This window comes from Aquarana catesbeiana, linkage group LG01 (genome assembly GCF_042186555.1).
Source record: "Aquarana catesbeiana isolate 2022-GZ linkage group LG01, ASM4218655v1, whole genome shotgun sequence".
NCBI lineage: Eukaryota > Metazoa > Chordata > Amphibia > Anura > Ranidae > Aquarana > Aquarana catesbeiana.
The window spans coordinates 574,106,700-574,395,057 of record NC_133324.1 but is presented as its reverse complement, the minus strand read 5'-3'; the positions used below and the strand labels follow the sequence as shown (position 1 = coordinate 574,395,057).

The 288,358-nt window shown below is 42.3% G+C and overlaps 2 protein-coding genes and 1 pseudogene across 2 annotated transcripts; 1 reads left to right on the top strand and 2 right to left on the bottom strand.

The window, feature by feature from the left end:
* Window positions 1-96,369: 96,369 nt before the first annotated feature.
* On the bottom strand, window positions 96,370-246,196 carry GTF2E2 (general transcription factor IIE subunit 2). The gene is made up of 8 exons (XM_073597671.1): window positions 245,995-246,196; window positions 230,896-231,053; window positions 188,455-188,546; window positions 159,681-159,788; window positions 123,110-123,292; window positions 111,976-112,069; window positions 97,998-98,113; window positions 96,370-96,965 (listed from the first exon to the last, which is right to left on the bottom strand). Exons 2-8 carry the CDS (start codon window positions 231,047-231,049, stop codon window positions 96,846-96,848), a joined length of 867 nt encoding a protein of 288 aa, XP_073453772.1. The 5' UTR covers window positions 231,050-231,053; window positions 245,995-246,196; the 3' UTR covers window positions 96,370-96,845.
* On the bottom strand, window positions 126,099-126,231 carry LOC141124426 (U2 spliceosomal RNA; annotated as a pseudogene).
* SMIM18 (small integral membrane protein 18) lies at window positions 191,466-208,376 on the top strand. The gene is made up of 2 exons (XM_073597555.1): window positions 191,466-191,777; window positions 207,814-208,376. The coding sequence occupies exon 2, from the start codon at window positions 207,840-207,842 to the stop codon at window positions 208,128-208,130; it is 291 nt and encodes a 96-aa protein (XP_073453656.1). The 5' UTR covers window positions 191,466-191,777; window positions 207,814-207,839; the 3' UTR covers window positions 208,131-208,376.
* Window positions 246,197-288,358: the final 42,162 nt, after the last annotated feature.

Genomic DNA, 288,358 nt, shown 5'->3' with positions numbered 1-288,358 from the left:
TGAATTCCAAATTCCGTGTTCCGAATTCCATGTTCTGAATTCCATGTTCCAAATTCCATGTTCCAAATTCTGTGTTCCAAATTCCAAATTCTGTGTTCCATGTTCTGAATTCCAAAATCTATTTGTGTTCAGAATTCCAAATTCTGTCTTCCAAACTCCATGTTCAGACTTATGTTCTGTGTTCCAAATTCCTTATTCCGAATTCCATGTTCCAAATTCTAAATTCCGTATTCCATGCTCCAAATTCTGTGTTCCAAATTCCTTATTCCGAATTCCTAATTTCAAATTCCGTGTTATGTGTTCCAAATTCTCAATTCCAAATTCCGTGTTCCATGCTCCAAATTCCAAATTCCATCTTCTGTGTTCCAAATTCCCGTGTTCCAAATTCTGTATTCTGTGTTCCAAATTCCGAATTCCAAATTTGTGTTCCAAATTCCAAATTCTCAATTCCGTATTCTGTGTTCCAAATTCCGTATTTCAAATTCCATATTCCGTATTCCAAATTCCGTATTCCATGTTCCAAATTCCGTAACCCGAATTCCAAGTTCCATGTTCCAAACTCCGGATTCCAAATTCTGGCTTCTGTGTTGCATGTTCCAAATTCCGTACTCCATGTTCCAAATTCCAAATTTGGAACACTAAATTCGGAACACTGAATTTGGAATTTGGAACACCGAATTCGGAACACAGAATTTGAAATTCTGAATGCAGAATTTGGAACACGGAATTTGGAATTTTGAACACAGAATTCAGAACACAGGATTCAGAACACGGAACAAAGAATTCTGAATTTGGAACACGAAATTTGGAACATGGAATTTGGAACACAGAACACAGAATTTAGAACACGGAACACAGAATTTGGAACACGAAATTAGGAAAACGGAATTTGGAATTCGGAACACAAAATTTGGAACACGGAATTTGGAACAAAGAAAATTTCAAATTCTGTGTTCCAAATTCAATGTTCCGAATTTCAAATTCCGTGTTCTGAATTCCAGGTACTAATTCCATATTCTGAATTCCAAATTCCACGTTCCAAATTCTGTGTTTCGAATTCCAAATTCTGTGTTCTGTGTTCCGCATTCCATATTCTGTTCCGTGTTCAGAATTCCAAATTCCGTTTCCTGGTTTCCGAATTCTATGTTCCAAACTCCTTGTTCCGAATTTGGTGTTTTGTGTTCCAAATTCCAAAATCTGTGTTCCATATTCTAAAATCTATTCCGTGTGTAGAATTCCAAATTCTGTGTTCCAAACTCCGTGTTCAGAATTTTCTGTTCTGTGTTCTGAATTACAAATTCTGTGTTCCAATTTCCAAATTCCGTGTTCCGAGTTTGAAATTTCGTGTTCCGAGTTTGAAATTTCGTGTTCCGAGTTTGAAATTTCGTGTTCCGAGTTCGAAATTTCGTGTTCCGAGTTCGAAATTTCGTGTTCCGAGTTCGAAATTTCGTGTTCCGAGTTCGAAATTCCGTGTTCCGAGTTTGAAATTCCGTGTTCCGAGTTTGAAATTCCGTGTTCCGAGTTTGAAATTCCGTGTTCCGAGTTCGAAATTCCGTGTTCCGTATTCCCAATTCCAAATTCCATGTTCCGAATTCCAAATAACTTGTTCTGAATTCTGTGTTCCGAATTCCAAATTCCCTTTTCCAAATTCCGTGTTCCGAATTCCATTTTCTGAATTCTAAATTCTATGCTCTGTATTCCAAATTCCGTGTTCCAAATTCCGTGTTCCGGATTCTGAATTCCATGTTCCAAATTCTGTGTTCCGAATTCTAAATTCCGTGATTTGAATTCCAAATTCCGTGTTCCGAATTCCAAATTCTGGATACCGTGTTCTAAATTTCGTATTCCGAATTCTAAATTCCATGTTCCTTATTCCGAATTCCATGTTCTGGATTCTGAATTCCGTGTTCCAAATTCTGTATTCCGAATTCTAAATTTCATTATCCAAATTCTAAATTTTGTGATCCAAATTCTAAATTCCGTGTTCCAAATTCCAAATTCCGTGTTCCAAATTCCAAATTCCGTGTTCCAAATTCCAAATTCCGTGTTCCAAATTCCAAATTCTGTGTTCCAAATTCCATGTTCTGAATTACAAATTCCGTGTTCCGAGTTCCAAATTCCATGTTCCAAATTCCATGTTCCGAGTTCCAAATTCCATGTTGTGAGTTCCAAATCCTGTGTTCCGAGTTACAAATTCCGTGTTCCGAGTTCCAACTTCCGTGTTTCGAATTCCAAATTCCATGTTCCGAATTCCATGTTCCAAATTCCATGTTCCGAATTCCATGTTCCGAATTCCAAATTCCATGTTTCGAATTCCAAATACCATGTTCCGAATTCCGTGTTCCAAATTCCATGTTCCAAATTCCATGTTCCAAATTCCGTGTTCCAAATTCCATGTTAGGTATTCCTAATTCCATGCTCCAAATTCCAAATTCCATTTTTCCTAATTCTGTGTTTCAAATTCCAAATTCCGTTTTCCAAATTACGTGTTCCAAAATCCAAATTACATGTTCCGAATTCTGTGTTCCAAATTCCGTGTTCCCAATTCTGTTACGAATTTCGAGTTCCATGTTCTAAATTCTGTGTTCTGAATTCTAAATTCCATGTTCTGTATTCCAAATTCCATGTTCGGAATTCCAAATTCCGTTTTCCAAATTACATGTTCCGAAATCCAAATTCTGTGTTCTGAATTCTATGTTCCAAATTCCAAATTCCGTGTTCCCAATTCTATGTTCCGAATTTCAAGTTCCATATTCTATTTGGGAGGCTGGCAATCATGGAAGCATATATACATTACAATCAGCTCAAAAACAAGTATAAGAAAGCAATTGAAATAATTGAAAAAATCCAGGAGGCAAGACACATGAGAGATTAAGTTGGTTAGGTTGGTTAAGAGCTCTAGGGTGTCGAAGAGATGATGTCTTTATAATGAGAAGAGGTGAGGAAAGAAGACCAAGGAGCCCAGGTTAGGGTATGGCGTTCAGCAGTTCCTCTTGCAATATGGGTGAGTTCTTCCATGAGATATACGTCAGATATCTTTTGCAGCCAGGATTTTATGGGAGGAATTGTAGGTTGCCTCCAAAAAGTAGGTATGAGGGCCTTAGCCGTATTGAGTAGGTGAGGGATAAGCGAGCGTTTATACCTTACAATGGGTTTTGAGGTGACGTGAAAGAGTAAGATCCAAGGGTCCAGGGGGAGAAGAACGTCGGTAATCTGGTGGATCAAAACCACTACTTCAGACCAAAATGGGCGTATGATGGGGCAGGACCACCAAATGTGTGCATGAGTGGCAATCTCTCCACAATTCCTCCAGCATAATGGGGAATTTTTGGGGAATATTTGTTGAAGCTTGACTGGTGTGTGGTGCCATCTGGTGAGGAACTTGAAATTGGACTCCACCATAGATGAGGCAATTGAAGAGATATGTGTAAGTTGAAGAATTTTATCTTTCTTCACATTTGGTCAGGTAGGTAGGGTATTGTGGGTTTTGAAGATCAATAAGGGCTCTGTAGAACTGTGAGATGCAATGAGTTGGAGGGTCCTCGTGGGCAAATATAGATTCAATTCCATTGAGGTCCTGGATATTTCGTAAAGGCTGAGGGAGGGCGAGAAAGAAGCGTTGTAGTTGGTTATGTCTCCATTGATCCATGAACGAGGATGGTTTGGGATTCAAAATTTCGGATAGTGGGTTAATGGTATTTGAGCGGAGTACATGGTGCAACAAAAGGGGAGTCTTTGGTGACCAATACTTAAAACCTGGATCCAAGAGGCCGGGCATGAAGTGTTTATGATTAAGGAGAGGCATCAGGGGAGAGTTGTAAGACCAGTTGTTTTTCTTGTGAAGTCCGTCCCACACATCCAATGATGATAAGGTAAGGGGCGAGGAATTGTGGGAAAGATTTCTAGAGGAGCGAGGTATCCAGGGAGCGGTGGATGAATCAGCCCCGCATAGGGAGTATTCCAACTGAACCCAAGTTTGGATGTAATAGCATATTTCCAGTCTGCAATACGTGATAATACTATGGCGTGATAATAAGCTTTAAAATTAGGGAAAGCCAGCCCTCCCGAGGGCTTGGAGCGAAAAAGGACTGCCTTGGAAACCCTAGGGTGGCTGTCTCTCCAAATAAAGTGGGCGATCATGGTCTGTAATAGGGTAAAGAAGCCTATGGGGACTTTTAAAGGAACCATTTGTAAAATAAAAAGAATACAAGGTAGGACATTCATCTTAATTATGTTAACTTTGCCTAACCAGGAATGAGAGAGGGAAGACCACTTTCTGAGATCAAATCTAATGCTATTCAAGAGTGGGATATAATTGTGTTTAACCATTTCAATACAGTGCACTTTCATCCCCTTCCTGCCCAAGCCATTTTTCAGCTTTCAGCGCTCACGCTTTGAATGACAATTGCGCGGTCATGCAACACTGTACCCAAATGAAATTTGTATTATTTTTTCCCCACAAATAGAGCTTTCTTTTAGTGGTATTTGATCACCTCTGCGGTTTTTTTTGCGCTATAAACAAAAGAGTGACAAGTTTGAAAAAAACACACTATTTTTTACTTTTTGCTATAATAAATATCCAATTTTTTTTTTAAACAAATTTTTTTCCTCAGTTTAGGCCGATATGTATTCTTCTACATATTTTTGGTAAAAAAAATCACAATAAGCATATATTGATTGGTTTGTGCAAAAGTTATAGCGTCTACAAAATAGGGGATAGATTTATAGCATTTTTATTATTTTTTTTTTACTAGTAATGGCGATTTTTATCATGACCACGATATTGTAGCGGACATTTCGGACACTTTTGACACATTTTTGGGACCATTCACATTTATACAGCGATCCGTGCTATGAAAATGCACTGATTACTGTATAAATGTGACTGACAGGGAAGGGGTTAACACTACGGGGTGATCGAGGGGTTAACTGTGTTTCTAGGGAGTGTTTCTAACTGAAGGGGGAGGGGACTCACAAGGGGAGGAGACCGATCGGTGTTGCTCTATACTGAGAACACACATCGGTCTCCTCTCCTCTCTGACAGGACGTGGATCTGTGTTTACACACACAGATCCACAGTCCTGCTGTGTTACCGGGCAATCGCGGGTTCCCGGCAGGGAAGGCGAGGGCATTATATAACGCCCTCCAAGAATGAGAGCCGCGCTGCCTGGCCGTCATATGACAGCCGGCGGGAGGCAAGCGGTTAAAGAGGGAGTGAAGGTTGGGAGTGAGATAGATACCTAGGTATTTCATGTGATTGGGTTCCCAGCGAAAGGGGAAGAAAGGTTTTAATTGAGCTGTGGTTGACTGGGGGACATTTATGTTTAATATCTCGGACTTTGATAAATTAATTTTAAAGTTGGATAAGGTTTGGTAGTCAGTGAATGCTGACATTAGATTTGGAAGTGAGATGCGTGGCTGTTGGATGAAAAATAAAATATCATTAGCATAAGCTGCGTATTTGTGTGTAGTGTTTCCTATTTGAGTGTCGTGAATACTTTTATTGTGTCGAATTGTGGCCAGAAAGGGTTCAAGGGAGATGGCAAAAATGAGGGGGGACAAGGGGCAGCCCTGTCTGGTACCATTATGTAGTGTGAAAGAATCGCTTAAGGAGCCATTTATGCATATCTGAGCGGAGGGATTAGAGTAGAGAGAAGAGATGCGGTGAAACATCCTGGGGCCAAAACCAAAATAATGAAGAGTAGTCTTAAGGTATTCCCAGTCCACCCTATCAAACGCTTTTTCAGCATCTGTGAATAGGAGAAGGGTGGGCTGGGAACACCTGCGAACATGATGTATCAGTGATAGGGATCTTAATGAATTGTTTCTGGCTTCTCTACTGGGTATAAAACCCGTTTGGTCGGCTGCTATCCAACAGGGGAGTAGGGGGAGCAGTCTGTTTGCCATAACTTTTGCATAGAGTTTAGTGTCAATATTTGAGAGATATGGGCCTATAGCTACCACACAGAGTGGGGTCCTTACCGTGCTTAGGGATGACAGTGATATGAGTGGAAAGCGATTCCGGGCATACCAGAGTCTTGTGAGATGGAGTTAGCATATGCTGTGAGGTGGTAGGAGGATATGGCTGAAGGTTTTGTAATATAAGATGGTGAAGCCATGGTGAAGCCATCGGGTCCAGGGGCTTTACCTGAGGGGGAGGATTTTAGTGCAATTTGAAACTCTTCAGTGGTAAAGTCAGCTTCTATTTCTTTAAGTGCCGAACGTGATAATTTTGGGAGATTAGCAGCTTTCAGGTAGGAGAGTATACGCTTGCGTTTATCTGATTGTGATAGGGTTGTTAAGCCACCTTCTACATTATATAGTTCAGCATAAAAGTCTCTAAATGCTTTTGTGATTTGCAGTGTAGAATGTACCAGTTCACCCGACAGGAGCTTGAATTTAGGTATGAAAGATAGGGGTTTTTTTTTAGCTCTGAGGGATCTGGCCAACTGTTTACCTGGTTTGTTTCCCTATTCATAGAATTTTTGTGAAATTCAATCAAATTTCTTTTTAGTGTCCAGGTCTAGTAGGACTTTAAGTTCTGCTCTTTTGAGAGTGAGAGCTTCAAGGTGTGCTGCTTGTAATAAAAGTTTGTGTTGCTTATGGAGAACCGCAATCTGGTCCAGGACCTGCTTGAGCTGTTGGCCATGCTCTCTCTTTTTCCTCGCACCAAGTTTGATAAAACAACCCCTCATAGAAGCTTTGTGAGCTTCCCAGAGAACAGAGGGTGAGGTTTCTGAGGATGCATTCTGTTTAATGTATTGGGTCAGGGAGGTGGATAACATTGAGACCTCTGTTGAGTTGGAGAGGGAGTCATTAAGTTTCCAATTGGCAGAGTGGGCAAGGTCAATCAAACTGAAACAGGAGCATGATCTGAGATGGATGCTAAACCTATACTAGCGGAACGTAAGAGGGGGAGATGGAAGTGGTCTAGAAAAATGTTGTCTATTCTGGAGTAGGAATGGTGTGTTTTAGAAAAGTGGGAGTAATCTTTATCTTTGGGGTGAAGTGAGCACCAAACGTCTATGAGTTTTAAGTCTAATGCCCCGTACAGGATTTTTTCTGACGGATGTTGGCTCAAACTTGTCTTGCATACACACGGTCACAAAGAGTGGTCGGAAAATCCGATCGTTCTGAACGCGGTGACGTAAAACAGGTATGTCGGGACTCTAAACGGGGCAGTAGCCAATAGCTTTCATCTCTTTATTTATTCTGAGCATGCGTGGCACTTTGTGCGTCGGATTTGTCTACACACGATCGGAAATTCCGACAACGGATTTTGTTGTCGGAAAATTTTATAGCCTGCTCTCAAACTTTGTGTGTCGGAAAATCCGATGGAAAATGTGTGATGGAGCCTACACACGGACGGAATTTCCGACAACAAGGTCCTATCACACATTTTCCGTCGGAAAATCCGACCATGTGTACGGGGCATAATAGTTTTTTCTTGACCTGCGCGATTTGTTTGAACAGGATATTAGAACAGCCCTGTGAGGTGTCAATAGAGGGGTCCAGGGGCATATTTATATCCCCTGCAAGCATAAGCAAACCTTCAGCAAAATGAGATAATTTTGTGAGGAGTTGGGTAAAGAAAGAGGGTTGAATATGGTTGGGGCAATATACGTTCACTAAGGTACATTGGGTGTTTCCTAAATAACTTTTGAGGAAGAGGTAGCCACCATGATCGTCCACTAACATTGCAGTGAGGCGGAAAGAGGCACTATTACTGAACCAAATAGCTACTCCTTTGGCCTTGTTGGTATCTGACAAACTATAGTAATATTGTGGAAAATGTTGCGAGTAAAGCCTAACGGGTGTTGAGTGGGTCAAGTGCGTTTCCTGGAGGAAAGCAATTGAACAGTGTGTTTTTCAAGTCGTGCAAGACTTGATGCCTCTTTGCCGGCACGTTAAGGCCTCTTACATTATAGGAGACAGCCGTTAGAGTAGCCATTGGATCAGCTGAAAGTGAGTCTTCAGTTTGCATACCCATGTGTGCCAGCAGGGAGAGGGAGGGGATGAAGGGTAAAGAAGAAGAGGAAAGGCCAATGAAAAGAAAAAGAAGGAAAGGAAGAAGGAAAATATGTACAGAGGAGACAATTACATTCTGTAATACTGTAGGGAGCAGTGGCGTAGCATGGGTTGTCAGCACCCGGGGCAAGGCAAGTAATTTGCGCCCCCCCCCCCCAACCTGCGGACTTTTAGCTATCCCTGAGTCCCTTCAAGTACAATAGTACTGACCTACCTGATTCCTATACTGATCACTACACTGAGAACTACACTGTCCACTACAAGACATTGTCCACTACACTGTCCACTATACTACACTATACTGACCACCATACTACACTGTCCACTATACTACACTATACTGACCACCATACTACACTGACCGCTATACTACACTGACCGCTATACTACACTGACCGCTATACTACACTGTCCGCTATACTACACTGACCTCCATACTACACTGACCTCCATACTACACTGACCTCCATACTACACTGACCTCCATACTACACTGACCTCCATACTACACTGACCTCCATACTACACTGACCACCATACTACACTGACCACTATACTACACTGACCACTATACTACACTGACCACTATACTACACTGACCACTATACTGACCACCATACTACACTATACTGACCACCATACTACACTGTCCACTATACTACACTGACCACCATACTACACTGACCACCATACTACACTGACCACCATACTACACTGACCACCATACTACACTACACTGACCACCATACTACACTGACCACCATACTACACTGACCACCATACTACACTGACCACTATACTACACTACACTGACCACCATACTACACTACACTTTCCACCATACTACACTGACCACCATACTACGCTGACCACCATACTACGCTGACCACCATACTACGCTGTCCACTATACTACGCTGTCCACTATACTACGCTGTCCACTATACTACGCTGTCCACTATACTACGCTGACCACTATACTACGCTGTCCACTATACTACACTGACCACTATACTACACTACACTGACCACCATACTACACTGACCACCATACTACACTGACCACTATACTACACTGACCACCATACTACACTGACCACCGTACTACACTGACCACTATACTACACTACACTGACCACCATACTACACTGACCACTATACTACACTGACCACCATACTACACTGACCACCATACTACACTGTCCACTATACTACACTGTCCACTATACTACACTGACCACCATACTACACTGTCCACTATACTACACTATACTGACCACCATACTACACTGTCCACTATACTACACTGACCACCATACTACACTGTCCACTATACTACACTGTCCACTATACTACACTACACTGACCACCATACTACACTACACTGACCACCATACTACACTGACCACCATACTACACTGACCACCATACTACACTGACCACTATACTACACTACACTGACCACCATACTACACTGACCACTATACTACGCTGTCCACCATACTACGCTGTCCACCATACTACGCTGTCCACCATACTACGCTGTCCACCATACTACGCTGTCCACCATACTACGCTGTCCACTATACTACACTGACCACCATACTACACTACACTGACCACCATACTACACTGACCACCATACTACACTGACCACCATACTACGCTGTCCACCATACTACGCTGACCACCATACTACGCTGTCCACCATACTACACTGTCCACCATACTACGCTGTCCACCATACTACGCTGTCCACCATACTACGCTGTCCACCATACTACGCTGTCCACCATACTACGCTGTCCACTATACTACGCTGTCCACTATACTACACTACACTGACCACCATACTACACTACACTGACCACCATACTACACTGGCCACCATACTACACTGACCACCATACTACACTGACCACTATACTACACTACACTGACCACCATACTACACTACACTGACCACCATACTACACTGACCACTATACTACACTGTCCACCATACTACACTGACCACCATACTACACTACACTGACCACCATACTACACTACACTGACCACCATACTACACTGACCACCATACTACGCTGTCCACCATACTACGCTGTCCACCATACTACGCTGTCCACCATACTACGCTGTCCACCATACTACGCTGTCCAGCATACTACGCTGTCCACCATACTACGCTGTCCACCATACTACGCTGTCCACCATACTACGCTGTCCACTATACTACGCTGTCCACTATACTACGCTGTCCACTATACTACGCTGTCCACTATACTACGCTGACCACTATACTACACTACACTGACCACCATACTACACTGACCACCATACTACACTGACCACTATACTACACTGACCACCATACTACACTGACCACCGTACTACACTGACCACTATACTACACTACACTGACCACCATACTACACTGACCACCATACTACACTGACCACCATACTACACTGACCACCATACTACACTGACCACCATACTACACTGACCACCATACTACACTGTCCACTATACTACACTGTCCACTATACTACACTGACCACCATACTACACTGTCCACTATACTACACTATACTGACCACCATACTACACTGTCCACTATACTACACTGACCACCATACTACACTGTCCACTATACTACACTGTCCACCATACTACACTACACTGACCACCATACTACACTGACCACCATACTACACTGACCACCATACTACACTGACCACCATACTACACTACACTGACCACCATACTACACTGACCACCATACTACACTGACCACTATACTACGCTGTCCACCATACTACGCTGTCCACCATACTACGCTGTCCACCATACTACGCTGTCCACTATACTACACTGACCACCATACTACACTACACTGACCACCATACTACACTGACCACCATACTACGCTGACCACCATACTACGCTGTCCACCATACTACGCTGACCACCATACTACGCTGTCCACCATACTACGCTGTCCACCATACTACGCTGTCCACCATACTACGCTGTCCACCATACTACGCTGTCCACCATACTACGCTGTCCACCATACTACGCTGTCCACCATACTACGCTGTCCACTATACTATGCTGTCCACTATACTACACTACACTGACCACCATACTACACTACACTGACCACCATACTACACTGGCCACCATACTACACTGACCACCATACTACACTGACCACTATACTACACTACACTGACCACCATACTACACTACACTGACCACCATACTACACTGACCACTATACTACACTGTCCACCATACTACACTGACCACCATACTACACTGTCCACCATACTACGCTGTCCACCATACTACGCTGTCCACCATACTATGCTGTCCACTATACTACGCTGTCCACCATACTACGCTGTCCACCATACTACGCTGTCCACCATACTATGCTGTCCACTATACTACGCTGTCCACTATACTACACTGACCACCATACTACACTACACTGACCACCATACTACACTACACTGACCACCATACTACACTGACCACCATACTACACTGACCACCATACTACACTGACCACCATACTACGCTGACCACCATACTACGCTGTCCACCATACTACGCTGTCCACCATACTACGCTGTCCACTATACTACGCTGTCCACCATACTACGCTGTCCACCATACTACGCTGTCCACCATACTACGCTGTCCACTATACTATGCTGTCCACTATACTACACTACACTGACCACCATACTACACTACACTGACCACCATACTACACTGGCCACCATACTACACTGACCACCATACTACACTGACCACTATACTACACTACACTGACCACCATACTACACTACACTGACCACCATACTACACTACACTGACCACTATACTACACTGTCCACCATACTACACTGACCACCATACTACACTGTCCACCATACTACACTGTCCACCATACTACGCTGTCCACCATACTACGCTGTCCACCATACTATGCTGTCCACTATACTACGCTGTCCACCATACTACGCTGTCCACCATACTACGCTGTCCACCATACTATGCTGTCCACTATACTACGCTGTCCACTATACTACGCTGTCCACTATACTACGCTGACCACTATACTACGCTGTCCACTATACTACGCTGACCACTATACTACGCTGACCACTATACTACGCTGACCACTATACTACGCTGACCACTATACTACACTGACCACCATACTACACTTACCACCATACTACACTGTCCACCATACTAAACTACACTATACTGACCTCTATGCTAACCACTATACTATACTACACTAACCACTATACTGACCACTATACTACACTATACTGTCCACTACACTGCCCCCCATAGTGACCACTACACTGACCTCCATACTATACTACACTATATTGTCCTGCCTACAGTCTCTCTCTCTCGCCCCCCTCCCTCTCCCTCCCCCTCCCCCCCAGTAACAAGACTCTCACTCACCTTCTTCTCCTGGCTGCATCGATCTGGAGGAGGAGAACACAGCGGCGGCTCACTTTCTTCTCTCCCCTGCGCTCTGCTTGCTGCCATGTTCAGTATCCAGCGCCCTGTGATTGGGCGTATGGGGGGTCATGTGCGGAGGCGGGACTTCAGGAGCGATCGAGGACAGGCCAGCCCTACGCCTCACATGACCCCCATACACCCAATCACAGGGCACCGGACACTTAACATGGCGGCCGGAGCCCGGGGACACAGAATTAGAAATTAGGAGGAGGCAGCCAGTGACACATACTGGCGCCCCCCTAAATATCGCGCCCGGGGCCACGGCACCCCCTGCACCCCCCACGCTACGCCACTGGTAGGGAGTAAGAGGATGTTTGCGCAGAAATCTGCAGTGGTCCCGGTGGGGAAGGGGAGAGTGAACAGCTATTATGGACTCTATTATGAGACCAATAACAAAAGCACGGGGGCTGCCCGCTCTCGCCAACCCCAAGAAGAAAGGGGCAGGGGACATACGCCCTAATAAGGGCATGATAAGAGAGCAGTAAGCTCCACCAGGATATGGCCTCTGAGAAGTATCATTAACAAAACAAAACTTAAACTCTAGCAATGCAAAAAAACAAAAAACAAATTGACCTTACAAAACAGATCAGAAAACAGCGTCATGTGACCAAACATTGGGAAGAAAAACAGGGAGTCAGAACAGCGTTGAAACTGGTCACATTGCTGTGTTGTTAGACCGATCTCAGGGAACTCCAAAATAGGCATTCATCACCCAGATAAGTGTCGGGGTGAAACTTGGGTTAGAGCTACAGTCTGTGCAAAACAGGGTGAATAAAACGGAAAAAAAGGAAAAAATGAGGTATGGGTATATGTGAATCTCACCCAAATTTCTGAGAGGAGCCCGGGATAGAAGCACGCTTCTGCTTGGAAGGAGTTTTCCGCCATTGGGAAGCCTGGGGGGCTGAAAAAGTAGGTATGGGGTTTTGCCACCTTAGGAGCTCCATTGGTTGTAGGTTCAAGTCGTGAAGGAAGATGTGGAGTTCTTTGAGGGAACCGGAGCGTATATGAGCGGCCAATTTTGGTAGCTATCAGACTCGCGGGAAAGCCCCATCTGTATGTGATCCCTTCTCCCCTCAGATGCTATAGAAGAGGTTTTAGCGCTCAGCGGCGGTCAAGGGTTTCCTTAGAAATGTCCGGGTAAATATTGAGTACCGCCCCATCAAAGTCAATGTTAGGAGTGCTCCGCAGCTTGGTCATGATCGCATTTTTATCTTCAAAGTAATGAAGCAAATAACATCTCTGGGTTGGTCAGAAGTGATATTGCATGGCCTCAAGGCGCGATGGACCCGGTCAAATCTCAGAGCGGCAGTTACAGGGTTGCCCAAAATAGTATTGAGAATACCGTGGATCGAGGGTTCTAAGTCATTATCCCTTGTAGCCTCTGGCAGGCCACGAATGCGTAGATTGTTTCTATGGTTACGGTTCTCGAGGTCTTCGAGTTTATATAATGAGGCCCTGTGAGCAATTGCAAGCTGAGTGACCATATCCTACAGTTCTTTAATGGCCACTGCATGTGAGTCTTGGCACTGTTCTGTCTCCTCTAATCTGACTAGGAGATGTGATATGTCGGCCCTCACTGCAGAGATGTCTTTTTTGATAGATTTCTCCATACTGCGGAACATAAATGCCATCTCCTTTTTTAGTTCACTCACCAATGATGATATCTTGGAACCTGCAGGGGATCCAGGGTCATCCATCAGCTCTGAACAGCAGGAAGAGGCAGGGGAGCTTTCACGGACAGAGGCGGCGGATGGTGAGATAATCGACCTCGCGGCTCCGGCCTGTCTGCTCTGAGTACTGGGACTGGCTCTTTCCGCAGCGAGGAATCGTTTAATAGAGCCGGCAGCAGCCTGGTGTGAAGCGATGACTTCCTGGAGTGCTTACCGAGTGTTGAGCATGAGCCGGTTGTTTTAGAGGGCATTGCTAGAGGTTTTTAGGCCGATGGCTGGACGGAGCTCTTCTCACACACGTCTGTTCTGCGGCATGCGTAGGCCACGCCCCCATCCGGATTCCAAATTCTGTGTTCTAAATTCCAAATTCCGTGTTCCGAATTCCAAATTTCGTGTTCCGAATTCAGTGTTTCAAATTCCGTGTTCCATGTTCCAAATTTCAAACTCTGTGTTCCAAATTCCAAGTTTCAAATGCCATGTTTTCCACATTTCAAATTCCATGTTTCAAATTCCAAATTCTGTGTTCCATGTTCAGAAATTTGTGTTCCGAATTCCAAATTCCGTATTCCAAATTCCATATTCCAAATAACGTATTCCAAATTCCAAATTCCGTATTCCAAATTGCATATTCCAATTTCCGTATTCCAAATTCTGTGCTCCAAATTTTGTATTCCGTGTTCCGAATTCTGTGTTCCAAATTCCGTGTTCAGAATTCCAAATTCCGTGTTCAGAATTCCAAATTCTGTGTTCCGTATTCCAAATTCCGTATTCCAAATTCCGTTTTCAGTGTTCCAAATTCTGTACTCAGTGTTCCAAGTTCCGTGTTACAAATTCCAAATTTAGAACACTAAATTCAGAACATGGAATTTGGAATTCGGAACACCGAATACAGAACAAAAAATTTGAAATTCTGAATGCGGAATTCAGAAAACGGATTTGGAAATTCTGAACACGGAATTTGGAACACGGAATTTGGAACACAGAATTCGGAACACGGAATTCGGAACACGGAATTCGGAACACGGAATTCGGAACACGGAATTCAGAACACGGAATTCAGAACACGGAATTCAGAACACAGAACACAGAATTCTGAATTTGGAACATGGAATTTGGAATATGGAATTAGGAAAAAGGAATTTGGAAGACGGAATTCGGAACACGGAATCGGAACACAAGACGGAATTTTGAAATGTCAAATTCTGTGTTCCAAATTCCATGTTCCAAATTCCGTGTTCCGAATACCATGTTCCAAATTCCAAATTCCGTGTCCCAAATTCTGTGTATCGAATTCCGTGTCCCGAATTCCAAATTCTTTGTTCCGTATTCTGCATTCTAAAATCTATTTTGTGTTCAGAATTCCAAATTCTGTGTTCCAAACTCCATGTTCAGACTTTTATGTTCTGTGTTCCGAATTCCAAATTCTGTATTCCATGTTCCGAAGTCCAAATTCTGTGTTCCATGTTCCAAATTCTAAATTCCGTATTCCGTGTTAATAAATTCCGTGTTCCTAATTTCAAATTCTGTTACGTGTTCCAAATTCTCAATTCCAAATTTCGTGTTCTGTGCTCCAAATTCCAAACTCCATGTTCTGTGTTCCAAATTCTGTGCTCCAAATTCCGTATTCCAAATTCCGTGTTCCAAATTCCCAATTTCATGTTCTGTGTTCCAAACATCGTATTCCAAATTCCGTATTCCGTGTTCCAAATTCCGTAACCCGAAACGGAATTTGGAATACGGAATTTGGAACATGGAATTTGGAACACGGAATTTGGAATATGGAATTAGGAATTCGGAACACGGAATTCGGAACACGGAATTCGGAACACATTTTGAAATGTCAAATTCTATGTTCCAAATTCCATGTTCAAAATTCCATGTTCCAAATTCCTTATTCCGAATTCTGTGTTCCGCGTTCCAAATTCTAAATTCCGTGTTCCAAATTCCAAATTCCAAATTTCGTATTCCAAATTCCGTGTTCCTAATTTCAAATTCTGTTACGTGTTCCAAATTCTCAATTCCAAATTCTGTGTTCCAAATTCTCAATTCCATGTTCTGTGTTCCAAACTCCGTATTCCAAATTCCGTATTGCGTAACCCGAATTCCAAGTTCCACTGAATACAGAATACCGAATTTTGGAAACACAAAATTTGAAATTCTGAATGTGGAATTCAGCAATTCTGAACGCAGAATTTGGAACACGGAATTTGAAATCTGGAACACGGAGTTTGGAAAACGGAATTTGGAATTCGGAACACGGAATTTGGAACACAGAACGGAATTTGGAAATTTTAAATTGTGTTCCAAATTCCATGTTCCGAATTCCTAATTCCGTGTTCTGAATTCCATGTTCTGAATTCCAAATTCCGTGTTCAAAATTCTGTGTTCTGAATTCCAAATTCTGTGTTCCGTGTTCTGAATTCCATATTCTGTTCCGTGTTCAGAATTACAAATTCCGTTTTCTGGTTTCCGAATTCTATGTTCCAAACTCCTTGTTCTGAATTTGGTGTTTTGTGTTCCGAATTCCAAATTCTGTGTTCCAAACTCCATGTTCAGAATTTTCTGTCCTGTGTTCCAAATTCCAAATTCTGTGTTCCATGTTCTGAAGTCCAAATTCTGCGTTCCATGTTCCGAATTCTGTGTTCCATTTTCCATGTTCCAAATTCCAAATTCTGTGTTCCAATTTCCAAATTCCGTGTTCAAAATTCCATGTTCCAAATTCCAAATTCCATGTTCCAAATTCTGTGTTCCAAATTCCATGTTCCGTATTCCGAATTCCAAATTCCCTTTTCCGAATTCCGTGTTCGGAAATCCAAATTCTGCGTTCCGAATTCTGTGTTCCAAATTCTGTGTTCCGAATTCCGAGCTCTTGTGTTCTAAACTCCATGTTCTGAATTCTAAATTCCATGCTCTATTCCAAATTCCGTCTTCCAAATTCAGTGTTCCGGATTCTGATTTCCATGTTCCAAATTCTTTGTTCCGAATTCTAAATTCCGTGATCTGAATTCCAATTTCCATGTTCAGAAGTCTAAATTTCGTGATACAAATTCTAAATTCAGTGATCCGAATTCCAAATACCAAATAAGAAATTCAGTTTTCCGAACAAATTCCATTTTCCGAATAACAAATTCTGCGTTCCGAATAACAAATTCTGCTTTCCAAATTTAAAATTCTGTGTTCCAAATTCAGTGTTTCGAATTCCATGTTCCAAATTTAAAATTCTGTGTTCCAAATTCAGTGTTTCGAATTCCATGTTCCAAATGTAAAATTCTGTGTTCCAAATTCTGTGTTCTGAATTCCAAATTCCGTGTTCCAAATTCAGTGTTCCAAATTCCAAAATCCATGTTCCGAGTTCCAAATTCCGTGTTCTGAGTTCCAAATTCCGTGTTCCATATTCCATGTTAAGAATTCCAAATTCCTTGTTCTGAATTCCGTGTTCCGAAATCTAAATTCCGTGTTCCGAAATCTAAATTCCGTGTTCCAAATTCCAAATTCTGTGTTCCGTGTTCCAAATTCCGTGTTCTAAATTCCATGTTCCAAATTTAAAATTCCTTGTTCTGAATTCCGTGTTCCGAATGACAAATTCCGTTTTCCAAATTATGTGTTCCGAAATCCAAATTCCGTGTTCTGAATTCTGTGTTCCAAATTCCGTGTTCCAAATTCCGTGTTCTCAATTCTGTGTTCCAAATTTCAAGTTCCATGTTCTAAATTCTGTCTTCTGAATTCTAAATTCCATGTTCTGTATTCCAAATTCTGTGTTCCGAATTCTGCGTTCTGAATTCTAAATTCTGTGATCCGAATTCCAAATTCCGAGCTTTGAATTCCAAATTCCGTGTTCTGAGAAATTCCATGTTCCTTATGCCGAAATTCCATGTTCTGAATTCCGGATTCTGTGTTCCAAATTCTGTGTTCCGAATTCTAAATTCTGTGATCCGGATCCCAAATTCCGTGTTCCATGTTCCAAATTTCAAATTCTGTGTTCCAAATTCCATGTTCCGAATTCCAAATTCTGCGTTTCAAATGCCATGTTTTCCAAATTTCAAATTCCATGTTTCAAATTCCAAATTCTGTGTTTCATGTTCAGAATTTTGTGTTCCAAATTCCAAATTCCATATTCCAAGTTCCAAATTCCGTATTCCAAATTCCGTGTTCCAAATTCCGTGTTCCAAATTCCCAATTCTCAATTCCAAATCCAAAATTCTGTATCCTATGTTCTGTATTCCAAATTCCGCATTCCAAATTCTGTATTCTAAATTTCATATTCTGTACTCCAAATTCCGTAACCCGAATTCCAGATTCCGTGTTCCATCTTCCAAATTCCGTACTCCGTGTTCCAAATTCCAAATTTGGAACAATAAATTTGGAACATGGAATATGGAATTCGGAACACCAAATGCAGAACACAGAATTTGAAATTCTGAATGCGGAATTCAGAAACCGTAATTGTGGAATTCTGAACACAGAATTTGGAACACGTTATTCGGAACACAGAATTCAGAACACGGAATTCAGAACAAGGAATTCAGAACACGGAATTCAGAACACGGAATTCAGAACAAGGAACATGGAATTTAAAATTCTGAATGCGGAATTTGGAACACAGAACGGAATTTTGAAATGTCAAATTCTGTGTTCCAAATTCCATGTTCAAAATTCCGTGTTCCGAATTCCTTATTCCGAATTCTGTGTTCCGCGTTCCAAATTCCAAATTCCGTATTCCGTGTTCCAAATTCCGTGTTCCTAATTTCAAATTCTGTGTTACGTGTTCCAAATTCTCAATTCCAAATTCCGTGTTCTGTGCTCCAAATTCCAAACTCTGTGTTCTGTGTTCCAAATTCTGTGTTCCATGTTCCAAATTCCGTATTCCAAATTCCGTGTTCCAAATTCACAATTCTCAATTCCATGTTCTGCGTTCCAAATTCCGTATTCCGTAACCCGAATTCCAAGTTCCATGTTCCAAACTTCGGAGCATGGAACACTGAATTTGGAATTCAGAACACCGAATTCGGGAAACACAAAATTTGAAATTCTGAATGCGGAATTCAGAAATTCTGAACACAGAACGGAATTTGGAAATGTTAAATTCTGTGTTCCAAATTCCATGTTCCGAATTCCTAATTCCGTCTTCTGAATTCCATGTTCTGAATTCCAAATTCTGTGTTCAAAATTCTGTGTTCTGAATTCCAAATTCTGTGTTCCGTGTTCTGAATTCCATATTCTGTTCCGTGTTCAGAATTACAAATTCCGTTTTCTGGTTTCTGAATTCTATGTTCCAAACTCCTTGTTCTGAATTTGGTGTTTTGTGTTCCGAATTCCAAATTCTGTGTTCCGTGTTCCGTATTCCAAAATCTATTCCGTGTTCAGAATTCCAAATTCTGTGTTCCAAACTCCGTGTTCAGAATTTTGTGTCCTGTGTTCCAAATTCCAAATTCTGTGTTCCATGTTCCAAAGTCCAAATTCTGCGTTCCATGTTCTGAATTCTGTGTTCCATTTTCCATGTTCCAAATTCAAAATTCTGTGTTCCAATTTCCAAATTCCGTGTTCCGAGTTCAAAATTCCGTGTTCCGAGTTCAAAATTCCATGTTCCAAATTCCATGTTCCGTATTCCGAATTCCAAATTCCCTTTTCCGAATTCTGTGTTCGGAAATCCAAATTCTGTGTTCCGAATTCTGTGTTCCAAATTCCGTGTTCCCAATTCTGTGTTCCGAATTCCTAGCTCTTGTGTTCTAAACTCCATGTTCTGAATTCCAAATTCCATGCTCTGTATTCCAAATTCCATCTTCCGGATTCTGCATTCCATGTTCCAAATTCTGTGTTCCGAAGTCTAAATTTCGTGATACAAATTCTAATTTCCGCGATCCGAATTCCAAATTCCAAATAAGAAATTCAGTTTTCCGAACAAATTCCATTTTCCGAATAACAAATTCTGTGTTCCAAATTCAGTGTTTCGAATTCCATGTTCCAAATTTAAAATTCTGTGTTCCAAATTCCGTGTTCCGAGTTCCAAATTCTGTGTTCCGAGTTGCATATTCCATGTTCCAAATTCAAAATTCCTTGTTCTGAATTCCGTGTTCCGAAATCTAAATTCCGTGTTCCAAATTCCAAATTCCGTTTTCCAAGTTCCAAATTCTGTGTTCCGAGTTCCAAATTCCAAATTCTGTGTTCCATGTTCCAAATTCCGTGTTCTAAATTCCATGTTCCGTATTCCAAATTCAAAATTCCTTGTTCTGAATTCTGTGTTCCGAATGACAAATTCCGTTTTCCAAATTTTGTGTTCCGAAATCCAAATTACATGTTCTGAATTCTGTGTTCCAAATTCCGTGTTCCCAATTCTGTGTTCCAAATTTCGAGTTCCATGTTCTAAATTCTGTCTTCTGAATTTTAAATTCCATGTTCTGTATTCCAAATTCTGTGTTCTGAATTCTGCGTTCTGAATTCTAAATTCTGTGATCCGAATTCCAAATTCCGTGTTCCGAATTCCAAATTCCGAGCTTTAAATTCCAAATTCCGTGTTCTGAGAAATTCCATGTTCCTTATGCTGAAATTCCATGTTCCGAATTCCGGATTCTGTGTTCCAAATTCTGTGTTCCGAATTCTAAATTCTGTGATCCGGATCCCAAATTCCATGTTCCATGTTCCAAATTTCAAATTCTGTGTTCCAAATTCCATGTTTTCCAAATTTCAAATTCCATGTTTCAATTTCCAAATTCTGTGTTCCATGTTCAGAATTTTGTGTTCCGAATTATAAATTCCATATTCCAAGTTCCAAATTCCGTATTCCAAATTCCGTGTTCCAAATTCTGTATTCCGTGTTCCAACTTCCGAATTCTAAATTCTGTGTTCCAAATTCCCAATTCTCAATTCCAAATCCAAAATTCTGTATCCTGTGTTCTGTATTCCAAATTCCGCATTCCAAATTCTGTATTCTAAATTCCGTATTCCGTACTCCAAATTCCGTAACCCGAATTCCAAGTTTCATGTTCCGAATTCCAGATTCTGTGTTCCATCTTCCAAATTCCGTACTCCGTGTTCTAAATTCCAAATTTGGAACAATAAATTTGGAACATGGAACATGGAATTTGGAATTCGGAACACCAAATGCAGAACACAGAATCTGAAATTCTGAATGCGGAATTCAGAAACCGTAATTGTGGAATTCTGAACACAGAATTTGGAACACGTTATTCGGAACACGGAATTCAGAACACGGAATTCGGAACACGGAATTCGGAACACGGAATTCGGAACACGGAATTCGGAACACGGAATTAGGAAAATGGAATTCGGAACATGGAATTCGGAACACAGAACGGTATTTGGAATAGTCAAATTCTGTGTTCCAAATGTCATGTTCTGAATTCCAAATTCCGTGTTCCAAATTCTGTGTTCCGAATTACGTGTTCTGAAATCCAAATTCCATGTTCCGAATTTCATGTTCCATATTCCAAATTCCTTGTTCTGAATTCCGTGTTCCGAATTTCAAATTCCATTTTCCAAATTACGTGTTCCAAATTCAGTATTTCGAATTCCGTGTTCCATGTTCCAAATTTCAAATTCTGTGTTCCAAATTCCATGTTCCAAGTTTCAAATGCCATGTTTTCCACATTTCAAATTCCATGTTTCAAATTCCAAATTCTGTGTTCCATGTTCAGAAATTTGTGTTCCGTATTCCAAATTCCATATTCCAAATAACGTATTCCAAATTCCAAATTCCGTATTCCAAATTCTGTGCTCCAAATTTTGTATTCCGTGTGCCGAATTCTGTGTTCCAAATTCCGTGTTCAGAATTCCAAATTCTGTGTTCCGTATTCCAAATTCCGTATTCCAAATTCCGTTTTCAGTGTTCCAAATTCTGTACTCAGTGTTCCAAGTTCCGTGTTACAAATTCCAAATTTAGAACACTAAATTCAGAACATGGAATTTGGAATTTGGAACACCGAATACAGAACACAAAATTTGAAATTCTGAATGCGGAATTCAGAAAACGGATTTGGAAATTCTGAACACGGAATTTGGAACACGGAATTTGGAACACGAAATTCGGAACACGAAATTCGGAACACGGAATTCGGAACACGGAATTCGGAATTCGGAACACGGAATTCGGAACACGGAATTCGGAACACAGAATTCAGAACACAGAATTCAGAACACGGAATTCAGAACACAGAACACAGAATTCTGAATTTGGAACATGGAATTTGGAATATGGAATTAGGAAAAAGGAATTTGGAAGACGGAATTCGGAACACGGAATCGGAACACAAGACGGAATTTTGAAATGTCAAATTCTGTGTTCCAAATTCCATGTTCCAAATTCCGTGTTCCGAATACCATGTTCCAAATTCCAAATTCCGTGTCCCAAATTCTGTGTATCGAATTCCGTGTCCCGAATTCCAAATTCTTTGTTCCGTATTCTGCATTCTAAAATCTATTTTGTGTTCAGAATTCCAAATTCTGTGTTCCAAACTCCATGTTCAGACTTTTATGTTCTGTGTTCCGAATTTCAAATTCTGTATTCCATGTTCCGAAGTCCAAATTCTGTGTTCCATGTTCCAAATTCTAAATTCCGTATTCCGTGTTAATAAATTCCGTGTTCCTAATTTCAAATTCTGTGTTACGTGTTCCAAATTCTCAATTCCAAATTTCGTGTTCTGTGCTCCAAATTCCAAACTCCATGTTCTGTGTTCCAAATTCTGTGCTCCAAATTCCGTATTCCAAATTCCGTGTTCCAAATTCCCAATTTCATGTTCTGTGTTCCAAACTCCGTATTCCAAATTCCGTATTCCGTGTTCCAAATTCCGTAACCCGAAACGGAATTTGGAATACGGAATTTGGAACATGGAATTTGGAACACGGAATTTGGAATATGGAATTAGGAATTCGGAACACGGAATTCGGAACACAGAATTCGGAACACATTTTGAAATGTCAAATTCTATGTTTCAAATTCCATGTTCAAAATTCCATGTTCCAAATTCCTTATTCCGAATTCTGTGTTCCGCGTTCCAAATTCTAAATTCCGTGTTCCAAATTCCAAATTCCAAATTCCGTATTCCAAATTCCGTGTTCCTAATTTCAAATTCTGTTACGTGTTCCAAATTCTCAATTCCAAATTCCGTGTTCCAAATTCCCAATTCTCAATTCCATGTTCTGTGTTCCAAATTCCGTATTCCAAATTCCGTATTGCGTAACCCGAATTCCAAGTTCCACTGAATACAGAATACTGAATTTTGGAAACACAAAATTTGAAATTCTGAATGTGGAATTCAGCAATTCTGAACGCAGAATTTGGAACACGGAATTTGAAATCTGGAACACGGAGTTTGGAAAACGGAACTTGGAATTCGGAACACGGAATTTGGAACACAGAACGGAATTTGGAAATTTTAAATTGTGTTCCAAATTCCATGTTCCGAATTCCTAGTTCCGTGTTCTGAATTCCATGTTCTGAATTCCAAATTCCGTGTTCAAAATTCTGTGTTCTGAATTCCAAATTCTGTGTTCCGTGTTCTGAATTCCATATTCTGTTCCGTGTTCAGAATTACAAATTCCGTTTTCTGGTTTCCGAATTCTATGTTCCAAACTCCTTGTTCTGAATTTGGTGTTTTGTGTTCCGAATTCCAAAATCTATTCCGTGTTCAGAATTCCAAATTCTGTGTTTCAAACTCCGTGTTCAGAATTTTCTGTCCTGTGTTCCAAATTCCAAATTCTGTGTTCCATGTTCTGAAGTCCAAATTCTGCGTTCCATGTTCCGAATTCTGTGTTCCATTTTCCATGTTCCAAATTCCAAATTCTGTGTTCCAATTTCCAAATTCCGTGTTCAAAATTCCATGTTCCAAATTCCAAATTCCATGTTCCAAATTCTGTGTTCCAAATTCCATGTTCCGTATTCCGAATTCCAAATTCCCTTTTCCGAATTCCGTGTTCGGAAATCCAAATTCTGCGTTCCGAATTCTGTGTTCCAAATTCTGTGTTCCGAATTCCGAGCTCTTGTGTTCTAAACTCCATGTTCTGAATTCTAAATTCCATGCTCTATTCCAAATTCCGTCTTCCAAATTCAGTGTTCCGGATTCTGATTTCCATGTTCCAAATTCTTTGTTCCGAATTCTAAATTCCGTGATCTGAATTCCAATTTCCATGTTCAGAAGTCTAAATTTCGTGATACAAATTCTAAATTCAGTGATCCGAATTCCAAATAAGAAATTCAGTTTTCCGAACAAATTCCATTTTCCGAATAACAAATTCTGCGTTCCGAATAACAAATTCTGCGTTCCAAATAAAAAATTCTGTGTTCCAAATTCAGTGTTTCGAATTCCATGTTCCAAATTTAAAATTCTGTGTTCCAAATTCAGTGTTTCGAATTCCATGTTCCAAATGTAAAATTCTGTGTTCCAAATTCTGTGTTCTGAATTCCAAATTCCGTGTTCCAAATTCAGTGTTCCAAATTCCAAAATCCATGTTCCGAGTTCCAAATTCCGTGTTCTGAGTTCCAAATTCCGTGTTCCATATTCCATGTTAAGAATTCCAAATTCCTTGTTCTGAATTCCGTGTTCCGAAATCTAAATTCCGTGTTCCGAAATCTAAATTCCGTGTTCCGAAATCTAAATTCCGTGTTCCAAATTCTGTGTTCCGTGTTCCAAATTCCGTGTTCTAAATTCCATGTTCCAAATTCAAAATTCCTTGTTCTGAATTCCGTGTTCCGAATGACAAATTCCGTTTTCCAAATTATGTGTTCCGAAATCCAAATTACGTGTTCTGAATTCTGTGTTCCAAACTCCGTGTTCCAAATTCCGTGTTCCAAATTCTGTGTTCTCAATTCTGTGTTCTCAATTCTGTGTTCCAAATTTCAAGTTCCATGTTCTAAATTCTGTCTTCTGAATTCTAAATTCCATGTTCTGTATTCCAAATTCTGTGTTCTGAATTCTGCGTTCTGAATTCTAAATTCCGAGCTTTGAATTCCAAATTCCGAGCTTTGAATTCCAAATTCCGTGTTCTGAGAAATTCCATGTTCCTTATGCCGAAATTCCATGTTCTGAATTCCGGATTCTGTGTTCCAAATTCTGTGTTCCGAATTCTAAATTCTGTGATCCGGACCCCAAATTCCGTGTTCCATGTTCCAAATTTCAAATTCTGTGTTCCAAATTCCATGTTCCGAATTCCAAATTCTGCGTTTCAAATGCCATGTTTTCCAAATTTCAAATTCCATGTTTCAAATTCCAAATTCTGTGTTTCATGTTCAGAATTTTGTGTTCCAAATTCCAAATTCCATATTCCAAGTTCCAAATTCCGTATTCCAAATTCCGTGTTCCAAATTCCGTGTTCCAAATTCCCAATTCTCAATTCCAAATCCAAAATTCTGTATCCTATGTTCTGTATTCCAAATTCCGCATTCCAAATTCTGTATTCTAAATTTCATATTCTGTACTCCAAATTCCGTAACCCGAATTCCAAGTTCCATGTTCCGAATTCCAGATTCCGTGTTCCATCTTCCAAATTCCGTACTCCGTGTTCCAAATTCCAAATTTGGAACAATAAATTTGGAACATGGAATATGGAATTCGGAACACCAAATGCAGAACACAGAATTTGAAATTCTGAATGCGGAATTCAGAAACCGTAATTGTGGAATTCTGAACACAGAATTTGGAACACGTTATTCGGAACACGGAATTCAGAACACGGAATTCAGAACACGTAATTCAGAACAAGGAACATGGAATTTAAAATTCTGAATGCGGAATTTGGAACACAAAATTTGGGATTCGGAACAAGGAATTTGGAACACGGAATTTGGAACATCGAATACAGAACACAGAATTTGAAATGCGGAATTCAGAAAACGGAATTCAGAACACAGAACACAGAATACGGAATTTGGAACACGGAATTAGGAAAATGGAATTTGGAACACAGAATTTGGAACACGGAATTCGGAACACGGAATTCGGAACACAGAACGGAATTTTGAAATGTCAAATTCTGTGTTCCAAATTCCATGTTCAAAATTCCGTGTTCCGAATTCCTTATTCCGAATTCTGTGTTCCGCGTTCCAAATTCCAAATTCCGTATTCCGTGTTCCAAATTCCGTGTTCCTAATTTCAAATTCTGTGTTACGTGTTCCAAATTCTCAATTCCAAATTCTGTGTTCCATGTTCCAAATTCCGTATTCCAAATTCCGTGTTCCAAATTCACAATTCTCAATTCCATGTTCTGCGTTCCAAATTCCATATTCCGTAACCCGAATTCCAAGTTCCATGTTCCAAACTTCGGAGCATGGAACACTGAATTTGGAATTCAGAACACCGAATTCGGGAAACACAAAATTTGAAATTCCGGATGCGGAATTCAGAAATTCTGAACGCAGAATTTGGAACACGGAATTTGAAATCTGGAACACAGAGTTTGGAACACGGAATTTGGAATTCGGAACCCGCAATTCAGAACACAGAATTCAGAACATGGAACACAGAATTCTAAATTTGGAACATGGAATTTGAAACACGGAACACGGAATTTGGAACACGGGATTAGGAAAACGGAATTTGGAATTCGGAACACGGAATTTGGAACACAGAACGGAATTTGGAAATGTTAAATTCTGTGTTCCAAATTCCATGTTCCGAATTCCTAATTCCGTCTTCTGAATTCCATGTTCTGAATTCCAAATTCTGTGTTCAAAATTCTGTGTTCTGAATTTCAAATTCTGTGTTCCGTGTTCTGAATTCCATATTCTGTTCCGTGTTCAGAATTACAAATTCCGTTTTCTGGTTTCTGAATTCTATGTTCCAAACTCCTTGTTCTGAATTTGGTGTTTTGTGTTCCGAATTCCAAATTCTGTGTTCCGTGTTCCGTATTCCAAAATCTATTCCGTGTTCAGAATTCCAAATTCTGTGTTCCAAACTCCGTGTTCAGAATTTTGTGTCCTGTGTTCCAAATTCCAAATTCTGTGTTCCATGTTCCAAAGTCCAAATTCTGCGTTCCATGTTCTGAATTCTGTGTTCCATTTTCCATGTTCCAAATTCAAAATTCTGTGTTCCGAGTTCAAAATTCCATGTTCCAAATTCCATGTTCCGTATTCCGAATTCCAAATTCCCTTTTCCGAATTCTGTGTTCGGAAATCCAAATTCTGTGTTCCGAATTCTGTGTTCCAAATTCCGTGTTCCCAATTCTGTGTTCCGAATTCCGAGCTCTTGTGTTCTAAACTCCATGTTCTGAATTCCAAATTCCATGCTCTGTATTCCAAATTCCATCTTCCAGATTCTGCATTCCATGTTCCAAATTCTGTGTTCCGAAGTCTAAATTTCGTGATACAAATTCTAAATTCCGCGATCCGAATTCCAAATTCCAAATAAGAAATTCAGTTTTCCGAACAAATTCCATTTTCCGAATAACAAATTCTGCGTTCCGAATAAAAAATTCTGTGTTCCAAATTCAGTGTTTCGAATTCCATGTTCCAAGTTTAAAATTCTGTGTTCCAAATTCCGTGTTCCGAGTTCCAAATTCTGTGTTCCGAGTTGCATATTCCATGTTCCAAATTCAAAATTCCTTGTTCTGAATTCCGTGTTCCGAAATCTAAATTCCGTGTTCCAAATTCCGTTTTCCAAGTTCCAAATTCTGTGTTCCGAGTTCCAAATTCCAAATTCTGTGTTCCGTGTTCCAAATTCCGTGTTCTAAATTCCATGTTCCGTATTCCAAATTCAAAATTCCTTGTTCTGAATTCTGTGTTCCAAATTTCGAGTTCCATGTTCTAAATTCTGTCTTCTGAATTTTAAATTCCATGTTCTGTATTCCAAATTCTGTGTTCTGAATTCTGCGTTCTGAATTCTAAATTCTGTGATCCGAATTCCAAATTCCGTGTTCCGAATTCCAAATTCCGAGCTTTAAATTCCAAATTCCGAGCTTTAAATTCCAAATTCCGTGTTCTGAGAAATTCCATGTTCCTTATGCTGAAATTCCATGTTCCGAATTCCGGATTCTGTGTTCCAAATTCTGTGTTCCGAATTCTAAATTCTGTGATCCGGATCCCAAATTCCATGTTCCATGTTCCAAATTTCAAATTCTGTGTTCCAAATTCCAAATTCTGCGTTTCAAATGCCATGTTTTCCAAATTTCAAATTCCATGTTCCGAATTCCAAATTCTGTGTTCCATGTTCCGAATTTTGTGTTCCGAATTCCAAATTCCGTATTCCAAATTCTGTGTACCAAATTTTGTATTCTGTGTTCCAAATTCCCAATTCCAAATTCTGTGTTCCAAATTACAAATTCCGTATTCTGTGTTCAGTATTCCAGATTCCGTATTCCAAATTCCATATTCAGTGTTCCAAATTCCGTAACCTGAATTCCAAGTTCTGTGTTCCACGTTCCAAGTTAAGTGTTCCAAATTCCAAATTTGTAACACTAAATTCGGAACATGGAATTTGGAATTCGGAACACCAAATACAGAACACAGAATTTGAATTTGAAATTCTGAATGTGGAATTCAGAACGCGGAACACTGAATTCAGAACACAGAATTCGGAACACAGAACGGTATTTGGAAATGTCAAATTCTGTGTTCCAAATTCAATATTCCTAATTCCGTGTTCTGAATTCCATGTTCCAAATTCCAAATTCCGTGTTCCAAATTCTGTGTTCCGAATTCCATGTTCCGAATTCCGTGTTCCGAAATCCAAATTCCGTGTTCCGAATTTCATGTTCCGTGGTCCAAAATCCTTGTTCTGAATTCAGTGTTCCGAATTCCAAATTCCATGTTCCAAATTCAGTGTTTGGAATTCCATGTTCCATGTTCCAAATTTCAAAAGCTGTGTTTCATGTTCCCAATTTCGTGTTCCGAATTCAAAATTCCGTATTCCAAATTCTGTGTTCCAAATTTTTCTATTCTGTGTTCCAAATTCCATATTCCAAATTCTGTGTTCCAAATGTATTCCGTATTCCAAATTCCGTATTCAGTGTTCCAAATTCCGTAACCCGAATTCCAAGTTTTGTGTTCCAAGTTCCGGATTCCGTGTTCCAAATTCCAAATTTGGAACACTAAATTCGGAACATGGAATTTGGAATTCGGAACACCAAATACAGAACACAGAATTTGAAATTCTGAGGAATTCAGAAAAAGGAAATTGGAATTCTGAACCCGGAATTTGGAACACTGAATTTGGAACATGAAATTCAGAACACGGAATTTGGAACACTGAATTCAGAACACAGAATTCAAAACACAAAGCACAGAATTCTGAATTTGGAACATGAATTTGGAACACAGAATTTGGAATATGGAATTAGGAAAACTCCAAATTCTGTGTTCCATGTTCCGAAGTCCAAATTCCGTGTTCCAAATTCCTTATTCCGAATTCTGTGTTCCGTATTACATGTTCCAAATTGCGTATTCAGAATTCCTCATTTCAAATTCCGTGTTACGTATTCCAAATTCTCAATTCCAAATTCCGTGTTCCGTGCTCCAAATTCCAAACTCCATGTTCTGTGTTCCAAATTCCATGTTCCAAATTCCGTATTCCGTGTTCCGTGCTCCAAATTCCAAACTCCATGTTCTGTGTTCCAAATTCCATGTTCCAAATTCCGTATTCCGTGTTCCAAATTCCAAATTCCGTGTTCCAAATTCCCAATTCTCAATTCTGTGTTCCAGATTCTGTATTCCAAATTCCATACTCCGTGTTCCAAGTTCCGTGTTCCAAATTTGGAACACTAAATTCGGAACATGGAACACTGAATTTGGAATTCGGAACACTGAATTCGGAACACCAAATTCAGAACACAGAATTCAGAACACAGAATTTAAAATTCTGAATGCGGAATTCAGAAATTCTGAACGTGGAATTTGGAATTCGGAACACGGAATTCAGAACATGGAACACAGAATTCTGAATTTTGAACACAGAATTTGGAACATGGAGGAAATTTTAAATTCTGTGTTCCAAATTCCATGTTCCGAATTCCAAATTCTGTGTTCTGAATTCCGTGTTCTGAATTCCATGTTCTGAATTCCATGTTCTGAATTCCAAATTTTGAGTTCCGAATTTTGTGTTCTGAATTTTGTGTTCTGAATTTTGTGTTCCGAATTCCAAATTCTGTGTTCCGTGTTCTGAATTTCATATTCTGTTCCGTGTTCAGAATTCCAAATTCCATTTTCTGGTTTCCGAATTCTATGTTCCAAACTCCTTGTTCCAAATTTGGTGTTTTGTGTTCCGAATTCCAAATTCTGTGTTCCGTATTCCAAAATCTATTCCGTGTTCAGAATTTCAAATTCTGTGTTCCAAACTCCGTGTTCAGAACTTTCTGTCCTGTGTTCCGAATTCCAAATTCTGTGTTCCATGTTCCGTGTTCCGAATTCCAAATTCTGTGTTCCAAATTCCAAGTTCCAATTTCCAAATTCCATGTTCCGAGTTCGAAATTTCGTGTTCCGAGTTCGAAATTTCGTGTTCCAAGTTCGAAATTTCATGTTGCGAATTGTGTGTTCCAAATTCCATGTTCCCTATTCCTAATTTCAAATTCCATGTTCCGAATTCCAAATTCCCTTTTCCAAATTCTGTGTTCCGAAATCCAAATTCCACGTTCCAAATTCTGTGTTCCAAATTCCGTGTTCTCAATTCCGTGTTCTCAATTCCGTGTTCTGAATTCCGAGTTCTGTGTTCTAAATTTCATGTTCTGAATTCTAAATTCCATGCTTGGTATTCCAAATTCTGTCTTCCAAATTCCGTGTTCCGGATTCTGAATTCCGTGTTCCGGATTCTGAATTCCGTGTTCCGGATTCTGAATTCCGTGTTCCGGATTCTGAATTCCGTGTTCCAAATTCTGTGTTCTGAATTCTAAATTCTGTGATCTGAATTCCAAATTTCATGTTCCGAATTCCAAATTCTGAGTTCCATGTTCTAAATTCCATGTTCCGAATTCTAAATTCCATGTTCCTTATTCCAAATTCCATGTTCCAGATTCTGAATTCCGTGTTCCAAATTCTGTGTTCCAAATTCTAAATTTCGTGATCCAAATTCTAAATTCCGTGATCCGAATTCCAAATTCCGTGTTCTGAATAAGAAATTCCGTTTTCCGAACAAATTCCATTTTCCAAATAACAAATTCCACGTTCCGAATAAAAAATTCTGTGTTCCAAATTCAGTGTTTTTCAAATTCCATGTTCCGTGTTCCAAATTTAAAATTCTGTGTTCCAAATTCTGTGTTCCGAATTCCAAATTCTGTGTTCCAAATTCCATGTTCCAAATTCCAAATTTTGTATTCCAAATTCCTTGTTCCAATTTCCAAATTCCGTGTTCCGAGTTCCAAATTCCGTGTTCCAAGATCCAAATTCCATGTTCCGGATTCCAAATTCCTGTTTCTTAATTCCGTGTTCCGAAATCCAAATTCCGTGTTCCAAATTCCAAGTTCCAAATTCTGTGTTCCAAATTCCAAATTCTGTGTTCTGAGTTCCAAATTCCATGTTCTGAATTCCAAATTCCATGTTCCGAATTCCGTGTTCCAAATTCCATGTTCCATATTCCAAATTCCATGTTCCAAATTCCTTGTTCTGAATTCCATGTTCCGAATTACAAATTCCGTTTTCCAAATTACGTGTTCCTAATTCTGTGTTCCAAATTTCACGTTCCATGTTCTAAATTCTGTCTTCTGAATTCTAAATTCCATGTTCTGTATTCCAAATTCCCTGTTCCGAATTCTGCATTCTGAATTCCGTTATCCGAATTCCAAATTCCATGTTTCGAATTCCAAATTCCGAGTTTTGAATTCCAAATTCCATGTTCTAAATTCCGTGTTCCGAGAAATTCCATGTTCCTTATCCCGAAATTCCGTGTTCCAAATTCCATGTTCCGGATTCTGTGTTCCCAATTCTGTGTTCCCAATTCTAAATTCTGTGATCCGGATTCCAAATTCCATGTTCCGAATAACAAATTCCATGTTCCGAATTCCAAATTCCGTGTTTCAAATTAAGTGTTTTGAATTCTGTGTTCCATGCTCCAAATTTCAAATTCTGTGTTTCAAATGCCATGTTTTCCAAATTTAAAATTCCATGTTCCGAATTCCAAATTCTTTGTTCCATGTTCAGAATTTTGTGCTTTCCGAATTCCAAATTCCATATTCCAAATTACGTGTTCCAAATTCTGTATTCTGTGTTCCAAATTCCGAATTCCAAATTCTGTGTTCCAACTTCCCAATTCTCAATTGCAAAATTCCGTATTACGTGTTCTGTATTCCAAATTCCGCATTCCAAATTCCGTAACCCGTATTCCAAGTTCCGTGTTCCAAATTCCAGATTCCATGTTCCATCTTCCAAATTCCGTACTCCGTGTTCCAAATTCCAAATCTGGAACACTAAATATGGAACATGGAACATGGAATTTGGAACAATGAATACAGAACACAGAATTTGAAATTCTGAATGCGGAATTCAGAAAACGGAATTGTGGAATTCTGAACACAGAATTTAGAACACGTTATTCGGAACACGGAATTTGGAACACAGAATTCAGAACACAGAATTCAGAACACAGAACACAGAATTTGGAACATGGAATTTGGAACACAGAATTAGGTAAACGGAATTTGGAATTCGGAACACGGAATTCGGAACATGTAATTTGGAACACAAAACGGTATTTGGAAATGTCAAATTCTGTGTACCAAATGCCATGTTCCGAATTCCAAATTCCGTACTCCGAATTCCATGTTCCAAATTTCAAATTCTGTGTTCCGAATTCCAAATTCTGTGTTCCGTGTTCCAAATTCCATATTCTGTTCCGTGTTCCAAATTCCATATTCTGTTCCGTGTTCAGAATTCCAAATTCTGAATTCCGTGTTCTGGTTTCCAATTTCCATGTTCTAAACTCCTTGTTCCGAAGTCCAAATTCAGTGCTCCGTGTTCTGAATTCCAGAATCTATTTCGTGTTCAGAATTCCAAATTCTGTGTTCCAAACTCCGTGTTCAGAATTTTCTGTTCTGTGTTCTGAATTCCAAATTCTGTGTTCCATGCTCCAAATTCCAAATTCCTTATTCCGAATTCCGTGTTCCGTGTTCCAAATTCCGTATTCCGAATTTCTAATTTCTAATTCCGTGTTACGTGTTCCAAATTCTAAATTCCAAATTCCGTGTTCCATGCTCCAAATTCCATGTTCTGCGTTCCAAATTCCAAATTCTGTGTTCCAAATTCCGTAATGCGTGTTCCAAATTCCGTGTTCCAAATTCCCAATTCCAAATTCCGTATTCTGTGTTCCACATTCCAAATTCCGTATTCCAAATTCTGTATTCCAAATTCCGTATTCCAAATTCCGTAACCCGAATTCCAAGTTCCATGTTCCAAACTCCGTATTCCAAATTCTGGATTCCATGATCCGAATTCCAAATTCCGAGTTTTGAATTCCAAATTCCATGTTCTAAATTCCGTGTTCCGAGAAATTCCATGTTCCTTATGCCGAAATTCCGGATTCCAAATTCCATGTTCCGAATAAAAAATTCCATGTTCCGAATTCCAAATTCCGTGTTCCAAATTCAGTGTTTTGAATTCTGTGTTCCATGCTCCAAATTTCAAATTCTGTGTTTCAAATGCCATGTTTTCCAAATTTAAAATTCCATGTTCCGAATTCCAAATTCTTTGTTCCATGTTCAGAATTTTGTGTTCAGAATTTTGTGTTCAGAATTTTGTGTTCCGAATTCCAAATTCCATAATCCAAATTCCGTGTTCCAAATTCTGTATTCCGTGTTCCAAATTCCGAATTCCAAATTCAGTGTTCAAACTTCCCAATTCTCAATTCCAAAATTCTGTATTCCGTGTTCTGTATTCCAAATTCCACATTCCAAATTTCATAACCCGTATTCCAAGTTCCGTGTTCCAAATTCCATCTTCCAAATTCCGTACTCCGTGTTCCAAATTCCAAATTTGGAACACTAAATTTGGAACATGGAACATGGAATTTGGAATTTGGAACAATGAATACAGAACACAGAATTTGAAATTCTGAATGCGGAATTCAGAAAATGGAATTGTGCAATTCTGAACACAGAATTTGGAACACATTATTCGGAACACGGAATTCAGAACACGGAATTTGGAACACTGAATTCAGAACACTGAACACTGAATTCAGAACACAGAATTCAGAACACGGAACACAGAATTTGGAACATGGAATTTGGAACACGGAACACGAAATTTGGAGCACAGAATTAGGTAAACGGAATTTGGAATTCGGAACACGGAACGCGTAATTTGGAACACAGAACGGTATTTGGAAATGTCAAATTCTGTGTTCCAAATGCCATGTTCCGAATTCCAAATTCCGTACTCTGAATTCCATGTTCTGAATTCCATGTTCCAAATTTCAAATTCTGTGTTCCGAATTCCAAATTCTGTGTTCCGTGTTCCAAATTCCATATTCTGTTCCATGTTCAGAATTCCAAATTCTGAATTCTGTGTTCTGGTTTCCAATTCCCATGTTCTAAACTCCTTGTTCCGAATTCCAAATTCAGTGTTCCGTGTTCTGAATTCCAAAATCTATTTCGTGTTCAGAATTCCAAATTCTGTGTTCCAAACTCCGTGTTCAGAATTTTCTGTTCTGTGTTCTGAATTCCAAATTCTGTGTTCCATGTTCTGAAGTCCAAATTCCGTGGCCCGTGTTCCAAATTCCAAATTCATTATTCCGAATTCCGTGTTCCAAATTCCATATTCCGAATTTCTAATTTCTAATTCCGTGTTACGTGTTCCAAATTCGAAATTCCAAATACCGTGTTCCATGCTCCAAATTCCATGTTCTGCTTTCCAAATTCTGTGTTCCAAATTCCGTAATGCGTGTTCCAAATTCCGTGTTCCAAATTCCCAATTTTCAATTCCAAATTCCGTATTCTGTGTTCCGTATTCAGTGTTCCGCATTCCAAATTCCGTATTCCAAATTCTGTATTCCAAATTCCGTATTCCAAATTCCATAACCCGAATTCCAAGTTCCATGTTCCAAACTCCGTATTCCAAATTCCGGATTCCGTGTTCCATGTTCCAAATTCCATTTTCCAAGTTCCACTAAGTTCGGAACATGGAACACGGAATTTGGAATTCGGACCACCGAATTCAGAACACACAATTTGAAATTCTGAATGCGGAATTCAGAAATTCTAAACGCGGAATTTAGAACACGGTTTTTGTAGTTCGGAACGTGGAATTTGGAACATGAAATTTGGAACACAGAACACGGAATTCAGAACACTTAATTCAGAACATGGAATTCAGAACACAGAATTTGGAAAACAGAATTTGGAATTTGGAACACAAAATTTGGAACACAGAACAGAATTTGGAAATTTCAAATTCTGTGTTCCAAATTCCATGTTCCAAATTCCGTGTTCTGAATTCCAAATTCCGTGTTCTGAATTCCAAATTCCGTGTTCTGAATTCCAAATTCCGTGTTCTGAATTCCAAATTCCGTGTTCCAAATTCTCTGTGCCGAATTCCGTGTTTCCGAATTCCAAATTCTATGTTGTGTTCCGAATTCCATATTCTGTTCCGTGTTCAGAATTTCAAATTCCGTTTTCTGGTTTCCGAATTCTATGTTCCAAACTCCTTGTTCCGAATTTGGTGTTTTGTGTTCCGAATTCCAAATTCTGTGTTCCGTATTCCAAAAACTATTCTGTGTTCCATTTTCCGTGTTCCGAATTCCAAATTCTGTGTTCCAAATTCCAAATTCCGTATTCCAAATTCCGTGTTCCAATTTCCAAATTCCGTGTTCCAATTTCCAAATTCCGTGTTCCCAGTTTGAAATTCCGTGTTCCCAGTTTGAAATTCCGTGTTCCGAATTTCAAATTCTGTGTTTCGAATTCTGAGTTCCAAATTCCATGTTCCGTATTCCGAATTCCAAATTCCATGTTCGGAATTTCATGTTCCAAATTCCGAATTCCCTTTTCAAAATTCTGTGTTCCGAAATCCAAATTCACTGTTCTAAATTCCGTGTTCCCAATTCTGCGCTCTGAATTCCATGTTCTGTGTACTAAATTCTATGTTCCGTATTCCAAATTCCATAACCCAAATTCCAAGTTCCATTCTCCAAGTTCCGGATTCCGTGTTCCATTCTGTACTCTGTGTTCCAAATTTGGAACACTAAATTCGGAACATGGAACATTGAATTTGGAATTCAGAACACCGAATACAGAACACAGAATTTGAAATTCTGAATGCGGAATTCAGAAAATGGAATTGTGGAATTCTGAACACAGAATTTGGAACACGTTGTTCGGAACATGGAATTCAGAACACGGAATTTAGAACACGGAATTCAGAACACGGAATTCAGAACACGGAATTCAGAACACGGAATTTAGAACACGGAATTCAGAACACGGAATTTGAAACATGGAATTTGGAAGACGGAATTTGGAACACAGAGTTAGTAAAACGGAATTTGGAATTCGGAACACGGAATTCGGAACACAGAATTTTGAACACAGAACGATATTTGGAAATGTCAAATTCTGTGTTCCGAATTCCAAATTCCATATTCCGAATTCTGTGTTCCGAATTCCGTGTTTTGAATTCTGTGTTCCAATTTCCATATTCTGTTCCATGTTCAAAATTCCAAATTCTGAATTTCGTGTTCTGGTTTCCAAATACCATGTTCCAAACTCCTTGTTACAAATTTGGTGTTTTGTGTTCTGAATTCCAAAATCTATTTCATGTTCAGAATTCCAAATTTTGTATTCAAAACTCCGTGTTCAGAATTTTCATTTCTGTGTTCCGAAGTCCAAATTCCATGTCCCAAATTCCTTATTCTGAATTCCGTGTTCCAAATTCCGTATTCTGAATTCCTAATTTCAAATTCCGTGTTACATGTTCCAAATTCTCAATTCCGAATTCACTGTTCCATGCTCCAAATTCCATGTTCTGCGTTCCAAATTCCGTGATTCAAATTCCCAATTCTCAATTCTGTATTCCGTGTTCCGTATTCCGTGTTCTAAATTCCGTATTCCAAATTCCGTATTCCAAATTCCGTATTCCAAATTCCGTATTCCGTGTTCCAAATTCCGTAACCCGAATTCCAAGTTCCATGTTCCAAACTCCGTATTCCAAATTCTGGACTCCGTGTACCATGTTCCAAATTCCGTACGTGTTCTAAATTCTGTGTTCCAATGTCCAAATTCCGTGTTCCGAGTTTGAAATTTCATGTTCCAAATTCCATGTTCCGTATTCTGTTGTTCCAAATTCCATGTCCCGTATTCTGTTGTTCCAAATTCCATGTCCCATATTCCTAATTCCAAATTCCGTGTTCTGAATTCCAAATTCCCTTTTCCAAATTCTGTGTTCCGAAATCCAAATTCCGTGTTCCAAATTCTGTGTTCCAAATTCCGTGTTCCAAATTCCGAGTTCTGTGTTCTAAATTCCATGTTCTGAATTCTATTCCATGCTCTGTATTCCAAATTCCATCTTCCAAATTTCGTCTTCCAGATTCTGAATTCCGTGTTCCAAATTCTGTGTTCCGAATTCTAAATTCCGTGATCTGAATTCCAAATTCAGTGTTCCAAATTCTGAGTTCCATGTTCTAAATTCCGTGTTCTGAATTCTAAATTCCATATTCCTTATTCTGAATTCCGGATTCTGAATTCTGTGTTCCAAATTCTAAATTCCATGATCCAAATTCCAAATTCCGTGTTCCGAATAAGAAATTCCGTTTTCCTAACAAATTCCGCGTTCCGAATAAAAAATTCTGTGTTCCAAATTCAGTGTTTCGAATTCCATGTTCCATGTTCTAAATTTAAAATTCTGGGTTCCAAATTCCGTGTTCCAAATTCCAAATTCTGTATTCCAAATTCCTTGTTCCGAGTTCCAAATTCCTTGTTCCGAGTTCCAAATTCCGTGTTCCGAGTTCCATATTCCGAATTCCAAATTCCTTGTTCTGAATTCTGTGTTCCGAAATCCAAATTCCGTGTTCCAAATTCCAAATTCTGTGTTCCGAATTCCAAATTCCTTGTTCTGAATTCCGTGTTCCGAAATCCAAATTCCGTGTTCCAAATTCCAAATTCCGTGTTCCAAATTCCAAATTCTGTGTTCTAAATTCCAAGTTCCGTATTCCAAATTCCATGTTCCAAATTCCTTGTTCTGAATTCCGTGTTCCGAATTACAAATTCTATTTTCCAAATTACGTATTCCAAATTCCGTGTTCCCAATTCTGTGTTCCAAATTTCGAGTTCCATGTTCTAAATTCTGTCTTCTGAATTCTAAATTCCATGATCTGAATTCCAAATTCCGTGTTCTGAATTCCAAATTTCGAGTTTTGAATTCCAAATTCCCTGTCCTAAATTCCTTGTTCCGAGAAATTCCATGTTCCTTATGCCGAAATTCCGTGTTCCAAATTCCATGTTCCAGATTCCGGATTCCGTGTTCCAAATACTGTATTCTGAATTCTAAATTCTGTGATCCGGATTCCAAATTCAGTGTTCCAAAAAAACAAATTCCATGTTCTGAATTCAAAATTCCGTGTTCCAAATTTAGTGTTTCAAATTCTGTGTTCCATGTTCCAAATTTAAAATTCTGTTTTTCAAATTCCATGTTCCGAATTCCAAATTCTCTGTTTCAAATTCCATGTTTTCCAAATTTCAAATTCCATGTTCCGAATTCCAAATTCTGTGTTCCATGTTCAGAATTTTGTGTTCTGAACTCCAAATTCCGTATTCCAAATTCCATGTCCATGTTCCAAATTCTGTATTCCGTGTTCCAAATTCCGAATTCCAAATTCTGTGTTCCAAATTCCCAATTCTCAATTCCAAAATCCAAAATTCCGTATTCAATGTTCTGGATTCCAAATTCCATATTCCGTATTCCAAATTCCGTATTCCAAATTCCATAACCCGAATTCCAAATTCTGTAACCCGAATTCCAGATTCGGTATTCCATCTTCCAAATTCCATACTCCGTACTCTGTGTTCCAAATTCCAAATTTGGAACACTAAATTCGGAACATGGAACATGGAATTTGGAATTCGGAACACCGAATACAGAACACAGAATTTGAAACTTTTAATGCGGAATTCAGAAAACGGAATTGTGAAACACAGAGTTTGGAACACGGAGTTTGGAACACGGAATTCAGAACACAGAATTCAGAACACGGAGTTTGGAACACGGAGTTTGGAACACGGAGTTTGGAACATGGAATTTGGAACACGGAATTAGGAATTCAGAACATGGAATTCGAAACACGGAATTTGGAACACAGAACGGTATTTGGAAATGTCCAATTCTGTGTTCCAAATGTCATGTTCCGTGTTCCAAATTCTGTGTTCCAAATTCCAAATTCTGTGTTTTGTGTTCCAAATTCCATATTCTGTTCCGTGTTCAGAAGTCCAAATTCTGAATTCCGTGTTCTGGTTTCCAAATTCCATGTTCCAAACTCCTTGTTCCGAATTTGGTGTTTTGTGTTCCGAATTCCAAATTCAGTGTTCCGTATTCTGAATTCCAAATTCTGAGTTCCAAACTCCATGTTCAAAATTTTCTGTTCTGTGTTCCGAATTCCAGATTCTGTGTTCCATGTACTGAAGTCCAAATTCCGTGTCCCGTGTTCCAAATTCCTTATTCCGAATTCCGTGTTCCAAATTCCGTATTCCGAATTCCTAATTTCAAATTCCGTGTTCCGTGCTCCAAATTCCTAATTCCATGTTCTGCGTTCCAAATTTCAAATTCTGTGTTCCAAATTCCCAATTCTCGATTCCAAATTTCATATTTTGTGTTCCGCATTCCAAATTCTGTATTCCAAATTCCAAATTCCATGTTCCAAATTCCGTAACCTGAATTCCAAGTTCCATGTTCCAAACTCCTTATTCCAAATACCAGATTCCGTGTTCCAAGTTCCATGTTCCAAATTTCAAATTTGGAACACTAAATTCAGAACATGGAATACGAAATTTGGAATTCGGACCACCAAATTAGGAACACCGAATTCAGAACACAGAATTTGAAATTCTGAATGCAGAATTCAGAAATTCTAAAAACGCGGACTTTGGAACACGGAATTTGGAGTTCGGAATTTGGAATTTGGAACATGAAATTTGGAACACAGAATGGAATTTGGAAATTTCAAATTCTGTGTTCCAAATTCCATGTTCTGAATTCCAAATTCCGTGTTCCAAATTCCGAATTACAAATTCTGTGTTCCAAATTCCCAATTCCAAATTCTGTGTTCCGTGTCCCAAATTCCGTATTCTGTATTCCAAATTCCGTATTCCAAATACCAAATTCCATGTTCCAATTTCCCAAATTCTATGTTCCAAATTCTATGTTCCAAATTACAAATTCCGTGTTCTGAGTTCCAAATTCCATGTTCCGAATTCTGTGTTCCAAATTCCATGTTCCATATTCCTAATTCCAAATTCCATGTTCCGAATTCCAAATTCCTTGTCCTGAATTCCGTGTTCCGTATTCAAAATTCCGTTTTCAAAATTCCAAATTCGGTATTCCAAATTCCGTATTCCGAATTCCTAATTTCAAATTCCGTGTTCCGTGCTCCAAATTCCTAATTCCATGTTCTGCGTTCCAAATGCCAAATTCTGTGTTCCAAATTCCCAATTCCAAATTCCGTATTCTGTGTTCCATATTCCGTATTCCAAATTCCGTATTTCAAATTCTGTATTCCGTATTCCAAATTCCGTGTTCCAAATTCCATAACCTGAATTCCAAGTTCCATGTTCCAAACTCCGTATTCCAAATTCCAGATTCCGTGTTCCAAATTCCATGTTCCAAATTTCAAATTTGGAACACTAAATTCAGAACATGGAATACAAAATTTGGAATTCGGACCACCGAATTAGGAACACCGAATTCAGAACACAGAATTTGAAATTCTGAATGCAGAATTCAGAAATTCTGAACGCGGACTTTGGAAAATGGAATTTGGAGTTCAGAACGTGGAATTTGGAACATGAAATTTGGAACACGGAATTCAGAACACGGAATTCAGAACACGGAACACAGAATTCTGAATTCGGAACACAGAATTTGGAACACAGAACACAGAATTTGGAAAACGGAATTTGAAATTTGGAACACGAAATTTGGAACACAGAATGGAATTTGGAAATTTTAAATTCTGTGTTCCAAATTCCATGTTCCGAATTCCAAATTTCATGTTCTGAATTCCGTGCTCTGAATTCCAAATTCTGTGTTCCATGTTCCGAATTCCATATTCTGTTCCGTGTTCAGAATTCCAAATTCTGTGTTCCATGTTCAGAAGTCCAAATCCTGTGTTCCGTGTTTCGAATTCCAAATTCTGTGTTCCATGTTCTGAATTCCGTGTTCTATTTTCCGTGTTCCGAATTCCAAATTCTGTGTTCGAAATTCCGTGTTCTGAGTTCGAAATTCCGTGTTCCGAGTTCGAAATTCCGTTTTCCGAGTTCAAAATTCCGAATTATGAGTTCCGAATTCCATGTTCCGTATTCCAAATTCCATGTTCCGAATTCCAAATTCCTTGTTCTGAATTTCATGTTCCGAATTCCAAATTCCCTTTTCCGAATTCCGTGTTCCAAAATCCAAATTCCGTGTTCCCAATTCTGTGTTCCGAATTCCAAGTTCTGTGTTCTAAATTCCATGTTCCGAATTCCAAGTTCTGTGTTCTAAATTCCATGTTCCAAATTCTAAATTCCATGTTCTGTATTCCAAATTCCGTCTTCCGTATTCCAAATTCCGTAACCCAAATTCCAAGTTCAGTTTTCCGAATTCCGGATTCTGTGTTCCATCTTCCAAATTCTGTACTCTGTGTTCCAAATTCCAAATTTGGAACAATAAATTCGGAACATGGAATTTGGAATTCGAAACACAGAATACAGAGCACAGAATTTGCGGAATTCAGAAAACGGAATTGTGGAATTCTGAACACAGAATTTGGAACACAGAATTCAGAACACGGAATTCAGAACACGGAATTCAGAACATGGAATTCAGAACACGGAATTTAGAACATGGAATTTGGAACACAGAATTAGGAAAACAGAATTTGGAATTCGGAACACAGAATACAGAGCACAGAATTTGCGGAATTCAGAAAACGGAATTGTGGAATTCTGAACACAGAATTTGGAACACGGAATTCAGAACACGGAATTCAGAACACGGAATTTAGAACATGGAATTTGGAACACAGAATTAGGAAAACAGAATTTGGAATTCGGAACACGGAATTTGGAACACAAAACGGTATTTGGAAATGTCAAATTCTGTGTTCCAAATGCCATGTTCCGAGATTCCAAATTCCGTATTCCAAATTCCGTGTTCTGAATTCAATGTTCCAAATTCCAAATTCCATGTTCCAAATTCCGTGTTCCAAATTCCATATTCTGTTCCGTGTTCAGAATTCCAAATTCTGAATTCCGTGTTCTGGTTTCCAAATACCATGTTCCAAACTCCTTGTTCCGAATTTGGTGTTTTGTGTTCTAAATTCTAAATTCAGTGTTCCGTGTTCTGAATTCCAAAATCTATTTCGTGTTCAGAAGTCCAAATTCTGTGTTCCAAGCTCCGTGTTCAGAATTTTCATTTCTGTGTTCCGAATTCCAAATTCTGTGTTTCATGTTCCGAAGTCCAAATTCCGTGGCCCGTGTTCCAAATTCCAAATTCCTTATTCCAAATTCCGTATTCCGAATTCCTAACTTCCGATTCCGTTACATGTTCCAAATTTTCAATTCCAAATTCTGTGTTCCGTGCTCCAAATTCCGTGTTCTGCGTTCCAAATCCCAAATTCTGTGTTTCAAAATGCGTATTTCGAGTTCCAAATTCCGAGTTCCAAATTCCGTGTTCCAAATTCTCAATTCCAAATTCTGTATTCTGTGTTCCGTATTCCAAATTCCATATTCCAAATTCCGTATTCAAAATTCCGTATTCAAAATTCCAAATTCCGTATTCAAAATTCCATACTCCGTGTTCCAAGTTCCGTGTTCCAAGTTCCGTGTTCCAAATTCGGAACACTAAATTCGGAACATGGAACACGGAATTTGGACTACCGAATTCGGAACACTGAATTCAGAACACAGACTTTGAAATTCTGAATGCGGAATTCAGAAATTCTGAACGCAGAATTTGAAACACGGAATTTGAAGTTCGGAACACCGAATTTGGAAAATGAAATTTGGAGCACAGAACACGGAATTCAGAACACGGAACACAGAATTCTGAAAACACAGAATTTGGAACACAGAATTTGGAAAATGGAATTTGGAATTCAGAACACGAAATTTGGAACACAGAACGGAATTTGGAAATTTCAAATTCTGTGTTCCAAATTCCATGTTCTGAATTCCAAATTCTGTGTTCTGAATTCCGTGTTCTGAATTCCAAATTCCATGTTCCAAATTCTGTGTTCCAAATTCCATGTTCTGAATTCCATATTCTGTTCCGTGTTCAGAATTTGAAATTCCGTTTTTTGATTTCCGAATTCTATGTTCCAAACTCCTTGTTCTGAATTTGGTGTTTTGTATTCCGAATTCCAAATTCTGTGTTCCGTGTTCCGTATTCCAAAATCTATTCCGTGTTCAGAATTCTGTGTTCCAAACTCCGTGTTCAGAATTTTCTGTTCTGTGTTCCAAATTCCAAATTCTGTGTTCCATGTTCCGAAGTCCAAATTCTGTGTTCCGTGTTCCGAAATCCAAATTCCGTGTTCCGAAATCCAAATTCCGTGTTCCGAATTCTGTGTTCCAAATTCCGTGTTCCAAATTCCGTGTTCCAAATTCCGTGTTCCAAATTCCGTGTTCCAAATTCCATGTTTCCAATTCTATGTTCTGAATTCCGAGTTCTGTGTTCTAAATTCCAGGTTCCAAATTCTAAATTCCATGTTCTGTATTCAAAATTCCTTCTTCCGAATTCCGTGTTCCGGATTGTTAATCTCCGTGTTCCGGATTCTGAATTCCATGTTCCAAATTCTAAATTCCGTGATCCGAATTTCAAATTCTGTTTTCTCTTCTTTCAAATTCCAAATTCTGTGTTCCGAAATCCAAATTCCTTGTTCCGAAATCCAAATTCCTTGTTCCGAATTCTGTGTTCCAAATTCCGTGTTCCAAATTCCATGTTTCCAATTCTATGTTCTGAATTCCGAGTTCTGTGTTCTAAATTCTATGTTCCAAATTCTAAATTCCATGTTCTGTATTCAAAATTCCTTCTTCCGAATTCAGTGTTCCGGATTGTGAATTCCGTGTTCCGGATTCTGAATTCCGTGTTCCGGATTCTGAATTCCGTGTTCCGGATTCTGAATTCCATGTTCCAAATTCTGTGTTCCAAATTCTAAATTCCGTGATCCGAATACCAAATTCCGTTTTCTCTTTCAAATTCCAAATTCTGTGTTCCAAATTCTGTATTCTGTGTTCCAAATTCCAAAGTCTGTGTTCCAAATTCCTAATATTCAATTCCAAATTCCGAATTCCAAATTCTGTGTTCCAAATTCACAATTCCAAATTCTGTGTCCTGTGTTCCAAATTCCGTATTCCAATTTCCCAAATTCTATGTTCCAAATTCTATGTTCCAAATTCCAAATTCCGTGTTCCGAGTTCCAAATTCCATGTTCCGAATTCCAAATTCCTTGTCCTGAATTCCGTGTTCTGTATTCAAAATTTCATTTTCAAAATTCCAAATTCCGTATTCCAAATTCCGAATTCCATATTCCAAATTTCAAATTTCGTGTTCCGTGCTCCAAATTCCTAATTCCATGTTCTGCGTTCCAAATTCCGTATTCTGTGTTCCGTATTCTGTATTCTAAATTCTGCATTTCAAATTCCAGATTCCATGTTCCAAGTTCCATGTTCCAAATTTCAAATTTGGAACACTAAATTCAGAACATGGAATACGAAATTTGGAATTCGGACCACCAAATTAGGAACACCGAATTCAGAACACAGAATTTGAAATTCTGAATGCGGACTTTGGAAAATGGAATTTGGAGTTCAGAACGTGGAATTTGGGACATGAAATTTGGAACACAGAATACGGAATTCAGAACACGGAACACAGAATTCTGAATTTGGAACACAGAATTTGGAACACAGAACACAGAATTAGGAAAACAGAATTTGGAATTCGGAACACGGAATTTGGAACACAAAACGGTATTTGGAAATGTCAAATTCTGTGTTCCAAATTCCATGTTCCGAGATTCCAAATTCCGTATTCCAAATTCCAAATTCCATGTTCCAAATTCCGTGTTCCAAATTCCATATTCTGTTCCGTGTTCAGAATTCCAAATTCTGAATTCCGTGTTCTGGTTTCCAAATACCATGTTCCAAACTCCTTGTTCCGAATTTGGTGTTTTGTGTTCTAAATTCTAAATTCAGTGTTCCGTGTTCTGAATTCCAAAATCTATTTCGTGTTCAGAAGTCCAAATTCTGTGTTCCAAGCTCCGTGTTCAGAATTTTCATTTCTGTGTTCCGAATTCCAAATTCTGTGTTCCATGTTCCGAAGTCCAAATTCCGTGGCCCGTGTTCCAAATTCCAAATTCCTTATTCCAAATTCCATATTCCGAATTCCTAACTTCCGATTCCGTTACATGTTCCAAATTTTCAATTCCAAATTCTGTGTTCCGTGCTCCAAATTCCGTGTTCTGCGTTCCAAATCCCAAATTCTGTGTTTCAAAATGCGTATTTCGAGTTCCAAATTCCGAGTTCCAAATTCCGTGTTCCAAATTCTCAATTCCAAATTCTGTATTCTGTGTTCCGTATTCCAAATTCCATATTCCAAATTCCGTATTCAAAATTCCGTATTCAAAATTCCAAATTCCGTATTCAAAATTCCATACTCCGTGTTCCAAGTTCCGTGTTCCAAGTTCCGTGTTCCAAATTCGGAACACTAAATTCGGAACATGGAACACGGAATTTGGACCACCGAATTCGGAACACTGAATTCAGAACACAGACTTTGAAATTCTGAATGCGGAATTCAGAAATTCTGAACGGAGAATTTAGAACACGGAATTTGAAGTTCGGAACACCGAATTTGGAAAATGAAATTTGGAGCACAGAACACGGAATTCAGAACACGGAACACAGAATTCTGAATTCGGAAAACACAGAATTTGGAACACAGAATTTGGAAAATGGAATTTGGAATTCAGAACACGAAATTTGGAACACAGAACGGAATTTGGAAATTTCAAATTCTGTGTTCCAAATTCCATGTTCTGAATTCCAAATTCTGTGTTCTGAATTCCGTGTTCTGAATTCCAAATTCCAAATTCTGTGTTCCAAATTCCATGTTCCGAATTCCATATTCTGTTCCGTGTTCAGAATTTGAAATTCCGTTTTTTGATTTCCGAATTCTATGTTCCAAACTCCTTGTTCTGAATTTGGTGTTTTGTGTTCCGAATTCCAAATTCTGTGTTCCGTGTTCCGTATTCCAAAATCTATTCCGTGTTCAGAATTCTGTGTTCCAAACTCCGTGTTCAGAATTTTCTGTTCTGTGTTCCAAATTCCAAATTCTGTGTTCCATGTTCCGAAGTCCAAATTCTGTGTTCCGTGTTCCGAAATCCAAATTCCTTGTTCCGAAATCCAAATTCCTTGTTCCGAAATCCAAATTCCTTGTTCCGAAATCCAAATTCCTTGTTCCGAAATCCAAATTCCGTGTTCCGAATTCTGTGTTCCAAATTCCGTGTTCCAAATTCCATGTTTCCAATTCTATGTTCTGAATTCCGAGTTCTGTGTTCTAAATTCCAGGTTCCAAATTCTAAATTCCATGTTCTGTATTCAAAATTCCTTCTTCCGAATTCCGTGTTCCGGATTGTTAATCTCCGTGTTCCGGATTCTGAATTCCATGTTCCAAATTCTAAATTCCGTGATCCGAATTTCAAATTCCGTTTTCTCTTCTTTCAAATTCCAAATTCTGTGTTCCGAAATCCAAATTCCTTGTTCCGAAATCCAAATTCCTTGTTCCGAATTCTGTGTTCCAAATTCCGTGTTCCAAATTCCATGTTTCCAATTCTATGTTTCCAATTCTATGTTCTGAATTCCGAGTTCTGTGTTCTAAATTCTATGTTCCAAATTCTAAATTCCATGTTCTGTATTCAAAATTCCTTCTTCCGAATTCCGTGTTCCGGATTGTGAATTCCGTGTTCCGGATTGTGAATTCCGTGTTCCGGATTCTGAATTCCGTGTTCCGGATTCTGAATTCCGTGTTCCGGATTCTGAATTCCATGTTCCAAATTCTGTGTTCCAAATTCTAAATTCCGTGATCCGAATACCAAATTCCGTTTTCTCTTCTTTCAAATTCCAAATTCTGTGTTCCAAATTCTGTATTCCGTGTTCCAAATTCTGTATTCTGTGTTCCAAATTCCAAAGTCTGTGTTCCAAATTCCTAATATTCAATCCCAAATTCCGTATTCCAAATTCCGTATTCCGTGTTCCAAATTCTAAATTCCGTGTTCCAAATTCCAAATTCCGAATTACAAATTCTGTGTTCCAAATTCACAATTCCAAATTCCGTATTCCGAATTCCATATTCCAAATTTCAAATTTCGTGTTCCATGCTCCAAATTCCTAATTCCATGTTCTGCGTTCCAAATTCCGTATTCTGTGTTCCGTATTCCGTATTCTAAATTCTGCATTTCAAATTCTGTATTCCGTATTCCAAATTCCGTATTCCAAATTCCAGATTCCATGTTCCAAGTTCCATGTTCCAAATTTCAAATTTGGAACACTAAATTCAGAACATGGAATACGAAATTTGGAATTCGGACCACCAAATTAGGAACACCGAATTCAGAACACAGAATTTGAAATTCTGAATGCGGACTTTGGAAAATGGAATTTGGAGTTCAGAACGTGGAATTTGGGACATGAAATTTGGAACACAGAATACGGAATTCAGAACACGGAACACAGAATTCTGAATTTGGAACACAGAATTTGGAACACAGAACACAGAATTTGGAAAACGGAATTTGGAATTTGGAACACGAAATTTGGAACACAGAGTGGAATTTGGAAATTTCAAATTCTGTCTTCCAAAATCCATGTTCCAAATTCCAAATTTCATGTTCTGAATTCCGTGCTCTGAATTCCAAATTCCGTGTTCCAAATTCCGTGTTCCGAATTCCAAATTCTTTGTTCCGCGTTCCAAATTCCATATTCTGTTCCGTGTTCAGAATTCCAAATTCCGTTTTCTGGTTTCCGAATTCTATGTTCCAAACTCCTTGTTCCGAATTTGGTGTTTAGTGTTCCGTATTCCAAAATCTATTCCGTGTTCAGAATTCCAAATTCTGTGTTCCAAACTCCGTGTTCAGAATTTTCTGTTCTGTGTTCCAAATTCCAAATTCTGTGTTCCATATTCAGAAGTCCAAATTCTGTGTTCCGTGTTTCGAATTCCAAATTCTGTGTTCTGAATTCCAAATTCTGTGTTCTATTTTCCGTGTTCCGAATTCCAAATTCTGTGTTCGAAATTCCGTGTTCCGAAATTCCGTTTTCCGAGTTCGAAATTCCGAATTATGAGTTCCGAATTTTGAGCTCCAAATTCCATGTTCCGTATTCCTAATTCCATGTTCCGAATTCCAAATTCCTTGTTCTGAATTTCATGTTCCGAATTCCAAATTCCCTTTTCCGAATTCCGTGTTCCGAAATCCAAATTCCGTGTTCCCAATTCTGTGTTCCGAATTCCAAGTTCCGTGTTCTAAATTCTATGTTCCAAATTCTAAACTCCATGTTCTGTATTCCAAATTCCGTCTTCCGTATTCCAAATTCCGTAACCCGAGTTCCAAGTTCCGTTTTCCAAACTCTGGATTCTGTGTTCCATCTTCCAAATTCTGTACTCTGTGTTCCAAATTCCAAATTTGGAACAATAAATTCGGAATATGGAATTTAGAATTCGGAACACTGAATACAGAACACAGAATTTGCGGAATTCAGAAAACGGAATTGTGGAATTCTGAACACAAAATTTGGAACACGTTATTCGGAACATGGAATTCACAACACAGAATTTGGAACACGGAATTCGGAACACGAAATTCAGAACACGGAACACAGAATTTGGAACATAGAATTTGGAACACAGAATTAGGAAAACAGAATTTGGAATTCGGAACACGGAATTCGGAACACGGAATTCAGAATACAGAATTTGGAATCTCGGAACACGAAATTTGGAACACAGAACGGTATTTGGAAATGTCAAATTCTGTGTTCCAAATGCCATGTTCCGAGATTCCAAATTCTGTATTCCGAATTCCGTGTTCTGAATTCAATGTTCCAAATTCCAAATTCCGTGTTCCAAACTCCATATTCTGTTCCCTGTTCAGAATTCCAAATTCTGAATTCCGTGTTCTGGTTTCCAAATTCCATGTTCCAAACTCCTTGTTCCGAATTTGGTGTTTTGTGTTCCAGATTCTGAATTCCGTGATCCGAATTCCAATTTCCGTGTTCCAAATAACAAATTTCGTTTTCCAGTAAACCAAATTCCGTGTTCCAAATAACAAATTCCATGTTCCAAATTCAGTGTTTCGAATTCCATGTTCCGAATTCCAAATTTCGTGTTCCGAATTCCGTGTTCCAAATTCCAAATTCCATGTTCCAAATTCCGTGTTCCGAGTTCCAAATTCCGTGTTCCGAGTTCCAAATTCCGTGTTCCAAATTCCAAATTCCGTGTTCCAAATTCCAAATTCCAAATTCCGTGTTCCAAATTCCATGTTCCAAATTCCAAATTCCATGTTCCGAATTCTAAATTCCACGTTCCGAAATTCCATCATGGAAAAGGGTGCCCCCCTTAGAATGGGACTTCAATAGACCACCAACTCGAGATAAAAAATGTATTTTAATGGTATACTTTAAAAAAAGACATAAAAATGTCTATAACATACATAAATACAAAGAATACATTCCATACAAAATCAGAACAAAAAAGTGTATACAAATATAAATACTAAATGTACTCTCCTGGGGGTGGTGTACCCCAATACCTGACGCGTTTCCGGTATTCTGATACCTTTATCAGGGGTTTGAGAGTAGTAAGTATTTTTAAGTATATGGGTTCCAGTAGAGTGACTTTGTATTCAAGTAGCACATGTGGCCCCCCAAGGTCAAAGGACGTATTGCATAGGCGCCAGACCCAAAAGGTAGAAAGATTGTATATATATTGTATAACCAATATCCAGGTATGTTGGAGAAGCCAAAAGGGGGTAAATGTTCGTTGGAGCCTATGAAATACAGGCTACATAACGAGTGGATAAATGTCCAAAAATGAGCACAATCAGTCGGAAGGCACCCCACGTCGGACCCTGACATTACAAGGGCATTACCCAGGAGACAACCATGGGGGGACTGCTTTTAGACATTTATCCACTCATCATGTAGCCTGTATTTCATAGGCTCCAACAAACACTAAGGGTCGGTTCACACTGGGACGACTTGGGATCCGACTTGTACGCCCTCAAGTCGCCCCAAGTCGCCCCAGAAAGAGATTCACATTTAAGTGAATGGGAGCGTCTTAATAGACACTACTGAAGTCGCTCCGACTTCAGAGCGTACTCCCTGTACTACTTTGATCCGACTTTGATCCGACTTCAGCCTATTGACTATCATTGAAGTCGGATCAAAGTCGGATCGCCGTCTCGCATGATCCGACTTCGGCATGCGACTTGTGCTCAGATGATCTTGAAGGGGAACTCCGCGCCAAATTTTAAATAAAAATCCGGCATGGGTTCCCCCTCCAAGAGCATACCAGGCCCTTGGGTCTGGTATGGACCTTGAGGGGAACCCCCTACGCCGAAAAAGCGGCGTGGGGGGTCCCCCAATCCATACCAGACCCTTATCCGAGCACGCAGCCCGGCCGGACAGGAATGGGGGTGGGGGACGAGCCAGCGCCCCCCCCCATCCTGAACCGTACCAGGCCGCATGCCCTCAACATGGGGGGGTTGGTGCCTTGGGGAAGGGGGGCGCGCTGCGGCCCCCCCCACCCCAAAGCACCTTGTCCCCATGTTGATGAGGACAAGGGCCTCTTCCCGACAACCCTGGCCGTTGGTTGTCGGGGTCTGTGGGCTTATCGGAATCCGGGAGCCCCCTTTAATAAGAGGGCCCCCAGATCCCGGCCCCCCACCCTATGTGAATGAGTATGGGGTACATCGAACCCCTACCCATTCACCTAGGGAAAGTGTCAATTTAAAAAAAAACACTACACAGATTTTTAAAGTAATTTATTAGACAGCTCCGGGGGTCTTCTTCCGACTTCGGGGTCTCTCCGGTTCTTCTCCGCGCTCTCCGGGTCTTCTGCCGGGCTCCTCCGCTATTTTCTGCTCTTTTGCTATAGCGGAGGAGCCCGGTCTGCTGCCTTCTTCTCTTCAGGGGTCTCTCCGGTTCTTCTCCGCGCTCTCCGGATCTTCTGCCGGGCTCCTCCGCTATTTTCTGCTCTTTTGCCGCTCTTTTGCTATAGCGAAGGAGCCCGGTCTTCAATCTTCTGCCTTCTGCCCTCTTCTCCTGATGTTGACACGACGCTCTCTGGGGCTGGAATGCACTCTGAGCGCTCCGCTCTGACTTATATAGGTGGTGACCACGCCCCCTTATGCCGTCACAGTCCCTGGGCATGCTGGCATGCCTTAGGCTCGATTCACACAGGGGCAACACGACTTCAACGCGACTTTGCAACGCGACTTCAACGCGACTTGTGGATCCGACTTTGCCCTGCGACATGTGTCCGACTTTCAATGAACGGGGATCCGACTTGGATCCCCGCCACTGTGTTTGGTATGAATCTTTAGGGGGAACTCTGCGCCAAATTTTAAATAAAAAACCGGCATGGGTTCCCCCTCCAGGAGCATACCAGGCCCTTGGGTCTGGTATGGACCTTGAGGGGAACCCCCTACGCCGAAAAAACGGCGTGGGGGGTCCCCCCCAATCCATACCAGACCCTTATCCGAGCACGCAGCCCGGCCAGACAGGAATGGGAGTGGGGACGAGCGAGCGCCCCCCCCCTCCTGAACCGTACCAGGCCGCATGCCCTCAACATGGGGGGTTGGTGCCTTGGGGGAGGGGGCGCGTTGCAGGCCCCCCCCCCAAAGCACCTTGTCCCAATGTTGATGAGGACAAGGGCCTCTTCCCGACAACCCTGGCCGTTGGTTGTCGGGGTCTGCGGGCGGAGGGCTTATCAGAATCCGGGAGCCCCCTTTAATAAGGGGGCCCCCAGATCCCGGCCCCCCACCCTATGTGAATGAGTATGGGGTACATCGTACCCCTACCCATTCACCTAGGGAAAAAGTGTCAATTCAAAAAAAAAACACTACATAGATTTTTAAAGTATTTTATTAGACAGCTCCGGGGGTCTTCTTCCGACTTCGGGGGTCTCTCCGGTTCTTCTCCACGCTCTCCGGATCTTCCTCCGGGCTCCTCCGCTCTCTTCTGCCGCTCTTTTGCTAAAGCGGAGGAGCCCGGTCTTCCGTCTTCTGCCCTCTCCTCTTCTTCTGATGTTGACACAACGCTTTCTCCGGCTAGAATGCTCTCTGTGCGCTCCGCTCTGACTTATATAGGCGGTGACCCCGCCCCCTTATGCCGTCACAGTCCCTGGGCATGCTGGGACTATGACTGCATAAGGGGGCGTGGTCATTGGGTGATGACCACGCCCCCTAAAACGTCACAGTCCCAGCATGCCCAGGGACTGTGACGGCATAAGGGGGCGTGGTCACCACCTATATAAGTCAGAGCGGAGCGCTCAGAGTGCATTCCAGCCCCAGAGAGCGTCGTGTCAACATCAGGAGAAGAGGGCAGAAGGCAGAAGATTGAAGACCGGGCTCCTTCGCTATAGCAAAAGAGCGGCAAAAGAGCAGAAAATAGCGGAGGAGCCCGGCAGAAGATCCGGAGAGCGCGGAGAAGAACCGGAGAGACCCCCGAAGAGAAGAAGGCAGCAGACCGGGCTCCTCCGCTATAGCAAAAGAGCGGCAAAAGAGCAGAAAATAGCGGAGGAGCCCGGCAGAAGACCCGGAGAGCGCGGAGAAGAACCGGAGAGACCCCGAAGTCGGAAGAAGACCCCCGGAGCTGTCTAATAAATTACTTTAAAAATCTGTGTAGTGTTTTTTTTTAAATTGACACTTTCCCTAGGTGAATGGGTAGGGGTTCGATGTACCCCATACTCATTCACATAGGGTGGGGGGCCGGGATCTGGGGGCCCTCTTATTAAAGGGGGCTCCCGGATTCCGATAAGCCCACAGACCCCGACAACCAACGGCCAGGGTTGTCGGGAAGAGGCCCTTGTCCTCATCAACATGGGGACAAGGTGCTTTGGGGTGGGGGGGCCGCAGCGCGCCCCCCTTCCCCAAGGCACCAACCCCCCCATGTTGAGGGCATGCGGCCTGGTACGGTTCAGGACCCAAGGGCCTGGTATGCTCTTGGAGGGGGAACCCATGCCGGATTTTTATTTAAAATTTGGCGCGGAGTTCCCCTTCAAGATCATCTGAGCACAAGTCGCATGCCGAAGTCGGATTATGCGAGACGGCGATCCGACTTTGATCCGACTTCAATGATAGTCAATAGGCTGAAGTCGGATCAAAGTCAGATCAAAGTAGTACAGGGAGTACGCTCTGAAGTCGGAGCGACTTCAGTAGTGTCTATTAAGACGCTCCCATTCACTTAAATGTGAATCTCTTTCTGGGGCGACTTGGGGCGACTTGAGGGCGTACAAGTCGGATCCCAAGTCGTCCCAGTGTGAACCGACCCTTACCCCCTTTTGGCTTCTCCAACATACCTGGATATTGGTTATACAATATATATACAATCTTTCTACCTTTTGGGTCTGGCGCCTATGCAATACGTCCTTTGACCTTGGGGGCCACATGTGCTACTTGAATACAAAGTCACTCTACTGGAACCCATATACTTAAAAATACTTACTACTCTCAAACCCCTGATAAAGGTATCAGAATACCGGAAACGCGTCGGGTATTGGGGTACACCACCCCCAGGAGAGTACATTTAGTATTTATATTTGTATACACGTGATCCGAATTCCAAATTCCGTGTTCTAAATTCCATGTTCCGAATTCTAAATTCCACGTTCTGTATTCCAAATTCCGTCTTCCGAATTCCATGTTTCGATTTCCATATTCCGGATTCTGAATTCCGTGTTCCAAATTCCGTGTTCTGAATTCCAAATTCTGGGCTCAGGTGTTCTAAATTCCGTGTTCCAAATTCTAAATTCCATGTTCCTTATTCCAATTTCCGTTTTCCGAATACCGTGTTCCAGATTCTGAATTCCGTTATCCGAATTCCAATTTCCGTGTTCCAAATAACAAATTTCATTTTCCAGTAAACCAAATTCCGTGTTCCGAATAACAAATTCCATGTTCCAAATTCAGTGTTTCAAATTCCATATTCCGAATTCCAAATTTCGTGTTCTGAATTCCGTGTTCCAAATTCCGTGTTCCAAATTCTGTATTCCGAATTCCTAATTTTACATTCCGTGTTACATGTTCCAAATTCTCAATTTCCAAAATCCATGTTCCGAGTTCCAAAATCCATGTTCCGAGTTCCATATTCCATGTTCCAAATTCCAAATTCCTTGTTCTGAATTCCGTGTTCCGAAATCTAAATTCTGTGTTCCAAATTCCAAATTCTGTTTTCCAAATTCCAAATTCTGTGTTTCAAAATCCGTATTTCGAGTTCCAAATTCTCAATTCCAAATTCTGTATTCTGTGTTCCGTATTCCGTGTTTCAAATTCCATATTCCAAATTCCGTATTCAAAATTCCGTTTTCAAAATTCCAAATTCCGTATTCCAAATTCCGTACTCCGTGTTCCAAGTTCCGTGTTCCAAATTCGGAACACTTAATTCAGAATATGGAACACGGAATTTGGACCACCGAATTCGAAACACCGAATTCAGAACAAAGACTTTGAAATTCTGAATGCGGAATTCAGAAATTCTGAACGCAGAATTTGGAACACGGAATTTGGAGTTCGGAACGCGGAATTTGGAAAATGAAATTTGGAGCACAGAACACGGAATTCAGAACACAGAATTCTGAATTCAGAACACAGAACACAGGATTTGGAATTCAGAACACGAAATTTGGAACACAGAACGGAATTTGGAAATTTCAAATTCTGTGTTCCAAATTCCATGTTCTGAATTCCAAATTCCGTGTTCTGAATTCCAAATTCCATGTTCCAAATTCTGTGTTCCGAATTCCGTGTTCCGAATTCCATATTCTGTTCCGTGTTCAGAATTCGAAATTCTGTTTTTTGGTTTCCGAATTCTATGTTCCAAACTCCTTATTCTGAATTTGGTGGTTTGTGTTCCGAATTCCGAGTTCCAAATTCCGTGTTCCAAATTCTCAATTCCAAATTCTGTATTCTGTGTTCCGTATTCCAAATTCCATATTCCAAATTCCGTATTTCAAATTCCGTATTCAAAATTCCGTTTTCAAAATTCCAAATTCCGTATTCCAAATTCCATACTCCGTGTTCCAAGTTCCGTGTTCCAAATTCGGAACACTAAATTCGGAACATGGAACACGGAATTTGAACCACCAAATTCGGAACACCGAATTCAGAACACAGACTTTGAAATTCTGAATGCGGAATTCAGAAATTCTGAACGCAGAATTTAGAACATGGAATTTGGAGTTCGGAACAGATTCCAAATTCCAGATTCCTGGATTCCGTGTTCCATGTTCCAAATTCCATATTCCGTGTTCCAAGTTCCGTGTTCCAATTTCCAAATTTTATGTTCCGAGTTAGAAATTCTGTGTTCCGTGTTCCAAATTCCGTATTACGCGTTCCAAATTCCGTGTTCCAAATTCCGAGTTCCAAATTCTGTGTTCAGAATGCCAAATTCTGTGTTCCATGTTCCGAAGTCCAAATTCTGTGTTCCATATTCCAAATTCCGTGTTCCAATTTCCAAATTCCGTGTTTGAAATTCCGTATTCCGAGTTCCAAATTCCATGTTTCGAATTCCAAATTCCATGTTCTGAATTCTGTGTTTCAAATTCCATGTTCCAAATTCCTTTTCCGAATTCCGTGTTCTGAAATCCAAATTCCGTGTTCCGAATTCTGTGTTCCAAATTCCTTGTTCCCAATTCTGTTCTGAATTCTGAGTTCTGTGTTCTAAATTCCATGTTCTGAATTCTAAATTCCATGTTCTGTATTCCAAATTCTGTCTTCCGAATTCTGTGTTCCGATTTCTGTGTTCTGGATTCTGAATTCTGTGTTCCAAAATCTATGTTCTGAATTCTAAATTCCGTCTTCCGAATTCTGTGCTCCGAGTTCCGTTTTTTCAAATTCCGTGTTCTGTGTTCCAAATTCCGTATTCCGTGTTCCAAATTCCGTATTCCGTGTTCCAAATTCCGTGTTCCAAATTCCGAATTCCAAATTCTGTGTTCAGAATTCCAAATTCTGTGTTCCATGTTCCGAAGTCCAAATTCTGTGTTCCATATTCCAAATTCCGTGTTCCAATTTCCAAATTCCGTGTTTGAAGTTCCATATTCCGAGTTCCAAATTCCATGTTTCGAATTCCAAATTCCATGTTCTGAATTCTGTGTTTCAAATTCCATGGTCCGTATTCCTAATTCCATGTTCGGAATTCCAAATTCCTTGTTCTGAATTCCGTGTTCTGAATTCCAAATTCCCTTTTCCAAATTCCGTGTTCCGAAACCCAAATTCCATGTTCCGAATTCTGTGTTCTAAATTCCGTGTTCACAATTCTGTGTTCCAAATTCCAAGTTCTGTGTTCTAAATTCCATGTTCCGAATTCTAAATTCCATGTTCTGTATTCCAAATTCCATCTTCCGAATTCCATGTTTCGATTTCCATATTCCGGATTCTGAATTCCGTGTTCCAAATTCCGTGTTCCGAATTCCAAATTCTGAGCTCCGTGTTCTAAATTCCATGTTCCAAATTCTAAATTCCATGTTCCTTATTCCAATTTCCGTGTTCCGATTTCCGTGTTGCAGATTCTGAATTCTGTGATCCGAATTCCAATTTCCGTGTTTCAAATAACAAATTCCGTTTTCCAGTAAAACAAATTCCGTGTTCCAAATAACAAATTCCATGTTCCAAATTCAGTGTTTCGAATTCCATGTTCCGAATTCCAAATTTCGTGTTCCAAATTCCGTGTTCCAAATTCCGTGTTCCAAATTCCGTGTTCCGAGTTCCAAATTCTGTGTTCCGAGTTCCAAATTCCGTGTTCCGAGTTCCAAATTCCGTGTTCCGAGTTCCAAATTCCGTGTTCCGAGTTCCAAATTCCGTGTTCCAAATTCCATGTTCCAAATTCCAAATTCCACGTTCCGAATTCTAAATTCCACGTTCCGAATTCTAAATTCCACGTTCCGAATTCTAAATTCCACGTTCCGAATTCTAAATTCCACGTTCTGAATTCCAAATTCCATCATGGAAAAGCGTGCCCCCCTTAGAATGGGACTTCAATAGACCACCAACTCGAGATAAAAAATGTATTTTAATGGTATACTTTAAAAAAAGACATAAAAATGTCTATAACATACATAAATACAAAGAATACATTCCATACAAAATCAGAACAAAAAAGTGTATACAAATATAAATACTAAATGTACTCTCCTGGGGGTGGTGTACCCCAATACCCGACGCGTTTCCAGTATTCTGATACCTTTATCAGGGGTTTGAGAGTAGTAAGTATTTTTAAGTATATGGGTTCCAGTAGAGTGACTTTGTATTCAAGTAGCACATGTGGCCCCCAAGGTCAAAGGACGTATTGCATAGGCGCCAGACCCAAAAGGTAGAAAGATTGTATATATATTGTATAACCAATATCCAGGTATGTTGGAGAAGCCAAAAGGGGGTAAGTGTTCGTTGGAGCCTATGAAATACAGGCTACATAACGAGTGGATAAATGTCTAAAAATGAGCACAATCAGTGGGAAGGCACCCCACGTCGGACCCTGACATTACAAGGGCATTACCCAGGAGACAACAATGGGGGGACTGCTTTTAGACATTTATCCACTCATCATGTAGCCTGTTTTTTATAGGCTCCAATGAACACTTACCCCCTTTTGGCTTCTCCAACATACCTGGATATTGGTTATACAATATATATACAATCTTTCTACCTTTTGGGTCTGGCGCTTTTGCAATACGTCATTTGACCTTGGGGGCCACATGTGCTACTTGAATACAAGGTCACTCTACTGGAACCCATATACTTAAAAATACTTACTACTCTCAAACCCCTGATAAAGGTATCAGAATACCGGAAACGAGTCGGGTATTGGGGTACACCACCCCCAGGAGAGTACATTTAGTATTTATATTTGTATACACGTGATCCGAATTCCAAATTCCGTGTTTTGAATTTCAGATTCTGAGTTTCGAATTCCAAATTCCTTGTTCTAAATTCCGTTTTCTGAAAAATTCCATGTTCCTTATGCCGAAATTCCATGTTCTGAATTTCACGTTCCGGATTCCAAATTTCGTGTTCCAAATTCCGTGATCCGGATTCCAAATTCCGTGATCTGAATAACAAATTCTGTGATCCGAATAACAAATTCCGTGAACCGAATAACAAATTCCGTGATCCGAATAACAAATTCCGTGATCCGAATTCCAAATTCCATGTTCCGAATTCCAAATTCCGTGTTCCGAATTCCAAATTCCGTGTTCCAAATTCAGTGTTTCGAATCGCGTGTTCCATGTTCCGAATTCCAAATTCTGTGTTTCAAATGCCATGTTTTCCAAATTTCAAATTCCATGTTCTGAATTCCAAATTCCGTGTTCCGAGTTCCAAATTCCATGCTGCGAGTTTCAAATTTCATGTTCCGAGTTCCAAATTCCGTGTACCGAGTTCCAAATTCCGTGTACCGAGTTCCAAATTCCGTGTACCGAGTTCCAAATTCCGTGTTCCATATTCCAAATTCCGTGTTCCATATTCCAAATTCCGTGTTCCAAATCCCGTGTTCCGAATTCCAAATTCCATTTTTTGAATTCCAAATTCCATGTTCCAAATTTCACGTTGCAAATTCCATGTTCTTAATTGCTTGTTCTGCATTCCAAATTCCATGCTCCACATTCCAAGTTCCGTGTTCTAAATTCCATGTTCTGAATTCCAAGTTCCAAATTTCTAATTCTGAGTTCATAGCTCAAAAACATTGCTCAGTGATAAAGGTAAGAGGGGGAAAAAACATGAGGGGAATTAGGTGAATAATGTAGATCAGGGGTGTCCAACCTGCAGCCCAAGACAGCTATAAATGCGGTCCAACAAAAAAAAAATAAAACTAACTTAAAAATGTAAATTTTTAGGTCTCATGCATACTTGGACGTTTTTGGATTTTTTTACAGATGCTGCTTTTGGCTTCAGCCTTTTTTTTCTACAGTCAATAAACTCTCCAGCATGTTATCCTATGTGTCCATGCACAGATAGGCTATTATCAACAGTTTCTGTCTGGGATCGTTTTTTGGCTGGAAGTAAAACCAAAAACTAGTGGGTTCCGAGAGGCGTTTTTCAGCTGTAAAAACTCTCTAACGTGAAAAAAGACTAAAACCGCTAACGCTGAAAAACGAAAAAAAACCACTGAAAAACACTATTACAAAAAACATTGAAAAACTGACTGCAAAGCTACTGGCATTTTTATAATGTTAATATAACATCCAGTGTGCATGATGCCTTGGGGGGGATTTTTTTAAAAACACATTTACACTAATGCCCTGTACACATGATAGGATTTTCTGACAACAAAACCGTGGATTTTTCTCCAAAGGATGTTGGCTCAAACTTGTCTTGCATACACACGGTCACACAAATGTTGTCGGAACGTCAAGAACGCGGTGACGTACAACACGTACGACGAGCTGATAAAAATGAAGTTCAATAGCCAGTGCGGCTCTTCTGCTTGATTCTGAGTATGCATGGACTTTTGTGCGTTGGAATTGTGTACACACACTCGGAATTTCCAACAAGTTTTGTTGTCGGAAAATTTGAGAACCTGCTCTCAAACATTTGTGGCAGAATATAGTATATAAAAAAATGTAGCGCTTAGACACCAACTGTGAAGATCTACAGAGGGTGTTCATAAATGGTATCACTATCTGTTTAATGAATACCATATTTATTGGCGTATAACACGCACCCCAATTTAGGAGGGGATTTTAAGGGAAAAAAAACTTTTAGGAGGGAAGTTGAAGGGAAAAAAAACTTACATTTAAATGCCCATCATTGCAGCCTTCTCAGTGCAGCCTTGCCCCAGTGCAGCCTTGTCAGTGCAGCCATGTCAGTGCAGCCTTCCCCAATGTCCATTGCAGCCTTATCCCAGTGCAACCTTGCCCCAGTGCAGCCTTGCAGCTCGCTGAGCTTCAAAATCGCCGACCGCGATTTGAAAATGGCGCCGCCGGCGCTGAAATACACAGAGCCGGTCCTCGGCTCTTCTCGGCGGCTCTCGTTCACTTTCGGCTCCACTCGTAGTCCCGCCCGGGATGGGCGTGACTGTGAGCGGAGCTATCCGAACCTAGGCGAGTACACTCGCCTAGGTTCGGGCGGCACTCAAGTGAAGCCGAAAGTGGCCAAGAAGAGCTGAGGACCGGCACTGTGTATTTCGGCGCCGGCAGCGCCATTTTCAAATAGCGGTCGGCGATTTTTTTGATCTTTCAGCTCAGGATCGCAGGGGATCGGCGTATAACATGCACCAGCGATTTTCCCCTGATTTTAAGGGGAAAAAAGTGCGTGTTATACGCCGATAAATACGGTAACTCCTGAGTCTCTCATCATAAAATGGATAAGTGAAGTCCATCAAATGAACCATATATAGTTGGAAAGTGTCCCACTGGTTGAAGGTGGGTAGTTGTAAAAAACGGTTGATGTTCGAACATAGGCAAATGTTTACATCCCCAAGGCGAACACATCCATCAGCTGTGTAAATCTTGATAAAAGTAGTGTGTAGAAAACTCTTACCAGATATACTGGACTCCCGTGTCAGCGACAGGGAATCACTTAGGCAGGGTACCCCACAGGGGGTTGGAAAGGATGTCCCGACTTTCAGAACCCTCAGGTCAGACTCTGCGTGGATCTCTAGGGGTCACCGGGTAGGTCCTCGCGATGAATGGCCAAGCCACAAATCAAAGGAAACGGAACATCTCCATTGGAACCGAAGTGGGAGCTGAATTCTCATTCATACAGCATGTGGAGAAAGGAAAAAATGCCTCCACATAGTGTAAATGAAAAAAGTTGCTCTTTTATTGCTAAAAAGCCTGATTACAATTAAAAATGTGATCACAAATATAAAAACAGAAATCGGCAACAAGGAGGATGCTAAAAGCGCCCTACGCGTTTGGACCAATGCCCCAGTGGAAGACCTATTGGTTGAAACGCGTCGGTCGCTTTTAGCATCCTCCTTGTTGCCCATCTTTGTTTTTATATTTGTGATCACATTTTTAATTGTAATCAGGCTTTTTAGCAATAAAAGAGCAACTTTTTTCATCTACACTATGTGGAGGCATTTTTTCCTTTCTCCACATGCCGTATGAATGAGAATTCAGCTCCCACTTCGGTTCCAGTACAGATGTTCCGTTTCTTTTGATTTGTGCCTTGGCCATTCATCACGAGGACCTACCTGGTGACCCCTAGAGATCCACGCAGTGTCTGACCTGAGGGTTCTGAAAGTCGGGACATCCTTTCCAACGCCCTGTGGGGTACCCTGCCTAAGTGATTCCCTGTCGCTGACACGGGAGTCCAGTATATCTGGTAAGAGTTTTCTACACACTACTTTTATCAAGATTTACACAGCTGATGGATGTGTTCGCCTTGGGGATGTAAACATTTGCCTATGTTCGAACATCAACCGCTCTTTACACCTACCCACCTTCAACCAGTGGGACACTTTCCAACTATATATGGTTCATTTGATGGACTTCACTTATCCATTTTATGATGAGAGACTCATGAGTTATTCATTATACAGATGGTGATACCATTTATGAACACCCTCTGTAGATCTTCACAGTTGGTGTCTAAGCGCTACATTTTTTTATATACTGTATTTTTGTTGTTGTTACACTGTATGTAGCCGCTATATTTTTTTCTGTATTTTTTTCGATAGCGCAGTGTTTAACTTACGATACTTACATTTGTGGTGGAAATTCAGACAAAAAATGTTCTATGGAGCATACACTTTGACAACAAGCTCACATCCAACATCGTGTGTACAGCGCATTAGGCTTTATGTACATTCCTGCTGGTAAATGGATGCTTAGGAGCAGTTGGGCATTTTTTTCAGCTGCCCCTGAACTCTCCACTATGTTATCTTATTACATGTACACAGGGTCGTTTATAGTTGTTTCTAGGCAGTTGAGTTTAGAAGCATTTTTTGGAAAGCAAGTTCCGCGTTCTAAATTTTGTGTTGCAAATTCCATGTTCTGAATTCCGTGTTCCAAATTCCATGTTCAGGATGGATGTTCTGAGGAAAAATGCGTTCAGGGCGGATGTTCAGAGGCATTTGAAATGCCAAATGCCTGTAACAGCTTGTAAACAAGGTAATTCGTGTTTAGCCGCATTTTGTTTACAAGTGTTTGTAATGGAGATACATTTTTTACTACTAAAAAAAAAAAAACGTAGTTTACTATCTTTTGAGTTAAATCGTTCAGGGGAGGTTTTATAATGTCCTGTGTACATTAAGCCTTAGTGAGCACAAGGCCCAAGAAAAATTTAAGTGTGTCTCTACCTGGACTTTTTCTAAGTTTTATCTTCCCAAAGAAAAATCTCCCACTCTTGACAACCATGCCTTATTCATCAGTTTTCAACAGCACCTTTATTTGTGAGCAACTATTTTCAAGGATGAAGCCCACAAAGGGCAAGATTAGAAACAAGATATCTGATGAGCACCTTGAGAATTTCTACTACATCCATACGGCTACAATTACCTCATACCACATCCATTGAACCATATATTCAAGCATTCGATTATCAAAAAATAGAGTCAAATATTGCACTAGTTTTAGTTTACCCTCTTTTACTTTATAAAAAAAAATTACAAAAAATGAAGTTTTATTACTCAGGTTCATTTTCTGTAGCAGTGATCATTAATTTGACTTTTTCTGTTCATCGGCTATCTTCATTGTTAGTGTATTTTATGTGTGGCCCAAGACAATTTCTCTTCTTCCAATGTGTCCCAGGAAGGTCAAATGTTTGGACACCCCTGGTATAGATCATCTAATGTGTAGTATTTTCTAAATACAAGCAGTGTAAGCACCTAAATTTGACCTGGTGTCTTGCAGTGCCTGTACAACTGAGTTCGGGCAGGGTGAAAAAGCAGTACAAGGAGCAAGCTTGAGAGAAAGCACAGGGACAGAGATATGAGTTCATCACTGGGGATTATTTACTAAAACTGGAGAATGCAAAATCTGGTGCAGCTCTGCAGCTTCTAGTTTTTTTTTTTGCCAAAGCTTAATTGAGCAAGCTGGAGTTAGAAGCTGAGGTTACCATTCACTAGGGTTGCCACCTTTTCTTCGAGCCAAACCCGAACACTTTAGCGATCATTGTGATGGTGGTGGGCAATCTTGCGCTAACAGACCCTCACTGGGAGGTATACTAGCAGACTGACACTGACATCGCTAGTGACACTAATACAGTGATACTACTGTACACTGTCACTGTACTGACAATGACTAGGAAGGGTTTAACATTTAGGGGCAATCAAGAGGTTAACTGTGTAATTTGAGCTTTTTGTGCTGTGATTTGTGCTTATATAAAGAATGCAGGGGTCAGGGCACAGTATATACAGACTGCAGGGTTCAGGGCACAGTACATACAGAGTGTAGTGTTCAGGGCACAGTATATACAGAGTGCAGGGTCCAGCGCACAGTATATACAGAGTGCAGGGTCCAGCGCACAGTATATACAGAGTGCAGCGTCCAGGGCACAGTACATACAGAGTGCAGGGTTCAGGGCACAGTACATACAGAGTGCAGGGTTCAGGGCACACTATATACAGAGTGCAGGGTTCAGGGCACAGTATATACAGAGTACAGGGTTCAAGGCACAGTATATACAGAGTGCAGGGTTCAGGGCACAGTATATGCAGAGTGCAGGGTTAAGGGCACAATATATACAGGATGCAGGGTTCAGGGAACAGTATATACAGAGTAACTAGGGATAACCCAAACATACCTGAGCTTGATTCACAGGAGATTTGCTGAACTGTGCTAAAGTTCTGAATGTCAATGCAAACTAGGGTTGCCACCTCATCCCCTTAAACCCAAACACATATTAATTACACAGGTTCTGTGCCTGATTTATTGCAAATGAGGCACCAAGTAAGTTTAATTACTGCCTTAATCAGTCTCAGAACCTGTGTAATATGTGTTCGGGTTTAAAGGGATGAGGTGGCAACCCTAATGCAAACCCCATTAAAGTGAGTCTGAAATTTTTTAATCAGTTCTGCCCATTTTCAAGGCTAATAGGCAAGGGATTGTCAAACAACATAGGAGAGGGAGGGGACTGAACACTGTCCTGAGGGATCTGTACTAATGCAAAAGAATTAACAATATACAGTTTAAATTTCTGGTCAACAATTCCCTGTCCGCTTACTTATCTTTTTTTTAAATTACGTTGGGATTCCTCAAAATACATTCTAGCCCTTAAACATTTGGGGGTCCCAAAAAAAAAAAACGCGACTGGGAAATGTAAAATACTGGCAAATATCAGTACATCATAAAGGATAAATGACAGATAACAAAAAATATGCTGCCCCCTTCTTAAATTCATCCCAGAACTGCTATCCTTGCTAAGGGTTAAAGTGGGTACCCCATGCGAAAAAAAAAAAACTGTGGGATCCCCCTAAGTTCTATATTAGAAGAAAAAAGTCCCACAGTGTAAATCAGGGGTAGGCAACCTTAAAGAGGTGGAGATCTACCTGAACAACATGGGAGAAATCAAAGAAAACCAGGCACAGTGTCACCTCCTCACACTTGATATAAACCTCTAATTGCTGCACTACCGTGTCGCAATCATGTGCAGTGCACTGCAATCATGGGTTTAAATCAGATGAGGCAGAGGCAGCAGCCAAAAGGTGTACACATGCTGCAGCAGGAATTAAAACCCCTGTTGCTTTGGTGGGTACTACCGCCTGCCAATCGTGATCCATTGAATTAAATGGGGCCACTCTGTAAGCGCCCTGCAACTGCATGCTTCTGTGGGGTCCAAGGGGTTAAAGCATGTGGTGAGAAAACAACACAACGCTGCCTTCTTTAACTCCTTATTTGCTGTACTGCACAAAGTTGCACGGCATTTGCAGAGTGGTCTCATTCACTTGAATGGGTCATGTTTGGCAGGTGCTACACCCACCAGCCATGATAGGGCGTATAACTCCTGCTGCAGCTGCGACATGTGTACACCCCTGGCCACTACAACTAAAGGGAGTGTGGTTGGGGCGGGGGTGGTAAAAACACCACCCCCAAACTGAACATAAAAATTAATCCTTACTGTTCTGAGCTCCCTATGACGCTCTGGGTTAGCTGCGCTTTGCCATAGACTTCTATTATATCATGCAGGTGTGGTGCACTTTCTGAAAGCACACCAAAACACCTGCATGCAGGATGGGACAGGAGCCAGTGCTACAGAGGAGGCATCAGCTTTTGCGGCTCTTGCTCTCTACTATAGCTTCAACTTTACAAGTAGTCCCTCGGCCTTGCACTCTGTTTGATGCTCTGGAATGGTGGTTCAGTAAGCCCAGACCGCGATCTACCAGTCACCTGTCCACGATCTACAAGTTGCTGACCCCCAGTGTAAATCCATCAACAATCATGTCATTCAGTGATCCAGATCTTCGTCAATCACAATAAACAATGCTACATACTGTACAAATGCAGAAACAATCCACCCCCAATGCTACTTCTTACCAAATTACAGATTCTCATTTTACAGCTAACTTGTAAAAAAAAAAGGCAAGGATTGTGGTGGCTTTGGCCACCATTAACACCCTATTGGTTACAGTCAGCTATCAACCAGGAATTCCCAGCTTACAGCTGAGTGGGCAGGACAGGGTTGCATCACTAGATGCTAGAAAGCTGGTGGCCACTGGCTTCCTAACAATTCGCCTAGGTGTGAAGCAGTCACATTTACAAGTGTTGGTAATATTGCTGCTAGCTGTATCACTTCCCACTTTAGCTGGAGGTTCTGCTTGGTGGGCAGGCAAGCATCCTATTTCTAGAGCTTTTAGGTGTCTGACTGTAATTCAGCTTTAAAATACATCACTCCCATACCTGCAACATAGTGCCCCATTGGATGTTCTAAACAAAACCGAGTCCGCATCTGCACAGTGCATGTAGAAAAGTTAAATCCCACCAGTCAGCAGTGAATCAAAGGACAGTGGGGTTGATTTACTAAAACTGGAGCACACAGAATCTGGTGCAGCTGTTCATGGTAACCAATCAGCTTATAACTTCAGTTTGTTCAGTTAAGCTTTGACAATGAGTCCACATTCACATCGGGCTGATTTGGCATGTCATGACATGTCAAATCGCATGCCAAATAGGCGACTATTGCCAGCAATAGCACCATCCAAATTAGTGCAATTGGCAACTTTGCGGCGCCGCACCGATTCCCAAAAGTAGTTCCTGTACTACTTTTGGCGACTTCAGGGAAAATTTGAATAGACATCTGCCCATTAACCCGCACAGATTTCCGTCAAAAGGAAGTCAGACTGCATTACCGGTTTGAAATTGTGCAAGTTTAGCTGAACTTGCATGATTTCTAACCCGCAGTCAGTGTGAACCTGGGCTAAAACCTAGAAGCTGATTGGTTTCTATGCACAGCTGCACCAGGTTCTGTGTGCACCGGTTTAAGTAAATCCCCACAATGCCTAGGTGTTTCAGTCCATCATGGGTTGTTGATAAGGGGTAGGTAGGCTTGCCAACCTCCTGACATGTTTATAGAAGGCAGATTTACTACATATTACTCACTGTACATAATGGTTAAATATAAAAACACTAACATAAAAAAAATATATTTTGGGAGGCATAATATCAAACAATATATCTATTGCATCACAAAAAACATTCATACAATAAAGCGTTCTAATAAAATAAAGTAAAACATAAAAGGGTTTTTATTAAGCCCATTGGGGTTAATGATTTCAGTTTGTATATTCATTCAATTTTTTTTCTTTTTTCTATATTCATTTCCAGATATTTATAAGTAGAAAGTGGAACACAAGAAAAAATATTTTTGTTTTCGAGTGGTGAAGGGTAAGAACCCATGTCTGGTTTCCATTGATGTCTATGGCCACGTAGTATAAAGTGGGAAGGTTTTAAATTAGAGTAAAAGGGTGTTATATTTTGACCATGCTGCATTGTTTAAAAAAACGTATTACATTTACTTACATTCATGATGTATGTGAATACATTTTATATATATATAACAATGGAAATTTTTTTACAGAATCTGACTAAAGAAATATCAAGAAAGCACGATGTTATTAGGAAAAAAATGTGATGGCATTCAGATTACTTGAAATAAGGAACAAGTGAGTTTTTAATTCCATGTAGAGCTTGCCACTCAATTAGGTATGCAGCATCTGCCCACTTCTCTAGTTTTGGGTCATGTGGCCTGAAAAAACTGGTGACAGTACCAACAGTTCAGAACTGGTGTAAGCCATATGACCTAAAATGCTGGATTTATATCATGTGTCCCCGAACAAGTATGCCATGATGTCAGTTTAGTATAAATAGATAAACTTATGTTGGTTTTCAATATCCCTATGTACTATCCCTGACTAACTTTAAGTTTAGTTCCACAATTTTAATGACTGTATGAATACCTTAATAACAGTTGGAAGGCAATGATTTTGGAACAACTGGAGAGAGAAAAACAAAAAGAGAAGTAATATAATATTAGGTGGAATATAAAATACTTACTGAAAATTCTCTTATGATTATTATGGGAACACAATACCAATCTGCCCAGTGCATTGCTTCATTCAAAGATGGCTTATCTCCAATAAGCTTTACTGAGTGAAACATGTCAGAAGGTAGATATTTCTAATTAAAGCTTGGTACACACTAGTTTTTTTTCGTGCAACCCCGCGGGCTGCATGAAAAAAAATTTTTAGCTCTGGTCAGAGACACTGTACTAACCATGCGAGGTTAGTCCAGCGATCGCCCCCGCTGAGCTGTTGTGCTCTGACAGGGGGACTGCCTACCAGTCCACAACACTCCAGTCAGCACTCTCTGCCGTTGGCTGAGCGCGCCTATCAGGAGTCAGTCGGCTGCTGGTTTTCCAGCATGCAAATCCGACTTAAACCAGCCAAAATGGCCGGCTTCTGTTGGACAGACCGACATACACAAGGGCAAAATGATAGACAGTATTTTTTTGTCCTGCCATTCTGCCAATGTGTATGGGGTTTAACTGCCCTTACCCCCAGCTATATCCTCTTTAGACTCCCCCATCTAAATACATGCACATCCATCTCCAGTCAATCGTCAACAATAGGGATGAGCCAAACACCCCCCCGGTTCGGTTCGCACAAGAACATGCGAACACCGTTAAAGTCTATGGGATACGAACGTGAAAACGTGTTCGTTTTAAAGGCGTATATAAAAGTTATTGCCATAAAAAGTGTTTGGGGACCCAGGTACTGCCCCAGGGGACATGTATCTGCAAAAAAAGTTTTTAAAATGGCCATTTTTTCAGGAGCAGTGATTTTAATAATGCTTAAAGTGAAACAATAAAAATGATCAGGCACACACTTTATCCGTTACAAACCCTCCAGCAGCACTGAATGTGCGTTCAGAAAGCACGCTGGATGCAGGACAGGTCAGTAGGTCAATTGCATATTGAGCAAGTTCTGGCCAGTGGTCCATCCTCAAGACCCAGTAACCCAGTGGATGCTCTGTTGGAAAGGTCTCCAAGTCTGCTCTTGCCCCTTGATATTGCTGCACCATATAATGCAGACACTGGCAATGGTTGCTTGAACCTATCAGACCTTGGCGCTGAGGACTGAAAAATTGTTTAGAGGCATTGGTCAGCCGGCCACCTTCTCCACCGCTCTTCCTCTGACCGAATGAAGCCTCAGAAACACGTTGTCCAGCACCAAAAAATGGTAACCACCCAGGGTCTAGAAATGCGTTACACAAACTTTTCTTCAGGGCCTCCTGAAGATGTTTCATCCTCTGCTCCCTCTGTGAAGGTAGAATGAATTCTGCAACTTTACCCTTATAATGTGGATCAAGAACGGTTGCCAGCCAGTAATGATCCCTCTCCTTGATTCCACGAATCCTAGGGTCCTTTCACAGGCTTTGCAGAATCAGGGAGGCCATGCAGCATAAATTTGCAGAGACATTCGATTCTGAATCCTCTGGGTCACTAAGGAACACATTATCAGGAACTACCTCCTCCCAGCCATGTACAACTCCTTGGGTTTTTGGGGACTGAAAACCATCCCTTGAAGATTGCTGCGTGTTATCCTCTACATCCATGCTGACACAATCCTCCTCCTCTTCTTTTTGTGTGTTTGGCGGCCCTGCAGGAATGCTATCTGCATAAAGGGGGCCTTGAGAGGAAATGAAGTCCTCCTCTTCCTCCCGCTGTTCTGCCTCAAGTGCCCTGTCCATGATTCCATGAAGCGTGTGCTCCAGCAGGAAGACTAGAGGGACAGTGTCACTGATGCATGCATTGTCGCTGCTTACCATCCTTGTGGCCTTCTCAAATGGTGACAGGACAGTGCATGCATCCTTGATCAGTAGTCACTGGCGTGGCAAAAAGAAGCCAAGCTTCCCTGACCCTGTCCTGGTGCCATACTCACACAGGTACTCATTGATGGATATCTGCTGTGTGTGTGCAGCTGCTGCAGCATTGTCAATGTTGAGTTCCACCTAGTGGGCATGTCACAAAAGAGGTGGGCAGGTTAAATTCCCTTTGAATGTCAGCCAGCTGAGCACTGGCATTGTATGACCGCCGGAAATTAGCACAGACTTTTATGGCCTAACTCAGGAGATCTTGTAAGCCTGGGTATCTGGTCAAGAAACGCTGCACCACGAAATTAAGGATGTGTGCCAAGCATGGAACATGGGTCAAGTGTCCCAGTTGGAGGGTGGAGGGAAGGTTGGTGTCATTGTTGCATATAACCATTCCTGGCTCAAGCTGCCGTGGCGTCAACCACCTCTCAGCCTGCCCCAGTGTGGCTCCAGTCCCCTAGGCAGACCAACTGAAGCACTGCATGGCATCTTTTAGTCTGACTGTTTGCGTAGCTCCTTGAGCACTTACGGAACACTGCTGGTTCAGAGTACAATTCGGCAGAAGAGGCCATAGAGGATGAAGAAGAGGAGAGGAGCATTTAGATGTTGTGGCAGAATCACCAGCTTTTTGGAGGCGTGGTGGGGGAACAAGCTCCAACACTGAACCCTGTCCTGCATCCTTCCCAGCTGCCAGCAGAGTTAACCAGTGCACCTTGAAGGAAAAGTAAAACGTCCCTGCCCATGCCTGATGGACCATGAGTCAGCAGTAATATGAACCTTGCTGCTGACCGCCCTTTCCAACAAGGCCAAAACATTGCCTTCCACATGAATATAGTGAGCTGAAGTGGCCTTACGTGAAAAAAATGTCATTTTGGAACCTGCCACTGTGGTACAACACATTCCACAAATTCACGAAAGGGAGCAGAGTCTACCAGCTGAAAAGACAGCAGTTGCAGTGCTAGCAATTTGGCCAAGCTAGCATTTAGACGCTGAGCATGTGGATGGCTGGGACCAAATTTTTTTTGCGATTCAGCAACTGGGGTAATGAAATTTGCCTGCTGAAATCAACTGGTGGTGTACTGCTAGCAGATTGGCTGCAAAAACTTGTGGCACCTATTGCTATACCTTCATTCCTCCCAGTGCAGGTTTTTTAGAGGACTGGAGGGTTTGAGATCCCATGAGAAGCAAGAAGAAATCTGCCTTTTTCTATGATGTTGGTCTTTCAGGTGCTGTTGCCAATGGACTGCATGGCAGGTCGTCATATGTCTTGTCAAGCATGTGGTGCCCAAGCGGGTGCTGTTCTGGCCATGCTTGATCTGCTTCAGACATACATTGCAAACAGCAACGGCGCGATCTACTGCACACGTGTCAAAAAAAGCCCACACCAAGGAACTTTTGCAAGTCAGCGGGGAGTCATCTTCTCTTAGGCACCCAAGTACAGTCAGTGACCTCATCATCCCCTCCCTCCTCGTCACTGGAGCAAACTTGGCAGTATGCTGTAGCTGGGGGAACATGGCTGCCAGTTTCTTGTTCTTCCGTGGCACCCCCTCTCTAGGCTCACGTTACTCCCTTCCTCAACCTGGGAACCAACATCGGAGCTTTCAAATTGCTGCGCATCCTCCAGCATGTAACCCACACTATGATTGAATAATTCTGGTGATTCCTCCGTGCATGATGGTGGGGCTACAGAAGGAGTAACGGTGGACAAGGAGCCGGTGGAATAGGCCGCTTTGGCAGCTGCGTTGGAAGGCAAACTACTATGAGCCTGGGTGACAGAGGATGAGGATGGCTTCATTATTCACTCCACCAACTCTTCTGCATGTTGTGGCTCAATAACACAGCCAGCAGCAGAAAAAAAAGACAAGCATGACCCGCCTGCAGAGGATGCACCATGTCCACAACCACCACTGTCCACTATAGCCACAGAGGCTGCTTGCCCTCTTTTAGTGGCCTGTGAGTGTCTGCCTCTCCATGGTGGCCTTATGGACATGATGGGGATTTTTTTTTCTAACACCGCACTACACTGTATTAGAAACTGTACACCGACTGCGCTGTATTAGAAACTGTACACCAGCTGCACTGTATTATATACTGTGTACACCGCCTGAAGTGTATTAGAAACTACACACTGTATTCTATACTGTGTACACTGCTTGCACTGTATTATATACTGTGTGCACTGCCTGAAGTGTGTTAGAAACTACACACTGTATATATACTGTGTAAACCGGCTGCACTGTATTATATACGGTGTACACCGCCTGAAGTGTATTAGAAACTGTAAACCGCCAAATGTTGGTAAGGATCGCTGCTGTTTTTTTATCCAATTTTTTTTATTTTGGGTAGAGTAAGAAATGGTTAGACATCCTGACAGGTTTTATTTCTGTCTGAATCCGCAAAATGGTGATTTACCCTCTCTATTTGTCCTGGAGACTATTGTCATTGAAAGTGATGGGAAATCTAAAATTTTGCACTGTCACCTGAATAGGATTAGAGGGGAAAAATAAAGAGACAAAGCTCTCTCAAACAGTTGTGGGATTTTTGTGTGGAGATGGTATGTCGGTTATCAAGGTGAGCACCAAAGACAACAATTAATTAGAAAAATACATTTATTGAAGAATATATTTCTGTATATGTAGAATATGTTTGAGAGAACTTTGTCTCCTTCTTTCTTTATTTTTTAACAATTACCAGGGATTGTGAGAAATTTGTCTGTTTCTGTAAACTGTCCAACCAATACATTCATGCATAGGATTAGAGGGGAAATCTACCAAATTCATGTCTCACACTAAGACCCCTATCATACTGGGGCGCGCTTTACAGGCGCTACAGCACTAAAAATAGCGCCTGCAAAGCACCCTGAAACAGCCGCTCAGTCTCTCCAATATGAAAGCCTGAGGGCTTTCACACTGGATCGGTGCGCTGGCAGGATGCTAAAAAAAAGTCCTGCTAGCAGCATCTTTGGAGCGGTGAAGGAGCAGTGTATACATTGCTCCTCCACTGCTCCTGCCCATCGAAAACAATGGGGCAGCGCGGCTATACCGCCGGCATTGCGCTGCTGCAGCAGAGCTTTGCGGGTGGTTTTAACCCTTTCGGCCGCTAACGGGGGTTAAAACCGCCCTGCTAGCAGCCCGAATAGCGCCGCTAAAACGACGGTAAAGCGGTGCTAAAAATAGCACGGTTTTACCGCTGACGCCGCCCCCGCCCCAGTGTGAAAGGGGCCAAAGAGAAGCACATTGACAGCAGCAGCTGGTGGGCTAAAGCTGTTAACCACTTCAGCCCCGGAAGGTTTTACCCCCTTCCTGACCAGAGCACTTTTTACAATTTGGCACTGCATCGATTTAAGTGGTAATTGTGCAGACATGCAATGCTGTACCCAAACAAAATTTGCATCCTTTTTTTCGCACAAATAGGGATTTCTTTTGGTGCTATTTGATCACCTCTACGGTTTTTATTTTTTTGCGCTATACACAAAAAAAGAGCGACAATTTTGAAAAAGAAAACAATATTTTTTACTTTTTGCTATAATAAATATTTAAAAAACAAATTTCTTCATCAGTTTAGGCCAATACATATTCTTCTACATATTTTTGGTAAGAAAAAATCTCAATAAACATATATTGATTGGTTTGCGCAAAACTTATAGCGTCTACAAACTATGGGAAAGATTTATGGCATTTTTTATTATTTTTTTTACTAGTAATGGCGGTGATCTGCGATTTTTAGCGGTATTGTGCCGGACAGATCGGACACTTGACACATTTTTGGGACCATTGACATTTATACAGCGATCAGTGCTATAAAAACTGATTACTGTGTAAAGGGGTTAACACTAGGGGGCGATCAAGGAGTTGGGGATAGGACTGAGTAGGAGAGGAGACATATCATTGTTCCTACCTAGTAGGAACAAACAAAATGTATCCTCTCCTCCGACAGCACAGGGATTTGTGTGTCCTGCACACGATCGCGCATGGCCGGCAGCGCGCATCAGGTCTTTCGCCATGCAGCAGGCGTGCCCTCTGGTGGCTCTTAAAGGAACCCTGTACCTGTAGGGGGTTTCGCACAGGGGAGCCATTCTGCCCCCTTATATAGAAGTGAGCCGGTCGGGAACCAGTAAAAAGAATTTTGACTTGCCTCTAAATTCCATATCTTGGAGTACAGTACAAACAGGGCCGCTGATAGTGGGGAACCACCGGTCCTCCTGTACCAGGCCCGCGTTCCCTCAGTTCAACAAGGGGCCCGGCCGCTGAGGAGCGTCTCTCTCTCTCCTACTCTGCCTTTCTGCTACATTAGCAGCCAATCACAGACCCCTGTCAATCTCTCCCTGCATAGCTCAGTACTTTGATGTCAGCTCTCCTTCCCTGCATTATCTTCTATTAACCTTGGTAAGCTTGTTACCACCACCCCCCCCCCCCTTTCCCCCCTCCAGATACTTGTCCTGCTCACATTCTCCCTTTTTAAGCCTCGTACACACGGTACGATTGTTGGCCAACCAAGCGTCTGATTTTTGTCAAAAGGGTGTGTGCCAGGATATTGTCTAGCTTACTAACGTTACACTATTGAGAGCCTCCCCTTACATCAGGGTCCCCAGAGAGAGAGGGGGTGGATGAAAGGGGGGTGGGGGAGGGTGAGAGAGGGGGGTGGATGAGAAGGGGTGAAAGAGAGAGAGGAGGTGGAAAAGAGAGACCCCCTAGCCCTGCCTGCAGTCCCTACTGTCCCAGCCCATTTGTGTGGGTAGGTATGTGTGATTCGTATAATCTTGGAAAGTTAGGACAAACTCAAAAACAAAAATTATAATTTAAGCAATGACCGATTCGTCATACAAACTGGATACCTCCTCCAATACCAGCAGCCAGCTGTATAATCTTAGAAAGTTGGGACAAAGGGATGTCACCGAGGGGGTAAATAAGAGGAGGGTCAACCACAGTATAATTAAGCAAAAATATATAAGGCTTTATTAATGAAACACAGAATATCAAAAATAAGTTCAAGAGAGTGGCACACTGACCACTTCTGGTGAACCACGTTCCTACAATGTACCAGTTTAATAGATAAAAAGTCACTGCAGAAAATTGAGCTTAGTGTCTTTTAATGACAATATTGTCAAAGAACCCCCCCCGCAAACTCCATTCTTGGGATCCTGTCTCCAGGGGGGGATTGAAAAGTGGTGCTATTATTTGGGATAGTCCTACATGAGAACCACAGTCTCCTCTTATATTACTCCAGTAAACTGTTGATATCTAGTGTCCGGTTTCTATATATGTATCAACAATTCGGAATTTCGGCCTGCAAAAGACCGATAAGAGTTTTTCATTGGAAAATGCGACCATGCGTATGCTCCATCGGTCTTTTGCTGGCAGAATTCCAGCCAGCAAAAGATTGAGAGCATGCTCTCAATTTTTCGGTCGGGAAAAGTTCCTATTCGAAAATGCGATCGCCTGTGGCAATTCTGATGCGCAAAATCTTTATGCATGCTCGGAACCAATTCGACGCATGCTCGGAAGCATTGAACTTCATTTTCTTGGCTCGTCATAGTGTTAGTGTAGTGTGTACGTCACCGCATTCTTGACGGTCGTAATTTCAGCAAACTTTTGCGTGATCGTGTGTATGCAAGGCAAACTTGAGAGGAATCCCATCGGAAAAGCCTTTATATCTTTTTCTGACGAGAAAACCGATCATGTGTATGCGGCATAAGAGTGAAGTGTGGACAGTCATTATATTATTTCATTACAGTTTCTTACTTTCGCGATTCTACCATTCAAAACAAACAGTCAAATAGCAGCTAATTATTGCTGTATATGGTGGAAAAATAAATGCAAAGTCTCTCATTTAACAAGCAGTATTCACCTACACAGCTGTGTCCATTAGTGTAGTGAACTGAAAGAACTCATGTGAGTAGCATGAGAAGTAAGGCAATCAACACAGTATTCAATATGTCCGTGAATTATCGCTATAATATTTCATTTTTGGAAACAATATACGGATAGTGTTCACCCAGAACGGGCACTTACCCCTCCTTTTGCCATATAATACTGACCGCGATAGTATCTCACTGGAGATATCCTCTAACCGTGAAGTCTTTTGTAACAGCACGCAAACGGATGGACCTAAGCAAATGGCACCACAGTCACCCGGTAGAGGATATCTCCAGTGAAATACTATCGCGGCCAGTATTATATGGCAAAAGGAGGGGTAAGCATCCGTTCTGGGTGAACACTATCGTATATATATATATTTCTTCCAAAAATAAAATATTATAGCGATAATTCACGGACATATTGAATACTGTGTTGATTGCCTTACTTCTCATGCTACCCACATGGGTTCTTTCAGGCATCAACTGCTTGTTGATTGAGAGACTTTGCATTTATTTTTACACCATATACAGCAATAATTAGCTGCTATTTGACTGTTTTGCATGGTAGAATCGCGGAAGTAAGAAACTGGAATGAAATAATAACATGACTGTCCACACTTCACTATTACAATATGAGCAATTGTTGATACATATATAGAAACTGTCCTAATGGACACTAGATATCAAGAGTTTACTGGTAGCAATATAAGAGGAGACTGTGGTTCTCATGTAGGACTATCCCAAATAATAGCACCACCTTTCAATCCCCCCCTGGAGACAGGATCCCAGGAATGGAGTTTGCGGGGGGTTCTTTGGCGTAGCGTCTTTTAATGACAATATTGTCAATTTTCTACAGTGACTTTTTATCTATTAAACTGGTACATTGTAGGAACGTGGTTCACCAGAAGTGGTCAGTGTGCCACTCGTTGAACTTATTTTTGATATTCTGTGTTTCATTAACAAAGCCTTATATATGTTTGCTTAATTATACCGTGGTTGACCCTCCTCTTATTTACCCCCTCGGTGACATCCCTTTGTCCCAACTTTCCAAGATTATACAGCTGACTGCTGGTATTGGAGGAGGTATCCAGTCTGTATGATGAATCAGTCATTGCTTAAATTATAATTTTTGTTTTTGAGTGGTGAGGTTTCATTGATTTTTTAGTGTCAAGGTAGGCGTGATCCACCTACCTCCCGCCCATCCTCGGTCAGCCTGTTTTCTTCCATTCCATGACAGTCACAGCAAGCTAGGAGAGGAGCTTGGAGAAGGAGTGCAGACTCTGGGAGGTGCCAGGGATGCTGCTCAGGTTGGCGGTGAGGCCTCGTCCTCTCTCTCTCACTCCCTCCTGGGCTCTTCCCAGCTGCCCAGGCCTCCCCCTCACTGTTTGATGCCGCTGCCCTGCACCCCACCGTCCCTGGACCAGCGGCTGGACGCTCCAGTCCAGGACCATGATATGGGGGCTGGGCTCAAATTTTTAGGCCCCAAGTGGAATCCTCCTCCACTTTGAATGTTGGGCAGGGAGGGAGTTGTGGCCGTGATGTCACTGGTTGCTAGACGCTAGGCGGCTCTAGCAACCAGTGGCCAAGAATAGAGTCAGGTGGAGTCAGAGCCAGTGCTACCATGGCTCAGTCTGCCCTTGTCCCCTGCATTCCGGACCAGGACATATCCACTAATTGCGGGACAGCACCCCCCTGGTAAGAGCTACTGGTGCCCAGGTTAGTCTCCATGCAGTGACTTAGATCTGTCATTATAGGATTTTTAATTGAGTCTGAGGGCTAGTGCAATTGCATCCATAACTCAAGGTCGGTCCCGTTCCCTTACCTATAATAACCTTCAGGTTCGGTTCACACTGGTGCAATCACAGATATCGCATGTAATTTGCACCCCATTGCTGTGAAGATCACATGCGAAGTCTGTGCGATGTAAATTCAGCCATACGAACTGTATGGCTAAAATTGCATTCGCACCAAAATGGTGCAGGGCCCTTTTTTTGGTCTACACTGGAATCAGATCGCATGGGTGTGAACCGATCTGGGGGTGTCATTAACTTTCTTTCTATTGACACCCGCAGTGGTTCGCAGATGTCAGTCTGAACCGTCTGCAATTCAGGCCCTATGCGGAAACCCACACAAGATTTGCAGGATTTCCCGCATCAGGTGTGAATCCACCCTTAATAATTTCACTATATTTCAAATTTTTTTTTTCGTAATTTTTAAAACTTTTTTTCTATCTATATTTATTCATTAATCTGCGTGTGTGTGTGTGATCAGCTATGATCATTCTCCCTGTCCAGGATCCAATAAATCACCTATTCATACTGTACAGGCCACATGGCCCATGTGAATGAGCCCCAAGATCTCCTTTACACACAGAGATTTAATTATTACCTCAGTAGTTTTACATTTTACATAAGATATGTGGAAAACACTGCGCCTATTTCCTCCTTGCTTATTGATTGAGCAAAAAATTAAATTCCTAAATAGGAATATCCTATAGGCAACATAAGGGTTAAGCTGCTACCATAAAGCTCAAACAGGGTTCAAAAAAGCAAGAGACATATAAGCAGTGCTACAAAAACGAATGATATAATAAAATGCCAGAACAGGGTAATAATCAAAAATCAAAATAGTGCATATAAGTACATAATATGTTGCAAGTAAGCATCAATGAGATTGTTCAAGGTAGGTTTAGATCCTGCTTGCGAGTTGATAAACTGTCATCAACACCACTACACATGAAGAGGCAGGGGAGTACTCACATCCCCCCCTGAATAAAACTCTTACCAAATCTCATAAGGTAATAAGCAGATAAAACGCACTGTTTTAGATATCCTTATATCCGATCTCCCAGGACCGACTGCATCAGAGGGTGTAGGTCACACAATGATAAACTCGTTTCAAATCCTCCTCTGCTGCCACTTCCAGCGATGTTTTACATTTTAGATTTAGCAGACATTTTGTAAGTTATGTTGTGTTTGTGTCAGCTAATAATGCTTTTAATGTATTTTTAGCAAAATATTGCTTCAATATTTGTTGCGGAGGGATGGGGACCTTGTCAGGCAGGCTGTATGGGGCACCGCAATTTCTATCAGCAGCCCTGAGTACAAGACACAGGTTTGCTATTCATAGAACCTAGGTTATAGGCTTGTATCTTCAGGCAAGTGGACACTGAGAAATGGCAAATGGAGAAACCCCTCTGCCCCTCAAGACTTGAGCTTCGAAAGCCATGACGTTAACCACTTCAGCCCCGGAAGGATTTACCCCCTTCCTGACCAGAGCACTTTTTACAATTTGGCACTGCGTCGCTTTAACTGCTAATTGCGTGGTCATGCAATGCTGTACCCAAACGAAATTTGCATCCTTTTCTTCCCACAAATAGAGCTTTCTTTTGATGGTATTTGATCACCTCTGCCGTTTTTATTGTTTGCGCTATAAACGGAAAAAGACCGAAAATTTTGAAAAAAAATGATACTTTCTACTTTTTGTTATAAAAAAATCCAATAAACTCAATTTTAGTCATACATTTAGACCAAAATGTATTCGGCCACATGTCTTTGGTAAAAAAAATGTCAATAAGCGTATATTTATTGGTTTGCGCAAAAGTTATAGTGTCTACAAACTAGGGTACATTTTCTGGAATTTACACAGCTTTTAGTTTGACTGCCTATGTCATTTCTGGAGGTGCTAAAATGGCAGGGCAGTACAACCCCCCCCCCCCCCAAATGACCCCATTTTGGAAAGTAGACACCCCAAGGAAATTGCTGAGAGGCATGTTGAGCCCATTGAATATTAATTTTTTTGTCCCAAGTGATTGAATGACAAAAAAAAAAAAAATTTACAAAAAGTTGTTACTAAATGATATATTGCTCACACAGGCCATTGGCATGTGTGGAATTGCACCCCAAAATACATTTAGCTGCTTCTCCTGAGTATGGGGATACCACATGTGTGGGACTTTTTGGGAGCCTAGCCGCGTACGGGGCCCCGAAAACCAAGCACTGCCTTCAGGATTTCTAAGGGCGTAAATTTTTGATTTCACTCCTCACTACCTATCACAGTTTTGAAGGCCATAAAATGCCAAGATGGCACAAACCCCCCCCAAATGACCCCATTTTGGAAAGTAGACATCCCAAGCTATTTGCTGAGAGGCATGTTGAGTCCATGGAATATTTTATATTTTGCCACAAGTTGCAGGAAAATGACAATTTTTTTTTTGTACCAAGTTGTCACTAAATGATATATTGCTCAAACATGCAATGGGCATATGTGGAATTACACCCCAAAATACATTCTGCTGCTTCTCCTGAGTACGGGGATACCACATGTGGGACTTTTTGGGAGCCTAGCTGCATACGGGGCCCCGAAAACCAATTACCGCCTTCAGGATTTCTAAGGGCGTAAATTTTTGATTTACTCCTCACTACCTATCACAGTTTCGAAGGCCATAAATTGCCAAGATAGCACAAACCCCCCCCCACATGACCCCATTTTGGAAAGTAGACACCCCAAGCTATTTGCTGAGAGGCATGGTGAGTATTTTGCAGCTCTCATTTGTTTTTGAAAATGAAGAAAGACAAGAAAGAAATTTTTTTTTTCTTTTTTCAAAACTTTGTGACAAAAAGGGAGGTCTACAAAATACTCACTATACCTCTCAGCAAATAGCTTGGGGTGTCTACTTTCCAAAATAGGGTCATTTGGGGGGGTTTTGTGCCACCTGGGCATTCCATGGCCTCCGAAACTGTGAGGCAGTGAAGAGTGAAATCAAAAATTTACGCCCTTAGAAAGCCTGAAGGCGGTGCTTGGTTTTCGGGGTCCCGTACGCGGCTAGGCTTCCAAGAAGTCTCACACATGTGGTATCCCCGTACTCAGGAGAAGCAACAGAATGTATTTTGGAGTGTAATTTCACATATTCCCATGGCATGTTTGAGCAATATATCATTTAGTGACAACTTTGTGCAACAAAAAAAAAAGTGTTTTTTTCCCGCAACTTGTGTCACAATATAAAATAATCCATGGACTCTACATGCCTCTCAGCAAATAGCTTGGGGTGTCTACTTTCCAAAATGGAGTCATTTGGGGGGGGTTTGAACTGTCCTGGCATTTTATGCACAACATTTAGAAGCTTATGTCACACATCACCCACTCTTCTAACCACTTGAAGACAAAGCCCTTTCTGACACTTTTTGTTTACATGAAAAAATATTTTTTTTGCAAGAAAAATACTTTGAACCCCCAAACACAGTATTTGCGCAGCGATTTTTCAAATGCATTTTTTGGGGAAAAAACACACTTTTTAAAATTTTAATGCACTAAAACACACTATATTGCCCAAATGTTTGATGGAATAAAAAAGACGATCTTAGGCTGAGTACATGGATACCAAACATGACATGCTTTAAAATTGCGCACAAACATGCAGTGGCGACAAACTAAGTACATTTTTAAAAGCCTTTACAGGTTACCACTTTAGATTTACAGAGGAGGTCTACTGCTAAAATTACTGCCCTCGATCTGACCATGTGATACCTCACATGCATGGTGCAATTGCTGTTTACATTTGACGCCAGACCGACACTTGCGTTCGCCTTTGCGCGAGAGCAGGGGGGGGACAGGGGTGCTTTTTTTTTTCTTTATTTTTTTTTGATTTATTATCTTATTTTTAAACTGTTCCTTTCATTTTTTTAAAATCATTTTTATTGTTATCTCAGGGAATGTAAATATCCCCTATGATAGCAATAGGTAGTGACAGGTACTCTTTTTGAAAAAACTGGGGTCCATTAGACCCTAGATCTCTCCTCTGCCCTCAAAGCATCTGACCACACCAAGATCGGTGTGATAAAATGCTTTCCCAATTTCCCAATGGTGCTGTTTACATCCGGCGAAATCTAAGTCATGAAATGTTCGAAGCTTCCGGTTTCTTAGGCCATAGAGTTGCTTGGAGCCACTCTGGTCTCTGATCAGCTCTATGGTCAACTGGCTGAATCACCGGCTGCATTCTCAGGTTCCCTGTTGGGACGGGAGAGCCAGAGAAAAACATGGAAGACGGTGGGGGGTGATTCCCTCCCACTGCTTGTAAAAGCAGTCTAGAGGCTAATTAGCCGCTAGGATTGCTTTTACATGAAAGCCGACCGCTGGCTGAAAAGAATGATACCAAGATGATACCTAAACCTGCAGGCAACATTCTGGTATAACCACTCAAAGTCCAGCAACATACCAGTACGTTGCTGGTCCTTGTTGGGCATATACTTTTTTTTCATGCAGCCTGTGGGCTGAACGATTAAAAAGAGATTGATCGGTGGGTATGCCCACCATTAGAATACCTCCCTTCATCCACCCACTTCTAATGATGGGCATACATGCACCGTATATATATGCCAAAGCATGGGGGCATCCTCCCGCAAAAGTTAGGAGCAAATCGCTCCTCCGCCCTCTGCTGCCCCCACGCTTCGGCATATATGCTGAAGTATGTAACTGTGGTGGTGAAATCACCTCCGACAGCGCTGGAGTCACGGCTTTATGTATCGTGGGAGCAAACGCTGTTGCTGTCAAGATAAATAAATCCGCGCTGCAACTGAATGGCGTACCTGCTAAGCAAATGATGGTTAACAATAAAACAAAGTAACATTACCGTATAACAGTAAGACTTACCATACCTGCAAAGCAAATACAAAAAAAACATAGTAAAAAATAAAACCTTTAATGCAACCTGTGCCTAAAATATATATATGCCGAAGCATGGGGGCATCCTCCCGCAAAAGTTAGGAGCAAATCGCTCCTCCACCCACTGCTGCCCCCATGCTTCGGCATATATGCTGAAGTATGTAACTGTGGTGGTGAAATCACCTCTGACAGCGCTGGAGTCACGGCTTTATGTATCGTGGGAGCAAACGCTGTTGCTGTCAAGATAAATAAATCCGCTCTGCAGCTGAATGGTGTACCTGAAAAAAAAAAAATGGTTACCAACAAAACACAGTAAACAGTAAAGTATAAAAAAATTGCATATCTGAAAAGCAAACATGGTAAAACATAATAACAATAAAACATTGCAGAATAGAATACAGTAAAAAAGAGCAGAACAATAGATAGAGAATAGAGAGAGAGAGAGAACAATAAAACTACAACTATTTTAGTTTTTTTTTATTTTATATTTTTTTTTACACTTTTTTTTAGTAACTTTAACTTTTGTAACTGGTACCAGGTTTGGGTCTCTCAAAATGCGATGGCATCTTGGGAGACCCTGTGAAAGTGAGTCCTAGTCTGTGCAATGCTGTACCCTATGCTAAAACTCAACTAGTATATGGTAGCGTTCAAAACATTCACCATTGCATAGACCAGGATTGTCAGGACAGGAGGGACAATAATACCGGGTGTCACGCCTATATCCGCGCTTGCTGCAGACATGACATCTTCTTTGGGGGGCTCGTTGGGTAGGGGTACTCGGGAGGACATAAGGAAAATGCCTCTCATGCAGCCGGCTTACTGCATTTGGTTGGGGAAGGTGAGGTGGAGCACCGTCTGGATACAGAAGGGCTCTGACGATCTCTTCCTGGAATTTAAGGAAGGATCCAGTCCGTCCTGAAGCTCTGTATAGCACATGAGCATTCAGCAAAGCCAATTGAAATAAATAAACAAACACTTTTTTGTACCAGCGTCTGGCCTTACGGGCAACTAGGTACGGCGCCAACAACTGGTCGTTGAGGTCCACCCCTCCCATATTTTGGTTATATTCGTGGACACAGAGGGGTTTCTCCACAACACCAGTCACCATAGTAATTTGGACCGTCATGTCTGCATGAAGGGAGGTAAGAATGAAAACATTCTTATTATCCCTCCACTTCATAGCGAGCCAGTTATTACACTGCAAGCAGGCTCTCTCCCCCAGCCTAAGACGGAAATCTACAAGCCGCTGGGGAAAGCCCCGGCGATTAGGTCGCACGGTGCCACATGCTCCAATCTGTTGATCAAAAAGGTGACTAAAAAGTGGCACGCTCGTGTAATAATTGTCCACGTACAAGTGGTACCCCTTTCCGAATAAGGGCGACACCAAGTCCCACACAATCTTGCCAGCACTTCCTATGTAGTCAGGGCAGTTTGTCGGCTCTACGTGACTATCTTTGCCCTTGTAAACCATAAAACTACATGTATAGCCTGTGGCCCTGTCACAGAGCTTATACATCTTGACCCCGTATCTGGCACGCTTGCTGGGAAGGTACTGTTTGAATGACAAGCGTCCAGAAAATGTAATCAGGGACTCATCAATGCAGACAACTTGATGGGGATTAAACAAGTCTGCAAAACGTTGGTTGAAGCGATTTACGAGGGGCCGAATTTTGTAGAGCCAATCGTATTCAGGGTCTCCACGAGGACGACAGAGTTCATTGTTGTTGAAGTGCATGAACCGCAAAATCTGCTCGTATCGTGCCCTGGTCATGGAGGCAGAGAACAAGGGCATATGGTGAATTGGGTCAGTGGACCAATATGACCGCAACTCACTCTTTTTGGTTATGCCCATGTTGAGGGAAAGGCCCAGAAAGCTCTTAAATTCGGAGACCGTAATTGGTCTCCAATCTCTGGCAACGGATGACTGGGGAATAGTGGCGATGTGTTGACCAGCGTTTAAATTGCTTTGGTCCAGAATAGATCTATAGAGATCTTCGGTGAAAAACAGCGAATAAAAATCCAGTGGGATGAAATCAACTGTTTCCACCTGAATTCCGGGTTGGCCAGTGAATGGGGGTAGTACGGGTGTTGCAGAAGTGGTGGGTTCCCAATTCGGATTGGCGAATGCAGCAGGAAGGGCACTATAGGCACGACGGGCCTGTGTTCGTCTTCTTGGTGGCAGCAGGACACTACTAGTGCTTGCCACCTCACCAGCTTGAACTGCACTTATGGGACTCGCCACATCACCAAGTGTTACTGCAGTGCTGGATGTACGACCAGGGTGTACTAGGCCGCTGGTGCTTGCCAGTTCACCAGAAGGAATGGCGGCGCTAGTACTGCTCTGCTCCATAGGAGGGACCTGCGGTTCTTGCACATCAAGGACAGAAGTTTGGGGTCTGGTATGCCTGACCTTGGCAGGGACCACAACTCCGTCGTTGGAGCTATCTGTCATGGAGCCGCTGTCCTCTACAGGATCGTATTCTGTGCCTGAATATGACAGATGAGTGACTTCCTCTTCACTATCTGTCATGCTCAGAAACGTGTAGGCCTCTTCACTAGTGTACCTTCGATTTGCCATTTTGGGCTCTAAATTTAGGGGTACACTAGTGAGACTCACAGGCAAAAAGCTCCTGACTGTTAGCGGCTGATTCAAAACGCTACCAAAAAACAGTTAGCGATCGCAGGGATCAGGCCTGACTCTGCGAACGCTGCAGTTATGTGTGCTTAGTGTTTTGTGTCAGTGATCGATCGATACTGCACTTGGGTGGGCTGGGCCGAGGGGCAAAACGCAGGTGCTAGCAGGTATCTGGGCTGATTATGCTAACACTGTGTTTATGAGAGCCCTAAACTGGGGACGCTAGTATAGATCTGATCGGATCAGATATTGATCCATTCAGATACTATAGCACTAAGGGAGGTGTATGCTGCGTGCATGGGTGTTAGCAGTACTGGCGCTAACCTGACGCTGCCTGGGGCAACGCAGACCTTATCTGACCCTGAAAACGTAACTTATATCACCGCCGGGCAATTAGGGGGTTAAAACTTTATAAGGTAATAAACGGCGGGTGCCCTAAAACTATAATAAACTATAAAAAACAAACTAACCAACGTCACCCGTAACACTTATACGGTGATCACTGGTGAAAGGGTTAACTAGGGGGCAATCAGGGGGTTATAAAACCTTTAGTAGGTAGTATATGGGGGTCCCTGTCGCTATAAAACGCTGACGGCGAACCTATATACTTACCTCCCTAACTAGTGTCACCTGTGTCACTAATACAGCGATCAGAAAAACAACCGCTTAGTCACACTGGCGACGGGGGGTGATCAAGGGGTTAACCTTTATTAGGGGGGTTCCCTAGACCTAAAGGGGGCTATTTCTCTGCTATAGGTACAGATCTACATGTATTGTATAATCTTGGATGAGAACCTTCTTCCCTCAGCCAGAACACTGATAATGGGTCGTGGATGAGTCTTCCAGCATGACAATGACCCAAAACATACCGCCAAGGCAAAAGAGGAGTGGCTCAAGAAGAAGCACATTAAGGTCATGGAGTGGCCTAGCCAGTCTCCAGACCTTAATCCTATAGAAAATTTATGGAGGGAGCAGAATTTTCGAGTTGTCAAGCGACAGCCAAGAAACCTTAAGTACTTAGAGAAGAGCTGTATTAAAAAAAAATAAATAAAATACGACAGAAGAGTGGACCAAAATCCCTCCTGAGATGTGTGCAAACCTGATCACCAACTACAAGAAACATCTTACCTCTGTTTCTCTACAAAGTCATGTTTTGATTGGGGATCAAATACCTATTTTACTCATTGAATTGCAACTCAACTTGTATCGTGTTTTTTTTCTGGATTTTTGGTTGATATTCTGTCTCTATCATTTAATATACACCTTTGACAAAAATTATAGACCCCTCATTTTTTTTGTATGTGGGCAAACTTATAAAATCTGCAGGGGATCAAATAATTATTTTCCCCACTGTACAAGCAGCACCTGAAGTTTCCTGGTGAGAAAACAAAGTTATATTTAAAAAAAATAAGTTTAGTAAAATGAGAAATATTTTGATTTATTACCCCCAGAATACTTACAGGGTGAAAGTTTACCTGTATGAATCTCTCATATTGGGCATCCAGTTTTTCAGAGAACACACAGATGTTAAGCATTACCATTTGCTGCCCTTTACAGAATAGCTTTTTTCCAAATTTACATGCACTGACAATGTTCAACAATACAGTTGTTCCTGAGGCCAGGGTTAGGCACTGGTTGTGTCCTAGTAGCTTACAGTGCCTTGAAAAAGTATTCATACACCTTGAAATTTTCCACATTTTGTCATCTTACAACCAAAATCATAAATGTATTTTATTTGGATTTTAGGTGATAGACCAACACAAAGTGGCACATAATTGTGAACGGAAAATGATAAATGGTTTTCTAATTTTGGCGTGCATTTGCATTTAGCCCCCTTTACTCTGATACCCTTAACTTTGCCTTTATGACAAAGTGGCAAGAAGAAAGCTATTATTGAAAGAAAGAAGAAGAAAAGTCCTGTTTGCAGTTTGCTAGAAGCCATGTGGGGGACACAGCAAACATGTGGAAGAAGGTGCTCTGGTCAGATGAGACCAAAATTTAACTTTTTGGCCTAAAAGCAAAAAAAAAAAAACGCTGTGTGTGGCAGAAAACTAACACTGCACATCACCCTGAACACACCATGAAACATGGTGGTGGCAACATAATGTTGTGGGGATGCTTTTCTTCAGTAGGGACAGGGAAGCTGGTCAGAGTTGATGGGAAGATGGATGGAGCCAAATACAGGGCGATCTTAGAAGAAAACCTTTTATGCCCCGTACACACGGTCGGAATTTCCGACAAAAAAATTCCGATGGGAGCTTTTCATCGTATATTCTGACCGTGTGTATGCCCCATCGGACTTTTTACTTAAAAAATTCAGATGGACTTAGAGCACATGTTCTGTATTTTTCCGACGGAACAAATTCCTATCGGGAAATCCGCTTGTCTGTATGCTGTTCCGACATACCAAAAATGACGCATGCTCTGAAGCAAGTACGAGACATCATACGTGTTGTCCCGTCGTACGTCATCGCGTTCTTGACGGTCGGAATTTGGTGTGACCGTGTGTAAGCAAGACAGATTGAGCGGAATTCTGTCGGAAAAACCTTCAGAATTTATTCCGACGGCAAAACCGGTCATGTGTACAGGGCAGTAGAGTCTGCAAAAGACTTGAGACTGGGGCAGAGGTTCACCTTCCAGCAGGAGCACGACTCTAAACATACAGCCAGAGCTACAATGGAATGGTTTAGATCAAAGCAGATTTAGGTGTTAGAATGGCCCAAAGTCCACACCTAAATACAATTGAGAATCTGGGGCAAGACTTGAAAATTGCTTTTCGTAGGCAGCTATCCAATCTGACAAAGATTGAGCTATTTTGCAAAGAAGAATGGGCAAAAATTTCACTCTCTAGATGTGCAAAGGTGGTAGAGACATCCCCAAAAAGACTTGCAGCTGTAATTGCAGCGAAAGGTCGTTCTACAAAGTATTGACTCAGGGGGCTGAATACAAATGCACGCCACACTTTTCAGATATTTGTAAAAAAAAATTGAAAACCATTTATAATTTTCCTTCCACTTCACAATTATGTGACAAAATGTGGAAAATGTCAAGGGGTATGAATACTTTTTCAAGGCACTGTATTTACCAGGCGACTGGAGAACAATGAAAATGATGCAAGTATCCCCAACCAATATCAAACAAGAGATGGACTTCAATGTTAGGCTCCTACAATTGAAAACAGGATTTTGTTTAAAGTTTGACTTGGCTTTAAAACATCACCCCATGGCTTGGCCTGGCAGATCTTCATACAGATAATCAGAAACAGTTGCTTTAGACTATATCTGGAATAAGAAACCCACACAGATAATTCCCTTATCATGACATAAAATATGGAGATCTAAGTGAGATAGGGATTACAATACCTACTTCCACCACTAAAAGAGATACATTGCTGGAATTTTTCTTCACATGGGGACTTACAGGAGCAGATGCATGCACGCTTACAGAGCAAGTTGCCCATCTGGAAAACATGGACTGGTCTTTGATTTCAAGAATGTCCCAAAGGAGGCCATGGTGTCACGGTAATACATTTTATACGTCACACATTATAATTGTAGAAAGGACTAGGCCATTATGCTATGAAATCAACCTAACCAGACAGGAACTGACTGCAAACCAATGAGGGCAATTAGCAAAGATCAGGTTCATGCTGGAAAAAACTCAAAATAAAAACAAAAAAAACCTTGCTGATGGGGGTGTTCTTATACAAGTAATCATCTGCAGATGATTTTCTGCCTGTACACGGTTTCCCATTAATATATGAACAAATAAAGTGGCATTTATCCAAAAAAAAAAAAAATCCTAGTTGTTACCTTGAACAAACTAGTATCATGCTTTCAAGTATTTATTTAAAAACATTTTAACATAAAACATATAAATTAGCTTGGTTCAGTAAAAAACATTGCTCTGCTTTTGTCAACTTTCTTAGGGCCCTGACTTTAAGCCCCCGTTAACACCGATGCAACTGTAAAAAATGGATTTTTAAAACAGCTTACCTGTAAAATCCTTTTCTTGGAGTACATCACGGGACACAGAGCACCATAATGACGACTATGTGGGTTATAAGCTTACCTTTAGGTGATTTGACACTGGCAATCAATAGTAAGACGGTTCCTCCCATATAACCCCTCCTATATCGGAAGCACCTCAGTTTTGTAGCAAGCAATGACGATCCCAGAAAGAGGGGAGGGACCTCTGTGTCCCATGATGTACTCCAAGAAAAGGATTTTACAGGTAAGCCGTTTTAAAAATCCATTTTTATTTATTGTACATCTTGGGACACAGAGCACCATAATAATGACTATGTGGGATGTCCTAAAGCAATGCACCTGAGGGGGGGGGGGGGGGGACACACACATTATCCCTAAGCCCAACGGGCCTGAGACTATAAAGCTGCCTGCAACACACTCTGGCCAAAAACAGTCTCCTTTTGAGATCTCACATCCACCTGGTAAAACCTGGTGAACGTATGAGCTGAAGACCAAGCGTCCGCTTTGCAAATCTGAGCCATAGAAACCTGTTGGCGTACTGCCCATGATGCACTAATCCCTCTAGTGGAGTGTGCTTTTAAATCCCGTGGTGGAACCCTGCGCTTTAAACCAAACGCCTGGATAATAGTCTGACGAATCCACATGGATATAACACGAGCAAGGGGAATAATTGGAGGGGAGGTTGGGACTTTATATGAAGCATGTACCAGCAAGCAGGTAGTAAGATGAACATAGAGGAATTTATTGACATAATACCGGAGCATACACGTTACAATCGCAAAATGCATACAAGATAAAACAGGTAAATACATAATGACGTATAATATAACATTCATTATAATATTGTTCATACACTTAATGGAAAGATGAACAGGGTAAAAGTTTAGATAATGGTAACTCAAGATACCACCTAAAATAAATTCCCTAGTACATCATGATCAAGATAAGGTAAAATAAAGTTAAGAACCAGTAATATCTGCTGGACCTAAGGCCTCACTGGACCTGTGGGGGGGGTTGAAAAAGGTATGGTTGATAGAGACTGAGTAGACAGTTGAACACGGCAATTAGTGGCTCAACGCGTTTCGTGGCTTCCATGCCACTCGTCAGGAGCGAGCCCGTGTAATATCTGGAAATATATTGGGATAATTATATAATGCAATAGGACAAGGGACAATAGTAATGGGGGAGCGTGGTAAACGAGCCCCCAAGCTGCTGTATGGAAATACTCACTGAGAGACTGTATAGTGACGGTGTAGCGGTGGGACCCCGTAAGTCATCCTGGTAGCTCCCAACGGGAGCCGAGGTGGGGAGCCCCGCGGAGACGGCAGCGAACGCCAACCAGGGCAAGCACAGGAACCGAGGGATGTCTAAAGAAAGGTGAATAAGGGTGAGGGTATGTAGGGAGGATATAGAAAGAGGGAAGGAAGGGAGCCCCCAGATATAGGTAGAGTGATGGAGAGAGTGAGAGATGTGGGAAGGGAAAAACAAACCGTGAAGGGGTGAAGTGAGGTGAAGGAAACAGAAACTACATGTGGTAACCTAGAGTGGAGGAGGTAGTGAGTGTACCTGAAGGTAGTGAGACCCTAGGAAAAGGAATACCAGGGGTGGGTGATCGCTTGTATGTAGAACCTCGAGTGCCCATGCTGCCCCGGAGAGCGCCCAGATAACGCCGCCGCGAGTGCCGCCCACCAACGTCACGCCGTGTAGCAAGGGGAGGAGCACCGCGCGTGACGGCGCTGCAAGGGGGAAGCCGCACGCACAGCGTATTACGTGACATCCACCCCCCCTCTGGGGGGGTGGACGCTGAGCCAATGCGCGTCGACGTCACGTAATACGCTGTGCGTGCGGCTTCCCCCTTGCAGCGCCGTCACGCGCGGCGGTTACTCCACCTCGTGGGCCAATGGGGAGGTTCTTCCCCATTCGGGTTCGTGTCCGACTTGCGGTGCTCCCCCCCTTGCTACACGGCGTGACGTTGGTGGGCGGCACTCGCGGCGTCGTTATCTGGGCGCTCTCCGGGGCAGCATGGGCACTCGAGGTTCTACATACAAGCGATTACCCACCCCTGGTATTCCTTTTCCCAGGGTCTCACTACCTTCAGGTACACTCACTACCTCCTCCACTCTAGGTTACCACATGTAGTTTCTGTTTCCTTCACCTCACTTCACCCCTTCACGGTTTGTTTTTCCCTTCCCACATCTCTCACTCTCTCCATCACTCTACCTATATCTGGGGGCTCCCTTCCTTCCCTCTTTCTATATCCTCCCTACATCCCTACATACCCTCACCCTTATTCACCTTTCTTTAGACATCCCTCGGTTCCTGTGCTTGCCCTGGTTGGCGTTCGCTGCCGTCTCCGCGGGGCTCCCCACCTCGGCTCCCGTTGGGAGCTACCTGGATGACTTACGGGGTCCCACCGCTACACGGTCACTATACAGTCTCTCAGTGAGTATTTCCATACAGCAGCTTGGGGGCTCGTTTACCACGCTCCCCCATTACTATTGTCCCTTGTCCTATTGCATTATATAATTATCCCAATATATTTCCAGATATTACATGGGCTCGCTCCTGACGAGTGGCATGGAAGCCACGAAACGCGTTGAGCCACTAATTGCCGTGTTCAACTGTCTACTCAGTCTCTATCAACCATACCTTTTTCAACCCCCCCCCACAGGTCCAGTGAGGCCTTAGGTCCAGCAGATATTACTGGTTCTTAACTTTATTTTACCTTATCTTGATCATGATGTACTAGGGAATTTATTTTAGGTGGTATCTTGAGTTACCATTATCTAAACTTTTACCCTGTTCATCTTTCCATTAAGTGTATGAACAATATTATCATGAATGTTATATTATACGTCATTATGTATTTACCTGTTTTATCTTGTATGCATTTTGCGATTGTAACGTGTATGCTCCGGTATTATGTCAATAAATTCCTCTATGTTCATCTTACTACCTGCTTGCTGGTACATGCTTCATATAAAGTCCCAACCTCCCCTCCAATTATTCCCCTTGCTCGTGTTATAGATTGGGATGGAAACACTTGACCTTACCAGGTCTTGGTTTCATTTAAAGTCCCTAGGGATGGAAATGGGTGACCTTACCAGGCCATGATTTCCTCAAAGTCCCTAAAACAAAAACCCCCTTCTCTTGTATCCACATGGATATAGTTGAACTTGTTGCCGGCTGTCCTTTTTTTTAGGACCCCTAGGCAAGACAAAAAAAACAGTCAGTCAGTCTTCCGAAAAGGAGCTGACATTTTCAAGTAAACTTTTATCGCCCTCACCACATCCAGTGAGTGGAGCGACCTTTCCTCCCTAGTCTTAGGGTTTGGAAAAAAGGAAGGTAAAATGATATCCTGATTCAAATGAAATTTGGAAACCACCTTAGGTAGAAAATCCGGACAAGGGCGCATGACCACTATGTCCTGATGAAGAATCATAAAAGGTTCTTTGCAAGAAAGGGCGGCCAATTCTGACACCCTTCTAGCCGATGTTATAGCCACTAAGAAAACTAATTTTCTGGTCAATAGGACAAAAGGGATATGCCTAATAGGTTCAAAGGGTTGACTCTGTAAGAGTGACAGTACCAAATTTAGGTCCCAGGGACATAAAGATGGTTTAAGCGGCGGCCTCAGGTGTGTTGCTCCCTTGACAAAGGCTCGCACCAAAGAACGGGATGCAATTGGTCTTTGGAAAAAAAATAAGGCCGAAATCTGTCCTTTAATTGTCCCTAAAGCAAGCTGCAAGTCTACGTCTGCTTGAAGAAAGGCAAGAACTCTTCCAATCGTATACCTACGAGGGTTCCATTTCCTTTCCTCACACCAAGAAATGTATGACTTCCAGACTCTATAATAGATAAACGCTAGAAAGTCAGTTTCTAGAGCTATCAAAGTAGACCAGACTGAACCCATAATACTACGGTCTTTCAATAGTCTGGTCTCAATAGCCAGGCCATCAAATTCAGCAACCGTAAAGAAGGATGGAATATGGGTCCTTGAGACAACAGGTCTGGACGGCATGGAAGGACCAATGGGTCCCCTACTGCCAACTTCACAATCTCCGAGTACTATGATCTCCTGGGCCACTCTGGGGTTACTAGGATCACTGGCTTTTGTTCCTCCTGTATTCTGCGTAGTAATTGCTGCAGAATTTGGATCGGAGGGAAGGCATATATCAGAGAATACTGATCCCAAGGAACTACTAATGCGTCTATCCCGACAGAAAGCGGATCCTTGGTCCTAGATACAAACCTGTCCAGCTTGGCATTGAATCTGGATGCCAGCAGATCCACATCTGGGGTTCCCCAGTGTTGGCAGATCTGTAGAAAAACCTCGGGATGCAGGGACCATTCCCCTGGTAACAATTTCTGGAGACTTAGAAAATCTGCCTGCCAATTGTCCACCCCCGGGATAAATACTGCCGACAGAAACGGCACGTTTTTCTGCCCAGGTAAATATATGATCTACTTCTCTTTGGGCTGCCAGACTCCTGGTACCTCCCTCGTGGTTGATATATGCCACTACTGTGGAGTTGTCGGACTGGACTCTGACAGGAAGACCCCGCAATCTGGATGTCCAGAATTGCAGAGTCAGACAAGCTGCCCGAATCTCCAATAGATTGATGGGCAGGGTCCTTTCTGTCTGGGACCATATTCCCTGAACAGACGCCACCTCTAGGACTGCCCCCCAGCCGAGAAGACTGGCGTCTGTAGTTACGACTTTCCAGGCTACTGGTGAGAGATTTCCCTTTTTTCAAATTGTTGTCTTAACCACCAAGAGAGGTTCCATAGTACTTGAGGAGATAGAATCATAGGTCGATCCAGGGTTCGAGTCAATTTGTCCCAGGCTTTTAGAATACTGTTCTGGAACACTCTGGAGTGGAACTGTGCATACGGCACTGCGTTGAAGGACGACACCATCTTGCCCAGTAACCTCATGCACAGCCGAATAGAAGGTGTTAGTTCTTTTTTCACCTTCTGGACAAGTTCCACTGTGGAGGTGACCTTTAGGGGGGCAAACACACCTTTTCTTGGGCGGTGTCCAAGACCAGACCCAGATGCACCAAGGCTTGAGTCGGATAAAGAGCTAACTTGTCCACATTCAGAATTCAACCTAGGCGTTGTAAAACCCGTACTGTTCTTGACACGTTCTGAATCAGTATGGGACAAGAGCAATCCCTTAGGAGAAGATCGTCCAGGTATCCTACGACGGAGACCTTCTGAGACCTTAGGGAAGCCAACACCGGGGCCAGAATTTTTGTGAAAACTCTGGGGGCCGTGGCCAGACCGAATGGTAGTGCCACGAATTGGAAATGACTGCTCTCTACAGCGAAGCGTAGGAACCTTTGATGTGGACCGAAGATGGGCACATGAAGGTACGTGTCTTTGATATCTATGGATGCTAAATAGTCTCCCCTTCTCAGGGATTTTATTATTGAACGAACCGACTCCATGCGGAAGGATCGGACGTCTACAAAGAGGTTGAGAGCCTTGAGGTCCAAAATGGGCCTTCCCCACTTGGCTTTGGCACGGTGAATAGGTTTGAGTAAAACCCCTTGAACCTTTCCTTGTGTGGAACCTTTACAATTACCCCCTGCATCAGCAGATGCTTTAAAGCTAGGAATAGGCACCTTTTCTCTGGATCCAATGGAACCCTTGAGTACAGAAAACGATATGGGGGGGAATTCCCGAAACACTATTCTGTAACCGTATTTTACAGTGGAAATGACCCATCTGTCTCAAACTAATTCTTCCCAGGCATCCCCAAACAGCCGAAGCCAGCCCCCCCCCCCCACCCATAAGAGCGGGGGCGCCCCTTCACAAGGTAGACTTGGAGTTGGGCTTGGGTGTCTTTTGGGTCCTGGATTTCGTCTGACCCTGGGGTCTTTTAAACCCAGACGGCTGAGGCCGTCGATACCGCTTAGGAGAAGAAGCACAAGGTCCTGGAACATTGGGAATTTTATAAGAGGGTTGCTTCCCTTTCTTTTTAATAGGGAGTAGGGCACTCTTTCCTCCAGAGATCTTTTGGATATATTTATCCAGATCACCGCCAAACAAGCGCTCTGTTGGATTGAGACCTTCAATGCGTCTATTGCAAAACATAAGGCATGAGGAATCTCCGATAACTCCTCGGCAGGTTCTTTACCAGCCTTTTAAAGCGATAATTTAGGGATTGGCAAATCCCAATAGCTGCAACCATGACCATCACCTTCAAGACACTGGCGAAAAAACCAAGGTGCTTCTGGTATAGGAGGGGTTATATGGGAGGAACCATCTTACTATTGGTTGCCAGTGTCCAATCACCTAAAGGTAAGCGTATAACCCACAGTCATTATTATGGTGCTCTGTGTCCCGTGATGTACGATAAAGAAATAGCATTACTTTAGTACAATTTCAAAGCCGCATATCAGTGCGGTTTGCACTGCTGGTTTCATTGTGGCTTGCAACTTCATTTAACAGAAGTCTACGCAAGTCGCAATGAAAATAGGTAATGAAAATAGGTAAAACTAGTGAAGGAACTTTTTTCATAATCGCTGTGACATAAGTCGTGGCGATATGAACGGTTCCATTGCCGACAATGGGGTGCGACTTGTCATTCAATTTGGAACTGTTAAATCGCATGACAAGTTGCACCAGTGAGAACGGGGGCTAAGTGATGTGTACACAATATAGTGTAGGCCACAAGCTGATCTCTTGGTCATTTTTAGGAGCACAGATAAGCAAGCTGGAATAACTTGAAGTTTCCAACTCCAGGCTTCCCCTCCACCACTCTACCCCAGCGAGTATTTTTGCCTAATTTAATTTTTTTTTTGCTACATGGCATTTCCAGAAGTCTTTGGTGTGCTCTTTAGGTGATGCTCTGCACTCACAGTATGTCCCGAGTCTTCTAAATTGAGGGAAGCAGAGTAAAATTTGATCCAGATTATTAAGGACATCTTTTGGTTTACAGGGTACTGCAGGGGACAGTGTTAAAGAAGAGATCAGTAATGCAGATAGTCTTTTTTTCCTCCTTGGGGCATAAAAACAAAACAAAACAAACAAAAAAAAAACACCCAGAGTTGTGTTAAAGCTTAGCATTTTTTTATGGGTATGCATCACTAAAAACACATCTGTAATGGTTAATGTTACCTGTAATTGTGTGCATTCCATGTCCTGCATGCTCCATGCAAGTCCTTCCTTATTGCTGCCAGACACCACCCCTTTCTGCCCCTCTCCCATTGACAGAACTTGTACTAATATTGTCCAATGCAAATTTGCAGGGACGATCCTGTCATTCATTTGTTTTTCCTCCATTCACAGAACACGTATGGCTGCATACATTTGCAATATGAAATTACCACGATTCTCTAGAACTGAAATTACCTTTATTTTAATAAACAAGAGGCAAACAGACATTGCAAATTCGCATATAAAATAGAGGTTGTAACAGCACACTGAGCAAGGAAAAAAAAAAAAAAAATATGGAGGAAAAAAAAAATCCCTCAAACTGCTGCTATATACAATAAAGATAGAACTCAGATGCTGAACTTTGACACTGTTGGGATCTGTGTGCAAGTATAAAGACCTGTGTTATAAGCCATACTGTGGCGGAGTCAGCCCTAAGCTGAATTTGAGAAAATATTTTAATCATGTGATTGTAATTCAAGGTTTAATAACTTGGCCACATCCTAAAAGACAGGAATCCGTCTGCCTTTGACCTCTGGGAAAGGTAACACTTGAATGTATAAATTAACTGATCAGGAGAATCTTCCAGGCTCAAAGGCAATAAGCACTAAGTAGTCTGTGGTGAGGTTCCTCTGTAAACATCCTCATGTCTGATGACGGCACCATTACGGTTTGCCAGGAGTAACATCTGTGTAATCTTTCAGTACTCCTGCCAAGTGGTCATTGTGAGTCTTAAACCTGCGTTTCTTCTGTGAGTTTGACTTCTTCCTCTTTTGTACTGGGATCTGAAAGATTTATATAAAGAGATTAATAAATGGGGTACACAAGCTTTCATTTATATCAAACCTACTTATAGCATACATACTTCTAGGGAACTGTTTACACACCAATAGCTTTAACAAAATAGACCATTAATTAAATCTCACTGTGCTGGATAATCACCACACTTTCCACAGAACAATGTCCACATTAACCACCACTCACACACTTTTTTCTTTGGAAAAAGAAGTCACCAATATTCCCCACTCTTCCACAGAACCATGCCCCCATTAATCAGAACTCTATCCACAGAACCATGCCCCATTAACCGTTACTCTTTCCACAGATCCAGGCCCTCATTAAATCACCACAAATGGATGAATTGAGCCAGCAACACTGTAGTCTGTATAACAATTTATTGGCGACTGGTTATAAAAGGAGTGACAATAAAACAAAATTCTGACGCGTTTCAGCGCGAGCCTTAGACGTAGCCTACCAGTCACCAATACATTGTTATACGGACTACAGCGTTGGCGGCTCATTACATCCATTTATCTTGTTCTGGTGTGTATGAACACACTGAGCCCAGGCATCTGTGTGTGGTTCTTGCAATCAGATTGGGTGTTCCTTATTGTGTGTGCTGCTCCTCTCAGACTTCCCATAAATTGTTACTCTTTTCACAAAGCCATGCCCCAGGTAATCACCCTTACCAGAGAACCATGCTACCATTAATCACCACTCTTTTGCCAGAATAATGAGCCAATTATCAGAAAGCTCCTTGCCTTCTGTCACACTCTGCCCCACTTCCTGGTGGCTACATTTAATAGTTAGGGTCCACAGCCTCATATGCCCCTTAACTCTAGTTCAACACCAGTGACTAAATCCACTAAATCAAAGCTGTATATTGGTCAGCACCATACTATGCCTATGTTCAATGAAGATTGTGTAGGTAGAAGATAAAGTGCATTGTGATTGAATAGCATACATTTTGTAACTCAAATTTAAATGTTACTTTTTGGAAGAGGAAAAGAAGTATAGAACTCTGCTGAAATACATACAACTTTCTTTGGTCCAGTTTCCTGCATAGAGGTAATGCCCTGTCTCTTCAGATAGTCCTCAATCTTTTCATCATCCATGGAGTCAACTGGTACACTCCTCCATAGCTTCTGAAATTCTGAAACATAAATCATGTCATGCCTGGTGCATAAGCTAATAAATTCCATTACAGAGGATATACAAGTACAATATTTATGACTGATGTAGTGATAAGTTAAACCATGCAAACCACACCCATAACTTAGCAAAGATAGATAAGCTGCTATCATTGGATTATAGTTGTACATGAGTTGGTGTGCTTCATGAGCATGATCACCCAGACTTTGACAGCATCTTTTAGGGCTCATTTACACTTGTTTCTTCTTTATACACATCACTACTCTAGCAATAAACATTCTCTGTGTATACTTCTTTTCTGGCTGCGGTATACAGAAGGTAAAATAATGGAGAAAAAAAAAAAAAAACACTCAGTCTTGCAACTAACAAACTGTTACCTTCATTAATGAATACAGGTCTATAAATGAAACAAAGATCATCATTTAAGTCGTTGAATAAGTGAAAGGTCTCAGACAGTATAACTTGAAGAAATGCAGCCACAGATGCTATAATTCTAATTAGAGGTCGACCGATATGGGTTTTTCTCTGGCCGATGCCGATATTTAGAAATCGCGGTGGCCGATGGCCGATATGTGATGCCGATTTTTTTGGGCCGATAGATTAGGCCGATTTTTTTTTTTTTTTTCCCCCTTCATCTCATAAAATCTAACAGTTAGACCCCTTTCACACTGGGGCGTTTTTTTAGGCGCTTTTGGGCTAAAAATAGCGCCTGTAAAGTGCCTGTAAAACGGCTTCCCTACAGTCTCAGTGTGATATCCCGAGTGCTTTCACACTGAGGCGATGCGCTGGCAGGATGTCTTTGGAGCGGTGTATACCGCTCCTCCACCACTCCTGCCCATTGAAATGAATGCGCACCGCTGCTGAAGCGGCTGCAAAGCGTTTCGGCAGCAGCACTTCAGGGGCGCACTTAACCCCTTCCATGGCTGCTAGCTGGGTTATAAGCGCCCCGCTAGCAGCTGAATAGCGCCGCTAAAATGACGGTAAAGCGCCGCTAAAACTAACAGCGTTTTACCGTCAACGCCTGCCCGCTCCAGTGTGAAAGCAACCTTAAGTAATAAGTGATACAGAAAATTTTTTACATTTAAACATTTATTGAACAAAACAAACCTCCAATCAGTTCACTTGTATGTATAATTTAGATAAAAAAAAAAAATATATCTTAAATATTAAATACACAAAAACAGGTAACCAAAACTTTTGGACGAAAAAAAATGGGCTAACTTTACTGCTTATTTTTTTTTTTTTAATTAGTGTATTTTATTTTAAAAAATTGCGTTTGAAAGACCGCTGCGCAAATACCGTGTGACATAAAATATTGCAACAACCGCTATTTTATTCCCTAGGGTCTCTGCTAAAAAAATATATATATAATGTTTGGGGGTTCCAAGTGATTTTCTAGCAGAAAATACAGAATTTTTACTTGTAAGCAACAAATGTCAAAAAAGATTTAGTCTTTAAATGGTTAAACTGAGAACTTCTACACACGGAGTTCAGTCTATTGATAAAAGAACCCGAAGAGATACAAATGTATCTTCTTATCAAATTTGGCAGGCTGCCCAGAGGAGGAGAGAAGAAACCTTCAGACAACTTGCAATTGACTTCTATTACAGAAGTCATTTGCAAGTCCCGCTGAAGTTATAATCGGCTTTTTTTATCAGCACAATCGGCGATGCCGATTAAGTAAAAAAAGCCAAATATCGGCCGGCCGATATATCGGTCGACCTCTAATTCTAATGTCCTTTTTCTCCCTGTTAAATAGAATTTCCAAGAAAAATACAATCCTTCTATCCCATGACCTCTCACCAGTGCTGTATTTATGCCTAAGCCGACAAGGCCCAGGCCTAGGGCGGCACTTTGCGGGGGGCGGCGAAAAAGCCGCCCCCCCCCGCCTTCTCCCGCACAGATGCAGGCTCCGGCGGTCTGTGGTGTGATGGCGTGCTTGGCGGGGGGGGGGACACGACTCGCGCCCCCATCAGTGGCCGCGGTGACTTGCTGCATGTAATTTGGACGGGCGGAGGCGGAGCTTAAAGCTCCGCCCTCTATCCTCCTCCGTTTGGCTTTCCTCGCGCCCCCATGTGTGGCCGCGGTGACTTGCTGCATGTAGTTTGGACGGGCGGAGGCGGAGCCTAAATCTCCGCCCTCTACCCTCCTCCGGGGGGGGGGGACACGACTCGCGCCCCCATGAGTGGCCGCGGTGACTTGCTGCATGTAATTTGGACGGGCGGAGGCGGAGCTTAAAGCTCCGCCCTCTATCCTCCTCCGTTTGGCTTTCCTCGCGCCCCCATGTGTGGCCGCGGTGACTTGCTGCATGTAGTTTGGACGGGCGGAGGCGGAGCCTAAATCTCCGCCCTCTACCCTCCTCCGTTCGGCTTTCCTTCCTTTCCTTACCCTTGCTAGCGGTCGAAAAAGGGTTAAAACGACCTGCAAAGCAGCGCTGCAGCAGTGTTTTGCAGGCAGATTTAACCCTTTTAAAACCGCTCCACTATCGGCCGAATATCGCTGCTAAAACGACGGTAAAGCGGCGCTAAAAATAGCGCCGCTTTACCGCCGGGGCGCTTTCAGTGTGAAAAGGCTCTAAAGATGTTAAAGCACTGATTGCCACTGATTAGGCGGCACTCTTCAGCTGTACTTAGCTGTAGGTAGCACTGATTTGCTACAGTGATGGGCATTGATGAGGCCGCACTGATGGCCCCTGATAACCTGCACTGATGAGGCTGCATTGATGGGCACTGGTGAAGCTGCGATGATGGGCACTGGTGAGGCTGTGCTGATGGGTACTGGCGAGACTGCCCTGATGGGCACCGGTGAGGCTGCATTGATGGGCACCGGTGAGGCTGCGCTGATGGGCACCGGTGAGGCTGTGCTGATGGGCACCGGTGAGGCTGTGCTGATGGGCACCGGTGAGGCTGTGCTGATGGGCACCGGTGAGGCTGCATTGATGGGCACTGATGAGGAGGCATTGACGGGCACTGATGAGGAGGCATTGACGGGCACTGATGAAGTTGCGATGATGGGCACTGGTGAGGCTGTGCTGATGGGTAATGGCGAGACTGCCCTGATGGGCACTAGTGAGGCTGCATCGATGGGCACCGGTGAGGCTGCATCGATGGGCACCGGTGAGGCTGCATCGATGGGCACCGGTGAGGCTGCATCGATGGGCACCGGTGAGGCTGCATCGATGGGCACCGGTGAGGCTGCATCGATGGGCACCCGTGAGGCTGCATCGATGGGCACCCGTGAGGCTGCATCGATGGGCACCCATGAGGCTGCATCGATGGGCACCCATGAGGCTGCATCGATGGGCACCCATGAGGCTGCATCGATGGGCACCCATGAGGCTGCATTGAAGGGCAGTGAAGAGGCTACACTTGGTACCCACTTTTAATGTAGAGAGAGGAAGAGGTGGAGCTCTAAGATGAAAAGATGGAGCTTAAAAGGGAAGGGGTGTGGTTTACAGATTACAGGGCGGGACTTAAACTCAAAGGGGTGTGGCCTTGACAAGAAGGGGTGGGTCATATTTAAATTAGGGGTGCATGGGTTTAGTCAGGCCTAGGGCAGCACAAAACCTAAATACACCACTGCCTCTCACTATAGTGACACTTTCTAAAAATCACTTACCAACAGTGGCAGGATCCTCTGTGGCATCACAATACTAAATGTCACCAAAAGATAGAGCAGAAGATAGGCTCTGTAAATGCCTACATTGCATTCAAATGTGTCAAAGGGATCCCTCTATTAGGCCCCTTTCACATGTGCGGACCGTTCAGATCCGCCTGTCAGTTTTTTCAGGCGGATCTGAACGGGCGCTCCATGCACCTCTATAGAGCGGCAGATGTCAGCGGTGACATGTCTGCTGACATCCGCTCCGCAAAATCCAGACGGATGCAAACCCTATTTTCCATCCGTCTGGCGGATCAGATGAAAACAGACAGGCGTTCCGTAATCATCCGATCCCCCCATAGGGGAGAGCGGAGCTCTGACAGGTCCGTCCCTGCACAGAGTGCAGAGGCGGACTTGTCATCTGCCAGCTCAGCGAGGATCAACGGAGCGATCCCCGCTGAGCAAGCGGAGGAGTAAGAACAGATCCATAGGTCTGAAAGGGGCCTTAATATATGAAGTGATCAGAAAAGAACATGTTTTTTGTGTGTTCCTCAACCACTTACGGACTGCCCCATAGCATATTTACTGCTACAGGATGACCCTCCCGTGCTGAATGACGTGTATATACATATATGTGATTCTGCACTTCCGCCTACAGGGGGCATGCACTTCTGCCTTCTGCTGCGATTTTTAAGTCTTTTATTAATAATTTTGTTAAAAATGTGTTAATAAGGCTTTTATTGTCAACTACATTAATTTTATGCAGAGTCAATATTTGCAGTGTTGAACCTTCTTATTCAAGACCTCTGCAATTCGCCCTGGCATGCCATCAATCAACTTCTGGGCCACATCCTGACTGATGGCAGCCCATCCTTGCATAATCAATGCTTGGAGTTTGTCTGAATTTGTGGGGTTTTCTGTGTTCACCTGCCTCTTGAGGATTGACCACAAGTTCTTAATGGGTTTAAGGTCTGGGGAGTTTCTTGGACCCAAAATTTTGATGTTTTGTTCCCCAAGCCACTTCGTTATCACTTTTACCTTATGGCAAGGTGCTCCATCATGCTGAAAAAGGCATTGTTCGTTGCCAAACTGTTTTTGGATGGTTGGGAGAAGTTGCTCTAAGAGAATGTTTTTGTACCATTCTTTATCTATGGCTGTGTTATGTAAAATTCTGAGTGAGCCTCCTCCCTGAAGCAACTCCCACACATGAATGGTCTCAGAATGCTTTACTATTCGCATGACACAGGACTGATGGTAGTATTCACCTTTTCGTCTCCGGACAAGGTTTTTTCCAGATGCCCCAAACAATTGGAAAGGGGATTCATCAGAGAAAAGTCCAATCCCTGTACCTTTTGCAGAATATCAGTCTGTCCCTGTTGTTTTTCCTGGAGAGAAGTAGCTTCTTTGTTGCCCTTCTTGCCACCAGGCCATCCTCCAAAAGTCTTCACCTCCCTGTGCATGCAGATGTACTCACACCTGCCTGCTGCCATTCCTGAGGAAGCTCTGCACTGGTGGTGCCCCGATCACACAGCTGCATTAACTGTAGGAGGCAGCCCTGGCGCTTGCTGGACTTTCTTGGGCGCCCCAGAAGCCTTCTTCACAAATGCAGTGGAAATGCTTTTTTTTTTATGGGATTAAGTTCATTTTCAAGGCAAAGAGAGACTTTGCAATTACTTGCAATTCATCTGATCACTCTTCATAACATTCTGGAGTATATGCAAATTGCCATCATAAAAACAGCAGACTTTGTAAAAATTAATATTTGTGTCCATCTCAAAACCTTTGGCCACGGCTGTATTCAGCAAGAAAAGCCACCTTTCCTCTTTATGCAGGAGGATTTTATCTTTGTCCCCCCTCCTTTCTGACAAATTCAACTGGTACAGAGCTGCACATTTTAACCCTTTCAGAGAAGAGTTATGGCACTGTTCAAAATGTACGGCATGGCATCTCCCATTGGTTACTCATATACGCACTGCGTACCAGTGTGTCCCCTATAGTTGGAGCCGTCTGGGCTATCATTCAGGGTTTTGTACCCAAGAATTTTTTTAATCTACTGTCCAGTATCAAAATATGCCAGTGACTATTCATAAGGGACTGTACTGGTACCAGTGTATGCCATATGTGATAATAAGCCAAATCCTCTCTGAGCTTTGTGTGTCTTCTCTCTCTCTTTGGCGGATTTCCCTCCTATCTTGTTGTAGGACTTGAATGCAACTTTTTTCCAGGACCGATTTTGGGTACGCCCTGACTCTGAATCTTTTCTTCAATTCTCTACTTTCTACACATAGTACTCTACATTTGAGCAGTTTCTCCTAGTAGGAATGGCCTGTAGCAATATTAGTACAGACAGTATATGTGAGTAATAAAAGCCAGTGAGTCCATGTAGTGACCTTGGTTAGATTTGATGACAGCCTGATATTGGACAGAATACACACTATAGTGAGTCAAGCAGGTGCTATTGTGTACTTGTGTATTTATGAATGGTGTGTAGTCCTTGTTGACAATGCTAATGTTATCTATAGCCCAAGAATGATGGGAAAGTGAATGGTTCCTGCCACAGCTTTCATTTGGTATTCCTGCTATTCTGGGACTTGGTTGAGAGATGAGAGGAACAGCTGGAAATTGAATGCTTCTGTAACCACAATGGTGGCAAATCTTACCAAAGGAGCCAAATATAGTACAGACACAGCAGAGGATTTAAAAAAATTCCATCAAGTACATAGAACATGTGCACGTTAGGGATACACAATGAGAACGCTATATGAAAAAAGTGAAAAACACAACAGGACAACTGCTTACAGTCTGACTAAAAATTACAGCTTTAATTCAGCTACATTTAAAACATTCCTTGAACTTTAGATACTGTATTTCAACAATGGGCCTAAGGACCAAGTATCTGAAGCAAAGAATGATCCAAAAACTGGCAGTAATCAGGTTCACCAAAACTGAAATGAAGAGAAGAATCTGATTTAGGTCTGTAATAAGTGTGAACCATGTGAGATATATTTAATTTTGAAGCTTGTTGCACAAGAACCCCCCCAATTATCTTCCATTATGGAAAATAAAATTGATCACCTGGGAGAAATCCATGCAGCTCATGCTGTGGTGGGTATTGAACTTGGCATCCAGTACAGTAAGGCAACACAGCAAAATTCTTTAGGACTGCAAAGTGCCTCAGCTGATGACTGAATCACATTTACTGAGCCAAACTTGCAATCTGAAAGGGTATACCAGGAGTATCTGGCACACATTTCTCGCCTCCATATTAATTACCAAGAATGTGTATATGTACAGTCCCTGACAAAAGTCTTGTCGCTTCTCTATTTTGTAGAACCTCCTGCTATTAACCTGACTTTTAATTAATCAATTGGTGTTAGAAATAGCTCATATGAAAAGCTAAAGCCCTCCCAAATGATGTTTAATGCACTGAAATAAATTAGTTTCACTGAAAAAAGATTTATCATTTAATCAAGACAGACAGGTCAAATTTTGGCAAGACAAAAGTTTTGTCGCCTATACAGAAATTTAACAACTTTACTGAAAATCCAAAAATATGTCAGCAAATTAAGTAGTGGTGCTGCGAGTTCCAAATTTAATATCTTGTATGACTTCCATGAGCTTGAAGGACAGCATCCATGCGGTTTGGCTAGGATTCATACAATTTATTGATGAAGTCATCAGGAATAGCAAAGAAAACAGTCTTGCATGCCTCCCAGAGTTCATTAATATTCTTTGGTTTCGTCTTCCATGCGTCATCTTTCATCCTACACCACATATGCTCAATGATGTTCATGTCTGGTGACTGGGCTGGCCAATCCTGGAGCATCTTGATCTTCTTTGCCTTAAGGAACTTTGATGTGGAGATGGAAGTATGCGATGGAGCACCATCCTGCTGCAAAATTTGGCCTTTTTTATGGTTGGGAATATAAGAGGTAGCTAAGCTTTCTTGGTATTTTAGACTATTGGGGTGCCTTTCACCCTGCAGATCCCTCGCACACCCCCATACTGGATGTAACCCCAGACCATGATTTTGCCTCCACCAAACTTCACTGTTTTCTGGGTAAATCTCGGCTCCCAGCAGGTTCCAGTAGGTCTCCTGCAATATTTGCGGCGACTGTGGTGTAATTCAACAGAAGATTCATCTGAAAAATCCACCTTCTGCCACTTTTCCAGAGTCCATCCTTTTAGCAGGCTGTGGCCCTTGGCAAATGCCACACGGTTTTTCAATCCTCTTTTTTTTAGTGCTGGCTTATGGGCACTGATTCGACCATGGAGGCCATTTCGAGACAGAATCCGACAAACTTCTGGTTGACACAGGGACTTCAGGTGACCAGGTCTCGTGGAGTGGAAAATGGGCTGGCCTTGGATTTTCGAGCCAACAAACGGTCCTCTCGAGCAGTTGTCTTGCGGGGTTGGCCTGACCTGGCCTTGTCCATAACGTCTCCAGTCTCTTCAAATCTTTTTTTTATCCTCTGAACTTGACGCTGAGACACACTGAAGTGTCTGCCTAATCAGCAGTGGATCTGGTCTTCAGCCTCTTGATAATCAACACTTTAGTCTCCGGGTGAATCTTAGGCATGTTTGCAGAGGTCTAGTTGCAGCTGAGAAGGTCTAGTGTACTGGTGTTCTTTTTATACACACCTGAGACCTAATTGATCCATTATTAGTCACAGGTGAAGCTCATATAACAAGGCGACAACACTTATGTCTTGGCAAAAATTGACTCAATGGGCTTTACCAAGCTGTGAATATTAGAATACTTTTTGTCAGTTTCGTTTTGCACTGAAACATTACAAAAGCTGTTGGGATTAAAATGACCCATTTCTTGTAACAAAATCTTGATTAGAAATATATTTTAGGGGCACTTCAGGTCAATTTGTACACAAACGACAAGACTTTTGTCAGGGACTGTATTAAGATCAGTATAGAAAAAATTAAGGGAAAAGGGAGTCTAGTAGCCAGATCATGTAGATACATCAGACTGATCTCAAGTATCTGTCAGATTTATAGTCAAACTTGATATATATAAACAGGTTTGATATCGACATATCATATTCTTATACAGCCCTGCAGAACCAATTTATGATAATAATTATAGAATTATAACCATGTTATCAAGAGATCACCGCTGTTTACAACAGACTGAAAATCCTGCTACAGTGGTGAGATGAGAAAGAAAAAAAAAAACAAAAAAACGCAAAATGTATCTGCTGCCACCGAGTGGAAATAAGAATTAAGACAGCATACTAGATAATTGGACCCAGAGTCACATTCACATAATCTAGGTCATTTGAATTATTATGGACATGTACAGTATATTGTGCCAACAATTTATACAGCTCTTTAAAGTGGAGGGCCACCCTGAAAAAAAAATTGCACCAAAAATCTTAAAAAAAAAAAAAAAAAAAACACATTTGAAAAAAAACATTTGAAAAAAACATTTTTTTTTAATCTTACCTGAAGCCTTGTTGCTAGGCAGTCTTCCTAATCTGCCTCTTCCTATTCCGCGGCGTGTCCTGTTCCTTGGTGAGCGGCCCCGTTGCCTTCTGGGAACTGCGTGTGCACAGAAGGAAACTGGCAGTGAAGCCACAAGGCTCCACTGCCTGTTTCCCTTAGTTAGGATGGCGGTGCCGGGACCCGAGAGCCGAGGGACAGGTCGGCCTCGGGCGGCCGACATCGCGGGCACCCAGGACAGGTAAGTGTACTTATTTAAAGTCAGCAGCTACATTAATTACTGTACAGTCACATCAGTCCCTGCCCTCAAGGTGTCTATTTTACATACACACATACCAGGGCCAACCTAGAGAGAAGCCATTTAACCTACCAGCATGTCATTAAAGTAGAAGAAAACAGGGTACCCAGAGGAAACCCATGCAAGTGCAGGGAGAACATGCAAACTCCATGCAGACAGCATCCTGGCCAAGAATCGGGCCAAGGATGCCAGTCCAGCAAGGCAGAAGAGCAAACATTTAATTCACTAAAAATGACAGAAGAAGAATGTTCACATATGTTAAGCTATTCACGGATGCGTTTTTTTACCGCATCATATTCGCATAGCATGTAAATGTGATCGGCTTTCAATGGAGCCGGTTCACACATATGTGGGGCGGTCATGGTGCGGTTTTGAAAAGGGTTCTGTGCGGGTTTTGGGTCCAGTTCAGGTGTAAATTCAGGTAAAAAATTTGCACCTGAATCACACCTGAACTGGTGAAAAGAAAAGCACCAGACTCCGGACTACAAACCACAGATGCATATGTGTGAACCCAGCCTAATACTACCAGCATGCATGGTCTGTAGCAAAGCAGCAACAAGGGTATGATCTTAGGGGGTGGAACCTGTGTCCCTCAATGGACACTGAGAAAAGAATGTGAGTACAAAAAAACTTATTTTCTCTCTCGTCCATTGAGGAACATAGAAAGTCTTAAACCTTTTGGACAAAAGTAGCCCAAGTAAGACGTGAGAAAAAGCAAATAGACACAAGGCCTAATATAACAAAAACTGGGTACTTCTTGCAGCTTAACCACTTCCCGATATAAACGCACATATAGGGGGCCTCTTGGAGGTGAGTTTTAACTGAGAGGCCTCATCTATTCGGCCTTATGTAAACAGTTTTCTGTGCTGAGAGCACGCACCCTGCATCTCAGCACAATTACCGCCGGAGACTGGAAAGCTCCCGATGTATACTTGACAGGCAATCGCAGCATTCGAATGAATCGAAAGCCCACCTCCCAGCATTTAGAGGCTCTTAAAGGCTGGGAGGCAGCATCGGAAAGGGATTAAAGAACTGCCTGAATGACCTTACGCCTGAAGCTGGCAAAAGAAGGGGCAGATATTCCCTCAAGGTAGAAGTTAGACAACGTGTGAACAGAAGATCTGATGGCAGCCTTGCAACGTTGGGAAAGGCTTGATGCTGAAAAGTCTAGGAGTCACTCACAGCTCTAGAAGAGTGAGCTTTAACAGGAAAAGGAAGTACCCAATCATTCAAGGGTATTTACAATTTTGCATTTAAATTTGGAAAAACCCCACACCCAAATAAATATTAATATATATATATATATATATATATATATATATATATATATATAATTTCTAAATGTTTAAGATGTTTCTCAGGAGGAGGTGTTATGGCTGATGGCAAGGTTTTTTGAACAATGTCAGAGTGAGCCTGTTCTAAGTCTATCCTCGTTAACAAACAATGCAAGAAGCCCAGCGTCTACACATTTAACCATTTGTTAGGACGGACTGTTTAAATCCAGTTACAATTGATCATGAACATCTGCCTGTACAGTACAGACATGGTTAATTAAGGCCCCCATATAAACAAAGACAAACTACTAGGCATTTTCCATGTTGAATGGTCCAGTATAGAGCATCTAAAAGGGTAAGCTGCAATTTTTTTATTATTTTTTACGTTATGCTATGTGAATGGGGTCATGTAACAAATATAAAGTAGGTCCCAATTTGACAGCAAGTGAAAATACACTTTAAGATTATAACCCTAAACAATGATTTGTTGAGCCACTGAGAAATGAGTACCACATAGCTGGGGTCGCATTGTGTGTCCTATCCAGAATTACAAGAAGGTAATCAGCAGTTCTGAAAGACTCAGTGGCTAAGAGACCGACCCATATAGTCTGAACCACATTCAGACAACCAAAGGAAATTTCTTTTTGAGAAACCTGAGCAGACAAAGGGACAGGAGAACAATGTACTGGTTAAGGCGAAGGGAAAAGACTATCTTAGGCAAGAAGGAAGTCCTGGGCTGCAACACCACCTTGTCCGTATGCAAGCCAAGGGCACCAGTTGAGACAGTCACCGTGCAGAGATAATAGCTACAAGAGAGGAATGTTCAAATGGAGGCTTCTAAATTGCCAGATTCAGATTCCATGAAGTAACAGGTGAACAGACTGAGAAACCACATAGGAAAAATCCCTGCACAAAGATCCTAAATAGAGAGTGTGAAGCCAACAGCCTCTGAAATACAATAGAAAGTAAAAGAGACTTTTGATGGTGCTAGGACCCAAATGCTGGTCAAGACCCAACCACAAGAAAGAGAGAATCCTTCCCCATTGGAAAGCTCCAGAATTGGAAGCCTCAAGACTCACACAGAGTGAAGTATGCCTTCCACATACAACGATAGAACTACAGGAAATGGACTTCATACAACTGAACATCACAGTAATCCCAAACTATGAGATATCCCTGTCCCTTAGAACCTAGGCTTCAACCGCCATGACATTAAAACCAGCAACCAAGAAGTAGGATGGTAAATCGGCCCTTGGGACAGTAGATCCGGACAGCTTGCAGTTTCACATGCAGTCTGCTAGACATCTTGCCAGGTCTGGGTACCACATCTACCTGTGAATCCAGAGCAATGAGGAACCACACTACGTGATCCTGTGAAGTAGACAAGGCAGAAATTATAGGAGAGGAAAGGTATACGGTAGAGCTGCACGAATAATGGTTAAAAAATCGTGATCTCGATTCAACCCCCCTCACGATCTTTATGCAGAATTTCCAGATTAATTCATGTAACTAGTGTAGAGAGTTCTCTGCTTTTAACTTTTCCTTCTTAGATCAAAGGAATAAACTTCTGTGTGTAGATGAGGGAAGTTTAACCACTTAAAGATTAAACCTTTTTCTGACACTTGTTTCTTACAAAGTTAAAATCAGTATTTTTTTGCTAGAAAATTACTTGGAACCCCCAAACAAGCATTATATATTTTTTTTTTAGCAGAGACCCTAGGGAATAAAATGGCGATTGTTGCAATATTTTATGTCACACTGTATTTGCGCAGCGGTCTTTCAAATGCAATTTTTGGGGAAAAAATACACTTCAATAAATTAAAAAAAAAAAAAAAACAAAACAAGTAAAGTTAGCCCAATTTTTTTGTATATTGTGAAAGATGTTACGCCGCAAGAATCGTGATCTTTATTCTATGCAAAAAAATTGTGATTCTCATTTTAGCCAGAATCGTGCAGCTCTAGTGTACTGATCCCTCCAAGCCAGCAGAGCATCCATTGCTTCCGCCAGTAGATCCTTGCATCTGGATACAAACCCGTGGGCAGAGGGATAACCTAAAGGTTTAAGATTTAATGTGTCCCTCAATGAAAGAGAAAGAAATCCACATTTTCAGTAATCTTCAATTAGCATTTCAAGTTGATGTTGACCCAAGCACTTCAATGCTTTATTGATCCAAAACAAGTATATGCAAGTCAAGAAAAACACCTTTAACCACTTCAATACAGGGCATTTTCACCCCCTTCCTGCCCAGACCAATTTTCAGCTTTCAGCGCTGTTACAATTTGAACGACAATTGCGCAGTCATGCAACACTGTACCCATATGAAATTTGGATAATTTTTTCCCCACAAATAGAGCTTTCTTTTGGTGGTATTTGATCACCTCTGCGGTTCTTATTTTTTGCGCTATAAACAAAAAAAGAGCGACAATTTTGAAAAAAAAAAAAGCACAATATTTTTTACTTTTTGCTATAATAAATATCCCATTGAAAAAAAAAAAAAAATTCCGCAGTTTAGGCCGAAATGTATTCTTCTACATATTTTCAGTAAAAAAAAAAAAAAAAAATCGAAATAAGCGTATATTGATTGGTTTGCGCAAAAGATATAGCGTCTACAAAATAGGGGATAAATTTATGGCATTTTTATTGTTATTTTTTTTACTAGTAATGGCGGCGATCTGTGATTTTTATCGTGACTGCGATATTGTGGCGGACACTTTTGACACTATTTTGGGACTATTCACATTTATACAGCGATCAGAGCTATAAAAATGCACTGATTACTGTGTGAATGTGACTGGCAGGGAAGGGGTTAACACAAGGGGGCGAGGAAGGGGTTAAATGTGTATCCTAGGGAGTGATTCTAACTGTAGGGGGAGGGGACTCACAAGGGGAGGAGACCGACCGGTGTTCCTCTATACTGGGAACACACCATCGGTCTCCTCTCCGCTGACAGGATGTGTTTACACACACAGATCCACGGTCCTGCTGTGTTCACAGGCAATCGCGGGTGCCCGGCGGACATCGCGGCCGCCGGGCACGCGCATCGGGTGCCTAGTGACGCAGCGGGCACGCACCGCCTAGAGGCTCAGGAGGTAAAAGATGTCATATGACAGCGGCCCGGAGTGACAAAGGGTTCCTGCCGCCGTCATATCACTATGCGCAGTAGGGAAGTGGTTAACCATTTGTTCTAAGTAACATTTATTTTGCCATTTGCAATTAAATGCTGAAGCTTGTGTTACCTTCATCTACAGTAAATTGGCAGCTTTTGTCGTTGTAAAAAAGGATTTTCTTCTTGTCCGGTCTCGTAACAAATGTAATCTGGTCCCCCAGTGCCTTGTGTGAAATAAAGTACATATAAATCATAAATTAAATGTATAAAGAGCAACGTCAGTATTCTTGCAGTTATCCCTAGCAATCAAATTAAACCTTTCAACACTTCAGAATAAGTTAAGAAAATGGAAAATGGATGCTTGCTGCTATGGATTACTGTATTAGGCAAAGCTTATTTTACTATAAACAAAAACAGCAATATACACATTCTCTGTTATTTGGTGAGCTATACCACAGATGATCATGCTTGGTATGGACTAAATACTAACAACAAACAGCTCAACAGAAAAAAAAAAAAAAACAAATGTCTAGAGTAATGAACACAAAATTATAATTTAGGACACTAAAGGAAAAACAGAATCAATGGATAGGTTCACCTTTGGGAACATGTTACATGTCCCATCTGTTTTAGGGTGGAACATGTAAAAAGTTCCCACTACTGCACCTTCTTGCTGATCTTCTCCCCGCACCCGCTGTCACAATTTGAAAAGAATACGGCCATGTCATTCATTCAGAGACCTGTGAATGTACGAACTACAAGTATCGACAGCCTTTGCGACCGACAGCTTGTAGTTCTCAATAAACTACCAAGGCACAAGATAACGCTCTAGGCAGTTCATTGAGTCTTCCTGCCATTGTGTAACGCCTGCCCGTACGAGCAGACAAATACACTGACAGTCTGCAGGAGCAGGAGATTGCACCTGTGATCTGCTCATCATGGATGAAATGTTTTACAGTAGGGGTCTTAAACTGGTGGAGTTCCAGCTGTTGCGAAACTACAAGTCCCATCATGCCTCTGCCTGTGGGAGTCATGCTTTTAGCTGTCAGCCTTGCAATACCTCATGGGACTTGTAGTTTCACAACAGCTGGAAGGCCGTCAGTTTGAGACCCCTGCTTTACAGGCTCCTAAAACCTGCAAAAAAGTGCATTTAATATTTTTTCTTTTGAAAAGTGAACTTATCCTTTAAAGTTAAATTCCAGGCAAACCGCTAAATACAGTTTAAACTCATATTTGGAAGGTGTTCTACCTGCAAATAATTTAATTTTTCTACCCATCCAGTCCCAACAGTTTTACAGCCCTGTCCAGCAGCAAAGTTAGGTTGGTGACCTTACTTTAGCGTACTCCAGTTCATCAACAGAGTTGCATCACCTCCTTGATCACATTATGTGACAGGGCGGTGAAAGACAGCAGCAAAATCATTAGCTCATCCCCTGCTGATTCTGCTTTCTCCCTATCAGCATCTTCACTATTGCTATATGTGCATTCAAGGACACCTGTGCCTATCAGCATGTTCACTATTGCTATATGTGCATTCAAGGACACCAATGCTGTCCCTCCTTGCACCCCTGGAGTTACATATAATAGATGTTTTAAAAAACAATGTCTTTCACAATTTATACATTTGATAGCTGTTAGTATTGTCCCGAAGCACAGCATGTTTTATGGTCTATGTAAAGAGGGCAAACAAAAAGTAAACAATCAAAATAATAACAAACACTTAGAAAGTATGCCTTCAGAACATATTCAGTTTATTTTGGAACTGCAAAATCCTCAAATGTGTTCAGAGAAGGAAGTGAAAATCTACTTTGCACCCCAGCATTTCCCATAAAAAAAAAATGTAAAGATCTGGTAACTTCTGAGGAAACGAAAGTGTTTGGCTCTTTGTGTTCATTAAACAACTCCTCTATATGTTTAGCAGTGTAAACGGGTATGATCATCTTGCAGTATAATATTTGAGGAAGTGCCTGCACTCCAGGGTGTACCTAGTGCTTTTAGAAAGCCTAACAATTTCTCGACTGTAACATGATCATGCAGAACAGGCATCACTAAATGGCAGACCGCCATCTGGATCAAGTCACTGTCCCATCCGGACCCGCGGTCATGCCATTTAGGAGCCACTTTCTTCCCCCACAGCAGAGCAGAGGGCAGGAGGTAGGGCAGATCAAGAGCGAGAAGCACAATAAACTGGTCCAAATCCCAAATCCTCCCAATAGACCCGGGTGCCCCCACCACTGATCAGGCTGCACTCCCCCTGACCAGAGCCAGTAGCATCAAGTATTTGGGCATACACATCTCCAGCTCCCTGCTTGATTATATTACTCTTAACATCGAGCCTCTGTACGCGGTCCTGAAAACCAAAACGCAAGTTTGGTCCAGTCTCCCTAGGGGTTATCGGCCGAATAAACCTGGTCAAAATGATCCTCCTTCCCAAACTTTTATATGTCTTCTGGCACGCCCCACTGTACCTCCCCACATGTATATTTAAGTCCATGGAATCTATCCTCAACACCTTCGTTTGGGGCTCTTCGCGCCATAAACTGTCGTGGTGTGCCCTGAAATGCCCGACCGAATTGGGTGGCGCCGCACTTCCTGACCTTTCCCTCTATTATTTAGCATCCCAGCTTTCCCACTTTTTCCACTTCAATAACACCGACAGGGAACGCTATTCCACCCTGGTCTGCTCGCAGGCCCTTGGCCCACTGACCCATCTGTTCCAGATTTTATTTTGTGCCCCCCGCGGCTCACCCCAAATCGGGGACAAAAAACACATGTTATTTCATCACTGCAGAGTCTGGCAGCTTGCCATGCTCCTCAGAGAGGCACCCTCCCCTCATTCCCACACACCCCTCTGGGACAACCCGCACATGCCTGAGCTTGCCTCAATCCCTGACCATGAAGTGTGGATTAATAAAGGTATTCTATATCTCTCACAAGTTGTGGCCAATGGAATGGTCAAGACCTTTCAAACCCTCAAAGACAACTTTGCACTACCCAACCACATGTTTTTCCGTTACCTTTAACTCCGCCATGCGCTCAACACGCAGTTTGGGGGCTCCTTCCCAGCCCTTGAAGTCCCATTGCTGGTGGACATTGTGCTGGGCAGAGACCCAAACAAATTAATTTCTTACATTTACATGTATCTTCTAACACCTGCAGCCACCGCCACTGCAAACCAATTGAAAACCAGATGGGAGTCCGACTTGGGTGCAGTGTCGGGGGAGGACTGGGAGGAGGCCCTCACAAACTGTAAAACTGTATCTCCAAAACTCTCTGACCGCCTCACTCACCTCTACATTCTCCACAGATCATATTTAACATCTTGCCGCATACAAAAATACAGACCTGAACCGGACCCTAAATGCCCTAGCTGTAGTCACCCTGACGCCTCCTTCTACCACTTGCTTTGGACTTGCCGTCTATACAGGGATTCTGGACTCAAGTGGTCCAGTTCCAACATGACCGAATGGGCTCCCCGCTATCCCTATGCCCCCGCCAATGTGTGTTGGGACTCCTCTCACTCTCTGAAGGTGAGAAGTACGTCAATACCTTTCTACAGGAAACACTGTTCCTTGCCAGATTACAGATAGCTAAGAAATGGATGAGGGGATCCCCCCCCCCCACTCTACAACAATGGATTAGAGCAGTTGATAGCACCCTCCCATATAAAAAACTACTTTACATATATAGGGGTTGCCCCAATAAATACCACAAGGTTTGGGATCGATGGTTGGAGGACTCTTCCACTTGTGATGCTGAGGACGAGACATAAATCTTCGTAATAATCTCACTGCCTCTAGTCAAGTTCCTCAGCACTCTCCCCCATTATTCGCATAATTCTACATTGCCATGCAGAACGTATCAAGCAAGCTCCCCTATTAAAACATATTATACTATACTTTTATGTACATCAATTGGATTGATTCGTAACTGTAGTGCCTGTTGCACTGTCTACACGTCTGTTCAAATATTTTTATATGCTCAATAAACTTTTTTTTTTTTTAATCAAAAAACAACAAGAGCGAGAAGCACAGTAGCACTGCATGGAGGGCGGGAGCAAGTAACTTTGTGTATTAACTAGCAGATGAATAGTTGCTAGGACACATAGCAGTCCTAGCAACCAATCACCAGCTTCTTAATATGCAAAGTTAACTTTGGCAGCCCCCGCCTGATGTGAACATACAGAGAGGTCTACTTTGGTAAGTGGGGGTGGGGGGGTGGGGGTGATGTAAGGGGGCAGAGCATGCAAGAGTGTGCGCGTGTGTGTAAAGGGGGCTGATGTAAATGGGCAGAGATCTCGTGTGTGTGTGTGTGTGTGTGTGTGTGTGTGTGTGTGTGTGTGTGTGTGTGTGTGTGTGTGTGGGTGATGTAAAGGGCCAGTGAGTACTGCTGTGCTCCCCACAGAAGGTGATGTAAAAGGACAGAGAGCACAGATGGGGGGGGTGTAGGAGGGCAGTGGTGTTGTTAAGGGGGTAATGTGAAGGGGGCAAAGGAAGACATTACTGCGGGGGGTGATGCAAGAGGGACAGAGGACATTTCTATGGGGGAGGAGGTGATATGAGAGGGGCAAAGGACACTGCTTGGATGGTACTGTGTGGGGGGCGATGTGAAAAGGGGTTCAAAACACTACTGTGAAGAGGCAGAGAATACTGATGTAAGAATGGTATTGTGGTATAAGAGGAGAGGGGGGCTGTGATGTGTGGACAAGTAAAAAATGTGGATAGAAATTGCGCAGGTGAAATACAAAATAATCAAAACAGCAGCTGGCAATTACACAACAGAACATTTGTGCATAAAAAATAGAAAACCCAGAATTGCCACACTAAAATAGGTGGTAAAACCAAAATACAAATGATATATACAGTGACAAGTCCATGAGAACACCTAAAATATTAAATGTTCAAATCTGTGAAGAAATTCAACATAAAATTCTTAATCAGGGGTGTCAGTTATGACAAAACTAGTAGGGTGGGAGTCTATGCCAATTCTCACCACGCTAGTTCCTGTGAGATTGCAGATAGTTTTTTTACCTTGGAAACTTTTTTATCTGTCTGTTTGGACTTATGCTACCTCAATAAGCCATCATGGTTTTATGCTATGTTGGCGTTCTCCTTTCTTTTATCATACTTGGGAGCGAGAAACAGAACAGCCACCTGTGTTGATACTTCCATCATCCTTATTTGTATCCAAAGGATGGATGGTGTGTATTACAATCCACGCTTTGCTAGGCTCCTGTAACGTGGAGTCTAGTCATCTGGTAAGGGCACAGCCTTTTTTCACGGTGGAAGGTGCACTTTTGGTGTTCAATCGTTTATCATCATAGACACGAATATTTAAGAACTTTATGCTGAATTTCTTTGCGGATTTGAACATTAATGTTTTAGATGTTCTCATGGACTTATCACTATATATAGAATTTGTATTTTGGTTTTATCACCTCCTATTTTAGAGCGGCAATTCTGGGTTTTCTATTTTTGATGTGTGGACAAACATGTGATTCAGACCTCTGCTGGAAGATCGGACCTTAGTCAATTTTTTTTATCCCTGGAGTTAATCCTATTTTTAATGCATGCCAATGTTGTGTTTGCTTTGTTATCAGCAGCTTGGCATTGCATGCCATTGCTGAGCCTAACATCTACTGGGCCCCCCAAGGTCCTTTTCCATCCTAGATTCCCCCGGAGGTTTACCCCCTAGTGAGTAGATTGTCTTCACATTTTTTTACCACCCAAATAAATTATTTTACATTTTTCTACATTAAACCTCTTTTGCCATGTAGTTGCCCACCCCATTAATTTGTTCAGATCTTCTTGCAAGGTTTCCACATCCTGCGGAGACGTTACTACCCTGCTTAGCTTAGTGTCGTCCGCAAATACAGAGATTGAACTGTTTACCCCATCCTCCAGGTTGTTTATGAACAAGTTAAACAGGATTGGTCCCAGCACAGAACCCTGGGGGACCCCACTTCCCACCCCTGACCATTCCGAGTATTCCCCATTTATCACCACCCTCTGAACTCTCCCTTGTAGCCAGTTTTCAATCCATGTACTCACCCTATGGTCCATGCCAACAGACCTTACTTTGTACAGTAAAGGTTTATGGGGAACTGTGTCAAATGCTTTTGCAAAATCCAGATACACCACGTCTATGAGCCTTCCTTTATCTAGATGGCAGCTCACCTCCTCATAGGTTAATAGATTGGTTTGGCAAGAACAATTTCTCATGAAACCATGCTGATTACTGCTAATACAGTTTTCATTACTAAAATCTTGTATATAGTCCCTTATCCCCTCAAAGAGCTTGCATACTATTGATGTTAGGCTAACTGGTCTGTAATTCCCAGGGATGTATTTTGTCCCTTTTTTAAATATTGGTGCTACATTGCCTTTTCTCCAATCAGCTGGTACCATTCCAGTCAGTAGACTGTCAGTAAAAATTAGGAACAATGGTCTGGCAATTACATGACTGCATACCATCTGGTCCCAGTGATTTATTAATGTTAAGTTTCCCAAGTCTATTTCTAATTCTGTCCTCTGTTAGCCATGAGGGTGCTTCCTGCGATGTGTCATGAGGACAAACACTGCAGGTTTGGTTACTGAAGCCCCCGGATTCCCTCGTGGAGACTGAGGAAAAGAATAAATTTAATACCTTTGCCATCTCCCCATCCTTTGTAACCAGGTGTCCATCCTCATTCTTTATGGAGCCAATATGGTCTGTCCTCCTTTTTTACTGTTTATATACTTAAAGAATTTCTTGGGATTTTTTTTTTTTTGCTCTCCTGCGCTGTGTGTCTCTTTCGTGTTCTATCTTAGCCACCCTAATTGCACCCTTACATATCTTGTTGCATTCTTTGTAAAGTCTGAATGCTGATGATGATCCCTCAGCTTTGTATTTTTTGAAGGTCTTCTACTTTGCTTTTACATGCATTTTTACTTTAGAGCTAAGCCATCCAGCACTTTTGTTCACTCTTTTAAATTTATTTCCCAATGGGATGCACTGGCTAATGCCCTTATTTAATATGCTTAAGCAAACCCATCTCTCCTCCGTGTTCTTTGTTTCTAAAATTTTATCCCAATTTATATCTTCTAGCAATGTTCGTAGTTTAGGGAAGTTGGCTCTTTTGAAATTCAGTGTCTTTGTGTTCCCCTTGTGTTTCCTATTTGTGTGATTTACTTTGAAGCCAATTGACCTGTGATTGCAGTTTCCTGAATTCTCCCGTATTTCCACATTCGTGATCGGGTCTGTATTGTTGGTAATCGGTAGATCTAGTAACGCCTTGTTTCTAGTTGGTGCGTCTACCATCTGACCCATGAAATTATCCTGCAAGACATTTAGGAACTGGCGAGCCTTAGACGAATGCGTGGTTCCCTCCCCCCAGTCTATGTCTGGATAATTAAAATCCCCCATTATGAGAACACTTCCCATCCTTGCTACCAATCCAAATTGTGATAGGATGTCAGTCTTACCCTCCTCCCTCAGGTTAGGGGGCCTATAGCATACTCCCAGTATTATTTTCCCCTTAGCTTCATCCCTTTGGAGCTCCACCCATTAGGGATTCCACCTCCTCCCTAGCTCCCTTATTGATGTCATCTCTCACATTCACTTGTACATTATTCTTGATATATAGGCATACCCCTCCCCCCTTTTCACCCACTCTATCCCTGTGATAAAGGGAATACCCTTGAATGGTTGCCAGCCAATCATGAGAGCTGTTGAACCAGGTCTCTGAAATTCACACAAAATCAAAATCCTCCTCATACAACAGTATCTCTAGTTCACCCATCTTGTCCGCCAGGCTCCTGGCATTGGTGAACATGCCACGTCGTTTAGACCGGTCGCAATCGGTCCTCTTATTGGGTGTTCCGAGATTGCAAATAGGACTTATTACTATACTTACCTCGGGGTTATGTGCTTTAGTCAATCTTCCACTAATGCCCCCAATACTACCCTCTGGAATATGTTCATAATGACTGACTATCTCTACATTTGGACCCCCCCCCCGTCGCATAGTTTAAAAACCCCTCTAACTTTTCGGCCATCTTCACTCCCAGCAGATATGCACCCTCCTCAGGTGCAGTCCATCCCTTCTATAGAACTACGACCGACTGAAAAGTCGGCCCAGTTCTCCAGGAACCCAAACCCCTCCTTACTACACCAGCACCTCAGCCACTTGTTTACTTCCCTAATCTCCCTCTGCCTTTCTGGTGTGGCTCGAGGTACCTGTAGTATTCCTGAAAATACTACCTTGGAGGTCCTTTTCTTCAATTTAGCTCCGAAGTCCCTAAAATTGTTCTTTAGGACACTCCATCTGCCTCCGACTGTCATTGGTGCCAACGTTTACCATGGCAGCCAGGTCTTCCCCAGCCCCTCCCAGTAATCTGTCCACCAGATCCGTGATGTGACGAACCCCATCGCCCATTAGATAGCATACAGTTTGGCGCTTCAGGTCTTTGTCAGATTGCCCTCTCTGTGTTTCTAAGAATTGAGTCCCCTACCATCAGAATCTGTCTATCCTTTCCCTTCCCTTCCCTCCCACTCTCACTGGAGGGGTTTTTCCCCTGGCAGCTAGGAGAGTCCCTCAGCTCCAGCAGTGCTGGTCCCTGAACGGTTTCATCAATGTTACTCAATAGAGCGTACTTATTGGGATGCTCCACAGCCCAGGATCTGCCTCCCTGGCACTTCCCCCTCTATCCTTCCTGTCACCCATCTACTCGTTTCTAGTGCCTGCACCTCTGTCTCCACCCACCTCTGTGCTGACCCCTGCCGGCACATGCCGGGTACGTTACCGGCTCTCCTTTAGTATGGAGGGTCTTCTCAGTGCCAATAGTTGCTTCCCTAGATTCAGAACCTGGGCTTCCAGGGAAACAATGTTCTTACAATTTGCACAGCAGTATTCGCCCTCGATCAGATGATCAAGGAACGCATACATGTCGCAAGATGTACACTGAGTCACATCTTCACACCCGCCGGCATCATACCTACTAATTTAATGAGGATTAAACCCTGTCCAAATTACCTAACAACTAGCTTCCTGACACTAGTACTGGACAATATAATACACAGGTACTCGCAGCCCACGTGTACTCACACTACACAGGTACTCACAATATTTAACAAAAACAGTTACTCCACAATACACAGCGTCCCCGCTAAACATAGTCAGTTAGTTTTTTTTTTGTTTTTTTTTTAATAACGGGTTATGACTGCTCTGCTCAATCTCCCATGAAATCTGAAACTTGCAGGGCTTGTCCGTGTCTACGGTCACCCCTACAGTTTCAATAATAATATTACTAACAGGACATTTCAGATGCTACTTACAGGTTTGATTACTCCTGTTATAATCTCCTGTTTTCAAATCTGATTTTTAACTCACCACTTAGTCCAGTTCCACTTGGTCTAAGTTCCAGCAAGCAAAAAGGTGGCAAGCTCAAAGATGAGCAGGCTCAAAATGAGTTCTACAGAAAGTTATATAGGCCTCAAGCACCTGTGACCAATTAACCACTCCCCTTAATTAGTAGGCAGAAGGAAGGAAAGAAAAAAAAAGGCTGTTTAAAAAGTGACAGAAAAGGTGTTAAAAAAGCTGCAAAGAAAAACCCCAAAGAAAACATAAAAATGCAATACAGCAATCACCAGCAGTCAAAAGCAAAATTTGTTCACACTCTCCACTCAAGGTTCCCACTGTTCAGCTTCCAAACAGCAAGTCTGGCCTTGCCATGTGCTAGAATTTTTGACAAGGTTAGCATTAAAACCTCAGATTTTGCAGTTTCTTTGGCACTACACCTGCAGTTCTAGAACTGACTAGTTGAATTCTTTAAAACTCCATTAGCAGTTTCATATGGCTATATAAAATCACATATCAAAGTGACAACTGCTTAAAATGTTGACACATAATAGTAACTTGCAATGAACCTAAGAGCCCATTCACACAGGGGCAACTTTGGATCCGACTTCAAGTCGCCCCAAGTCGCCCTACACGAAAAAATCAATGTAAGTGAATGGATCTGTCTTAATGCACACTACTGCAGTCGCTCCGACTTCAGAAAAGGTTCCTGTACTACTTCAATCCGACTTGAAGGCAACTTGTACCCATTGATTTCAATGGAAGTTGCCTCCAAGTCTGATCACTGTTCATACTGAGGCAACTTTACAGGAAGCAGAAAAGAAACAGAAAGTAATTTCCTCCACTAAACAGCCAGCCCCCTCCTTCTCACACACAGCTGATAAGCTCTGATTGGCCACTTGTAAAGTTCCCTGTCCTGGAGGCGACTTCAAGTTGTGTTGTAAGTTGCCCCAAGTCGTGCTGTGATTCATACTCAAGTCGTGTCCAAGTTGCCTCCCAAAGTCGTGCTGGAAGTCGTGTTGCCCCTGTGTGAATGGGCTCTAAATATTCACTTTTCTACTGTTAATGCTTTTCCTTTCAATAAACTTTTTTTATGGACAATGCAATGTGCCATGAACTTGCTAGAAAATTTGACTACTGCAGATAAAGTCAAATACCTAGCACAGTCCCTGCCCTTCTGGCATGTCATAGTTCTTTCCTCTTCTGGGAGCATCCAACTATCTGTGATAGCCAAGCAATTTCACCCCTCCCCAAAGCTCTCTTTATAACTTTTTATTTAACAGCCAGGGAAACAGTGAAGGGGAAAACTATAGAGTGTCACTTGAGCGAGCTTGGAGTCTGCCGATATCACATCCAAGATGGCGGTGCCCAGCAGCAGCTTCAGGGCTTTTGGGTGTCCACAAAAGGGAGGCTTACACGTAAATAACGTACATAAAAACACAGTGAATACACATGTAAATCTTATAGGAAGATTGTTGGTGAAATCAATGGTCTGACAACAGGGTGTTATGCAGCATTTCTGTACTCTTGTCCATTTCCTGTATATCTTGCAGATATCAACTGCTGGCCAATTTGTTTTAAGCACACAAAAGACGCAGAAGGTGGATCCGTGGGAGCAAGGCCAAGTTTGTAATATGAACCCTCAATTCAAATCTTTCAGAAATTCATAGACTTACTCCCATCCCTCTTTTCTTTTCAAGCGACTCTCAGGACAGACTTTAATGGACCACTTCCTTCCCCATTAGCAACTCTTGTACTGATTAAGAAGCAGATGAAAAGGAGCCTATAACTTCTTATAAATACCTAAAGCATGATGTTGGCACATGTCACCCAGAGTTCTTCAAAATGCACAGACGGTAAACAAATTGTTACATTTTTGTTTGACATGTCCCTTTCAAGTAAAGGAGAAAACAAATAAAGCAAATACCTTAATTGCCTTTTGTGAGTTGGGAAGTCCTTCTTCTATATCGTCTAGTAAGATTCCCCCCAATCCCCTCTGATCATGCTTGTCCAACAGTCTCAGAAGAGCCCTCTTGTCTTTTAAATTATACTTGGGCTTGAAACCATATTTTCCATCAATAACTTCAATCTTAGGGTTATTCGCAAGAGCCTGAAATGAGTAAAACAAGATCTTAAATAAAAGAATATTTTAATCAATAATAACATGATCCCAAAATGCATTAAATTTGCTATTGGTATTTGCCATATAAAAATAAATTGATTTCTATTAAAACGTAGGTTTTACACATTTATATGTGAAGTGAATTAGGGCTGAAACAACTAAACGACATAACGGATTAGGAAAATAGTTGTCAACTGAGGTCCAACGCGCTTTCGTGATAAAAAGAGATATGTTAACTACTTCCCACCCGGCCACTGTACATAAACGGCCGGGTGGGCGCTCTCTGCTTCCGAGTGGACGTCCAGGAACGTCCCTCAGAAGGAGCGGGATTATGCGCGCCCGATGCGTTCGTGTCACCCAGACACGGCGCATCTCCGATCGGCAGGAGGGCTCTGTGATTGGCCCTCCTGATCACATAACAGCCGTGTCCAATCACAGCCGTCATGTGATGTAAATACAGAGCCAGTTGCTGACAACTTCTGACACAGAAGTTGTCAGTGAGGAGAGCAGATCGCTGCAGCCGGCTGGTGATCAGTGAGTATGAGCTGTTTTTTTACAGCTTTTTACTCACTGATCACCAGTCTAGTTAGGGGCGGCACAATGGTGTAGTGGGTAGCACTCTCGCCTAGCAGTAAGAAGGGTCGCTGGTTCGAATCCCGACCATGACACTACCTGCCTGGAGTTTGCATGTTCTCCCTGTGTCTGCGTGGGTTTCCTCCGGGTACTCCGGTTTCCTCCCACACTCCAAAGACATGCTGGTAGGTTAATTGGATCCTGTCTAAATTGGCCCTAGTATGTATGAATGTGAGTTAGGGACCTTAGATTGTAAGCTCCTTGAGGGTGTAGGGACTGATGTGAATGTATAATGTATATGTAAAGCTCTACGTAAATTGACGGCGCTATATAAGTACCTGAGATAAATAAATAAAAATAAGATAGTGTCCCCACAGTGTAAACACACAAAGTAAACACACATGTCCCCAAAACATATGTCCCCACATAGTAAAAACACCTGTCCCCCACATATGTAACAGTAAAATCACATGTCCCAATGATTATCTGCACTCACATGTCCATGATCACATGCGCACATCTGTACATGATCATTTGCGTACATCTGTCCGTGATCACACGAACCAATTATTATACACTGAACAGGATTTTTTTTACCAAAAACATGTAGCAGAATACATTTTGGCTTAAATTTATGACAAAATTCGATTTTATTGGATTTCTTTTAAAATAGAAAGAAGAAAATATTGTTTTTTTTTTTCCAAATTCCCGCTCTTTTTCCGCTTATATCACAAAAAATAAAAAATGGAGTCGTGAATAAATACCACCAAAAGAAAGCTCTATTTGTGTGAACAAAATGATAAAAATTTCATTTGGGTACAGCATTGCATGAACGCGCAATTGTCACTGAAAATGCAAGAGCGCTGAAAGCTGAAAATTGGTCTGGGAAGGAAAGTGCCCAGTATTGATGTGGTTAAAAGAGCTAATGGAACAAGAAACTAACTAGACAAGTATTTCATAGAATAGCAAAGGAAAGGTACCAATGGGGAAATAAAAATCAGGGAAATACCTAGTGAAAATGCTCAGAAAGGGGGGGCGTGTCCAGGATGGCGACCTGAGCGGCCACACAGTACGGAGCTCTGCTGGCTAACTTGCCTTTTATCCGTTTCCCGGTGAGAAATACACTGCTGCCCGGGACTGTGACTGGCCCTGATGAGATGGCGCTCGGGAAAAGGAACCCCTTTTTTTTTTTTTTTTTTTTTTTTTTAAGATTGAAAGCCTATGGCGGGCATAACACACCCAAAAAACTTCACCCGGTGCCAACAAAAATGTGCACACACATAAAGAGTGGTCACAAAAAAGTGCAACGGGTACACAGACGTGCCAATTCCCTGATCCCCCGGGGCGTTAGGCTCCAGACGGGGACAAAGGTACTTTACAATGGTCTAACTGGCCGAAACCAGACAGACCACGTTCTCTGGAGGGTCTGCCAAAACAGAACCCACCCAAGTACTAGGTGGGGCTCCCCCGAAGGGAGACCCCATGAGATAGGGCGAACTAAGCCAGAAGGCCATGTCCACCCCTTCCCAAGACTTTCAGGGCTGGCCTGAGGACCCGTCCTTACTCACACAGTGAGACAAACGTGTACAAGACGTGACAAAACATAGGATTCAATCAAAATAAAACAAATAAAAGAAAGTGGGGAAGGGATAGTGGAGAGGAGAGTGAAAAAGGTGGCCCTTGTGTAAAACAATGACCAGGCCCTCCGGCCAGGAATAAAAAATTCCTCTGGTCCCAGCCAAAAGGCCCGGCCCAAGAGGCAGGTGCTAAAAAAGCGTGTTTTATGGTGCAGTGACCGTGGTGCCTCAAATCAAAGTGACTGCCACTCACAGTGATTTTATGGTACCCCTGGACTGCCACTCCAGGGGCACATAATCCATAGGCTTTCAAGACCAACCCTGGCCACCAGCCCAGACCACAGCAGCCCCCACCCCAGGCAGGAAGGCATGGAGTTCTGGAAACTTGGTGAGAGCCCTTTACCATCAGGCCTCACCGTCGTTCCGTCCCTCCTACCTAATTACATTCGGGAAATACTGGCCGCTCCCCCGGTGGGAGAAAGGGGAGCCAGCGTTCTCTCCCGAATAACTGTCTGGAGCTAGTGCTGCCCCAATCCAGGCCAGAAGGCCAGGGTCCCGACCCTCCGGATCAGACCCCGTGATTCTCCATCCCCATCAGAAGGCTTCCCTTTCGGCTACAAACCGCTCCAGGTCACCTTTACTCCAGCAGGTTTTGCATAGCAACCGCCATCCCATCTCCATCTCGCCATGGATCAGGGACGGAAGCAAGCGCCACCTCCTGGAAACTGATAAGAACAGATACTACACTTGATCTTAGCCAAAAGGCCGAAAAGAAGGAACCCCTGGCAGAGGTAAACAGCTCCGCTTCCCGCTGATCGAGGAGACCCAGCCTCTACCTCCTTCGGCCTGTGTGCTGCCTCATGGCGGCAGGTGCAGCAATATGGCGTCCCAGACGGACATGGCAGACGAAACCCCGCAGCCGCCAGGCTATGTGGCGGATATAATGACGACGATTGCCGCGTGTCAGGCTGCCCTCACGACTAAAATAGAAGCGGTGCAGCTGGAGATGGGTCTTGTGAGACAGGACATCGACAAGCTCCGCTCTCGGGTCTCAGAAACAGAGCAGCGCGTGGGGGCAGCTGAGGATAGGGTGGGGAAGCATTCCTCTACCCTCCGCACCATCCAGAATAAAATGAAGGCGTTGGAATATAAAATGGACGATGCCGAAAATCGCAATAGGAGGAATCACGTGCGCATTGTGGGCACGGCGGAAGGTGTGGAGGGCCCCAATCCCACGGTGTTTGTGGAGGATCTTCTGTGCAACTTGCTACCTAATGCTCACTTCTCTCCTTATTACGCAGTTGAGAGGGCGCATCGTGTTCCACCCAGGCCGGGCCCTGTGGGATTCCCCCCCCCCCGCACTTTCATCCTTCGCCTTCTTAACTTTCGCGACAGGGATAAGGTGCTGAGGGCAGCAAGAGCACAAGGCGATTTACAGTTCCAGAATAACAAGTTGCTCATCTTCCTGGACTACTCTATAGAGACCCAGAAATTGAGGAAATCATTTGATCCGGTGGTTCATTTGATCCGGTGGTTCATTTGAAGGCGGCGTTATGGGCTCGTAACATAAGGTACAACATCCTATTTCCAGCACGTCTTCGGGTCCAAGATGGTGAGACGGTCCGTTTTTTACATCTCCGCGGGAAGCTTCCTCCTGGATTGACACCCTGCCCCCCCATCGCTGACCGTGGAAGACAGGGGGATCCTGGTGGGGGGACGGAAGCCCTCTCTCTTCTTCTCTCATTGTGGTCAATGACCTGCCTGTTAATTTCTTGGCTGTATGCTCCCTGTGATGAGATCTAATGCCTGGTTGTTGCTGCCTGTTAATTTCTTGGCTGTATGCTCCCTGTGATGAGATCTAATGCCTGGTTGTTGCTGGGGGGCCTACTCGCCTTTTGAAGTTTGGAGCCCATGCGTTGCTCAGGTACTGTAACATTTCAAGGTTTGTGCCCCTGCTTGCAGGAGTTTTAGTACAGTATTCAACTGTAGTTGCTCCCTGAGGATATACAGTCACTGATGGTTGGGGGCCCAGTGGCGTGCTGTTGCCCTCGGCTCCTATCAGATCATATATTTCTGTACTGCTGTGGAGAACAATTTTTTTTCATATGCATTGTTACATGCTGCTTTATTGATATCCAGCATCTCCAGTGCATTGTTGGAGATTGGCCTGCACATAGAACCATCTTTGTCACATCCCTCTGTTCTATGAATCTGACTTAAGGGACATGTCTGTTTGGGGATGTATGCACTCCATGACCGGGATGGGGATGCAGGGTGGGGGGAGGATTGTTCTCGTGTTGGGGGGGGGAGAAGTTGGGGAGTTTTGACCAGTTTTGTTTTACTTTTCTTTACTTAGTATGTTTGGTGCTTTATGCTGATCACAATGTCATGCTGTGCAATCTGTCACTGGGCCAGGTACCAATGCCCGCTTCTCCTTATCTATGCCACCATCTTCAAAGCAGCCCAGGCCCGATGGTATATCTGTCTTATGCTATGTGTTACTTGGGTTCACATTTTATACCTAACTGAATATGTCACACATTAATATTATTTCCTGCAATGTGAGGGGTCTTAATTTCGGCAGTGAAGCTCTCATTGGCGTTTAAATATCTCCAGAAATATAACCCACATGTTTGCATACTACAGGAGACGCACCACCAGGGCTCAAGGGTTAAGGGACTCCGCCGGCCTTGGGTTGGGTTGCATTACCATGCCACATACTCCACGTATGCCAGAGGAGTCAGTATTCTTATACGGAGGTCCCTGCCCCTTCAGGTTCTGGAGGTGCGCATGGATCCGGCTGGGAGGTATATTGTAATTAATTCATGTCTTTATGGAAGGAATATGGTATTAGTGGGTCTGTATCTGCCACCTCCTGCATAGGTCTCTACTCTAAACAAAGTAATGCAAGTAGCCCTGAAGTATGATACCCCGGCAATTTTTATGTTGGAGGATTTTAACATGGTTCCCTGTGCGGGGATGGATAGGCTGCAGGGGGTTACTAAGGGGGAGTCCGCCCTGACACAATAGGCCTCCACGTATGCCCTTACTGATGTATGTCTGCATCCGGACGCTAGGGAGGATACGTGCCATTCGAGCTCTTATAAGACATTGTCACGACTGGATCTGGCCTATACTTCACAGACGGCCCTTCCTTGGGTCGTGGAGGTACGTGTGCTCCCTCGCGGGGTGTCGGATCATGCCCCACTTAGTTTGTCCATCTCTATCTCTGCATCTTCTAACAATAAACTCTGGCGACTCTCGGGGTTATGGGCATCAGATGATCGGTTGCAGGAGCCGATGACAGTCACTGGTCACATATTGGAATTTGAATAGTGATACTACTTCCCCCCTGTTGAAGTGGGACTCGTTCAAGGCCTGGGTTAGGGGAGCTTACATCTCCCGAATTGCAAAGTTGCAACGGGAATCCTCCAAATTACTAGACCAACTGGAGGAGGGGGCGGCGGTGAGGGAGGCAGAGTTTGTGCTGTCCCCAACCTCAGACAAGTACAAATCCTGACAGCAAGCTCTTAGGCAGCTCTCCCTCCAGCGGGTTGAAAATACCAAAAAGGTCATGTTTTATACCCAGCAGAGATTTTTTGAATATGGGGACAAAAATGGCCGCCTGCTGGCCTGCTTGGCTAAGACACAAAACCCCACGACTTAAATTGTTAGTGTAAGGGACGTTGACGGTTCACCTCATGTGACACCGGAAAGTATAAACGACCGCTTTATGATATTCTTTAAAGAAATGTACCAGTCTAGGGTTACATACTCCCTGACCGACCTAATGAACTTCCTGGACTCCGTTACACTCCCAGCCTTAGCTACAACGGACAGGGAACGTTTGGAGGGGGACATCTCTCTGGAAGAAGTTCAGGCCGCTATAGGGTAACTGCAGGCAGGGGAAACACCTGGCTCAGACGGCCTCCCTACAGAATTCTATTCCAACTTCGCTGAATTGCTGCCACTAAGCTCACAACTCTATTCTCAGACCTGGCCTCTCTGAACAGACTTCCTGAATCCTTGGAGGAGGCTGTTCTTCTAATTCCCAAACCCGGTAAAGATGCCCAAGACTGTGCATCATAGAGGCCAATTTCGCTTTTAAATGTGGACGCAAACATTTTGGCAAAAGTACTGGCTAACCGCCTCTCTACTGTTATAGAGGACCTAGTTAACATTGACCAAACAGGCTTCATGCTGGGTAAGGGAACAGACATCAACCTAAGAAGCCTTTTCCTGAACTTGTCTATTCCCCATGATGATCCGGGCGCTCTCGAGCCATTGGCGATTTTAATTAGGGAATCCTCAGAGGTCCTCAGCCTATGGGTGGGACGCCTAGAGGAGAAAATGTCCCTGTACATGGACGATGCCTTGCGGGCCGTCCCTCCTAGCAGCTTTGCGGATCTTTGACGAATTTGGTCTGTTCTCGGGCATCAAAATCAATTGGTCCAAATCGATTCTCTTCCCAATTGATGACTCCTGCTCCGCTTCATTAGGTAGAGGAGTTCAGATACCTGGGTATACAGGTGACCAAGAAATCGACAGTCTTTTTTGATCAAAATCTTCGGGGTGGATTTATTTTAGGTATCACCAAATGAGTCACGCAGTTAGGGCTCAGTTCCCCCAGCCTCCAAATATTATAGAAAACCCTATTGAGAGGCTATTGGCCTCGGGGACGGTGGAGAAGCCCCTGTCTACTCTCTATGATGCGCTCCTTTGCACAAAATCAGGCAAAATGGACAAATTATGGGAGTACTGGTAGGTAGATGTCCCATCCTTGGATAGGGAATCTTTGGAGCAAAGTTTGGAACATGGTCCCAAGCTTGTCGTCTCATCCAGGGATAAACTAATATAAGTCAAGTTTCTCCATAGGGTGTATTATACCCCAAAGAGACGTCAGAGGATGTTTCACATAGGAACATATATGCATACGTTTTGGGATTGTCCTGTCATAGTGCCATTTTGGCACGCTATTTTTGATGAAACTAATCTCAGGCTGCAAATCAATCCGACTCCTGCTCCAGCACTGGCTTTACTGGGGATTCCTGATGACGAATAGCGTACGCACCACTCGAAATTGCTCATAGCATACCTTTTATATTACGCCAAAAGGGTGATTTTACTCAGCTGGGTTTCCTCATCTCTGCCGACTGTCTCTGGTTGGGAGAGGTTGGTGGATGAGGCACTTCCATTATATAAGATGACATATTCGAACAGGGGGTGTGCGTGGAAATACGACAAGGTATGTGACCCCTGGACGCTGATATGAAATCTACCGCGGGGTTGTGGTGGGGATGAGAGGTTCCCTTCTAATTTTGGGAGCAGCCATCTGTTCTTTTCTCCCCCTCCCTGCCACAGGTGTACGCTTGTTGTGGAAGTGTCCAGGTATCTCAGACTGTATTTTATGAAGGTCAGAGGGCCCCCTTGCGCCCTATAGGATCGCCTAGATTAAGTAAATGACCTACTAAGCTAGTTGCTCAGAACACAGGTAGTTGAAATGTATACAAGTCCTTTACAGAAGTTGTATCTGTTTATTTAACCGGTGTTCCATGTGTATTGTATGGTAATGACATTATCTGAAGTGTATTACATCGTATGAACTTCCTTATTTGAATAAAGCAACTTGTAAAAATAAATAAATAAAAAAAAAAAAAATAAAAAAGAAGAAAATGCTCAGAAAGAAAAAAAAAAAATCTATAAACTTCATAGAGAAAAATAAAGGATAGCAGAAGCATTTCAAAAATACTATAGCGCATTTTATGCTATAAATCAAAAGGGACCTGAGGAAATGAAAATAAATAGAAGAGAGAGGATAAGGGAATATTTAAAAGAAGCTAAACTATCTAAAATCTCAGAAGAAAAACGAAAGGTGCTAGAGAATCTGATAACAGAAGAGGAGATTAATATGGCATTAAAGAAACAGCAATGGGGAAAAGCCCAGGTCCCGATGGGTTTACAACCCATTATTATAAACATCAAAAATATGTGCATATATGAAATGACTAGGAATATATTTTGAGATGCGAAGAGAAGCATTATTAGCCGCCATTACCGTTATACCAAAATAAGGGAAAGATGCAACTCTATGCTCCAGTTACAGACCAGTAGCATTATTAAACACAGATACTAACCTATTTGCTAAAATATTAGCAATGAGTATGAAAGACCACATGAGGGATTTGAAACACCTAGACCAGGTAGGATTTGTATCGGGAAGGGAGGGGAGAGATAATGGAGTAATCGCTCCGCTCCCCCCTTTTTTTGCCAAATATAATCAGTGGAAGCAAGTCCCCAACTCTTCTCCTGTCAATAGATGCCGAAAAAACATTTGACAGGATAGACTGGGGATTTATGAGTACATTAGAGGCAGTAGGTATTGGCCAAAGGATGATGAGTTGGATTAGAACATAGTATAATCACCCAAATGCAATGGTGAAAATAAATGGAACGCTATCCACACCATTTTAAATGCATAATAGAACAAGACAAGCTTGTCCCCTCTCTCCACTATTATTTGTCCTATTCTTGGAGCCCCTATTAATGATTCGAAATGTTCTGTTTACATCTCCAACCCAAGGATGACATTACCAAATTTAATGAAACTACTGAAAAACTATGGAGAACTGTCAAATCTAAAAATTAACTTGGTAAAATCAGAGATTTTGAATATAAATGTGGGTAAACAAGAACAACATTAGTTAAAACGAGAATTACCATTTATATGGAAAACAGCAGAATTGAACTACTTTAGAATAAAACTGACACCAACATTGGGGAAAATGTATCAAACAAACTATATTCCTCTCCTCAAAGAAATTAAGACAGAAATAAAAGGTTTAGCAACAAGACCGCTCTCTTGGATGGGTCAAGTGAATACTGTATTTATTGGCATATAACACTCACTTTTTTACCATGAAAATCGGGTGCAAATAGCGCGTGCGTGTTATACGCCAATACTTCAATTTTAGCTGCCTCGGAGGGGACAGGGAGGGGGTGGGACGAGCGCCGTCAGGTTACATACAGTGAGAATCTTCTGTTTACTTGGTGGCCTCTGTAATAAGAAGTCCCGTCTCCTGGGCTGCCATTGGACTACTGTTCTGTCTATCATAGGAGATTCTCACTGTATGTAATCTGTCGGTGCTCGTCCCACCCCCCTCCCTGTATCCTCTAGGTTGCAGATGGGCATCGATCAGTCTGCACTGATGGCATTGGCGAGGCTGCTGCATTGAAGGCAATGGCGAGGCTGCTGCATTGATGGCAATGGCGAGGCTGCTGCATTGATGGCAATGGCGAGGCTGCTGCATTGATGGCAATGGCGAGGCTGCTGCATTGATGGCAATGGCGAGGCTGCTGCATTGATGGCAATGGCGAGGCTGCTGCATTGATGGCAATGGCGAGGCTGCTGCATTGATGGCAATGGCGAGGCTGCTGCATTGATGGCAATGGCGAGGCTGCTGCATTGATGGCAATGGCGAGGCTGCTGCATTGATGGCAATGGCGAGGCTGCTGCATTGATGGCAATGGCGAGGCTGCAGATGGGCATTGATCAGGCTGCATCGATGGCAATGGTGAGGCTGCAGATGGGCACTGACCCTTATTTTGCTTCAAAGTTCCTTATTTAAAATTTAAGTTTTTCTTCCTGAAACTTCCTTCTTAAAATGAATGTGCGTGTTATACGCCGATAAATACGGGTATGTTAAAGATGACAATATTACCAAAAATTATGTATAAATTCCAAATGCTTCCAATTTCTATTCCGCAAACACATTTTAAGATACTAAAAACAATCATTTCAAAAGTTTATATAGCAGAATAAAAACCAGAGAATAAAGTTCTCAGTAATAAGTAAAAATAAACTAAGGAGGCTTAGCAGCATCAGCTGTTAAGGCATACTATAATTTGGTTTTAATTTCACGGGTATTAGATTGGACAACAGACACAAAGGAAAAAAGATGGGTTCAAATAGAGAAAGCAATGAGTGGAACACTGTTGAGTAAAAGTGTGTGGATTCCTGCACAATACAGGGACTTGGGCACTGAAACATATGGGACTTAAATACAATAAAAAAGCAAAGTGGAAGTTTAATTCACAATTAATCCCACTAAGGGACACAAGTTATTTTTCACCGGGGAAACAGAATTCATATGGGGACTGGATAAAGGATAGGAATGCACAGTTGAAGGACGTAATGGAAAATACTCCCTCTACAAGATTGAAAACACAAGAAAGAATTGATGGTGGTCGATCAATGGCGGTATTTTCAGATAAAGCACTTTGTTATCACAATAAATACGGTCCGGAAAAAATGTACTACCACTAGAACAGATATGTACTTCTAAAAATACTACACATGGTATTTCACAAATATATAAAATATTGGAGATGATAAATGGAACTGAAAGACTGCCATACATCGAAAAATGGTCATAGGAGTTGGGGTCACGGGTGAATGAGTGTCAAATAAGGAAAATAATAAAAATGGTACATAGCTCTGCAGTAGATATAAATACTATAGAAATGAACTACAAATGCCTGGCCAAACCACATTGTATTTATACATTATAAGATGACTCTTTAATGCCTATGCAAGCAGGTTTGTGCATGCTCTTGCAACATGTAGCAGAAAACTAAATTTACAGAATAAACTTGAAAATGAGTTTTGGACCTAAAATAAGGGTACATAAACTTTATAGCTACGGCAAGATGGAGTCACTGTTGTTCAGTCATATTACTACAGTACATAACCCCAGAAAAGCACATAAGTATCAAACAGGAAAATCAACAAAATGCTGGTGAGGCTGTCAGGTCCTCGGAATCATACAGTGGGATGGCCCAAAAGTAAAAAACATACTGGAAAGAAGTCTTATCATTGATTAAGGGGATCACGAATATAGAAGTTCCTGAAGATCCATGGTATTGTCTATTCCATAGTATAGAGATCCCAATAAACCAGTATAAAAATAAGCTCATACCACATTTAATGAATGCAGCTAAAGTTGAACTCCACAACACTGGCAGGAACAAGAATGCCCCTCAATTATAGAATGGATCAGGAAAATTGAAGTCAGATATGAAATGGAGCATTTGAGAATTAGTTTCTGTGAGGAGGGTGTAAAAGTGGGGGAAATTTGGAGAAGCTGGATTGAACTTAAAAGAACAAAGAAATATGTGGAAAAAATGGGAAATGATAATATGAGGGATATAGAATAGAGGAAAGACCACGGGAATAAGACAAGAAAATATGGTTTTGTATGAAAATTGAACAAAAAAAATAAATAATTGTCAAACGATTAGTTGGTCAGCCGATTAGTTGACCTGCATACAGAATGCATTATTTGTTTACATATCAGAAAACACAATGCAGCACACATACAGCTCAGTACACCGTCCATTCATGTCAGTATACACAGTGAAGCACACATACAGCTCAGTACACCATCCATACATGGCAGTAAGTGCCTGAGAACTTATAAACGTGAATGTGTGAGGAGCAAAGCCTTGTGCGAAATCTAGTCCAGGGCAGGAGGAGGACGTGAGCGATTCTAAAGAAAGAAGATTTTTACCTTGCTAGAAGGGCACTCTATACTATAACAGCTTGCTATAGGGAAACTCTAAAGGCAGGAGGAGCCAGAAGTGTAGTTGGGGGACCCCAGAAGAGGAGAATCAGGGCTGCTCTGTGAAAAACCATTACATAGAGCAGGGAAGTATGACAAGTTTGTTTAAAAAAAAAAAAATAAAAAATCCAACACTTACAAATCACTTTAGGGGCTCTGTGCATCTGAACCCAAACCCAGAGAATCTGGAGACTGAACATAATATAAGGCATTACACTTACATTGAAAGTAAAATTTTACCAATGTTGTGCATTATATTTAACATGATTATATCCATGAAAAACATCTCGGCCTTTAATATTTACATTCCCCCCTCCATATAGTTTCATGTCTGATTTCCAGGTAAAATACAGTGTTATCCTACCTCTGGGTATATATTTCTTAATAAATATATATAGGTGAGGTTGAAAAAAAAAAAAAAAAGACACAAGTCCAACCTATGTGTGTGATTACATGTCAGAATTACCTTGTATATCCCTGTATGTTGCAGTCATTCAGGTGCTTATCTAATAGTTACTTGAAACTATTGATGCTCCCCGCTGAGACCACCGCCTGTGGAAGGGAATTCCACATCCTTGTCGCTCTAATGCCCCGTACACACGGTCGGATTTTCCGACGGAAAATGTGTGATAGGACCCTGTTGCGGAAATTCCGACCGTGTGTGGGCTCCATCACACATTTTCCATCAGATTTACCGACACACAAAGTTTGAGTGCAGGACATAAAATTTTCCGACAACAAAATCAATTGTCGGAAATTCCGATCGTGTGTACACAAATCCGACGGACAAAGTGCCACGCATGCTCAGAATAAATAAAGAGATGAAAGCTATTGGCCACTGCCCCGTTTATAGTCCCGCGTACGTGTTTTACGTCACCGTGTTTAGAACGATCGGATTTTCCGACAACTTTGTGTGACCGTGTGTATGCAAGACAAGTTTGAGCCAACATCTGTCGGAAAAAATCCTAGGATTTTGTTGTCGGAATGTCCGAACAAAGTCCGACTGTGTGTACGGGGCAGTACAGTAAAGAACCCTCTACGTAGTTTAAGGTTAAACCTCTTTTCTTCTAATTTTAATGAGTGGCCACGAGTCTTGTTAAACTCCCTTCTGCGAAAAAGTTTTATCCCTATTGTGGGGTCACCAGTACGGTATTTGTATATTGAAATCATATCCCCTCTCAAGCGTCTCTTCTCCAGAGAAAAGAAATTCAGTGCTCGCAACCTTTCCTCATAACTAATATCCTCCAGACCCTTTTTTAGCTTTGTTGCCCTTCTTTGTACTCGCTCCATTTCCAGCACATCCTTCCTGAGGACTGGTGCCCAGAACTGGACAGCATACTCAAACTGGACCAGAGTCTTGTAGAGTGGGAGAATTATCGTATTTATCTCTGGAGTTGATCCCCTTTTTAATGCCAATATTCTGTTTGCTTTGTTAGCAGCAGCTTGGCATTGCATGCCATTGCTGAGCCTATCATCTACCAAGTCCTTTTCCATCCTAGATTCCCCCAGAGGTTCTCCCCCCAGTGTATAGATTGCATTCATATTTTTGCCACCCAAATGCAATATTTTACATTTTTCTACATAATTACTTTCACGGTGTAAATTAACCCCTAATAGTAGTGATTATCTGCTGTTTTTGTACGAACGGGCTAATTTTTTATTTTTTAACCCCATCATGACAGGTGGTCAAAAAAAAAAAGAAAAAAAGATTAAAAAAAAAGCATGCAGCTGCTACTAAAATGTCTTATGCTGGCCATACAGGTATCGACTTTTGGATGATTATATTCATACGAAAACGCTTTGTACATTCGATAAATGGATGAATGTTGTTCCAAAACTTCACTTGCTTTTAACATTCAATTTTAAAATGAATGTAATTTCTGAACAAAAACCACATACACTGTCCACATCGAGAAAAGTTTTCCATTTTGCTCCTTTAAATTTTCCCGTCACTGTGGCTGAAAATTAATGTCGATTTGACCCTACCAACGATTAGAAGATCGAATGAATGCTCCTAAAACTAAAATTTTCAAAGGAAAAATGTGTTTGTGTATGGCCAGCATAAGTGACAGCAGGCGCAGGTAGCGTGCATCAAGCTACCTGCCTATGACAAGGGAGTCTGTCTTGCATTACATATTACAGTCCTGTATGAAAATCTAAAAAATAGGGTTTTCTTTAACCGCTTCCGCTCCGGACCATTTGGCTGGCCAAAGACCAGAGCACTTTTTGCGATTCGGCACTGCGTCGCTTTAACTGACAATTGCGGGGTCATGCGACGTGGCTCCCAAACAAAATTCATGTCCTTTTTTTCCCACAAATAGAGCTTTCTTTTGGTGGTATTTGATCACCTCTGCGGTTTTTATTTTTTGCGCTTTAAACAAAAAAAGCGACAAGTTTGAAAAAAAAAAACGCATTGTTTTTTACTTTTTGATATAATAAATATCCCCAAAAAATTTCTAAAAAAACATTTTTTTCCCCTCAGTTTAGGCCGATACATAGTCTTCTACTTATTTTTGCTGAAAAAAAAAAAAAAAATCTCAATAAGCGTATATTGATTGGTTTGCGCAAAAGTTATAGCGTCTACAAAATAGGAGATAGTTTTATGGCATTTTTATTAATTTTTTTTTTTACTAGTAATGGCGGTGATCAGCGATTTTTATTGTGACTGCGACATTGCAATTTTGACACATTTTTGGGATCACTGGCATTAATACAGCGATCAGTGCGATTAAAAATGCATTGATTACTGTAAAAATGTCACTGGCAGTGAAGGGGTTAATGTGTGTCCTAGTTTGTGTTTTAACTGAGGGGGGTGGGGACTGTGCAGTGAAGCTGTATGAATACTCTGTATGAACATGAATGCGGCTGGTCGGCTTGTGGTTAAAGCGGTTGTAAACCCCGCTTTGTAATTTCTACCTACAGGTAAGCCTATAAGGCTTACCTGTAGATAAAATGAATATCTCCTACTAAACGTGCACTGTTTAGGAGATATTCACCCTGAATGCGCTCTGGAGGTCCGGCATAACTTGACGTTTCTTCAGGACTTTGTGCCGGAAATGAGTGATGTAATCGTGGCTCTGGCCAATCACAGCACTGGAGCTTGAAAACCCGGAAGAAAGACCGGGAAAGAAAGGGAGAACATGTCAGCCCTCTCAGCGGTGACTTAACAGCACTGGAGGGCTTAGTTTCAAGGGGAGTATTTCATAATGTGCTAGTATGCAATGCATACTAGCACATTATACCATTGCATTGCAGGTTTTTGTTTTGAACATCAGAGGTTTACAACAGCTTTCAATAAAAATCTTGACCTCCGAGTCAGATGATATGTACCAGATTCAACCTTTAATAGTATATATATCTCTTCTGCCTGTTATTCTCAGAGTGGATTACTTTCTTTAAAAGAGAAGTATGTTTTTTTTTTGTAGATTCGTACTTACCTAGGTGAATGCAGCATCAGACCAATGCTGCATCTGTCCCCCGGCGTCTCTGCACTGAGAACTGAGCCATCGAACACCGCAGATGGCTGGGTTCTCTCACCTCCCTGAGCAGAGAGCTGCTGCCTGTCAATCAGCAGCTCTCCTGCTCTGCTTCTCCACGCTCACTGGAGCGCTGAGCTGTGGAGGGGCAGGGAGTGGCAGTCTCAGGCTCTCAGTGGCTCACTGAGAGGCTGAGACTGCCATCAGTCCAGGCAGCTGGCGGATCCAGACTTCCTAAGTCGGGATGACGCAGTGCCTGGGCTGATTCCAGTGACGTCAGTGGAGAGCGGACTTCAGACTCCTCTGCGCTGAAAACGGGTCACAGGAGTGCAAAACAAATTGCACTCCTGTGACCCTTAGGAGCCCAGCCAAACAAGCTCAGGCCAGACTTCTCCCTTAATTATTTTGTGCTCTAACCATATAGCTGGTTATTTATGTTTACCACTGCATATAGATATTCAAGAATAAATGAATAAATTGCCTTTTTTTTTAATAAAAACTTTACAGATTAACTTATACACCACACTTTTGAGCTTTTTATCCGTTTTTTCAAAACAATAAAGGGATTCAGTGGATGTATCAGATTCCAGGTTTTACGCAACTGCCACGGCAAGTACGGATGTCCCTCTCACATGACTGCATTCTTATGTCGGGTACACACTATAAGAAAATCAGGCAAACGATCGTCCGATTTTTCTTGTTCTTTCACAGCAAATCGGAACAGATTTCCCTATGGGAAATTTCATATGAAAAGTCAGAATCGGTTGTTTGAAAATTGTGTACACACAATACAAAAATTGTACGAAAGTTCATCGGACTAAAATGTTCATCAGATTTTCTTATAGTGTGTACGAGCCTTCTTCAGTTTACATCATACAATTAAGTATGCAGTTGATAGAGTGACAAAACCAAAAAGATGGGTTCGAAGCTGAGTGGGAACCTAGTCAGGAAGTACTACTTCCACAAAATTACTTTCAGTAGTACAGATGTTTTTAACAGAGGTTTCACATTTTTGGATGAAAGCATTAAAGATTACAATAAAGAGGTAATCTTCACACTGCAAATACTAGTGCTGAAATCCTTTAAAGTGGTTGTATACTCTGCTTTGTGATTTTTACCTACGGGTAAGCTTATGATAAGGCTTACCTGTAGGTAGGGGTGCAACGGATCAAAAAACTCACGGTTCGGATTGTTCCTCGGATCAGGAGTCACGGTTCGGATCATTTTCGGATCAACAAAAAAAAAAATCTCCCCCACTGTAATATCCACAATCTCCGTATTGGCAGAATATTGGCAGAGTATTGGCAGAGTATTGGCAGAGTATGGAAGAGTATTGTCAGGGCTTTGCAGAGTATTGGCACTGCTGCCAACCGATCTCTCCCCTCCACTGTACAGATCAGTACACAGAGGGGAGAGTGATCACTCCGTCATTTGACGGAACGATCACGTGCTAAACGGCCACCGGGTGTACCAAGATGGTCACCGCTCCAGAGCTAGGCCAAAGCCGCGACCTTTCCTATGGTCGAGGCCACAGAGCGCTCCGCGGGTGTCCTGTACGGATCAACCTCCGCGGATCGGATCACGGATCGATGACGATCCGTTGCACCCCTACCTGTAGGTAAAATGAATATCTCCGAAAAAGTACATCAGTTAGGATATTCACCCTGCATGCAGCTGCTAAAGTCAGGGGGGCATGCACTCTGAAGGTCTGGAACTAGCTTCTTGCCGGTATTGAGGGCTCTCGTGCTCATGCACAGGAGCGACGTCATCGCGGCTCCAGCCACTCACAGCGCTGAAGCTGTGAAGAAACGCCGGGGGAACATGTCAGCCCCCTCAGCGGTGGCCGGGCGCCGCTGCTGGGGCCTCGTTCTAGGGTAAGCATTTCATATGCGATGCATACTAGCACATTATGCCATTATCTTGCAGGTTTTTTTTTTTTTTTTGGGGGGGGGGGGGTTATTTCCCAAAGGTTTACTACCACTTTAATAGTAAGCCAAGAGGAGCATTAATGCAAAAGCTTTAATGTTCTTCACTAAGGGTTTTTGGAAACCTATCATGTACTCCTGGCATTGCAATATTGTGCAACATTATCATGACTGGATGTTAAAAAGCAAACTCAAATACCCACCCAGCTTTACAACTCACAACTCCCTGTAGAGCCAGCAAAACCCCATTAATTGCCTGCTGCGTCTGTTTACATCTGCCTACCCCCAAGGTCTGTCTACCCCCAATAAAGTATCATATATAAAAGTACAAATTCTTTTTATGTAAAAATTCACAGATCTGCCAAAAAAATTATACCAGGGGCCTATTAACTATATTTACAAATACCAAGTTAAAAGAAAAGATACGAAGGGGGCAAGAGATTCAAAGTATAGTATGATGTGAATTCTTGTCTAGCAACCCCACTTTAGTACAGTGCAGCCACATCCTTCAAAATGTTACTTTAGTTTAGAGATACTTCATGTGGTCTACAATATAACACATAAGTACCCAACGAAAGAACTGTGCGCAGTTAATGTTAAAACAAGACTCAAAACACAAAGCTTTCAAGAAACCTGCACTGAAAATGCTAGGTGTCTGGTTGTCTCTGGCTCTTTTATACTTCCAGAGTTATTGACCTGCTACATGTATGCAGCAAGTAAAACCAAGGTGAAGTTAGAACACATCTGCATATTTTTTCTTTAAAGTTTAAACTTAGCTGGCCAGACCATTTTTGCAATTTTTCTCATGAGTTTGTAAAAGACAAACCAAGGATGTCATATTTTATTTTAAAATATACCTGTACTTAGGTAATAGGCAATACTGTGAAAGAAAATAGTTGGGAAGGTGGACAGTTTGCTAAAACTGTAAAACTGGTGCACACAGAATCTGGTTTAGCTGTGCACAGTAACCAATCAGCTTTTAACTTCAGCTTGTTCAATTAAAGCGGAGTTCCACCCAAATTTTGAACAATATCTGTATGTATTCTCTTCCTTGCCTAGATGCTGACATGCCGTTTAAAAAAATTGAAATCGCCGTAATTACCTTTTATTTTTCCGTGTCAAAAGAAGTTTATTGAGTATACAATGTTATAAAGATACATAAAGTAAGTTTACAAGGATCTATAAAGTAAGCTCATTGTTTTACAGTAGGGTTTATATAGGTAAATATCATGAAATTTCAAATATTAAACATTGGGTTCACGTAAACCTAAATTAAAGATATATATCATTTCCTTAGTTACTTTTGTAGGTATTTAAATGATTTATACCTACTATACATATTGTTTACAAGTAGAGTGTATATAGGTCAAATAAATTCTGATAATGAGCTTTAATCGTAAAGTGGAGAAAAGGAAAGAGAAAGAAGAAAAAGGGTTGAAAGGTAGAGGCATGGTCCACAAGGTTGTCCCGCTCGTCAGTTTATTATTCTTCTTAGTTCTCTTTGAAGCCTTAGAATGGGTGTCTCTGTAAGTCAATTAATCTGTTACCATGGCAACAGGACAGAGTCATTGAAGTTTGACAGGAACTGTTGTTTTATCCAAGGATGCCAAAGTTTTTCAAATTTTGGAATTTGATTTTGATCGATGGCTACCATCTTAGCATGGGACATTGTATTATTCATTCTGTGAATTGTTTCTGCTAGTACCAATGTAGGAGATTTCCATGCCTTGGCCACTGTTTGTTTTGCAGCCTTTATTAGTTGGATCATAAGTTTGAATTGAGAGAGTGTTAACCATTCCGGTTTTAGATTAAATAAAGTTAAATATGGATCTGGTTGTATTATTTTTTTAAATATTTTAGATGCAATCACGAAGACTTCCTTCCAGAAGGTTTGGATTACTGGGCACGTCCACCATATGTGTAAATATGTGCCTATTTCTGGGCATCCTCGAAAACAAAGAGCTGAGGTATTGGGTGAATATTTTGCCACTCTAGCGGGTACAAGGTACCAGCGAGTTAGGACTTTATAATTTGTCTCCAGTGCTAAGATGTTGGGTGAAGATGACTTAGATGTGAGCCATATGTTAGACCAGTCCGTGTCTTCTAAAGTTCGTCCCAGGTCCTCCTCCCACCTCTGAACATAAGAGGGTCTATTAAGATTTGGTACTCCATATAATTGATTATAAAGTGATGAAATTGTACCTTTAGCAAATGGATCTTTTGTACAGATTGATTCAAAAATGGATAATTGGGATAATGGTGTATCCCCCTTTAGGAATGGTGTATAGAAATTTTTGATTTGGAGATAACTAAATATCTCAGAGTTTGGTAGATCATATTTTTCTCTAAGTGATGGGAATGAAAGGAATGATTTAGATGCTATGAAGTCATTTAGTGTCTGAATGCCTGATGTTGTCCAAGCTTTAAAAGAATTTGGGTAGATCCATGCCGGATAAAAGGCCGGATTTCTGATAAAAGAAAGGAGAGGATTGTGTGGAGATTGTAACTGATATTTGGTTTTTAGTTTATCCCAGAGAGATAAGAAGTGTTTAGTTATGGGATTATGAATTTTAAAGCGGTCTTTAGGATCAAGCCATAATAAATTTGATATTAATAGAGGGTCATTTTCTGAAGCCTCTATAAATACCCATAATGGGATTTCCTGTTTTGCATGGTATTTGGACAGACTGGCCAAATGTGCTGCTCTGTAGTAGTTAGTAAAATTAGGGTATCCCAGGCCTCCTTTATTTTTGGAAAGATGTAGTGTGTGTGTATAGGTATACGTGGTTTAGAAGAGCCCCATATAAACGAAGTTGCTCTTTTTTGTACTATTCTCAAAAAATAGGAAGGAATTGGAATAGGGAGGACTCTGAATAGATAAAGCAATTTGGGTAGAATAGTCATTTTGATTGCATTAATCTTCCCCATCCAGGATAAAGGAAGTTGCGACCATTGTTTTATTAGATTTGTGATCTGTCTTAATACAGGAGGATAATTGGTTGAGAATAAGTCAGAATGAGAGGCTGTTAAATGAATTCCAAGATATGGGATTGATTTTTCTGCCCATGTGAATGGGAGTGCAGCCCTAGCCGGGATCAATTCCATGTTTGTGAGTAAAATATTAAGCACTAGGCATTTCTTAGGATTAATCATAAGGCCGGATAGGGCTGCAAATCCATCAAGAGCTGGTATTAAGTTAGGACCAGAGACCTGTGGTGATGATAGAAAAAGTAATATATCGTCTGCAAATATACATAATTTGTGTGTAATACCCTCCTACTTCAATGCCAGTTATAGTTTGGTTTGTTCTGATATATTGGGCCATGGGTTCGAGTATAAGGGCAAATAATAAGGGAGATAATGGGCAACCCTGTCGGGTACCTCTTTCGATATTAAAGGCTTCAGATTTGTATCCAGCATATTTTATATAGGCTTTGGGTTTATTATATAATGCTTTGATCCATGTTAAAAAGTGGGGTCCAAAACCCCATTTTTGTAATGAATATTGCATATATTGCCAGGATACTGTGTCAAATGCCCTCTTAATATCGAGAGATAGAAAACATAAAGGGATTTTCCGTTTTTTAGCAATATGTGCCAATAACACTGCCCTGCGTATATTATCGCCTGCCTGTCTATTTGGCATGAAGCCTACTTGATCTCTATGTATTAATTTTCCTATAATGCTATTGAGGCGTTTTGCTATTATTTTTGCTAATAATTTAATATCGAGGTTTAACAGAGAGATAGGCCGATAATTCACACAGGAAGTATCATCAGAAAGGGGTTTTGGGATCATACAAACAATTGCCATTAGTGTTTCTTGCCGAAAAGAATGTCCATCTAGAAGTTTGTTAAAAGTTTCAGTGAGAATGGGAGAGAGTATTTCTGAGAATGTTTTATAGTATAAAGCCGAGTAGCCGTCTGGGCCTGGTCTTTTAAGTTTTAGGTCTTTTATGGCGTTAGCAACTTCATCTATAGTTATAGGCTCATCCAAACTGCTTTTTTGATTCTGAGATAACTCAGGTAAGGTTATTTTTGAGAAGAAGGATTCAGCCTCTGTAGGATTAAATTCATTGTTTGTCTTGTATAAAGTTGCGAGATGTGAGTGAAATTTATGGACTATTTTAACTGGATTACAAGTGTAAACATTTTTTGATAATTTCAAACGTATTGGTTTGAAAGATTTGTTAGTTGAATTTAATGCCCGAGCCAAATATGTACCTGGTTTGTTTGTATTCATGTAGAAATTGTGTTTGGAGCGTTTGAGGGATTTATCAACTGACTCAGTGAGAAATAGATCGTATTCCAATCTAGATTTTTCCAGATGAGATTTTGTACTCTGAGATGGATTATCTTGAAATGATATGTAGGCTGCATTAAAATTGAGTTCTAGTTTTTTTGCTAGATTTTTGCGTTCCCGTTTAAATAGTGCCATTTGTCTTTGTATTGTACCACGCAAGACAGGCTTATGAGCTTCCCACAGTGTTATTGGGGAGATGTCTGTTGTATTATTAATTGATATGTATTCCTTTAAAGCTTGTTCAATGGCCATCTGATGTAGTGGGTGTTTGAGCATTATGTCCGGTAAGTACCATGTTGGGTCATGCGCTTTTGGTATGGCTGAGGCTATAGTAGTGTATACTGCATTATGGTCAGACCACGGAATCGGAATTATATCTGATGCAATAATTTCTGGTATCATTCCTATTGTTAGAAAAATATCATCTATTCTGGTGAAGGTTTGATGAGGGTGCGAGAAATAAGTGAATTTCTTTTTCATTGGGTTACTTTCTCTCCATGAATCTACCAGATTGTATTTGGAAAGAAGTTGAGAAAAAGGTAATCTAGAGGTTATTTTGGATGGTGTAAAAGGTGATTTATCTAGAAATGGGAGGAGGACCTGGTTCGAATCCCCACACATTATCACTGTTCCTATTTTGTGTGTATTAATCACTTGTAATATATGTGAGAGGAATGGTGTAGGTTGTTTGTTAGGAGCATAGTAGGAAATCACCGTGATTGCTGTATCCATTATATAACCCATGAGTATCAGGTATCTACCTTCTGGGTCTTTAATTTCTGATAAGGTGAATGGTGTGGATCGGTGAAATGCAATTAGAGTTCCCCTTTGCTTGGTACAGGCAGAAGCCGTGTAAATTTGTTGATAAAAAGGAGAAATATATTTTGGAGTAGAATCTTTGGTGAAGTGTGTTTCTTGGAGGCATACTATGTGAGCCTTCTTGTTATGGAAAGTACGGAAGGCTTTGGTCCTTTTTTGAGGGACATTTATTCCCTGAACATTCAGGGAAAGTATATTCAGTGGTGCCATGGCAATAGATCAAATAGTTTTGACTTACTTTTTGTTATGCAGAGCTGACTGCGCAGATCAACCTGTGTGGACTGAAGAGATGAATAGAAAGAAAAGAAACCAGTGAATTCTGGAGTAAAGAGTAAACAAAAAACATATGAGATTAGATGATACATTGTATAAATTATTTTTTGCAAATTATCACAATTTACCCGTGAAAGAGAATAAATATCTCTCTCAGGGGAATAAGTGCCTTCGTCACACTCCCACATAATATGGTTGGGAGAATGAGGAGGGCTAATGGGGGTACACGGATCTTCCGCTTACAGGTGAGGAGTGCTATGTCAAAAGACATCAAAATGATGTTTCATTAGTTGGAGTGCAGAATATAGTTTTTGTTGAAATTATTTATTCCAGGGTGGTTGTATATGGTTAGTCTTGCCCTAGGCTAAATAATTCAGTTAGAAAGGTACTGTTAATAACTTTGGTATTGATGAAGATAGTTTGAATTATTTTGGGATTTTAACCCTTTTAGAGTAAACAATTACATATTTTATTCATATGTAACTGTTTAGATATGTTAACTCATAAAATTGAGGTTGTATTTTTATTTTTTTTAAAAAAAAAAAAGCTTCCATTACTTCTGGATTATTGAACATATTTGTCCTAAAAAGTAATACATCTATTGTTATTACCTGATAATATATAACTGAACAAGAATTTCCTTATTTCACTTATATATTCTAAGGCTATATGAATCAGAAGTAATAAGAAATATAACTGGAATGTAACATGATCCCACACAGTGTGTGACTATCAGAATGCAGTTACATTCAGTTATAAATATAGGTTTTTTATAGAGAACCATCTCTTAGTATAATAAATGAAGAGATATCAGGAATTAGGATGTCAGTCCATTGAATCTTCTTGGTCCATGGATGATGTGGCATAACGGCCTCTTTTGTGAGAATGACGATTCCCATTTTGTTCTGAAATTTTCTGGGTGCTGCCTGAAGGTGAAGATGATGCCATTCTTCTGCATGTGGGAGTGTTGCTGCTTGTGGGTTCTGTCAGATTTAATTTTAAAAGGGTTTGTTGTAGTTCATCTGCTGATCTGCTTCTGTAAATTGTACCTTGGTAGTTAAATCTGACTGAAAAGGGGAAGCCCCATTGATACATAATGTTGTGGCGTTGCAGTTCCATTAGTTGGGGTTTCATGGATCGTCTTTTAGTAATAGTAAGTTGGGATAGGTCAGCAAAAATTTGATAATTGTGTCCTTGAAAATTAAGTTCCTTTTTTTCTCTTGCAGCAATTAGTATTTGTTCTTTCGTTCTGTAATAATGAAATTTTGTGATTATATCACGTGGGGGTCCATCTTTCTTTTTGGCTGTGAGGGCTCTGTGTACTCTGTCCAGTTCTAAACGTTCAATAGGGATATCTGGCTTTAGTTCTTGTAATAGAGCAGTAATAGTAGATTGCAGGTCTGTCACAGTTTCAGGTATTCCCCTTATGCGCAAGTTTGAACGTCTGGCTCTATTTTCGTAATCTTCGAGCTTAGTTTGAAGTATTAAATTCTCTTTTTTTAATTGTTCCAATTCTGTTATATTTTCTTGGGTTGTAATTTCAATTTCATCCATTTTTATTTCTAAGGCTGCGGTGCGGTTTCCCAGCTCTCTTATTTCTTTGGTTAGGCTTTTTGTTATTTGGTCTGAGGTTTGTTTTAAAGCCTTATGAAGCATCTTTTCAAATTGTAATAATATTACTGGGGATACTGAGGAGGCTTGTGGAGAAGTTTGTGAGAGGATTTGTTCTGTATCTGACTCAAATGGAGAGTCTTGCTGTGACATTTTCTGTCTGTGAGAGCGCCCTGATGCTGTATATTGTGAGGTGACTGGAGCTGCTTCAGCTGCAGTGAGTGCCTGTGAGCTCTTTGTGAGGTGATTTTTATTTCTGCCACGGTTTCCTCCCAGTACCATATTTCCTGCCCAAACTTTCACAGTTTGTTCCCTGGGGCAAAAAGATTCAAATGGATACCTTTTGAGCCTGCAGGCTCCGCTTTGTCCTTCTCTTCTCTCCTCAGCGGTGTGGCGCTCTAACAATGCATGTCTGCTCCGCTTCCTGTCCCCCTACCTTTTATTTTTCTATTCTTCTTTGCACTTCCTGGTTCTCCTCCCGTGGGAGTAGGCGTGTTTCTAGACTCTCCCAGACTCCTGGGAGCTAGTCTCAGGCTTCCCAGGATGCCACTGAGCATGTGCGGGAACGAGCGGTGAATGCTGGGAGCACAGCATTCACCACATCCAGGAAATAAATGCTTGTGGGCTTCAAATGCCCACAATGAAGATGGAAACCGCCTGCAGTGAATAATATAAGTTATTCTTTCCGACGAAATCTGACACAGGCGGACATATTACACACAATATGTGAGTATGTAATGCTGAGAAGAAGTTTGTGAATGAACTAAAAAAAAACAAAAAACGATAGATAGGTGGACCCCCGCTTTAAGCTTTGACAATAAAACCTGAAAGCTGATTGGTTACTATGCAAAGCTGCACCAGATTCTGTGTGCACCAGTTTTAGTAAATCTCCCCCACGCTGTACCTAAAACAACGACAGTAACATTTTAAAGAGTCAACTAAATTGCATATGGCAAAAAAAAAAAAAATGATTTTTGACTTACCAGTAAAATCAGTTTCCTGGATTACAGTACAGGACATTGAATTCTTGAAATCATTATAAACAGCTATCAGGTGACTAGACACTGGCAAAAAAGCTGCAGTGCCATCCCACTACCAGCTAGCTAGTTTTGTAGCAAGCAATATGGAGATCATAAGAACATGGGGGAGGGAAGCAGATTTTACTGGTCAAAAGTGGGGAATTTTTATTTGCCTGGTAATTCTATCATTAAGTGTTCTTGCATAGCAAGACCACTTACTGTTATCTCACATATATATTCTTCTTCTTATTATTATTAGTGGGAATGCTTTAGCAGTCCCACTATTGTTATTCGTTTTTTTATTTATTTTTCTTCTTATTCCGTACGTTTTTTGGTTCTGCGTAACTTCTGCATACTTTCAGCTATTAAAACCATTCAACTATTAAAATGTTCGTCTCTTTTAGCTGAGGTGTGCTCTTTTTCAACTTTTTTTCTACCATTTATTCTTTTTAAAATAGTAAGCTTTTTAACACTTTTTTTTTAACATTGAAGTCAATGGGAGCATGCTTGAAATCCTTAAATTCTTCTTCCGCTCCCAAAAGTTTCAGCTCCTTCATACTTTCACCTAGAGACACCAAACAAACTTTAAAATGTTCACAAAATATTCAGCTATCTGGCTATATCTTTTCAGTTTGATATCTTTTACAGTTTTTGAGAAAAAGCTTTTTGTTTAGAGGTCATTTCAAGAAATTTTAGCCATTAATCAGAGTGTACTCTGTTTTGTTGCCATGGTTACCAAAGCTTCTGTTATACAGGGGGGGAGGTGGCTGGAGCATCTCAGCTTTGATTACAGAGCCCGGGGGAGGGGACAGACACACCATGTACTGATTTATAATAGAGGAATATGATGGGGCAGTTTTGATAGGGCAATTCTGATGGGGCAGTTTTGATGGGGCAATATGATGGGGCAGTTTTGATGGTGGCAATTCTGATGGGGCAGTTTTGATGGTGGCAATATGATGGGGTAGTTTTGATAGGGGCAATATGATGGGGTAGTTTTGATAGGGCAATTCTGATGGGGCAGTTTCATGGTGGCAATATGATGGGGCAGTTTTGATGGTGGCAATATGATGGGGCAGTTTTGATGGTGGCAATATGATGGGGCAGTTTTGATGGGACAATTCTGATGGGGCAGTTTTGATGGTGGCAATATGATGGGGCAGTTTTGATAGGGCAATTCTGATGGGGCAATTCTGATGGGGCAATTCTGATGGGGCAGTTTTGATGGTGGCAATATGATGGGGCAGTTTTGATGGGACAATTCTGATGGGGCAGTTTTGATGGTGGCAATATGATGGGGCAGTTTTGATAGGGCAATTCTGATGGGGCAATTCTGATGGGGCAATTCTGATGGGGCAGTTTTGATGGGGCAGTTTTGATGGGGCAGTTTTGATGGTGGCAATATGATGGGGCAGTTTTGATGGTGGCAATATGATGGGGCAATTCTGATGGGGCAGTTTTGATGGGGCAATTCTGATGGGGCAGTTTTGATGGTGGCAATATGATGGGGCAGTTTTAATGGGGACAATTTTGATGGGGCAATTCTGATGTGGCAGTTTTGATGGCAGTATGATGGGGCAGTTTTGATGGCGGCCGTTTTAGCAATTCAGCTATTCAGCATTCCCATGCATTTTCCCCAGGAAATGCATTTTCTAGTTATTATTATAGCCAAATTTACCACCCTAACTTCTCCCACAGTTTTTACACTACATAGACAAGTAATATACCAAAACGTGCGGATTGTTCCCGAATGGTGTGCTATTATTTTGTGGAACGTTTCGCCGAATGGTTCACGAAATATCGTCGTTTTTGCGGCAAAATTGGTCCCATAGGAATGAATGGGGAAGCTAGAGTGGGAGGTGACAAAAGCTGAAAAATCAGAACATGATTTCTAAACTGCCGACACTCCCTCATTTTCAAGCCCACCTACACAAATCTTATATCAAAACGTTCAGCTATCCCTGCTGCCACTAAACATGTCCACGGCTAAGCCATAGTCCTGATAGTTTTCACAATATGACCATTTGTTTGCAACTCACGCCGTCCATTGACATTCATTGAAACTACACTCTAGCCCCTTCAAATTTGAAGGGCAATTTCTAAACTGCGACCGTGCCTTCAATTTTAATATTTCAGAGACATACTATACATCAAAATCTAGGTCTGGGTCTTGTGATTCTCACAATATAAAGATCTTCGCTGTAGGATGTATAGTTTTTAAAATACGGCCATTTGTTTAGAGGTCATTTCAGGAAATTTTAGCCATTAATCAGAGTGTACTGTGTTTGTTTTGTTGCCATGGTTACCAAAGCTTCTGTTATACACAGGGGGGAGGTGGCTGGAGCATCTCAGCTCTGATTACAGAGCCCGGGGGGAGGGGACAGACACACCATGTACCGATTTATAATAGAGGAATATGATGGGGCAGTTTTGATTGGGTAATTCTGATGGGGCAGTTTTGATGAAGTAGTATTTGGGAAGCATAAACAGGGCATGAACGTTGCTAGGAAACAGTGGTTGTAAACACAAGATGCTGAGACACCCCAAATGCATGTGACTTCATCTGCTAGACTTGATAATGCTTGTAGACTCCTCCCACTGTTTTTACACTACAGAGACAAGTAATATACCGAAACGAGCGTATTGTTCCCGATTGGTGTGTTATTACTTTGTGGAATGTTTCGCCGAATGGTCCACGAAATGTCGTTTTTGTGGCAAAATTGGTCCCATAGGAATGAATGGCGAAATGTTCAAAACTAGAGTGGGAGGTGACAAAAGCTGACAACCCCATGATCAGCCAAAACATTATGACCACCCCATGATCAGCCAAAACATTATGACCGCCCCATGTAAAAAAAAATATATATTTTTGAAAAAAAAAAAATAATTTTTGAAAAAAATAAAAATAAAATCATTTGTGAAAAAAAAAAAATATTTTTGAAAAAAATAAAAATAAAATCATTTGTGAAAAAAAAAAAATATTTTTGAAAAAAAAATTATTTTTGAAAAAAAAAAATCATTTTTGAAAAAAAAAAATCATAATTTTTGAAAAAAATGTTCAGCTCTTTCAGCTAATGATGAGACTTCAACTTTACTACTATTTATACTTTTTAAAATATTAAGCTTTTTAACACTTTTCACAGTTACTCCAGCCACTCCAACCACACAACAGTTACTCAAGCCACTCCACCCAGTTACTCAGCCCACTCCAGTTGTAGAGGCAAGAACACTTTTCACAATTTCCCCAGAAATTGTAGCTTTTCTAGTTTGGTATATCGTTCAGGACAGCAGAGAATCGAGTAGGGAATTGACAGTGTCAAAAAGATGCATTGTGTTGTCGAAATGTGTATATATATATATATATATATATATAAAAAAGAGGAAAAGTATACTGTAATTGCTGAAAGGAGAAGTCCAGCCTAAGCTTGTCTTTGTTTTGTTTTCCTCTGGGTCACACGAGTGCAATCCGCTTTGCACTCCTGTGACCCGTTTTCAGCAGAGAGCAGTCACAGTCCAGGCACCGCGTCATCTCGACAATGGAAGTCTGGATCCGCCAGGTGCCTGGACCAATACCTGTCTCAGCCTCTCAGCAAGCCGCTGAGAGACTGAGACGGCTGCTCCCCACCGCTCCACAGCTCAGCGCTCCAGTGAGCATGGAGGAGCAGAGCGGAGAGCTGCTGACTGACAGCAGCTCTCTGCTCGGGGAGCTGTGAGAACCGAGCAATCGGTGATGTTTGATCACTCGGTTCTCAGTGCAGAGGCGCTGGGGGATCGATGCTGCATCCACCTAGGTAAGTATAATGGAGGTAAAAACCCCAAAACCCATACGTCTCTTTTAAGAGAGAAGACAACATGCCTTAGCTCCTGTATAGCATGTCCATGTATATGACAAAGTCCTGTTTATCTTCCATTTAGCCACAAACAAATTTGTGCCCGAAAACAAATCACTCCAAATTGTATCTCACTGTGGGTATTACTGACTTTCAGAGTAGGTGACTTTCAGAGTAGACTTTCAGGTGATCTGCTCCATCATTGCACATCTATCTCACTGGATCCTTAAAATGCAACTATATCAACTTAGTATAATAAAAAAAAACTGAAACAGGAAGTAGTCCCTGTGTACTAGAGAAACATTTACCTACAAAAGTAGTGCAGATGGACCAGAAGGTCTGTAGTAATCCTTGTGCTCTCATGATACTAATGTCAAATGTCCTCGGTGATAAGTAAATCAAATATTTAAAAAAAAAAAACCCACTCCCAAAAGAAAAAGGGGAAAAAAAACACACACACACACACAAACAAAACCCAACACATTGCCCTTAAAAAGGCTTTGTCAGGGATGTAAAAGGAGTGACATGGTGCAAAAATGTGTGCCCTATCTACGCTGTATACTGTGCAACTCAGCTAACAGTCACAAGAGGTACATGTTTATATAACAATCCCCTCTTTTTTTCTGTCCATAAAAACGGAAAACCTTTCCCCTTAACACAGAGATTTGTCAACAAGAAAAACTAGGGTTGCACTGATACTAGTATCGGTGCCGATACTGAGTATTCGCACAAGTATCGGTATTCGTGCAAATGCACTGATACTTTCAGGCTTGCTTCTTTGAGCTGTCAGTGGGGATGAGCAAATGTTCCTCTGTTTAACCCCTTATTAACCCTCAATTTACTCTAATCAGCCTTAATTAACTCCCTATTCTACTCCATTTAACTTATTTTCCTGCTTTTTTTCTTTTTTGTTATTTTATAAACAATTAAAACTTTTTTTTTTGTTTGCTTTGTTAGTGAATATTTTCACACATATATATTAACATATATTTACACATTTCACATTTAAAAAAAGCGCAAAATCAAAAAACAAAATCAATTAATTTCATTTGTAAATGACTTTTCAATGCTTTGTACCATTGCTGACAGTGTAAACAAAACAGTTGCGGTAGGTATCAGTACTCGTAAAAAAAAAATGGTATCGGTGCATCCCTAAGGAAAAGCATTTACAACTTGGTATTCATACAGTACTGTGAAAAAGTTTTAGGCAGGTGTGAAGAAATGCTGTAAAGTAAGAATGCGTTCAAAAATATATATTTTAAATTGTTTATTTGTATCAATTTATAAAATGCAAAGTGAGCGAACAAAAGAAAAATCTAAACCAATCAATATTTGGTGCGACTACCTTTTGGTTTCAAACCAGTATCAATTCTTACACTTGCACAAAGTCAGGGATTTTGTAGGATTAGAGTCAGGTGTATGAATAACTAATTATACCAAGCAGGTGCTAATGAGTATCAATTTCATATGTAGATGGAAACGCAGTCATTAACTGAAACTGAAACAGATGCAGTGTAGGCGGCTTAAAGCGTAACTCCACTTTTGTTGAGAAAAAAAAAAAAAAAAAAAAAAAAAAACATTCCCCTCTGGGTGATCTATGTACATTGCAAGGATTTTAACAAATTTTGCTGTAGACTCCTATCTTTTGTTATTCTGAAGAAATCCCTGTTTGATCCTCTGTGCAGAGTGAGTCTAAGGCTGGGTTCACACGGGTCCGACAAACGCTCCGACATTGGGAGCTCATGTCGCATGACGTGTGAAATCCAATGTTCCCCTATGGGAGCCGTCCTAACTGGTCCGGCACAAGTCCCTGTACTACTTTGGTCCGACTTTGATCCTACTTCAGCCCACTGACTATCATTGAAGTCGGATCAAAGTCTCGCAGGATCCGACTTTGGCATGTGACTTGTGCTCAGATGATCTTGAGGGGAAACTCTGCACCAAATTTTAAATAAAAAAACAGCATGGGTTCCCCTCCAAGAGCATACCAGGCCCTTGGGTCTGGTATGGACCTTAAGGGAACCCCCTACGCCGAAAAAACAGTGTGGGGGTCCCCCCCAAATCCATACCAGACCCTTATCCGAGCACGCAGCCGGGCAGGTCAAGAAAGGGGGTGGGGACGAGCTAGCGCCCCCCCCTCCTGAACTGTACCAAGCCGCATGCCCTCAACATGGGGGGTGGGTGCTTTGGGGCAGGGGGGCGCCCTGCGGGCCCCCCCACCCCAAAGCACCTTGTCCCCATGTTGATGAGGACAAGGGCCTCTTCCCGACAACCCTGGCCGTTGGTTGTCGGGGTCTGCGGGCGGAGGGCTTATTGGAATCCGGGAGCCCCCTTTAATAAGAGGGGCCCCAGATCCCGGCCCCCCACCCTATGTGAATGAGTATGGGGTACATGGTACCCCTACCCATTCACCTAGGGAAAAAGTGTCAATAAAAAAAAAAAAAAAAAAAAAAAAAAAACACACTACACAGGTTTTTAAAGTAATTTATTAGACAGCTCCGGGGGTCTTCTCCCGACTTCGGGGGTCTCTCCGGTTCTTCTCCACGTCTTCTGCCGGGCTCCTCCGATATCTTCTGCTTTTTTGCCGCTCTTTTGCTATAGCGGTGGCCCGGACTTCTGCCTTCTCCCTCTCTGTCTTCTTCCCTCTTCTTCTGACGTTGACACGACGCTCTCTCCAGCTGGAATGCTCTCTGATCGCTCCGCAATGGACTTATATAGGCGGTGACCCCGCCCCCTTATGAGGTCACTATCCCGAGGCATGCTGAGACTGACGTTTTAGGGGGCGTGGTCACCGAGTGATGTTGACCACACCCCCTTATGACGGCACAGTCCCAGCATGCCCCGGGACAGTGACCTCATAAGGGGCGGGGTCACCGCCTATATAAGTCCATTACGGAGCGCGCGTCGTGTCAACATTGGAAGAAGAAGGAAGAAGACAAGAAGGCAGAAGTCCGGGCCACCGCTATAGCAAAAGAGCGGCAAAAGAGCAGAAGATAGCAGAGGAGCCCGGCAGAAGACGCGGAGAAGAACCGGAGAGACCCCCGGAGTTGTCTAATAAATTACTTTAAAAACCTGTGTTTTGTGTTTTTTTTTTTTTTTTTTTTTTATTGACACTTTTTCCCTAGGTGGATGGGTAGGGGTACCATGTATCCCATACTCATTCACATAGGGTGGGGGCCCTCTTATTAAAGGGGGCTCCCGGATTCCGATAAGCCCCCCACAGACCCCGACAACCAACGGCCAGGGTTGTCGGGAAGAGGCCCTTGTCCTCATCAACATGGGGACAAGGTGCTTTGGGGTGGGGGTGGGGGGCCGCAGGGCGCCCCCCTGCCCCAAAGCACCCACCTCCCCATGTTGAGGGCATGCGGCCTAGTATGGTTCAGGAGGGGGGGGGCTCGCTCGTCCCCACCCCCTTTCCTGACCGGCCGGGCTGCGTGCTCGGATTAGGGTCTGGTATGGATTTGGGGGGGGACCCCCACGCCGTTTTTTCGGCGTAGGGGGTTCTCCTTAAGGTCCATACCAGACGCAAGGGTCTGGTATGCTCTTGGAGGGGGAACCCATGCCGGTTTTTTTATTTAAAATTTGGCGTGGAGTTCCCCCTCAAGATTCATACCAAACACAGTGCCGGGCATTGGCGGGGATCCAAGTCGGATCCCCGTTCACTGAAAGTCGGACGCATGCCGGCTTCATGTCGCAGGGCAAAGTCGGATACAAAGTAGGACGGCTGCCGTGTCGCACCAGTGTGAACCCAGCCTAATGGAAGTAGTTTCACAATTATCAACCAGCTGGTACAGAATCAGGGCTCTAACCACTTCAGCACCCGGAAGGATTTGCTCCCTTCCTGACCAGGCCATTTTTTGGCGATATGGCACTGCGTCATTTTAACTGACAATTGCGAGGTCGTGCAGCGACAAAACAAAAAGCATGTCCTTTTTTCCCCACAAATAGAGCTTTCTTTTGGTGGTATTTATCACTTCTGCGTTTTTTCTTTTTTGTACTTTAAACAAGAAAAGAGCGACAATTTAGAAAAAAAATATATATATATTTTGTTTTTGATAGAATAAATATCCCCAATTTTTTTTTGAAACTCATTTTTTCCTCAGTTTAGGCCATCATGTATTCTACATATTTTTGGTAAAAAAAAAAAAAAATTTAATAAGCATATATTGATTGGTTTGCGCAAAAGTAAAAGCGTCTACAAAATAGAGGATAGATGTGGTTTTTATTATTATTATTTTTTTTTACTAATAATGGCGGCGATCTGCAATTTTTTATCAGGACTGCGACATTGCGGCGGACAGATTGGACACTTTTGACACTATTTTGCGACCATTGACATTTTATACAGCGATCAGAGCTAAAAATAGCCATTGATTACTGTATAAATGTCACTGGCAGGTAATGGGTTAATACTGGGGGGCGATCAAGGGGTTAACTGATCCCTCACTGTGTTCTAACTGTAGGGGGGATGGGACTTACTAGGGGAGGAGAGAGATCAGTGTTCATACTTAGTATGAACACACGATCTGTCTCCTCTCCCCTGAGAGAACTGGGATTTGTGTGTTTACACACACAAATCCCGGTTCTCGCTCTGTCACGAGCGATCGCGGGTACCCAGCGGTCATCGCAGGGCACATGCATCAGCTCCTGGGAAAAGCGGCGGGCGCACGCCTGCTCTGATGTCTTAAAGGAACGACGTACAGCTACGGCGATCTGCGCAGCCGTGCCAACCTGCCGCAGTATAACTGCGGAGGCTGGTCGGCTAGTGGCTAATGAGGAAAACTGCTGGGTCTGCATCCCTATAGATGTTATTTCCTATTGAGAGTACCTTACCAAAATTGACATTTTTGTTGCAGGGGATGCCTGAAATATGACATGTATCTTCATGTAGACTTCTGGGAAAATCAGTGAGACAATCACACAAGCAGGAAAGGACATATCTGGGGGGCATTCCGTACACAGAATGTGTACAGAACACCTCCAGGTAGCCATATTGCATTTCACAGAAAATTACAGCGCTGCAGATTGAAAAGGGAAAGGTAATTTTTAATAACATTCAATTACAATTTGACTTGTGTCACAATTGTATATGCTATATTTTTTTTTTTTTGCAATTTTTTTCCCATGAAAGTGGAGTTACCCTTTAACCACTTCAGCCCCGAAGGATTTTACCCCCTTCCTGACCAGAGCACTTTCTGCAATTCGGCACTGCGTCGCTTTAACTGGGTACAACGTCGCACGACTGAGCAATTGTCAAACAAAACTGACGTCCTTTTTCCCCACAAATAGAGCTTTCTTTTGGAGGTATTTGATCGCCTCTGCGTTTATTTTTTGCGCTATAAACAAAAAAAAGTGACAATTTTGCAAAAAAAAAAAAAAAAAAAAAAAAAAAAAAAAAAAAACACCACACAATATTTTTTACTTTTTGCTATAATAAATATCCCCCAAAAATATAATAAAACAATTTTTTTCCTCAGTTTAGGCCGATATGTATTCTTCTACATATTTTTGTTAAAAAAAAAAATAAAAAAAAATTGCAAAAAAGCATATAGAGAGTCTACAAAATAGGGGATAGTTTTATGGCATTTTTTTTTTTTCTTTTATTAGTAATGGCGGCGATCTGCGATTTTTATCAGGACTGCGACATTATGGCGGACACATCGGACATTTTTTACACTATTTTGGGACCATTATCATTTATACAGCGATCGATGCTATAAAAATGCATTGATTACTGTGTAAATGACACTGGCAGTGAAGGGGTTAACCACTAGGGGGCAGTGAAGGGGTTAAGTGTGTCCTAGGGAGTGATTCTAACTGCTAGGGGGCTGGACTTCAACACACAGGGCAGTGATCACAGCTCTCTATGAGAGAGAGCTGTGATCACTGTCCTGTCACTAGGCAGAACGGGGAAATGCTTTGTTTACAAAAGCATCTCCCCGTTCTTCCTCTCCGTGACACGATCGCGGGCACCTGCAGGGTGAGTCCACAGGACCCACGGTGACGGAGACCGTGGAAGGCGCGCGCCCGCGACACCGCTTCTTAAAGGGGACATACCTGTATGCCCTTTTCCTTCCAGCACCATTCTGCCGACGTACATCAGCGTGCACTGGTCGGCAAGCGGTTAAACCTGTGTGAGGAACAGCCAAACTCTACTACTAAGGGGAGGTTGTGGAAGACAGTTTCATGTCACAAGTCATACACCAGCACAGCAGCAAGACACAAGGTAGTTATACTGCATCAGCAAGGTCTCTCCCAGGCAAATATTTCAAAGCAGACCAGGGTTTCTGCTGTTTAAGCTCCTTTGAAGAAGCACAAAGTAACGGCAATGTTGGGGATCGTAGAGACTGTGGTCAGCCAAGGAAACTTAATGAAGCAGATGAACACATTATGCTTAGTTTCCTTTGACATCAGAAGATGTCCAGCAATGCCATCAGCACAGGACTGGCGGAAACCAGTGGGGACCAGATACACCCACCTACTGTCCAGAGAGGTCTAGCCAAAAGTGGTCATCATGGAAGAGTTATGGCCAAAAAGCAATACCTCAAACGTGAAAACAAGGCTAAGCAACTCAACTATGCACAAAAATATATAAACCGAGTGCAGAAAAATGGCAGAAGGTGCTCTGGACTGATGAGGTGAAATATTTGGCTGTAGCAGGAGGCAATGTGTTTGCCGAAGGGCTGGAGAGCGGTACACGAATGAGTGTCTGCAGGCAACAGAGAAGCATAGTGGAGGCTCCTTGCAAGTTTGGGGCTGCATTTCAGCACACAGAAATTTGGAGATTTGGTCAGGATCAATGGAGTCCCCAATGCAGAGAAATACAGACAGATACTTATCCATCATGCTATACCACCAGGGAGGCGTGCGACTGGCCCCAAATTTAATCTGCAGCAGAAAAGCACCCCAAACATAGTTCCCAATGATATTAGTTGTTGTATCTTCAGCGTAAAGAAGAGCAAGGAGTCAACATCATTGTCTGTGTAGAATTACATGACAAAAGGATTTTAGGCAGCCTACATCCACAGAAGGATCTTCAATTAGCTCTCCAAGATCTTTAGAACAACCTACCTGCCAAGTTCCTTCAAAAACGATATGAAAGTGTACCTAGAATAATTTAGGATGTTTTGAAGACAAAGGGTGGTCACACCAAATATTAATTTGGATTTCTCTTCTGTTCATTTACTTTGCATTTTGTTAATTGATGAAAATAGACTATTAACATTTCTATTTCTGATAGCATTCTTAATTTATAGCATTTTTTCACAGCTGCCTAAAACTTTTGCACAGTAATGCATATCTATAGCAAACAGGCATGCAATCAAACAAACTGCCATTAGTCTAAATCCTCACCTCAGACATTAGCCATTGCCTTTGTTTCATTCCAATGTCAAGGTGTTGCGTTTCATCCAGGATTTCTTCTAATGAAAGTGGGTACGTGTCGCCTCTCTGGTGTCGGGTCTGCAAAGGTAAACTGACATGTTAAATTTGCACATACTGACTTCCACAGCCTTACCCGTTTACATGAAGAAATAGTAAGATATGGATAATTTAACCGCATGCCGACCAGCCGCCGCAGTTGTACTGCGGCAACATGGCTCGGCTGCGCTAATCGCCGTCACGGTACGTTGGTACCATAGACGGCCACTAGGGGGCGCATTCGCGTTCCCTGCTCACCCACGGAGCCAATGCGAGTGCCCGCTTGGGGCACACCGAGAACAGGGATCTGTGCGTGTAAACACACAGTTTCCGGTTCTCTGACGGGAGAACAGACAGATAGTCTGGTCATACAGAATATGAACAGACGATCTGTCATCTCCCCTGCACAGTCCCCTCGCCCCTTCAGTTAGAACACGTACTAGGATACGCTTAACCCCTTCACTACCCCCTAGTGGTTAACCCCTTCACAGACAGTGACATTTTTACAGTAATCAATGCAATTTTATAGCATTGATCGCTGTAAAAATGCCAATGGTCCCAAAAATGTGTCAAAATTGTCCGTGTCCGCCATAATGTCGCAGTCTCCATAAAAATCGCAGATTGCCGCCATTACAAGGAAAAAAAATAATTAATAATAACAAAAAGCCATAAAACTATCCCCTATTTTGTAGACACTATAACTTTTGCGCAAACCGATCAATATACGCTTATTGCAATTTTTTTTACTAAAATATGTAGAAGAATACGTATCGGCCTAAACTGAGGGAAAGAAAAAATTTATTTTTTTGGACGGATATTTATTATAGCAAAAAGTAAAAAATATTGCGTGTTTTTCAAAATGGTCTCATTTTTTGTTTATAGCGCAAAAAATATAAAACGCAGAGGCGATGAAATACCACCAAAAGAAAGCTCTATTTGTGGGAAAAAAAGGATGTCAATTTTGTTTGGGTGCATTTGTCATTTAAAGCGACGCAGTGCCGAATCGCAAAAAGTGCTCTGATCTTTGGCCAGCCAAATGGTCCGGGGCTTAAGTGGTTAAAGCAATTAGGAACAAACCATTTGAGAGCGATAAACAGTATTCTATTTCTTTGTCAAAGAGCATTTATTAAAGTCCAGTCAAATACATACACAAACACCCCCCCCCCCTCCCCCATTCTAAGGCCTATATTAACTTACCTATTCTGAAGGTGCTCCGGTCCAGTCACGTGATTGGCTATAAGTGCCAGCTTCAGTGTCGAGGAGGGACAGCCAACAATGGATGCTCCGTAGTAAAGCTATGGGTGAAGTCACCACATAGGCACTGCAGTTGTTGCTGATCTCCGTTCTTCACTGAAGCTGGCCACTGGAGAGATTATGATACCAGATCAGAGCGCCTTCAGAATAGGCAAGTATAGACTTTTTTCCAGTACAGGGTATTTAGTATAGGGCTTAGAAGGGGTGGGAGCAGGTTTAAGCTTAGATAGTATTTGACTTGACTTCCACTTTCACACTGGAGTCGTTATTCAGTCACTTTAGAGCCCCTGCCCATTGAAATTTCGGCAGCAGTGCTTTGCGCGCGCTTTTAACCCTTTATTCGGCCACCAGCGGGGGTTAAAAGTGCCCGCAAAAACTATGGTAAAGTGCCGCTAAAACTGGCGGCGCTTTACCGCCGACCCCCCCCCCCCCCCCTTGGCAGTGTGAAAAGGCTCTAAGGGCCCCATTGTTATATCAGTAGAATCAACTTCAAGTTACAATATTAGGAGACTCAGTGAATTTCTAATAGTGTACAGGACTAAATTAGACTGGCATTGATGTTTCACATGATTTGATTTCGTTGGATAATTGTTAAAGAAGTAGAACAGCAGAACACTGTGTGTCTTCCATGCTGTGTGTATCTACCATTACACACTGAATTGGGAACAGAGGAGTCGCTAATAATCAGTAAATGTGCATTATATGGTTATACTATTGTTTTACATACAGTATACAGCACATAAGCACCAGATGTCAATGTACAGAAGATAAGCCGTCACGTTCTTGAAGTACAGTTACTATCAATATATTACACATGTGTTAAAAGCTGCTTCAATGGTGTGTTGTAAAAGCTGGGATTAATGAGTTATGGAATTGCTGCATTACAGTCTCTGCCAAACTAGGAATTTCATTAACTATAAAGTCTGTGATTTTACATGTTAGGCCCCATGCACACTGCTGCTCCTAAACTGACATTTTTTGGGGCTTTTGGCAATTTTTGCCTAAGCCCCTGAACACACCTCAATAAAAGCCTTTGTGTCCATGCACAAGTTAGGTTAGGAGCAGCAGTGTTTAGAGGCAGTCAAAGCTCCTACTCTGGAACGCAGAAGAATCGTGTTCAGGAGAGGAACTTTCGGCTATAAAAACACCAAACGCCTATAAGCGCTAGGCGTGTTTATCACTCCAGACTTTATTCATTTCAAATGGCCAGAATAAATTAAAAATCCTGGTCAATGAAATAAACACCAATGGCTGTTAAATTCTCCTAAATGGGAGATAAAACACAGCTTCGGTGAATTTTTAACGCAGATTTTTTTCATGTTAGGAGAAACAGCGTTGCAATAAGCCAATGTGCAATCAGCCTTACAAGCACTACAAAATGACTGCAATTTATGTGTTCTCAAAAGTGCGAGCTCTAGAGATTACACAAACACACCTGCCACATTAAAACACTAAGTAAATTAATGATTATGTATAGATTGTACACAATCTTCTGAGGTGGTAGCAAATAAAAAAAGGGCAATTCTTCAAAGTAAGAGATGTAGTGAGATGATGCATCCTGAGGAATGAAAGGAGGTCTGTGTTCTGCACTAGTAGTAAAATATGAGCGCCACAACCGCCAAAAGGTTTTTGAAGGTACATGTTTCCGAGCTGTGACCCTAATCTTTACTTTACCACTATGCTAGTTGCGGATCTGGACCCGCATGCTACCAGTGTAGCCCTGGGAAAGCTGATGTGGTCATATACTCAGGGTCTCATCAGTGACCACCAAGACAACCACAGAATATGCACCTAATAAATCTCATTCTCCTATTACAGAATTTACCTTTCAAACACTGCCACTAAAGCTGTAGCTACAGATTCTACAAATGGTAGTAAGCCATAGTAGGCAATCTCAATTCACTTTATTTATGTCAGTGCAGAATATAAAATTATTGGTTGATATAGGTACTAAAATGACCCTTAACCACATTGCAACTTGCACAGTCCAGTGCACCTTATCAATTACATGTTGATCCTTTCGAAAAGTAAGTGATGCTTGGGGAAAGAGCACTGAGCATCACTGACCGTGTAGGTATAATTGAAGAGTTATTTGCTGAAAACCAGGAACTGTGAAGCCTGCCTTATGATGCTGCATTTAGATAGACAGGATAGAAAAAAAAAAAAAAAAAAAAGACAAATAAGTTAGCACTAGTAAAAGCAATTAGCAAGAAGCTTTGTTCTGGTGCTCTCTCCATGGATCAACAGCAGTTAAATGAGCGTGCCCGCAGACAAGGAAAAAAAAAGAAAAAAAAAAAAAACACAACAAGGCGGGGGGATAAATGCAGGAGAAGGCACCCAATATCATTTGGGGGGTCAGACACAGAAGTGATCCACAATGTCATGAATCTGTCACAAAGAACTTTCGAAAGGGTTAAACTTTTGTCCTAACAGACATTTTCAGTTTATTCGATACTATTCTTGATGTGAATAAATGTGTTCGTTATTTAACCCCTGGGAAGCATTATTTTGGTGAATCTAGTAAGACTGTTGGTAATGAAATCATTGAAGGAAATGTCATACCTGAGAAAAGTAAATTTAGTTTTAAGGAGCCCTGTGCAATATGTGACCTTGACGAGTTACACTCTGAATCTGGTCCTGATCCGGCTAATGATTACAGTCATCATACAGCTATTCCTTTTAAATTGAAATCTGATAATTTCTACCCCGTGAGTTCCTGGGGTAAGGACATGGATCAGTTTCAGAGGTTAATTGAGAAAGATCTCACACAATTGGCCACAAAGGTTTTGTATCCTAGCTTTACGTTTGCTGACAATTTAACTAAGTCAGAGCGGAGATCCCTTCAGGATCTGGGCTCTGACTCTAGTATTGTCATTCAAACTGAAGATAAGGGTGGATTGGTGGTAATGCTTGACTCTCATTCATACAAAGATGAGGCTTTACACCAATAGTCAGACAAAGATACCCATGTTAAACTCAGTGGAGATCCCACCAATTCCTTCAGTAAAAATTTGAAAATCCTAATGTGTAGAGCAGTTATAGCAGGTATTTTCTCTCAAGAGGAAAGTGATGTGTTTATCCCACTAGCTCCTATTATGATGGTTTTTCATCACTTGCCCAAAGTACATAAAAGGCTAAATCCAAGTCATCAGTTAGTCAGTGATCACCAACTTCAGCCAATGGTGATTGAATTACCTGGGATAACAAACAATTGTTGGCCGACCTGCAGGATTTGAGTGGTAGCAGGATTATATATGGATCACACGTGAGACCAGTTTATATTCCTCGATTCCACATGCTTTAGGTCTTCAGGCTGTAACTTTTTTTTTTTTTGTAACTTTATGTTCGATGGGGATTGCTACTTCCAGAGGTGCAGGGTCTCTATGGAAGCCAAGTTCTGTCCTTCCCTTGTCAACCTATACATGGGTTGGTGGGAGGGGTCCCATATCTTTGGCATCAGCAATCCCTATTGATCGTTTGCAAAGGCATACCTTCACTACATAGGTGATCTCCTGTTTGTTCCTCAGAGATTGGAAGTCTGGATGACTGGCTTGATTATCTGAACGATCTGCTTTGTGTATGTATAACATTATATATATATATATACATATATACACATATACATACACATACACACATACACATTTTATAATATATATACACACATGCATATACATACATACATACACACACACACACACATATAAATAACACGCCTGAGCCCATCTCTTCACCACACACAGGTTCAAAGAATGTCAGGCAAAATGGTCAGCCCTCACGCATGTTTACTTCATCAAATTTGGCCCCCTCTGAAAAAAAAAAGTTTGGATAGCCTTGGTCTAAGGGCATTAAGGTAGTCTCCTGCAGGTTGCCCCTGCTGTTCACACATTAAGAGGGGAGACTGTGCATTCTACTAGAAACGACAGAAATTATGACATTACTTCCTTCATTAATTTTAACACTAGGTATTTTATATGCAATTATGTGCAACCTTTGCAAATTTCAGTATGATGGCCGAGAGGTGGTGATAAGTTCAGACTTCTGTGTAAAAAGAAGGTTTTCTGGATCTCCCGTCTGGGTAAACCTAAACCTGTAGGGTCACATTTAAATGAATGAATAAAGTGCATCCTAGGTTTTTGCTACTGGTGACCCCGATAGCCACTTTTTCAAACTTTTGTTATTGTGACCCCGACAGACATTTTTTCAACTTCTTGCTACTGGTGACCCTCAGATGTTTTTTCTAACTTTTTCTAAAAATTGGGTTCGATTTTTATTCCTAATTTTGTATTCAGTTAGTTCAGCCCTTCCCTGAGCTTGCCGCTCAGCTGTCGGCTAATTGCCAGCTCCTATCTCTCCACAGTTACTCAGCTGTTGATGATATCCTGCTGGTCAGGCCTGCCCACTTAAGCTGTCCAGCCCAGAGGATCTCTGCCTTCGCCTTGGTCAACATCACAGAGAGGCCTGAGTTCCTGTTTAAAAACTTGTTTGGCTGACATCCCTTCTGGCTCCAGATCCTGCTTGCTGTTTCACTACACTGATCCCTGACCTTCTGGCTTGGCTGACTATCCGTTCCGGTTACCAAACTATTGGCTATGTTTTGTCTACGTTTTTTCCATTTACTATTATTATTATTCAACAAGTGTGATTTAACTGTACTTCTGTCTCGGTCTGATTTCATGGTTTCTAACAGTAGGTAAAGGGAATGAATCCAGAAGATACAGTCTCCAGTACAACCTGTGTTGCAGGCCGTCCCTGCTGCTGCTCCAATCTCTGTGCAGGCACCCACCTCGAGTATTACCTCTATAAAGAGGTATGTCTGGTTCCGCTCCGCTTCCTCAGTGATTTGGGGGCGATTCAGTCCAATGCAGAGGGTTTCTCAACCAGGTCGAGATATACTTTGAGATGCTGCCCCAGGCGTTTCCCACGGACAGAAGCAAAAGTAGGTTTTGTGATATCTTTGCTTTCTGAGAGAGCCTTGGCCTGGGCAAACCCTCTATGGGAGACGCAAAAACCTGTTTTCTTGAGTTACCCTGAGTTTGTGGTTTCCTTTAAAAGGGTATTTGATGTTTCCGCACGCTCCGCTTCTGCTGCCAAGTTCCTCATGTGCATCAAACGGAGTATGAGAACTGTTGCCGATTACGCCATTGAATTCCGTACTCTGGCAGCAGAGGTTGCTTGGAACAATGAGGCCCTCGTGGCTGCTTTTGCTCATGGTCTCTCCGATACCATCAAGGATGAGATAGCAGCCCAAGATATACCCACTGAGCTGGAGAAGTTGATCACGTTTGCCATCCTTATTGACTCCAGACTCAGAGAAAAATTCTCTTAAGGAGCGCTTGAGGAAGCCTCCTGTATGTTTGTCTCCAAGCTTTGTAGTCCCACCCATGCCTTCCTCACTTCCCATGGCTCCTGGTACCGAGTCGGTCAGTGAAGGTGAACCCATGCACTTGGGTTTCACGCGTCTCTCTGCGGATGAGAGAATCTTTAGGGGGAGAGAGAGATTGTGCCGTTATTGTGGCCAGGCAGGTCACTCTTTGAAGTCTTGTCCTACCCATCCAGGGAACGCCCAAACCTTGAGGTCCTGTCATGGACAGACCTTAGGTGGTGTTGTTTCATCCCCAGTTATTCAGAAGGATAAGCCCCTGGTTACGGTCACCTTTTCTTGGGCTGAGTTGACATACAGGCCCTAATCGACTCTGGGGCTGCAGGCCTGTTTATTGATGCTGCCTTTGTATAGAAGCACTAGATTCCGCTGCAGCTGAGTGACACTCCTCTTGCCGTTGAGGCTCTTGATGGGAGACCTCTACAGCATGTGACTCACGAGACTGGTCCGTTGTCCATGGCCGTAGGGGCTTCTTCACCATGAGATAATCCAATTCCAAGTTATTTCCTCACCTAAGTTTCTGTTATTGGATATCCTTGGTTACCGGGGCACAACCCCTCTTGATTGGCTCCAAGCTGAGGTTCTCTCCTGGTCGCCACAATGCAGTAAGATATCCTCCCTGGTGGAGGAGTACCGCGATTTTAGTGATGTCTTTGACAAAGGTCAAGCCGGTAGCTTGCCTCCACACCAGCCAAATGATTGCGCAATTGACCTTTAACCTGGTGCCATACCCCCTCCTCGTGGCCGGGTTTACCCTTTGTCGGTCTCAGAGGATAAGGCCTTGGAGGAGTATGTTGCAGACGCACACTCTCGAGGTTTCATCTGCAAATCCTCGTCTCCTGCTGGTGCTGATTTCTTCTTTGTGAATTAGAGTGGTGAACTGAGACCTATTGATTATAGGGGTCTCAAATCGTTTCACGATTAAGAATGTCTATCAGATTCCATTGATTACGGAGTTATTTGACCGCCTCAAGGGAGCAACGGTTTTCAAGGAGCTTGATTTGTGAGGGGCATACAATCTCGTGAGGATTAAGGAGGGCGACGAGTGGAAAACTGCTTTTAATACCAGAACAGGCCATTATGAGTACCACGTAATGCCTTTTGGCCTTTTTAACGCTCTGGCAGTTTTCCAGGAATTTATTAACGATATCCTCCGAGGTTTGTTGCAGTTATGTGTGGTGGTTTATCTCGATGATATCCTCATATTTTTCCCAAGTCCCTGGAGAGCCACCACACAGATGTCTGTCGTGTGCTTCAGAAACTAAGAGAACAATCTCTATTGTAAACTGGAGATGTGCGAGTTCCATCATGAACAGGTTAAATTCCTGGGATATGTCATTTCCACTGCTGGTATTTAGATGGACCCAGAGAAACTTTCAGCAGTCCTACAGTGGCCCCGACCCGTGGGTTTACGTCCTCTGCAGCGTTTCCCGGACTTTGCCAACTATTATCGGAAGTTGATTCGTAACTTCTCGTCTCTGGTCAAGCCCCTGACTGATATGACCATAAAGGACGGTAACCCACAGAGTTGGTCTCCAGAGTCCGTTAAGGCATTTGAGAATCTCAAGGTTGCCTTAGTTTCTACTCCTGTGTTGGCACATCCTGATCCTATGTTACCTTTTATCCTTGAGGTTGATGTTTCTGAGACTGGTGTTGGCGCCCTTCTGTCTCAACATCCTAGCTCATAGCGCTATGCATCCTTGTGGCTACTTTTCCAAGAAATTGTCACCTGCGAAGTGCAATTACGAGATTGGTGACAGAGAGCTGTTGGCGATCATTTTAGCCCTTAAAGAATGGAGACATCTCCTCGAAGGTACCACTGTGCCGGTTCTTACTGACCATAAGAATCTTACTGACCATAAGAATCTCACATTCTTGTCTGAGGCTAAACGCCTCTCTCCCAGAAGTGGGTGATGGGCTCTTTTCTTGTCAAGTTTCAATTACATTGTCTCATTCTTACCCGGTACTAAGAATGTAAGGGCTGACGCTTTGTCACGACAATTTTCCTCCACTTCCAAGATGGAGTCAGTTCTGGTTCCTGTGATTCTTGCTGATTGTATTCTGGCTACGGTTCGCACCAGTCTCACTTCTCCTTTGGGTGACAAAATTCTTGCTGCTCAGGTCCTTGCTTCTCCTGAGAAACCTTGTGACCGCTGCTTTGTCCGAGAGAGTCTCTGTACTGCCGTGCTCCAGACTTACCATTCTCCCAAGGCTGCTGGTCACCCTGGGAAGAATAAACTCTTTTGGGCCACTTCCCAACAATTCTGGTGGCCTAGTCTACGTGCTGATGTAACCGCCTTCGTAGCAGCCTGTTCCGTGTCTGCTCAGAGTAAGACTCCATGACACCTTCCAGTGGGCCTCCTACAACCCATACCCAATGGACAGAGGCCCTGGACCCACCTGTCTTTGAATTTCATTGTGGAGTTACCCATTTCCCAAGGCAAAACAGTTATCCTTATGGTGGTTGACCGGTTCGCAAAAATGTGTCATTGTATTCCACTTAAGAAGTTGCCCACTTCTAAGGAACTGGCTTCAATTTTTGCTCGGGAGATCTTCCGCTTACATGGGTTACCCAAGGTGATTGTCTTGGACAGGGGTAGACAGTTTGATTCCCGGTTCTGGCGAGCCTTTTTGTGCACAGTTGAGAATTCAGCTTGCTTTCTCCTCTGCATATCACCCGCAGTCTAATGGGGCCGCAGAACGAGCCAACCAGTCCTTGGAGTAATTCCTACGTTGCTATATTTCTGACCATAATAACAACTGGTCAGACCTATTAACGTGGGTTGAGTTTGCTCACAACAGTGCGTTGAATTCTGCTTACCGATTGTCCCCATTTATGGTGAATTATGGTTTCCAACCTTCCATGTTGCCTGACTCATTTGTTATGCAGAACATTCCTGCGTTAGATGAGCATCTCCGTGGTCTTCGTTCCACTTGAGCATAAGTCCAGGAGGCTTTGCGACATACTAATGATAGTTACAGACTCCATGCTGACCGCAGACACCTGCCTGAGCCTTCCTACCAGTTTGGGGACAGGGTCTGGCTGTCATCTCGCAACCTCCGACTTAGTGTACCCTCACTGAAGTTTGCACCTCGGTTTATTGGGCCTTTCCATATTCTTCGCAGGATTACCTAGTGGCTTACGCATTAGACCTTCCTGCTAATATGTGTATTTCTAATGTATTTCATGTCTCCTTATTAAAACCTTTTGTCTGCAACTGCTTTACCACCCCTGTGCCACGTCCTCATCCTGTACAGGTTGAAAACCATGAGGAGTATGAAGTACAGTCCATTGTTGATTCCCGTAGGTTCCGTGGGCACATACAGTACCTGGTGCATTGGAAAGGGTACGGTCTGGAGGAACGCTCTTGGGTCTCATCCTCGGACGTACATGCCCCTGTCCTCCTCCGCAATTTCCATAAATGTTTTCCCCTCAAGCCTGGTGGTCCTCCAAGGGAGAGGGGTCATTGAGGAGGGGGTACTGTCGGGCTGGGCTCAGACCTTCCTTCTCTGAGCTGGCCGCTCAGCTGTCGGCTAATTGCTAGCTCCTATCTCTCTACAGTTACTAAGCTGTTGATATCCTGCTCGTCGGTCCTGCAGACTTAAGCCGTCCAGCCCAGAGGATCTCTGCCTTTGCCTTGGTCAACATCACAGAGACCATTTCCTGCATTCCTGTTTAAAGACTTACTTGGCTGACTTCCCTTCTGGCTCCAGATCCTGCTTGCTGTTTCACTACACTGATCCATGACCTTCTGGCTTGGCTATGTTTTGACTACGTTTGTTCCATTTACTTTTATTATTAAACAAGTGTGATTTAACTGTACTTCTGTCTCGGTCCGATTTCATGGTTTCTGACAGTTCTTTATTAGATTCTTTTGACGTTTTATACCCGTTTATATATGTTAGAGTTTCTGCATTTGCATTCCTAAACAGGGGCGGTCATCTGCCAATTATTGATAGCCGCAAACCAATTGTTTCACACAGATTGTTTCAATCACAAGTAATTATTGCATATATGTATACAGTATATATACACATCTCTGTAGTGAACATTTGTATGTGAGCTATGACTAAGCGCTAAGGAAGTGTGAAATGCATTAGATGGTGATGTCGTTCCCCTCTATTTGTGTTTTTGGACATGTTTTTATGGACTTGCTGAAATAAAGGTGATTTTACTGGATGAGCGACCAACCAGAATTCTTTTTTGCTCATGGGAATCCATGATGGACGGGGCCAGCACCTGGTCTGTGTGTTAGTGGAGGTGGAGATGGGAGACTGACCTAGAGCGGTGTTCACACACATCTAAAAAGAAGTAGTAATGAGCTAAAGAGGATATACAGTGCCTTGAAAAAGTATTCATACCCCTTGAAATTTTCCACATTTTGTCATGTTACAACCAAAAACGTAAAATGTATTTTATTGGGATTTTATGCGATAGACCAACACAAAGTGGCACATTGTGAAGTAGAAGGAATATGATAAATGGTTATCACATTTTTTTACAAATATCTGAAAAAAGTGTGGCGTGCATTTGTATTCTGCCCTCCTTGGGGCAATGCTTTGTAGAATCACCTTTTGCTGCAATTATAGCTGCAAGTCTTTTTAAGTATGTCTCTACCAGCTTTGCACATCCAAAAGGAGTGAATTTTTTTGCCCATTCTTCCTTGCAAAATAGTTCAAGCTCTGTCATATTGGATGGAGAGCGTCTATGAAAAGCAATTTTCAAGTCTTGCCACAGATTTTCAATTGGATTTAGGTCTGGACTTTGACTGGGCCATTCTAAACACGTGAATAGGCTTTGATCTAAACCATTCCATTTTAGCTCTGGCTGTATGTTTACGGTCCTGCTGGAAAGTGAACCTCCGCAGACTAACAGGTTTTCCTCTAAGATTGCCCTGCATTTAGGCTTCATCCATCTCCCCATCAACTCTGACCAGTTTCCCTGTCCCTGCTGATGAAAAGTATCTCCACAAAATGATGCTGCCACCATGTTTCACAGTGGGGATGGTGTGTTCAGGGTGGTGTGCAATGTTAATTTTCCACCACACATAGCATTTTGCTTTTAGGCCAAAATGTCCATTTTGGTCTCATCTGACCAGAACACCTTCTTCCACGTTTGCTGTGTCCCCCACATGGCTTCTCGCAAACGGGACTTCTTATAGCTTTTTCAACAATGGCTTTCTTCTTGCCACTCTTTCATAAAGGCCAGATTTGTGGAGTGCACAACTAATAGTTGTCCTGTAGACAGATTCTCCCACCTGAGATGTGGATCTCTGCAGCCCCTCCAGAGTTACCATGGGCCTCTTGGCTGCTTCTCCAATTAATGCTCTCCTTGCCCGGCCTGTCAGTTTAGGTGGACGGCCATGTCTTGTTAGGTTTGCAGTTGTACCATACTCTTTCCATTTTCGGATGATGGATTGAACAGTGCTCCGTGAGATGTTCAAAGCTTGGAATATTTTTTTTATAACCTAACCCTGCTTTAAACTTGTCCACAACTTTATCCCTGACCTGTCTGGTGTGTTCCTTGGTCTTCATGATGCTGTTTGTACACTAAGGTTCTCCAACAAACCTCTGGGGGCTTCACAGAACAGCTGTATTTATACTGAGACTAAATTACACACAGGTGGACTATATTTACTAATTAGGTGATGTCTTAAGGCAATTGGCTGCACTAGATTTAAGTTAGGGGTATCAGAGTAAAGGGGGCTGAATACAAATGCATGCCACACTTTTCAGATATTTGTAAAACAATTTGAAAACCATTTGTCATTTTCCTTCCACTTCACTACTTCATTTGTGCGCATAAGTTTACATGCCCTCTCAGAATTTATAATTTCTTGGCCATTTTTCGGAGACTATGAATGATAACACAAACATTTCTGTCACTCATGGTTAGTGTTTGGCTGAAGCTTTTTATGATCAATCAACTGTGTTTACTCTTTTCTAAATCATAATCACAACAGAAACTACCCAAATGACCCTGATCAAAAGTTTACATACCCTGGTGATTTTGGTCTGATAACATGCACACAAGTTGACACAAAGGGTTTTGAATGGCTATTAAAAAGGTAACCATCCTCACCTGTGATCTGTTTGCTTGTAATTAGTGTGTGCGTGTATAAAAGGTAAATGAGTTTCTGGACTCTTTACAAACCCTTCCATCTTTCATCCAGTGCTGCACTGACGTTTCTGGATTCGGAGTCATGGGGAAAGCAAAGGAATTGTCAAAGGATCTGCGGGAAAAGGTAGTTGAACTGTATAAAACAGGAAAGGGATATAAAAAGATATCCGAGGAATTGAGAATGTCAATCAGCAGTGTTCAAACTCTAATCAAGGAGGTGGAAAATTAGGGGTTCTGTTGAAACCAAACCACGGTCAGGTAGACCAACTAAAATTTTAGCCACAACGACCAGGAGATTGTTCGAGATGCAAAAAAAAAAAACCCCACAAATAACTTCAGGTGAAATACAGGACTCTCTGAAAATATGCGGTGTGGCTGTTTCAAGATGCACAATAAGGAGGCACTTGAAGAAAAATGGGCTGCATGGTCGAGTCGCCAGAAGAAAGCCATTACTACGCACATGCCACAAAATATCCCGCTTACAATACGCCAATCAGCACAGAGACAAGCCTCAAACCTTCTGCCACAAAGTCATTTGGAGTGATGAGACCAAAATGTTAGCTTATTGGACACAACCATAAATGCTTCATTTGGAGAGGAGTCAACAAGGCCTATGATGAAAGGTACATCATTCCTACTGTGAAACACAAAGGTGGATCACTGATGTTTTGGGGATGTGTGAGCTACAAAAGGCACAGGAAATTTGGTCAAAATTGATGGCAAGATGAATGCAGTATGTTATCAAAAAATACTGGAGGAACATTTGCATTCATCGGCCAGGAAGCTGCGCATGGGACGTTCTTAGACATTCCAACATGACAATGATCCAAAACAAGGCCAAGTAGACCGGTCATTGGCTACAGCAAATTTAAATGAGGGTTCTGGAGTGGCTATCTCAGTCTTCTGACCTCAATATCATTGAGCCACTCTGGGGAGGTCTCAAACGTGCAGTTCATGCAAAACAGCCCAGGAATTTACAGGAACTGAAGGCTTTTTGCCAAGAGGAATGGGCAGCTTTACCATCTGAGAAGATAAAGAGCCTCATCCACAAATACCACAAAAGACTTCAAGCTGTCATTGATGTTAAAGGGGGCAATACACGGTATTAAGAACTGGGGTATGTAAACTTTTGATATGGGTCATTTGGGTAGTTTCTGTTGTGATTAGGATTTAAAAAGAGTAAACACAGCTGACTGATAATAAATGGCTTTAGCCAAGCACTAACCATGAGTAAAAGAAAAGTTTTTGTGTTATCATTCATATTCTCTGAAAAATGGCAAAGAAATCATACATTCTGCCAGGGTATGTAAACTTATGAGCACAAAACTGCATGTGCCACTTTGTATTGGTCCACAACATAAAATCCCTATTAAATACATTTACGGTTGTAAAAAAACAAAAACGTGAAAAATGTCAAGGGGTGTGAATACTTTCTCAAGACAATGTATAGCTACTGACAAAACAAAAAAAAAAATAAGTCTGTTAATTTTACACAAACCACACAGACTCAAGCTAGCTCTTATTTCTAAATTGGGTTATAAAAAGGAGAACATTAGATTGGCCACCTTGACATAGACACTTCTTTGTTCGATTGTGTATCAGTCCCAAAGGTTGCTCTGGTTTTCCAGTTATAGCCAACAGAATTAGGAGACCCAATATAAAAAACGGTTTTAAGACTGTCACTGACTGGTCTACTCTATCAATATAATGTGACGATTCAGTCTACCATTATAAATTAAGCAGGAATGTCTCCTGGGTTCTCTCCTTTAACAAAATGGGTGAAAGAAGTTTGTAATATAATAAGTGATATGAGGCAGCATGGTGTCAGCATTTGGCAGGCTTTCAGGGATTACTTCCACATGTTCAGATTACTTGGTTCATCGAGTAACTAAAATGAGGTAATCACATTATTCGGCAATGCATAAATGGCCCTTGAGACTTTAGAAATGGTGCCCATTATATCTGCATAAAGAACTGTATTTTTTCATTCCCCGTGACTGTTCAACTGCTGTGCAACAGGAGATCAAGCAAGCATGTATTTTGACAGCAAGTGACCATGTGCTGAATAAAAAGGCTTATTGCACTGAACAGTGAGGCGCATATTTTTGCATAGACTTTAAGGGGCAAGATACAACTACAAAGTTCAAGTAGAACTCAGGCCAAACCACAAAACTTATGTAGGCGGATATCATCATTAATATTGCACAACTGTTATCTCCAGCTTGAGACCATTCAAAGTTCATTTACAGGTGGGATTTGACCTGCAGTTGACTCCCTAAAAACTGTGTTAACCTGCTTCAAGCTTCCTATTGACATTTATAGGGATAGAAGCAGTTCTGACATTGACAAAACCCCCCTCGACACAGGCCCTTAAAACAGGGAATGTCGGACATTGTTCCGCTGCCTGGACTGAACTGGGAGCATACCGTCTGTTACTACTACCATCAAAGCCTGGTTTGCTGATCTGCATCATGCAGATGTCCCATCACTGAGGTTATACAGTATATTTCAGATCAGGAGCCAATTAGTATTACCTTCATATATTTATCTGCGGGCAAGCACTGTCTAATCTCAGTTACTTTTAATACGCTGCTATACCTAAACAGTGAATTACTTTTGCTGCTTGCTTTGCCATCCAATCCTGATTGGGGTCGATTTACACTCACTGGCCACATTATTAGGTACACCTTGCTATTACTGGGTTGCACCCCCTTTTGCCTTCATTCTTCGTGGCATAGATTTAACTAGTTGTTGGAAACATTCTTTAGAGATTTTGGTCTATATCGACATGATAGCATCACGCAGTTGCTGCAGATTTGTCGGCTGCACATCCACCCGTTCCACCACATCCCAAAGGTGCTCCATTGGACTGAGTTCAGGTGACTGTGGAGGCCATTGGAGTACAGTGAACTCATTGTCATGTTCAAGAAACCAGTGGTGAGATGATCTGAGTTTTGTGACATGGTGCTTTATCCTGCTGGAAGTAGCCATCAGAAGATGATTACACTGTAGTCATAAAGGGATGGACATGGTCAGCAACAATACTCAGGTAGGCCATGGCATTTACACAATGCTCAATCGGTATTAAGGGGCCCAAAGTGTGCTGCGAAAATATCCCCCAAACCACTACACCACCAGTCTGAACCGTTGATACAAGGCAGGATGGATCCATGCTTTCATGTTTACGCCAAATTCTTACCCTACCATCTGAATGTTGCAGCTGAAACCGAGACTCATCAGACCAGACAACACTTTTCCTATCTTCTATTGTTAAATTCTGGTAAACCTGTGCGAATTGTAGCCTCAGTTTCCTGTTCTGACAGAAGTGACACCCGGTGTGGTTTTCTGCTGCTGTAGCCCATCTGCTTCAAGGTTCGATGTGTTGTGCATTCAGAGAAGGTATTCTGTATACCTTGGTTGTCTGCCCTTTGTCCTCTGACATCAACAAGGCATTTTCATCCACACAACGGCAGCTCACTGGATATTTTTTCTTTTTCAGACCATTGTCTGTAAACCCTAGAGATGGTTGTGCATGAAAATCCCAGTAGTTCCGCAATTTTTTAAATACTCAGATCAACCCATCTGGCACCAACATGCCACATTCAAAATCACTTAAGTTTCCTTTCGACCCCATTCGGATGCTCGGTTTAAATTTCAGCAAGTTGTCTTCACCACGTCTAGATACCTAAATGCATGGAGTTGCTCCAATGTGATTGGCTGATTAGCAATTTGTGTTACCAAGCGATCGAATAGGTGTACCTAATAAAGTGGCCGGTGCTTTGCGTTTGTGTGCTTTAGCTGCTACTGCATGGCTTCTTTAGCTGCCATTACCTGCTTTTGTTTAAATATCAATTTCATTGGTGGTTCCCTTTCCTTTAGAAAACCTACCATTATGGACTGAGCCCACTGATGCATTTTTTGGCTTTAACCTTGATATATTTATTGCAGGTGACCTCTGTCTGTACACAATTTGGGGAATCATCTCTAAGGTGGGGTGTATTTCTTTTATTTGGACAATGTTACTCATTGTAGTGTTTGTAGTGTGGGTTTTGTGTACGGTGTTTAATGGTGCTTGCTAGGGCTGAAACAACTAATCGATTAATCGACAACTAATCGATTACGAAATTAATCGATTACTATTTTCATAATCGATTAATCGACCAGTGACATAATGGGGTTAAGAAAAACTAAAATGAGCCCTTTATAGTACAAAAAGAGCAGATAATCACTACTGTAAATATTACTTTCACAGTTCTACAGTAAAAAAATGAACCCCTTACAGTAGTGATTATCTGCTTTTTTTTGCACTATAAAGGGCTCATTTTAGTTTTTTTTAACCCCATTATGTTACTAAACGTCTTAGGCCTAGTTGCACTACAGTTCATTTACATGATTTTCTATGGGACGCATTCACATCTATGCTTTTTTTAGCCGCTGCGTATTTGGAAAGCAGTTTGTATAGCAGTGTTAATCTGCTGTCCCCTCAAAATAACTAAAACACACAGCCATTAATGTCTAAACTGCAGGCAACAAAAGTGAGTACACCCCTAAGTAAAAATTTCCAAATTGGGCCCAATTAGCCATTTTCCCTGGTGTCATGTGACTTGTTAGTATTACAAGGTCTCAGGTGTGAATGGGGAGCAGGTGTGTTAAATTTGGTGTTATCGCTCTCACCCTATCTTACTGGTCACTGGAAGTTCAACATGGCACCTCATGGCAAAGAACTCTCTGAGGATCTGAAAAAAAAAGAATTGTTACTCTACATAAAAATGGCATAGGCTGCAAAAAGATTGCCAAGACCCTGAAACTGAGCTGCAGCACAGTGGCCAAGACCATACAGCAGTTTAACAGGACAGGTTCCACTCAGAACAGGCCTCGCCATGGTCGACCAAAGAAGCTGAGTGCACGTGCTCAGCGTCATATCCAGAGGTTGTCTTTGGGAAATAGACGTATGAGTGCTGCCAGCATTGCTGCAGAGGTTGAAAGGGTGGGGGGTCAGCCTGTCAGTGCTCAGACCATAAGCCGAAACACTGCATCAAATTGGTCTGCATGGTTGGCCTCCCAGAAAGAAGCCTCTTCTAAAGATGATGCGCAAGAAAGCCCGTAAACAGTTTGCTCAAGACAAGCAGACTAAAGACAGGGATTACTGGAACCATGTCCTGTAGTATGATGAGACCAAAATAAACTGATTTGGTTCAGATGGTGTCAAGTGCGTGTGGCGGCAACCAGGTGAGGAGTAAAAAGACAAGTGCGTCTTGCCTACGGTCAAGCATGGTGGTGGGAGTGTCATGGTTTGGGGCTGCATGAGTGCTGTCGGCACTGGGTAGCTACAGTTCATTGAGGGACCCATAAATGCCAACTTGTACTATGACATACTGAGGCAGAGCATGATCCTCCTTCCTTCGGAGACTGGGCCATAGGGCAGTATTCCAACATAACGACCCCAAACACGATCACTGTCTTGCTAAAGAAGCTGAGGGTAAAAGGTGATGAACTAGCCAAGCATGTCTCCAGACCTAAACTCTATTAAGCATCTGTGGGGCATCCTCAAATGGAAGGTGGAGGAGCGCAAGGTCTCTAACATCCACCAGCTCCGTGATGTTGTCATGGAGGAGTAGAAGAGGACTCCATTGCCAACCTGTGAAGCTCTGGTGAACTCCATGCCCAAGAGGGTTAAGGCAGTGCTGGAAAATAATGGTGGCCACACAAAACATTGACACTTTGGGCATTTTCAGTTAGGGGTGTACTCACTTTTGTTGCCAGCAGTTTAGACATTAATGGCTGTGTGTTGAGTTATTTTGAGGGGACAGCAAATTTACACTGTTATACAAGCTGTACACTCACTACTTTACATTGTAGTAAAGTGTCATTTCTTCAGTGTTGTCACATGAAAAGGTATAATAAAATACTTACAAAAATGTGAGGGGTGTACTCACTTTTCTGAGATACTGTATTTATTTATTACACCAACCTTTACCATAGGTTAAGCACCGGTGTGTAAATAAGTATGGCTCCCACCCCCCCCCTTTTATTTTTTATTTTTTCTTCAATATATCCTTAAACAGACAACGTCCTGTGTCTCTGGATGGGTCAGCCTTTAATACCTAAATACCTCTCTTACCTGCACACCTTGGAACTCCCTGCTGCTTTGTAGCCAACACTGATATGACATGCTCCTACATATCCTGAAGCGGCTGGGGGCTACAAAAGGAGCAAGGAGCTGTGAGGAAGCATAGGTAATGCAAATACAAGTCTCCATTCACACTTGTATGACACCAAAGTTGTGCAGCTTTGGAGTACAATTTTAACGCAACTTTGGATGGATGTGACTTGTTGTCCCTCTGCAAAGTCAGACCCACTGTTGCACAACTCTTGCATGTAAAACATTCAGGTAGGACTTTTGACGGTTAATATTGATGTCTATGGCACTCAAGGTGCATGAAAGTTGGATCAAAGTAGCACATGAACTGCTTTGAAGTCGTACATATATGAATGGTTATCATTGGAAAACATGGGGTACGACCTGTCATGCGACTGATGTCCAAAGTCGCACAAGCGTGAATGTGGTGTAATGGAGCTAGGGGATGCCCTTTTAAGAGACACTGTCACTTTTGCCCTGAAAGGGATATATGGGATATATGTCTTTTTAAAACAAAAGTTTTAAAGATTTTTTAAATTGGAAAATCAGTCAAAGAGTGCTAGTTCTAGTTAACTGAAGCATATCGAAGCAACTGGGGATTGGGCTTCTAGACATTGGATACTCCCGGTCACAAAAGGGTTAAGCATGTGCTAAGAGAGTTTACCATTAGAACACTGCAGTCACATGTGAATAATAGATTATATGTCAGTCACAGCCACTTGAAACATTATATATGGCTATATTTTTTAAACCAATTTAATGGTACCTTGATAAATATCACTTATATAAAAAATAGAAAGAAAATTCATCAATATGCGCTGTAGTATTGTCTGAGAACATTTAACCTTTCCCATCCCCCCCCCCCCAAAAAAAATAAACGCACACACGTGCACTCACTCGTGGACATTGTGGGGGAAAAGGTAAGAACTACTGCAAGTTGCAAAGTAAAAATTAGGATTTTTTCCTACAGCTTACCTGTAAAATCCTTTTCTTGGAGTACATCACGGGACACAGAGCAGCCATAATAACTACCTGGGTTATACGCCACCTACTGGTAAATCAATCAAAGAAGAAGTCCTCCCCTATATAACCCCTCCTACACAGGAAGTACCTCAGTTTTGCAGCAAGCAATAAACTTCCCAGACAAGAGGGGAGGGATCTCTGTGTCCTGTGATGTATTCCAAGAAAAGGATTTTACAGGGAAGTTGTAGAAAAAAATCCTAAATTTCTTTATCACGGGACACAGAGCAGCCATAATAACTAACTGGGATGCCCCCAAGCAATGCTTTTGAGGGGAGGGAACCCATTATGACCAAAGAAACACCATCAGAACAACAGGATCTATATTGCTGCCTGCAGTACGTACACTGTGTCCAAATGCAACATCCTCCTGAGTCCTAACATTCACTTGATAAAACCTAGTGAATGTATGCACCGAAGACCAAGTAGCAGCCTTGCAAATCTGAGCGATCAATGCTTGATGAACTGCCCATGAAGCATTCACTCTTATGGTAGAGTGTGCCCTTACTGGAAAAGGCAGGGCTTTACCCCTTAAACTGTACGCCTGAACAATCACTTGTTGAATCCATTGGGAAATAGTCGACTTAGATGCTGCCTGTCCCTTCTTGAGTCCTTCTGGCAATACAAACAGAACGTCAGTCTTCCGCATCTGAGCCGACATCTTCAGACTGCCACTATTACCGTTTGTAAAACGCTGAGACCAAGGCAGTCTCCTCCATGTTCTTGATGTCCACCTGGTAAAAACCCAGTGGCTGTATAAACGAAAGACCAAATAGCGGTCTTGCACACCTGGACCACTGACACCTGATGGCCTAAGATACTCCCACACACCTGGTAGTGAATCTCTTCTCAGAAAAAAAAAAAAAAATGGGATTTTGCCCTTTAATACAATAGGCATTCTTGGTAAACTGGCAGATCCACTGCTAAACATTCGACCTGGATGCCGCCTGCCCTTCCTGGGCTCTTCTGGCTGCACAAATCAGGATTCCTGACCTGTGCCGACAACTCAAGTAGACCCTGAGCGTCTGAACTACCTCTAGAGTAGGTAGCGATCTTAGGACGCGCCACTTAGTGAAGTGATAGCAACCAAAGAAGCTGTCCTCTTCTGAGATAAGGGACAAACAGTCTCCCGATTGGTTGAAAAAATGGCCTCTGCAAAGACAGACAAGAGCGAATCCCAATCCCAAGGACACAAGAGTGGCCTGACATGTGGGATTATCTACAGTACACACTGTATGAAGTATGAATCCAGGAGTGAGAAACAATAGCCTCTGGAAAAAATGGATAGGGATGAACTTGAACCGTTAAATGGTACTTAAGGCCAATCCCCTTTCCCCTACTGATTGGAGAAAGAAATGAAAAATGCCCCACTCATATTCCTGTGGGTGCCACTTCCTAGCTTCCCCCAGGAAAAAAATTATTTCTGAGTCCTGTAATCGAGGTTCCCTGAAACCAGCTTCCAGGGCTCAACAGTGCTGAGATACAGAACTCAAGACCATTAGGTCCCGCTGGACTGGGAGTGTTCAAGGAGCAACCCCCGCAAGCCTCCCTATGTCAGCGTACGAAGCCCTCCTGGGCTAATTCGGCTAACACTATTCTTGACGGATTCTTCGCAAAAGATGTGGTTGAAGTCGAAACAGAGGGAAAGCATCAAATAAGGGAGAACTGGTCCCTAAGGTGTTACCAATGCATCTGCCTCTATTGCCGGTGGGACTTTCGTCCCAGACACAACCTGTTCTCACTTGTTCTGGAACATGGAATCTAGCAGATCCACCTAAAGAGTTCCCCCTGGCATTGTTCTATACCTGGAGTATGTACTAGTGATAGAGACAGCACTTCTCAGACAGAGTCTGGTTCACCTTCCTGAGCCGCATGACTCCTGGGGGTTTAATATATATGCCTGCAGAGGCATTTCTCGATTACACCTACATCTGGCTTGTCCCAACATCCAGAGCAAGGCGTACTGGCCAAAAATCCAAGATATTGATGGGCAGTGTTTTCTTCTGTGGAGATCAAGTCCACTGAACTATAGCCACCTTCAAATCAACTGGAGAAGCTGGCATCAGTGGTTATTATCTTCCCCATCCTTTCTCCAGAATTCGAAACAACCACCAGCAATCTTAGCTCTGCAATACCCCGGGAACAGAGCCCTCTGGCAATCCAATGCCTGGAACTTCATGTTCCAGACAGAGAGAATGATCCTCTACCAAAGACCTGGAGCTGGACTGTACGTAGAGAACATGCCTTGACCTAGAGATACAACTTCTGACTGCAGAAATGGATCAAAGGAAAATTTGGAACAGACTGCTTCCTGAACAAAGATTATAGAGGTATACGAAGATTGGTACATCTGCGTTTTGAGCAAGTTCAGTACTGGGCTGGGAGCTTTGTGAACCCTCGGAGCTGTGGCCAGCCTGAAGAGCAGAGAGTCACAAAAAAAAAAAAAGAAGACTTTGCGCTGCAATTTGCAAAAAAAAAAAAAAAAAAAAAAAAAAAAGGCACATGAAGATATGCATCATTGATGACTATGGACCCCGAAATCTACCTCTCGCAGAGGTCAACACTAAATGGACAGAGCCCATCTGAAACAGAAGGATGTCCAGCGGCTTAAGCTCTAAGCTAGGCCTTATGTCCCCATTTGGTTTTGGGACCGCTACCATTGAGGGTTTTATTTTTGTTTTGTTTTTAAATAATGAGCCCATACTTTCTGCTCCAAGAGTCAAATGCAAGGCAAAAGACTGACAACTCTGTGGCAGACCTCGAAGGCCAAACGAGCCGTACCTACCTACCAAGCTTTTGCTGGCTTAAGATGTAGCAAAAAAACACCTCAGAGACTGCCCTAAGATCTTCTGGCCTGAGATGCTCTCAAAAACACAGCAAACTCAGATGCCTCCCTTACACAAGTGGGGAAAAGCTTACAGCATCTGGTATTCCCGGGCAGTTTTACCTCCATATACTAATCGGGCTTGATCCTGCTTAGGCTTTGATTAACAGAGATCAGGCATGAGCAAGGTGATGCGGCCACAGTCCATCTGATGAAAAATGAATGCATCAGGAAAATACTGCAATGCCAAATGCCACAGTGGCTCAGATGCATCTGACACCACTGTCCATTGGGGATGCGGACACAGCCAGATCATTGAACCTGAGAGCGGTGCACCTGCCTCCCCCGGCTGCCCCTCCTTTCAGGAACCATTTAATTGGTATAACAGGTAAATGACGTAGCAACTATATTAGCCAACCTAATACACAGTCCTCAAATCAATGTGGGTTTACTGCTATGCAACGCCTTACGCATATAAGTATGCAGGTACCCAGGCATGCCGTTATGTAGGTACCCAAGTACGTAAACATGCATGTATACAAGTATTCTTGCCATTCATGCATTTATGTATGCAGCTCACAGCAAACAAGCACATATGCACGTAGTCCGAGGCAAACAAGCCCACATGCATGTAGTCCAATGCAACCAAGCACATATGCATGTCATCCCAGGCAGTCAAGCACATATGAACATAGTCCCAGGAAAATAAGCGCACATGTATACAGCCTAATGTAAATAAGCACATATGTATGCAGTTTCATGTAAATAAGCATATATGTATGTAGTACAAAAAGAAAACATGACAGTATGCGTTTAAGCAATATGCATTTATGGAAGCATGTGCTTATGCAACTTATGTGATTAGGCAAAACACGCACTTATGCAATACGTGTCCCTGGAAACATGCATGCATTTATGCAACCTATATTACGCAACATGTATCTATGCAAACCATGTATAAACATGCATCTTTATGCCACGTGTATTTTTATGCAACCAAGTATCTTTATGTAATCATGTATCTTCATGTAATCATGTATAACCATGTATCTTTATGCAAACATGAATAACCATGTATATTTATGTGAATATGTAAAAACATGTATCTTTAGCAACCATGCATTTCAGCAACTGGGCGTTTTAGCTAGTTTACAAGCATGCACCTGCTTAACTGCAGTTGGTCCCATGACCGTCTTCGTTCCAGCCTCTGTGGGGGGGGGGAGGGCTGCGTTCTGGGCGGAGGGGGGGCGCTGCCCGCTTGGTCAGGGCCTGGGGCCACCCATGCTCATGTTTTTTCAAACGTGAATAGTTAAACATGCATTTAAACAACAAGTTTGCAAGCATGTATACTATGCTGCACCTGCCTTCCGAGCAGTCAACAACACTTTAAAGTGAACTGCTATCTATTCAGGCGTGTATCGACTTACAGTCGTACAGTTCCCCCCGGATAAGCAGTAAATATGCAGCATGTAATCATGACTTGTCTGCTTCACAGTTCTCTCATAGTAAGTACTTACACTTTGTTAGTATCCATGGGCTACTGTTATGTCTCCAGAGTCCCTGCTAACCACATGGCCATGGCCGCCCTTCCACTTCCTGCCTATAGGAAAATATTCCATACTGAGCAAGCCTGCACCCTCTAGTGGCTGGAGGAGAAACAGCAGCCCAAATGACCAAAAAGTACACATCATGAGTAAACAGCACACTGCGCCCAGTGGCCACCAGGAGAACAGACAGTCAGATCTCTCTCGCTTTTTTTTTTTTTTTTTTAAAGAGAAACTGTAAAAATGCAGACTTACCATTCCTGCTGCAGGTCTCTGAACATAACAGGAGTCCAATCTTCACCTATCACGGCGAGCTTTGTCATAAAAGACCTTCAGAGACTGGGTCCCCCTTAATCTGGGGTTCATTCCCATGGACCTGTATAGCAACCTACAGGAATGCACCTCGGTCAGAACAAAAAACTGAACAGGGTTCCATTACGCAGGGTCCAGCGCCATAAGGCTGCATTACAGGCAAACCTTGAGGAATCTTCTCTCCTTCCAATGAGGCTTGGGTACCATCCATTTGGCTTTTTCGAATGGATCCGATTGAAGTCCACGATTCTTAATAGGACCATCCAGACCTCCACGTCACATCAGTGACCATCCACCTAACAGACACTGGCGAAAAACTGAGGTACTTCCTGTGTAGGAGGGGTTATACAGGAGAGGACTTCTTGTTTGATTGATTTACCAGTGTCCATTCACCAGTAGGTGGCGTATAACCCAGTTAGGTATTATGGCTGCTCTGTGTCCCGTGATGTACGATAAAGAAAAACGTGTAGAACGGATGAGGTGCAGGAAGCACATGTTCCTTCCTGTTCCAATTTATTTTATGGTTGCAGCCCCACCAGTGCTGACAGATCCATCACTATTGTGAGTGCTTGCACTGTGATACCAGCTGAGCACCCCCCCCCCCCTTTTTGTGAATGATAGTGTGTGTCTCAATTCCAGCATGTTTCTGCTGCCAGAGTCCAGTGCAATGACACCTAAATAAGAAATAAGTATTCATCTTGTGGTCAGAATCGCCCCCTTCTCCCCATCACTGCTGCCTGACCACGCTGCTCACATAGAGATGTCAATTTAATTAGGTGTAATTGTGCTAGTCTTTGGCAGCAGGACCATGCTAGAGACAAGTGCAGTCATTCACGAAAGCAGGGAGAAGAGTCAACTGGTACCACAATGGAATGATCTATCAGCCAGCTGTGTGATCCATCAGTAGGCAGATCGATCACACAGCTTGACAATGGTGACAGTTCAACCTCCACTGACATGCCACAACAAGGTACTATGGATGAAGACTCGCCACGATCCAACTGGATGCTAGCAGTGAACATTAAGGGACATCCAGGCAACGCCATGAACATGTGTAACAGTGGCTGGGCACCCCGAAGTAACACTCACAGTTTATCTGAGCAAGCCTCTATGTGATGCAACAGCCTGCTGCAAACCACTGTCACAGCCTATGGGGTTACCTAGAAGTGTCCGTTTCCCCAGTCAGGGTGCTGTGTGCATGAATGTCACCTTCAGGCAGTGAGAATAAACATTGGCAACCTCTTCTCCCTGGTTGGCGTTTCAGTGTGTGTCCTCTCCCTCTAGCTGGCTCTTTGAGGGGTTTCAGGTGCAGCAAAATGAACAGTCCTGCCTGGGGGACAGGGTGGGATTGTCCCAAGTGAGCAGTATGAGCCTCCATTTTACCATTATATACTGCAGCAAGAACCTGAAGGGAGGCAGTGTCTATAGTGCTGGCTGTAACCCTCCACCCCCAACCCTCCCCAGGGGGAACATCCAAAAGCTGGTCTTCAGCCTGGTGTGGAGTTAAAGACAGTACAGACAGAAATAAAGTATGCTTTCTTATGCCCAACCATGGCACAGATCTGAACGATCTGTGGATTCCTGTGGATTCAACAAGTTTTTTTTACTTTGTGTTGATAATTCCTTCTTCTTAAGGCCTCAAATCACATAGGTGCCTGTACAGGGCAATTTATGCCATTGGAGAAGCATGGAGCTGCAAGCAGGCAGCCAGTGTTAGTCGATGAAGATGCAATGGCTGCCCTCCACATCCAGGTACTCAGGGACAGGGGCATGAGCCCAAAACACAGACATTGTGTGTCTGGAGCAGTGAACCCATACCTGTCCAAATTGGATGTGTGAGCGAGTCCATACAGCCACTGCGTTCCCACTGACTAACACATTCTAGCTGCACACAGCTCCACACTGCTTCAGATACATAAATAAACAGCTCTTTGCTTTGCACAGACCTCTGCGCCAATGTGAATGGGTTCCCAATGTTCTCTGCAAACCCCAAGATCTCATTCACAGTTCGCATTCCCACTTTGGAAACTTTGGGCTGGCAAGGGCATTACTACCCCAAAACACATTACGGCCAATGGGAAATTATTAGACTTGAATGTACTTAGGGCACAATGCCAACTGCCTGAGGGGATGTTTTTTCGATTTCTACAATTGCAGCATGCCTTTTCTGTACGGTTTCCACTGCCTCTGACCCTGGACTCTGATCCTCTTGAATGATTATTAGCCTCACTAGTGATGGGGAAGCCACTTTCTTCTATCTACCTTCAGCTTTCTAATGCATATTCCACCAAATTGGACCGTACATACTGAAAATGGGTAACAGATTTGTCTGATCTCACTGCTGTTGACTGGGATAACTGTGTAAATACTTCTCTCACCCATATGATTTCCACCAAAGATTGTTTTATCCAATTCAAATGCCTCCACAGAGTCTAATACACACCACAATGATTAGCAAAGGTTTATCCAACTTCTAAACCTCTTTGTCAGAGATGTCAAATATTGATAGGTACATTCCTCCATATTGTTTGGACCTGACCATGTTGGGAAGCTGTGTTTAAAACTTATCAATAATGTGTGTAACAATCACCCAGGGGTGGATCCTAAAATATTTTTATTAGGAACCACTGACACCTTGGAGGTGGATACATAACATTTTTTAATTTTACACATCCTTATATGTGAGGTGGGAAATACTCCTCACACGGAAACCATCCTCCCTCCCCACCCACTGTGTCGGTCTGATGTTCCTCCATTACCAACATACTGTCCCTATATAAAATAGCATATGCAAATTTTACAGCACTGAGGTTTTGGTAACATATGAGGTTTTGTCCCAGAATATGTATATAGTATGTTTTATTAACGTTGGTAGTTGATGGCATATATTACATGAAGATTGTGAACCTTACAGCACTGGGGTTTTGGTCACATATATCTATTACTTTTTTGGTTTGTTATTTTGATATTATTTATTTCTGGCAGTGCTACACTATTGTTATTTAGATTGCACAATTTAAAAAAAAAAAAAAAACAATTACTGTATTTAGCTAAAACTGTAAATAAAAAAAACACGGACAATATATGGTTGCCTTGTCTATTATTATACAGGATTTATATAGCGCCAACAGTTTGCGCAGCGTTTTACAAAATGAGATCAAAAAGCTCTGTGTCCTAGTGAACCTCCTGATAACCTGCTCACAGTAGGTATACTGCGAGCGGGCAGTACAACCAGGCACGGCGACGTATACGTACGCTGTACGCATACAAACCCCCTGCTGTGATTAGACACAGCACACGTTTTTTTAGTAGAGTACAGCCAATGATAATGGCTGTACGCCTAGAGATAAGCTGTGGCCAATCACAGCACACGGTTGTGTTGACAAACATACAGAACCTTGTGCACGGGCAGAGATCTGTCTGTTTCTTCTCCCTCAAAATGAACTCTGAGTTGAGGGAGAAAAAGCAGATTGGTTAGTAAATGTAGCACACATCACACTTGCTATGGAAAACAGTTAACCCCTTCATGTTACCCTCTTACCAACTAGTGCCATTAGTACAGTGTACAGTATTGTCACTGTATTAGTGTCACCAGCGATGTCAGTGTCAGTTAGCATCCCTCTCAGCCAATGTCAGTTAATGCTAGATTGTCGCTGATCACCGCCATTATCAATATAGTGCCTGTATAGATCAGCATCTTTGACCACGATCAGAACTATACTAGTGTCCTCACGAACGCAGTTTTGGTTTTTACCAAAGACATGTAGCAGAATACATTTTGGCCTAAATGTATGAAGAAATTTGGTTTTATTGGATGCTTTATAATAGAAAGTAGAAAATATTGTTTATATAATAAAAAAAAAAATAAAACAGTGGTGATAAAATACTACCAAATTTGTGTGAAAACAAACTATATAAAATTTCATCTGTGTACAGTGTTGCATGACCAAGCAGCTGCCAGTTAAAATAGCAGTGCTGAATAGCAAAAAATGTTCCGGTCATGAAGGGGGTAAAACCTTACGGAGGTCAAGTGATTAATGTTAAAATATATATATTTATTATCAGTGTTAAAGTGCATCAATACAAAGTACATTCCAAGAACAAATATTACCTTCATATAGTTGACAATCTTTGCAAGGACCCCAAACTTGAAGTTAGATGTCCCAGACAGGGGTTTGCCGCTAAATGAACCATTGCTGCCATCTGTCAAAAGAAGCATCGGGGTTAGTCACTATATATATATATATTTTTATAAAATTACTGTCTTAACTATTCCTAATTTTAGACTATTTTCTATACACAAGTATACTGTGGTATCTGCAGAGTAAGTACAAACATTTGTAAGAGTCAATATTTGTATATGCTGAAAAGAAAAAAGGAAAAATAAAAATAAATAAATAAAAAAATTAGTGAGGGCATTACAAAATTCTACATCCATCAAGAAGAAAACAGAAATATTGGGGTATTAGATTTGGTTCACACTAATGCAATTTCCAGTATAACTTGCTTGTGACTGCCAGCTCATTCAAGTGAATGGGCTGTCCTATGTGCAGCGAACATTTTCGCTATGCTCAGGTGTGTGTGGAATGTGCTTGGAAGGAGAATTTTAGGCAGCAAGGATGACCTGAGAAGAGAGGTGAGGGTAAAAAAAAAAAAAAAAAAAATATCTAATGATGATGCAACTTCTGTAAGTTAACAGACGGCTGAAATAGCTCAGGAACCTTTTCCTAAATCGCACCGAGCTGAGTCGCATTGATTAGGATGTGATCCCCCTTCAGCCGATTCTTTGCGACTCGGGTTGTTTTGCATCATATGTTGCAGTAGTGTGAACCAGGGCTTTTTTTTTTTTGTTTTGTTTTTTTTACTTAAAAATTCCAGAATCTGCCTGATAAAAATCAAATGCGCTTTCAAATCTGAGAATTTCTGATCACCCAAAGGGAATAATGACTGCCTCAGGCAAAGAAAGGTTATTATTGCACAGGGGGATCTCCCAACTCATTTCCTTTTTGTGATTGCCTCATGCCCCTTTTTTTTGCTATAGAGAAAAACTGCAAAATATGACTTAATTATTCACAGATGGGCCTCAACACCAGGACAACTAGTTTATGAATGTCCCGTCCACTATTATCTATGACCAGCTTTGGCCTCAAAATCAAATACTGAGCTGTCCACAACAATTACCAGTCACTGAGCAGAATGAGGGTCTGCCTTTTTGGGTAAAATTTGAATGAATTGCTTAGGCAAATATTCACAATACATTCTGTAGCTGTTTGTCAGTAGTGTTGATTGGACATATGGTTAGACAAATACTTGGACAATTATTTTTTGTATTCTCCAGTCAGCGTTTTAAACCTGTGGACAATTTGGTTCAAAGATTTGATAAGCAAAAGGTTAACATAACCCTCTCATCGTCTGCAGGTTACTGAATTAATTGTACGAAGATACTGTATGAAGATACAGTAGTAATATGGAGTACAGCAGGAAGAACCAACCAAAACTGCGGGGGGGGGGGGGGGGGGGGACGACGACGACTCCAGAGATGGAAGTGTTTCCTATCCGAATTTGGGGCCCATTTCACAGGACTGGAGAAACGTTTGGCTTCAGGAAAGAGAAGTATTTAAATAGTTCTTTACAGACATGCCTCCCTTGAGTAACTTGTGTAATGAAGGGAAGTTGTAGTCTATGCAATGCATTTTTAAGATATACTATACATGTAGTAGAGAATGGCTGAATAAAAATATTTATAGTAAATATTATTATATAAACTATAACTGACACTATGGTGATACTGTACTGGGGTACACTATATGCCAGTGCAGCCAGCCAGTGTCCCTGATCACTAACCATACCAGTGCATACCAGCCTGGCTGGAGTCCGGGCCGAGGAGGTCATTCACTTCATGCACAAGGGTCTGCTTCATGATGTGCAGCTTATGGATCTTTTTCTTTGACATTGCAGCAGCTTGGAGCCAGGACGAGCTCCCTGTCTGCACTCACAGTAGTCTAGTTGGACTTTACCTCTCTGCCTGAGCGGCACCTAAATGTCTTTTTGCATACCAGTACAGATTTACTATACCAGTGCAACCAGCCACAGTGTCGCTGGTCACCCCCATACCAGTCACAGTGTCATTAGACCAGTGCAGACTGCAACAGTGTTCCTGATCACCACCACATCAGGGCCAGGGTCACCAGACCAATGTAAGTCAATACCACTTTTCCTTATAGCTAGCCATACTATACCCAGTGCCACCATACCAGTGTAAACCAGCAACAGTGTTCCTGATCACTAACCACACCAGTCCCAGTGTCCCTGATGGCCTCCACATCAGGATTTTGGGATGCTGGTAATTTATAAACCAGCATCACATATGCATGATATGATAGCAGTGCAACTTAAGGCTTTAGATGTACTTTGACATTTTATAATATGTTACTATACTCACTTAGAATCTAAGATGTTAAAAAAAACCTGCATTAAATATCAAAGATAAAACATATAGTGTAAATACATTTGTGCACATAGGATACTGGATAGAATGTTCATTTATTCTGGCCACTGGAATTAATGCTTACACACACGTAAAATATGCCAGTAGGCTCCTCTCTGAACGCAGTTTTTGCCCCTGGTGGCTCCTCTAAAATATAACCTGAATGCCACAAGGCCACAGTGTGGCTAAAATGAAGCAGAATTCAGAAGGCATAAAATAAATAAATACTTTTTTTTTTTTTAATTCTGTGTGCATTATTATTATTATACAGGATTTATATAGCACCAACAGTTTGTACAGCATTTTAAATATAAAGGGAGACACTTACAGTTACAATACAGTAGAGGAAGAATTAGAGGGCCCTGCTTGTTAAAGTATACAATTTAAGAGTATGAGGCCTTACACTGCTGTAGATAAAACCGTAATAAAAAGGAAAGACAATCGAGAACTAGAGTACATCTTTATCTGGTCTACAACTGTATGTCAAGGTAAATAAACATGAAAAAAATTATGTTTGAAATAATGACTACATATCACAGCTGTAATATAAATCACATAGTGATATGCAAAACCATTTAGAATTGAATTAAAAATGTTCAGTTTATTTTGTTGACAGTAAACAAATCTATTACACAGTATACATATGTAAACACAAATTAGGAATGAGAAGAATATTTCCTGAGAGGACAAAGCATCAAAAAAAAGAAAAAATTAATAAAAAGAAGAAAAAAATCCTGCACAGAAAAGCAGCAGACTCATAGCATGCTTCTCCTGTGGAGTTGCTCAGTCCTTTGGGTGGAGGGATGGGATGCTAATGAACCAGTGTAACAGTCTGCTGGCTGCATTCAGCACTGTCCAATGGCAGCCAAGCTCTGTCTCATCTACACAGTGCTGAGCAATCGACACGGAGCTGCACAACAGACTCCGGCAGCTTCTCATACAAGAAGGTAGGTTCATGGAAACCCATATCTTGCCTATGTATTTTATCAGAATACGTTGGCATCTGCAAAAAATCAACATTTTAACCTGGCTGTAATGTGTACATGCTATAGAGACCGTGACATGTAATATTTAGACTGCAGGCAGAACATGGACCCTGTCTTCCTTAGCATGGCTCACGCCCCATTCTGTCAGGCATGCAAACATTTAAACACATCCAGGCGGCTCTTTGAGTTCATCATAAATGCTACGGAGCAATAGAAAATTGATGGCTGAAGGAATCCCTTTTCGGCTCACAGCAGTCTGCCAGCATTGCTGAGCTTTTACATTTGCACATCATTTGACAGCGTTCTCTAATTACGTGTATTTTGTCTATTTAAGCTATAACTGCTTGTTGATTTTTCTGTTACATTTCACTATCTACAATTACAGACACTTCAAAATGTTTTGCAGCAAGAGTCAGAAAAATGTAACAGAAAAAAAAAATCAATAGTAGATATTGATTTAATACAATACCTCATCTGCTTGGTAGGAAGACCCAGAATTCTATTTACCCTTTGACCTTTCTTTGTACTCACAGGTCATATTTAGTTTGTATTGATGCTTTACAATTGCAAAGTCATCCCCTGGTGAATATCATGACGATTTCTCATGTTGGGGAGTAGCATTTTACTGATGCCTCCTTCTGCGTTGTCCCAGTGAGTTGGGGGGACATTAGAATCATAGGGGTAATAGAGGGATAGGAGGGGCGGAAGAGGTTCCAGGTTCAGAAGCTCCTGGAGTGTTCAAGAATTGTGAAGCTACAACCATACATGTCAGTACCTTTCAATGCTTTAGATGACCACAGTAAAAATTTGCAGAGGACTTTACTCTGAAATTACAGACCCATGTATTAAGGCTCTGACAGAAGCAGGATGTTCCCAAATTCATAAGTAAAACTAAAAATGATCACTAAATGACTTTCATGGAACTAAAGTCAAGAAAAATTGATGCTTCCACGAGAGCCTTACCACACAAAAGTGTCTTGTTTTGTGAGAGTTAGTTTTAGTTTCCTATAATAGGGCTATGTTTGTTGGAGAAATGTTCATCCAGCGTCTACATATTTGTGAGTTTGTGAATAGGTAACCTAAATCGTGTGCCGAATATAATACTGGAAACCTGAAGATCAGTGATAGGCTTTGCAATGCTGACTAAACTAGAAAATGCAGTTCCCATATACCAAGAATGAAAGTTTGCACAATATTTCATTTACACATCCAAATGCCCATAGTACTGGACAGACCAATGTTGTAAAGCCATTTTTCTGACCCGTGTAAGCCCCGCCTTCTCAAAGCTTCACTCCCTCATTTTGAAAGTGTAGCTGTAAGCAGATAGCCATCATAGCATACATGTGTGTACCAATTGTAGGATACAGTTTTTCCTAGTAGCAAATTTTAAGAGTTCGCATGTGTGCCATCTTGCATTTTTAAATACAGATATGAACATTTTATTCAACCTACAAAATGAATGTTCCCCATAAGCACACAGCAGGTTTGTTGCCCAAGATCCAGGGATACTACATACACTATACAAAATGAGATGATAGGATGCAAACCATAAAACACATATTACACAGGCCTTACTGTGTAATATTACACAGACCATACTGTGCCTGTTCAAAGGAGCACTGGTTGCATCTCACCTGGCTTGAAGGGCATCTACTGTGTATATCAAGCATTTTTGCAAAAGGAAAAAGGAAGAGGAATAGACAAATGCTGCTTTTATTGTTCATAGAAGAGAGACTGGGATGGATTCTTGTCCAAACAATTGCCCTCTCCTAGAACAATCTTTTGGCAGCCATCTGTGACTGATATCATCACCTGATCCTGCCAAGTGACTGCCATCTCATATCTACAGCCAACTTAATTTCTTATAGAGAGAGATTATCAAGATAAGGTTCCTATAGATATGGCATGATTGCTGCATATTCTGGACAATTACTGGCCAGGAAACAGTCGTTGACCTTCACAGTTACCCCTGGTTTAAGAATCATCTTCCAGGGTCAGTCTTTTGATTGCCAAAAAAAGAATAGCATAAACGTGCAAAGTAAACACTTGGTCAATAAGAGTACTTTTTGCCAATGTAAAGAATTATACACATCGAAATTACCAAAATATTTAATGTGACTTGAATGAACCAAGATATCAGTGTATGGGAAAAAGATATTGAGCTTAACAAACAGAAAATAAATTTGAGTTTTATATAGGGTATCGATTGCTCAAATAGATTATGATAGTTTGGGTTATATCGGATTGCTTGAGCACATTCAGGGTCTGAAGAACCTTAGATGATAGATTGTGTTCCAACAAGGGAGTCCAGATCTGTTTAAAATGGTCACTTGTATGGCAGCAAATTGTAAGTTTTTCAAAAGACATTCTCTGAGAGACGCTATGCTTGAATTTTGGGAAGGGTAAAATCAGGAACTTTGAGGCTTTAGCAATGGTCCTTCTTGCTACTGTAAAGATGCGTGTTGCAAATATGAATTTGTGTTTACTCTACCCATCCAGTCCTATTGCTCAATATAGCTTTGAGGTTTTTGTTTGTGATGTTTCATCCCAATACCATGAAAATTGTCTAATAAAGTTGTACCCACATTAATTTTGACCTTGTGGCAGTCACAACAGATATGACCAAATGTAACAGGAGATAAACAGTCCCTGGAAGCAATTTGGGGGATAGGCTGAGACAGTCTTTGATATACTGGTTGGGACCAAGTACTAAAGAAGTAATATGTTGCAGTTGGCATCCACAGCAGTGACATTTGCAGAACTCTTAGCTGTGAACATTCAAATGAAGATCCAGCCTTCTTCAGAGTTTGTTGCGCTATGTTCCGTTTCCCATTGTGTAGGTTGGGGGTTGCAAATATAATTAAAGTAAGAGCTCAGAATAATGAGTACGAAAAATATGTGTGATTATGTTTGGGGCATGAGAGTCTGATTTGCATTTTCGCTCAAACATGGTACGGTTGAGGAAGGGGTGGTTAGAGATCTATAAAAATATGAATGAAATGTTTAATTTGTAAATACCAAAATATTGGTTAAATAATGATTTTACCATTCTTCACTTAATTGAGAATTGTGGTTGTTACGTTTGTACCACCAGCAGATGAATTTATGAATGCAGGAGAGAATAAAAATAGGTTACCCATAAAAGCCATTCGTGGGGTGGGATCAATTTGCCTACATGTTTAGTTTGACCTTACATATTATGTGTATGGAAGGTGATAAGCCTGGCTATATGGCCTCTAGTGTTTTTAAGTAGCCATAACACTTTGTTGATCATTGTTTGGGAGAAAATATAGGCTTCCACAGATACCCAAAGAGGGTTTTCAGCAGTTGCATATAATAACAACATCAATTGGGCCACCTGTGCTGCTTAATAATTTGTTATATTTGGTAAATGTAGGTCCCTATAAATTTTGGAATTAGAGAGTTTGATCATGACTCTTGATCTAGTGGGCTCTAACTGAGCAGTTTTAGGGCTGTTTCACACTGCTGTGCTGCAGACTGGCTACAGTGCAGGAGTACCGATGGTTTTCATGCAGGTTTCCCCACAGACTATTATGTCCCACATTATTGGCACATATTCTGAAGTGCACCAAAGATACAGCATGCAAGACTTTCAGTGCACTTTCAGAAAATGCACCAAAAACATGGGGCATAGTAGAAAGTCTATGATAAACTGTGGGCCACTCAAAAACCTCAAGTACACCTGCAACAGTGTGAGAAGACCATTACGAAGTTACAAAGAGACCGCGTGATCAACCAACACCCCACATATATATATTTATATTAAATAAAAAATAAATTGCGCTAGTCAATGTATATTACGTATAGTGCTATGACATACTAAAAGTAAAAACATAATAAAGTGCAATGTGCAGAAAATGCTGAAAATAGTGAAATTGCTGAATAAATAAATAAGTCCTTCAATGTAATAAAGAAAGTCCCAAAAAAAGATGAAATGAGTGTGTATTCCACCACCAAGTGATTTGTTTGGAGTCTTCTATGGCATACCGCATGTGGTAATCAGGGACTCTTACCAGATAACATGGACCACCTATCGGTAGGATGGTCGAGCAAGCAAGCAGAATAACCTCTGCAGGGTAATAAAACTTGACCCCCCCAAGGGTGATTGTGCAGCGGGCAATCTTATTTTTATACGTTACCTGGTTTTTATCACTTGGGTAACAGCAGCAGTCCTCAATATTTTTTTGTTGCTACATTTTTCATCCGCGCAGTATATCCCCCTTTTTTCTTAAGGTATACATAAGTGCATTAGGGACTGGGTTGTGCCTAGGGAGGATATAAACATTACAGCTCAACATTAGGTGATAGGGGTGGCATGGATCTAGCAGCTGATGGCTTACCACTGGTACAACTGAGTCATAGCCCACCCAATCCACCACCAACTTCTCTCATCAGTAATAGATAAGCATGGGGGCTCCAGAGTCAAGGTCAGACAAACAGGGTGGTAGGGAATAGATAAACAGCAAGAGAAACAGTAGTAGTTAAATATCATGTAGGAATACAATATGAATGCATATCTCATCCAAACCAGAATCCGCACTGTGGAGGGTATAGTACAAGCCTGTTGAATCAAATGGGGCTATTGTGTAGAACTGCACATGGAACATGCTAATGACAAGGTAGATCACAATGCATACCCTCCCACAAGAAAAAGTGGGAGGGGGTGGTTCACAAACATGGAAATCAGGCATCCCAGTGTGGACTAAAGAGAAGCTGTGATGTAAAACAACTAAAAAGGAAGAGAAACTAAGAGCAATAAAGAAATAGCAGGTGACCTGGATATCAATTAGGCATAATACACTGCAAATTTTATAGTTCAATTCCAAAATGGTAATATGCATCATATAAAATTATATTCCACAGGAAAATGCTATTTTTAAAGTGGGATTCCGGCCAACGAAACTGTAGTTGCTGACTTTAAATAAGTACACTTACCTGTCCTGGGTGCCCCGCGATGTCGGCCGCCTGTCCCTCGGCTCTTGGGTCCCGGCACCGCCATCCTAAGGGAAACAGGCAGTGGAGCCTTTCGGCATCACTGCCAGTTTCCTACTGCGCATGCGCCAGCAGCTTAACGCTCTGAACGGCCCTGTGGTTTTTTGGGAACACACACACAGTTCCCAGAAGGCAACGGGGCTGCTCACTGAGGAACAGGACACACCGCGGAACAGGAAGAGTTATTAGGAAGAATTAACAAGACTGCCTAGCAACAAGGGTTCAGGTAAGTTTAACATTTTTTTTTTCAAATGTTTTTTTTTTTAATTTTAAGATTTTTGGTGCAATTTTTTTTTTCAGGGTGGCCCTCCACTTTAAGCAGGTGCTCCCTCGCTATCTGTGGTTATGTAAAATAAATGGTTCCTAATTTGCAATTGTGCTCATCACTGTAGCAAGTGGCCTAGCAAAAGTATTTGGCTAAAGAAGAACTGTACAGTGTAGACATGGGCTACACACATGGAGCAGGAAAGGCTGAGCAGTAGACATTGCATACAAAGGATTATAATGGTCTAAGGATGGGTCAAGAGCATAGCTAAAATTAGACACAGTCTTGGGCCTAGAAAATCCAAGAGAGAAGAACAAAAATCAAAGGCTGAAAATAAAACATCATCTGTAACTGTTTTAAAATGCCTAGATCAAGGGGCTTTGCAGTTCCATAACAGACAACAGGTCTAAACAGTAACTTTAAAGTCTAAAATAGAGCCTCAACCATGGGCAAAAAGTATCTGACCAAACGGGCTTTAAAAGGGCCCATGCAGGTAAAAAGAGGAGTAAGATAATGCACGCACATCCAAGGTTAGAACTTGCAATCTTATAAGAATCGCCTTGGAGGTTCCATTCTGCATTTCTCACAAAAGGAGCTGGTCATCCAGGACTACGTGCGGCAGGGGACCTCCTGTTTGGTGTATTATTCAAGTACACCAGAGGACTTTCAGAACTCATTGCAAGCAGGGGGAGGACTTTGAAGCAAACTTAACTCCAGCCACTGTTTGATTTTTTGTTTTAAAGGAGTATTTTATCCTCAAAGTAGCGCATGCGGACAATAGCTTTTGGAGGGCCAAGTCTTCATGTTCACTCCCAATGAATCCTGTCGAATTTGATTCACGCAACTGTTAGCTCAGGCAAGTTCATGAAACATTGCAGGACTGGCTCTGGCAGTCGTAAATTTGGCCTCTGGTTTAAATTTCCTGAATCTTCAAGTTGTGCTAATAAAGCTGCCTTTGTGGGTTTTAAGGAGTGTGATTTCTTCTCCGTGGCCTTTGAGCACTGTAGTTATGCCACTGAACCTAGAGTGCAGGGGTGTGGCTCTTCTGCCAAGCTCCTGAAACTCTGGTAAGTTGATCAGTAGGTTTCTTAGACAAGATGTTCAGAGCTCTCTGTAGCAGGTCTTCAAACCTCTACAGAAGATTGCAGTTATTGTTGCTACCAAGAGAGCTGGTAGCCAGGTCTTCACTGAAAGCTTCCAACTGTAGCTACGAGTGAAAGCAACTGGCACCATTTCGCTTGCTTCATGGGCAAAGGCCTCCTGAATGGATTTGGAGCTGGGTTTTCCTCTGTTGCGGGGTGCTCTGACAGACCATCACATACACATTCTGCTCAATTCTCCGGGCAGGTTAGCCAGCAATGATGAGATAAATGGGATTGTTGATGTTGTTTGGGTCGCAGTTTTTACTCAGGTAGAACAGCGCTTACTCGGAACACTCAGATCTGTGCATGCGCACTCCAGCATTACTACAGAACACCTCTCCCTATGTTGTGGTGACAAGGAGAGGGGAATTATTCTGTAGTCTTAGCAAAAAAAAAAAAAAAAAAACAAAACAAACAACAACAACTGGACAAGTTTAATGCCATTTTTTTCAATTTCAGTCAGGAAATGGCTGCAGTATTGTCAGAGCATAACAGGAAATTGGGAGTGGAATGCATTTTTTGCCAGAATCAGCAAGTCAGTTTTTGTAGGTAAAGGGCCCTAAAAGGCATAAAATATAGGCATACATGCATGTATTACAGAGATGGACTGCATATTTGTATTATTTTGTCCTGGCATACACTTTAACTGTTGTTTTTTTTAACCGCAGCACCAGTATATGACTGAATTCAATACTATTGTTACCTCTATAGGTTCTATCCTGTACCATTGTTTTATATTTGTTTATAGGTTTTTATTTTTTGCGCTATAAACAAAAGAAGAGTGACAAGTTTTAAAAAAAAACACAATAATTTTTACCTTTTGCGATAATAAATATCCAATTTTTTTTTCTTTAAAACAAATTTTTTCTCAGTTTAGGCTGATATGTATTCTTGTACATATTTTTGGTAAAAAAAAAAAAAAAAAAAATCGCAATAAGCGTATATAGATTGGTTTGCGCAAAAGTTATAGTGTCTACAAAACAGGGGATAGTTTTATAACATTTTTATTTTTTTTTATTTTTTTACTAGTAATGGCGGCGATCTGCGATTTTTATTGTGACTGTGATATTGCGGCGGACACATCGGACACTTTTGACACATATTTGGGACTATTCACATTTATACAGCGATCCGTGCTAAAAAAATGCATTGATTACTGTATAAATGTGACAGGCAGTGAAGGGGTTAACACTGGGTGGTGATGGAGGGGTTAACTGTGTTGCTAGGGGAGTGATTCTAACTGTAGGGGGCGGGGACTCACTAGGGGAGGAGACCGATCGGTGTTCCCCTGTACTGGGAACACACCATCCGTCTCCTCTCCTCTGACAGGACCGTGGATCTGTGTGTTTACACACACAGATCCACGGTCCTGCTGTGTTGCCGGTAATCGCGGGTGCCCGGCAGACATCGCGGCCGCCGGGCACGCGCACTGGGTGCTTAGTGACACGGCGCGCTCGCGATCGCCGCCGGCGGCGGCGGCGCGCGCGCCCCCTGGTGGCCTAAGAAAGCGAGGACGTCATATGACGTCCGCCCGCAACGAGAGCTGCGCCGCCTGGCCGTCAATTGACGGCCAGGGGTCGGCAGGCGGTTAAAGATGCAGCAAGTAGGATTTTTTTTTTTTACCGCAACGCACCAAAAAGGCACTGGCGTGGATTGACCCTAGAGTTAGTGTTGCGATGAGATGGTTTAAAAAAAAACAAAAAAAAACAAAGTCCAGTAATTGAGTACCAAAGCTTCTTTTAGGCACATATTATTATTATTATTACTATTATACAGAATTTATATAACGCCAACAGTTTATGCAGCGTTTACGTTAGGGAGGACAGTACAAGTACAATACAATTCAATACAGGAGGAATCAGAGGGCCCTGCTCGTTAGAGCATACAATCTAGGAAGGAGGGTCAAGTTATTCAAAAGGGTAATAGCTGTAAGGGATGAGCTAATGGAGAAAATAGTGCAGTTGTTAGATGGAGGCAGGTTAGGCTTCTCTGAAGAGGAACGTTTTCAGGGATTTCTTAAATGTGGATAAATTTGGAGACAGTCTGACAGATTGAGGTAGGGAATTCCAGAGGATGGGCGAGGCTCGGGAGAAGTCCTGGAGGCGGATATGGGAGGAGGTGATGAGGGAGCTAGAGAGCAGGAGGTTCTGGGAGGAACGGAGAGGGCGATTAGGTTGGTATTTTGAGACTAGGCTAGTGATGTAGCTGGGGGCAGAGTTGTGGATGGCTTTGTAACTTATTGTTAGTATTTTTAATTTAATTCATTGGCGAGTGGTAGCCAATGGAGGGATTGGCAGAGAGGGGTAGCAGACACTGATCGGTTTGTAAGGTGGATGAGTCTGGCAGCAGCATTCATGATGGACTGAAGGGGGGAATAGTCTTTTTAAAGGTAAGCCAATGAGGAGGGAGTTGCAGTAGTTGAGGCGAGAGATAACCAGGGAGTGAATCAGGAGCTTTGTGGTTTCATGGGTTAGAAAGGGACGTAGTTTAGAGATGTTGCGGAGGTTGAGGCGGCAAGCTTTGGAAAGTGATTTGGATGTGGGGCCGAAAGGAGAGTTCAGAATCCAGGATAACACCTAGTACCCCGACATGTGGGGACGGGTGGATGGTTGTGCCATTGCTCTTGACAGACAAGTCAGGGGAAGAGGCACGTGAGGGAGGAAATATTATAAGCTCGGTTTTGGACAAGTTGAGTTTGAGGAAGTGGTGTGACATCCATACAGATGTCGGTTAGTAAGTTAGTGATGCGTGAGGAGACTGATGGAGTGAGTTGAGGGGTGGAGAGATAGATTTGTGGTTCGTCAGCGTAGAAATGATATTGAGGTCCAAGAACAGAACCTTGGGGGACCCCGACAGAGAAGGGAAGAAGAGTGGAGGAAGTAGAATTGTAAGTGACACTGAAGGTGCGTTGGGATAGGTAGGATGAGAGCCACTGAAGAGCACAGTCACGGAGACCGAGGGAGTAAAGTTTTTTGAGGAGGAGGGGGTGGTCACCGTGTCAAAGGCAGCTGAAAGATCCAGAAGTAGGAGTACAGAATAGTGTCCGTTGGTTTTTGCAGTTAGTAGGTCATTTGTGAGTTTTAAAAGAGCAGTTTATGTGGAGTGTTGAGGGCGAAATCCAGATTGAAGGGGATCAAGAAGGTTGTTTTTAATGAGGTGGTCACTCAGTTGGTTGTAAACCAAGCGTTCAAGGAGTTTAGAGGAAAAGGGGAGCAAGGAGATAGGGCGTAGGTTAAGGTTGGTAGGATCCAAGGACGGCTTTTTAAGTATGGGGTTGACCAGTGCATGTTTTAGAGCATTGGGGAAGACACCAGAGGTGAGGGAGAGATTGAAGGTGTGGGTTATAGAGTGTAGGATGGAGTCAGAGGGCGACCATAGCATATGAGAGGGAATAGGGTCCAGGGGACAGGTGGTTAGGTGGGCGATAGAAAGGAGTTTAGCAACTTCGTCTGTGATAGCAGATTTGAATAGGGGGAGTGTCAGTTGTACCTGTTGACATGGGGTCTTAGCTGGGGGAGATACCTGTAGAGTGGAGATTTCATCGCGGATTGTATCAATCTTGTTTTTGATACATATGACCTGCTTTTGCAACTGATCCACAATAGACCAACCGAGCAACTAGCCAATATCAGTTATGAATATATTTTAAAATAAATAAAAACACCCCTATTTAAAAGCTGAACTACAGGGAAAATGTAAAAACAGTACAAACAATTGGCAACTGTCCCAAACCATAACACGCCTTAACAGCAAAGAGCACATAGAAGGGCAACGCATTTCAAACAGAGAGACATTCCCAGCTCAACTTACCAACTAGCCTGCAACAAACCAAATTGTCCTGTTTAACAATTCACGTTAAAAACAGGGGTTTAGTTTGCACATATTTGCAAATACATGCGTAAGCTGCAGCTTACACATGTATTTGCAAATGTGTATAAACTAAACCCCTGTTTTTAATGTGAACTGTTAGATGGGACAATTTGGTTTGTTGCAGGCTGGTTGGCAAGTTGAGCTGGGAATTTCTCCTTAAAAAAAAAAAAAAAAAAAAAAAAAAAAAAACTACCCTTGCAATGGGGCTCCCCCCACACTGCAAAGTTTAACTATTCATTTATTGCCCAGAGAACCAATAAAAAGCACACACACACACTTTATCCCTGACCCCCCCTTTTTCCCCTGAAAGACAGTACTTCTTTAATGCTCTAGGTTGTGGGGGAGCCCTCGGCATCCTCAAAGTTTAATGTCCCAAGAGTTCTCGATTTAAAACATGTAGTGCTTCTAAAGCCATCCGCTTGTTAAATAGTAGCACACTCAAGTACATAAACTGCATAAAAGAAGAAAGGGGGACCTACTTCTAATATATAACTATGCCATTCGGAACGATACCATGAAATATCTTTGTTTAAGATTTTTTACTTTCAATCGTTTTTATTGAGAAATTTGAAACTGTTGGCAGCTGAAGCTGCTGCCTGTTATCTTCCTGGATTTACACAGACGCACAGAGGCACACCTCCAGCCCTCTTATGACTCCCTCCCTTCTTGGCAAACGCTCATGAAAGAGAGCGCTGTGCATGATGTCATAAGCCTAGGCTTTTTAACAGACAAGAAACAGAAAGTGGGCTGAACAAGGTGTTTACTGGCAGTTGTACTATCCCAATTTAAAACAAGGGCAAAAGATTTAATAGATGGAAAGTTGAAAAAAATGACTGAAGGTCCCTTTTAAAGTTGAAATCCTGTTTTTTTTGTTTTGTTTTTTGTTAAAAAATCATTTGGTTATCGGTGTCCTGTGATTTGCGTGGAATGGAGTACACCAAGTATAGAAAGCATTGTTATAGTTTTCTAGTACAATTCTCATGCAAATTTTATGTCAAAGTCATTTAAAAATTGATCATCCTTTTCTTGCATTTATCCTTATGTGAAATGAAACCATCTCTAAATGTTCTTCCAGTAAATTCAGTGATGGGTTTCTGAATGAAGATAACAGCCCTATTAATGCTGCCCTACATAAAGATGTAAAAAGCAGTATCAAAACACAGCAGCATGTTTTCAGAGAACCTGTACTTGGAAAAACATAAGGCTACTAACACAGGTGCATGCATTACTAAATTAATTATTAGGGCTTTGCAATCCATCTCAGAGGATAATGCGAAGTTCAACTACATATTGTTCAACAAGAAGTTGCTGTCAGGCACAAATTCCTGTATTAGCAGAAAAATAAATGACATGGTACAGTAATCTTTAAAAAGGTCATGCAATCCTACTCAGTGCATGCATACATTATTGAAAGCCAGCTTGATTTTCAAGAATGTACTGAATGCTACTTGCCACTCAATAACCGAGAAGACACATTAATGGATGATTATGTATACTTAATTAGCTAAATCAATAGTCATATACTGTACTAAATAAAGGAAACTTAAAAACAAAACAAACAATCTATAGACATTTTTTAATTATGCAGAAGGTGATCCCCAAACAATATTATCCTTTTAAATAGAAAAATTGAATCATGTGTGGCTTACAGTTGTGCTCACAAATTTACATCGCCTGGCAGATTTTATGATTTCTTAGCTATTTTTCAGGGAATATGAATAATAACACACAAACTTTTTTCACTCATGGTTAGTGTTTGGCTGAAGCCATTTATTTTCAATCAACTGTGTTTACTCTTTTTAAATCATAATCACAACAGAAACTACCCAAATGACCCTGATCAAAAGTTTACACACCCCAGTTCTGAATACCGTGTATTGCCCCCTTTAACATCAATGACAGCTTGAACTCTTTTGTGGATGAGGCTCTTTATCTTCTCAGAAGGTAAAACTGCCCATTCCTCTTGGCAAAATGCCTCCAGTTCCTGTAAATTTTTGGGCTGTCTTGAATGACCTTTGAGATTACCGCAGAGTGGCTCAATGATATTGAGATGGCTACTCCAGAACCTTAACTTTAATCTGCTGTAGCCAATGACAGGTCGATTTGGCCTTGTGTTTTGGATCATTGTCATGTTGGAATGTTAAAGTACGTCCCATGCGCAGCTTCCTGGCTGATGAATGCAAATGTTCCTCCAGTATTTTTTGATAACGTACTGCATTCATCTTGCCATCAATTTTGACCAAATTTTCTGTGCCTTTGTAGCTCACACATCCCCAAAACATCAGTGAACCACCTCCGTGTTTCACAATAGTAATGGTGTACCTTTCATCATAGGCCTTGGTGACTCCTACAAATGAAGCGTTTATAGTTGTGGCCAAAAAGCTCAATTTTGGTCTCATCACTCCAAATAACTTTGTGCCAGAAGGTTTGAGGCTTGTCTCTGTGCTATTTGGCGTATTACAAGCGGGATTGCTTTGTGGCATTTGCGTAGTAATGGCTTTCTTCTGGCGACTTGACCGTGTAGCCCATCTTTCTTCAAGTGGCTCCTTATTGTGTATCTTGAAATTGCCACACCACATGATTTCAGAGAGACTTGTATTTGACCTGAAGTTATTTGTGGGTTTTTCTTTGCATCCCGAACAATTTACCTTGCAGTAGTGGCTGAAATTTTATAGTTGGTCTACCTGACCGTGGTTTGGTTTCAAAAGAACTCCTAAATTTTCCACTTCTTGATTAGAGTTTGAACACTGCTGATTGGCACTCAATTCCTTGGATATCTTTTTATATCCCTTTCCTGTTTTATACAGTTCAGCTACCTTTTCCCGCAGATCCTTTGACAATTCCTTTGATTTCCCCATGACTCAGAATTCAGAAACAGTCAGTGCAGCAATGAATGAAAGATGGAAGGGTCTGTCAGGAGTCCAGAAACTCACTGACCTTTAAAATACACACACACACACACTACAGGCAAACAGATCACAGGTGATGGTTACCTTTAATAGCCATTCGAACCCCTTTGTGTCAACTTGTGTGCATGTTATCAGGCCAAAATCACCAGGGTATTTAAAACTTTTGATCAGGTAATTTGGGTAGTTTGTTGCGATTACGATTTAAAAAAAGTAAACACAGTTGATTGATAATAAATGGCTTCAGCCAAACACTAACCATGAGTGAAAGAAATGTTTTTGTGTTATTATTCATATTCTCTGAAAAATTCTGCCAGGGTATGTATAACTTATGAGCACAACTGTAAAATGGTTTAAAAAACTTTTCTTGTGAACTGGATGCTAACTAGAAATATAGGTTTTCAAATGCCTTGTCTCGTTTTACATTTGTGTAATATGAACATACAGTCTGGCTAGTGTCACTGTATCAATGTAAACTCCAACCAAGATTTGGACAGGACATTTGGACAGGCACAGAAAGAATACTGGGCCTTTTTTTCCGCAGAAATCTTAAGCTAGGTCCAATTAAGTCAGAAGCCAAACAACCATATCTGTATGTTTTTAAGTAAGGCCCCTTTCACACGGCTGTTCCGAGCAGGTATACCTGTCAGTTTTTCAGAAGGTCCATGCATTCCTATAAACAGGTGGGACTTGTGTCCGTTTACACCTGCCTACCTCTGGTACTGATCGGGTCTGCTATATAAAACAGAAGGGGGCTCCGTCCTCTTCTGTTTTGATGAGGCAGATCAGGTGTAAAAACGGACAGCGGAGTCCATTTACTCCCAGCTGCCCATAGATCAGAGCAGGATCCGTCAGTGTTCACTCTGCAGAAACTGAGAGGATGGGTATGTGTCATCAGCCCGCTCTGCTATGATCTATTGGAGATCAACACACAGATCCTCTGCTAATCAGAACAGAATCTGCTCCGTGAGAAAAGGGCCTGGAGGAAGTCCACCACAAAAAAAAAAATAAAGTATAAACGTCATGTATTCCTATTTCTTAAATTGCTTGCAGGTAGTCTTATTGCAGAAGTGATTCTGTAGGTCTCTTCTACCATAAAGCTTGTCTTGCTTGCATGCAATTTTCTTCTGATTGCACACTACGCCATGCTCAGTGTATGATCTCAGAAGGCCTTGGGTGCCAGAATAAAATTACCTATCTTGTGCAAGAACTGCATCATCCTGGGCTAGCAATCAAGATGGCAAAAGATGCTGCACGCAGAAAGGACTGGGACAAGAGGGAGACACTTTCTCAGGCAAGGGTGCCATAATTATTCAAGTATGTTGAGTATACTTGATAACTATGGCAAAAGCCCACCATGATGCAAAGAATTGCACAGTAGCAATTAGGATTTTGCTGCCATTCATTGTGACCTCTGAAATAAAAGATTTGCCTTTCATTATTACAGACCATTCTAAAGATCTAGACCTCTCCACAATTCATTTTACAGGGAACTGGGCACATATTCAAGTGCAGAAATAGCTTGTTAATTGGCTACTGCAATCAACACAATACAGCTTTATTTATCCGGGTCTGGTGGCTGTTCATTCTGTTCACTGGGAATGCTCGCCAAGATTACTATAGTTTCCATTCATACTTCACTGCCATATAGAGTTGAATTTTCTCATTTTACTACCTTAAATGAGCTCAAAATCAGCAGCAATTTACAGTGAACCTGCGTTTCATCCATATTCTGTAAAATAACAGATGCGCTTTACAGAAAAGGCCAAACACAGTCATTACTTACATTTTCTGTTCTCATCCGTTGCCCTAATCTGCTTAAAGACCCTGTGTAAGTTTAGAACCAGTGACTAAGAAATGTACAAAACAAGGTGGGTGCTACAACCCGTTACAACACTTAGAAACTAAGTACTTAATTGTGAGGTGGAAAGGGCAGTGTCAAAAGCTCCATCTTACCAGGAAGTTCCAAGTCTAATACCTGAGTGGGGCACAAGGGGAGCAAAGGGAAGGTAAGCACAGATGGCTTGTTGTCTCTCCTGTCCAGCAAATGTTTCTTTGCCAGAATTATGAGGTAATGGCTGCATAACATTTTCCATCATACCTAAACGTTCCAGGTAATTCTCAGGTTGGTAGTTGTTTGGGGCAGGAGAGGGGCAAGGCAAGAACAGGTGGCTTACAGTCCCTCCTGTACATCAAACAAGTTTATTTTTCTAGTATAAGAAAATACAGATCCACTTTAATTTCCAATACACACGAGCTGGTTCATTGTCAATATATATGGCATAACTAAATGACTTTATGGAACCTTAGTTCCACTCAATAGAGCATCAGCTGTAGTTTACAGTGGTTTGCCCACATGTGGTCTCAAGAAATAAAGCACACATAAACAGAGGTGAGGAAATCTTTTTTAGGTTAACTGCCAATTAAAAAGAAACTATGGCCTTTTTTACCTATAACTCTGATTACAGAGATGTGCATGTGACTTGGTATTTTTGCACATATGTTTGTTTCTGCCATAATCTGTGTCTATCTGCATCTACTAATATACCTCTTTAGGTAAGGTATTGAAGCTGTTAAATTAAATTAATGTTAATTTTTCCTACTTTATTAACATGCTTTGTTTAAAAAAAATAAAAAGGAGGTAGTAAAGAAACGCATTTCAATTTAACTGTACAGTATTTGGGGTTTGTAACCAAGCAAAAAACAGTACAGAAAGTGACCTTGGTCATATTCAGCCCAAATGTCATGTACAAAAACTGTATAACCGTATTCAACGGAAACGTTTTATTTTTTTCTTTCAGTTGTTCTTTGGGGCGCCTGCACCAAGATGTCATCTCTTGGTTCCTGGAAGAATGAGACAACCTCGATCCTGCAGCAGGTTGGATTCCAGGTTCAGAAAATCTACCCATTCCATGATGGCTGGAACACTGCCTGTTTTGTAATCCTGGTCTTGTTTATCCTGACTGTTCTATCTCTGGTCCTCCTGGCGTTCCTCTATGAAATGCTGGACTGCTGTTGCTGTGCCAAACACAAAACAGTAAAAGACCTAGAGAATGAGCCAAACCCAGTCAGAGCTCTAATGAGCAGCATGAAAAAGCGGAAAACTGAAGTGGTGTAGCATCACAAATGGCAACGACTATGCCTGTCACACCTTTTAGAGGACAATCCGCAAGCAGATGTTGCCCTGCTTGCGCAAGCACATTCTTCCTCATGGGTCACGTATACTTTTTTCCCCTCTCTTCAAATGTGAATTATTTGAACATCTGTTTTACCATTGACTTTTCCTAAAATTGTGACAAGCAAATTATCACAGTGGGCCATAATACATCCTATTGTTATGATTAAAACATGTTTGGGCAGATAACAGTGTACATAATCTTGTCTCTTTAAAAAACAAAAAAAACACACGCGCTAATAGGTTTACACATGGCTGTCTAAAAAGCTAAATATTCCTGCTGTATTCTTTTGGTCCATGTTGTGCCCTCTCTACCTTGAAACACAAGAAAACAAGTTTGTTCAAAAAGAGACCAGGAATCCACTCATTTTTCAATCAGACTTTGCTTACCAGAAATCTTGCAGAAATAAGTATTTCACCTGGGATAGGCAGACACCACCTGTTTACCTGCATTTAAACGTGTCAGGCAATGCTAAAAAGCTCCTCTCGTGAACATGACTTTGGTGGGGGGGGGGGGGCCTCTAAACTCCTGTAAACACCTGTGCGTGCATGGACATATAGGCCAACATGCAGGGGCATTTAGAGGCAGATATAAAAAAAAGACTAAATACCTGTAAAAGCGGCGTAGGCACGAGGCATTAAAGTGGATGTAAACCCACTTTCTAAACTACTGCCATAGTGGTCATCTATAAGGATATACATGCCTCCTACATGTATCCTTTCCTGACAAAATATCTCCCCTCTGTCTGTTACGAGACCCGAAAAACTGCAGATTCTGTGGGTGGGTTTGTTGTCTGGAGCTCGGTGGGTGGAGTCGTGATGTCAGTAGACTCCCCACCCACCTCTACACTCCCCTTGGCCAGGCAATGATATGTCTTACACTGAACTCCTGCTGGAGTGGATTATGCCCCATGATCACCAACATCAGGTCAAAACCCAGGAAAGTCACCACATGACTTCAGCATGCCCAATCATGCTGAGGTGTGGCGCAGCCAATCCTGGGAGAGCTGGAGAAGAAAGGAGGGGATCTGAAGTACGCAGAATGCCTCGCACACATTCCTGCATGAGATATGTAAATCACCTTTCACTCACAGCAAGGGGGAGAAACAGACATCTATTTCTCTGTCTGACCATTTTTATCTCACTGGAAAAAAAAAAAATTATAAGAGGACTGCTCAGAGCTGGATTAACTCTTCGTGGTAAGACTGGGCACAGATGACATGAAATCCTTTACTGTACAAGGTGCAAGCCTTAATTAAAAAAAAAAATTGGGTTTAAATCCACTTTAAATCACCAGAACCAAATGGTGGAAATGGGAATCAAACAACAACTTTATTTTTTTTATACAAAATTCCACCACCCACAGTGAATGGATTTGAGTGGGGCTATACTCCCCTATCTGTAGTGGATTTAATTCTATGCAGGATGCAGAACGAGGTGCAGGTGAGGCCAGCACAGAGAAGATTAGGTCAGGGGGCGAGTCAAGGTGAGCTTGGTGGATTTTGTATAAGGCCAGGTTCACACTTGTAAGACAAACACTCCGACATTGGGAGCTCATGTCGCATGAAAAAAATCAATGTTTCCCTATGGCAGCTGTCTTAACTGGCCCAACTCAAGTCGGTCCAACTTTGAAAATGCTCCCTGCACTACTTTGGTCTGACTTTGATCCTACTTCAGCCCATTGAATATCACTGAAGTCGGATCAAAGTCTTGACTGATCCGACTTTGGCATGCGACTTGTGCTCTGATGATCTTGAAGGGAAACTCCCCGCCAAATTGAAGAAGAAAAAAAAAAAAAAAAAAAAAACGGCATGGGTTCCCTCTCCAAGAGCGTACCAGGCTCTTCGGTCTGGTATGGATTTTAAGAGGAACCCCCATGCCGAAAAAACGACTTTGGTTGGTCCCCCCCAAAATCCATACCAGACCCTTACCAGAGCACACAGTCCGGCCGGTCAGGAAAGGGGGTGGGGACGAGCGAGCCCCCCCCCCCCCGAACCGTAGAAGGCTGCATGCATTCAACATGGGGAGGGTGCTTTGGGGAAGGGGGGTGCGCCCCCCACCCCAAAACACCTTGTCCCCATGTTGGTGAGGACAAGGGCCTCTTCCTGACAACCCTGGCTTTTGGTTGCTGGGGTCTATGGGCGGGGAGCTTATCGGAATCTGGAACCCCCCTTTAACAAGGGGGCCCCCCAGATTCCGCCCCCCCTATGTGAATCAATATGGGGTACATTGTACCCCTACCCATTCACCTAAGAAAAAAAAATTGTCAAAAATAAAACGCAGTACACAGGTTTTTAAAGTAATTTATTAAGGCAGCTCCGTCATCTCTTCCGATCTCTTCTCCCCTCCTTTCTCCACTGACGTCTTCTGCCTCTGCCAGTTCTTCTCCGCTGATGTCTTCTAGCCCTCTCTGGTTCTTCTCCCTCTGTCCGCTGTCTTCTGCCTCTGCAGGGTATTCTCCACTATCTTCTCGCTCTTTTGCCAGGTCTTCTCCGCTGTCTTCTCCCTCTGTTCTTCCGATGTTGACACAAGGCTCTCTCCCGCTCTAATGCTGGGTGCGCGGTGTACCACTACTTATATTGGTATAGGGCGGGGTTTCAACTGATGTCATCCGGAGGCCCCGTCCCTTGCGACACCACCACCCGGGGCATGATGGGGCGGTGATGTCATAAGGGGCGGGCCTCCGGTGACCCTGCCGCATGCCAATATGAGTAGTGGTACACCGCGCACCCAGCATTAGAGTGGGAGAGAGCGTCAAGTCAACGTCGGAAAAAGAACAGAACAGAGCTAGAAGACAGTGGAGAAGACCCGGAAAAAGAGCGAGAAGATAGCGGAGAAAACCAAGCAGAGGCAGAAGACAGCGGACAGAGGGAGAAGAACCGGAGAGGGCTAGAAGACATCAGCGGAGAAGACCCGGAGAGGGGAGAACCGGCAGCGGCAGAAGAGCTGGAGAATGGAGAAGAGAAGACGGAGCTGCCTTAATAAATTACTTTAAAAACCTGTGTACTGCATTTTATTTTTGACAATTTGTTGGGAAGAGGCCCTTGTCCTCATCAACATGGGGACAAGGTGCTTGGGGGGGGGCGCAGGACCCCCCCTGCCCCCAAAGCACTCACCCCCCCATGTTGAGGGCATGCGGTCTGGTACGGTTCAGGGGGGGGGCGCTTGCTTGTCCCCATCCCCTTTCCTGACCTGCCGGGCTGTGTGCTCGGATAAGGGTCTGGGTTATGGATTTTGGGGGGCCCCCATGCAGTCTTTCGGCGTGGGGGGTTCTCCTTAAAATCCATACCAGACCAAAGGGCCTGGTATGCTCTTTGAGGGGGAATTTTTTTTTTTTTAACATTTTGCGTGAAGTTCCCCCCCAAAGATTCATACCAGACACAGTGCCTAGTATTGTCAGGGATCACAGTCGGATCCCCGTTCATTCAAGTCGGACTTCAAGTCGCAGGGCAAAGTCCTAAGTGGTATGACCGTTGTGTTGTACCTGCGTGAACCCGGCCTAAGGCTGGGTTCACACTGGTGCGACATACGCTCCGACTTCGGGAGCACATGTCGCACGACGTGTGTAAATCAATGTTTCCCTATGAGAGCCGTCTTAACTGGTCCGGCACAAGTCGGACCAACTTTGAAAAAGGTTCATGCACTACTTTGGTCCTATTTCAGCCCATTGAATATCACTGAAGTCGGATCAAAGTTGGATCATTGTCCTAACCAATCGACTTGTGATATCCGACATGGTGATTACAGCAGCAGTAAAAAGGAATTTATGTCACACTGGGATTGTTTTGGATTGGTCAAAAGGACAAGTCAGACTATCTCAAAGTCGGAGCAAAATCTTATCTTGATCATTAAAAAGTCGGATGGAAGTAGGACCGATGTTGCAGGGCAAAGTAGGATGACAGTCGTACAACAGTCGTATCATACCAGTGTGAACCCAGTTAGGATTCAAAAATCATGCTTGAGACCCCTTTCACACCGAGGGCGTTTTGCAGGCGCTATAACGTTAAAAATAGCGCCTGCAATCCGGCCTCAAACAGCTGCTCTATTGTTTCCAGTGTGAAAGCCCGAGGGCTTTCACACCGGAGTGGTGCACTGGCAGGACGTCAGGAAAAGTCCTGCCAGAAGCTTCTTTGGAGCGGTGAGTTTACCGCTCCTCCACCACTGCTCCCCATTCAAATCAATGGGGCAGCGCTGGGATACTGCTGGCAAAACGCCGCTATTGCGGGCGGTTTTAACCCTTTCTCGGCCGCTAGCAGGGGGGTAAAAACGTCCCGCTATCGGCTGAAATGCGCCGCAAATCCGACGGTAAAACGCCACTAAAAATAGCGGCCGTTTACCGCCGACGCTATAGGCGGCTCGGTGTCAAAAGGGTCTTAGTCAAAAAACTATCTCTATCACCCCTCTAAAAGTAGCTTTATTTTGTTACAGAAGTTTACCTTCCCAAATCTACCTATCTTTCATTCCTTTTTTCTGCTAAAAGTGAATGGAATACTGCCATTAAATTAGAGCGGCACAATTAATCATTAAGAATCAAGGTCACGATTCTTTCCCCCACTCGCAAACTTAACCACTTGCCTACTGGGCACTTAAACCCCCCTCCTGACCAGATCAATTTTCAGCTTTCAATGCTCTCACACTTTGAATAACAATTACTCCCTCATGTAATACTGTACCCAAATGAATTTTTTGTCCTTTTTTTCATACAAATAGAGCTTTCTTTTGGTGGTATTTGATCACCTCTGGGTTTTTTTTATTTTTTGCGCTATAAATGAAAAAGACTGAAAATTTTGAAAAAAAAAAAATGCATTTTCTTTGTTTCCGTGATAAAATTTTGCAAATTATTGATTTTTCTTCATAAATTTTGGCCACAATTTATACGGCTACATATCTTTGGTAAAAATAACCCAAATCAGTGGCTATTATTTGGTATTTGTAAAAGTTAGAGAGTCTACAAGCTGTGGTGCAAATCAAAAAAATTGATTACACCTGATGTACTGGTGGCCGATCTCATGCGACCCTAACAAGCCAGGAAAGTACAAATACCCCCCAAATGAACCCTTTTTTTGAAAGTAGACATTCCAAGGTATTTAGTAAGATGTCATTTTTATCCACAATTCTTTGCAAAATTAAGATTTTTTTTTTTCTCCACAAAATTGTCTTTGTAATAGGTTATTTCTCTCACATGGCATGTGTATACCACAAATGACTCCCCAAAATACATTCTGCTACTCCTCCTGAGTATTACGATACCACATGTGTGACTTTTTCACAGCCTAGCCACATAGAGAGGCCAAACATGCAGGGAGTACCTTCAGGTGTTCTAGGAGCATAAATTACACATCTAACTTGTTGACTACCTATTACACTTTTGAAGGCCCTGGAGCACCAGGACAATGACACGTGACACTAATACGTGGCACTGATGACAGATGGCACTAATGACACGTGACACTGATGTCACATGACACTGATAACAGATGGCACTTGACACAGGCAGGTGGCACTGTGGGCATGTGTGCGTTTGTGTTCACACACTCACGGCTCACACTGCAGCTGCAGGTCGCTCTCCCTCCACACACACGGTCTCTGTGAGGAGGGAGAGCCGACAATGAGATCTCATATGTTTACATATGTTTTACAGATCATCGCTCGTTGGACACTCCGATCGAGTGCTAAATGGCTGCTGTGATTGGTCATTTAGCACAAACTGTGATTGGCTGCGTCCAAGGGACACAGCCAACACTGATTTCCCCCAATGCGCACCCGTGGCAATTGAGCACTGCGCTGTAGCCGTCTTTCGGCTATAGCGCGGGCGCCAGGTGGTCAACAAAGCATTTGCCCGATTTTATGCAGTCCTCTGCTCAAGCCGACAGCTGTCAAAAAAAAAAAAAAAAAAAAAAAAAAAAAAAACACACCACACACACACAGGCAGTCTGCCAAGTTTCACAACATTCCTCAGCCGCTAAAATATAAACATTGTAACGTTTTGTGTGTATATGTATGTAATTATATATATAATATCTAATATCTCTCTCTCTCTATACATACATACAATTTATATAAAACACAATAATATATAATTTTTTTTTTTTTTTAGCAGAGACCCTAGAGCGCAATGGTGGTTGTGGCAATATTTTATGTCACACTGTATTCGCGCAACGGTCTCTCAAATGCAATTTTTTTGGGAAAAAAATACACTTTAATGAATTAAAAAAAAAACTAAAACAGTAAAGTTAGCCCAATTTTTATGTATAATGTGAAAGATGTTACGCCACAAGAATCGTGATCTTTATTCTAAGCATAAAAATTGTCATTCTCATTTTTCCCAGAATTGTGCAGCACTACATTAAATGCACTGTTATTGGACGGGGATGGCAGGTAAGTGAAACACACAGTCATCGAACACAGCCCTTTAGTCCCAAGGTGAAATCGGATTTGGAGAGGTGTAATGGTTAAAAAGGTAAAAATAGGCCCCAGTAGTGCCACTTTTTAGTCCGGTCTGATGACTGATAGATAAAATGACTGATAGATTTGATATTAAATACGATATATGTCAAGCCTAAAACCATATTGTTCTAGTATTGTATAGAAAGGCGAAGGATTAGAAATTAAGCCCCAATAGGAGAACTCAATCTGGCCCCCAGCACCTGTTGGGGGGGGGGGGGGGGGTCTTCATTTATCACAGGGCTGGTCCAAAAAAAAAAAAAAACATTGGCTCTTTTCCCCACGCCACACTTCTATACATATGATTATATCATTATACAATTTGGGGATTCAACCAACTGGAGGCTCAAAGCAGATTCAGTACCAGTTTTAGTAAATCTCCCTCAGAGTTTCTACTGCACAACCTGATAATTACTACTGATCTATCCAAGGAGATTGAGGCCTTCTTTTCACTAAAAACATAACCCCATATTGGATCTCATTCCTAGCATGGGAATAAGACAAATGCATCATAAGAGAACGCATATCGTGCAAATTAAAAGTAAGAGGGTTCCAGTAAACATCACCACTGTCACAAATACACAGGCTGGAATCCTTACATTAAAAAAAGAAATCTCTAGCCATCTCAGTCTTCCAAGAACTACAAGCCATCTACAAAAAGCAGTGTGAGAACTGATGCTGTTTATACCACTCTTGTGATCACTTCTTTCCTGCCATACTGTATGTGTCTTTGAAATTAAAAAATGATGACTGAAGCTATAGAACAAAGCCTGGACAAAAAAAAGTGAAGTACTGAATGGGCAGGCTGTGCTCCCTATATGAATCAAGGTTTCATTTTTAATTCTGAGAAAAATTTACTTTTAATAATTGTTGTAGTATCAATTTAGATACACAGACCAAAACTTAATGAAGTTGAAAAATTATTTGTTCAACGTTTATCCATGTCATATATTATAAATTTCATGTTTAATATTTATCAAATATAGGCCATCCAAAAGATGAAGAAAAACGCACTATTAAAAATAATAGAGGGAAAATGTGGTGGATCATTTCTGACAGACATCAGCAGATTCGCTACAAGTTTCTACACAGAATCTAACCTACATCAGCTAAATTTGCTAAGATCTATCCAACACAATCTGCAAAATGCTGGCACTGTCCCCATGGCCACACACATTTCCTACATGTCTTTTGTTGGAGCTGTCCAGCCATTCAGCCTCTTTGGCTAGATGTGGTTGACCTTGCTTCCAGTCAGATCACTATCCCACTTGCCCAAATATTTGCCTACTGGGTCCGATAGAACCCTTGGCCAAAATTGTGGCTGTCAGAACATTTCTGAACTTATTATATTATGCTAGGAAAAGGATTGTTCTCAACCAGAAAGCCAGTCCATCCTCTTTACAAGCCTAAAAAGCCTTAATTAACTTGTTGTTGCACTTATATCAATCTTGGTCTACCGTTAGGGTAAACCTCCTAAAATCCACTGTCTGGTTAGAATCCGAAAAACACACTACTTCTACCTGGGAAGGTGACTCAGATCTGCAGATGTCACTACTAGCTATCTGATCAAATGGGTATGCTAGATGCTAACTTCTGAGGACCAATTTGACTCATGATTCTTTCCTGGCAATTTCTCTCCATCACCAACTAGGACTCCTTACACTGGAAACACTTTTGGAGTTGAGAGCTATGTTATAAAAGGGGAAGTATACAAACCTGTGATCACTGGAATTTGTTAAAAAGTTATGTGGACAATTGGCTTTGCTTGCATGCAGGCTATGTCAGAGTTTGTTTGAAAGTTAGTTTTATTGGTCTGTAACCCCTTTACTTGTACCTGCATGTATTACAATCAAAATGAATATATATATATATATATATATATATATATATATATATATATATATATATATATATATATATATATATATATATATATATATACACACACACACACACACACACACACACACACACACATATATATACACATACACACACACACACACACACACACACACATAACCCCTCCGCGCCAACAGTACGCCTATATGGGGCTGCATGTATGCGTAACTGCCTTTGGTTGTTGGCTGTAGATAGTGGAAGGCACGCCGTTCTGAGAGGCAGACGCAGTACAGGTCCAGCTCATCCAGCCTTCCCGTATGAGATAAGCCAGCAGCCCCAGTGCACTTTTTATTGTAAGGAGCCATTTGGCTATGTTGTTTTTAGTCCTATGTTTTAATAAACAGTATTATGCTATGGCAAGTTTCTTGATTATCTTTGCATATTCTGCCCCATAATTCTGAGGAAGAGATTTCCTGCACATCTCCAGCTGTATCGATATGCGAGCAGGCATTGTCCTGCCAAAACGTTACTTGACTATCTTTTTAACTAAAGAAGTCAAATACATCTGGTAAGCAGCCTTTACATCTGCTCACGTTGGGCGATTTGCTATTGATATGGTGAAGGATTATCCACTATCAAGCATGAATTTAGGAACACTTGCTTTATCTGTTCTGTTTGAAAAAGCACATATCATATCATTGGGACTGTTTTTTCTCATTTGTGATATGTATTATTGCCTAGTCCCTTAATATAAGGATTGTATTAGGAATGAATTGTATAGTTATTTAAAATGTGAAATTTAGGGCTTGCACATTGGTTTTTCTTTTATTTGCACAAACTATTGCAATGCATCAAATGAGTGCCCCCTTTGTGCACGTATTTGTAATTAAGGAGTGGATTTTCACTTTGTAGGGGAGCAGTCTAACATTTCAATTATTATTTTAATATTTTTCTACTTTACTTTGGCGCGGAGTTTAATTGTATTTTCTAATAAGCGATTCACACTGGACCATCAGGTATGCCCCCCTAGACCCCCAGGGAAATACTAATTTGTGCCCAGGCAGCTGCCAATCAGTGCCCACTCACAATGCCCACCACTGCCAGTGCCACCAGGGATGCCCATCAGTGCCACGTATCAATGCTCAGCAGTGCCACCCATAAGAACCCATCTTTGCAACCTTTCAGTGCCACTTATCAGTGCCCACCAGTGCCACCTATCAATACCTATCAGTACTGCATATCAGTGCCACCCATCAGTGCCCATCGTCAGTGCCCGCTCATTGGTGCCACTTCATCGGTGCCGCCTCATCGGTGCCCAACAGTGAAACAGAAGACTTACTTATTTACAAAATTTTATAAACAGAAACAAAAGCAAAAACTTTTATTTTTTACAAAATTTTCTGTCTTTTTTTTATTTGTTTAGCAAAAAATAAAAACCGCAGAGTTGATCAAATACCACCAAAAGAAAGCTCTATTTGTGGGAACAAAATGATAAAAATTTAGTTTGGGTACAGTGATGGATGACCGCGCAATTGTCATTCAAACTGCGACAGCGCTGAAAGCTGAAAATTGGTCTGGGCAGGAAGGTGTATAAGTGCCCTGTATTGAAGTGGTTAAACCATATTGGATCGTTTAGAACGAGTCATCCGTTTTTTAGCAATACAAAAGACCCCTAACAGAAGTGGGAGAGTTCCAGAGAACAACCTTCAGATGCGATCTACAGAATTCTTCAATCATACCTTCTACAATATTTCAAACTTAACAGATAAATACATAATGGCATTTGAGTTTTATGTGGAAATGGTTGTAGTTATCATTTGTTGCCCTGTTAATTCTCCCTAGGATTCAGGCAGTGCCAACTCCAACACAGAGGGGGACATTTACTACAGCTGTGCATGGTAGCCAATCAGCTTTAAACGTCAGCTTCTTCAATTAAGCTTTGAAATAAAAGCTGGGCGTTGATTGGTTTCTATAAAGAACAGAACTGCACCAGATTTAGCACGCTGATGCTTAAAGCTGAACTACAGCCTCACCTTTTATTAAATGATTGATTGCAGCAGGGATGCCCTCTAACTTCCTTGTTGCCATATTTTTGCTTTGAAGCAGCTGGGGTGCTCTCAGTCTCCACCCAAAGGGGGTTATTTACTAAAGGCAAATCTACTCTGCACTGCAAGTGCAGTCACTGTAGATCTGAGGGGGACATGCAAAGAAAATAAGAAACAGCATTTTTGTTTGCACATGATTGGATGATAAAATCATTCCACTCGTTTCAAATATTCCCCTCAGATCTACAGCGACTGCACTTCCAAGTGCACTTGCAGTGCAGAGTGGATTTACCTTTGGTAAATCAACCCCAAAGTCTCATTACAGCCTATCGTGGTTGACCAACTGTGGTATGGATGACATCCTACCCCTTTCTCAGAGGCCTGGCTGTCAAGGGCATGCCCCATGTAGTCCTCTATAGACTGAGGAAGCATTGTCATAATGCAGTCAACATCATTTTTTTTTAAATCAGTGGTCTGAACGCTAATGCAGATCGCCCAGTAACAGCCACTCCCTTCCATAGTAATTAATTGTACAACGTATGCCACTGCTATTTCACACAGTACAGGCAGGCCAATAACAAGTAGCTAGCTGCTTGGGGGGGTCCTCCACTCTGATACTGGCCGTATTCTGAGATCACACTAGATTCAAGCATGAGTAAACATAATAATCCAAGCACAAAGCAAATCTGAAAATACTAGACTGCTTTGTTTACATCTTGAGCATATGACAATGGTAATTTTGGATTACTAAGGTGATATGGTCAAGATATAAAAACATCTCCCTGGTATATGGAACACTTTTGTGCTTGGATTGTTTTGTCTACTTACAGTATATACAAACAGGGGGTGGCAAGGTTAAAGAAGAGAACTGCCCCCACACTGCACCTCAGCAATGATAGGGTAGTTATAGGATGACCTGCGCTGAATATTACTGCACTGCTGTTTCTTCTTTCACTATCCGGTCACAGGTTGAGATGTGTTCAAGATGACCTGGGCGCAGAAAAAGTGGCCTAAATAATGCTGGCCTTCAGACTGAGGACAACTAATGGAAGTAATTCATACTGGGGGAAATCTCTGGTAAACATATTATATGATAAAAATTGCAGCAAAAGCTGATGTTATTTTATCTTTTAACAGGTAAATAATTGTTATCTTGTTATTTTTGCCTGGAGTTCTGCTTTAATGTGTACACACACTTACACAGTAACTTCAACCTAGACCCTTCAAAAAAAAAAAAAAAAAAAAAAAACACAGCTTTAGGTTTTCTCATGTTTATGGATTTTATTTATTTTTTTGTCCAAAATAACATTTTTCCACTATTTCAATCCAGCAGTATGCACATCTTTGCCTCTATTTTGCTACTTTTAGGTCCGTGCATGTGTATCCAAGACGCTATGCATTGGCACCTTATCTTGCAATTCAGGCCAGGAGTGCGCAGCATAGGGAGACAAAGAAGGGGATTTACTTAAAACTGGTCCACTCAGAATCTGGTGCAGTTGTGCACTGTAGCCAATCGGCTTCTAACTTCAGCTTGTTCAAAAAGCTTTGGCAATAAAACCTGTAAGCTGATTGGTTTTTATGAAGAGTTGCACCAAATTCTGCGAGTCTTGAGTTTTAGTAAATAACCCCCAATGCTTGTCCAGGATACAGACATGCTGAGTGACCATTGTCAAACTATGACAAACGTAAGCAGGAAGGCTCCCTACTGGCAGGATCCCCAGGTAACATTATTGCATTGTAATCCACAAGATAAGGCCACCCAGCATAAAATTAACATCAGATGCTTCTGAAACTGTTCTCAAATGCTCAACAAGTGTCAGGCTTTATTCACATGGGTGATCCGATCAGGTCCGCCTGTCAGTATTTCAGGCAGACCTGATCGGAAGGTCCATGCATTTCTATGCAATGGCGGGTGTAAACGGCAGAGCAGGCAGGGATAGAGTTGCTCTGCTCTTTGGGTAGCCGGGAGTAAATGGATTCTGCTGTCTGTTTACACCCGACTACCCTCCGACCTGCCTAAAAATGGAAGAGGACTTATTTTTTTTATTAGTGGATCAGAGGGTAGTCAGGTGTAAATGGACAGCACAGTCCATTTACTTCTGGCTTTCCATAGAGCAAAGTGGCTCTGTCCATGTCTGCTCTGCAAAAACCGAGCAGACTTGGACTTGTCATCCGCCCACTCTGCTCTGATAAGCAGGGAATCGGAGTTGAAAAGGGGAAAAACTGCGCTAAAGGTGAATTTAAATAGTGTACCTGAACACAAACCGTGCTAGTAATTAATAAATCTTGAATACCAAATGAAGTAATAAAAGCAGCGATTCTTCTGCACAACAAAAATACAGTGTTAAATATAGAAAGATAAAAGAATTGTGCTAAAACATCAGCTTAATGATGTGTACATTAATCCATAACAATACTAATGTACCATGTGCATGTACCATAAATCATAAACAAATTGACAAGTAATAACACGACACCAAAACTGAAAACAAAAATGAAAAAATCAATAAATAGTGATGAGAATAAATTACATAAGTGAAAAAACTTAAAATGGCCAGACACCCGTGAACAAATTAATACTTAGTGAAATAATAAAAATGTTTTAAACTGAATGGGTTGTTTTTCAAGGTGAGGGTTCACATATACTTTAAGGATGAGTTTTAAATGCTTAATAAATGAATAGTTGTATTGTTATTGTAATTACAAAATTGCATAGGGGTGGGGGCCAGAAGCCAAATGCCCTTAGTCTAGGTTGAAGAAAATTCATTTTTTATTAAGGCTAAAAATAGTGTGTGGGTGTGCGGTTTCATAAAAGAATAGGATTTTTATAACAGCTTACCTGTAAAATCCTTTTCTTTTGGGGTACATCACGGGACACAGAGCCTCAGTAATCACTGATGGGTTATATAGGGTATCACTAGGTGATTGGACACTGGCACACCCCAGACAGAAAGTTCAACCCCCTATATAACCCCTCCCCTTACTGGGAGTACCTCAGTTTTGTAGCAAAGCAATATAAGTGTATTATAGGGGAAGGGACCTCTGTGTCCCGTGATGTACCTCAAAAGAAAAGGATTTTACAGGTAAGTGGTTATAAAAATCCTATTTTCTTTCTCGTACATCACGGGACACAGAGCCTCAGTAAATCACTGATGGGATGTCCCAGAGCAATGCTATCTGAGGGGAGGGAACCACACAAAGTAGTGTGTAATCAGACCGGAGGACCTTGTACCGCTGCCTGCAGCACACTACGCCCAAAAGGCAATATCCTCATGCCTTCTCACATTCACCTGATAAAATTTGGTGAATGTATGGATTGACGACCAGGTTGCGGCCTTGCAGATTTGAGCCATGGAGGCCTGGTGATGCACGAAGCACTAATAGCCCTAGTGGAGTGCGCCTTGATCTGAAAAGGCGGAACTTTCTGCTTCAAACCATAAGCTTGAACAGTTACTTGTCGAATCCATTTAGCAATGGTAGATTTCGACACTGCCTGTCCTCTGTTAGGACCCTTCTGGCAATACAAACAAAACATCCGTTTTGGGAACCTGAGCAGTCGTCAGAATGTAGTGACCTTTCTTCCGTAGAAGAGGGATCTGGAAAAAAGGAAGACAGAACAATATCTTGGTTTAGATGAAAACCTGAAACCACCTTCGGTAGAAAGCTAGGATGAGGGCGTAACACCACTCTATCCTTGTACATTATTAGATATGGCTCTTTACAAGAAAGGGCCGCTAATTCTGATACTCTTCTGGCAGAAGAAATGGCTACCAGAAAAATTAATTTTCTTGTCAACAGAACTAAGGGAATTTGACGTATCGGTTCAAAAGGCTGCTTCTGTAAAGCTGACAGAACTAAAATTCAAGTCCCAGGGGTTTAGAGGCGCCTTAACCGGAGGATTAAGGCGCGTTACCCCCTGTATAAAGTTTCGGACCAAAGAATGCGAAGCAAGTGGATGTTAAAACAGAACTGATAAGGCCGAGACCTGGCCCTTGATGGTACTCAAGGCCAGCTTCATCTCTAACCCCATTTGCAGAAAGTCAAGGATTCTGCCTATGACATATTTTCTGGGATGCCAACCCCTGGATTCACACCAGGAGACATATGCTTTCCAGACTCTATGATAAATCATTCTGGAAGCTGGCTTCCTTGCATTAGTCAAGGTAGAAATCACAGGACCTGAAAGCCCACGACTCTTTAGAACGTGGGTTTCAATAGCCAAACCGTTAAATTTAGCGTTTGTAAGGCAGGATGGAACACTGGTCCCTGGGATTGCAGGTCTGGACGTGACGGTAGGGTTCAAGGGGAACCTACTGCCATCTTCACAATTTCTGTATACCAAGCTCTTCTGGGCCACCAGAAGCACCGACTTCTTTTCCTGCGTAATACTGCAAAGAAGTCGTGGCAGTAGCAGAATAGGAGGAAATGCATAAATCAGAGAAAACCAATGCCACGGAGTCACCAACGCATTTGTTGTTGAACCTGGACACAAAGAGATCTACATACGAAATTCCCCATCTTTGGCATATGGCCAAGAAGATTTCGGGATGAAGAGACCATTCCCCTGGAACTAACTGCAGACGACTCAAGTAGTCCGCCTGCCAGTTCTCTACCCCCGGAATGAAGATTGCTGATATGCACTGTACATGCTTTTCTGCCCAGATTAAGATCTGGTTTACTTCCTCCTGAGCTGCACGACTCCTGGTTCCTCCTTGGTGACTGATATAAGCCACTGCTGTGGCATTGTCGGACTGGATCCTGACAGGGCAACCCTGTAACCTGCGCGTCCAGGCTTTTAGGGCTGGATATGCCACACGGCTCTCCAAAATGTTGATGGGTAAGGTCCTCTCGGTCTTGGACCACCTGCCCTGGACAGTCGACCGTTCCAGAACTGCTCCCCAACCTGAAAGACTGGCATCTGTTGTTACCACTGTCCAGGTAACTGGTAAAAAGGATTTTCTTTTTTGTAGATTCTCGGGAATCAACCACCAACTGAGGCTCTGACGCACTGTAGGAGACAGGCGCATTGGAAAATCTAACGCCTGGGCTTTTTTTGTTCCAGGCGGACAGGATACTGTTTTGCAGCAATCTCGATTAAAACTGAGCATAGGAAACTGCTTCGAATGAAGCCACCATCTTTCCTAGCAGCCTCATACAAAGGCGAATAGAAGGACCCTTCTTTGCCCTAAATAAATAAATATATGTGTATGCGCTAAAGGCTATAAATACGTGAACAAAGAATATAATAAATCTATACAATATTAAAAATTATTATAAATTATAAACAGTGTCACACACCTGTGAAGAAAGTGACTATAATCCACAATTGAATATATGAAAAATGGTAACATGCACCAAGCAAAAAAAATGTGAGGAAAAAAAAAAAAAAAAAATCCTTTAAATGATTAAAAAAAATATATAAGTGCTACTTGATAAATAAAGTGTCCGAAACCAATTCATACAAATGAATATATCTCAGTCCAAGCCATTCATAAGAGTATATAAATCAAAGTGCACAATAGTGTCCAAACAAATAGCAGGCAATCCTCATGCTGGTTTTTTTGAAAAAGAGCTAAATATTCCTCATGCTCTTCTTATGAGATGTGCACATTAAGGCATGCTGCAGTGCTCTCCAGTGACCCCAATGGATAATGCGCTCACATTAGAGCGTGTGACACAGTAGCTAAACAGTGTCAAAACACACATTAGAGCCACTCCAGTGACATATATGAAAGAAAGGAGACTCATAGCATAATACCTCCAGGAATTTATTTGAAAAGCCCTAAAAACAATCCCTTCAGGAGGGTACTCACAATGCTTGGGTGCGTCAGTGCACCATCCTAACCAAAACATGCAATACAGATGAATCCTGTGGCGTGCGGTGCGGTGTTCAATCCTCTGCCTGTCTGTGTGTAGAAAGCTCCGTCCTGCCCCTCCCCTACGCGTCTTCGGCACAGGGTATACGTGCCTTCATCTGGGGGACCCTTCTTTGCCCTGACTACCTGAATCAGTCTCTTTATGGCAATGCTTTTTGCTGCTGGGCTGTATCTATGACCAGACCCAAATACTATAGTCTTCTTACTGGATTTAAAGAAGACTTCTCTAAGTTAAGGACCCAACCTAGGTATTCCAGGTAGTTGATTGTGGTGACCAAGTTTTGGTCCAAGTAGGCTACCGACCGATCTATCAAGAGCAGGTCGTCTAGGTATGCTATTAGCGTTATACCCTAGGATCTTAATCTGGCTAGAGGAGGAGGAGCCAAGATCTTTGTAAACACCCGAGGTGCAGTAGCTAGCCCGAAAGGCAGGGCTACAAACTGAAAGTAGCGTTTTTCTACTTCGAAATGCAGATATATCTTTGATGAGCAGGGAAAATAGGTACATGCAGGTATGCATCCTTGATGTCTATTGATGCCAGAAGATCTCCTCCTTGTAGGATGGAGACAACCGATCGGATTGAATCCATGTGAAAGGACCGTACTTTTAGGAATCGGTTTAGATCTTTGAGATCTAGAATGGGTCCGACATCTCCATTTGGCTTTGGTACCGTGAAAAGGTTTGAATACAACCCCAATGCCTGCTCTTGCTTGGGGACTACCACGATAACTTTTTGCGACAAAAGTCGCTCCAATGCTAGAAAGAGAGACTTTTTTTTCGCTGGGTCTTTGGGGACATTTGATCTGAGGAAACAGGGAGAGGGGAATTCCCGGAACTCTAGTTTGTAACTACAGTTATTGTAGAGACTATCCATCTGTCTCGAAAATCCTCCTGCCAGACCCTTGAGAACTTTAGCAGTCTTCCCCCCACTCGAGCGAGCGGGGGCGCCACTTCACAAGGAGGTTTTAGCGTTCTGTCTTGTAGACCTCCTCCCCCAGGACTTCTTCTGTCCCTGGGGGTGACTCTGAGATTTAACTTTTGAGCCCGACGGAGGAGGCCTACGTGACTGCCTGGAGGCAGAGGCCCCTGGCACTGGAGAAAGAGCCTGTTTAAAGGAAGGACATTTACCCCTTTTCTTTACTGGCAAAAGGGTGCTTTTCCCACTAGAAATCCTTTGGATATAATTGTCCAAATCCTCCCCGAACAGTATTGCACCACGAAAGGGAAACCCTGCCAGGAGCTTCTTACATGGTGATTCGGCTGACCAATTTTTCAATCATAAGATTCTACGCATATGTACCAACCCAAGCATAAGGCGAGAGGTCTGGAGGATAGAATCTCTGATTGTGTCAACAGCAAAACACAAAGCCGCTGGTAGGTTGGCCAAGCCCAGAGCCTGCTGTTCAGGTAAAACTTTGAGCACCTGTTTAACATGGTCTCTCAAGTATTGACAAACTCCAATTGCTGCCACTGCAGGTTGAGCCACTGAACATGCCATGGAGAAAACGTTTAACAGGAATTCCAATTTTTATCAGTTGGATCCCTAAGCATCTGAGCGTTGTCAACAGGACAAGTCAGACTTTAATTTACGGAGGATATGGTGGCGTCAATCGCCGGTATACCCCACATCTTAGAAAATTTTTCCTCCATAGGATAAAGTGTTAAACATTTTTTCCCTCCTAAAAAGTTTTCATCTGGGTGATCCCACTCAGAATAAATAAGCTTTTTCCAGTAAACCATGAACAGGAAAGGCATGTGTAGTTTGAGGAGGCTTCAGTGAACCCAAACAAGAGGAGGGTTCTTTGACTCAGATACGGATAACCTGAATGTGGAGCGGACCAATCCAGCAAGAATTTGCACCAACACCTTCTCATCCCGAGAAGCTGAAGAGGGCCCCTCTCCACTGGATTCCTCAGAAGAGGAATCATCAGTCTCATCCCGGTCTTCCGAGAGGGATTCCTCTCCTTTTTCCCCCCAGAGTTCCTCTGTTTGAGGGTCCTGGGTGACAGAGGGGGACGTAGTGCATTTTCTTCTACTGAGTGAAGATGCAATTAAGGCCACTAATCTTTCCTCTAAACCATTTATGGTTGAGGAAAAAACCTCCTGCGTAATGTATACAGGGGCTGAAGTGCCAGAAGCAGTTGCAGCCCCTGACCCCGACGGCTCGCCCTGGCCAGCTTCCCCAGGTCCTTCAAGAGGGGAAGGTGCTGCAGAGGGGGATCCCTTTGAGCCCCTATTTTTCGGGGTATTTGTACCTCTTATGCCCATAGTGCTAACAAAGGTAGAGGTACCACAAAAATGCACTGACTGCTGAGCAATGTAGTTCAGCAACTGCCGCTGCTACCAATACCCAGTCTGGTGCTTAAGTAAATGCTGCCTGGGAATACCTGTGTCCCACACTCACATGCGCCTGTCAGCTCTGTGTCCCTCCATAAGCTGTGTGCACCTGAAAGAGAGAATAGCTTGTGGAGCCAGCGATGTGGGCGTCTAACCACGCCTGACGTCGCATTAACGCTGCACCCCCCCCTCCTCCGACCACCCCTTCCGCCCCCCCCCCCCTGCTTTTTCAAAAACGTGCGCTTTCCCGTGCGAGCCGAGGCTCCGATCCTCAGAACAAGCATGGAGGGGAGGCTGGGGCGGAGGAGAGAGAAAGGCTGATGGATGGGGAGCTGCCAAAATGGCGGTGGGTGGTACGGTATACTACCGCTCCCTGCTAAGGCTCACCCCAGCCCCCTAAGCCATAGGGGGAGAATCCCTGAAGGAAAGAACCCCCCCCCCCACATCCTATCTGGATCATGGCTTGAGGAACGTACAGCGTGGACACTAAGACAGACGGAACATGCATGAAAGGTATGTGCTCTTGACAGCCCCCGGTGACGACTATAGGCATAGCATACATTTACTTAAAGGAGAAACCTACTAGAATTAAAAAATTCTCGAGGAGTCTCCCCTACCTTATCCGGCTGCAGGGTTCTGTATAACAGACCCAATCTTCACCTCTCACGGTGGGCTTCATTTAGAGAAAAAAAAAAAAACTTTCAGAGACTGGGGCCCCCTTGAATAGGGGGATCCTCAGTTCTGGGCCTGTAAAGCAACCCGCTAGGAATATGGCTGAAAAAAAAAAAAAAAAAATACTGGATCCCGGGGTCCATCTCTCTAAAAAGAGAAGCGTTACAGGTAAAACCTCGTTTCTTCGGATACGAGGCCCAGGTACCATCCAATTCGGCCTGGAAAAGACACCTTGAATTTATCCGGTTGCATGGCTTGCCCCAGTGAGGATATTCCAGCGGAGCTCAGCACAGCACATCTTTACTCGTGATCAACACCTAAGACACTGGTGGAAAAACTGAGGTACTCCCAAGTAAGGGGAGGGATTATATAGGGGGTTGAACTTCCTGTCTGGGGTGTGCCAGTGTCCAATCACCTAGTGATACCCTATATAACCCATCAGTGATTACTGAGGCTCTGTGTCCCGTGATGTACGAGAAAGAAAGTAAATTTTGATAGTAACTATTATCAGACTTGCTAAACTGAGCTCTGCTTAGAAACAGATGTCCCACCAACATCAAGTTTAGCTTTTCTTCTTTGTTGAAGACTCTATTGAAGTAGAAGAATGCTTCTCCATTGCTGGAGTGCTCAAAGCTCTCTTTTTGAAAAACTCTCTGAAAGGATACTACAACCTGACAAGTTAATAGTACCTTTCTTTTTTAAGGATGTAGTCCTTATAATATTACACACTCAACTCCCTTAACACAGCATTATTACAGACAGCAGACATAGTCCCACCAATACACAGAGCACTCACCCGCAAAAACAATTCGGGCTCGTTCAATGACTCTTTTACATCACTGAAACAAGTACACAGAAGAGCTGAAGGAGCATGGAGAAGGAACCCAACAATGGAAAACCACACAAATTTCAAATTACTCACCACAAGATACCACAAAGCCATCTTCATAGCAAAAAAAAAAGAAGAACATTTCTCCAAAACCATCTCAAAAGCGATAAACCGCCCTCGAGCACTCTTCAAACTAGTCGCCCAGACTATGAACCCCGCCTGTTTAGAGTCTCCAGCAAATGAAACACAAGAATTCTGCAATGAGTTATCTGATTTTTGCATTGACAAAATCGCAACCATTCGGGAAATAATTCAGCAGAACATAGGAAGTAACCCCCCACTTGGCCAGAGCAAGACAAAAACCACACAAAGATTCTACAACCACCGAGATTAACTCTGGTCCCAATCACCATTGACACCACCAAAACCATCATCAGAAACCTCAGAGACAGCACATGGCCAAACGAAATTATTCCCACAAAACTTCTGAAAGAATGTACCGACATCTTGGCACCCATCATAACATACCTCATAAACCAGTCATTTAAAGAAGGAATCGTCTCGACCTCCCTCAAGAAAGGCACAATCAAACCCTTCCTACAGAAGCCTAACCTCGATCCCAAAGACCCAAATGACCGCAGACCTGTCACAAGCCTCAACACCATCTCCAAAATTATGGAGAAAGCAGTAGTATAACAGCTACAACTCCATCTGGACACCCATAAACTCTTGGACCCACTACAATCTGGTTTCTGCCCTGGCCACGGGACAGAAACTGCACTCCTCAAAATCTGGGATAACACCCTCGAGGCAGCAGATGAAGGAGAATCGTGTTTCCTGGTGCTGCTGGACCTCAGTGCAGCTTTCGACACAGTAGACCACAAAACCCTGCTCACTCGTCTCACAGAAGTAGCCGGAGTTGCAGACTCAGACTTACCCTGGTTCGCATCCTTCCTATAGAACCGATCTCAGAAAGTGAAACTTGGAGCTTTCACTTCGGAAGCACGAAAAATTACATGCGGAGTCGCTCAAGGATCACCCCTGTCGCCCGTGCTCTTTAACATCTATCTCTGCCCACTCCTCAAAATCATCAGCAACCAGGACCTACCCATCACCCCCAGCACTAAAGCCAAAAGCCTCGGAGTCATTTTTTACTCAAACATGAGGGTGGATGCACAAATAGGATCAGTAGACAGAGGATCCCACTACCTTCTTAGCCTATTGCGTAGACTCATCCCCTTCATCCCGGAAGGAGATACAGCAGTAGTAGTTGGAACAATCATCAATTCCCGACTCGACTACGCAAATTCTCTCTACCTAGGACTTTCAAAATACCAAATTTCACATCTACAAATCGTCCAGAACACAGCAGCGAGACTGGTAACTGGAAAAAAACCCTGGGAATCAATCACCCCGTCCCTAAGGACCCTTCATTGGCTAGCCGTGAAGGACCGAGTTACATTTAAGACCCTCTGCCTCACTCACAAATGTACACAAGGAAAAGCCCCGCAATACCTCTGCGTCAAAATAAAAGCACTACACCCCAGGTCGCCCTCTCCGGTCAACTAACCAGAACCTCCTCCACATCCCCACAACCCAGTACTAGGAACACGGCTATGGAACGCTCTATCCGCTCGGAGGAAAACCATCTGGCCTTCAGGAAGAAGCTCAAGACCCATCTCTTCTGAAGACCCAGACAGACACTGGCGGCAAAAGCGCCCTGAGGCGATTTAGTTTGCATATGTATCGCTATACAAGTTATTCATTCATTCATTATTACACCTATACTAACCTGTGCTGGCACTCTCCATTCCACACTCTCAGACACACACACTTCTACAAGAACATGCATGTACCATTTGCAAAACTATTTGGGTCATGGTTGCTTAATCTCTCAGTAACTGCTAAAGCATTTATAATTTCACATTTTCTTTACCAAAAATCACATTACCAAAAACTTCTAGTTCAGCTCCCAATCCTAGGGGAATCTTTTGTAAATGTATAGGGATTCTAGGCTTAATATCAAACCTCTCTTTACAAGCAACAGAGGTATTCTTTTTTTTTTTTTGCTTAGCAACATCTACTCTTAGGGCAGGAGTAGAGACAATATATTTCATAAGATAAACATTTACTGGTATACATTTTATATCACACCGAAAATGCAGTGTTATTAGCTACCTAACAACAATCATTAAAATGGTAAATCTTGTGCACCCATTAAAAATAACCCAAAATGTATTCCAACACAAAGGAAACTACAAATCTTCATGTAGCACTTCACGCAGAAAATCATAATTCATAAGGAGATATTAGATACTATGGACTCATTTAATTTCTATTTAACTTCAACTTTTAGATGTAGATTACAAGCATGATAAATCTGATTGTACAGGAAATAAAGAATGTTTGTAAGTGAAATAAGTAGAATTTATTGCTCAAATGCCAGTTACACACCACGTTATTTCTTTTGGAATAAAAAGTACCACAATGCCATTTAGTGTACCAACAGTGGAGCCAGTCCAGGGCAATATAGTAATCTGATGCACCAGCATCAAAATCCCCTTAAGACTCGCAATAATGTGAGTACTGGCAAAAAAATAGTGTGGGTGTGTGGTTTCATAAAACAGTAAATTTTGATAGTAACTATTATCAGATTTGCTAACCTGAGCTCTGCTTAGAACCCGATGTCCCACCATCGAGTTTAGCTTTCTTCTTCTTTGAAGACTCTGTTGAAGCAGAAGAACGCTTCTCCACTGCAGGAGTGCTCAAAGCTCTCTTTTTGAAAAGCTCTCTGTCTCTCAAAAGAGCTGGATCCATGGTGCTGCAAACATACATAATAAAGAAAATTGTGAGTTTCATTGCATTTGCTGTATATCAGAGGAAACCTGTTGAAAGAAATATGTGGGCTGCCATAGATGACCTCAAGTTCTGAGAATGTCAGTTCCCTGGCTGTCATGCTGGGGCTTTGGCACAGAGCTACATACAATTTCTGCACATTTGTCTGGGATTTGTTGCTTAGAAGTACTGAAACCAAACAACCAAGCATCTAGTGTTTTCAAGAGAAGGCCAGCAAAGACAACCGCATTATTTATCTCAAGATAGGACCCACACTAACTTTGTTTATAACCATAGCATTATTTACTCAAATGTAATATTCCAAGTTCATCAAACACTAATATGGGCACTTATCAGTTGAATCCCCCACACAAGGTCCTCAGGTAAAGATGCCAGTCATCTATCACAAACAGAAAAGCCAGTGCCTTTCAGGGGCCCTGACACTCCTCCTTGATTAGGGCCTGAGATTTTTGGTGAACTTAAATTAAAAATACTCAGCTTGGGTTAGTCAAAAGGAAGAGAATAGAAGATGACTATTGAACAAAAGCAGCGGATTGGTGGCCGATTCAAGCAGCTTAAATTTTGTGCTAAATCAGCGTTTCGGGCCAAATATCACCTTGTTTACCATATTTCACTGGCTAGCCCAGAGAACAGCAGGATCAACAAGGTTTTTGCAGAAAACGAATCCCATAGTGACTGAGTATGAACAGCATTTACAGGTGCATCTCAAAATTAGAATATCATCAAAAAGTTAAAGGGGTTGTAAAGTCAGAAGTTTTTTTTTTTTTAATCTTCATACATACTATGCATGAAGATAAAGACCTGTGTGCAGCAGCCCCCCTCGGCCCCCCCTAATAATTACCTGAGCCCCATCTCTGTCTAGCGATGTCCACAACTGGCTCAGCCATCTGAAATTGGCTGAGGCACAGCAGTGGCGCCATTGGCTCCCACTGCAGTCAAAGTCAGTTAGGCAATCAGCAGAGAGAGGAAGGGGTGGGGCCGGGAGGCAGCTCTGTGTCTGAATGGACACAGGGAGCTTTGACTCGGCTCGTGTGCCGCCACAGCTAGCTGCTTGCTGTGCGGGGGCACTCAACAGGAGGGAGGGGCCAGGAGAGTTGAAGGGGGACACGAAAAGAGGAGGATCCAGGCTGCTCTAAGCAAATCCACTGCAACAGGGCAAGTATTAAAAAAAAAAAAAAATTTCTATAAAAATAATAAACGAGACTTTACAATTACTAATTTATTTTAGTAATTCAATTCAAAAAGTGAAACTCATACTTTATATAGATGCGTTACAGACAGAGTGATATAGTTCAAGTATTTCTTTCTTTTAATTTTGAAGATTATGGCTTACAGCTAGTGAAAACCCAAAATTCAGGATCTCAGAAAATTAGAATAATACATAAGACCAATAAAAAAAATAAATAAATAAATAAAAATTGGATTTTTAATACAGAAATGTTGGCTGTCAGGAACCATGAATCAGACTGAGACAGGACAGAAATGCTAAAGCACACCTTTTAATGCAATGGTAAAAATGGTAGAGATCAGTAAACAGACAAAACATAAGCCAGAGATCGGAAGCCAAAGCGGGTAGTCAGACAAGCCAGTAATTAGGAAACCAGAGATCAGCATAGTCGGAGGCAGAAGAACAGGATGAGGAACCAGAAGGGACGTCAGCCGGGCAGTCTTTCACAGGAACACAACAGAGAAACTCCAGATATGTTGACCAGGCAAAGGCAGGAAAAGGAATGAACAAGGCAGTTTAAATAGCCAGAAGGGGCTAGATGTAGGTGGGACTGACGAGCAGATATTGATTCCTCAGTGGCTCACCTGGTTATCATTGAGTGCGGAGCCTGAGCACAGAGAAGAAAAGTATGTCCATGTACAGTATAGTATGCATTTAATACTTGGTCAGGGCTCCTTTTGCATGAATTACTGGATCAATGCGCATGGCATGGAGGCGATCAGCATGTGGCACTGCTGATGTGTTATGAAAGCCCAGGTTGCTTGGATAGTGGGCTTCAGCTCGTCTGCATTGTTGGGTCTAGTGTCTCATCTTCCTCTTGACAATACCCCACAGATTCTCTAAGCAGTTTAGGTCAGGCGAGTTTGCTGGCCAATCAAGCACAGTCTTACCATGAGCCTTAAACCAGGTATTGGTAGTTTTGGCAGTGTGGGAAGGCTCCAAATCCTGCTGGAAAATGAAATCAGCATCTCCATAAAGCTGGTCAGCAGAGGGAAGCATGAAGTGCTCTAGAATTTCCAGGTAGAGGGCTGCCCTGACTTTGGACTTGCTAAAACACAGTATAATTCTAATTTTCTGAGATACTGAATTTTGGCTTTTCACTAGATGCAAGCCATAATCATCAAAATTAATATAAAGAAATTCTTGAAATATATCACTGTGTGTAACACATCTATATAAAATACATGAGTTTTACTTTTTGAATTGAATTACTGAAATAAATTAACTTTGATGATATTCTAATTTTATGAGATGCACCTGTATGCAGATTTAATATGTCCATACTTTGCCCATCACAGTGGGCATAGCCTGGGTCCCATAGCAATAGACCATGGCCCAGGACCTGTATAGCACCCTGCAGCTGACTCAATGCGTTGCACCAAGTGCCAAGGCAAGCACCCATGCAGGATCCAGTGGTCTTAGCAACATTTACGCAGCCATCGCAGCGGGATCCACGTACAGCTCCCAAAGTTTTACTGAGGTTTCACCTATCTGGATACACAGCTTCTGTGCAGGTATAAGAAGACAGTGAGGTGTTGATTAAATAAAAGAAAAATAATAAATTAGTAAAATTGATTTATGCGAAAAGGAGAAGTCTATCACCTGCAAATACTGGAGGACGCACAGAGTGGGGTAGGGATGTAGGGGAGGTGTCCCAGGGTGTCGTCTCCTCAAAAGCTTGCAGGTATCCAATCACCTGCAGGTATGCAGTGTGCGAATATGTTGTCTATGTCATGTACTGTACAATTACAAGTACAACTCTGATTTACCTAACCATTCGTCAAAATCTTTTCTTCTAACACTTATTCTGACTAAGCGTTTTAATAAAGTTCTATATAGTTGCCTATTTTCAGCCTGCTCCAGTCAGATGATCTCTCCTGTGTCAGCTGCAGGTAAGTGGAGAGCGCACTCAACAGCTACCTAGGAGCATTGACATGACCCATAGGTTTACTATGGCCCATCAGTTGTTAGTGCTCCTCCTTATCCGATTCAGCAGCCTCTGGCTGACATAAGGGGGCCGGATCATGTGACTGGACCAGAGCAGGCTGAAAATAGGCAAGTATACATATATCTTTCTTACACAGGTTAGTCAGCATAGGTGGGAGGGAGCATTTTTTTTTAAAGACTACAGATACAGCCGAGAATTCTACTTTAAGATATTTTGGTTTCTTGAATTATTGGACTGGGGCTCTCTGACTTTTTAACAGTGTAAACCAAGTTGTAGTAAGTCAATAATGGGGAGATGAAGGTGCTTCAGGGAGACCACAGACAATACTGGTGACTAGTTCTTTGCACCCAGCCTGCCTTATTTTGAGCACAGCTTCTAAAAATTAGACCCTCTTAAAAATCAAATAATCAGCACAACAGCATATTCTGGAGGTTAAAAATGGCAACTAGCTTATTTATTTTCATGGAAAGCTTCCTTTAAAGAACCCCGGTCTAAGAAGAAACCTATATATAGGCCACAACAAAGTTTTTCTGTGGCACCTTCAATGTCTGCACTCAGTCAACCTTCGGGCTGGCAGCAGGCATTTTTGGTTTGCTTTTGATATAAGAGAATGGATTTATTTATTTTGTAATAACAAAATGAGGCCTTTAATAAATTATGCTGGAAAGCAGTGTCACCTGAACCATGCTGTCCTGTCAGACACCTGAACACATACTGTTTAATATACTATGTTATATATCTTATTTGCTTTGGAGCTTATACCAAGAGTAATTTGATTATGGAGAGACGGCGGTGTTGGTAGTACTAGATTGGGATTCCCAATTCTCATTTATTTTTGTATTGTGAAGAGATGAATCTGAACCCTGGGGAGTTCACACTTGCCTATACACATGGGAGGCCAAGACAGATATAATGGGCTTAAGGCAAATATTTTGTGTAAAGTGTATCTAAAACCAAAACTAAAATCTAATTTATTGGAGATTACCAGTCCTATATGCTGAACTCCATAAGCCAAACCTTAAAAAAAGACACAAATTAATGCATTCATTAAAACGTAAAGCAGAACTAAGATTGGGGGAGGGAGAAAAAGAAAAAGGAGACAAACAGGGGTCGAGTTACTAAAACTGTAAGGTAGAAAAACTGGTGCAGCCCTGCATAGAAACCAATCAACTTCCAGGTTTTATAGTCAAAGATTTATTGAACAAGCTGTGGTTAGAAGCGGATTGGTTTCTATGCAAAGCTGCACCAGGATTTTACACCCTACAGTTTTAATAAAATCAACCCCACAGAGACAAAACTCATCAGTCTTCTGCTTCTTCTTTCATGTTTGTCACATGCTGGGGGGAGAGATAAGACCTGGTAGTGTTACTTAGGGCCGGTTCACATTGCAGCGATGCCAGAAATCGCATGCGATTCGCACCGCACTGCTATGCAGATCAAATGTGATGTCTGTGCACTGCAAATTCAGCCATACATATCGTATGGCTGAATTCGCAATGCATTTGGACCAAACTCGTGCGGGACCCTGAAAAAGATGTATAAAACAATGTTATCCATCTTTTGTGAACTACTAATCTAGGGCTGCAACTAACGATTATTTTCATAATCGATTAGTTGGCCGATTATTGTTTCGATTAATCGGTTAATAACCTTAAAAAAAAGTGTGGTGTATAATTTAGTTAATATGTAAAGTTTAAAAAAAGGTAATTTATTCCTAAATATCTTTATACGCAGGGGTAAATATAAATTACCAACTATATGGTTAGGAAGTAAAATCTTTAATCCTCTCTGAGAATAACAGACAGAAGAGATATACTCTATATACTATTAGGAGGTTGAATCTGGTAAATATCAGACTCAGATCAAATTTTTTTATTTAAAGAAAAAAAAAATCTAGACTGTTTTGCAGATTTTCAAACATAACTGTAATATTATATGCTTTTCTGCAGCTTCTCCATTGAAGTATATTGAACCAAAAAAGCAACGTTTTGCATTGAAAAAGGTCCTTGACCCTTTCCAAATACACAGAAGCTGTATAGCATAGATGTGAATGTTAAATGAACTGTAGTGCATTTCTGCAAAAAGCACCAAAAAACACATGGGTGGGAACCAGGCCTAAGACATTTAGTAATATAATGGAGTTAAAAAAAAAAAAAATTAAAAAAATTAGCCCTTAGTTTTTTTACTTTGCAACAGTGAAAGTAATATATACAGTAGAGATTATTTGCTCTTTTTGTACTATATAGGGCTAATTTTAGCTTTTTTAACCCCATTATGGTACTGGCCGATTAATCGATTACTATTTTCATAATCAATTAGTTGTCGATTAATCGATTAGTTGTTTTGGGCCCTATACTAATCCCTTCAATCCACCATGTAATGAATATGAACAAAAGCAGACATGTTTTAAGTCCAGCCTGTGTGACAACCATGGCTGCCTCCACAGATACAGTGGAGTGAGTGAGCGTAGCCACCCATGGACATGAAGTGTATTATTCACAGGATTAGTGAAAATAAAGACGCCCTGTCTAAGGACTGGTAAGCTGCAATATACAGTATTACATTTTTGTTCTTAGGTTTAAATGTGTTTTGTGCATGCGCGGGAGTGACATCATCGTGGCGCAGCCAAATAGATTGCCGGAGGACACGGAACCCAGAAGGAAGACCGGAGTGAAGATGGAAGCGCCTTCAGCAGTGACAGCGTGTCGCTGGAAGGCTTCGTTCTAAGGTAAGTATTTTATAATATGCCAGTATGCGATACTAAAACATTATGCCATAGTCTTACAGGGTTTTAAAAAAAAAAAAAGTGGTTTACTACCGCTTTAATTGAGAAATTATATATATATAGGGCTGGAGGAAAAAAAAAAAATCGATTTAAATCTTGAATCGAGTTGAGAGGTCAAATCGATTTTCTTTAGATTTTTTTTTTCCCCACCGCGCCGGTCCTGAGGAGCTGCGGGCAGGAGTTTTTAGGTGAGGCCGGACGACGCGGACTAGGCCGAAGCCTCGCCTAAAAACTCCTGGGTGCAGCTCCTCAGGACCGGCGCGGTGTCAAAAAAAAAAAAAAAAACACAACTCAAAATTATGAATCGAGTTTTTTTTAAGAAAAATCGCAGATTTTTTTTTTTAGAAAATCTTCCAGCCCTAATACACACACACACACACACACACACACACACACACACACACACACACACACACACACACCTGATCCGGTGATCCCCGCCGCAGCACCTCAGGCCCACTGTCATTACCTCGACAAGGAGGACCAGGTCAAAGGAACTCAAGCTGGATATGTCCGGCAAGAAAAATCAACCTGCAAGACTGCGCTGCCTCATTGACTTCTTCACTATGCAGCCGGCACATAGGGGAATCCAAGATGGTGCTGGGAAGTTGCATAGCTCTCCGACTACAGCCTTGCGGGGATCCAGACCAGGAAACATTCTCTGACATGGGAGGACAACTCCATGGACCTCTCTCCCTCTCCAACATCTGATAGAGGTAAGAGGGTACCTAACACCTGCACACTCTCCCCTCAAGGCCCCCTCTGCTAAAAAAAAACTAGCAACAATGCCACAGCATGCTGATTACACTGAGCCACTAGCCAGCTTTCCAGTTAAAGACACGCCAGCAACTGAATCCACTTTAAAAGCAATGCTGTTATATCTACAGGCTGGCCTTCATGCGAACTGTGCTCCTCTATTTCCCAATCATCTAACAGGATAGACCAGATAGGAGGATAGTACAACACATTTAGAATCCCAGATGTCTGAAGTCGCTAAGGCACATGACGAATTAGTGGACGCATATGAGTCACAAAATGAAAATGATACACAAACTCCAGCTGAAAGTCGCCGATCTGAAAGATCGCTCCAGATGCAATAATATCATGTTGAGAGGCATACCAGAAATTATCAAGCCGAGAGAGTTGGTCTCTTAAGCCCCATACACATCAGATATTCTGCTGGATTTTTGTCTTCAGATTTACCAAAACCATGTAGTGCAAGGGCCTGCCTGATTGCATACAAATTAAAACTCCTAAGGTTTGACCTCATATTATATGGTTTTGGTAAATCTGAAGACAAAAATCAGCAGAAAATCTGATAGTGTGTATGGGGCTTTATATACACCAATTATTTCTGAAGATAATTCCTGATCTGAATCCTAGGGCCCTCCTCACGGATAGATACAACACCCAGAGACGTTCTCGTCAGGGTCCACTATGACATTAAGGAGAGGCGCCTAAGAGCCGCCAGGTCCGACTGGTCTTTACCACCTCCACACATGGGAGTGGCCCTGTATCAAGACATCTATGCAGAGACTAAAAGGAATTTGCTCCCATCACCCACGCGCTACGAGACCGCAGTATCGTTTATCGCTGGGGCTTCCTGACAAAACTCCTAGTCACATATCAAAATCAACATATCACCATCTCCTCACCCAAAGATAGCTATAAACTACACAACTGCGGCTTCTCGCCTCCACCGAACCACTCACAGAACCAGCCTTCTTCCAACTCTAGACCCACCTGATACCCTAGCCATGAACACCTAAAGTCCTCTGGTCTCTCCTGCCACAGATCCTTTTCCCTAAGACAGTTGGCTTTTCCTTTATCGGTTATAGCTGTTTGTTAATGTTGATCACCCAGGCAGTGGAGTTATTAAGATCCACCTGTGGACTTCTCCTTTTGGCACTACCTAGGTGCACACCCCCAGGCACACAGTGTGCTACTCCAATTTACTCGTTGGCACTGTGAATTTATCTCTTTGTTATACGGTTATTTGTAACTGTTAACTTTTTTTTCTATTTTCATCTCTGGGTATCACTTCACTCTCTTTCTCTCCACCTTCTCCTCAAGGGTTATTTCCCTCTTGTCGTGATCTCTCTCCAAACCTATTGACACCAACAAGCTTACTCCCTCATGGCTCTCTGGATATCAACTTTGAACACTAAATGGGTTTAAACAGCCCTTTAAAAAGATTGAGCCTTGGAATGAAGCGTTAGCTTTAAAATCCGATGTCCTTTGCGTTCAAGAGACACACTTTAACCACTTCCCATCCCGCCTATAGACACATGACGACCACAAGGTGGCTCTCTCATCCTGGGCGGAAGTCATATGACGTCCTCGGCTTCCTGGCCATCTAGGGGCGCACCCGCCACGTCACTGGGGAGCTGATTGGCGTGCCCGGCGGGCGCGATGTCCGCCGGGCACCCGCGATTGCTTGTCACAGAGCAGGGACATGGATCTGTCCCACAGATCAACGTCCTCTCAGGGGTGAGGAGACAGATCATGTGTTCCTTGTATACAGGGACACTGATCGGTCACCTCCCACAAGTCAGTCCCCTCCCCCCCAGTTAGAATCACTCCCTAGGGAACACAGTTAACCCCTTGATCACCCCCTAGTTTTAACCCCTTCCCTGCCAGTGACATTTATACAGTAAACAGTGCATTTTTATAGCACTGATCGCTGTATAATTGTCAATGGTAGCAAAAATGTGTTGAAAGTGTCCAATTTGTCTGCCGTAAAATCGCAGTCCTGAAAAAAAAAAAAAAAAAAAACCCACAGATCGCCGCCATTACTAGTAAAAAATAAATAAATAATAAAAATGCCATAAATCTATCCCTATTTTGTAGGCGCTATAACTTTTGCGCAAACCAATCAATATACGCCTATTGAGATTTTTTTTACCATAAATATGTAGAAGAATACATATCGGCCTAAACTGAGGAAGAAATGTTTTTTTTTTTTTTTGTTTTTTTTTTTTTAATTGGGATAGTTATTATAGCAAAAAGTAAAAAATATTGGGGGTTATTTACGAAAGGCAAATCCACTTTGCCCTACAAGTGCAGTCGCTGTAGATCTGATGGGAAGATCTGAAATGAGGGGAAGCTCTGCTGATTTTATCATTCAATCATGTGCAAGCTAAAATGCTGTTTTTTTAATTTTCCTTGCACGTCCCGCTCGGAACTACAGTGAGTGCACTTTCAAGTGCACTTGTAGTGCAAAGTGGATTTGCCTTTCGTAAATAACCCCCATTGTGGTTTTTTCAAAATTGTCGCTCTTTTTTTGTTTATAGCGCAAAAAATAAAAACGCAGGAGGTGATCAAATACCAGCAAAAGAAAGCTTTATTTGTGGGGGAAAAAAATGATCAAAATTTCCTATGGGTGCAGTGTTGCATGACCGCGAAATTGTCATTTAAAATGTTACAGCGCTGAAAGCTGAAAATTGATCTGGGCAGGAAGGGGGTAAAAATGCCCAGTATTGAAGTGGTTAAGCAAGTGGTTAAGCTCTCATCGCCTTTTCCAACACATTTTTTTGCAAATCCAGTAACAAGACTAAAGGCGTCATGATAGCAGTACGCAACTCGGTCGCTTTTCAGCTCCGCCACGTAGAATCAGACCCTATGGGCACATTCCTCATACTGGATGCCCTTTTCAACAACTCCCCTTTAGTCTTAGTCAACATCTACGCCCCAAAAATTCTCACCAGAAACGTTTTCTGAAGCTAATCCTTAACAAAATCTCCCCCTATCCCAGAGAACACTTAATTCTCTGCGGGGACTTCAGCAATATCCTCGACCACTCACTTGATACTACCAATACACACAGAGGGAGACCCACAGCTTTGCTCTCCATTGTACACTTGTAAGACCCATTTGATCCCTGGCGGTGTCTACAAGGTGTTGAGAGGAATTACACATTCTATTCTGTAGCTCAACAATCCAATTCCAGGATTGACCTATTCCTGATGCATAAATCCCTCTTAAAATCCATATCACGAGCTGACAGCGGCTTAATCACGTGGTCGGACCATGCTCCAGTGACTATGCTACTGTCACTCCTACTGGACATCAAACAACATACCCCTTGGCGTATGAACACGTCTCTTTTTGCACATCCATAGCGTCAGGAACAGATCAAACTGAAATTAAAAAACATTTTTTGAACTCAATGTTGGCTCTGTTCAGAAAGACCACCTCCTATAGAATTCCAACAAATCTTAAGATAGGTATCTTTATTAAAGTGGATGTAAACCCACTACCATCATTTGCAAGATATTACCAAAGTTAATATCTATAATGATATACATGCCTCCTGCCTGTATCCGTTTGTTTTATTACTCACCCCCTCAGCTGTAATTTGCCCCACAATATCGCCGAATTGGTGGGCGTTTCTCATTCCCGTCGCTCGGTGGGCGGAGTCGTGACATCAGAGGACTCCTCCGCCCACCGCTACACTCCCCTGGCCATCCGGCGTTGAAAAATAAAAGAAGATTGCTCAGAGATGGATTAACTCTGTGTGGTAAGACTGGGCTCAAATGATAGGAAATCTTATACTCTACATTATGACACCAAAAAAAAAAATTGGGGGGTTTACATCCACTTTAAGCTGGGAGCCCTAGTAAAAAAGGCCGCTCACAAAAAATTGCCGAACTCCTTGATTAAATCCACAAAGTGGAGAAATCTGACCCTACAAGGTCTCTCCCGTCTCTTCACGATTTGCTACAGGTGTTTGGTCAAGTCTCCTCCATGTTGGACATTTGCATTGACCATATCACAAAGCAAGATCTATCACGCACTTCCCCTTTTCCTTGGTCCTCAGCTTCCTCTCTCACATATTTGGGTATTCAGCTCACAACTCCCTCCACCAATACTTTCCATATCAATCTGGAGACCCTCCTCAGGAAACTCAAGGATCTCTTCTCCACCTTGGAGGTAATCAAAACATCCTGGGCGGGGAAGATATCCCTCTCAAAAATGTATCTCATGCCACATATTACCTACCTCTTTTTCGCACTCTACCAGCTGCCTTTCTGGTCGCCCACCTAAATACAATCCAACTAACTCTTAGTGCCTTCATCTGATATAACAAGCATCCCAGAGTGAAACACTTTATTATGTGCACACCAACAAAATATGTGGGAATTGGAGTACCGGACATTAAAACCTACTACAAGGCCATATTACTGACACAAACCGCGACTGGTGGTCATCTGATTTCTGCCCAGCATGGGTACAAATTGAGGAACCAGCTCTCAAATTCCCTACAAAATCCTTGCTAGCTGCCATATGGCTTCAGGGAAATAATCCTCTCTCAGCTCGGCGAATGCAACTAATAAATCTGGAGGGCCATCTTTCAACAAGCAAATGGCATCCCTGGGCACATCCTATCCTCCCTCCCTATCTCAGCTCTAGGTCTCTTTAAGTGAAGGTTTGTCCCTCGATTCATGGGAGGCTCTGGGAATCACAATCAATGCATATACTCTTTCCAAGCCCTGCATGAAAAATATGCCATCTCCAACTGGGACTTTTACAAGTACCTCCGAATCAGACACATTCTAAATAAATTACTGTGGTCATCGAATACTCTCCCATCGGATATTCTCCACTTCTATGAGCATCCACCGCCCTCATTTAAAAAGGAACTTCAGACTTTTACCACTTACTGAATGGAGCAGCGCCTCAACAAAAGCTTTCATACATGGTGAAATGGGAACAAAACCTCCACTTCTCTGCTGTTTTGAACCAATGATACTCTGCATCTCACACCACACTGAAATACTGCAAATGTCTTTCCCACTCGGAATCAGTGCAGAAACTCCTTTATCAGTGGCATCATACCCCACAGAAGCTTGCAAGGTTTTTTCCATCAACTTCACTTTTGCTGGCGGAACTGTGGCAGACAAGGGACAACTATTCACATATGGTGGACCTGCTCAGGTCTCACACAATTCTGGACAGACATTCAGTCTTTGATGAATGCTATTGCTAGTACGAGAAAAAAAAAAAAAAAATTACTGCCGCGGTTGGCCTTGGTGGGCTTGGGTTTAGAGGATCAGCCCAGACATTCCCATCCTATCCTGACACACATCCTCATTGGTCATCTGACCATAGCCCATAAATGGAAAAGCAATACCCTTCAACAAGCTGTAGCCACTGTCAACCAACACATGCACCTGAAACACATATTCGCCAAAGCCAATCTAACCATGCCTAAATTCCTAGGGCAGAGAACATTGCCACCCAACCGAACTTTAAGTCTCTCCCCGTTTGTACTAGGGCTCCCCTGACAGAATATAAGCTATGATAGCAAATCCAGCAAGGTCGACTGCACTTGTAACTTAAATTCAGTAAGTCTCCTATGTTGCAGCTACAAACCTACTATTCCCCCCCCCCCCCCCCGCTCCCCCTCTTCACCAAAACCCTGCCTTTCCTCTTTTTTTTTCCCCTTTTCCTCGATACCTAGATGAGTAAAGCATGCTGCTTATTCATTACTTACTTTTGCAACCTACTCTGTATTGTATGTCACCTATACCAATTTCCTTGGTCCGCATACATGTTGCATTTGATTGTTACCGCACTCATATTTGTACGTGCTCTGTTGAAAACCGAATTAAAATTTAAGATTAAAAAAAAAAAAAAAATGTAATCTGACATTCAAAATGTATTCTGCTGCATGTCCCAATAAGTGTATATTAATTTGTTTGTGCTAGAGTTATAGTGTCTACAAACCTTGTTATATATACTGGAACCACTCTGTTCTGGTCTTCCACCGCCTCTCCCTCCAACCGCCTAACAGTTACCCGTAGAAACCTTCGTTACCTCAACCCTTCTCTTCTCTGCTACTGACCACCTCTATGACAAAATGTCAACCGTCCTGCCCCAACCTAGCCACTTTCGTCTACAAAAGCTCACGGAGGCGATTTAGTTTGCATATGTAGCGCTATATAAAGTTATTCATTCATTCATCCTCCCTAGACAAGCTCGCCCCCCTCACTACATGCAGAATCAGGCCCCGACCGCTACAACCCTGGCAAACAGATGACACCAGAAGTCTCAGAAAACATAGCCGCGCTCTTACGCCACACATCTGTGGCGCAAGACTAAGTCCCAGGAAGACTTGAACCAATATATAGCTGCCCTCCTAAATATACTGCCTCCACACTGCCAAACACACTCATTAACACCCAGTCCCCATCAACTCTTCTCTACCATTAATGCTCTACTCTGTCCTCCACTGCCTCCATCCTCTAGCTCGCTCACTGTCCAGGATATCGCCAATTACTTAAAAAAAAAAAATGGGGAAGAGGGATTGATACAATTTGTGAGGAGATCTCCAACGTGCAGAAACCTCCCCCACTCAACACCCCATGTCCACAGGTACAATCATTACTTCCATCATTCAACCCTGCTAGTATTAAAGAAGAAGTCCAGCCCAAGCTCGTCACAGGAGTGCAATTCGTTTTACACTCCTGTGACCCATTTTCAGGACGTCACTGGAGTCAGTCCAGGCACCGCGTCATCACGACAAAGTCTGGATCAGCCAGGTGCCTGGACTAATGCCTGTCTCAGGCTCTTAGCGAGCCCGAGACGGCCGCTCCCCGCCCCTCCCTAGCTCACCGCTCCAGTAGGCGTGGAGGAGCAGAGAGGAGATCTGCTGATTGACAGGCAGTAGCTCTCCACTCGGGGATCTGTGAGAACCGAGCTATCGGCGGTGTTCAATTGCTCGGTTCTCAGTGCAGAGGCGCCGGGGAGCCGAGGCTCCATCCACCTAGGTAAGTATGAATGGGCAAAAAAAACGTCCCTAGAAAATCCTTGCTAGCTGTCATATTTTACGTATTGCATTACTTCTCTTTTAAACAAGGTTTCTAAACTATTTTCTAACACCCATCTAACCACCTGCCCCCTCGCAAATGCTACGCTCACCCTCTGAATCAATTCTACACTCTCAAACTCACATTTTCAACCTCTCCCTCTCTTCTGGCATCTTCCCCAACGCTCTAAAACATGCACTGGTCACCCCCATACTTAAAAAGCCGTCCTTTGCCCTACAAATCTACGCCCTATCTCCTTGCTCCCCTTTTCCTCTAAACTCCTGGTCTACAATCGACTGAGCGACCATCGGACCATGAAAAAATGTCTTGATCCCCTTCAGTACGGATTTCGCCATCAACACTCCATGGAAATTGCTCTCATTAAACTCACAAAACGACCTAACAGCTATAACCAGCGGACACTATTCTGTACTACTTTTCCTGGACCTCTTTGCTGCCTTTGACACAGTGGACCACCCGCTCCTCAAAAAAAAAGAAACACCGCTATGATTGGCTGTCACATGATCCGAAAGCTCCCAACCACAAGCGTACATCGGGAGCTTCCCGGGACCTGCCAGTTCCCACGCATGAAGCATGCTCTCAGCGCAGTAAGTTGCTTTAACAAGGCCGCCAATCGGCTGCATATATGCGCGCAGCTGGCATCAAGGGGTTAAAGACACAAAACGTTTGATTTGCACGTTTTCAGACATTCTAATTCAAGTCAATGGGGCCAAAAACACCCAGGTCTGCCTGAAAATTCGCTCAAGATACAAAGGTCTGAGCACTCATATGTGAACAGGCACCATTGAATTACATGGGATTTCAGATGTTGAGCATTTTAGAGCTTTGAGCTACTAAATGGTGAGGTGTGAATGAGGCCCAAAGTATCCTGAAATGTTACAAAATACATCAGAACACCAGAAAAAAAAAAACACCTTTACTAGATTGAGATAAAAACATAAAACTGACAAACCCTTTTAATACAAAATAACCTCTCTGGCACTCACAGCTGGGCAACCTGTAGCCTCCAGTGAGGAACTACAAGTCCCAGCTTCCACTCATGCTGTGCTATATGAGCTAACTTTCTACAACCCCCCCAAGCAGCAGCAAGTACAACATGGAATTTCCTCTCACCGGTACTCAACCTCGACCTGCTGCTGCTGCTGGCACACTCCGAGCACCCACCGCCTGAACCATACACACACTGCACTCGACGTAGCCAATCAGCGATTAGCCTTCTTTCCGCTTCAGTTACGTCAGTTCCCACAGAACACCGGGGCAACCTCAGTCTACTTTGTCTCTGTCGTTGTTTTTCAATAAAGCTGGATATGGAAAGCTGCCTAGCAACCGGCGCAGCGTTTCTGCGTAACAAGAGGCTGGCGTGGTCGTGGGCGAGGTGTCGCACAACACAAGCGGAAGTGATGTAGAAGGTTGAAGTATGGTTTTAACTTCCTGTGGACGACCTTTTGTTGTTTGTTGATGATAACAGCATTGGTGTTTGAGGTTTTTTTTTTAACACCCGGAAATGTTTCTTCTGGCTTTCTGTTGTCGCTAAATAAATTCACAAACCATGTTTGTTTACATGGTTTTATTTTATTCTCTGCTAGTTATGCTTATACGTTCCAGGTATGTATAGTACCAAAATTGTGCTAGATCACACAAAAGACTAGTGGCGGCTGGTGCTCAAAATTTTTTTTTGTAGGGGGGCGCCAACAAACTGAAAAATACTTAAAAAAAGAAAACATCAATTGCAGCCTCACTGTGCCTATCAAATTCAGCCACTTTGCTCATCAATTGCAGCCACTGTGCCCAGAAAATGCAGCCACTGTGCACATCGTATGCAGCTAGTGTGACCACATTTCCAAACTGCCATTCAGGGACCCCCCTGCACCCGCCCAAAAAAGATAATTTTTGATACTTTTTTTTTGCCAATTTTTGGAAACGACAATGGTCCCAAAAATTGTCCGATGTGTCCGCCATAATGTCGCAGGCCTGATAAAAATTGCAGATTGCTGCCATTACTCGTAAAAAAATAAAAAAAATAAATAAAAATGCTTTAAGGTGCTACAGCGCTAAAAATAGCGCCTGCATAGCACCTGTAAAGAGCCGCTCCTGTCTCTCCAGTGTGAAAGCTGGAGGGCTTTCACACTGGAGCGGTACAGTTGCAGGACGTTAAAAAAAACTCCTGCAAGCCGCATCTTTGGAGCGGTGAATACACCACTCCGAAACTGCTCCTGCCCATTGATCTGAATGGCCATCGATGCAGAACTGCTGGCAAAGCGCCGCTGCAGACGCGAGGCGGAGCGGCCCAAGCAACCAGTTTGGCACTTCGGCAATGTTATCTCAGGGTGGCTGACAGCTGGGTGTCTCCTAATTTCATTCCGGGACACTGTATTGTCCCGGAATGAAGGTGCCCGGGACACAAATTTGGATTAAGGGACAATCCCGGGCAATCCGGGACACGTGGGCACCTTATATGCAGCCACTGTGCCCATCAAATACAGACACTTTGCCATCAAATGCAGCCCTTGTGCCCATCATATGCAGCCACTGTGCCCACCAAATACAGCCACTATGCCCATTATGTGCAGCCACTGTGCCCACCAAATACATATACTGTGCCCATCATATGCAGCCAATGTGCCCACCAAATAAAGTCACCGTGCCCATCATATGCAGCCACTGTGCCCACCGACCTCCCCCCACTTGCGGGATTTGCAGCTCTCACAGCACACTGCCCCCCCCCCCCTCTCTGACAGTGGCTCACTGCTCTGGTAGCACCCCCTGTGGTCAGGCACTTACCACCGGGCAGCAGCTCCTCTCCAAGCGCACCAGAGCAGTGGCAACCTCCGCTCCAGCCTGTCTCCTCCGCTCCTCTTCCTAAACGCCAGGCATCCAATAGGGTGGCCTGGCGCTTTGGCCAATCAGGAAACAGGTCTGACGCCCTGCCTCTTGATTGGTGGGGAGGAAGGTTCGTGTGAAAATAGCGAAAATTAATTTGCTATTGTCACACAATTGGGTGGGATCAGAGCACACTCTCTGCACCCCGAGCCAACTCTATTTTGAAGCCTAGTGGAGCCTCTGACTTTAATCAGGTGCTTCAAAAAGTGCATCTCTGCATTCGGCGTCCTGAAAGGGGCTTGGTGCATGGATGGGGGGACGGCGCCCGTGTGCCCACAATGCACGGCCGCCACTGCAAAAGACTGAATACTGATTGAGTCCAAAGGCAGAATAAGGCTACGCTCACACTTGGGCGCATGAGGAACGTGTGCAAAATCAAATTCCGGATGCATTGCCCTTTAGCAAACGCATGGCATCTGTTAACGGCCCCCCACAGATCTGCTAATGCACACCAAAATGCATATCATCAGTTGCATGCTTTCCGGTGCTGCATAATTTCGCATGAGTGTCAGGGACTTCTTTTGTATGTTTTTCGCATGTAGGGCAGCCCATTGGAATGAATGGACTGCTTTACCCAGGAACGTGCAGAAAACGCACAGAAACGCATTTGTGTGTTCCCCTCGCACCTGCATGGTTTGAACTGAGCCTAAGAGATTAGAAAACAATCTACCTGCACTCTATTTTGAATTTTTCTCCTCTAGGTTTTTATCTTTTAGTATCCTAATATAACTGGAAATGGCTGTGTGCCCCTTTGTGACTCAGCAACACATTATCTGTCAGATCTCTAAAACTGGCTATACACTATAGGTGAAATTCAATAAAGCAGGTACTACTTGTTTTTGGCAGCATCCCTCCTTTAAAAATGCCAGCGTCTAATACAAGAAAAGTCACTGTTTGGATGAAAATTTTCCACCCAACTCCTTCAACAAAATTTGATTGAAAAAAATCAACTTTTATTGAGCCAGGTGGTACTAACAGGGCCACCAACAGAGCAAATTTCAGCTGCTCCCTGTCCAGGGGCCTTTTGTGAAAGCAGTGGGCTTGTGTGCAAGATAATAAATCAAGCCCCTGATCACTGCCCCAGTGTCGTTTATAATAAACAATGCATCCAGCACCTGTCCTGATCACCACCATACCCCATACCAGCACCATGATCACCGCCATATGTCATACCAGCACCATGATCACCGCCATATGTCATACCAGCACCTTGATCACCACTGTATGCCATACCAGCACCCTGATCACTGTCATACCCCATACCAGCGCCCTGATCACTGCCATACCCCATGCCAGAATCCTGATCACAACCATACCCCATACCAGCATTCTGATTACTCCATATGCCATACCAGCATCCTGATCACCACCATTCCCTATATCAGCGTTCTGATCACCCCATATGCAATACCAGCATCCTGATTACCGCCATACCCCATACCAACGTCCTGATCACCCCATATGTCATACCAGCGTCCTGATCACTGCCATACCTCATACCAACATCCTGATCACTGCCATATGTCATACCAACGTCCGCCATTTTAGGGTCTCAACTGATCAATTTTCACATATATATCACATAGTTTGTACACTCTGTAACTTTTATACAGTCTAAATAATATACACTGATTTGGGTTATTTTCAACCAAAAATGTAGCAGAATACATTTTGGCCAAAATTTATGAAGAAATATTATTTATTTGCAAAATTTTATAACAAAAACTAAGCAAAAACATTTTTTTTCTAAATTTTCGGTATTTTTTCATTTATATAGCAAAAGATACAAAAAACAGTGGTGAATAAATACCACCAAAAGAAAGCTCTATCTGTCTCCAAAAATGCTAAAAATGTCATACAGTGTTGTATGACTGAGTAATTGTCACTCAAAGTTTGAAAGCGCTAAAAGGTGAAAATTGGCCCGGACTGAAAGGCGATGAAAGTGTCCAGACTTGCAGGGGTTAAAATGACGCAGAGTGCAGGGGTTCAGTAGTAAGTGACGCAAAAGGTTCAGTTGTCAGGGATGCAGAGTTCAGGGGTCAGTAGTAAATGACGCCGAGTTCAGAAGTCAGGAGTAAGTGACACAGAGTTCAGGGGTCAGTAGTGACACAGCGTTCAGGGGTCAGTAATAAGTGACACAGAGGTCAGGAGTAAGGAGGAATGCCACCTGTACGTAATTGACGCAGACAGTCCGGGTTTTGACACTTATGCCCGGGTTTGACTCCACCTCAAACCCGGACACACAGCATACCTCCAGTCCCAAACTTCACTTAAAACTGTTCCGGGGATGGAGCTAGTGGCGATCCAAGGAGGGCTTCTGTCAGCTGCGCATCACCTGTCTGTGCTCTCTGCCTTCTCCCTCGCCCGGCGCCTCTCCCCCCTCCAGCCACCTAAATGATTGCCTTTGAAGTAGATTGTAGCTAGGAGCGGCCGTGTCCCAACAACGGATGACACCTTCCAGCTCCGCCCCCTAACTCCGGCTCCCAGTGCACTTCCTGGCTTGCTGTGGCTTCTCTGCCGGCAGCACACTCAACTCTCCCTGCATCTACAGCGGAGGAGAAGCAGGGGACGGGGTGGGGAAAGCACAGTCCAGCGTCCAGCCTCGCGCCTGCAGCATCTACTGAAGCCCGTGCCGGCAGCTTGATTTGCTGTAAGGTACAGTACATTCTCTTCTCTGGGGTAGAGAAGTGCTGTGTCCTGGACAGGGAGGGGGGGAAAGGTCTGGAAAAGAAAGAGAGAGATGCTCTGCATTGGGGGAGAGGGGACAAATTTGGGAAAAGAGCTAGGTGGGGGAGGGGATTAAAAGGTGGCCGGTATTTTTGTACACCTGCACTCTGTACATAAGCAAACCTAAACCCTGCACTTTAAATGTAACCTAGTCCTGAACCCTGCACTCTGAATGTAACCTACTCCTGAACCCTGCACTCTGAATGTACCATACTCCTTAACCCTGCACTCTGAATGTAACGTACTGCTGAACCCTGCACTCTGAATGTAACGTACTGCTGAACCCTGCACTCTGAATGTAACGCACTCGTGAATCCAGCACTCTGAATGTAATGTACACCTGAACCCTGCACTCTGAATTTAACGCAGTCCTCAACCCTACACTTTGCATGTAACACACTGTGGACCCTGCTCTCTGTATGTAGCACAATCCTCAACCCTGCACTATGTACACTGCGCACTCATGAATACAATACTCTGTGCATAGCACATGCCTCAATTGTGCACTCTGTAAGCAATGCACTCATGAACTCTGCATTCTGTACATTGCGCACTCCACAACCCTGCACTCTGTACGTAGCGCACCGCTGAATTCTTCACTTTGTACGTAGTGCACTCCTCAACCCTGTACATAGCACACCCCTCAACACTGCACTCTGTTTGCAGCGCACTGCTCAAACTTTCAGGACCCAGTAATAAATGACACAGTGTATGGGAGTAAGCGATTCAAGGGTCAGTAGTGACACAGAGTTCAGGGGTCAGTAATAAGTGGCACAGTGGTCAGGAGTAAGTGACGCCGAGTTCAGGTGTCAGTAATAAGTGACACAGAGGTCAGGAGTAAGTGAGGCAGAGTTCATAGGTCAGTAGTAAGTCGCCCTCCCATGATACAGTTACACAGCCCTCCCCTGCACAATTTACCCTGGACATACATTGCATGCATGGAGGATACACCACTATCCCTGTCCCTAAATAATTACCTGCATAGCCATGTCCTCTCTAGTCCACATTCTTAAGTCCCCTCTAACCACATTTTGCCGCCACCCCCTTCCATTTATACTTTTCATTGGGTTACTTTAAACCACTTCAATACCAGGCACTTTTATTCCCTTCCTGCCCAGGCCAATTTTCAGCTTTCAGTGCTGTTGCACTATGAATGACAATTCCATGGTCATGCATCATTGTACCCAAATGGAATTTCTATCATTTTTTGGAGACAGATAGAGCTTCATTTTGGTGATATTTAATCACCACTGGGGTTTTTATTTTTTGCTAAACAAACAAAAAAGCCTGAACATTTTGGAAAAAAAAAAGTTTTTCTTAGTTTCTGTTATAAAATTTAGCAAATAAGTGCACTGATGAGGCTGCACTTATGTGCATTGATGAGGAGGCACTGAAGAGGTGGCACTGATAGACACTGATAGATGAGTTACTGAGACAGCTTTCTCTGGCGAATGCAAATCAACAGCAGACAAATGCAAGTTTACAATGGAGCTTTGCAGTCTAACAGGGGGCCCTCCAACAGAACTTGGCAGCCCAGCACCAAGCCCTGATACAGGCATAGGCTGCCATAGGGAATTACTGGCACAGCAGGAACAGAAACACCAGCAACAAATTGAGGCCATCATGAAACCGCTTCAGCAAAGGCAGCAGACCGAGGCTGAACGTGAGTCCGGTAACATACCGTCTTTTTGGGTGAGCCACCTGTTGCCAAAAATGACTGTGGGTGATGACCCTGAGATGTTTATGACCACATTTGAAATGTGAAAAAGAAAGTTGGCATAAAGAACAATTGGCTGGACTAGTGACCCCTCCATTATCTGGAGAGTCCCAAAAGGCTTATTATGACTTGGAGTCTGCGGAAGCCAAGAACTATTACTATTTAAAAACTGAAATATTGGCATGACTGGGTGTGACCCTGGCTGTCTGGGCTTAGCATGTACACAATTGGAGTATCAGTTGGGAAAACCATCCTGGTCATAAATGTGTGACCTTATTAATTTACCAGGAAATAGCTGCACCAGAAACTTTGTCTGGTCCAAAAATTGTGGTGCGAGTGGTCATGGACAAATTTCTGACGGCTCTCAGTACTGCCTTACAAAAATGTGTGAGCCATGGAGATCTGGAGACAGCGGACAAATGTGTGGACCTTCTGGAAAGGTACCTCACTACTGAGAATCATACATCTTCCCTCAAAGACTCACAGACTTTCCACCCCAAGACCAGACCTTCTCCAGCTACGGGTAAGACAGCACCAAGGGATGGGGGTGGAAAGAATGAAAGAGGGGGAACTAAAAGTACTCTGGGGACTGCTTCTAATGCCTTGTCAAGAACAGCCAGGAAGGCCTAACACACAGGAGGTGACTAGAAAGATAATTTGTTACGGTTGCCAGGAAGAGGAACATGTAGCAGCAGATTGCCCAGTTAATGAACCAACATAATGTGAGAGAGAGAGAGAGATGGCAGCCCCTATTTGCAACCATCACATGCACTGCAGTAAGGAAAAATGAGAAACCTTCATGCAAAATGTGTATAGATGGTAAACATTTTGCATTGTTGGCTTCAGGTAGACTAGTTACCTTGGTAAAAACTGAACTAGTGGCGGAAAAAGCCTTGGACCCTAGAAAACTGGTGGTCATTTGTGTACATGGGGACACTTGAGAGTATCCGGTGGTAACAGTACCCTTTGAAACCCCCCTGGATATCCTGTGTCATCCGGTGGGTCTGGCTTCCCAACTACCACTTGACGCCATTGTGGGAAAGAATTTTCCAAAATTAGAGGAGCTCTGGGATTGCCCAGATTACCCATTAAGTGCTTCTCATCAGGGAATTCTCTGAATTCTCTCACTCTGAGAGTGAGGATTCTCCTGAGTTTTCCTTGGCAGAGTTAGCAGGGTAAACAACAGGGCCTAGGGAAGATCCTGCAACTTCAGAAGAGAAACAGCAGCCTCTAGTGTTTGCTGATCTAGAAGCACACATATAAAATTTTGCCACAGAACAATTGAAGGACCCCACATTACTAAGTGCATGGGAGAATGTAGTTAAAATAGATAGGGAATTAGTTACCCCAGGTGAGAGTATTTCCCTCCCGTACTTCTTAGTGGAAAGAGACCTTTTATACTCCTGGTCACTCACATAGGGCAGAGGAAACCACTGAGCAACTGGTGGTGCCCAATCCCTAATGCAAGTTGGTCTTAGAACTGGCCCATGGGCACATACTTGGGGGACATTTAGAAGCTGAAAAGACCTGAGAATGAATCATACAGAGGTTCTATTGGCCTGGGATCATCAGGGAAGTAGAAATGTTCTGTTCTTCCTGTTCGGTGTGTCAAATTTCTGCAGCAGTGTCACGTTTCTGTAGTCCTTTGGTTCCCCTGCCTATCATTGAGGTCCCTTTTAAGTGGATCACCATGGATTTTGTTGGCCCCTTGCTGAAGTCTGCTAGAGGGCACCAACACATTTTGGGGATAATGGGCTATGCCACCAGTTACCCGGAAGCAATAGCTCTCCGACACACCTCAGTCAAAACAATCATCAAAGAGCTATTTCAGGTTTTCAGGCATGTGCGTATTCCTAAAGAAGTACCAACCAAACAGTGCACCACATTTATGCCTCAAAGTAAGTAAAGAGCTTTGCAAGCTTCTTAAGGTGACCTATCTACGTATGACAGTGTATCACCCCCAAACAGATGGGCTAGTTGAAAGATTTCACAAAACATTAAAACAAATATTGAGGAAGGTGGTGGATAAAGACAGAAAGAACTGGGATTGTCTACTACCTTATTTGATGTTTGCTATGAGACTGGTTCTCCAATCATCCACAGGGTTCTCTCCTTTTGAGTCACTGTATGGGAGGCACCCAGAGGGGTTATTGGATATTGCCAGAGAAACATGGGAGAGTGAAAGTTCCCCTCATAAAAAGTGTGATTGAACATGTGGCACAAATGCAAGACAGAATTGCGCAAGTGATGTCTTTTGTGAAGAAACATTTGGCTCAAGCTAAATAATCTCAGCAGTGGATTTAGAATTGTGAGGCACAGGTCTGTTCTTTTTCACCCCCTGTTGATAGGGTGTTGGTGTTGGTATCACAGTCGAAAGTAAATTCCTAGCCAAATGGCAGGGCCCCTATGAAGTGTTGGAAAAAATAGATGACGTTATCACCCATAGTAAGGTTTGGGACTCACATTTATTAGATGTTCAGGCTATGTTGGATTCTGTCTGGAAAGCCGGGTTTACGGCCAATCCAAAAAACTTTACCATTGGGCTAGAGGAGGCCAAGTATCTGGGGTATACTATTGTGAGAGGTATAATAAAGCCCCAGGTAAACAAAGTTGAGGCTATTCAGAGTTGGCCATGTCCTGCCAACAAGAAGCAGGTTCAAACATTTTTAGAAATCGCTGGCTATTACCGGTGCTTTATTCCCCATTTTGCCCTATAGGCTGCACCCTAACCAATTTGATAAACAGATTATGGTAACAGATTATTCTCCGTTTAAAGCGGATGGCACAAAACAAAGAGACCAATAGGAGGGTGAATAGGTGGTCCCTGGCCTTTCAAGAATTTTGCTTTACAGTGAAACATCGCCTATATTTTATGCAGATGCAGAAATCTTGTCCCAAATTCACGCATGCCTGGTGGCCTGTGTTCCAACCCAAGGGTGGAAACAAGATGGGGGTATGTGACAAGAAGCCAGGGAAAACTATTGGTTTGTCCAAGATGGGAGATATATTTTTCCCAGATTCAAGCAATATACAAACTGTTTTCATTTGTGTGCTGTGTGATGAGCTTGTTTAGCTTACTGAGGGGTTATCAAGCTCATCTGAAACAGGTCTAGTACTCTGGGCTTTATAAAACTCCCAGGCTGCTTAGGGAGGATACTCCATCCTGGAACCAGATCTCTGTGCAGGACAGGCTGGGGAGCAGCCATTTGCTTGTATGGTGAGATTAAAGTGTTTGAGAGAGAGAGATCCTGTTCCTTTATAGAAGGTTAAACAGCACAGTGCTTGTGCTGTCTAACCGGCCCCTCTCTAAGCTGTAAATACCTGGCTGATCCTGCCAGTTCCTGTGTCCCCTCTATGTACTGACCACGATAATCATGACTGCTGAGCCCTGACTACCATGGTCAGTTTGCATGCCTCTGTCATCCGCAGCCTTTCTCTGTCCCCTTCACCCCCTCCCTCCCTGCCTATCAGCTCCGTGTGTCTGTGTCTCTGTCTCCCCCTCTTGCCGCTATTAGAAAAATAAAAGATTACAAATTGTCACTGAAAGCCCCTCTATTATATCCAGGCATAACACACGTGGGTAAATGTTTTATTAAAACTAAGCTTGTAAATCCCTTTTTACAGATATATTCAGGCCAGTCACATGACTCCCAGCCGGTCTCCTACTCCGATCCAGGGCTACAGTGGGAGGGGCTGAACAGCCACGTGACCTCTCTGGCTTACGTGAGAGGGAGATCTCGCCCCCCCCCCCAGCTGTAGCCCTGGATCGGAGTAGGAGACTGTCCTGGAGTCACATGACCGGCCTGCATATAGCTTATAAAAAGGTATTTACGATCATTTTAATAAAACACTTACCCTGTGTGTTATGCCTGAATATAATAGAGGGTCTACCAGTGAATTCTATTTTCAAGGTAACAACCACTTTAAGTCTGTGTGACAGTCAGGTGCCTGGGCAGCGCTAAATTGCTCCAGGAAAGGTAGTTAGGTTCCAGTGTTTGTATTTAGTTGCACAATGTTGCAAGGATCTATTTTCTGTTTTTGTTTTATTTTGCCATTTTCATGCCTGTACTGTTTGGACACAGACTTTGTAAATAAACTATAAACTACACTTGTGTTTTACCAAGTTCCTGCTGTCTGCTGTGCCTTTTCACTGTGTACTCATCCAGGGAGACACGCACAACCCACTGCTGTAGGTTGGGCACAACAACATGCAATACATGTTTAAGCTGGCCAACTGCTCTGCCACTGCAAATGCTACAGTGGCCAACCAACACATATTGCAATATGTGTCCACTAAAACTCCCTGTTTTTCATTGCATAGTTTGCTGGAAAGGGTGTATAGCAGTGTGCCGAGAGTTTATTCAGAATTTGTAGTGTTAACATGTGGTCACACCCCTTTAATACCTGATAGTTTAAACACATGTACAAACTATTGGGATTTGAGCACAGGTATATCTTGTCTCTGTTGTAACGCAGGTCAGTGACCAGACCTGAACCTAGTAGCTCTCTCCCACCTTGTGTCTGTATGCCCCATGTCGGCATGGTTTCCCCTGTAGAATTTGCAGTGGCAGAGCAGTGTAGGGCTGGCCTTAAGAGGGATTACTTTGACGCAAATGGCCAGCATCTATTACAATATGTGTGAACTAAAAATCCCTCTTTTTTTTTGCATAGTTTGCCGGAAAGGGTGACTAGCAGTGTGCAGATGGTTCATCCAGAATTTGTAGTGTTAACATGTGGTCACACCTCTTTAGCACCTGATAGTTTAAATACATGTACAAACAATTGGGATTTAGCACAGGTATATTTTGTCTCCCTTGTTCTCGAGAGAGATGCAGTTCCTGCCCAGATGCCCACAGCGCCCACACCACCAGCACCACCGGTCTTCATCAGGATCCCTTTGTATGGGGTTTCCACCTTGGAGAATGGGGTCAACTTCTGTTTAACCATATTCATCTAATGTCACATGGAGGCCATTCTGAGTCAGTTCCCGTATGACTATCTGCAGAGAAAACAAAGGGGAAGGAGCCAAAGCCTCTTTTCTAAAGTACATTGGATCCCTTCTCTTGGTCACAGCAATAGTGGCTTCTGCGTCCTCCTGTTCCCAGCCCACCTCTTCCACCGCCACATCATTAAAGGTGAGGGAAGTTTAAGGTTGCATCAATACTGGTATTGTGCTGATACTAAGCATTTGCGTTAGTATCGGTATTCGCGCAAATGCTCTGATACCCGATACTGATGCCAGAAGTGACGTCAGCTTGGGCAGAACTTGGGAGCAGATAAGGTTGCAGCTCCCCACATGGCGGTGAGTACTGTTACATGTTCTGCATGTCTGTTGCTACATGCCCCACATAGCGAGCGCTGTTAACATCATGTCCCGCATGTCTCTTGCTTACATGTCCCGCATGGCTGCCAGTGAGTGATGTTACATGTCCCGCATGTCTCTTGCTTAACATTTTCCCACATGTCTCTTACTGTACTTAATGGTAGCTAGCTAGTATTACTATTATCAAACAGCATGGCACATATTATACAGATTTACTGCTTTGGAGTTGTCCTATCCACTCATTCAAACTCAGGCAGCTGCGCATGCACCCTTTACCTGTTGAGGACTGTACTGCTGCAAGTGTTTTGTTTCACATTTGGAATTATTTGCCTTTTCTTTTGCACCTTGCATTTGTGCATTTAGTAGTGGTATACTTTGTGCATTGTTTTGGAGGTATCACCTCATACACAACATTGTGGCTGGGTTCCCAAGACAATCCTCTGCTTTTTGTACAGTTCTGTTACCGTACCCAGAGTGCACACCAGATGGATTTCCTGTTCCCAGCTGGGCTACTTGGCCATACCAAGATGCTGGATGCTCACATGACAGCAGGAAGAACGTACAACAAGCGGTGGTGAGAGCAGCCTCATTATCTTCACTTCATATATGTCTATTTTGTCAGCGTGCGTTATATAGTGGTGGAGGAGTGTGGCTTAGGGTGCACTGATTTATTATATAATAATTAATTATATACAGTGGGTATAGAAAAGATTTAATCGCCCCCTCCCCCCCTTTTGAAATAATTTATTTGCAGCCTCAAATGAAGACAGACACAGTGTTTGTTTTATCCAGCTACAGTGGATATAAAAAGTCTACACACCCCTGTTAAAATGTCAGGTTTCTGTGATGTAAAAAAATGAGACAAAGATAAATCATTTCAGAACTTTTTCCACCTTTAATGTGACCTATAAACTGTACAACTCAGTTGAGCAACAAACTGAAATCTTTTAGGTAGAGGGAAGTAAAAATAAAAAACTAAAATAATATGGTTGCACACCCTTAAACTAATACTTTGTTGAAGCACCTTTTGATTTTATTACAGCACTCAGTCTTTTTTGGGATGAGTCTATCAGCACATCTTGACTTGGCAATATTTGCCCACTCTTCTTTGCAAAAACACTCCAAATCTGTCAGATTACAAGGGCATCTCCTGTGCACAACCCTCTTCAGATCACCCCATAGATGTTTAATCTGATTCAGGTTTGGGCTCTGGCCGGGCCATTCCAAAGCTTTAATCTTCTTCTGGTGAAGCTATTCCTTTGTTGATTTGGATATATGCTTTGGGGCAATGTCATGCTGAAAGATGAAGTTCCTCTTCGTGTTCAGCTTTCTAGCAGAAGTCTGAAGGTTTTGTGCCAATATTGACTGGTATTTGGAACTGTTCATAATTCCATCTACCTTAATTAAGGCCCTGTTCCAGCTGAAGAAAAACAGACCCAAAGCATTATGTTGCCACCACCATGCTTCACTGTGGGTATGGTGTTCTTTGTGCAGTGTTGTTTTTGCGCCAAACATATCTTTTGGGAATACAGTCGGGACAGAAAGTATTCAGACCCCCTTAAATTTTTCACTCTTTGTTATATTGCAGCCATTTGCTAAAATCATTTAAGTTCATTTTTTTTCCTCGTGAATGTACACACAGCACCCCATATTTGACAGAAAAACACAGAATTGTTGACATTTTTGCAGATTTATTAAAAAAGAAGAACTGAAATATCACATGGTCCTAAGTATTCAGACCCTTTGCTGTGACGCTCCTATTTAACTCAGGTGCTGTCCATTTCTTCTGATCATCCTTGAGATAGTTCTACACCTTCATTTGAGTCCAGCAGTGTTTGATTATACTGATTGGACTTGATTAGGAAAGCCACACACCTGTCTATATAAGACCTTACAGCTCACAGTGCATGTCAGAGCAAATGAGAATCTTGAGGTCAAAGGAACTGCCTGAAGAGCTCAGAGACAGAATTGTGGCAAGGCACAGATCTGGCCAAGGTTACAAAAAAATTTCTGCTGCACTTAAGGTTCCTAAGAGCACAGTGGCCTCCATAATCCTTACATGAAAGACATTTGGGACGACCAGAACCCTTCCTAGAGCTGGCCGTCCGGCCAAACTGAGCTATTGGGGGAGAAGAGCCTTGGTGAGAGAGGTAAAGAAGAACCCAAAGATCACTGTGGCTGAGCTCCAGAGATGCAGTCCGGAGATGGGAGAAAGTTTATAGAAAGTCAACCATCACTGCAGCCCTCCACCAAGTTGGGGCTTTATGGCAGAGTGGCCCGATGGAAGCCTCTCCTCAGTGCAAGATACATGAAAGCCCGCAAGAAGTTTGCTAAAAAACACCTGAAGGACTCCAAGATAGTGAGAAATAGGATTCTTTGGTCTGATGAGAGACCAAGATAGAAGTTTTTGGCCTTAATTCTAAGCGGTATGTGTGGAGAAAACCAGGCACTGCTCATCACCTGTCCAATACAGTCCCAACAGTGAAGCATGGTGGTGGCAGCATCATACTGTGGGGGTGTTTTTCAGCTGCAGGGACAGGACGACTGGTTGCAATTGAGGGAAAGATGAATGCGGCCAAGTACAGGGATATCCTGGACGAAAACCTTCTCCAGAGTGCTCAGGACCTCAGACTGGGCCGAAGGTTTACCTTCCAACAAGACAATTACCCTAAGCACACAGCTAAAATAACGAAGGAGTGGCTTCACAACAACTCCGTGACTGTTCTTGAATGGCCCAGCCAGAGCCCTGACTTAAACCCAATTGAGCATCTCTGGAGAGACCTAAAAATGACTGTCCACCAACGTTTACCATCCAACCTGACAGAACTGGAGAGGATCTGCAAGGAGGAATGGCAGAGGATCCCCAAATCCAGGTGTGAAAAACTTGTTGCATCTTTCCCAAAAAGACTCATGGCTGAATTAGATCAAAAGGGTGCTTCTACTAAATACTGAGCAGAGGGTCTGAATACTTAGGACCATGTGATATTTCAGTTTTTCTTTTTTAATAAATCTGCAAAAATGTCAACAATTCTGTGTTTTTCTGTCAATATGGGGTGCTGTGTGTACATTATTGAGGAAAAAAAATGAACTTAAATGATTTTAGCAAATGGCTGCAATATAACAAAGAGTGAAAAATGTAAGGGGGTCTGAATACTTTCCGTCCCCACTGTATATCCAAAAGGTTTAACATTGGTTTCATCAGACCATAACACATTTTCCCACATGCTTTTGGGAGACTTCAGATGTGTTTTTGCAAAATTTAGCCGGGCTTGAATGTTTTTCTTCGTAAGAAAAGGCTTCCGTCTTGCCACACAGCCAGTACTTGCCATATATTCCTGCAGCTCCTTTAACCACTTGCCGCCCAGCCGCCATCATTATACTGTGGCAGGTCGGCTCGGTCCTGCAAATCGCCGTAGCAGTACACCGGTCCCTTTAAGAGCTATAGCATGCGCGCGCACACTGCGCGGCGGGGGAGCTGATGCGTGTGGCCGGTGGCCACGATGTCCGTCGGCCACCTGCGATCACTCCACAGAGAGCCAAAACGGGGATCTGTCAATGTAAACAAATAGATCTCGTTCTGTCAGGGGAGTACAGAGTGATCGTCTGTTCCTAGTGATCAGGAACAGCGATCTCTCTGTACTCCCAGTCAGTACACTCCCCCCCACAGTTGGAAACACATTCCTAGGGAACGCTTAACCCCTTGATCCCCCCCTAGTATTAACCCCTTCCCTGCCAGTGTAATTTATACAGTAATTAGTGCAGTTTTTATAGCACTGATCGCTGTATAAATGTCACTGGTCCCAAAAAAGTGTCCGATCTGTCTGCCACAATGTCGCAGTCCCACTAAAAAACGCTGATCACCGCCATTACTAGTAAAAAAAAATTTAACATTAAAAATGCCATAAATATATTCCCTATTTCATAGACGCTATAACTTTTGCGCAAACCAATCAATATAGGCTTATTGTCATTTTATTTTTTTACCAAACATATGTAGAAGAATACATATTGGCCTAAACTGATGAAGAATTTTTTTTTGTTTTTTGGGGGGATATTTATTATAGCAAAAAAGTAAAAAATATTGGGGTTTTTTTTTTCAAAATTGTTGGTGCTTTTTTGTTTATAGTGCAAAAAATAAAAACCGCAAAAACCACCAAAAGAAAGCTCTATTTGTGGGAAACAACGTTGCACCACCGGCAATTGTCAGTAAAAGCGTTTGTTAAACGCTTTTTAAACTAGGTGTTTTTAAACTAGCCTTGCTGGAGGTGAATGTTTTTTTGCATGTGTGCGCTGTAAAATTTTCTTCTACTGTATGGTCTTATGGCTGCACCAGCTTTAATGAGAGGGTGTGCCCTCCAAATATCTTGTTTGTTTATTGTATGGATTCTGACCAAATCCTTTTGGGACAGGAGCACCCTACTCCCTCATTAAGTACTTCTTATTAGTGTCCACTTGTGTCATAGGTGGAGCCCTCAAGAGTCTCCCATTTAGAAGAGTGTAGCTCTCATGGTTCAGAGAAGCAGGATCTCCCAAATCTATGGATAGTGTAGGACCCACTAATCATGGGGTACTTTGTCGCAGTAAGTGGGCTTAGCAACATATAGCAATATGGTGTGACCAAATCCCCATATTTTTGATAATGTATTTTTGAAAATGTTTAGGTGTTTTTAAACTAGCCTTGCTGGAGGTGAATGTTTTTTTGCATGTGTGCGCTGGAAAATTTTCTTCTACTGTATGGTTTTATGGCTGCACCAGCTTTAATGAGAGGGTGTGCCCCCCAAATATCTTGTTTGTTAGTACCACAGACATGTCCCAGCAGCCAGATGAGGGAATGGAAAAGGAAGCAGCCGGCTGACCTCCCCAATGGCAGCTACACAGTTTGGGAGTGGAGGAAGCCAGCCTCCTGCCCCAACGTTTAGCCGAAGCGGATGATGTGGAGTCCCCAGCAGAAGTGCTGGCAACAGGGCAGAGTGCTACCAACCTCTGCCCAGCACCGGCAACAACTGTGGAGATCCAGGGAGCCAGGGCAGTCAGCCCCTCTCTCCGGCAACAAGCTTATGTAGTGAAGCTGCTACTCCCAGCTGAATCACTGGCAACAGGGCAGAGCGCCGCTGGCCTCTGCCTAACACCTACAGTGTCTCTACAGCTTTAGGGAAGCTGGGGTGATCGGCCCCTCTGCCCAGCAGCAGACCGAGCCCCGGAATGTTAAAAACCACCCAGCTGAAGTGCTGGCAGCCGGACAGAGAGTCAATGACCTCTGCCCCACACCTACTGGTGTCAACTATTCCTTGCAGCCAAGAAAGGAGATCATGCGGACAGACTATGTGAGTTCATTCTGCCTGACTAACGCATGTCCAGACCAGGTGGAGATCTGGGACCTTGTTAGTCAACTTTTGATGGGGGAGAAATGTGACAGACTCACCCGGGACAGAGGCTTTTGGAGGGGACTGAATGCTAGCCTCTTGCCAACTGATTATGGGCCCTGGCATTTAGGGGAATGGTGCTCTTTGTGAGTTGTATGCCTGGGGACCCTTGAGGTGGTGTTACTTTAGATTCAGGTCCATGTCCCCCAAGACACACAGACTCTGGGAACCCTGTATTTGCCATATTAGAAATAGTGACTGATTCATACTGTTGGGACACATACTGTTAGATGCTAATGTCATCAACTCCAGCCACCTGTCTGTTGTCTTCTATAATGTAAATGAGTCTAGTCTGGCTTGCCACAGCTTCTAAGAGTATTTCACCCATTGTTTGTGCTAATTAACACTGCTATTGTATGAAGGAGTTCTGTGTTGATGTTTATGATAATGTATAATCTACTGCGTGAAGCTCGGTGACAACAAGTCTGACCTGTAGTGAAATCCTGATTAATCATAAAAATGCTCAAGAGGGCACGGAGTGACATCGGCTGCTTTAAGGGATTAGTTAATTAGCTCATGTTAATTCTCTTTCTGGTTACAGTTGTATTGTCAGAGTAATATGAGCAGGAGGTAGGAGCCTCCTCCTCTTTAACTGTATATAAGACTTGTTATTTTGGTTCTAATAAAAGAGTTCATGTTCAGCAACTAAACAAGTATTGTCTTGTTTTGTGCTTGTGAGCGGTTGGAATACCTGATATCTTTATTCAGACTGGGAGGAAGCAGTATATGACAAAAACACTCAAGCGGAGTGTGGGGACGTTGCGTTACACCCTCCCCTCTGCAAACAGACCACGATAGTCATGGCTGCTGAGCCCTGACATCGTGGTCCATTTTCGTGATTCCGTCAGCCTGCTATCTGTCTCCTGTGTCCTTCTCCCCCCTCCCCCTCTCTGCCTGTCTCTGCAATACCAGTGACCACCACCCCCCCTCGCTCCTGTGCTGCTCTCATTACACCTATTAAATGCTCCCATCCTCTGTTATAATAATTGTCCCTGTGCCTGTGCTCTGTAAAAAAACTGCACGATTATACCTGTATGAGCTCCACTCCCGCCGCTCAGCTGATTGTCGGAGGCTCAGCGATATCTCTCTCCCCCTCTTCTCTGGCCGGCTGACGTCAATGGGAGGGCTCGGCCCCACCCACTGCACCCGTGACCTGGAGAGACAAGGGAGGAGAGGAATCAGCTGAGCGCCGGGAGCGAAGCTCATACAGGTAACAATCGTGCAGTTTTTTTACAGAACACAGGCACAGGGACAATTATTATAATGGTGCAGAGAGGATGGCAGCATTTAATAAAAGTGGGTTAACAACTTTAAAGCGACGCAGTCCCGTATTGCTAAAAATGGCCTGGTCATTAAGGGGGTAAAGCCTTCCGGTCCTTAAGTGGTTAATGTAGCTGTAGGCCTCTTGGCAGCCTCCCTGACCCGTGTTCTTCTCGTCTTTATATCAATTTTGGAGGGACATCCAGTTCTTGGTAATGTCACTGGTGTGCCATATTTTCTCCACTTGATGATGATTGTCTTCACTGTGTTCCATGGTATATCTAATGCCTTGGAAATTCTTTTGTATCCTTCTCCTGACTAATACTTTTTAACAATGAGATCCCTATAATGCTTTGGAAGCTCTCTGTGGACCATGGCTTTTGCTGTAGGCTACTTTCACACTGAGGCATTTAAAAAATGCCAATAAAACGCCTAGCGCTATTGCCGCGTTTTAGACGCACTTTTACCGCATTAGCGCTAGAACTAGTGCTAACGCGCTAGCGTTTTTTATGAGCTTTTGAAGCATTAGCATTAGCTTACGATCCCACCCATTACATCACATCCTGTACACTTCCTGGTGTTTCGTGGGTGAAGAGACTGAACAAAGAGAAAATGGAGTTTACTGAGCTGCTGTTACTTTTTGTGCTAATGTTTTGGGAACATATCCTGAAACAGAGGCAGGAACGTCGCTATTGGATCCATCCCATCCTACAAACGCACTCCTCGAGAGGATAATTTGTGATGCTCTATCAGGACTTGAGGGAGCACCCAGTAAAGTTCAGAAATTACACACGGATGAGCATGGCAACGTAAGTGATAATATCCCATTGAAACTATTCCCAAATCCCTAATCCCACTTCTATTAGTCCCAAATCCCTAACCCGAATCCTGCCCCCACTAGTCCCAAATGCCTAACCCTAATCCCACTTCTTCTAGTTCCAAATCCCTAACCCTAATCCCACTTCTACTAGTCCCTAACCCAAATCCCGCCCCCACTAGTCCCAAATCCCTAACCCTAATCCCACTTCTACTAGTCCCAAATCCCTAACCCTAATCCTGCCCCCACTAGTCCCAAATCCCCAACCCTAATCCCACTTCTACTAGTACCAAATCCCTAATCCTGCCCCCACTAGTCCCAAAACCCTAACCCTAATACCACTAGTCCCAAATCCCTAACCCTAATCCCGCCCCCACTAGTCCCACATCCCTAACCCTAATCTCACTTCTACTAGTCCCAAATCCCTAATCCCGCCCCCACTAGTCCCAAATCCCTAACGCTAATCCCACTTCTACTAATCCCAGATCCCTAATCCCACTTTTACTAGTCCCAAATCCCTAACCCTAACACTAATCCCACCCCCACTAGTCCCAAATGCCTAACCTTAATCCCGCCCCACTAGTCCCAAATTCCTAACCCTAATACCACTTCTACTAGTCCCAAATCCTTAACCCTAATCCTGCCCCAACTAGTCCCAAATCTCTAACCCTAATAGCACTTCTACTAGTCCCAAATCCCTAACCCTAATCCCGCCCCCACTAGTCCCAAATTCCTAACCCTAATCCCACTTCTACTAGTCCCAAATCCCTAACCCTAATCCCACCCCCACTAGTCCCAAATTTCTAATCCCACTTCTACTAGTTTCAAATCCCTAACCCTAACCCTAATCCTGTCCCCACTAGTCCCAAATCCCTAACTCTAATCCCACTTCTACTTGTCCCAAATCCCTAACCCTAACCCTGATCCCACCCCCACTAGTTCCAAATCCCTAACCCTAACCCTAATCCCACTTCTACTAGTCCCAAATCCCTAACCCTAATCCCGCCCCCACTAGTCCCAAATCCCTAACCGTAATCCCACTTTTACTAGTCCCAAATCCCTAACCCTAATCTCACTTCTACTAGTCCCAAATCCCTAACACTAATCCCTCCCCACTAGTCTAATCTGATTTGAGTTAGGATTGTCATAGAGTAAGCATAAGGTTAGGATTTGTTCAGTTAGTATAGGCTTATCTGTAGAATTAGCATTAGATTCGTGTTAACACAGTATTGTGTTTGGATTATGGTTAGCAGTGGATTTTCTAAAGTTTTAAAAACAATTTTCCTATTTCCTTTACCAGATTTGACTTTCTGCTTGACATATTAACCCCTGACTTGTTAAGACAGAATACTAATTGCAGGGTGGCAATATCACCATCTGAACATTTACTTATAAGGCTAAAGTAAGTATATATTAATAATTAATAAGTGCACATTTAAACCCATAATAAAATGGGCATAAAAAAAAATGTCAAAAATGATATATTTATTATTGCATATATATTAACAAAAATGCACAACATGTGCAAAACACAAAACGCTTTATGATATACCATCAACGTGCATTTTTAGGAAAACATTCTATTAACCAATGTAAAACTTTACAACAAGGATATCAAACAAAAACTGTCACAGATTATGATAGGTGGGAGGAGGATGGTGTGTCTCCTCTAGAGGGGTGGGAGGGGGAGGTTGGACATGTTGAAAATATTGCTGCATTTCGTAAGCTCCTCCATGAAAATGAGGTTGGTTAAACCTTTGGGACATGATTTGAAATCTGGAAGCTGCAACAGATGGGTATGTGTGTGAGCTTGAGGTACCTGGACCATTGTACCTCCCAGAAAACTGATAAATAATGTTGCCCTCATAAGGTGCATCTCTATTTTGTGCAGATTGCTGCTGGTAGTACTGAATGAGACGCATTACTTCAGAGCGCATCTCACATTGATGATCGGATGATACTTTGGCCATTTGAGGAACCTGGCTCCTGGCAAAGGACTCCAATTCTGTACCATCTTTCTGTAGTTCGTAGTTTTAAAGCGCCCCGTCCCAATGAGCTTGCGGGCAGAAGTGAACGCATACGTGAGTAGCGCCTGCATATGAAAACAGTGGTCAAACCACACATGTGAGGTATCGCCGCGATCGTTAGAGTGAGAGCAATAATTCTAGCCCTAGATCTCCTCTGTAACTCAATACATGCAACCTGTAGAATTTTTTTAAATGTCGCCTATGGAGATTTTTAAGGGTAAAAGTTTGACGCCATTCCACGAGCGGGCGCAATTTTGAAGCGTGACATGTTGGGTATCAATTTACTTGCGTAACATTATCTTTCACAATATAAAAAAAAATTGGGCTAACTTTATTGTTGTCTTATTTTTTATTCAAAAAAGTGAATTCTTTCCCAAAAAAAGTGCGCTTGTAGGACCGCTACACAAATACGGTGTGACAAAAAGTATTGCAATGACCGCCATTTTATTCTCTAGGGTGTTAGAAAAAAAATGTATAATGTTTGCGGGTTCTAAGTAATTTTCTAGCAAAAAAACTTGTTTTTAACTTGTAAACACCGAGTCTGAAAAAGAGGCTCGGTCTTTAAGTGGTTTTAACAACATCTAGGAAGTCCTCTGACAGTTGTTTTGTTAGTTTCCTTCGTTTTTCTCTGTTGGTGGGCAATGTTGCTTCTGGTGTTTCAGCTTCAGTTTCATTTATTGTAAATTGTCTGCTGCATCTAATTCGTCGCTCTCCTCTGCATCCTCAGGGTCCTCTTCACTTTCAGACTCCATATTGCTTTCTGTACTGAAAATAAAAAAATAGACAATTTGTAAAACTTGGTAAAAATTTTGTTATACCATGCACTCCTAAAAATAAAAATGTAATATTAGACAATTCTATCTAAATAATTAAATTTACATAAACGTTATACTTACGGTCTCATCTCTATGACGGGCTTCAGGAACATGAGCTCCTCATAGTGACAATACACTCACTTTTCTCTTCCCACCAGAACCACTCCGTATCTTAGTTTGTATATTGTGTTCTCTCCTATAGTTATCCCTCATAGTCTTCCACCTTTTCTTTATTAGTCGTACTGAAAAAAATAAGATTTTTTGGTTTTATTACAGATATCTTGCCACATGAAAAACCTATACATCATTACACTATGAATTCAGAACAGGAATATTGACAATTGGAGAAATTGTGAAGCTAACATGTAATGCTATTTGAACTTTGAACAATACATTCATGCCTATTCCAAATAAAGAGAAATGAAATGATGTTGCTAAGCAGAGCAAAACAAACTTTCCAAACTGCCTGGGAACAATTGATGGGAAACATATTCGGCTAATAAAACCCTGTCACAGTGGTAGCCGATATTATAATTGCAAAAAATATTTTTCTGTTGTGATAATGGGTGTGGTTGATGCAGACTATAAATTCATATTTATTGATGTAGGAGCATTTGGGAGTTCTCCAGACTCCTCTGTTTTCCTAAATTCGAGATTTGAGAAGCATCTTCAATCTAATCGACTCGATTTGCCTTTACCCGGTATAGAAAGTCCAGATATGCCATTTGTTTTTGTGGCTGATGAGGCTTTCGCTATCAATGAACATTTAATGAAGCCCTACTCACAGAGAAAACTTGACACCCGGAAGAGAATCTTCAATTATCGTCTCTGTCGGGCACGTAGGCTGGTTAAATGGTCCTTTGGCATTCTTGCCAACAAATGGCAAATATTCCATAAACCTATCAATCTCAATGTCAAAAATGCATGCAAATGAATAAAGCCAGCATGTGTGTTGCACAATGTGGTAAGGGATAGAGATGGCGTCAATCTTGAGGACACATTGGCTCACAATTTGGAACCTGCTGATTTCTCTCCAACAGTGGGTTTCAGAATTAGAGATGAATTGGCGGATTATTTTATGAGCCCTGCTGGAGAAGTAAGTTGGCAAGGAAATATGATTTAAAACTTTGACGTATCAAATAAAAATGATCATTACTATGTTTCATTGAATATTTTCTCTTGTTTGCAAGTATATACTTTCAAAAATAATTGCATATTGTTATCGATTCTGAATATTTGTGTGTTGCTGTATTGATTAAAGACAATAAAAACATGTTTACTTTGATGTTGTTTATACTTTATTTAGGAGTTCAATAATAACAATAATATACATAAACTTACAATGACTTTGGTTTGGGGATTTGGAACTGCCAGGACTGGGATTAGGGTTAGCGATTTGGGACTAGTAGAAGTGGAATTAGGGATTTGGGACTAATGGGGGTGGGGTTAGGGTTAGGGTTAGGGATTTTGGACTATTCTGACTGGGATTAGGGTTAAACTTTTGTGTTTTGGGACTATTCTGACTGGGATTAGGGTTAAACTTTTGTGTTTTGGGGCTATTCTGACTAGGATTAGCGTTAAACTTTTGTGTTTTGGGGCTATTCTGACTGGGATTAGGGTTAAACTTTTGTGTTTTGAGACTATTATGACTGGGATTAGGGTTAAAGTCTTTTGTGTTTTGGGACTATTCTGATTGGGATTTGGGGTTTGGGATTAGTGGGAGTGGGAGTGAGAATCACTCTCCTGTTTATCTGACAAGAATTATGGGATTGGTACTCACTTTTGGAGGCTTTTTGTTTTCTCGGAAGGTCATTTCAGCATACCATCCTAAAGACTTTTTGCTGCGGTTGGCATACCAGGGATTTTTGGTGTCCCAAAGTTCAGAGTGGTCCCGCACTGGTTGAATAAACTCCTCCGGTTCTACTGCTGCTGCTGAATTGAATCTAGATGGTCATGCCACATTTTCTCCACTGTCTTGCATCAGCAAGACATCTGCAGCATCCATGCTCTCTTGTCTCTCCTCAACACCTCTCAACAGGATTTTCTGTATTCCAGCATCCTACACTGCACTGCGGTCATGTGACCTTCCCACAGCTTCAGGATGGTTTTCAGGTGCTTGTAAGGCACTTTTAAAGCGATTCCCATTCCTTTTAATGGACTTGGGTGTTTTTGGAGTGCTTTTTTTTAGCACTACAAACAAGCTCTAAAGATGCTGCTTGCTGGACTTTTCTCAATGCCCCACAAGCGCAACGCCCCAGTGTGAAAGCATCCATTGAGATGAATGGGAGGCAGTTTTAAGGCGCTTTACAATCGCTATTTTTAGCGCTAAAATGCCAGAAAAGCGCCTCAGTGTGAAAGCAGCCATAGGATGTGACTAAGAACATGTCAGGAAAAAACCTACTAGAACAGCATTAGGCTACTTTTACACTGGGGCAGTGCCAGCCTTAGCGGTAAAGCGCTGCTACTTTTAGCGGCATTTTACTGCTGTTATAGCGGCGCTTTTCAGCTGCTAGCGAGGAGCTTTTAAGGCGCTTCAGCAGCGATGCCCATTCATTTCCATGGGGAGGCCGTTTTGGGAGTGATGTATCACCGCTCCTGCACCGCCCTAAAGATGCTGCTTGGGCAGTGCGCTTGCAGGATGGGAAAAAAAGTCCTGCAAGCAGCATCTTTAGGCATGAGAAGTGCTTTTCAGGCTCTTTACAGATGCTATTTTTAGCCCTAAAACGCCTGAAAAGCACCTCAGTGTAAAAGGGGTCTAAGTTGGAAAAAGGATTACCCAACCTCCTAAAAATGACTTGCAATTAATTTGTAAACTCAATCAGGTGTAGCTAATGTTTCCCCTTAAAACATCGGAAGAAGACTGGAGGGAAGAAGACGATGGGGAAGACCGGGCCACCGCTAGCAAAAGAGCGGCAAAAGAGCAGAAGATAGCGAAGGAGCCCGGCAGAAGATACCGGAGACCAGGAGAAGAACTGGAGGGCGCGGAGAAGAGGCCGGAGAGCGTGGAGAAGAAGGAAGAGACCCCTGAAGTTGGAAGAAGACCCCCGGAGCTGCCTAATAAATCACTTTAATACCTGTCTAGTGTGTTTTTTTATTGACACTTTTTTTCCCCCAGGTGAATGGGTAGGGGTACGATGTACCCCATACTCGTTCACATAGGGCGGGGGGCCGGGATCTGGGGGCCCCTTATTAAAGGGGGCTCCAGGATTCCAATAAGCCCCCCGCCCGCAGACCCTGACAACCAACGGCCAGGGTTGTCGGGCCGGGAAGAGGCCCTTGTCCTTATCAACATGGGGACAAGTGCTTTGGTGTGGGGGGGCCGCAGGGACTTCAATGATAGTCAATGGGCTGAAGTAGGATCAAAGTCGGACCAAAGTAGTACAGGGAGCATTTTCAAAGTCGGGCCGACTTGTGTCAGACCAGTTAGGACAGCTCCCATAGGGAAACATTGATTTTCACACGTCATGCGACATGAGTTTCCAATGTCAGAGCATTTGTCGCACTAGTGTGAACCCGGCCTCAACTGTGATCAGCAGCTGTGGCTCAAAAATTGTATTTTTCCATTTTTTCTGGAAGGTGGAGAGACTTATTTGTTTCAGGCTTTCAGTGCAATGCAAAGGGATACCAGCAAAATGGCCACAGTCTGGAAGTTTTTTAAATCAATTAAAGCAACCCACGCATGGCAGACTGCAAACTTTGTTCTGCAAAATTATCAAAAGGCGGTTCAAAAGTTCATTCTTATAATACCAGTAATCTCATAAAACACCTCAAAATGAAACAGAAGAGTGAGCATGGAGAATTTACAGCTGTCACTTGCACTCAGCAGCTGACACTGCTGCAAACCCTTGAAAGATGTGAAAAATTATCCATTTATTACCCAAGGGCTATAAAAATATCCTTAGGCAGTTATCCAATTCATTATTCTTGATGATCAGCCACTATAAATACTTGGCAATGTGGGTTTTTGGCGACTTCTTAATGTTTTGGAGCCTAAGTATGAAATTCCTAGCCACCGTCATGTCACAGATGTCATGTTGCCACAATTACATAACACAGTGAAAAAACACATTACCAATATGCTGCAGGAGGCCATAAAGGATATCAGTTTCACCATGGACATTTGGAGCAGTAGTGTGAGTCCAGTGTCTGTAATTAGCTTAACTGCACAATGGATTGATGGCAGTTTCACTCTGCACCAAGTCATGCTCCACACAAGGAAATTTCAAGGCTCTCACACAGGCCAAATTATAATGAGCATACTTGAAGAAATGCTTGACACTTGGGCGATTCCCAAAAGTTCTGTCCATGTGGTAGTGGTCTGTGATAATGCCAGAGATATGATAAAAGGCATGGAAGATGCTGGACTTCAGTCTTTCAATTGTGGCACATACACTGCAACTGGCTGTATCAGAGGGTCTTTTATCACAGCACAGCATCGCGGATGCTGTGGGAGTCAGGCGCAAAATAGTTGGCCACTTTAAACATATAAACCTGGCATATTCTTGGCTGCAGGATATTCAGATCCAGCTTGGTCAACCCCTTAAAAGACTTCAACAAGATGTTCAGACTCGCTGGAACAGCACTTTTTACATGCTGCAGTCTCTGATTGAGCAGAATCGGCCCATTAGAGTATATGTGTCAGAACATGAGCTGCCTGCAACTATCACTGCAAATCAGTGGAATCTCATGGAAAAAATTATCAACCTCTTGGCTCCCTTTGAAGGATTGACTCGCCATGTGAGTTGTTCAAATTCTGTTGCCTCAGATGTAATTCCTGCAGTCACTGTGCTACAGAGATTGTTATCGAAAGAGGTGGATGAGGGCCACAGTGTTAAAACGATAACGTTGAAGATGAAGAAACGATTGGTGCTTTGCAGAAACGCTTCTCTGACACGGAGCAAAATTCACTTTACTGCATCGCTACCTTACTAGATCCAAGGTAATTATTGCTGCTATAAAATTAAAAAGAAAATGCTTTGTTATTATTTTATTTTATAATTATTGAGTGACATTAACTAGGTTGTTTTTTGTTTTTTTTTTGGTTTATATTACAAATAACAAACACATATATACTTACCTGTTTTGCCTTTGTGTAATGGTTTTGCACAGAGCAGCCCCCATCCAACTCTTTCGGCGGGACCCCCGCCGGCACTCCTGACTCCTCTCCTTCGAGCAGTGCCCCCCACAGCAAGCTTGCACAGTTGTTGCTTGCATGACATTGTTGTAGGGTTGCCACCTCATCCCTTTAAACCCGAACGCATATGAATTACACAGGTTTTGAGAAAAATTTAATGTAGATAAGTCACCAAGTGAGTTTAATTACCATCTTAATTAACCGCTTCAGCCCCGGACCATTTGGCTGGCCAAAGACCAGAGCACTTTTTGCGATTTGGCACTGCGTCGCTTTAACTGAAAATTGTGCGGTCGTGCGATGTGGCTCCCAAACAAAATCAACATCCTTTTTTCCCCACAAATATAGCTTTCTTTTGGTGGCATTTGATCACCTCTGCGGTTTTTATTTTTTGCTCTATAAACAAAAAAAGAGCGACAATTTTGAAAAAAACACATTATTTTTTACTTTTTGCTATAATGAATATCCCCAAAAAATATATAAAAAATATTTTAGGCCGATACGTATTCTTCTACATATTTTTGGTAAAAAAAAATCGCAATAAGCGCATATTGATTTGCTTGTGCAAAAGTTATAGCATCTACAAAATAGGAGATAGTTTTATGGCATTTTTAGTAATAATTTTTTTTTTTTTTACTAGTAATGGCGGCGATCAGCGATTTTTATCATGACTGCGACATTATGGCGGACACGTTGGACAATTTTGACACATTTTTGGGACCATTGGCATTAATACAGCAATCAGTGCGATTAAAAATGCATTGATTACTGTAAAAATGTCACTGGCAGTGAAGGGGTTAACACTAGGGGGCAGTGAAGGGGTTAATGTGTGGCCTAGGAAGTGTTCTAACTGAAGAGGGATGTGGACTGTGCAGGGAAACTAATAGATCCTCTGTTCATATTTTGTATGAACAGAGGATCTATCAGTTCTCCCCTCAGAGAACCACAAACTGTGTGTTTACACACACAGCTCCCGGTTCTCCGTGTGCCCTGAGCGATCGCGGGAGCCCGGCGGTGATCGAGACCGCCGGGCACTCGCATCAGCTCCGTGGGCGAACAGGGGGCGCGCGCTTCCGGCGGCGCGCGCGCGCCCCCTAGTGGCCGTCTATGGTACCGACATACCATGGCGCCGATTCGCCTGCCTATGCCATTCTGCCACAGTATAACTGCGGCGGACGGTCGGCAAGCGGTTAATCAGCCTCAGAATCTGTGTAATTAATATGTGTTTGGTTTTAAAGGGATGAGGTGGCAACCCTACATTGTTGTCTTGTTTTTTCTTCTTCTATGTATAAAGATCAGTTCTTCTCAAATGCAGATGCTGGCAGGCAGGCCGGCCAAAGAAATGTTCCTGCTGCAGATGCAAAAAATATCTGAACAGGCAGCTACACTTGAGGTGCTTGAGAAACCAGCTGCCAAAAGGCCTCACGCTGACCAACAGCCAGGTACCTGTCTGGACAGTGTTTTTCAAGAAATTGCTTATTCATCTACATTTGAGAACAGTTCTGCCACAGCTGCTACCATACAACTAGAAGCATATCTTGGAGAGGTCACTGTGCCTCGTTCAGACAAACCTCTTGAGTATTGGGCAGTTAATAAACTGCGATTTTCCACTCTGGCCCAAATGGAAAAAAAAAAAAAAAAAACATGCACAGTTGTACACTGCAGCTCAAAGCAACTGCTCCTACAGGAGTTTGAGCTGTTTTTAGCCTTTTCTGTGCCTGTTAACTCCCTTCCACGTTAGCCTATGTGTCCATGCACACTATAGGCATTTTCAGGAATTTAGTGACAGGGGAGTTTACAGGCAGCAAAAAATCCAAAGTAAACCTTTGGATTTTTTTTCTGCCTGTGAACTGCCCTGCCACTAAATTCCTGAAATTGCCTGGAACTGAATGCACAGCATAGGTGGAGGGCCTGCATGACTGGGTTGCTGAGCAGGCTAGAGTCAGGCAGTTAAAAGGTTGGGTTTGGAAAGTGTGGGTAGGTTTACCTTATTGGATGACCAAGGGGGTAGGGTGTGGCTGGGGTGTGGCTCCAGAGGTAAAGCAAAAGGAGGGAGTTTCTAGTGGGTCAGTGGGATCCAGATCATTAACAAATAAACTTGCCCACCCTCCTTCCCTTCAATATTTTCTGAAGTGTTGCACTGTCCGTATTTTCTGTGGTTGTTTTTTTCTTAAGGGGCAATGGATGCTGTAGAGTGGCTGTTGTTTGGGGTGTTTGTTGCACAAGGGCTTGGGTTTGTTTTTGTCATAGCAGCAGGCAGGGGTCTTAGGTTTTTGAAGGTGGACAGGGTAAAAACCAGTAGGTGGAGTGTAATGGGTTAGGCCCATCTCGGTATGGATGTACCTTCCCTATTCAGTGATGTCAATTAGGGGCTATCAGTCATCGGGCTGCATCAGGTGGAAAACTGGTATTAAATTGTCCCTGAGTGTAATCTGTGGCTGGGGGCGGGGATAGGAAGGTGGTGGTTGATACAGCCAATGCGATAGAAGAAATTCTCTAATGAAGATGCCTTCATTAACCTAAGTGCCGGTTCACACAGGGGCGACTTGTCAGGCGACCTAGCCGCCTGACAAGTCGCCTCCCGTTCTGTACTACGGAACCGTTCTAATAGGAGCGACGCAAGTCGCTCCGACTTAGAAAAAGGTTCCTGTAGTATTTCTGGGGCGACTTCAGGCGACTTGTATTGACTTCTATACAGAAGTCGTTTTGCAAGTCGCCGCTGAAGTCGTGTGCAGGTTGCCTCGGTGAGGTGACCTGCAAGTCGTGCCGCCCCTGTGTGAACCGGGGCTAAGACTCAGGAAAAAGTCAGTTAAGTAGATTATGGTTGGGAAATATGTTGTTTATGCAGAATGGTATTTAATAAGTTAATTTATGGTTTGTTAATAAAAGGCTGCTTTGGCCATTTAAATCCAAAAAGTATGTGGTTGTGTCATTATTGGGGTAGTTGGGTGGCATGTTCTAGAGAGGTAGGTCATGGCAGCCGCAACATCAGCAATACCTCAGTCATGTGCATGGCCATTGACACATAGGCTAACGTGGAGGGAAGTTAACAGGCACAGAAGAGCTCATAACAGCTCAAACGCCTGGAGGAGCAGCTGCTTTGAGCTCCATTGTACATGAGGCCTTACTGCTAAGGCCTTATGCACCTTAGCTTTTATTGGCATCCTGGAATAAACATCATTTTGTTCTGTGAAATGTTTCTTTCACGAGTTTCGTAAGAAGTTGAACTAAAAGCAAGCACATAATTTTTTTTTTTTTTTTAAAGTTTATAAAATAATGTAAGTTTTGAGGTAGTGTTCTTGCTTCTCTTGCCTAATATTTTTTAACGAACTGTATTGCACTTGGTTGGTTGTGAACTTGTGATGTTTATATGTCATTGACATTTCATGTTCTGTGAAATTTAAGCTTTCAAGGCATCATGCACTGTTGCACAATCTGCTCCTACAGACGTTTGAGCTTTTTTCTATGCCTGCTAACTCCTCTCCATGTTAGCCTATGTGTCCATGCTCACTATATGCGTTTTCAGGAGTTTACAGGCAGAAAAACCCCCAAAGGCTTGACTTGGATTTTTTTTTTCTGCTTATATATTTCCCTGCCATTAAATTCCTGAAAACGCCTATAGTGTGCATGGCCATGGACACATAGGCTAACATGGGGGGGAATTCAACAGGCAGAGAAAAAGCTCAAATGCCTGGAGGAACAGCTGCTTTGAGCTGAATTGTGCAAGAGGTCTTACTGCAGTGCTAGCACATCCTTGCCATCCTGGAATGAACATAATTTGTTCTGTGAAATGTGGTTCTTTCATAATTTTTTTTTTTTTGTTTACAAATTTTTTATAATGTCTTTTGACTGAAGTACTGTTTTTGCTCCTCCTCCTACCTAAACATTATTTAACTAACTGTATTGCACTTGGTTGGTTGTAAACCTGTAATGTTTACATGTCATCGACATTTATATAACAATTTAAACATGTTCTGTGCAATTCGCGCTTTCAAAACTTTGTGACAAGCAAGTAAAAAATTTTTTTTGTTACAATTCTTCATAATTATAAAGAAACTGCACTCATTTTTCATTGGTTTAAAAAGACTGTGACATGACACAAAAAATAGGTATCGGTAATAGGTATCAGCGACTACTTGTATCCGTACTCATAGCGTGAACACCCGCTTGCTCAGCGGGGATCGCTCCGCCGATCCCCGCTGAGCAGGAAGATGACAGGTCCATCGCTGCACGCTGTGCAGCGGCGGACCTGTCAGAGCGCCGCTCTCCCCTATGGGGGGATCGGATGATGACGGACCGTAGTGTCCGTCGTCACCCGATCCGATCCGAAAACGGATGGAAAAGTAGGTTTTTCCTCCGTTACACTTTTCGGATCGGAGCGGGTCGGATGTCAGCGGACATGTCACCGCTGACATCCGACGCTCCATAGGGATGAATGTATGTCCGTTTTTCATCCGAAAACGGAAGGATGAAAAACAGACATACGGATCGTCCGTGTGAAAGAGGCCTTACTCCTCCCATGAATAGGTCTCATAAAAGCTTATCCGGAGTGCTTATATCAGCACACTCCTGCAGAGCCTTTTTTTCCAGCCGTAACGGCAAAGTGAACAAGGCTCTCACCCTCCTGCTGTCTGTGAATGAAGAATCTGCGATATGAAGGTCCCTGTCTCAACTCCCTGAATTTCCAAGGTAGCGGAGCCAGGCGTGCTATCCCTGCACTATCCCTCCTCGACCGGAACCTCTCCCTAGCACTAAATGAACTGTCCCTAGCCAATAGGGATCCTGTCCCTACATATAAAAAGTGGGTAACCGATTACCCAGGATGATAGCTCGCTGACACACTTGTAAAGTGTGGCCTATGCTAATTGGGAAGCTGCACAAAAGAAAACACACAGTTGTAACAAAAACTGCAAAAGTAGGCAAAAAAATGATCAAGCAGCGTAGTCTGTTCAAAATTTATTGAGAATTGATTAAAAATGGTACGGAATTTAATATAAATATATGAACCAATACCTTCCAAAATATCACATAACGTAAACCACACATTCATACAAAAATTAATCCTGTGCCTACACATCTACTTTGCAAATGCACGCTAACCGCAGTGGGGCAGTGCCATTTATTAGCCATAGAGTTCAACCAGGGCAGCATTGTCCAATTGGACGGCTGCTCCCCTGATGACACCTGCTGGAGGCTTTAGGAACATAGCTCCTCTCAACCTCCATTCCCATCTGCACAGCAGTGAGCTGAACAGCAGTACCTTTAGTGGGGAGGACAAACTGCACCTGCCTACATACAGGCTTCTTCTTCCCCAGTTATAGGATGGGCGAACGGTTCCGCTTTTTTCTTTTTGCTCTTCCCTCTGTCATGTTGCCATTCCCTTGTTGAGCTTATCATGTACAATTTAGGACCACTGACGCCTACGGGTCCTGATTTGTAGGTTATGACAATCTTGGTCAACTCACATTCTGGTGCTAGAGTGAGAGTGAGGAAGATCTCCAGCTGCTGCTGGACAGAGCAATAGGGTAAGAAATGTATGAATATATATGAGAGGACCCTATTGTTTTTTGTAGGTGGCCAAAGTTTAGATTTATGGTGTATGGTTGAATTGTGAAAGCCTCTTCTTGCTGAAATTAAAACAACCCTTCCAAAGTAGCAGTATAGCAATAATAATTATTTTTTTATTAAGAAGGAGCTACTTACTGATGTGCTATTTCCATCTCAGACTTGTGGGACATTTTTTTTTGTGATCACATAAGATATCTATATCTGTTAGAAAACAGTATAAGGGCTGATTTACACTAGCATCGCCCTCTGAAAAGCGATCTGCACTGTAGTGGTTAGCTTTTTAGAGGGCATTTAACAGGCAGCTGGAAGGTCACCTCCTGTTTTAACCCTCAAATGCAAGCTTCACACGGTTGCAGGGTGGTAACGATGGGGCCACATTCACTTAAATGGTTCAGGTTCAGCAGGTGCACTCAAAGAGTGGGGAGAACTTAAAGGAAAACTGTATAAAGGTATCATTGTGCTTTACCCATTTAGGGCTAAGCAATAAAATTGCTGTAACATCCCACCCTTCTCCAGCAGCACAAACGTACCTTTCCTTGCTGCCTCTCTGCTCTGTTCTGCATCGAGAGTCAAAGAAAATGCCTGGTACTTCCCTGTACTGAGGAGTATGGGACTTACACTTTGTGACCATGTAAGCTAAACCTCCAGTGATTAAAGTGCTACTAAACCCAGGACCCTGCATTCACTATAGCTGGTCTCCCACAATACATAGACCATGGAAATGCAGTTATTTTAGTAAATATGAACTGCTAAATACCTTTTCTTATCAGCAGTTACAGCAGTCTTGTGACTTTTATCAGTGTCTGGGTAAAGATTGTAGGAGTTTTTATTTTCCCTGATTGTCCTGTGAGGCTGCATGACCCCTGACCCTCTGTCTGGACAGTTCTAATTGGCCCTGTGCTGATCACATGCACTCTCCTAAGGAAAAAAAAACCTCTCTAGCAATACAAACCAAACTGAGCATGTGCAGCTTGCCCCCAAGGCTCTGTTCAGCAGATAGATTTGAGACTTTAGAAGAAGGGGAGGATCAGAGAAAACAGGATCAAACAGCCTTTTTACACAATGCAGAGGATTAACCCCTTAGGTTCCACAGTGAGTATAACAAGCATGCTTTACTTCATGTACAGACTGATTTTACTGTTGTGGGTTTAGTAACACTTTAATAGCTCACACAGGGCTTTTCTTTTGCTCCTGGTGACTGAACAGAGCAGCAGGGGAAAGAAAGGTAGGCTTTGTGTCTGTGGAAGGTTTTTTGCTTTAGTCCCTTCTCACCAGCACTTGTGTTATACATAGCTCCCAACTGTCCTTGATTTCGAGGGACTGTCCCTGATTTGGAGCAATGTCCCTCTGTCCCTCATTCCTCATTTGTCCCTCATTTTGGTCTGATCTATATAGTTGTATATAAAATGCATTTTGTATCTATCAAAAAGTGTTTCCCCAGTGCTAAACCTTTCATCTGATTTCTAAATTGCTGCATTTGTAAATTCCAAAAGCCAATATAAAGGAATAGTAGTGGTAAAAAATAAAGCACTTGTGGGTTTAACCAACCTTGTTTTTTTGTACAATTCTCCTTTAAGTGGGTGTGGCCAGGGGTGTGTCCCATGCCTGCCTACTTTTGCTGATAGGTGTCCCTCATTCCCATCTCAAAAAGTTGGGAGGTATGGTGTTATACTCTTGTTGGGTCCCAAACCCTACTCCATAGAAGCCATGGTTTCCATAAACCACATTGATATAGTTTATGGAATAGCCTGAAACAGCTGTATGCAGTTTAGAATCAATTTTCCCATAATTCAACTATATTTGCTTTAACAGCAATTCTGGATGTGCATCTCATCAATGGGTCATAAATCAATGATTTGCATGGCTCTGCCCACTGTCCTGCATCCTGTCCATAATCCTCTTATTCCTGAGATATGTGATAGGATGATGTGTGACTAACTTCTGTTTTAGGCTGGGTTCACACTTATGCGAATTGGATGTGGGCTTACTCGGATTCAATTCGCATGACAGCAGACTGTGACCGGCTCTCAATGAAGCCAGTTCACATATCTCCGGGGCGGCCGCGGAGCTCATTGTACAAGGGTCCTGTGCGTCTTTGGCTCCGTTTTAGGTCCAAATTTAGGCAAAAACTTGGCCTGATTAGGGGCACACCGGACCCCCTGCTGTGAGCCGTGTCTGCACGCAGCGTGAACCCAACCCTAAAAAGGCTTTACTGTGCTACGGTTGGAAGGATTTTTGAAAGTATGCTTCAAATGCATGTCAAAGGCAGAAAAACATCATCACGAGCCTAAGGGATAACTTCAGAGTAATCACAAGACCCACACACGCAGATATTCCAACATGTCAGAAAGCTTGTGCTCCTTCTTTATAGAAAAGGGAATTGCTCCTGCACTGTGGATGGTGGGACATCTTATTGGGAAGATGACATTTTAAGGTCATAGAGGTACAATGATATGAAGTGGTATTAAACCCAAAATGAAACGTTTAATATATTGCAGCTTACCAATCTTTATATGTGTGGCTTTTTTTCTCTTATTTCCCTTTGATGATCTGGCCAGTAACACACTTCCCATCTTAGGGTGTCTCCACTCTGTATGGAAGAGCATTGAAGACATCTTTGGACAGCAGCATTGTCAGTCTGGGGAGAGGGTACTGTTAGATGTACTAGCAGATTTAGATAGACCAGCGTAGCAAATTAAAGCCAAACTCCAGCTAACACTTTTTACGCTACTACAGCAACAGTTCTCTTTTGGGCAGGGGCGGCCCGTACATTAAGGGCGAAAAAGTATCCTGTTCTCTTTGTATTGCTTTCTTCCCTGGTGTTCCTGCCAGTCCTTCTACTTTCCTATTAAAAACTGACCATGCTAGGCATGAGAGTACACTGTGGTCAGTTCTCTAGCAATGCTGGGAACTTAGCCTGCTCTCCTCCAATGATTAAGCTTGTCCTGACACAAGCCCTCTGCACAGCCTTTCACTGGGAAGATCAATGTTCTGCTGTTTCTCCTCCCCCAGCTCTTATACAGTGGAGAACAGAGGGTATGTGATCACTTAAAAATAGGGGAAAAATGTTTTTATAATTTTGTTTATATCTATACACAAATGGTTTTCCTATAATCTCTATTTTATACTGTATGGGTTGTTTTACAAGGTGAGGGTGTACATACACTCACTTTAAAGTGGAACTGAAGTTCAACTGTAAGAAACAGCAAGTAGGCAGGCTTTTTTCTTTTTTTTTGCAGAAGCAACATGCATTGTCTTTTCTGCACTAAAATGCCTTTACCTGCCTGCTCACTGTTCTCTCTCTGGCGCTGTAAACTTAGCTGCTCATGTGCAGCTCATGTGCAGCTCAGCTTACAGTGCTGGGCTGGTCTCTGAGTGTTTTATCAGATTAGGCGACCCGTCAGATTTTGTAACTTAAGTGATATTACGTCGCGGCCATCTTGCTACAGCCCGCACTCATCCACAGTAAGGATACAGTGAGAAGGCGGCAAGCGGACATCTTGTTACACTCACCGGAGTCTTGCATTTCACACTAATTTTTAACAGTAAATGAAACTTATATAGTGAAATTCAGTATTTTTAAATCCGTCTGACAATTTAGATGTTGAATTTTAAAGGTGGTGAGCCTGCTGATCTCACAGGTTTGCTAATGTGACAGAAGACCGCGGCTTTGAAATTTCAACATCAAAACAGTCAGATGGATTTCAAAATACTTTATTTCACTATATAAGCTCCGTTTACTGTCACAAATACATGTGAAATGCAAGACTCCGGTGGGTGTAACAAGATGTCCGTTTACCACCTTCTCCGTTTTCTTACTGTGGTCGAGTGTGGGGTGGAGCAAGATGGCGGCAATGGAATGTCACTTCCGTTACAAAATCTGACGGGTCATCTAATCTGATGAAACATCGGGATGACCGTATCCTGCGCATGCGCAGGGGTGACATCATCCCCCTGCCGGCCGAAGAAGAGGCCTGAAGACCGGCACTCAGAAGAAGATGCTGGACTATTGGACAGGTGAATATTAAGCCATTAATTTCACTTTAGTTTGTCTCAACCCTCTAGCCTCCACTTTTGCTGGACAGCTCAGTCTGTTAAAGGAAGTATAAAGACAATAGACTTACTGGCTGGATTACTAGGTTAAAAAAAAAAAAATAGGAAAAAAGCCTCCAAAAAATGACGCAGCATCATTCACACCTGCACGTTTCCTAAACGCGTGACAAAACCCACAAAGATGTGGAAATGCACTGCAAACATGCTGCGGTCGCAGGTTGAGTTTGCGGTGCCATTAACTGTTAAAGGTACCCTAAACGCATGTAGCAGATGCGTGTTTTGTGGCGAGACAAAATGCTCTACAAACATGCGCTAAGAAAACGCCTGAAGCTCCGCGACTGAAAAGGTTCCAAAGCTATTTTGGGGTGTTTGTCTCACATAGGGCAGCCCATGCAAACGCACGTTAACACGTGAAACACATGCAAAAAAAAAATAAAAACGCAAGCGGGAACGCTCCGGTGTGAATGAAGCCTAAAAATAAATAAGCTGCACTAAAATACTTTTTGTGTTTAATGCTGCTTTCAAGAAATCCAGTCAGCTCTCTCGCATGTTTGTGCCACATTCCACAGCTTTTTTTTTTTTTTTTGTACCAATGTGCCATTTTTGTATGCGCTTACACCAGCAAGATGTTTTTCTTTTCGCTTTTGAGGTTACGTGTGTGATTTGTTCGTTTCATCGAATGCAGCTATTTTCATTTACCGGGAGCGAAAAGAAGTTGTGAATGAAAATATTATGTCTTCAGACAAAAGAAAGCATTTGCCTTGAAGGCTTACATGATGAGAGGAGATGAAAGGTGGTGGGCAGCAGAAAAGCCAGGGTTAAATGCAGAGAATGGGTGGGACTTAATGAAGGGAAATGAGATGAGAGGAAGTGAAACATTTCAATGTTCCTGGAGCAGAGCAGGTGGTAACATAACACTCCGCAGCACACATTTATGTTTATTGATGCAATGACCGTGATCTTGCTAATAGCTAGGGAAGGCGGAGCAGCTTGCAGGCATTACTGTCTAATGAATCTTTTGTCCTCGCAGCGTTACGTGCAAGGCCAGGGTGAAATAACTTCATGCAGGCTTTGTTACAGCTTTTGCTAAGTGCTAGAAAGATGTAGAGCTGAGCTTAGAGGAGCAGTTTCTTTGTGTGTGTTGCACTACAATGTGAACAGCATGATGAAGTCATGACATGCCGCAGACATGCAAAGACTGCACGTAAAGGAGGGAGGTGAGAGTATCAAAAATGGCCCAGTAGGTATCTTTGTTTTCATAAGTGCTAATCGTTAACTAACGCTAGCTGCACGTTATGCGACCCATTTGCAGGATCTGAATGACTTGAATTCAATTGTATAATATTTTTTTTATTATTATTATTTTCCTTTAAAAAGAAATAATTGATTATCGCAGCACTGTAGATATAATTAGGGGGTGATTGTGAGAGCTGTGCCTCGATAAAGCGATTCAGGTTTTTGAACATCAAATGGTGTCATTTTGAATAGACAAGCTAGAAAATTTTAAGTGATTTAATTTTAATATCAGCTGAATGGGCAGTTTTTGACGGACAGTATGTGTACCACGCTAAAGGACTGTTGCTTGGCATGCATTATCCATTTTCATATGAACATGATTCCTGCTGGCATGCGTAAAAACTCTTATATGGTTTGATCATCTTGAAAAATCTTGGAAACGTCATGCAAAATATTTGTTTACTGTAATTATAAATTGACAGATTAGGGCGTACGAGGACAGGTCGGGTGGTTACATTTGCTGGCTTGCAGCTAATTATCGTTTAATAAATACACTGCTGAAAATGTGAATAAAACAGATGCATATCTGATTTTTGAATTTTCATATACTGTATATTTATTAATTGTTGGACTACTTTTTTAAATAGGATTTCTTTTGGCTTGACTTGTGTCATTATTTTTTTTTTTCATTTTTTTAAATTTTACAACCCTTTTGCACAAATCTGAAGATTTACACGACCTTGGTTTGGCAGTGTTTTGTTTTTTTGTTTTTTTTTTGTGTTTTTTTTTTAGTTTACGCACATTGAACAGGTATTAATCCCAAAAGCAAACATTTATTATATTGCAGCTTACCATTTCTTACATGTGATGGCTGCCTTCATTTTCTTTTTTTAGGCTTTCTTGCTTCTATTTTCAGCCAGTAAAGCTGGCCATAGATAGATCGAAGTTAAGCAGGAACCAGACGCATTTTGATCCATCTATAGGCAGGCTGATTGTACTGAAGTCGATCCATCAATCAACTTTAATACAACCAGCCTGCTGGGTTTTTCGCCCGATCAATGCTGGCAGATATAGCGCCAGAAGTGATCATTCTATTCTTCTGAAGGGAAATGCTCCCCACTGGCAGAACACAATAGTGCTGCGGGAGGAATTCCCCTATGGAGGAATTGAGCAATATACTTTTCTTCAACCCATTGTTTAAGGAAAGAAAATTGTATAATGTATGGCCTGTCTGTTGTTTTTCCAAATAACAAGCTCTCCAGCAGAATGTATCAGTTAGAGGGCTGAAAAAACCAGAGTGATGTCAGTAAAATACAGGAGGTGTTTTACCGGCCAGATCACCAGGTAAAAATTAAGGGAGAAAAAGCCTAAGAAAAGAAAACGAATATAACAAACATATAACACATATAACACCTTCTAATAATTTTTAAGCTGCAACATATTACATTTTTGTTTTGGCGTTTAATACTGCTTTAAGCAGGTTCATATAAATGAATGTTAATTGCACAACAACGCATACATTTGGCAATTTTAGGTTATCTGTTTTATGGAAAATCTATATTTTTAATGATTCTCCCTCACTTTGTACAGAAACTCATAGGTTTGAAAGGCCCCCTAGTATTGGTGGACCAAGGTTGCAGAAAGATGTTTTTGTTTTCCTCATTTTATCCATGTCGCCTTTTCTTGGAAATCAATGAAGATGGATGTAGATGTATTAGAGATGTAGATGTAATAGAGCTGAAAAAAAATAATGAAAGGTGTTCCCTGCATGGTTTTTGTTGTTAACCTTGTTAAAGTGCATTCAATTTTCCAACTTTTTAAAATTTTGGATAGAGAAGGGAAAAGGTTAAAACCTTTCAGGTTTTTCGTTAATGTGTCAGGGGAGATTTCCTTTTTACTTCCTGTTCGTAGACACAGCAGGAAGTGAGAGGAAATCTTTCCAATGTGAGGAAATTCCATTTAGACAGTTGTTACTGGAAAAAGTGTTCCCATTGGAAGCTCCCTCTTATTTCTATTCTAGTGACAACTTGAAATGTTTTGATTTTCTTATCACCTTTAGTCCCAGTGACAATGGTCACCTGGATAAATATAGACGATAAATCTTCCTAACCGGGACATAGACAACAATAAAATCTTACAGGGGTTTTAACCCTTTCCTAAACAAAAGTTTTAACTTAAGATATGCTTTAAATAAAGGCCACTGAACTGCGATTTTTTTTTTTTTTTTTTCATTGAATATTAATTATTGTATTGTTTTAATGAAGATGTTTTGGCAATGTGAATATATTTGATATCAACATTATGTTAGATTTACTTTCTCTTATTGATCTTACAGCGCAGTTATGGAGTTACATACCATGTTTCGCATACACGAGAAAGGTGCCCAGCAAGAAATATTGCGGCAAGATTCTAATCCGAACCACAAACATAGAGAACGCGTCTTTAGACCAAGGATATCCCTTTTTGGATTAAATGAGGAAGAAGTTAGATCAAGGTATCGTTTTAGCACTGAAGTTATACTGGAGCTATATGAACAGATCCAGCAAGATATAGAGCCAAACTGTGAACGGAATCATGCTGTTCCAGGCATGGTAAAATTGCTGAGTGCTCTGCATTATTTTTCCTCTGCATCGTTTCAGGGTACGGTATCCGCTCTGTCCGGTATATCCCAACCAAGTTTCAGCAGGCATCTGACTCAAGTCCTAAAGGCCATCAATAAGTTAACTCCACAGTATATTGTTTTCCCATCAGATAAAGCTGCAATACAAACAATAAAAGATGGCTTTTTTAAAATGTCCTCTTTTCCTAATGTCATGGGGGTAATTGACTGTACCCATGTCGCTCTGTCACCCCCAACAGAAGATATTTACAGAAACAGCAAGAATTTTCACTCTTTAAATGTTCAGATGGTATGTGCATCTGATATGAGGATTCTTAACTTGGTAGCTGGGTATCCTGGATCTACACATGATTCCTACATATTAAAACATTCAAGCTTACATACAATCTTGACTTCTGGAAATCTTCCAGAAGGCTGGATATTGGGTAAGTAGAGAGTAGAAATGTTTATTATGAAAATCTTTTACTAATTTGGCAGATTACAAACAAAAGAAAATGTCTTCCTTACTTTATTGGTTGTACAATGCAGCTATACATCACAAACTATATTTACAGGATCTCTCCATCCATTGATAGAATTGACTTTAACCAGCATCTATATATAGAAGAGTAAAAGCATATTGAATTAAGAGTTTTTACTGCAATGGTGACCTTTTTTAAGTAATTTATTTTTTTTGTTTTTTTAGTCACTTGGAGTGCCTTTTTTTTCAATGAGTTGGCTGCCTCAGACTTGCATTGTGAGAAGGATATGTAAAACACAGCCTTTATGTAGCACTGCAAAGCAGGCAGCAGAGTCTGTCTATGTAATGTGCCGGGCTGGTTGCCCCCATGTGCATATGATTAGTACTTTTCCATAGAAATAATGTTTTACGACAATAACACATTGAAAAGATTATGTATATCAAGCAAGTCTCTTTACAGTTTTAATATTTTTCAGATAAAAATGTAACTTCTATCCTCTTTAATTAAGTTTCCAAATGATCGGCCCAGTGTTGGGCTGACTATCGGGCTTATCATCCGGCCTATCATTAGGCACGATAGTCAGATACAGATAGTAAGCCCAATGCTGGGCCGGATGATAAGCCCGACAGTCAGCCCAACACTGGGCCGATCATTCGGCTCAGCGTTGGGCTGACTGTCAGGTCTCTTAAATAATCAGCCCAACAGCAACTGAAAGTCTAGGCCGAGCAGGCTGACAATGCTACTGTGACTTGAAAGGCAGAGACTTGATGTCAGCTTGCAACAGGAAGTGATGTTTCTGGGAGCATCCCCAGGTAGGAAACTAAAACAGATTTACAACAAATTTACATTTGAAGAAAACTGTATTATGCCAAACATACTAAAAGTGTATATAAATGTAAATTTAAAACAAAAATGAAAACACCAGGCACCATCTGTAAGCATTGTGCTCCATCTTTAAATGCTAAGAAACCTATATAAGTATTGTATTGTGATAATTTCTGCTTGCCAAGACATTATTACAGCAAGTGTGCAGCAGGTTTCTGTAAGGGTACTGCTGCTAATCAATGGGGAAAGGACGAGACTATAGGTATTTCAGACTGTCAATACAGGGTGTCCGGAATTGCAGGCCCACCACGCTTTTGCGCAGCATCTTGTTGTCCCCTTTGCTGGCTGAGCTGCACATTAGAGATGGGCCGAACAACCCCCTGTTCGGTTTGCGCCAGAACTCTCGAACATCGGGAAGATTCAGAGACAAATTACGAACCCCATTATAGTCTGTAGGATTTTTCCCTATAGGAAAAATCAAAAGTGCCCTTTTTTAGGGCTTAGATGCAAGTTATTGGGCATTCAAAGGGTATTGCCCTGGGGCACATCTATTAATGAAAAAAAAAGTTTGTAAAAAAACATAATTTTTAAATG

Excerpts from the sequence above, each read along its gene's own strand:
- SMIM18 (XM_073597555.1), top strand. The coding sequence starts at position 207,840 with ATGTCATCTCTTGGTTCCTGGAAGAATGAGACAACCTCGATCCTGCAG.
- GTF2E2 (XM_073597671.1), bottom strand. The coding sequence starts at position 231,049 with ATGGATCCAGCTCTTTTGAGAGACAGAGAGCTTTTCAAAAAGAGAGCT. Across the intron at positions 112,070-123,109 it reads ACTCACAAAAGGCAATTAAG|GCACTGGGGGACCAGATTAC; the intron begins GTATTTGCTTTA and ends ATTTCACACAAG. Across the intron at positions 98,114-111,975 it reads CCAATTTACTGTAGATGAAG|AATTTCAGAAGCTATGGAGG; the intron begins GTAACACAAGCT and ends TTTATGTTTCAG.